Raw genomic sequence first — 220,238 nt, 5'->3', positions numbered from 1 at the left:
TAATTTTTATATTTTACGTTGCCATTTTATTGCTTTAAATCTTCCTAGTGCAAAAACGGTAAATTTCACCTTTTGACCTCCAGGGTCACTAAGACTAAAGGTGAATTTAGCAAGTTTACATTTTTATTGAAAGTGTGATTACTTTCGATCATGTTCACCTTCTTTTCATAATACAAGAAATGAAATGAAATGGGGTTTAACGTCCTACTGCATAATACAAGAATGACTGCGCATTCACTTTCAGTGCAATTGAACTCATTTGACCTTTGACCCCGAATATCTCGAAAACGCCCCAACGGCGGACTGATTACCACTCGGCATCGTATTCTACGCAAAATTTTACTCTAGAAAAGTTTGGTCTGGTTTTGTGCCCATTTGATGGACACCCCCCTGCGCTGAGCCTCCAGTCTAATTCCGGTGTTTTGCGGTTTAACCGGTAATTAATTCCACCTGTTTTGAGGTGTATTCAGAAATTTTCTATGGTGCCACAGAAATGGGGGATAAAGATTGTTTCATTTCATTGTGTGTCTTCAATGGTATAAATAGTAGTGCGGGCATTTGTTATTCATTCCGTACGCTCACTTACGGCTAAATATTATGTTTTGTTAATGGCAGGTTTCGACGATGAGGTTCAAGGTCATAAAACGTCCGCTCAGCGTAACGTCCGCTGACTTCAGCCCAACGAAAATGGCTGAAAGGTCGGTAAAATGAGATGTTATTGATCGATTCGGCTGAAATTTGGCGCAAGGTCATGGCTAGCCCCCCTTAACACCCCCCCCCCCCCCCCGAACATTTTAAGTCTCTACCACCACGGCCCGTAGAGGTTCGAAAGTGCAATAGCGCCCTCCAGAGTTACCTTGTTGTGACGTTACGTTGTCTAGGCAAAAAGCGCAGTGTGTCGGAATCCGTCTTAGTGTCTTGACTCTTGTTACGCCGCTTTTACAAGCCAACAAGTTCCTTTCATTAATTTACTCAAAATATAAATATTTATACTGTCACGACAATATAACTTATTCCGGTATATTTGTTGTCGCTTTGCATATTGGCACAAATCCAAAGATAAACCCAAAGTAGCGTATTACTAGTCGCTAGGTAGCGCCACTTAATGACCCTAGATTAAGGTGAACATAGTCTCGGTCACCCAAAACCTCCTAGTCTTCAACATACGGAATATTTTTCTGGATGATAGAGACTAAGGGGAACACTCTTTCGTAGACACGACAGAGTGACACGGATCATACGCACCATAGCAGAATGATTGACAGCTGTCAGCCTTCAACTTGGAAATAACAATGGAAATAATTTGAACAACTGGTCGAGGCAAGACTACATTGTCTACTACATAAATGTTAAAACTGTTTACCTGCTATTCCAGGCCATGGTTTTAAAGTAGAACAATAAACTAAATAGCCTTATTTATATCGCTAACTTTGACAATCTTTTTTTCACCCATATAACGCCATTAATTCCCCCCCCCCCCACATACACAAAAAGTGACGAAAGAAAGAAATAAACATTCAACATTTTAATTTTTCTATATACCGTACCCCCCCCCCCCCCCGCCACACACACGCACCATATTTATATCGTAGATTGGCTCTCACAGCAGGATTTTTTTTTTATTTAGATTGGCCCCAAGATATGGGGCGCCGTTTGTAAAATAATTATTTAATTTTTTTTATAGCAAAAAACATTAGATTTAACTCCGAATATATATATTTAGATAAATATTAGAACAAAATGGCATATATGTAAATATCAAAAAATATTGTAGCTAAAAGTCGAGTTTTTAGTCTATGAAAAACTTTAAATGTTATATCTTGATTTCACATCGCTTAGTTAAATATATAGCTAAATGTGCTGTTTTTCGTAGGTATAAATGCTAAATACTAATAGCCCGTTCAGACGCTTATTTTTAAACCAGTTCATAATCGCTGGGGTTTTTAAGACAGCATCGTGTTGCGTTCACACGTACTATAAGCCAAACCAGTTTAACTATTCTGACCTCTTCAGTCGGAGGTTAGAGTTAATTGCGCATGGGTAGCTTCATTTTCTTTATTCGGTTCTCGCACGCTTTAGATAACATTGGCACAGTCTGACCCCGATATTTTCACAGGAATGTAACTTACTGCGTACTGCGCATGCTCAAAGCAAGCTGGAGCTGGGGTTTTTAAGCCAACCCGTTCAGACGGCTAAGATGAACCAGTTTAAAATAAAAAGCCTTCTCGAAGACAGGTCGCGAGCTGGGGTTTTTAAACTGGTTTATATGCCCCACATGTGCGTTCAGACGCTTAAATTAAACTGGTTTAACGATCCCCGGGTTTTTTTAACCAGTTCAACTTAAGCATCTGAACGGGCTATAAATCACTGAAAAATCTAAAGTTAAATATTTAGCTAAATATATAAACATTTAGCTAAGTATATAAACATTTAGCTAAATATATATATTTAGTTAAATATATATATTTAGTTAAATATATATATTTAGTTAAATATATATATTTAGTTAAACAGGAGTTTTCTTTAGATTATCCATCACATCGGGCCCCGAGTTCACAAAGCATTCTCAGACTTAAGAATTTACACACCTTACAATTACTGTTTATAAGAAATTCTTTGATCCAGAAACACAAAACTTTGCACAGTTTCTTATTCATGTATTTGATACATTAAAACAGCAATAAGGTGTTATAAAGGGCTATATTTTAGTTAAAATAAGGCGAACAATTTGGAGTAAATTCTTAACTTAAGTCTGAGAATGCTTTTTTTCAGTTTGGCTTTCACAGCAAGATCTTTCTTAAGATTGGTGCCCACACCAAAATTCTCTATATAGATTGCCCTCACCCCACCCCTCAATGCAGGACTGATTTATATTGGTTCAGATTGGCCCTCACAGCAGGATGTTCAATAGATAATCTCTTAGATTGGTCCCAACAGTAAGATTTTCTATATAGATTACTATTACAGCATATTTATTACCATTACAGCATATATTATTGCAGCATATTTGTAGTCAGAGGCGGATCCAAGGGGGGGGGGGGCTGCCCTTTTTTACTGCTGAAAGTGCCTTTTCTCAGACCCAAATATGTCCGTTAAGTCTGGAGGCTCGGCGCGGGGGGGGGGGGTCCATCAAATGGGCACAAAACCAGACCCAACTTTTCTAGAGTAAAATTTTGCGTAGAATACGATGCCGAGTGGTAATCAGTCCGCCGTTGGCGCGTTTTCGAGATATTCGGGGTCAAAGGTCAAATGGGTTCATTTGCACTGAAAGTGAATGCGCGGTCATTCTTGTATCATGAAAATAAGCTGAAAATGATCGAAAGTAATCACACTTTCAATAAAAATGTAAACTTGCTAAATTCACCTTTGTTCTTTGTGACCCCAGAGGTCAAAAGGTCACATTTTATTTTTTAGCACTAGGAAGATTTAAAGTAATAAATGTTGGCGTAAAATATACAAACTAATTAATAATAGGAACATTTAAAATTTATCTTTAGGTGGTCTTAGCACCAAACTTTTACTTTGGAACGTCGAAAATGATCTTGCATAACAGAACCAAAACACTTCGGAGCCTGTTTCAAAAATACGTAAAAACTGTTAAATCAAAATCTCTCCGAATTAGTTTTACAATTAATGCTATACATAATGATACTAATTGTCTGAAAAAAACAATTAAATAGTTCCATGGCAGGAGTCCAGCCTGCAGGCCGCGTCACAAAGCCTGCCAAAATTTCCCCCGCTAACATTTACCAATACGACATATATATCCTGTGAACTACTATGTACAATGCATTCGTCGGTTTTATCTGCGTCCATGTTCCGGCGAAATTCATAAAAACACATAAAACGTTTGCAAACTTTTAATCTCGTCGCCAGATACGTGTTTTCCCGTCACAGATTAACGTAGGTTTTCCTATACTGGGATTCTCGGAAATCCACGCGGCCTGCAGGCTGGAGTCCAACCCTGAAACTATTCAATTGTTTTTCAGATAACTAGTATCATTATGTATAACAATCGTTGTGAAAATAAATCGGAGAGATTTCGATTTGACAGTTTTTACGTATTTTTGAAACAGGTTTCAAAGTGTGTTGGTTCTGTTATGCAAGATCATTTTCGACGTTCCAAAGTAAAAGTTCGGTGCTAAGACCCCCTAAAGATGAATTTGAAATGTTCCTATTATTAATTAGAACAGGTTTCGCTTTAATTTTTATATTTTACGTTGACATTTTATTGCTTTAAATCTTCCTAGTGCAAAAACGGTAAATTTCACCTTTTGACCTCCAGGGTCACTAAGACTAAAGGTGAATTTAGCAAGTTTACATTTTTATTGAAAGTGTGATTACTTTCGATCATTTTCAGCTTATTTTCATGATACAAGTTTACATTTTTATTGAAAGTTTAATTACTTTCGATCATTTTCAGCTTCTTTTCCTAATACAAGAATGACTGCGCGTTCACTTTCAGTGCAAATGAACTCATTTGACCTTTGACCCGGAATATCTCGCAAACGCCCCAGCGGCGGACTGATTACCACTCGGCATCGTATTCTACGCAAAATTTTACTCTAGAAAAGTTGGGTCTGGTTTTGTGCCCATTTGATGGACACCCCCCCCCCCCCCCGCGCTGAGCCTCCGGTCTAGTTTCCAACCCGTTGCAGGGATCCCAAATGACCCTTACCATCGACACAAACACACCAGTCTGGTCTAATTAATACTTCCACTTTCAAACGAATTCTTGTTGTTTAGCTGACGGTGCCCTAATCCTATAGAGTGACTATAGACAGACATCAATGATAGCATCTTGTGGAATCGGCGGGCGTAAACACTCGTGCCCATGACCGACGTGCATGAGTGCAACTTGGTGTAGCATTGTTTCATGTGTGGACAGTACACAGTTTCAAGTTACAAGGCTTAAATAGTGAAGTGGCTAGGGAATAGATTCGTCTTTTTCCCTTCATAATGCCTCGCTCGCCTTGACAATTTTCGAGTCGCATGTTCAACTGGCTTTTTTGCTCGATTTTAAGGCTCTTTTTCAACGATTTCCGAACGTTTACTTAGATGAAAATATCAGCCAAATAGCTCTTGGAATGGCTACAGATGCAAGGAAATGGCGGATAATTTTCTTGCCCCCCCCCCCCCAAAAAAACCCCCTCTCAGCGGCGTGCCCCGTCTCCGCGGTCAGTGCCCTCATTTTGCGCCCCCCCCCCCTTTCAAAATTCCTAGATCCGCCCCTGATAGTGCACCCTTTCATATACCGTGTTCAGGGGCACTTTACAAAGTGACAATGTAACCATATTAAAAAAAAAACAAAAAAATAAACAAAAAAAAAAACAACCAGCAAAATTATGGACATATTATCAGTGTGTATACTGTGTCAGTTAAAGCCTGTTTAAACATACCTTATGCAAGAGTTAAATCTGATTATTGCAAGTCTTTATTTAGGCTTCAGATGTCATAGAAATTATAAATTAGATCTTTATTTACACAACAAGCACAAAATCAACTCTGTAGACCCACGGATGGCTTGGGTTCAGCTTGGATTTAAACGGAATTTCGTTGACTGATTTAATTTTAAATGGCGCCGTGGGCGGAGATTAACCGTTACGTTGACGTCATACTCCCGGGTCGAGGCTAAATGAGTGTACGAAGCGAGGCCGCTGTTGAGCGATGCCTTAACAAATGACATCTAAACTATTTCAAGTGCAATAAACTAAACACAGATAATAACAAATTATACAATTCCTGGAGACCGTGTGATGACTAATACAGACGGACAGGTATTCTGTCTTAATAATATCAATAAAAATATTTTTATTTCCCCAATAGATTTATCATAATTGTATTATAATATTATGTCCTATATTCAATGGATTTAATGCATGCCCAAAATACAAGGAAGAATCAAAATTTACCCTCTCACTCATTTTGTCCAATTGTTATAAAAATCCAAAAAGGTAAAACACAAATTCCGATATGATGACAGCAGACAAAAACAGCAGAGATTATGTAGGTGGAGTTAACGCCTGTCAATCAAACGATCGGCCTTACTAAGAAACGATGAAGATGGAATTCAATCCCATTTCTAGTCAAAAATTACACTGGTGATAACTATGTTCAGAATAAAGTAATTTGATTGAAATTTTCAATATATTCTTCTTTCATCATCTATTTTTGAACTGTTATAGCAAGAATGGCTAATTCCTTATAAAAAATCTCCCCTTTTGTATCTTTAAATAAACGTGTTAAGTTGTTTATTAAAAGAATATAGAGATGTACACGATCTTATACTAAATGGAAGATTATTCCATAAAACAGGCAGTTGAAAACTAAAAGAGCCCCAACCATAAGCATAGAACTAGAATACTAACGTTAGTATTCTAGTTCTATGCCATAAGAGACAAATTAAACAGGTTTGGCCCTTAAAAGTAGTTTATCTTATGTAGTCTATGAGTGTTCGGCGCATCAGAATTTGTCGTCAGAATAGCCATCACAGCAGAATTTGTCGTCAGAATAGCCATCACAGCAGAATTTGTTTTCAGATTGGTTCCCACAACATTATTTTCTATTGGTTCCCACAACATTATTTTCTATAGGTTTGTCCCAAAACCAGGTTTTTCTTTAGAATATCAACCATATCAGGAGTTCCGTTAGATTATCCACCACAGTAAAATATTTCGTCAGAATAGCCATCACAGCAGAATTTTTCTTCAGAATATATATTACAGCAGAATTTGTTTTCAGCTTGGTCCTCACAATAGGACTGTGCCATCTATGGTCCTCACAGTAGAATTTTCTATTCAGCAGAGCAGGAAATTTCTGTAGATTATCCATCACAGCAGAATATTTTCATCACAATAGCCATCATAGCAGGATTTTTCGCCACAATAGCCAGGACAGCAGAATTTGTTTTCAGCTTGGTTCTAAGGGCAGGATTTTCTATAGATTGGTTTAAACAGCGGGATTTTTGTTTAGAATATCCATTATATCAGGAATTTCGTTAGATTATCCATCACAGCAGAATTATTCGACAGAATAACCACCACAGTAGAATTTTTCGTCAGAATAGCTATCACAGCAGAATTTTCTATAGATTGGTCGCAAAAGCAGGAATTGTGGTTTGATTATTCAGCAGAGCAGGAATTGTCGTTAGATTATCCACCACAGCAGAATAATTTCATCACAATAGCCATCATAGCAGAATTTTCGCCACAATAGCCATGACAGCAGAATTTGTTTTCAGCTTCGTTCTCACAGCAGGATTTTCTATAGATTGGTTTAAACAGCGGGATTTTTCTTAAGAATATCCATTATATCAGGAATTTCGTTAGAGTATCTATCACAGCAGAATTATTCGGCTGAATATCCACCACAGCAGAATTTTTCGTCAGAATAGCTATCACAGCAGAATTTTCTAAAGATTGGTCGCAAAAGCAGGAATTGTGGTTAGATTATTCAGCAGAGTAGGAATTGTCGTTAGATTATCCACCACAGCAGAATAATTTCATCACAATAGCCATGACAGCAGAATTTTCGCCACAATAGCCATGACAGCAGAATTTGTTTTCAGCTTCGTTCTCACAGCAGGATTTTCTATAGATTGCTTTAAACAGCAGGATTTTTCTTTAGATTATCCATCATGTCAGGAATTGTTGTTAGAGTATTCATCAGAGCAGGATTTTTGCTAGATTATCCATTACAGCAGAATATTTCGTCTAAATAGCCAAAACAGCAGAATTTGTTTTCAGATTGGTTCTCACGGCAGGATTTTCTTTAGAGTGGTCAAAACAGCAGGGTTTTTTTTCTTTAGATTATACACCACAGCCGGATTTTTCATTAGATTATATACCACAGTCAGTGGCGGCGCCAGGGGCGCCCCCCCCCCCCTAAATCTGGTCTGCCCCCAATAATTTTAGAAAATGAAAAAAAGTATTTGTGGTACGTTTCGTTAATCAATACCTTCTACGGTGAATAAATCCCACATCCCTACTCAGTCGTAGAATTGCATGTTGTAGAGCATTTCCTACGGTGAATTTTTCAAAATTTTATTGGGGAGGTGCCCTATACCCCCCACAAGGACTCGCTACTTTGGCGCTCATAAGGGAATTTCGTTGAGGTTCGCAAGTCCGTTCGTTTGACATTTTATTCTCTGGTCGGATAAACTAGTGACCAGGCGACGGACGGTATCTGGTCAGATCTATTTATCTCGACGACCGGTGCCTGACTAAATACTGTCAGACAACATTTCCGGCAGTCTATTTTTCAATATTTTCTGGGGGAGGTCCCCCATACCCTCCGTAAGGACTCCATACTTTGACGCTCGTGAGTAGGCTTCGTCGAGGTTCGCAAGTCCGTTCGTTTGACACTTTAACTCAACGATCAGTGCCTTAAATGCTGCCAGACTGCATTTCCGGCATCCTGTTTTTCAAAATTTTCTAGGGGAGCCCCCCCCCCCCACACACACCCCAAGTTGAAGCTCGTGCCTTTGCCCCCTTAACCTTGGACTTTGCCCCAGGTTTGCTCCTCCAACCACCGACGACTGGCGCCGCCACTGACCACAGCAGGATTTTTCTTTAGATTATTCATCCAAGAAGGAATTTTCGATTGGTCCCAACAGCACGAAATGTCGTTAGATTATTCATCTGAGCAGGAATTTTAGATAGCTTATCCATCACAGCAGAATTTTTCTCGTCAGAATAGCCACCACAGCAGAATTTATTTTCAGATTGGTTCTCATAGCAGGACTTTCTTAGGTTATGTTAGATTATCCACCACAGCTGTATTTTTCGTCAGAATAGCTATCATAGCAGAATTTATTTTCAGATTGGCTCTCACAACAGGATTTTCTATTGATTGGCGGAACAGGACACTTGGACTTTAAACTCCATTAATTCATATCCAGGTCGAACCTGATCGGTTGGTGTTACAGAAAAAATTCGCCTACACATTAAATGTTTCCTTCAGAGGAGCCACGGTGGCTCAATGTTCAACCCAGTGTTGACTGACGAAGATTATCATGATAATTATGATTTTCCGGTGTTCCCCTTGTGAATAGTTTAGGAGGGGGGGGGGGGCATGTACACGTGGGAATTTGAAATAAGAGTATTCCGCAGAGCTCCTGTTTGGTCAAAATTTCAAGCCCGGTTAGTACAAAAAAAAACTAGAACGTTAATCCCCATTTCATTTCTTTTCATCAGATTGGCCCCAAATGTGCAGCACTTCCCCATATTGCAGAAAACGTAGCCTTAATTTGTAAAAGAAAAGAGGCATTATAAAAAAAAAAGGTGATTGAAACATGTATAACTTTATTTTTTCTATTTGATCAACATACAATTTGCCTCTTGACAGCCAATATTTATTTTGTTCACCACAACAAATACTGAGGATTCTTTCAACAAAATGTTGCACATAAATTGTCGAGATTACAAATACAAAGTTGCAATTCTGGAGATATGGTAAATGTAACACTTCCTCTGGTATTTCAAATACAGAGATTTTCTTGAATCTTATCGTTAATAATTTTGTACAAAGAAATTCAACTAATTGGAATCCTAGGGCCTGAAAGAATAATGGTAAATATTCGTCTTTAATAAATGAATTTAGTCATAGTGTATGGAGCGGAATTTCCCCCATAATCTAACTCCTAACCTAGTTATGCGTATGCTAATATGCTTACTTCTATGCATATAACTTCTTACCAACACATGTTAGATTGGCTATTTACACATGTAAAAATGCTAATTTATATAACTTATTTTTTAATTATTGCAGTTAGAATTTGTATTTTGTTCTATTTCCATTATTACATTTAATTTATTGTAGTCTGTATAGTTTCGTTAACATTTTGACATTTCACAAATGTTTCGCGGTAAAGCCGTCATAATTCTAAGCTCATTATGGTAACAGATGGCGCTGTTTATTGTATGGAGGCTGATTAGGGACATGTAAAATCTCGCCCTTTTCATAACCCGGCAGATAAAAATCATAAAATATGTTATGTACAAAAGCAAACTGTTGTAGATATTTTTAAAATATATAAATAGGCTTCCCTGTCGTGCATTTTCCAATATACTGATACTGCTATATCGATTGATTTGGCATATTTTGTTTCTAAAAGAACCATAAAATATATAGAAAGAACTCATTACGTCATGCAGTGAATAAATAAATATATAGGTAATGATAAGTTTAGTGTATCTTTTCCCCGCAAATTTATGAAATATTTTTCGCACACAAGTAAAGCATTTTTGATATTTTTTAGCATTCTGTCGGATCAAGCCTCCAAATCATCGTGAGCCGCGGTGGCTCGGTTAGTATGTCCCTGACTCAGTCTCGGGTTTGCTCCCGGTGTTGGAAGAGAAATTCCTTCGGGTTTTTCGGCGTGATTTCCCCTTTTCAGTGGTGCAAGACGGGGTTCCTGGACGTTGGGATTTGAAATAAGAGTAGGCCGTAGCGCGGCTGTCCGTGCAAAATCACCTCACACTGCACACTTTATGGTGTATTCCCGTCTTGATTAGCACAGTTGATGCTGAACGACGGGACGTTAAACTCGATTTCATTTAATTTTCATTTAATTTAAAGATAAATTATGGGAGAATATATAAGCCCAAAGAGCTGACTAATGTAAAGAGAATTTGCTGAAAATTTCAGTTCCCCTCTGAACCGAGAATTTAGCAATTGAATTTGGGCCTAGCTTCAATCATCATTACTAAAGTCGGTACGAAAAAAAAACCATAATCTCGATTATCCATTTTTTGATTTAATCATGAATGGGCGTTAAGCAGCAGATCAGATCCTAATCCAGTAAACATCGCAGGCTAGCATTGACATCGACAGTTGATTATGATCTGGATAAGTTAATTAATGTCTAATTAATAATTTAGATAACATTTCAGACCTAAAGAAAGACGTGCAATAGGCAGATTCAGCTCTTGCATAATGTATGTTAAATTTCCAAATCGTCGGATTAGCCGCTTGAATTGATCTTATTAATCTCATTCCAAAGTTTGGTGTCATAACTAATTGGATAAAGGCCAAACGAATTTGGGTTGGTGTGTGTGTGGGGGGGGGGGGGCGCTTTGCTTTAATTTTATATCTGAATTATCATTTCCTGTTTCTCAATTCAATCTAAAATAAAACAAGATATTGTTTATAAACCAAAACAAACACACAAAATAACTTTGTTTTACTGGTGTATTTCTATATTACTTAAATATTATCAGAATAATTTACTTTTGTACGTAATATATTCTGTTTATCTTTAGAGAAAAAAATAGCCTATTACTTCTCTCAAAAATATCAAGAACGAATATTGCAAAAAAAAGAAGCTAAACAATCGATAAGGCCGTATTAGGGCAAATGCACGAAAAAGTAGCCTATTTATTCATCTGAAAAATATCTAGAGTAATTTGCTTTTGTACGTAAAATATTTTAGTAGTTTTGACAGAAAAATGTCGTCATGTCTGACGGGTAATGAAAAGGGCGAGATTTTACATGTCCCCAATGAGCCACCTTATAATAAACAGCGCCATCTGTTAGCATAATGTGCGTTAAAATTATGACTCCATTTTAACCCGTTATGATAAGTCATAATTCTAACTCTCATTATGGTAACAGGTGCCTTTTTATATAACCCAAAATCACGACAGAAAATTGTGCTATTTTTTTCTCTAAAAGAAAAAATAAAGTATTTTACGTGCAAAAGTAAATTATTCTAAGTTTTTAGAATGGGGTCAATAAGGGCGGTGAATCGTTCGCCCAATCCCTACATACTAACACAAAACCGGTGATTTGGAAATGAAATAAAGTTTAACGTCCTGCTGTTACGCACCTGCGACTGTGCTAATGAAGACGGGCATACGTCATGCAGTGTGCAAATTCTGGGGATTTTGTACGGACAGGGGCGCGATGGTCATCGCGTTCTCGTCCCATTAAGACAGTGTTTCTTGTCAGGCACTGACAGGTGGAAAGCACGCCGGAAAAAATGGGGAACTTTCTCTTCCAACTCCGGGAGCGAACCCGGGACCTTCTGTTAACCGAGCCAGTGACTTACTCACCGAGACACCGCGGCTCCCGATGATTTGGAAGCCTGGCCCGATATAGATTACTTCAATGATATCATACTTTATTTGTGTGCGTAAAGTATTTCATAATTTTGAGGGGAAGAGATAGGCTAAACTAAGCATGACCGATTTATATTGATTAATTCAATTTCATGCATGACGTTTATATTATTCTTTTAGAAAACAAATAGGCCAAAACAATCGACATTTAATTGTTTGTGAAAATGCACGATAAAATAGCCTATTTATTTATCGAAAATAGTTTGGAATAGTTTTTTTTTTGTACGTAAAATATTTGTATTATCTTTGACAAAAAATGTCGTCATGTCTGTCGGGTCAATTGTTCATGTTCCCAATGAGCCACTATACAATTGTAAACAGCGCCGTCTGTTACCAAAATGAGCTTAGAATTATGGCGCCTTTACGGCTTTACCGCTAAACATTTGTAAAATGTCAAAATGTTAACGAAGCTAAACTGCCAACAATAAATTAAAAGTATTCATGGAAATAGAGCAAAATACAAATTCTAACTGCAATATTTAAAAAAATAAGTCATATAAATTAGCATTTTTACATGTGTCAATTTAACAAGTTAGTAAGAAGTTACATGCATAGAAGTAAGCATATTAGCATACGCATAACTAGGTTAGGAGTTAGAATTATGGGGGAAATTCCGCTCCATAATAGTGGACATAAATTAACTAAAATTACAAATTACCACCACTACCACTACAAACTGAAGGCAGTTCTAGATGCAAGTTTTCAACACAATGTCATGAAGTTTCATAATTAATACACCTCCACTGGACACAAACAAGAAATTACCTTATTGTTGACAATGTTAAATCCGAAGCCTCTTTTCTGCTTTTCTTTTCTCAGGACTGCACGTCTAAAATGTTAACAATTGTTATTGTCGATATTATATACATGAAATAAACTTAAATAGGTTTTAATTTCCAATTGAGCTAATAAAAACAGGCAAACGCCATGCAATGAGCTACGAGGGAAATTTTGTCTCGACAGAGGTGCAATGGCCTACTCTTACAGTCAAGCGTTTTTAAATGTGCATACCAATGTGTACAAGGACCTGTTTTTTTTCTGCTATCCGAACGATGTCTATACTACCATGAACTTTCTCAGCCAATGCAGGAATCAAACACAGGATGTCCATGTCAGCGAACCAACACTAATTTACTCACTGAGACTTTGGGGCTCCCAATATTATAGAAATGAAAAGAGGTATAACGTTCTACTGTACTGCTCTGACTCAATCTGATTAAAATACAGATCTATATTTCGTTTCGTTTTTTAAACTTTCGATGGCCTACATGAAGCAATCTGTTTCACAGAGAATTACGAGTCTCGTATAATATCTCTGTCATAGATGACTGCCTTAACACGTGCTGTCACAGCACGCGGTGTGAATCATTGGCTGAATGGCGCGTGCATTGTTTACATAAGACATAACTGCTTCGGAGAGAATGCTGCATTTTAGTCATTTTAATACCCATTTACACTAAATCGGAAATAATTTTTAACTACAAATACGTCAAACGCCTTTATTTATTTTTCCAATATATACAAAAAATGTTTTAGAATTTAATTTGTCGCAGGAAAAAAGTTAATATTTCTAGTTCATTAAGCCGCATCAATGTCATCCTTATCAGTGATTGTCGCGGCCAAGCAAATATTCACTGCGGATCAGTGTGTACATGAAGATCTGATAGGTTATAGCGATAGGTCACGTCAGGGGTCAAAAGACCGACTTATGACCTTATGATGTCAGACATTTGATTAACCAATCAGCATTGATGTTACTAGTGGATTACCCACAGTTCCATGCAAAACACGCCTAAAGCTCGCCGTAACAGACCGTTTCGTTGGCTTATCTCTGACACCATTCAGAACACGAGTTAAATAACAACTCTTCCAGATCCAAGTGTGGTAAAGACCACTGATCTATATAATAACTAGATAACTCATTGGCTGAGATGTGTGAAGTCACCGGAAGTACCAATTCCGCCGCCATGTTACCACTCTCAAAACAGCACAAAACATTGGTTTCTACCGTTGACGTAGTTGTATTTACCTCAAGGTAAACTTCGATAATTAATACCGTTAGTTGTTCTTAAAATAATCATAAATTTTCAAAATTAATTACAAGTTATTCTGAATGAAATGTGCGATAGTTTATGAAAATAAAATAAACAAAAACGTGAAAATCACCGTTTACGTAGGCATGCCTTGGTCTTTCTTTTCATTCATAATCATAATCATAAATATGATCGCATGGATGGTAAATAGACGTAAATCAGTCCTATTATTTTAATGAAACTTTTCAAAACATAGAGGAAGGAAGGAGAAATGAATTCACGGGTGAAAAGAAATTCAAATATAAACAGATCGACTTTATACATTAAGCATTAAGGCCAAACATGCAGCTATTTATAGGCCTACCATAAGGCTATAACTACAGCAGTCATATTTATGTATTTTAAAATATAGTTCTTCAAGTTTTCTTTTCTTTTCCTTTTTTTATATATATATTTCTTCTTTTATATTTATTTATTTGCTATTGACCTTGATTTAAAGAAAAAAGAAATTGGACACGTATTTAGGCCTATAATAGCCTTTTTAAAAAAAATAATCACTACATCCTGGGCTTTTTTCCTCTAGAATTAACTATAAAATTACAGAATAGTAAAGAAGACAATGAGTTAAGGCTTAGCCTATAATAATATAATCCTATATGTATTTTTAAAGAATAAATTTGGACAGTGAATAAACAGTAAAGTATGAGAGGAAAATGGGATATAAGCAGGACTATGCAATGAGTAAGGGTCTTTTAAGAAGAAAATAGGATATAGGCCTAAGCTATGGAAGGTTGTTTTTTTTATCATACAATTACCTAAAGTATCTTTAAACTTTTCAAAAAACAAAATAGCAGCAGCAAAAAAAAAAAAAAAATAAAAAAATAAAAATAAAAAATTCTTGTTACATGCATGTACATGTTGATTATATTTCGTTAATTTTTATTTATTTCCCTTTTGTTTGTTTAAACATCAGTGAAAAAGAAGTAATAAAAGAAGCTAGACACATATCATATACACATAGTCTATAATTCTTTTATTATGTGAATAGCCTATATTTTTTTTATTCTGTCCAACATACCAAAGAAATGACTAACTGGACATCAAATCTTAGTATTTCCCCCTCTAAAATTGACTGTGAAATTACAGAAAAGTAAAGACGAAAATGGTATATAATGTAGGCCTATATATTTGTGAAAAAATAAATTTTGACTATTTTTTATGGGATATAGGCCCATAAAATATAGTTATATAATGTAATCGTATATTTTATTACAAATCAATTTGTGCTTTTATTCTCTCTGAAATTACCATTAAAAAACAGCATTGTAAATAGTAAAGAAGAAAATGTGATATAGGCCTATAATATAAGTAGTTATTTGTTTTAAAAAATAGGATATAGGCCAATACTATAAGTATTTTTAAAAAAAAAAAAATATGATATGGGCCTATAATATAAGTATTCTTTTTAAAAGAAAAATGGATATAGGCCTATGCAATGACAGATGTTTATTAATATAAAGACCCCACAATAAAAATAACTTATATATAGGCCTAAATATCTTTGAACTTTTCTAAAATTACTAGAAATCGGACGCAAATATAGGTCTATATGTGAATAGCCTTTTTTTTAAAATAAAAAAAAGTAAAAACTCAAAAATTACAGATTATACTGACCACAAGACGAAAGAAAAAAAATAACTGGACAATACATCATGGGGTTTTTTTCCTCTAAAATTAACTGTGAAAGTAAAACAAAAGTAAAAGAAGAAAATGGTGTAAGCCCTATATATTCCTAAAGGAAAAATTTGGACTGTTTTGTATTTAATTAACATTGAAATACAGAATTTTAAATAGTAAAGAATAATATGGGATACAGGCTTGTAAAATATAGTTATGTATATTTTTTTAAAAAAAACATGAATTTGTGCTATTTTCTTTGAAATTAACACTGAAAACACAGAATTGTCAATTGTAAAGGAGATAATGGGATACAGGCCTATAATGTAAGTAGTGTTTTTAAAGAATATGATATAGGGCTATAACATTAGTCGGGTTTTTTTTTAAAGAGGAAAATATGATATAGGCCCATGCAGTGAAATGTTTTTATTAAACAATATACAAATTTCCATAATTACAGTAGACTATGAAGAAAATATACGATCCCCCTGAAAAAATTAACTTCTATATCTTTAAACTTTTCTAAAAACGTGATTTTTCGTACAATCAGGGGCCATAATCCATGAAGTTACAGTCCGATACATGCCAATATCGAAAGGAACAAAGATCTTAGGGTGATAAACCTATATTTCAAGTTTCATTGAAATCGGATAAAAATTGTGACCTGTAGACTGTTCACAAATAATTGTGGACGGACGTCCAGACGGACGGACGGACGGACAGGGGCGACGACAATATACGTCTACATGAAAATGTGGGCGTATAAAAAACATGGGGTGGCATCTTGCAGTTACATTTTCGTCAGATGATTTTATATTTTCCAAACAATGACTGATTTAGTATGTATTATTAATAGTAATGGTAATGGTACAAAAGCCCATGCCTTACTCTATAATTTAGTATTTTCAATTGTATATAGAAATTGATAAATTCAGCGTTATAATCTGATTTACGGCAAACTGTATGGTTCGCCTCAAAACGTTTTATGGCCTTCAGCCGATATATTATAATGAGAATGTGCACTTTTAACTATTTTAAGAATACAATCAATGTTGTACCCTTGTGAATTTATTTTATATAAAAACGCCAACAATGTTTTAGACACAATATAACGTTCTGTTGTTAATGTTTTCGTCGAATTTGCTTGTAAACAAAGCGCACACTGATAGTGCAAATAAGAGACTATAAGCACAGAGTATTTTTAGTCTGTGCTATAAGTGCTTCTGGGTGTAGCAAGGCCAAGATGGCGCCCGGACGGTGGCTTCAAGCTACGTCATTGTTGATTGCGTCATGAGCTATTTAGTCATTAGATCAAGGAGTATTAATACTACTAGGTATAGATCATAGAAATATTTCTATAGTATAGATCAGTGAGTAAAGACAAGTAAACGAAATTTTGAACTATAAAAACGAAACGAAATAGGATCTGTGTTTTAACCAGAATGGCTCTGACTGGGCTAATGAAATTTTGCCCAGACAACGGCGCTAAGGTCTACTCTTATATCCAATTCCAACTGGCAAGGGAACTTTTACGTGCACGTCAATGTGTACACGAGACCTCGGTTATTCTTTCTATCCCAACGACTAGGCAGCTGTCCTTGCCAGGCCATATGTTCTGCACCACTCACTGACAAGGGGAAACCACGCCGGAAAATCAAGATGAATTTTCTTGGTCAACACCGGGAACAAACAACGGGCACTAAAATTTATTATTTTTAGTATGTAAGCTGAATTGTTGTCAAAGGTTAAAACCATTTAATTACGTACCAATTTCTACTTTGGCATTAGACTTTTCAATAGACTATCAGAGCATCATCCTGAAGAAAAAATCAAAATAGAACAAAATTAAAATGTAAATAAATGAAGCCTTATTTATAAAGATGCATTATGTTACTTAGACTAAAGCTAATTTTGCTTAATGCAGATCGTTACGTAGTAGTTATTAGCACACTTTCCGAGGTGTATCGGTGAATATCAGGACAGTTTTGGTCGAGGGGCTCAGCCGAGGCGGCTCCCGACCAAAACTGTCCCGATACACCGAGGAAAGGTGCTAATAAGTTACTTACATCACATTTCTATCGAGTATTGTGAAGCAAAATGTGAAAAATAGTATTTATTATCGAGTCGTTTCAACCGAAAAGTGACAAATACTTTCTGTTCTTTCATTATTTATCCCTTTCTGAGCCTCACGTTACCTTTCATGGTAGAATGATTTCGCAGTGGAGAGACGACCTGAGTAGTATTTACACCTGCGTCTCGCTATGATACTCTGAGCGTAAAACAATCACGTGTTTGTTTAGACCACATCGTCAAAACAATGTCTATGGCGTAGAGGACTGTGGTATTATTAAATGTAGTGTAAAGGAAATGCGAAACGTGGTCATTCCTGGTGAAAGTATGCATCGGCGGATGGTTCTTCCGTTGAAATTTATTTGTAATAAAGTTTATGACTTTCTAGGCGTTTTTTTTTCATCCTGCTTATTTTCAATGCCTGTGAAGTGTCCAGCAAGAGAACTGCGCCTTCTATCATCACAATTAATTAAAATAATTATTCAATATTCTAATTTATATATTTTGCATATTAATATAAATCAAACCAAATTATGAAATAGATGCCAATTGGTATGTATAATAATTGATTTTTGTAATATGTTGTTATGTTAATGTCATTGTATATGTTTTTGAACTGCCATGTAGTTCCCCCCCCCCCCCATTTTGTTTTGTTACTATGATTTTGACTAGTTGTTTCATGTAAATTGGTTAGAGCCTCGTTATCAATTGCGATCTGGGTCGGACTAAACGTCCGCTACATATTGCTTGATAGATATCTAAAACGGTATAAAAGTATCCGTGTATCAGAAATGATCAGTACTCTTTCTGTACATTTCTGATACACGGATACTTTTAAGCATGTATTGCAATTAAACAGGACAGTTTTATCAAAGGTTGCAAGTGGCAACGAGTAGAAGTGGGATGTAAATTTATTCATTTGCCAAGCCCATGGCATTAGCCTATCAAGTCCCTAGTCCCATCAGCCATGACCCCTGTCGATGATAATACAGTGCCAAATCACATTTGATATCTTGATAACATTACAAATTAGTTGAAAATAAAAATAAGTTGGGCTTTTAACTTTAACGCCTTATGGCCACCCTTCAAGTATCGGCATACCATACCATGGCATATTACTTATGAAGACCTACTCAGAAAAAAAATGTCAACATTTGTTACCAGGCCTAGATTTCGAAACCTCCAAAATAAAGTTTCTTCCATGATTTCTGCCCGAAAAGCCGACAGATTTACAATACGGACTGGACTACAAGTTTGGTAGTTGCAACTAAATGGAAATCACATTTTGACAAATGAAAAATGTAATTTAATTAGCAAAATGAAATGAAATGGGGTTTAACGTCCTACTGTTCTTCTCAGACTGGGATAATGAAGATGGGCATCCTACAGTGTGCAATGAGGGAAATTTTGCCCGAGCAGCGGCACTATGGCCTATATATATACTCTTAGGCTATTATATCGAATTCCGACTGCCAAGGGATCCTTTACGTGCACGCCAATGTATAGACGGGACCTAGGATTTTCGTCCTTTCCGGAAGACTAGACAGTTGTCCTTGTCAGGCCCTCCGTCCACCACCACTGACAAAGGGAAACCACGTCGGAAAATCACGATGAACTTTCTCGTCCAATGACCAATCATGCGTAATTTGGCAAAACATAAATAATAGGCCTACTTATCGATGCATTGAAATTCCTGATCTTTCGTGATATATTATTTGTGTCGTCGCGTATACTTCTGTCGCTTTAATATATTTCTCGGCTTCCTGATCGAATTAAACATCTTGTCCGACTTGTCTTTTGGCAAGTGCTATCGGATCGCCATTTCGCTATTTGATTGTCATGTGTAGAAAGCGACCTTCACCGATCATGTCAAGGCGTGGTTATGCTTTTTAATTCCCGCCTACAAATACGTTAGAATTTCTGCTCAACTAGCTATTGGTAGCTCCTCCCCTTTTTGGTATTTCGCCAGATACGATATAGCATCAACCCAAGATTGAGTTCACTGTGCCAGACCATAGCCAGACGAACGAGTCATTGAAGACTATAGTGCAGTTCACGTTATGTAGCCTACTGTTTAGTTATATTATTACCAAACAAATTCTGCATTACTTTTGACAGGTGAATATGTTACTTATTATTTTAAATATCTCTTACAGTAAAATGTTGGGTTATCTTCCGCCAAAAGAATTGAAATGAATTCGCCACGTGATCCGGCGAGGTGTGAAAAAACAAGACTGGAGGCTGAAAAAAAATTAATGTACGCGCACGCAGTAGATTTTTCAGACTGATCATACTGATGTCAGTGATTTGATAAGACATTATTGGTATTTAATATTAATACGCATTTTATGTTTTGAACAAACAAAAGTTTGATTTGTTTAGGACAAAACTATCGTAACATCTAAGATAGATTAAGAAAAGTAAGATGGAATGTTGTATAACACGACGTGGTTGTTGAGCACGAGGACGTGCGGTGTTGCCTGTTGGTTTGATTAGTGTTGCACGTGCAGGATTTATTGACAGTGTAACAGCAGTAACGGTAGACTAGAATATATCACTCTGTTCTCTAAAAGTTATCAATGGGGAAATTGTACCATTTATTTACTTTTCACTGTACTTATTTAGACTTCTAAATGTATTACTATTCGGGCTACGAATGCAAAATTCATTTATTTATAAATAAGCCTATATTATTTGATAAAGCTACATTTAAATAGCATAAAACTGTTTTCAGATTGAAGATATCTTAATTAGAAGCCAAGATATGAACATTTATGTTCGGTACATCGGGGTACTTTTTTGTCTAAAATTTTATATAGAGAAAATTAAAATACACTGAAAGGTCACAGGGGTCAATGACACAAAATTCCGGAATTAACAAACTATTTTATCGCAAACCAAAAAAACCTAAAAACTGAACAAATGTCATCATTCAACATATCAAACTGAAGCAAATCTAAACAGCAATTCAAAAATAACACTTTTGCACTTCTAAAACCATTACAGTAATAACAGACCAGACAAATATAACTTAGGATTAAAAACAAATTCAAAAAGTATCATGTTTAAAGGAGCTAAATCGCTAACATTTGGGACCTAGAAATTCACAAAAGTGGGTCGCAACGCATATAATACTGTAATATGAATGTATATAAACTGAATTACATTCAATGGTTTCCGTTTTTACTCCAATGTCAAATCAGTTATGTTCGGCGAAATAAGTCAGCAGTCTCAAGCGAGTGCAAATTTCTAGCGTCTAGTTATTCTAGTCTACATAACTCCATTTGATTTGGTGCAATGTGTCTAGCCTCGTCCCTCGAGTCTCTCAATACAACTGGGGCTGAAGCGCATTATGGTACACAATTCGTGTACCAATGTTAAAAAAATTATTTTATCTTAAATATCGGATATCAGAAGCTCATCTTTTCCCGGTAAGTTTACATCATCAATGTTGATTTAAATTGACCAATAATTCGTGTTTTCGATGTCGAAGATTTTGGATGATTTTGAGTTACGGACTTAGGTCCTTTAAAAGTATATTCTGTGATAGAAAGGTCATGCAATGTTCCATTAGCAATTTAGCAAAGGGAGGTAATCGTACAGAGTTCACTCCACTTAGAGTTTAGACCACAAAAGATCATCAGAAAGCTGAATATTTCTGAAAAATAACAAAAGACTTGAAACAATCATACAAAAGATGGAATTATATGTGTTAGCAATATGTAAACGGTATACATTTGCTGGACATGACAACTTTGCTTCGTGTTATTGCCAATGCTCTTGCCAAACACAGGTTTTGAGAGAAAAAACATACAAATTGCTCCTTTTATCGAAAGCTTGTAAACAGTCTTAAGACAAGAATGGGCCTAATTATGCATGAGGTTCGTCAAGTCCTGCATGTAGTCATGTACCTTAGATCAGCTTTTCACCTACATGTACTTTCAGTACATTGTAGTATTCTACCTTACGAAAGTTCATCATTGACATGCTGAATCGTTGTAGAATAATTATTGGAAGATTGCCAAGCTGGTATTACCATTTGATTTCCTGGTATTATATTGTACTTGTCTGCAAGAAAATTTGGCAGTGAGACATTTTGAATAGGAATTAGATTAGGTAATTAGATTTACCATTTGTCTTTAATAGTTTAAATAAGAATAAAAAATATTATAATCTGATCAACTTATATTACCTTAGAATAAATACAGTATCAATGAAATAAGGACGCTTAAAATAGGGTTCACGTAATGATTTTACTTGCTTCTATTGAGTAGTTTGAGAGACTCTAAATCACGCAGATGTAGAGAGGAAAAACACACAAATTTTGAATGTCTGCGTAGTTTTACGCAACTCGAAATTGATCCACTGTTGAGTTCGAATTTGTAAAGAATTGGACCAAAACTGTCCCTCGTACGCAAATGGTTTATCAAGGTTGTGAACCCTCTAGCGGTCACAATTTTGATCCGATTTTGATGAATTTTGAAATACATGTTTATAACACAAAATCTTGGTTCCTTTCGATATTCGTGCATATCGGATTTAAAAAAAACAACCTTTCAAATATATCTCTATTACACCGTAATGTCGGTTTAGCTCGTATGGCATGAAAATCGGCCCAAAACTGTCGGACAAAATGGCCTCCCCTCAGACGCAAATAGTGTAAATATGTGGTATATCAAGGTTGTGGTCCCTCTAGAGGCCACAATTTTGATCCGATTTTGATGAAACTTGAAATATATGTTTATAACCCAAAGATCTTGGTTCCTTTCCATATGGTTCCTGAATTATGGCCCTTGATTGTACGAAAAATCTCATTTTTAGCTTGTGTTCCCTGTGAAAATCGGACCAAAATGGTTGCCCCTCGTACACAAATAGTGTAAATATATGGTATGTCAGTTACCGCACTAGACATTCGTCAATTTGCCAAATATCAATAATTCTTTTTTGAATGAATTTTAGAAGGTATTTTCGAAAAACTTATAATTTTAATCTTAAAATTGTCTAGTTCAACACTTCTTTCGATTGACTCAATGTAGTGTCTATTTTTAGTACATTAATTGACTCTAGTCTCAATCTTGCAAGTGGCAAATTAGTCAATGGTTATGCATTTTTACTACCGTCATCCGCAAAGCACATTATTAACGAAACGGCAGATACAACTTCTACTTCTTCTAGAATATTACTGACGGCGACAATGTGAATCTGTTTGATGTGATGAGGAGTGTACGAGTGACACTTGTGTGACAGAATCTCATTTTTGGTTGCCTGCATCCTCGCAAATGTGAACTTTCGGAGAGTTTAAGGAATGAAATAAAACTCTTGTGCATTGAATAAATGCATATTCAATATTTATTTTTCATTAACAAACACATGAATAGAAATATAATATTTGGCTTCAAATTTCTGAATTAGCTAATAAAATTTTGATATTGCTAAAGGTTTTAAGAGTCTAGGGCGGTTACTGGTATATCAACAATCTAATAAGAATACAGATCTATATTTCGTTTCTTTTTATACTTTCGATGGTCTACACTACACGAAGCGGTCATAATTTTAAAAAACGTTTGAATATATCACTGTTACACCCTAAGGATGGTTGAGTTCAAATTTCGTAAAAATAGGACCAAAACTGACAGCCAAAATGGCCGCTCCTCGTACTCAAATAGTGTAAAAATATGGTATGTGAATGTTGTGGATCCTCTAGAGGTCACAATTTTCTTCTAATTTTGATGAAACTTGAAATGCATGTTTATAAACCCACAGATCTTGGTTTCTTTCGATATTTGCGCTTATCAGATCGTATCTTCCTGAATTATGGCCCTTGACTGTACAAAATTAGAGGTCACAGTTTTTATCCGTTACACACTAAGATCTTGGTTCCTTTTGATTATCGCGCATATCCGAACGTAACTTCCTGGATTATGACCCCTGATTGTTCGAAAAATCACATTTTTAGCTTGCAGATTATATAGAGGTCACAATTTCTTTTAGGATTTTAAAAACCGTTAAAATATCACCTTTCCACCATAATGATCGCATCTTCCTGAATTATGGCCCTTGACTGTACAAACTTAGAGGTCACAGTTTTTATCCGTTACACACTAAGGTCTTAGTTCCTGTTGATTATCGCGCATATCCGAACGTAACTTCCTGGATTATGACCCCTGATTGTTCGAAAAATCACATTTTTAGCTTGCAGATTCTCTAGAGGTCACAATTTTTTTTCGGATTTTAAAAACCGTTTAAATATCACCTTTCCACCATAATGAAGGTTGAATTCGAAATTCGGGAAAATTGAAATGGAACTGCCCAACAAAATGGCCGCTCTTTGTACGTAAATTGTGTAAAAGTATTTAATACAAAGGTTGTGACCCCTCTAAGAGGTCACAATTTTTATCCGATTTTGATGAAACTTGAAATGTATGTTCATAACCCGAAGATCTTGGTTCCTTTCAATATTCGCGCCTAACAGACCATATCTTCCTGGATTATGGCCCCTGATTGTACAAAAAAATCAATTTTTTTTAGCTCATTCTCTGTCCATCTCTTGCAAAATGTGGGTATATCTTGCATGGCAACCACTTGTTTCTATGTGTCTATGTGTGTTGCCTACAGGCCAAGAATTTAATGGGTCGTCTTTGAACTTGGAATATATATTCCTTATAGCCTAAGGATGACAACTGCATTTCCCACCCCCCAGGGGTAGAGCCACGCCCAATTTTTGTATTTATCGTCTATAACTTATAAGCTGCAATTCTGAATGGATCATCTTGGAACTTTGCATATCTATTCCTTACCGTAAAGACAGCAACTATTTACTATGGTGCATGCCCCAACCCTCTGGGGCAGTGTCACGCCCACTTTTTTGTTAATATTTTGTCTGTAAATTTGGCAAAACAAACCCAACGCTTAGCCTTCTTTGCCTCTTGTCATATTACAGTCATTTCATATTTCATTCTCTTCATTTTAAAAAGTACCATATCAATCAAAGTAGGAATGTGGACGTATATTGCAGTGTTAGCGATGCTCTTGTACTTTTTTTTTTTTTTTTAGCTTGTTCTCTATCCATCTCTTGCAAAAAGTGGGCGTATCAGGCCTGGCAACCGCTGGTCTTATTTACATTCTTTAATAATTACATTACTCTGGATTGGGTCATGTGGTTTTAATAATTTGAATGTTAATGCCTGTTTTCTGATGTAAGAAACAGGAGAATATAATACATGATATACTTATTTGTCAAACATAGTATTTAGTGAAATCTTCAATAAAAGAAATATTAGGGAAGACATGATAATCAATTCCGCTAATTTTAAGGTAGCAGGAAATGTTACGTAATCAATTTAACTAATAATGTTATCTAAATTATCAATTAGACATTAATTAACTTATCCAGGCCATAATAAACTCTCGATGTCAAGGCTAGCCTTCGATGTTGGCTGGATTAGATTCCTATATGCCGCTAACGGCAAATGTTAATTAAATCAAAAAAAGTGGATAATCAAGACTATGCTGTTTATATTAATGATTTTAGTAATGATGACCGAGACTATGCAAAAACTTACCCGCTTCTTTCTCGGCTTATAGTGGATCAATTTGACTGAAATTTTCAGCAAATTACCTTTACACTATCTAGTTTTTAACTATTATAGCGAGAACTGCCATCTCTTTATCTTATCTCCCATAATGTATCTTTAAATATTGGATGTCAGAAGCCCATCTTTTCCCGGTAAGACTTGGCTACTTTAAATTCAAACTAAGAGTCTAGGCAATATCGTCACTGTTTGGGCAAAAATTTATATCATGGGTCACTGCATGGTGTACATGTATGCCCCACCTCGTTAGCCCAGTTGGAGCAGAAAAGTAGGTCATTAAAACTTCTATTTCATTTTTAAGATTATGGTGGAATTGTACAGTGTATGATGTACATGTAGAACTTCTTTATAATGAAGTCGCTCACAATATACATGTACTGTTTATTACTGGTACGCAAAATAGTTTATAAAACTTGTATAGTACAATGTATAAGAGTTGATCTATTCAATTCCTACATGTATATAATTCATACGTCAGTTTCTCAGTGAACCATATCATGTTGAATTAAACTTTAGTCTACTGGTATATATTTTTGATTTATTAACCTAAAACTGATCAGGTTGATTGATTTCCTTCAATGTACTTTGTGCTTTATATTTTTACAGTTGGTCCCACTGTCCCATAAGATCTAACAGGAATACATTAACCAATATCTACACATTTTTTTTTGTCCCCCGCCTTTCGAAGAAAGCAGGGGACTATTAAAATGGGTTCGTCCGTCTGTCTGTCTGTCTGTCCGTCTGTCTGTCCGTCACACTTTTTGGGACACAATAACTCTCTTCCTAATTGAGCTAGAATGTTCAAACTTGGTGTATGTGTTTATTAGGTCAATGCCTTGATGGAGTTCGAAGATGAGCATTTTCCGCTTAGGGTAAGCAGAGATAAGCAATTTGATTGGTTGATACTTTGGGGCACGATAACTCTCTGCCTAATTGAGCTAGAATGTTCAAACTTGGTGTATGTGTTGATTAGGTCAATGCCTTGATGGAGTTCGAAGATGAGCATTTTCCGCTTAGGGTAAGCAGAGATAAGCAATTTGATTGGTTGATGCTTTCGGACACGATAACTTTAGTTCTAATTAAGTGAGATTGATGAAACTTGGTGTATAGTTTCATTACATCAATACCTTGACTAAGTTCAATCATGAGCATTTTCTACTCAGGCTAAGCAGAGCGATAAGCAATTTGATTGGTCGAGACATTGGAACACAATAATTCACATTCTAATTGATGTAGAATGTTCAAACTTGGTGTAGGCTTTCATTAGGTGAATGCCTTGATGGAGTTCAATGATGAACATTGTATGCTTACGGTAAGCAGAGATAAGCAATCTGATTGGTTGATGCTTTGGGGCATGATAACTTTGAGAGAGATGAAACTCCGAATATAGATTCATTATATCATTACCTTGACTAAGTTCAATGGTGAAAATTTTCTGCTAAGGCTAAGGAGCAATAAGCAATTTAATTGATTGGTCAAGACTTTGGAACATAATAACTCTGCTTTTAATTGAGGTAGAATGTTTAAACTTGATGTAGATGTTCATTAGGTGAATGTCTTGACTAAGTTCAATGATTAACATTTCGAGCTGAAGCCAAGCAGAGCTTATCAGTTTCATAATCTTGATTCTATTTGATAGACAGTGATGAAACTTAGTCTATAGTTTAACTGTTCGATACTTTTGAAAAAAATAAATGTTCTATTAATTAATACGTGTCATCTAATTATTTTGCTATTTCGGCGGGGGACATCAGCCTCACTGTTGGCTTGTTCACAAGGTTTCAGCGTCAGGTCACATGAAAAATTAATTAGGTTAGTGTTATGACTGTTAAGCTGACAAAAACTACCCCATGTGCACAGAGTAGGTATTAAATTGTTTATCAGGATTACCCTTTAAGTAGCTGTTGATTAAAAATCAATTTATACATATGTATTTTGTAAGCTTTTATTAAATCCATGTGACAGTATCAATTATTCATGTAGATATATTGTGAATTAAATTAGATTAAGCTTCCATTTACTGCAATGAAATTTGTAACACACCTTCTGATTAACAAGTTACTTGAAATACAGAAATTAGATTAATTAAGATTTTTATAAGCCCACATTTTCATGTGGACGTATATTGTCGTTGCCCCTGTCCGTCCACAATTGTTTTTGGACACTCTACAGGTCACAATTCTTATCCGATTTCAATGAAACTTGAAATATAGGTTTATCTCCCTAAGATCTTTGGTTCCTTTCGATATTGGCATGTATCGGACTGTAACTTCATGGATTATGGCCCCTGATTGTAGCTTGTGGACCCTATAGAGGTCACAATTTTTATCCGATTTTGTTGAAACTTGAAATATAGGTTTATAACCCAATGATCTCAATTCCTTTCAATATTCGTGCATATCAGACCGTAACCTCCTGAATTATGATTGTACAAAAAATCACGTTTTTAGCTTGAGGTGCCTCTAGAGGTCACAATTATTATCCAATTTAAAAAAAAAAAAACTTTGAATATATCACCGTTCCACCGTAATTTTTGGCTGAGTTCGTATTTCGTGAAAATCGGACTAAAACTGCTGGACAAAATGTCCGCCCCTCGTACGCAAGTAGTGTAATAACATCTGTGGACCCTCTAGAGGTCACAATTTTGATCTGATTTTGATGAAACTTGAAATTCATGTTTATAACCCAAAGATATTGGTTCCTTTCGATGTTAGCGTGTATCGGATCATAAGTTTCTGAACTATGGCCCCAGATTGTACGAAAAATCGTGTTTTTAGCTTGTGGACCCTATAGCGGTCATAATTTTTATCCGATTTAAAAAAACGTTTGAATATATCACCGTTACACCGTAATTTAGTTCGGATTTTAAAAACCATTTAAATATATCACCATTTCACCATGTCCGCTCTTTGTACGCAAATTGTGTAAAAGTATGCAATACGAAGGTTGTGGACCCTCTAGAGTCACAATTTTTTTCCGATTTCGATGAAATTTAAACACATCTTTATATCCCAAATATCTCAGTCCCTTTTGATATTTGTGAATTTCAGACCATAACTTTCTGGATTATTGCCCCTGTTTGTATCCCGTTTGTTTTTAGCTTTTTCTCTATCCATCTCTTGCAAAATATGGGTGTATCCTGCCCGGCAGCCGCTGGTTAATATACAATCGGAGATAAGACATACAGGTGTTTACTGCTGTGCTATATCTTTGTTCAGAATTTCTGTTTTTGATACATTTTTATACGCCCACATTGAAATGTGTTCGTAGATTGTTGTCGCCCCTGTCGACCGTAATTGTGGATGCTCTAGGGACTAAAGTTAATATCCGATTGACTTTAAATTTATACACAGTGTTAAGGTCATGAGACGAAGAAGCCTATTGATTTTCAGCGATTTCAGATAATTACTGCCAGAGTTATGGCCCTTGATCACTTTGAAAAATCTTGTGGACGCTATAGGGGCTAAAGTTAATATCCGATTGATTTTAAATTTATACAGTATTTACGGTCATGAGACGAAGAAGTCTATTCATTTTCATTGATTTTCGATAATTACTGCCAGAGTTATAGCCCTTGATCACTTCAAAAAATCTTGTGGATGCTCTAGAGGCCAAAGTTAATATTCAATTGACTTTAAATTTATACACAGTGTTTAAGGTCATGAGACAAAGAAGTCTATTCATTTTCGATAATTACTGCCAGAGTTATGCCCTTGATCACTTGTGGCTGCTTTAGAGACCATACAGAGTTTAAGGTCTTGAGACGAACAAGTATTTTGATTTTTTTTTCAATGATATTTGGTAACTTGAACAGCTAAATCCATGGTATTAAATGTTTTGTATACTAAACGTTAGCATGGGCCAAACAAATTCTAATGATTTTCTGATAATTACTGAGTTGTTACTCTTAATCAGATTTTAGTGTATTATAAATGTTTTATTGCCGACAAAAAAATATGCGACAACTCATGTTGACTGCCTGGACGATTTAGCTGCTGTGGACGTATATTTCGTTGCCTGGCAACCTATCTTTTTGTGACATACGAACAACTAGGTCATTTAAATTTATACACAGAGTTTAAGATCTTGAGACGAACAAGTACCGGTATATTGATTTTCAATGAATTTTTATGACTTGAACAGCTAAATCCATGATATTAAAAGTTTTGTATACGTTAGCATGGGGCAGAACTTTATAAAAACCAAACAAATTCTAATGGTTTTCTGATAATTACTTCATAAGTTGTTACTCTTAATCAGATTTTAGTGTATTATAAATGTTTCATTACCGATAAAAGTAAAAATATGTGACAACACTTGTTGACTGCCTGGACGATTTAGCTGCTGTTGGCGTATGTTTCGTTGCCTTGCAACCTATCTTTTTCTCAATTGGAGCTTGTTTACAGACTTTTCATTTAATCACTGAGACAAACTTGTGCAGGTTTCGCTCACATACCCGCTTCCATTAAATTGTTTTAGTTTCATTTGTATAAGGTTGCGTATAATAATCTACTCTGTGTATACACTGTGGCCTATCTATGTACCTATTTAATTGTGAGCTATGTTCTTGTATGATTTGTTCGGTGTGTATCTTGTTGCCAATATTGTATGTTTGTATGTCACTTGTAAGGCATGTACCTGGTACATGTAATAACCCTTTTATACTTGGGAACCAGTAAAAATAAGAGATATATTTCGAGGACCTGTATGGCAGAAATGAAAAACATGTGTACATGTACGGTACAACAGGTATATAATATAGTATTTTGTGAACTGTATAGTTTTGAAATGTAATACTTTGAATTGAAAATTCTGTAACTAATAATAAGAAACACTCTCATGGTGTCAGTGATCAATGGCTCATTCATAGATATTGGTTTTCCTGCTTTAACAATCCCATCTCGTACAGATGATATTTGAAATCTTGGTTATTATCAAGCCATTATCGACCCTATGTTAAAGATTATATTCTGTAATAGTTCTATATAGGGATGTCTATTTTCCTACAGAAAATCAATACTAGCTCCATTCACTTTAGTTATAATGAATCACTCTAGCTTTTTCTCTATCTAACATTTGGTTTGGAAATTACATTTTGTTGTCACGACATTTCTGTCCTACAACAAGTCCATTAAGTGTGATGTGGTGATTTACATTCTCCTAAAAATCTTTATAAGGTTTGATACCAGTAATGAGCTTCCATTACTCAAGGAAAAGGAAACTTAATTATTTTCGCCAGCAGCTCTTTGTGCGACACTTAAAGTTTGGTGTTATATACATAATGCATACGTACATACTATACCTACATGTAGAGTGTTAAATTGTATCGCACTACAACAGGTACTGTATAATTAAAAGATAATCGCTATATTATTTAAAGTTGTATTCCTTTAATAGGTTTGGCTTGTAATTAATTTATATTGTGATACATTTGGGGAATTACAAAGAAAATAATCTTTAGTGACTGTCATTAATACCTTGGCTTATTAATCAATGATGGTGATTAAATTATAAGAATAAATAAGATTGTTTCAAAATGTTTGTTTTCCTGTACCTGAAGACCTTTATTTTTCATTTCTAGAAGTTTAACACTCAGAAAAATTGAATTGGGGAGGGGGTGAATGATGTGAAAAGCTGAAAAAGACCCAGGTAGATGTTATTTCAGACAGGATACTGAATATTTAGCTTGAAACAGTATTGACATCAATGTATACAGTTTTCATGTATATGTGTAGATTTGTATATTGTTCACATAAACGAGGTTGTAATCATTTCAATTATTTAAATTGGACAGTGATTATATTTACTAGTCTTATTAGAGACTGTTAAACTTGAAACTGCATTAACATCAAACTATAGATGTTTGTGTTTTTATATTTCAGATTAAAGAAGGGAAGTACCGATTAAGGATTTATCTCTCATCATTGAGGGACTAGAAGAAGAATCCTTTCAACAACATTCCTCTAAAACCAATACAATGGGTCCTAATGATTGGAGACCCTTTGTATATGGTGGTCTGGCTTCAATGACAGCAGAATGTGGTAAGTGCAGAGTTTCTCCCTACTGCCCATTTGTTCGCTATCTGTAAAGTTTAGTTTACAAAGTTATTTCACTTGAAATATTGAAAGAGAGAGATATATATCATTACGATGGTCATCAGTTCTGGCATCATTAATAAAAAGAACTCTTTATTTCTAGCAGATAGTAAATTATTTACACCACTCTCTGTTGGGAATTGATAACCCTGTGTTCTGCGATCAAAAATGGCAAAGAATTATTGAACACTAACTTGTGATCAACATGTAGATAAAAATAATTGAATTGTTCAGGCCTTTACTTATTAGAACGAAGGTTGTGAGGATTATAGCTTTTCAAATGTGCAGTGGTAAATCTATACGAAACTTGTCTCGATTTTCAGTCAGTTAGCAATCTCGCGTCAACAGTATGGCAGTTCTTAATAATCGTTCTGTACAGTATATCCGCCTATTCCGATCGGTAAATGCAAATTCAAAGAACGATGACATTTATATTCATTTATAGCAACAAATAATATAGGCATTTTCACAAATCCGGTAGGCTTCGAGTATTCTGAACGGTCGCTCGTTGAACAAAAAAGTTTTTTTATTTCTCTTGACACTAAAAAAAATTTAAGGGTCGGCAGGTTTTGTAATGGGTCAGTGGGGTTGCCTGAAACAGAACATTTCTTTTTTGTCCTCAATGAATTGTGAAGAGTTTTTGGAATATTCACTTTGGAACGATATCTGCAAAGTAAAATAAATGGAACCCCTAACATCTCTAATAATCAACAATTGATAATCAAAAGATTTTGAACGATAATGAGATGTAGTAACATTAAGAGGACTCGCCACAGTCGATCAAGAATTTGTGATGGTGACCATATAACTGTTGAAATGCAGAATAGTCATTGATCAGAAAATGGTGTAGTGGTCATATGAGTACCATAATTATCTAGTGTTTGTAACAGAAATTGTATGTTTTTTTGTTTTTTTTGTTATTTAAGGCACATTTCCAATTGATACCACCAAAACACGTCTTCAAATACAAGGACAAAGAATAGATGTAAAATTAACAGAATTAAAATATAGAGGCATGTCCCATGCATTAATTAGGATATTTAAAGATGAAGGTTTCTATGCTCTATACTCTGGGTAAGTACAAGTCCTATGTAGGACTCTTGTCTTGTATATAAAACAAATTGCTTTCCCCAGCTGACAATGGAATTGAGTTACTGGTCTGTTAATCAAGCTTTTAGCTTGAAAATATGGTAAACAAGGTTGTATTCGAAGACATACCTTGCATGTCTACCGATTTGACAGCTAAGATTTTGTCTAATGGGTTTTCTCTGGGTCCTCTGGTTTCCTCCTACTGCTAAAGACCCCTACACGCAAGCGAATTATTGAAATGAAATTGAACCATATGTTAGTCCCAAAGTGACCTAGTTTGTGTCGAGTGGACGTTAAACCCCATTTCTCTCTCTTTAAACAAATTGCCTTTTGAGTATGCCCCAATTTTATTATGATAGTTTGTCAAATCTGTTAGACATGAAAAATATGAGAAATTTTTAAAGAATGTAAAAGCCTTTTAACAGCTAGGTTTACCTCTTTTTGTGTGACAGGGTAAAAAAATATTTTGACACCTCATCCTTTGCGATGACCTGGGGCTATCTTTTATAAAAAGTCTCAAGTGTTATAAAGAAGTGATATGTAATGCTATGTTCTCATTCCCAAGTTATATAAATGAACAAATTCATGTAAATTCTAAAAAGTGCTCCTCATTGATGTACGTCCTTGTACATGTAAGACACAGAAAATAAAGACTTTTCTGCTTAGCACTCTTATCTACTTACATGTAAGTAGCGGCTAAGCAAGTATCACTTGTACAAAATACTTGATAGTTGATATTTAAAATCAACAAAATGATGTCTTCCGATGTAAATAAAATTTGTGAACTAGTTTTCACACACTTATAGATATAGGTTAATCCTTTAGTCACGCATAGTGTATATGGGTCTCCTTGAATATTAATGAATAGCAAAAATATAAAACGGGCCAATCCAAATTATCCATTGGTTATTATGCACACACTTTCAAAGTAACTGCATTTTTCATATATCAAATTTCTCACGACTTGATCCACATTAAGGGTGGGTGGATGGCCGAATGGTTAGCACTGCGTGCTGTATCATAAGGCCTGTCATTTAGTCAACTGGCGTGGTTTCGAATCCCAGTTGTATGTGACAAGGAGTAGGGTCGCCTGTCCAACCTCGTGGGGTTTTTTCCAGGTCCTCCGGTTTCCTCCCACTGCTGAAGACCCCTACGCGCAAGCGAATTATTGAAATAAAATTAAACCATATGTTAGTCCCGAAATGACCTAGTTTGTGTCAGTGGACCTTAAACCCCATTTCTCTCTCTCTCTCTCTGTCTCTCTCTCTCTCTCTCTCTCTGATCCACATTAAGATGTTCTGAGTTTGATTATTTAACATTTCATTAACAAATCAAAATATCAATGCTAGATAATCTTGCAGCTTGGATTTCATCGTATAAACAGACCCAACAGTTAGATTTTGCAAAATAGAAGGGAACAACATGGATTGATGGAATTTCAGTCTATCATATCTTTGTGAATAATGAACAAAACTTAATTGTGATTTGGAAGGGATTCCTATATCGCTCAAATCAGGACTCGGCTGCTGCTCAGTATAATGAGTGTATAACAAGCCCATATTATTTTTATCTAGACTTTGTATTAAATGATAATATATTTTATGATTTTTTTATTTGATATTTTAGTATAGCCCCAGCATTATTACGACAAGCCACATATGGAACAATAAAAATAGGAGCTTACCATTCCTTAAAGAGATTATTTGTAGCTGATCCAAAAAGTAGGCCATTCTTATATATAATTGTTAATAGGTCGTCTTTGATATTATGCTGGAAATTAGTGTCAATAAATTATTGATTCAAGGAGGGTGGGGGTAGGCACTACCTATTAATGTAGTATTTCATATGACACATTCTTTTAGTATTATTTCAGATGAAACATTAGCTATTAAATTAATGTTTTATTCATTATTTCAGATGAAATATTAGCAATGAATGTGTTATTGTATTATTTCAGATGAAACACTAGCTATTAATGTATTATGTGGAGTAGTGGCAGGAGTATTATCAAGTACAATAGCCAATCCTACAGATGTATTAAAGGTATCTAATTTCATCTTAAGATAGAACTAGTTTTAGAAAATTTCACATTAATGGAAGCAAGCTGGGATTGATCGTGTTCTGTAAATGATATAGAATTATATCGTAATCACTGTTTTTAGCATTATACCTATATAATATCTCTTTACAATTGAATTGAAGTAGACAGTTCTTATTACTGTACTTAGTTGTTGAAATAATGAGATCTGAACAAACTTGTTTTGTTAGGTGAACGGGAATTGATTTATTAGATAAATTGTTTACACTTAACCTGTTTATCTCCATTATAACATAATTTAAGTTATTCTGTATTTGTTTTAAAGGTGCGGATGCAAGCACGTGGTCATACTGCTGCTACTGATTCTATGTTATGTTCTTTTATAAAAATATATCAATCTGAAGGTCTTGCAGGATTATGGAGGGTAGGTCTACTATCATAATATAGGAATGTTAATAAATAAAGGAACTAAAAGTTCTGTGGTCAAGCTGCACAATTTAAGAATATTTTGCGTTACTGAAACAACATTCACCTATTTTTCTGGATCATTATTTAGTCAGACTTTGTATGGTAATATTATTCATTGTTCATAAAGAGAAAAAACAATATAATTTTTAGTTTTAGTATTATATCCATTTACAATATACTACAGTGGACTCTGTCACTTCCGACATCTGAATACTACAGCATTCTGTGAAATCTATCATTTTCATGTCCCGATTTATTTCCTTATTACTTCAACGAAAAACAAAAAAAAAGTTTTGAGTAATCCGGATTCTGAATATTCCGAATTACGACATGAATCGGCAGTTCTGACACACGATTTGCGTACAATTAACATTGGATAATCCGTCCTTCAATCTTGGGTGTTAACCGACAAGCAATCACTAATTATCTGTGAGCATAAAACATGTGTTGGTCTTTGATTACCTTGATAATTTTATTATCTGTTGGTATATAAATTAATTGCCGAGTTGAAGAATCACTATCATCATAATTATAATGTGTTCATAATATGTAATCATCCTGCAAAGCGTGCCCATACAGATTTGACATTGTATGTCAAGCAGCAAATTATAGAAAATTTTGAGAAAGTTTCATGACGTACACAGAAGGAATTAGCCGTTAAGTATTCAATTGGCCGTACAACAGTATCCAACATTTTAAAGCAAAAAGAAAATTCAGAGTGGTTTAAGTGCATGGACAAACACAACCTGTCAGTCAATTGGTCAGCCAATCGCAAGGCTTGGATGACAAGTGGTATTTAGTCAACTTTAGATGATTATATATATTCAAAGTAAATTGTTATGTTATTGTGTCTTGTTATGCAATTGTTTGATATAAGGTAATAAAATTTTGAATGTACAGAAAGCGTTACCATATTTTAGGTTCTGTGTATTTGAGGGTGCATTATAATAAAACTTCAGTTATTCAAAGGTACAATTTATAATACTTCCTGTATAATTGAGGCAATTGAGTATTTCGACATGCTGTCTAATCCGGCATATTGTATCAATCCTGTACAATGTTGGAATTGCAAGAGTCCACTGTATTTTCATCAGTTTAATGTTTGTTTGTAAAACCCTTTAATCATTTGAATTAATTTTTAGGGAGTTGGACCAACAGCTCAGCGTGCAGCAGTAGTAGCAGGTGTAGAATTACCAGCATATGATATGTGTAAAAAACATATTATTAAATCAGGTTATCTAGGGGATACCAAAGAAACACATTTCTTGTAAGTCGTCATGTTGTATATTTATATGTGCTATGAACTGTAAATCATTTAAATATGCCCTGATCATTATTATTGTTAGAAATTTTATAAAATGTCTGATCAAAGTTATATTGTCACCGTAAAATCCTACGGCTTTTGAAATTGTAGGATTACATTTACATTTGTGATATAAATGTTTGAAAAGAAAATGGTTGACTTCAAGCTGGGATTAAATGAATTATGTTTTTTTATTTTAGAGCAAGTTTTTTTGCTGGATTTGTAGGAGCTGTAGCATCAAATCCTATAGATGTTGTTAAGGTAAATATGTGGTCTATCTTAATACATGCCTTTATCCCTGCAGGACATAAATCATCAAAAGAAATATTATCACAAGATGGAGTTGGATCTTAAATTACCTTTTGATGTTCTCTGTTCTGTAAAATTTATGTTTATTAGATGTATACTTCTTTGTTATTTTAGACGGAAATGTTAAATCAGTTGACAAGACGTACTTTCTAATAAAAATCTTTTGAAGGTTTTGAAAGGTCTCTTAATGAAATTCTTGCATGGCTTATTGTATTTCGTGAATTGGTAGTTGAATACAGTGAATTAAAGCGTAGAAATTCCAACGCATTTTAGAAAATATTTTTGGAATAGATGTCATTGTGGTTATGAAGAAAAGTCGTTGATATATAAATATAAGGTATTCAAATATGTGGGCTGACTGTACTTTTTCTTTAAAAGTTAATAAAAATCCAATTCATCTTGTGATATAAATATCATCTATAACATCGCTGTGTGCCATATATTGTTTTTAAGGAGACCCAATTTCATTTGTCCTCCACCTTTCAAAGAAAGGAGGGGACTATTAAAATGAGTTTGTCTGTCCGTCAATCTTTATAGAGCACAATAACCAGTGACCGCCCTAGACATCCGCCAATTCGCCAATGGCGACAATTATTTTTATTGGCGAATAAAGTGATGATACTGGCGAAAAATTTGGCGAATGAATTTTAGAGAGTGTTATTTCGTAAATCTGCTAATATTAAACTTGAAATCGTCTCGTTAAACGCTTCTTTCGATCGACTCGATGGAGTGTCTATTTTTAGTACATTAATTACTCTAGTCTCAATCTTACAAGTCGCAAATCAGTCAATGTTACAATATTACGCATTAAAACGACCGAAAGATCGAGTCTGGAGACTATAAAACACAGTTACGCCCCTTTTGTGTGGCACTGCGTTGTTTACATTCGCTTCACTACAAGTTTTCTTTACTTACGCAGCAAATAAATAAAACGCACATTAATGACAACTAATACTAGTAAACCCAAAATAAGGATAGATTCCTTTTTCCTTCCTACGACTACTGTTAGTCCAGAATCTACTTCCGTGAGTGAGCGTGTCATCTCGGACGCAAGTCCTTCGTTGGCTTCATCAACATGTGGACAAAAATTAGACCTTTAACCGAGACCGTCGAGCTAACCCTCAATGACCTCATGCTTATAAAAATGGATGGACCGGACATAAATTTCAAATCAGCGGTGTCTTAAAAAGAATCGTCGTGTCTTTTCTGTTATGACGATGAAGTAAATTAAATCATTTGACTGTGAAGTACGTCCTATAAACATTTTTTTGTTATCTGCATTCATTCTCTCAATAATGTGAACTTTTGCATGAACAAGGAGATAAAATAATATTCTTGTGTACTATATATAGAGGATATTTGTCGTTTTAGAGTGAATAACATATTTTATTTCATCGAGAAGCAAGAAAACTTATATTTTCACGAATGCGTAGCATGAGTGAAAACATAAACGTTTTCTTGCTTAGAGATGAAATAAAATATGTTATTCACGACAAAACGACAAATGTTCTATTTATTTTATGATTTTACAATCATTTTAGGTAAAAACAACTAGCCAGTGGAATAACACTTTTATTTCACTGATAAAACGCGATATTCCACTACTGATCATAAAATAAAAGTACATATTAAACATTTATTTTGTCCGCGATATCACCTCGGTGGAAGCGGACGTAAAATACAACAAACACACACACACATTTATTTTCATTTTTAATTAACAAACATATGAATAAAAATGATATAAAATATTTGGCTAAAACTTTCTGAATTGGCTAATAAAATTTTGAATTGGCTAAAAATTTGGCTAACGGTTTTAAGAGTCTAGGGCGGTCACTGAATAACCCTGAGGTAGAATGTTCAGCGGCACTATGGCCTACTCTTATATCGAATTCCAACTGCCAAGGGATCTTTTAAGGGCATGCCAATGTATACACAGGACCTTGAGTTTTTTATCCCATCCGAACGACTAGACAGCTGTCTTTGCCAGGCCCTCCATCCTGCACCACTGACATAGGTAAACCATGGAAGATCCCGATCAACTTTCTCAGATCAAACATGTGACCTCCAGACTACCAATCTAGCATCTTGCCCACTTAGCCACTTTGACTCCCCAGACTTTGTGTAGATCTTCCGTATGCATAGGCGTACAGGCTCTATGAATGTTAGGGGGGGGGCAGAGTCTGAAATGCCCGTGAACATGTTTTCGTGCTATTCCAGCCCATGAATACAGCAACTTCAAAGTGGTCCAGTATAGCCTACCTTAATGACTTACCAGAATCCTAAACAAGCAATCAATCGTCGCAGGGTATTTCTGCTATTTTAATCCGTGTATTAAGCAACTTCAAAGTTTCCAATCGGTTTGCAACCGAAATCCCACTCTATGCCAATTTGAATTACAACTATCAAATCAGACTGTTCCGGCTGCATTCACAAATAATAATCGATGCCCGAAAAATGTTGCTCAAAGTAGAGTGGCTCCAGACAAAATGTTTCAATCCATTAACAATTCAGTACAGATTCATGGTATTCAATTAAAAGAAAAGTAAAATTAGTGTTTTATTAGATTTCAGGCACTTTATTTTGCTAACTAGATGAAATTATAATTTTTGTTTTCACTTTACATGTCTGCCCGAAGAGTCAGATTGCCCCCCCTGGCTCGACACCTATGTCAGTATGTGAATGCATTGACTTAGTTCGATGATCAGCATTTTACTCTTAGGCGAAGCAGCGACAAGCAATTTGATTTGTTGATCCTTTGAACATGGTAACTGTTGATTCTAATGTGTATAGTCCTTACATCAGTACTCTGACTAAGTTGAAGAATTAATATATTCAGCTCAGGTTAGTGAGTGATAGGTAGGTTGACTGTGCCATACTTTCCACAAAGATAAATGAGTAATTTAATGAATGTCATCTGCTTATTTTGGGATGGAGGTGAGGTACATCAGCCGCACTGTTAGCTTGTTTAATACACTTTTGGAATGCTGCCAATTATTTGCCCGACCTGAAGAATGATAATTTTTCTATCCATGATGATGATTAAAATGGAATGTTATTTTCCCAAGGGATCATTCATAAATTCATTGCATTTGGATACAGATCATCAATTATATCAGGCAGATTCAAGTATTTATACTTTTGTTACAAAGACTTTGTAACATTGAAGTAAAAAATAACAAGTACCTGTTGAAATTTAAAATTTCCTCGAAATACAGTAAATTATATTTTGTGTCATTAAAAACAATTATGGCATACCTTGATCTTTAGAAATATATATGTATTGAATAATGTATGAATTATAGAAAACTATTTTTGAGGTCTATTATTTTGATTTTAAGCATGGTTATACTTACATGTAAATCTCAAATTTTGGTTAAAAACTTTTTGTTTTCTTTTGTGGAAGGGTAAAGGGAAGTGTTTCTCATTTAGAAAAGTTTTTTTTTCTCTGCAATTTATTAGGATTGTATCCTATTTCAATCATTAACAACCTGTGTAAGACTCATATTAAACAAAAAGAACCTAATTTCTTCATTGTAAAAATAGTTTGTTTATTATCGCATGCATGTTCAGTAACATCATTTTCTTCTTTATTTGAATTTATTAAAAGGCATTTTCCTTCGAGATTTATTCCTCCATCCAAACTTGAAATCAGGAAAAATAAATTACAACTCATAAAATATATTGGTTTGGGCAAAGCTTTAGTTTTCTCAGTAGTTTGGAAGTAATATTATTAGTCTTTTATCAATGGTTGTAATTAAAACTTCATATATCAAGGAACATATCTATAACCCACAAAATAAATAGTAGCAAGCAAAATGGATTTAACCATTGCTATGCACTTTAGGCAACATATGGATAATAAAAATGAATTAGACGGTAGTCGTGCTCTATATGATAATTACCAATATAATTAAAAGTTTTATTAAACCTTTTCTAAATGGATAATTACAAGGATTCTGAATGAGAACACATTTCCCTTACGATTCATATTGGATACATTTTATGAAATTTAATTTACTCATAAAATCACAAATTAATTATATTATATTATTTATTACAAACAAATTAAAATTTAAATTTAAATTATGAATGATTAAAGTGGTCTTTGACCACTATTTTTTACTTTGATTGGTTGATTGATTTTTAAGGTTTAGCTTATGTCTGACATCTGAGAAGAAACGGAGAAAGCCGACACGAACGAAGCCCACAAAAACAGGGATGGCAGTAGGCACGAGGAGACTTTTTGTGCCCGCACCCTCTTTAGTGGGTGTAGTTAAGTTGTCTCCCCTCTTATTAAGTCGCAAGCTGATAAATCTATCAAGTGTTAGTTTTCCTATCAAAGTGACAATCTCTAGTGTTTTTTGAAACTACCATTTCTGCTGAACTCTGCATAAAATTTCACTTGGTTCAATAAATGGTTAAAAGAATTGTCATTTCTAATGAATTCTTTAATTTAAAATACATTCCCTCATCATCTGACCAGAACTCCTTGTCCTATATGAAGATAAAATAAGTCTATATTTGTGACTAAATAACGCTATATCTCTTTAAACTTTTTAATCTTATTACACATGTATTTTCACACTGAAATTAATTTAACATGTTATGACTTCGTTTTATGACAAAAATTCAACCTGCTGTCACAGAAATCATGTTATATTGTTAATCAAATAATGAATAAATTGCTATTTAAGATACCGGTAACAAATGAGTGAAATGGTAGTTTCAAACTTTAGTGTACAATTGTATAAACTTTCAGTTGTCATTTATGGAATTCACAATATTCTGCACTCATCATCATCATCATTATACTATTTGGCACTATAAAAGACTCAAGACCAAGTAAATTATTTTGGCATTAAAACTAGTTAATCTCAGTCCAAAAAGATTTAGGCTCAAGACATTTTTTTTATATGGCCAATGAAAATTATTTTGGCACTAGAAACAGCTCCATCCACATGAATTTTTTTGGCAAAAGAAATAACACTGATTGAGGCTCTTAAAAGACCTGGTACCCTAGCAAATTATTTTGGCTATATTATTTCACCATAGAATATTTGTCTTTATCATACAAAATTTATTAAGAGATCTATGAAATAAAAGTATAATTAACAAAATTTATAACACATCTTTTCAAAATGTTCACATATTTGACATAATGCATTTATCAGTGAGATGGTAATGTTTGGTCAAAATGTCCAGTCATCTCTTGCTTACTTCATACAAGTATGATGGGTGATGATTTTTCATAAAATAAAAACATGAGAAACATCGTAATGACATCTAGAAATTGAGAGCTGGTCTTCATACAAAATATTTGAGGATATTTTCAGTTAAAATTTGAATTAAACATACATTATGCAAGAGCTAAATCTGTCTATTGCAGGTCTCTCTTTAGGCGTAAAATGTTATCTAAATTATGAATTAGACATTACACTATACGACTGGTACTGTGGAATCTCGGGTAAATAGCGTTATTATCTAATCTATGTAGAATTATTCATAAATATCTTTGAATTTGGCCTAATAGCATTCAATTTGTCCTTGTATACAACTTAAATCTCAACGTGCAATTTTGATTACCAAGCGTTAATTAACTAGTGCTTAGTTTGTTGACACGTGTGTAATTATAAGCGTCCCGCTTAATTTTCACGACTGTTCAATAATTAGTTGGACCGTTCAATTTCCCGATTTGTGATTAAAATTAGTCAAGGTGTCCAATTACGCCAGGTATTCAATTCTGTTGCCGAACATCCAATTTCACATGCACGAAATGTTTATATTGAAGGAGTTGTAATATAGTAATGCTGCCGTGAAAACGTGTACATGTATAATGTACAGGCCGGTTTGAATAACAACAAAATGAGTTCGGTAATCTCAGGAAAACATTTACCGGCATTCTGTATCGGTTAGGATTTTTTTCTAACGCACTTTACATGCATATAACGTCGGCCAAAATGTATGCAACAATGAACAACTTACAATTTTTTTACAACGTATCATTACATCTTCGTCTATAACTTAGATGTAATCCATCAATTATTGGCTGCTATAAAATCCAAACTTTAAATTATATACGTCATACGATGAGCTTGCAGCTTCAGTTAATCTAAATGAATCATTCATAGAGCACTCGATCCACTCCAAGGGGCGCTTAACGGTAAGTCACATGGTCAGAAACGCGCCATTTTTGGGACTATATTCTTAGTCTGTCTGTGTTAATCGGCGACAAATCTCCGCTGTGACAATATACATCTACTTTAAATGTCGCCCAATTCATGTGAAATTGGATGTTCGGCAACGGAATTGAATACCTGGCGTAATTGGACACCTTGACTAATTTTAATCACAACTCGGGAAAATGAACGTTCCAACTAATTATTGAACAGTCGTGAAAATTAAGCGGGATGCTTATAATTACACACGTGTCGACAAACTAAACACTAGTTAATTAACGCTTGGTAATCAAAATTGCACGTTGAGATTTAAGTTGTATACAAGGACAAATTGAATGCTATTAGGCCAAATTCAATGATATTTATGAATAATTCTACATAGATTAGATAATAACGCTATTTACCCGAGATTCCACGGTTCCAGTCGTATAGTGTTAATTAACCTATCCAGACCATAATCAACTCTAGATGGCATCGGTAGCCTGCGATCTTTAGTGGATTGTGAGCCGATTTACTGCATAACTTTCCTTCACGATTTAACGATTAAATGGAGAATCGAGACTATGGTGGTTATCGTACTGACTTTAGTAATGATGATCAAGGCTAGGCGGAAATTCAGTTGCTTTCTCAGTTCATGGAGGATCAATTTGACTGAAATTTTCAGCAAATTGCCTTTACATTATCTAGTTTTTAACTATTATAGTGAGAACTGCCAACTCGTTATCGAATCTCCCATAATGTATCTTTAATATATGACATATGATATAACTCTACAGACTGATACATTTGATCACAAACATGAAGTAAATTTATGTCCAAAAAATTTTTTGTACTTTTCTAAAATGGAGAATCATCATCCCTATTACATGTGTGATGTAAATAGACCAACCCCACCCATACAAATTGCTTTTAAACATGACATTTACCCTTTGAATTAAAGAAAAGTGTTATCCAGACTATTTCTTGTCCATGTGCAATGAAAACCTAGTATCGACTGATAATCTCAAATCATGTTGAATACTTTTCGCTCTGCCAGTATAATTACCCTCATTTTTACCCACTAAATTTTAAAATTGGTTTTCCTTTGATTTACTGGCTGTGAATTTATTACCTTCTCACAAAAATACAAATTACACAACAACCCATGATATCATCAATTACCATAATATTTTTGTCTGTTAATAAATATACATACATATACCTCCTACCCTCTCTGAGATCGGTCTATAAGTATTCTATTTTTGTTTCCTTACAGACTCGTATGATGAATCAAGAGAAGTTAAAACCTACTAGTGTAGGAAGTGGTGTTGTACCAGTTATATACTCTTCATCATTTGAATGTTTGGTACAGGTAAGAATAGTTCACATTTTATGCCAGGGTTGTCGTTACAGTCTTTTTTGTTTAGTCTTGACTGACTTGCAGTGAAATTGAATAGCTGTAGAATTTAGAATTAAATCTTAATACACAATAAATACACTTAAACATTATAGTTTTAATTTGTAAAAACACTTAGAAATATGTTTAAAAATTGAATAATGGTAAGAATTATATTCTTGGAAAATGTCTTGTTAATCCAAAGTAAACCAAATATGTCAAAAATTGACAGCTGACAAAATGTTTCAGTGAAATCCCTGTTTTATGCCATAGTAGTTGACAATAGAATTGATAATGTTTCTAATCAGAGAAAATATAAATACATACTAGTCAAACAGTCAAGGTTAGCTAATCACAGCAATCACAGCTTTTATAGTTTGATCAAATAAATTCTATTTCAGACTGTTAAAACAGAAGGTCCCATGGCTTTATATAAAGGTTTTATACCAACTTGGTTCAGACTTGGTCCTTGGAATATAATTGTATCCTTTAAAACAAATGGCTAACCCTATATATCCACTTGCAGGTGTGAAGACTTTACAAAAACATTGAATTTTTATACACCCACATTTTCATGTGGACGTATAATGTCGTCGCCCCTGTCCGTCCACAATTATTTGTGAACAGTCTACAGGTCACAATTTTTATCCGATTTCAAAGAAACATGAAATATAGGTTTATCTCCCTAAGATCTCTGTTCCTTTCGATATTGGCATGTATCGGACCGTAGCTTCATGGATTATGGTCCCTGATTGTACGTAAAATCACGATATTTAGCTTGTGGACCCTACGGAGGTCACAATTTTATTGCGATTTAAAAAAAAGTTTGAATATATCACCATTACACCTTAATGATGGTTAAGTTAGAATTTCATGAAAATTAGAAACTGCCGGACAAAATGGCCACCCCTCGAACACAAACAGTGTTAAAATATGGTATATCAAGGTTGGACCCTACGGAGGTCACAATTTTATTGCGATTTAAAAAAAAGTTTGAATATATCACCATTACACCTTAATGATTGTTAAGTTAGAATTTCATGAAAATCAGAAACTGCCGGACAAAATGGCCACCCCTCGAACACAAACAGTGTAAAAAATATGGTATATCAAGGTTGTGGACCCTCTAGAGCTCACAATTTTGATCCGATTTTGATGAAACTTGAAATACATGTTTATAACCCAAAGATCTTGGTTCCTTTCGATATTTGCGCATATCGGATTGTAACTTCCTGAATTATAGCCCTTGATCGTATGAAAAATTGCGTTTGAAGCTTGTGGCCCCTCTAGAGGTAACAAATTTTATCCAATTTAAAAAAAAAACGTTTGAATATATCACCGTTACACTCTAATGATGGTTGAGTTAGAATTTCGTGAAAATCGAACCAAAACTGCCGGACAAAATGGCCGCCCCTCGTTCGCTAATAGTGTAAAAATATGGTATTTCAAGGTTGTGGACTCTCAAAGGTCACAATTTTCACCCGATTTTGATGAAACTTAAAATGCATGTTTATAACTCAAAGATCTTGGTTCCTTTCGATATTCCCACATAGCGGATGGTAACTTACTGAATTATGGGCCTAGATTATATGAAAAATCACGTTGTTACCTTGTGGTCCCTCAAGAGGTCACAATTTTTATCTTGATTTAAAAAAAATGTTCGAATATGTCACCAATACACCGTATTGTTGGTTGAGTTAGTATTTCATGAAAATCAGACCAAAACTGCCAGACAAATGGCCGCCCGTCTACGCAAATAGTGTAAACAATTGATAGATCAAGGTTGTGGACCCTTTAGAGCTCACAATTTTGATCTGATTTTGATGAAACTTCAAATGCATGTTTATAACCCAAAGATCTTGGTAGCTGTCAATATTTGCGCATATCGGATAGTAACTTCTTGAATTGTGTGGCTCCTGATTGTCCGAAAAATCGCGTTTTTAGCTTGTGGTCCCTCTAGAGATAACAATTATTATCCGATTTAAAACAACATTCAAGTATATCACCGTTACACGGTAATTAAGGTTGATTTCGAATTTCATGAAAATCAAACCAAAACTGTCGGATAAAATGGCCGCTCTTCGTATGCAAATTGTGTACAATTATGTAATACAAAGGTTGTGGACCCTATAGAGGTCACAATATTTGTCTGATTTTGATAAAACTTTATATCCTGAAGATCTCAGTCCCTTTCTATATTCGTGCATTTCAGGCCATAACTTCTTGGATTATGGCCCCTGTTTGTATGAAAAATCGTGTTTTTTGTTTTTTTGGCTTGTTCTCTATCCATCTCTTGCAAAATGTGGGCGTATCTTGCCTAGCAGCCGCTGGTTATGAAAGATGGTGTGATTATACAGGGAATAACTGGTCATTTAAAATTGTTCATATTCCTTAATTATTGTGCAGTTCTTTATGACGTATGAACAGTTGAAGAAATCCTATTGAATTCCACACAAAAAAAAGAGAGACAAGTGTGATAGGAGTTCATTTCAGGATTTTTTTTACCGGTGAAATTGTTGAGAGCGAGAAATCGGGAACCTCTATTTCAACAAATGTATTACATGTAACCTATAGAAGTATTATGGTTTAATATAAAAGGGGTAATACGACTGTGATACAGAGAGAAGTTAGATCAACATGTACTCATATTAATCTATAATCATCTATAAATTTATAGTGCTAAATTTACATTACATGTGTTTCGCAGATCTTGCGATAAGACAATATGACAAGAAGAAGAGCTTATGCAGTTCATCGACCTGTAACATGTCTTGAGTTAAGTGCAAGGTTGCTCTCCAATTTGTCATTCAGATGCGTTTAGGTGTGGTCAGATTATTACGGCAAGGTCTGTTCATGTATTTCTATATGTTCAATTGGTTTTGTAAGATTTTGATCTTTATCTATCTGCAGTCTTCATGGATTAAGGAGCTTAAATATTATGAAATTTTACAACTCTAGAAACACTAATTAATTATAAGCAGAGACTATTGTATAATGATAATAATCTTCCAGACCCCAAAATATGGATACCAAGCTACATTTCAAAGTCTAGCCCTAACAGAAAATTAAGTGGTGTGATTATAAGCACTGTTGCTATATTGAAACTTTTTAATTAAAAAAATGTTTCATGCGGATATGCATAAAATTGTATTTGATATTGACACAAATTACTCAGTGCTCTCTGATTATATTAGATTCTACATGTACTTGTTTTACAGTTTTGAAATGTACATTTTATCATCCTGAGAATGTTCTATTAATCGGATCGTGTTCAAAAAATAGAAATCAACAATTTAATCAAAAATAAATTGTGCCATAACTCTTTTATATATGTGTAAATTCCAATAGCTTGTTAATTTGTTTATTAATTGGACGGTTACTGTATATTGTGCAATATGGAGATAATATTAAATCGTGGTACAATGTACTGCTGTGGTATAAATTCTAAATAGTTGATTGTCAACTGTTTAAAATGCAAATGGTAGATACAGCAGTTGATGTCTTTTGATACCTTGCTGTTTATAATATTAATATTTAGGATCTAGTGATTGTTACTATAACACGACCTAATTATTGTTATATGTAAGCATGAGCATGTTTCACATGGTAATAACATTAAGAAGCCATAAAAAAGCAGTAACTTCTAAGTTGACACAGTCTCCAACTGAAAGTATTGGACTCAAAACATACTGCAGTATGATGAAGTTATAAAAACAAACTTAAACATACATTATGCAAGAGCTAAATCTGCCTATTGCAAGTCTTTAACAGACTTCAGATGTTATAGAAATTATTAACTAGACATTTATTTACATGATAAGCTCAAAATCGACTCTAGACCCTCGAATGGCTTGAATACAGCCTTGATTTAAACAATCGTCCATTTAAAATTAAATCAAGAAATGGCTTACCAAGCGAGAACCATAGCCATTGAGAGAATGTTACTTGATAATCGAGAACATGTGGGTGGAGTTATCGTCTGTCAATCAAATGATCGGCAATTCTGGTAGACGGTGCGGACACAGTTGATGCCTGTTTCTAGTCTAAACTTCCATCAGTGACAACTCCGTTCAGAATAAAGTAATTTGACTGAAATTTTCAATATTTTCTTTTTTTTTTATCATCTATTTTTGAATTATTCTAGCAAGAATGGCCAACTCTTTATTAAACTCTAAACTAATGTATCTTTAATAGTCTCTCAATGGATAGAATTCAATTTGTATAGTCACTATTCTCAAACCTGAGAAGATTGCAAATGACTTTTGTATTATACTTTAGGTCATTAAAGATTATTTTACTATTTAGCTGAAATTATTAGGAAAATTAGCTATTCATGTGTATGATTTAGTTATATATTTATTAGAAATTGTACGTTCAGGATCACATTTATCAAATTAGACATACAATATGGCTGCATTCCTCATTTTCTGCAGTACCTGAACTAGAGTATCTCGAAATTTGAAAGAATTAAGGTGCAAAATCAGTGGCATATAATGACAGGATTGTTGGGATTATTAATAACAATGACTAACAGTTGTACAACCATAGTAAATTAGGCTGATGTGGGCTTTATTTGTAATTTTCAAGAATGACATTCAAGACTACAAAGATTTTTTATATACATGGATTCGATCCTCTGCGTGTGATCAAAAGATGATCTGTTGTGGATTGTGCACAGAACTTTGAGTGTGTAGAATGTTGCAGTACTGTATACAGTGTAAACTTGTGTATTCTGTTTCTTGTTGGACGTTTAGCCATTGTAAGGGCAATTTTTTCTCTTAGAGGATGAATCATGCCCATGATAGATTTGAAAGCCTATGTCCAACCAGCAATTAGGCCTTAGATTCTTTTTAGCCTCAGCTTACACTTTGGGAATGTAGCTCTTAATGCCTAGATTAGTCAACCAAGAATTCAGTTTAAAGTCATCAGATTAGATAATTCTTGTGTTTCTCATCAATGTGCCAGCCGCCATCTTCTTGCCTGTAATTCAAAAGGTTGTTGGCTAAAGATTTAATTGACTTAGAATGTTGCTCAATGTAACAGATACCCAGTGAAATAAACAAACAAATATTTTTGATAATATTAACTTGTAAACATGTAGACTTGAAGCATGAAATGTTTAATCGACTATAGTATCTAAATAACATGATGAATGGTAGAAATTGAAAGATCACCCCAAGATGATTAAAAGAAATTAGAGCTTCTAAATGTTTTATTTATGCTTTGTTGATAAATTTTATTTTTCAGATTATGTTTACTTCTTTCACTAGACCAAATCAGTTTTGGCATACCAATCATCCGAATTATTCCTTTCGATTTCTAGGGGGTGGTTAGACTACTGTTTGACTTTGTGTCATATGTCTGTCACCAATTTGGTTATAGGTTTTGACGATACAGATTAGAACGTGTCTGTTTGGTGGGATTTTGTCTTGGTTCTTTTCTTCCTATTGCCAAAGATTATGGAATTAAATACCATGTTTTAGTTCTTTCTGCCATCCTTTTTCGATCTTTCAACTAATTCGGATTTAATACTGGTAATAATGATCACTTGATTTAAGAATATTTTGAAGAGATTGCAGTGTTTTTATGAATTAATGCTTCCACACGTTTGTATTAAGTATTGGTTGGTATGATCGAGTAATTTACGTATTAGGACTACATATATAATTATAATGTATGTATCAGTGAATTGCCCCAATGAAAGAATCTCATCAGATTTGTTTCTAATATCTTTGCATGTTATATTGTATAAATTTTTTTAAAATACCATTTGTATGAAAACAATTTTGGAAATAACTAAACTAGCACAGAATTAACCTCACTTGTACTCTTGTAGTACCATTTGTATATATAAAAAAAATTGTGAAAAATTTAGGCACTACTAATAACAACACTAGCACAGAATAACATTATTGAGAATTATTGTTAAGTTTTCATCTGATTTTTTTATCCCCCCGCCTTTCGAAGAAAGCAGGGGACTATTAAAATGGGTTCATCCGTTCGTCCGTCTGTCTATCTGTCTGTCATACTTTTTGGGACAAAATAACTCTTTCTAATTGAGCTAGAATGTTCAAACTTGGTGTAGGTGTTTATTAGGTCAATACCTTGATGGAGTTCGAAGATGAGCATTTTCTGCGTAGGGTAAGCAGAGAGAAGCAATTTGATTGGTTGATGCTTTGGGACACGATAACTTTAGTTCTAATTAAGTGAGAGTGATGAAACTTAGTGTATAGTTTCATTACATCAATACCTTGACTAAGTTCGATAATGAGAATGTTCTGCTCATGGTAAGCAGAGCGATAAGCAATTTGATTGGTCAAGGCTTTGGAACACACTAACTCTCCTTCTAATTGAGACAGAATGTTCAAACTTGGTGTAGGCGTTCATTATTTGAATGCCTGGATGGAGTTCGATGATGAACATTGTCTGCTGATGGTAAGCAGAGATAAGCAAGTTCGAAGGTGCGAATTTTCTGCTTAGGCTAAGGAGCGATAAGCGATTTGATTAGTCAAGACTTTGGAACATAACAACTCTGCTTTTAATGGAGGTAGAATGTTTAAACTTGATGTAGATGTTCATTAGGTGAATGTCTTGACTGAGTTCAATGATTAACATTTCGAGCTAAAGCTAAGCAGAGCTAATCAATTTCATTGGTGGATGCTTTGGGACAAGATAATCTTGATTCTATCTGATAGAGAGTGATGAAACTTAGTGTATAGTTTGATTGCTCGATACTTTTGAAAAAAATAAATGTGCAATTAATTATTATGTGTCTTCTAGTTATTTTGGGATTTCGGCGGGGGACATCAGCCTCACTGTTGGCTTGTTTTTTGGGGGGGGTTTCCAGAGATTTTTATTAAGAAATCGTTAAAATGAATATTTGACTCATTTTTGTTAGGTATATATTGAATTTGAATACTAGACTTATGTAAAGTTTATTAACTGCAAGGAAAGCAGGCACATCCATCCAATTGCTTAGATAACTCTCTAATGCAGGTCAAATTTTGTTCAGAACATTGGATAACTTATACTTATACATTTTGTTCAGAACATTGGATAACTTATACATATAGAGAGTTATCTAAGCAATTGGTCAATTTTAAAATCTTGATTTACTGACAAAAACTGGACAGTGTAGATCCAACATTATGAGTCGAGTTGACAATAATTATCACAATATTGTTACTTACCGTTAGTGTTTTATAGAAATGCCATTATCTGTTGATATTCTTTGTGTATATGTGGTGTTAAAAGATTTAGAATACTCTTAGTATGTCTTTGTTGTATATATATATAGGCTTGTACATTTACAAGAATAATGCTATATTTAAATTCTTGAACAATAATTGTTGTGGATCTTTTGTCAGTGAATGAGAAAATAAAGATTCAAAATATCTGCAATTTGTTCATTTTCAATCAAGGACCTGTTTGATGTTTATCTAAATTTAGATTCTTTCCAACTTTAGAATCCATTCTGTTTCTTTCACAAGTCAATAACAGTGTTTGTCAGTCTTCAATTAAATCAAATTCCAAGGCTTATGTGAATCTTAGATTTAGATTCTTGGGTCATATAATGGAATATGTGCTACGGTACTTGCTTACAGAAGGAGCAAATTTTCCCAAAGTAACTGAAATGACTCTCTGAATATAAATGTTCATCCACACCTTTTTATTGTCCCACTTTCAGCTCCTAATTTTCGGAGAAAACTGGACTATTAAAATGGGTTCAACTGATTATCACACCATTTGGAAAACAATAACCAAATCTGCTTCTATTAAATTGAGGTGAATGTTCAAATTTTGTGTACAGATGTTTTGATTAAGTTTGCTGATGAGCGTTTGCTGCTTAGGCTAAGCAGAAATTAACAATTTGATTTATCAATGCTTTGGAACATGATTACTCTGATTCTAATTGTATGAGAGTGATGAACATTGGTTATAGTTTCAATCATTACATAAATACCTCAACTAAGTTCTGTGATAAGCATTTCTATACACCCACATTTTCATGTGGACGTATCTTGTCGTCGTCGCCGCTGTCCGTCCACAATTTGATTGTGGACACTCCACAGGTCACAATTTTTATCCAATTTTGACGAAACTTGATAACGATACCTGTATGTGTATTGAAATGTAAAATTCAGAAGTAGTATATCCATTACTAGCAGGATACCCGGCTTCGCTCGGGGGTCATAACTCCGAAACCGGAAGTGGTAGACTAACGCCACCTGGCCTATGTTACTCCCCGGTCCGAGCTACCCCTATACCCCACTCAGCAAACCTCGGCAGATTCCGGTATCCTACATCTAGCCTCGGCTGTGTGACAGTAAGTGATATGTACCTACGCCTATACATTTGCGATGCGGCACCAGTTTACTTATAAGGGAAACTTGCCCGCGTTTAGAAAGAAGTTCTCAAAATTGCGTCGTTCGAAGAATTTTCAGTGCAAATTTGTCCTTGTCTAAAGAAAATCGGATAAACTTGAAAGACAAAGCCATTGTAATCCGGGAACTTGAAAGTAGTTCTAATGGCGGACTTTGTTATACAGCCGAGATTAGATGTAGGGTACTGGAATCTGTTGAGGTTTGCCGAGTGCCCTATACCCCAAATTTCAGACTCGGGGCAGACCTAGTGTAGCCGCCAACCCCGAACAGACAAACGACAGTCACAAATATATATATAGATACCTCAACTAAGTTCTGTGATAAGCATTTCTATACACCCACATTTTCATGTGGACGCATTATGCCGTCGCCCCTGTCCGTCCACAATTTGTTTGTGGACACTCTACAGGTCACAATTCTTTTCCGATTTTAACGAAACTTGAAATATAGGTGTATCTCCAAAAGATCTCGGCTGCTTTCGATATTGGCATGTATCGGATCGAAACTTCATGAATTATGACCCCTGTTTGTACGAAAAATCACGTTTTTGGCTTGTGGAACCTATAGAGGTCACAATTTTTATCCGATTTAAAAAAACGTATTATTATATCACCGTTACACCATAAGGATGACTGAGTTCGATTTTCGTGAAAATTGGCCTAAAATTGACAGACAAAATGGCAGCGGTTCGTTCTCAAATAGCGTAAAAATATGGTATATCAAGGTTGTGGACCCTATAGAGGTCACAATTTTTATCCGATTTTGTTGAATCTTGAAATGTAAGTTTATAACCCAAAGATCTCGGTTCCTTTCGATAATCGCGCATATCGGACCGTAACTTCCTGAATTATGGCCCCTGATTGTACGAAAAATCGCGTTTTTAGCTTGTGGACCCTATAGAGGTCATAATTTTTATCCGATTTAAAAAAACGTATTATTATATCACCGTTACACCATAAGGACGACTGAGTTCGAATTTCGTGAAAATTGGCCTAAAATTGACAGACAAAATGGCTGCGTTTCGTTCTCAAATAGCGTAAAAATATGGTATATCAAGGTTGTGGACCCTATAGAGGTCACAATTTTTATCCGATTTTGTTGAAACTTGAAATGTAAGCTTATAACCCAAAGATCTCGGTTCATTTCGATATTCGCGCATATCGGACCGTAACTTCCTGAATTATGGCCCCTGATTGTACAAATTGGCATTTTTAGCTTGTGGACCCTATAGAGGTCAAAATTTTTATCCGATTTAAAAAAACGTATTATTAGATCACCGTTACACCATAAGGACGACTGAGTTCAAATTTCGTGAAAATCGGCCCAAAATTGACAGACAAAATGGCCGCCGTTCGTTCTCAAATAGCATAAAAATATGGTATATCAAGGTTGTGGACCCTATAGAGGTCACAATTTTGATCCGATTTTGTTGAAACTTGAAATGTAAGTTTATAACCCAAAGATCTCGGTTCTTTTCGATATTTGCGCATATCGGACCGTAACTTCCTGAATTATGGCCCCTGATTGTACGAAAAATCGTGTTTTTAGCTTGTGGACCCTATAGAGGTCATAATTTTTATCCGATTTAAAAAAACATATCACCGTTACACCCTAAGGACGGCTAAGTTTGAATTTCGTGAAAATCGGCCCAAAACTGACAGACAAAATGGCCGCCCCTCGTTCTCAAATAGCTTAAAAATATGGTATATCAAGGTTGTGGACCCTAGAGGTCACAATTTTTATCCGATTTTGTTGAAACTTGAAATGTAAGTTTATAACCCAAAGATTTTGGTTCCTTTCGATATTTGCACATATCGAATTGTAATTTCCTGAATTATGGCCCTTGATTGTAGGAAAAATCACTTTCTTTTTAGCTTTATGTAAGTTTATAACAAAGATCTCAGTTCCTTTTGATATTCGCGTATATTGAATTGTAATTTCCTGAATTATGGCCCTTGATAGTAGGAAAAATCACTTTCTTGTTAGCTTGTTCTCTATCCATCTCTAGAAAATGTGGGCGTATCCTGCCTGGCAGCCGCTGGTTTTTAGATTTTGATGATACTTATTAAAACATATCTTTATATTTCAGACCATAACTTTCTGGATTATGGCACCTGATTGTACAAATAATCGTTTTTGTTTTTAGCTTGTTCTTTATGGATCTCTTGCAAAATGTGGGCGTATCCTGCCTGGCAACCGCTGGTTTTAAATGTTCTATACTTAATAAAAAGTTCGGCGTGGATCTCCCTTGTTAGTGATGCAGGACGGAGGGCCTGACAAGGACAGCTGTCTAGTCGTTCGGATGGGACGAAAAACAGGTGGAATTCGATAGAAGAGTAGGTTGTAGTGCCGCTGTCTGTGCAAAATTTGTCTCATAGCACATTGTATGGCATATGCCCATCTTTATTAGCCCAGTTCGGAGTAGGGCGTTAAACACCATTTCATTTATAAAGATAGGTTGCCAGGCAACGAAACATAGGCCCACAGCAGGTAATTTGTCCGAGCAGTCAACAAGAGTTGTCGCATATTTTTTCTATTGTCAGTAATGAAACATTTATAATACACTAAAATCTGATTAAAAGTAACAACTCATTAAGTAATTAGCCGAAAATCTTCAGTGAATCTGATATTAAACTTTAGCCTCTAGAGCGTCCACAAGATACTTCAAAGTGATCAATGACCATAACTCTGGCAGTAATTATCGGATATCATTTAAAATCAATAGGCTTCTTATCTCCTGACCATAAACACTGTGTATAAATTTAAAGTCAATCGGATATTAACTTTATCGGAAATCACTGAAAATCAATAGGCGTCTTCGTCTCATGACCTTAAACAATGTGTATAAAAGTCAGTCGGATAATCACTTTAGCCTCTAGACCGTCGGACGTCATCCCTTGACGATTGGCGTACTGTTATTTCAAATAATGGGAAACGTGTAATCGTACATTATTTATACTCAATGAAATATTGAACTTGTGAGGCGATTTCATTAGGATAGTGTCTATATTAATGTTGTGCTCTCGAACACACATAAAAGTGCTAGTAATTAATGAGTGCCATCTATTAATATTGGAATTGAGGTAGTTGACATCAGTCCCAAAGCTGGTTTATATTGATATTGTGGTCACTCAAAGCCATCATGATCGGGTTTGGGTAGTAGTCCCCAAGTAAAGTTGAAGGATAAAAAAAGAACAAAGGAAGCATGCCTTCCAGAGATTGTAAAGATTGGCAATTGTACATGTGGAACTTCACAAGTACTGGTATGTATTCTGTTTACCATGTTAATCATGTGTTTTGACTGATTGACAAATAAAGCAAAATTTAACAACCTATTTTTCTGCCCCATCAGAGCTAATGAAGTCGGGATATGCCATACAGTGTTCTATGAGGGAAATTTGACATTGGCACTACAGCCTATTGTTTTAAGCTAACGTGTACACTTGACATCGTTTTTATACTCCCACACTGAAATGTGGTTGTAAAATCAGTTGTATATTGTCATCACCCCCGTCCTTGTGGACGCTCTAGAGGCTCAAGTTAAGGTCATCAGACGAAGAAACCTATTTAGAGACCATATATATATATATTTATTTGTTTCGATTGATACAGAGTTTAAGGTCTTGAGACGAACAAGTATAATGATTTTTTTTTCAATGATATTTGGTAACTTGGGCCAAACAAATTCTAATGATTTTCTGATAATTACCGAGTTGTTACTCTTAATCAGATTTTAGTGTATTATAAATGTTTCATTACCGACAAATAAAATATGCGATTTAGCTGCTGTGGGTGTATGTTTCGTTGCCTAGCAACCTACCTTTTTGTAACATACGAACAACTAGATCATTTAAATAAAAGGTACAAGATAACAGAAACAAATTCTTCACTTGATAATTTTATTTTTAAATGACAATAAATTGACACTTTCTATAAATATTTTTACTAAATTTACAATTATATATTTTAGATAAAAATTCCTTCAATGAACATGATGTCTCATAGACAACTATTGTAAGCAATCGTTCTGAGCCATAGGTTTAAAAATGTATTGTTTTTGATAAACCTGTACATATTAAATATCTAAAGAGACACATACACATGGTTATTCAAATAAAACATGTGGCATAAAGTGTTATTTGATATCATTTACAATTCACACTCAAAATATTGTTCATATACATGTTCACATTCAAATACCCATTTTCAAATCCATTCAATCACCCCCACAGAAAACTAGATCATAACAACATTTTATTTGTCAATGGACATACATGTATTATAACTTTGTAGATCTAACTTTACTATACAAAAAACATATATCAAGGTAATAATAAATGACAGATTAGCCACCACTTGCATATATTATACTCTGAATTATTTATAAAAATACTCCGGCAAGTGTAAAGAAGGAATTCTTTTTCTATAAATTTCATGTTCTCTAATCCATGAGAGAGACATACCTAAGTTTAAGAGGAGAGGAAAAAAGGCTTTAGTGGCCCTTTGGAATGGAATTAATATACATGTAGTTATATATATATATATATATACACCATGCTTATGACAAAAATAAAATTTCACCATTTCCCTAATGATTTATTTGAAAAAATGAGTCATTTTGATGTTTAAAATAACTGCCCACAAAATGTAAACATAATATACATTCTTCAGGTTTTACAGATTTCAATTATTAGTAAGCAAAATTAAATGTATGAGCTGATGGTTATTCTCATTAGAAGATATTGTCTTGCAATTGTACAAACTAATAGATTTCAGGCCGCACTCAAATTTTGTGGTAATGCTCGACTTGATTCACTCTACAGGTTCCATCAACCTCAACACAAAAGAATCTGCTTATTTCCAGAGTTTTCTTTCACTTGTATAAATATTGAAAAGTTTGATTGCACACAACACTTTCACTCCAGTTCAACTCGTTCTCTGTCTCCATATAGAGCTTTACCTCGATGATGGAAGGTATAAAATGACTGGCGATTACTGAGCATTTCCCAGGTTCTGAAAAGTAAACAAATACTGACATGGCACAGGTGGTTATGAAGGGGTTAATTATCAAGAGATAAACAGTCTAACAAGTTAACTCTCAAATGACACACAGGTTTGACATCTTAAGAATGCATTTGCGAGAGAACCATGCAGGGACCGGCACATGGTGGGTGACCGATTTTCACCATTTTTTTTATGTATGATGGGTAACCCCTCCAAACCCCACTGCCACAATTTTAGATCAATCTAACTAACTAAACTACGGCGAGTAGATTAATGAAACTTAATAGCGTAGCAGATATGGTTAGGGAATATACATTCTGAAAGTTTGATAGACTTTCATTGAGGGGTTTGTGGTATAGGGACTTCGTGATGCAAGGTACCAAAATAGCTCAATTTAGGTATGTCATTTTATTCTATCTATATCTCACCCACTGCGGGTTTAAGTATTTTTTTGGAAAGCTGACTGAAAAGACAATGATCTATAGTATTAAGATCAAGAAAAAAATTGAGTGGCACTCGACCCATTTAGTAGTAAATAATTTCCATTTTTGTATAAAAATAACGATTTTTAACAAAAATGACGAAAAATAAACCGCTTTATTTACACAGTCAAAAGTGTAACATGGCACTTGAAACCAAATTAACTTGGTTTCCAGTTCCGTTAAGAGCAAGCCATAATAAAAATAGAAATAAACAAATAAATATAAACGCAGATTATATAATTTCATCAAAAAATTCAAGTTTAAAAAATGTTCCATTCAAAACTACAAATGTTAATACTTATTACTATCTATATGTTAATACTTATTACTATCTATATGTTAATACTTATTACTATCTATATGTTAATACTTATTACTATCTATCAATCTATCTATCTAGCGTTATCTATCTATTTATCTATCTATCCAATAAGTATCTAATCACGAAAATGGAGCTCACAATTTGAAAAGCTTAATTTACTGTAAATGCCAAAAGAGCTGTTCTTGGTAAATACAATTAATCTCTCTAGACTATTTGTCAACATTTTATTAATTCGGCAATATAACCTCATGATCTAGTAGAAGGATTATGAATTTTTGAACAGCAAATCGTAAAAACTAAATAGTGTAGTAGTCACATATATATCTGTCTATACTTGACAAACGAATCAAGCGATATTTCAAAAAGACAAAAAACAAATTGTATATGACCGTAAGGTCACTATTTTAGCATACTCCCCGCAGTGTTTCGTTTGATTAGACCTAATCCCACTCAACACTGCCGTAATGAAAGCAAATTTCTGTTCCAAATTATGATTGGTCAATAGTCCTATTAACAACCAATACCTAACTGTGTAACAATATAATTCTGGTTTAAACAGAGTTTCAATTATGTTAACATAACATTACGTCATGATTCACGAAATTTATTACGCCCAATTAACCAGTGCATAGCAGAATATTGCAGAAAAACTAATTGCGTGACAAACGAGGCTATCCACATGGCTACAATGTAAACAATACTATTTGGAGACGAACAATACTTTCACCGTTTTTAATACCTTAAATCACTGTCCAAAGTTTTAGGGAAGACCCCAGATTAAACGAAAGTGCAAATCTAACTTCGGCCTGACGAATAATAATAATATTATTAATATGTACATTTATATAGCGCACGTACTCCATGTACAGAAGAATGTCCACTGCGCATACGATTAAATTAATTTAATTAATCTTGATAAGTCTTGATGTAAAACAAGAAAGGGTTTGAGATGATTTAATGATCTCTGGAAGATTTTTACGCAGTTTAGGCGCACTCACTCAGTCACTGAGCACGATCCGTATCCAAATGATATTAATTTCCACCTGATGAATGTGATAAATGTGTATTCGGCCGGAGGTTACTCGAGGGAATTTGTATGTACATAAAGTTAGATAAGTATATTTGAGCTAAGCCATTCACACACTGATACGTCAAAGACAGACTTTTGAAGATGATTGGCAGCCAATAGATTGATTTCAGAACAGGAGTAATATAAGAGTGTTTTGGTGATCTGGTAAGAATTCGAGCTGCAGTATTTTCTACAAGTTGATGTTTTTTAATATTGGCACGAGAGGTTCCTACTAACAAGCTGTTACAGTAGTCAATCCTTGAGAATACCAAAGAACATATAAGTTTAGCCGCTGCTTCCTGGCTAATAAAGTGTTTATATGGCCAATTTTCACTAATGTAACTGTCCATGCTCAAATTGGACCCCAAGAGGACACCTAACCTCTTCACAGTGTCTCATGGTACAAATATTACATCTTGTACAACCACATCATTTGAACTTGTATTTTTCAGATGTGTATTTTGACCACATAAAATACATTCTGATTTACTTAATTCAATTAAATTTAATTTCAACATATTTCTTGTCATTCTATCTTTAATGTCATGTGTACACAATTTGATGTCAGAATAATTAGGAAATGAAACAATTTTTGAATGGGAATAACTTGTGATCAGCTGTGTATCATCTGCATAAGATTGTCGTCCTAGAAACCATGCTTATCGATTAGTTGTCCCAATTTCTTAGTATACATTACATAAAGGACAGGCCAAAGGACTGATCCTTGTGGAACTCCCGAATCATCTGTACCGGCCTTACACAGGGTTGCTGGTAGGCGGTTGCATGGAGCATTATCAGGCCTAATAATCCAGGCAATGGATGATTTTATTGGAAAATTGATGTCAAAGATAGGTTGCCAGGCAACGAAACATACGCCCACAGCAGCTAAATCGTCCGGGCAGTCAACAAGAATTGTCGCATATTTTTACTTTTTTCGGTAATGAAACATTTATAATACACTAAAATCTGATTAAGAGCAACAACTCAGAAAACCATTAGAATTTGTTTGGTTTTTATAAAGTTCTGCCCCATGCTAACGTTTTGTATACAAAACTTTTAATACTGTATCATGGATTTAGCTGTTCCATACATAAAAATTCATTGAAAATCAATATACTTGTTCGTCTCAAGATCTTAAACTCTGTGTATCAATCTGAAGTCAATCGGATATTAACTTTGGCCTCTAGAGCGTCCACAAGATTTTTCAAAGTGATCAAGGGCCATAACTCTGGCAGTAACTTTGGCCTCTAGAGCATCCACAAGCAATTGTGGACGCTGGACGGACGGGGGCGACGACAATATACGACCACATTTCAATGTGGGCGTATAAAAAGCATATTTTTTCCGAATTTTCTGTCAAATATAACAAGAGCCTTAACTCTGGCAGTAATTATCAGAAATCGCTGAAAATCAATAGGCTTCTTCGTCTCATGACCTTAAACACTGTGTATAAATTTAACGTCAATCTGATATTAACTTTGGCCTCTAGAGCGTCCACAAGATTTTTTGAAGTGATCAAGGGCCATAACTCTGGCAGTAATTATCGGAAATCACCGAAAATCAATAGGCTTCTTCGTCTCATGACCTTAAACACTGTGTATAAATTTAAAGTCAATCGGATATTAACTTTGGCCTCAAGGGCCAAAACTCTGACAGTAATTATCCGAAATAGCTGAAAATCAATAGGCTTCTTCGCCTCATGACCTTAAAAACACTGTGTATAAATTTCAATTTAAAGTGAATCAGATATTAACTTTGGCCTCTAGAGCGTCCACAAGATTTTTTTTATTTAAAGTGATCAAGGGCCATAACTCTGGCAGTAACTTTGGCCTCTAGAGCATCCACAAGCAATTGTGGACGCTGGACGGACGGGGGCGACGACAATATACGACCACATTTCAATGTGGGCGTATAAAAAGCATATTTTTTCCGAATTTTCAGTCAAATATAACAGAAAAACAACACCCCCATACCATGTAATGATCTTATTCACAATAAAAATAAGTTATTTGACAAAAAATACATATTTCCTCGGATAAAGGACACAACAAAAGAAACTCAAAAAACATAATCTTAAAATTGATTTTTTTTTTTTACATTTTTTAATCATTTTGAGTCGTGCGTCCCCATAAATTTGTGAGGCAGTAGGCTCAATTTCTCGTTTTATAGTATAGTATAAAACTATTATAAAGACGTTTGGAGAAACTTACTTTGTTTCCATTTCAGCACTAGCTTTAATACTTTTAAACTGGCCAGCTATATTTATTATACCATAATATGTTATTGAAAGCCCAAACAGACATTGTAAAATAATCTGGAAAAAAGACAATAAAAGTTCATAACATGTTTCAGACAAACACTGCAGTAATCAGCTCCATCCATCATTTAATGCAATAAAGAATGTGCTGTTCAGTGGAACTGTTACATTTTGTTTAAGTATATCAATAAGGAACACACATTATTATACCTCAAGAGCTATTCATGGTACATGTACAGTGTACATTGTACGTACATATATCTGTATATAATATAAATAAATATATTAACAAAAGTGTAATCACTTATACTTACATCTAATGGTAGCCATGCAAATTCTTGTTCAGTAAGACGCAGGTAAGCATGATCTGAAGAAAAAAAGATGAACTGAAGAAAAAAAGTGTGAATTCATACCTGGGCCCTTATTAACGAAAACTTAAACTAAGATACAATCGAAATTTTAAGAAATACTGCAATTCGATTGGCTGACCAATATGCAAATTGGATATATGCAAATTGATTTTACTGGTCAGCCAATCGAATTGCAGTATTTCTTAAAATTTCGATTGTATCTTAGTTTAAGTTTTCGTGAATAAGGGCCCTGTAATTTGAAATGTGTTTTATTATATGGATTAAATTGGACAAAATGTAACTAGAAGAGTAGCTGCAATACATGTATTTGTAGCCGTGATAATTCTTATTTACGGCTACAATTGATACACTCTTCGAGGCTTTGAGCAAGTAAAATTAAGTTCAATTGCAACATTTTCAACAGATATCATCACATTCACAGTTTGTATGGAAGTAAGTAATTATGTTACAATTTCTGTATTTTCGAGTGAAATGAAATCACATGATTCTGGTTCAGCGGCCATTTTAAAATGAACAGAAATTCCGCATAGCAGTTGGGTTTAATCAAATCATATAATTATGCGGTAAGGTTTCACCTTTATTTCAATGGGAATTGGTTTATTATATGTTAAGCTACATGTATGTACAGTACAGTTTAAGGGTCAGGTCAGTGTAATTGGAAATTAAGGGAGTTATAGACTATGCATAAAGCGAAATTTTCGTAATAGTAGTTCATCAGTCGATCGAAATTAGGATTTTTTTATCAGAAAAAGCTGTTGCCAAAATAAGCTGATACATTTGACACAAATTTTTGTTTTTGTCTATCACGTAACTTGCAAAGTTTTTATTCATCGCTTGGTTTATTGACCTAATTCCAACTGATGCATGTATCATCCGGGGTTTAGGGGACCTGCTTATGGTCCAACCTGCGACGATGGGTTGTATGTTCAATCTAGTTGGGGGTGTACGATTGAACATACAATAATTCAATAACTCACTTCTCTTAGTATAATCTTATATTTTGTAACAATATTTAACAATGATAATATATATACATAATACTGACCCACATGCTAAGTAACTTAATAAGGAACAGTATCTAAGAAATAACTTATCAGAGACCTGCCCTTCAGTATGTCCCTTGCCTGCCTGTGTGGTTCTACCTATGATCTACAATCTTTCCTCTAATATACTAGAGGTTACTTGGTAACAATAAACAATACATAGTAATTATATATATTTAAACTTAATAATATTTTATAGTTGTTAATGGGTAGTATTTAAGTGACATCCATTCATTCATTTACTAAGTTGCCTAATGTTTATAGATGGATTATCTCATTACTACTATTGTCTCTAATCTCTATCATAGCTGACCATTGATAACTTACTATAGATAATCCATCTTGGGAGCCAAGTTGTGGTGTAAGTCTAGCCCTGTATTGGGTGAATGGCTGTATTAAATACTACTTGGTCATACATGTCACGTGTCATAGGGATTCGGCATTGGAGATTCTGTTGGAAAAAAATATTATTTCTCTGTGTATTCGGTGTTCTATTAGTGGATTATATTCAATGGACATTTAAATTTAACTAACAACTGGGTCAGTGAAACCGAAACCGATTAAATGCATGATCCAATTATTATTTTAATATCTACCTGGAATTCGTACAGATCAAGCGTTGAACACGGCGCAAATCCCAAGATTCACAATGCCGAGAACGTCTTCATTAGCCACGTGGCTTATTAGCTCAAAAGGCAACTTACTGGATCATTTATGAAAAATCGGAATGATTGTTTGGGTTATTTTTACCATATTATCAAATTACCGTTAAATGTGCTAATTACTCAGATTATGAACCACATGGTATGACTGTTATTGTAGTCGATAAGTATGTTGATTGACTTCTTATTCTTAAAGGCTCAATACCACTCTTGTTGTAACTGAATAATATGTCCCAATCTTTATTCTGGTCAACAAATTGTACTATTTTACAGTATTCCAATTAATTGATGATACAAATTTCATCTTAACACACCTTATTTAAAAAATTTGAAAACTCCAACATAATGGTTTGAAACGTCTAACGTAAACATTTTCAAATGAAACTTCGATTTAAAAATATTTTCGAACCCTCTGGACAAGTAAAATAGGATGTAATGGTTAATTTACACAACAGGTAGGACACTTAAACATCTAGTACTTAGATAGAGATATTATTTATTTTCTGGAGCTTTCAAGCCAGCAAGAGTGTTATTGTCCCTTTAATCAACAAGTAATTAATGCGCTGTAATTTAATAAAAAAATATATTGATTTGTAAAAACGTATAAATATTGACCAAAAAGGCAACAAGTTTGGTACGGTAACAACTATCCTTTGAACGATGTGCGCGAGCGACTATCTACTCGCGGAAAAACAAGTCTGCGGGCAAATGATGGTTCGCATCTTTGTGGCAAGTCTTGCATTACGTGTTTATTTAACAATAAATAAGTGTTTAACAGTTTATTTAACAATAAGGCCGCAGTTAATTAATTGTTGGTTTCTCATGACCTGTGTTTGTCAAATATACATGCTACATGAGGTAATTATTAATTAATGCGATGGAATTTAAAATTTTTGAGTTTATTGCTGTGTCTATTTCAGCAATAACTAATGTTAGTTACTTGGTCATTGAAACCCCAACGGTAACCGGCGTTCACAATTTATTTACATTTTTATAGATTAAAATATCTGGTACTAGTGGTACACAATAGCCGGGCATCGGAAACTTGATCATAATGATAGGTCTAAATTATTAGTGGTATGCTTCTAAGTTAACCGTTCGTTAATTCATTCATTCTTGGCATTTCATTTCTTCATGATCTTTCCGTACTTTGACAGGTTTACAAAATGACCTGTTCCAATCAGGTTGATGGTTTGTTCTGACAAATATTTAAAAGCATACCTTTGGATTTTTGATACAACAGAAGTTAGATTATCAACGTCTCAGTCCAAAGAATTTATTACATATGTGTGTTAATTGTCTTCAATTTTGACCCCATCGGCACATGGCATTGTGATAATATAAATACTTTTATAATTTTGTCTATCACATTTATTAGTACCTTTGTGTCCTTTTGAGACTGTGTCTATAGAGTGTTATGGTTAATAAAATACTCTAAAGTACATGTAGTGTCAATCAGCCGGTACCTCATGTTCGAAGCTATCTCATGGCGGAGGTTTGGAACCAAACATTTGTCACAGAGTGCTAGTCATGTAAATAAAATATTTTAGCAGGTATTTAAAGACATTTATATCTTTCCATGAATTTAATTACATATGACAAGTGCCTTATGAAGTATGTATGTCATCTTTGGTGAAAGAAAATGCTGCAGCAACCATTCCTTGGTTATAATGACAGATATGATACAGCTTTTTAAACTTCCTGTTTCACGTACATTACATTACATATTTTTTTTCCACATTCTAGCATACTTTACTTATCACCTAGTGTCATTTTTATCGATAAACAGTCGATTTTAATGCGTGAATTCATTGTTCATATTTAAAGGCAAACAAATATAGTCTTACAGGACGAATTTGTGACCTTGCTAAATTTGACCAAATAATTATGGAAGTGCGTAATTATTACGGATGAAAAAAGACATGCAGGCGGGTCATGAGAAACAAACAATTAATTAACCGCGGCCTAAGTACAACTCATTTAACTGTTAATTAACTGCTGTTCTAATCACAAGGGGGATGAAACAGCCTGAAAAAAAAAAATAGGTTGGGTTGAAACAGCCCAAGGTGAAACGGTCGTGGGATGAACTGACCCGCACCTAGCTACGAGAACGTAGCTAAAAACGTTGAGATATACATCTGATGTGCTTGATTTTAGCTACAATTGGGTGCCTTTAGTGGCAAACTTAATTTCTTTGTTAATGTATATGTAACATCTTAAAAATAAGTTAATTTCATACTATTAGAACTTATTACACATACACAGCCCAGTCTACTGAAACAACTTTCATTTATCAGCAAATATTGACAATAAAGTAAATCAAGCATTGTTTTTATTAAAATTAATACGAGCAATCATAACTACGATGTATTACGGTACCCCTGCGCAACTCAGATCAGGTTAGTACTTTGATTGGCTACTGTACACAAGGCCCCGCCTTTATGTGTTAAAGACGTAACTTTAAAATGTCGGAGAAAGCAATCTATTGTACCCTTGTCAGGTAGGATTTTCTGCTTAATTGTAGTTGGATGTGTCAGAAATGTTATTAGCAATGTAAAAGTTCGCTAGATGCGCCACTGATACTATTTTTATCAATGTCAAAAAAACTGACCGTAAAATGTGTCATTTTTGTTCCGCGACTTCGGGAAGTTGTATGAACACCAACATCGACGACTTTGTGCGTTTCGTATTAAGATGAAAACAGAGTTTGTGTCAAGCGTGGTTTAGACATTCAGAAACGTATTTACGACTTATTTCTTATATTTTGAAAAAATAAATTATCAGGAAAAGGCAAAAACGACGCTCGTCACTGAAAGTAAACGTATTTTCTCATAGAAAGACTCCTATATCGAAGGAAATAAATTATATAGCCCAAAATTAAAAATTTCAATAAATAGTTAATGCTTGGATGGATGTTTCCTGAAAATTTGATGCCTATATGTTTAATGGTTGCTGAGAAACTGTCTTTGGTCACTTTTTTTGCAAATTTAAAAAAAAAGTGTATACTGAAATCGATCAATTTTGGGTCATAAAAGTGCAAGAACATTCTTATTTCTTAATCGATTTTGAAATTGTTTTGGGTTTCTTAAATGGGGGAGGGGTTAGAAAACAAGTATATTCAATTTTAGTCAGACTCAAAAATTTAAAAAAGCTTTTGCATTGCTAATGTTATAAATAACAATAATCAATCGTTGTTCTCTTGTTGTGAAGAAAAAATTGTCAATTTTGCTTATTTGAATCTTGATGTGATTAGCGTTGGGGGTTTGCCACTTGAAACTCTATAGCACCATCTCTTATCTCGAAACACACAGGGTTGAGAGATGAGATTTCTTATCTAACCCGCACCCCAAGGTATAGTTCAGCTCTGAACGTAGGTCTCATAACACTCGCCCTAAACATTCAGGAACCGTCATATTGAATCCTTGGCGAAACTGAAATCTCTTCCCAGTCAATTTTACTGGGTAACTTTTTACTGCTAAACGGTGGGGTGTCAATCCGTGTGAAAGCCTGTACAATGTAAAGAACATCTCAGTGAGAAAATAAGACCTTGCTTAGCTCGCTAGAGTCAGTATGAGCGACACAATATGCTGTTAAAAAATATGTCTCCATCTTCTAACCGACTTCATTGAAATCTACATTTAGGGTAACACACAAATTTACGAACTCGGCCATATATTATAAGATAGACGAGATTTAGGTAAGCAAGGTCTTATTTTCTCACTGAGATGTTAATTTACATTGTAAGGCGTTCACACGGATTGACACTCATCGTTTAGCAGTAAAATTGACTGGGAAGCGATTTCAGTTTCGCCAAGGATTCAATAGGACTGTTCCTGAATGTACAGGGTGAGTATAATGAGACCTACGTTCAGAGCTGAACTACCCTACGTAGTATGGTACGTAACTATCACTGACAAAGTGACAACAGAGTAGCCAGGGTACGAAATAACACGAGAACGGTCGTTCAGGTTACGCATCGGTTACCATGACCCGGAAACACGCGAACAGATTTCCGTCCTCGACCACCGAGCTATAATTTATAAACTAAAGGTTTCAGTTAAAATATTCCCTCCACTCCTACATTAAAACATATTACAATTATAAATAAATACCTGAAAGATCCTTAAGTTCGCACCTGTCATTTGGTAGTAGCAAATCAACTCGCGGACCCATCATACATGGCAATGTCATTAGCCTATTTAGCGAACGAAAGCGCCAGATCAATCAACTGATTTCTATTGTTTTTATTTCTTAAATTAATGGTGATTGAGTAATAAAAATAAAACACCCAATGAAAAGGAATGTTATATTCGCAAATTATCAAATAAAAAACCTACTTTTCAACAAAGGATCTTCCGGTATTTACGTAATAGGTCATAGGTAAAAATTCACACCGTGTCAATGACTTTGGCATTATTCCAATATTTTCACGTTGCCACTTACGGCTTATAATTTTATGACATGGAAAGTGAAATGGAATCAGATTTTTTATGATTTACTGCCAGGCATATCGTAGAACATGATAATGTCGAAGAAATCAGCTATTTATATTTTTGGGGGATGTTATGATGCGAAGCAGTCGAGATCAAGCTTGTCGGCCGCCATATCTTGGATACGTTTCCCGACAGACGATACCACAAAACTTACGGATAATAATTCTAGAGTTTGGAAAGCTAAATTGAATCAAAACTTTTAGGATTTAATATAAGCTACATAGAGGAATATTACATTGTCGAAGATTTCAACTAGGCCCTATATATTTTTATTTTCGATGCAATGAAGAAAGGCAGAAATGTCAAATGCCGATAGCGATGAAGTGACGGTCATTTGGGGCGATATTTCTTTTTAAAAGTTATATTTATATTTACTTTGAACACTGTTCTTTTTTTAAAAAAAAAAAATCTTAGGAGATACATGTTCACGTTTATTATGACAGAGAAAAGTCATAATTTTAGTGGAACTGACCTTTCAATATTATTTATAGTAATATAATTGTTACTTTGTCAATTGAATTTTATATCATTGGAAAGAACACGACAATCTGTACATTTTTGTATAAAAAATTTTTTTTTTTAGTTATTTGCAATTTTGTAGAGAGTAGGCCCTATATTAGTAGGGGTTTCAGGTCACGTGACTTTAGCGTGAAATCGGACAGCCAGCGACTGAAATATAGCCCACTTCAATCTACGATTCTGAATTACTTTTTTATGTAAATGCATTACTAGCAATTGTATTGGAATAGTTTAATATCAATCTCAATATCTGCAAAGATTCAGGCTAAAAAATTATCGAAATGTAAGCGAAATTACCGTTTGTTTACATGAGACGCTCGCGGGAAAATACCGCTCTGACGTCATACGGCCTGAGATTTTCCATTGCTACGACTCACTTCATTGGTGAATCCGCAGCTTAGTTACCGGGGGATTTTGATATAGAACCAATCAAACGATAGATAACAGTTTTGTGGTTATTATGGTTGTTGATACCACGTGATCGGACAAGTAGACCCGTAGAAAATGGGATTTATCTGTTTTGATGACTGAAAATTGCCAAATTTCGACTAACTATAAAAAAACTTTCTTGAGGTATCATCCAGATTATAAATATTTGACATATTATCATTCAAATTATTACGATTTTAATAAATTTTAGCTGACAATAACGTGCGGATTTCAGTTTTAAAATTGGTACTAGCGATTCTGAAGGGAAAATACCGCTTATGACGTCACTCAAATATGACTGAAAAGCACTTATTTTGGTGCCATGCCACGCATTGACTGGTATAGAGCATTTTGATTACATTATTGACGTCGATCTCGGATTTTAAAATTCCATAACTTTGGATCTAATTAGAATATTTTGATGAAATAAAAAAATTTGGGTAGCATTTTATGTATATTTTCACAAAATATTTTTAATAAAATTTTTTCTGTCATTTGAAACTTTGACCTGAAACCCCTAATATTAGGATTAACAATAATCCACTAAATTGGCTTAGGGATATGGGCCCTGCTGATTTAATAAACTTAGGGGTAGCTGGCTAATCTTTTAATTGGCCCCAAATCCCCCTAGGCTAATTCGAGGGTCGGCTCTAAACAAATATGGCAGCAAATTGATGCATTGTAACCTATAGGTTACCATTTCAAATTTGGTGCAGATTAGCGTAACCTATTTTGAGGTTACCATAACTAAGAGACTTATTTCATACCCTGGTAGCATCATATTACTAATTTTAGTAAACTGTAATTAGGCCTATAAATATATCTGAATAAGTGTCTTACGCTGTGTTGCTGAATAGGCTGCGTGTGCAAGAGCAATAAGGCCAACACTAACACATAGTTTATGAATAAATGCCATTTCTTGAGTCATTTCTTAAAATTTCCGACCATGTGTGAATGAAATGGGTCGTATAGTATTTACGACAACCGGACAGGTTTGAAATATATCATTTCCTTTTTAAAAGGGATTAAAGTTGATTTGTTGAGTTTATTGTCATCTACCGGTTGATTATTGTGAAACTACATGTCTCCTTATCTATTTAAATTTACTCATTATGATTTGATATTTACGACATCACCATATTAAAATAAAGGGAAAGGCCATCATCGGAGAATTTCGGCTTCACGTATACAGCACTCGGAGGCAAAGATCCTTTCGACGTCCCCACAGGTAGTGATAATTTCGGCCTATTTTACAATATGTGCTAACCATATGTATATGTAAAATCCAAAAAAGAAATGAAATATATTTAATAACTGGACTGAATAAATTTTATAACAGGCATTGTTCTAATAATGTTGTCACTTAAATTTGAGTAGGAATAAAATCTGAAAAAAAGGCATGATTATTAATTAACAGCTGCCATAGGCTAGAACCTTCACCTAGACCCTGGTACGCCACTGCCTAAATCTACCAAATATTTCTACTCCTATGATTAACTTTCTGTACTCAGATTGTCACCCGAGGTCACGACTATTTTTATGGGTAAGTAATGATATAAATAACAAATCTAGGCTACAAACTTTTCACTTTTTGGAAGTAGACTTTTTTTTATATATATTTTGCTTTGGGGAGACAAGCGTAAAGCAATATATCCACGCTAAAAACAAAACGGCAATGCTAATTTGGATTAGGAGTTGGCAAATCCGTGTGAATTCCTTCCAATTGCTCTATATTAATTCAAATAATACAATACATTAGGCCTACATAAAATCACAGAAAAAATTGCAATGGAGATATCACAATGGCATGATATTGAAAGACAATTAAACAAAGGAAATTCAGAAGATACAAAAATTAAGGTACGTGTATTAGTATATTTTAACGTAACACTGTAATAGAATCTTGAAATCGATAGAAGACATTTACGTTAATACCGCTATCAGTATTCTTTGTGGCTGCTTGTCATCGAACATATGTTTTTAGAGGCATTGAGTTTTGGGGTCTTCATGATTTAAGTAAAATTTATCGTCGGGATATACTCCTTAGAACTCCCAGTTAAGGAGTCTTAAAAATTTGTTAGTTATTTTAAAAGGAAACTACCCTATTCTACAGGTAAGTGCATTTAATTCTTTGGTGCGGGTGGTTCTCTGGTGTTATTTTATTATTTATTTTTTTTCTTTTTTTTCTTTTTGTTTTTTTTTTAATAACTTCTTAACAACTTTTATAAGCGAAATAAAAAGTTGAATGCTATTTCCCCTGTTTAAATTATTTCAGAAACAAGAAAAGCTAACGGAAGTTAAGTCTGCTCATAAGAAAGTGATTTTTAAAAAATCTTCAAACCTAGGAGAACAGACATTTTATGTGGCATCTTCATCATCAACACTGACCCCTACTCGAGTTGCCTCTAACCCCAGAAATCCATGCCTAGTAACATTAATACTTGTTACTGCTGTGACTGTATTTATTGGGTTAACAATATATATTATCAATATATACAGCACGGGTTAGTATATTCTTTTTAAAAATAAAACGACCTGTTGCAATGCAAGACACGCTTACATTTTGCAAGAGGTGGATAGAGAACAAACTAAAATAAACGAGATTTTTCGTAAAATCAGGGGCCATAATCCATGAAGTTATGGTCTGAAAGGAAAAGAGATCTTTGGGATATAAACATATAATATTTTAAGTTTCATCAAAATCAGACAAAATTGTGACCTCTAGGGTCCACAACCTTCGTATTACATACTTTTACACTAAATTTGCGTACAAGGCGCGGCCATTTCGTCGAGCGGTTTCGTTTCGATTTTCCCGAAATTCGAACTCAAACTTCATTATGGTGTAACGGTGATATATTTAAACGGTTTTTAAAATCGGATAACAATATTGACCACTAGAGTGCCCACAAGCTAAAAACGTGATTTTTTGTACAATCAGGGACCATAATCCATGAAGTTACGGTCCGATACATGCACCCCTGAGAACACTTCTAGTCCCCCCCCCCCCTGTTGCTCTGAGCTAGTTACGACCCTAATGCTGATTATTATGGTTGCTTTATAACAATATAGTGTCGTTTAGAATAGAACGAAAGGACGTTATAGGGACACAGTGTTTTATATAATAAATGCACTTAAGTTTTACTCGATTTGAGTGGAATGCAGTGAGTTTAAATAGTACTTTACATTATATTGTGGATTAAAGGTGGCATTATGGAAGATTATATAAAGAGCTGACAACCCTCACTATAATAGTTAAAAACTAGATAATGTAAAAAAGGATATGCTGAAAATTTAAGTCAAATTGTTCCACTCTGAACCGAGATATTAGCGATTGAATTTTAGGTTTAGCCTCGATCATCATTACTAAAGTCAATGAGCGTTGAGCAACAGATCGGATTAAAATCCAGTGAAAATCGAACACATATAAGGTCTTTTCATGTTAATAAATGTCTAATTAATAGTTTATATAACATTTCAGGCCTAAAGAAAGACCTGCAATAGGCAGATTTAGATAACAATCCCGTGTGAAACGATCATTTGAAGTCAGGAAACAGTATTTTAGCGAGGGCTTGTCTATTATAATGGGAATTTCTAAATATTTTGAAGAATTTTCGTAAAACTACCAGAAATAATTTTTTTATAACTTTGTAAGTTGATGATGACTGAGAAAATACTTGGATTTATAACCCATGAGAATAAGTTGATAATTTAATTATTTATTCTGTTTATGTACGAGTTTAATGTTTTTATTTTCAGATAAATCACCTGAATCTGTCAATCAAATAAAAATACGTGAGTAGAATCGTATCAGAGTTAGCCGAGTTACGGATAGATAATAATATATAGTTATATTTTAACTCCTTACAAAGTCTCATAAACCATTTTTTTACGCCCACATTTTCATGTGGACGTAATTGTCGTCGCCCCGGTTCGTCCACAATTTGTTTGTGGACACTCTACTGATCACAATTTTTATCCGATTTTGACGAAACTTGAAATATAGGTTTATATCCCAAAGATCTCGACTCCTTTCGACATTGGCATGCATCGGACCCTAGCTTTAAGGAATATGGCCTCTGATTGTACGAAAAATTGCCCTTTTTTTTAGCTCGTTCTCTTTCCATCTCTGGCAAAGTGTGGACGTATCTTGCAACACAACCACTTTGGGTTTTTTTAACCAACGGTTGCCAGGAAAACTACGTCCACATTTTGCAAGAGATGGATAAAGCACGAGTTTTTATACGCCCACATTTTCATGTGGACGTATTGTCGTCGCCCCTGTCCGTCCGGACGTCCGTCCGTCCACAATTTGTTTGTGGACACTCTACAGGTCACAATTCTTATCCGATTTTGACGAAACTTGAAATATAGGTTTATCTCCAAAAGATCTCTGTTGCTGTCGATATTGGCATGTATCGGGTCGAAACTTCATGGATTATGGCCCCTGTTTGTACGAAAGATCACGTTTTTAGCTTGTGGACACTATAGAGGTCACAATTTTTATCCGATTTGGTTGAAACTTGGAATGTAAGTTTATAACCCAAAGATATCGATTCATTTCGATATTCGCGCATATCGGACCGTAACTTCCTGAATTATGGCCCCTGATTGTACGAAAAATCGCGCTTTTAGCTTATCCGATTTAAAAAAAAACCGTATTATTATATCACAGTTACACCCTAGGGACGGCTGAGTTCTAATTTCGTGAAAATCGGCCCAAAACTGACAGACAAAGTTTATAACCAAAAGATCTCGGTCCCTTTCGATATTACTTTGCTCATATCGAATTGTAATTTCCTGAATTATGGCCCTTGATTGTAGGAAAATCACTTTCTTTTTAGCTTGTTCTCTATCCATCTCTCGAAAATGTGGGGGTATCCTGCCTAGCAGCCGCTGCTTTAAAAAAAACGATTTTTCGTACAATCAGGGGCCATAATCAAGGAAGTTATGGTCTGAAATGCGCGAATATCGAAAGGGGATGAGATATTTGGGATATGAAGATGTATTTTAAGTTTCATCAAAATCGAATAAAAATTGTGACTTCTAGAGGTCCACGACCTTATTACATACTTTTACACTATTTGTGTGCAAGGAGCGGCCATTTTGTCAGGCAATGTCCGTTCGATTTTCACGAAATTCAAACTCAGCCGTTAGCGGGGTGTAACGGTGATACATTTAAACGGTTTTTAAAATCGGATAAAAATTGTCGTGACCTCTAGAGGGTCCACAAACTAAAAACATGGTTTTTCGTACAATCAGGGGTCATAATCCAGAAAGTTACGGTCCGATATGCGCAAATATCGAAAAGAACCAAGATCCCTGGATTATAATCATGCATTTCGAGTTTTATCAAAATCAGACAAAAATTGCGACTTCTAGAGTGTCCACAACCGTGGTATTACATAAGAACCGAGATCTTTGGGTAATAAACATACATTTTAAGTTTTATCAAAATCGGATCAAAATTGTGACCTCTATCTAGACTTTTCTTACAATCGGGGGCCATAATCCATAATATCGAAAGGGACCGATATCTTTGGGATATAAACCTATATTTCGGACGGACAGGGGCGACGACAATATACGTCCACATGAACATGTGGGCGTATAAAAAAGAACTGCTCAGGAATAATACTATACACGGGATTGATTCTAATCCGCTCACCTAGTTCTAGATCTATACATAAGAATGGAATTCTAGTCATACAGCAGAGGTGCCGTTTAATTCTTTTTGAGGCACAATAGGTTTTACTCTTATCTGCTTTTAACTGAATTGTGGCTGTTGGACATGTTAGTATGGAGGCATGACAGGTAAAAAATTCCGTGGGCCATGCATTTTTACACTGAGAAATTACCGACCATAACCCAGTAATTACTTCCACAAACGCTTTTGTCATAAGACGACAGTGTATGCACCCACAGCCAGCTTTTAAATTGCCTCCTTGATAATCTAATCTGCATAAAATGAAACAGTATTCATTTAATTTCAGCCGTTTTAAGAGCATTAGTTTTTATGAAATTTACCAATAAAGAATTCCACCTTGAAAAGTCTGTAGATAATCCCGAGAGATTTATAAATGTTTCTTATACCTTAAACCATGTGGTGAGTTTAAACATGAACTTGGTAATCAGGGGCGTGGTGATCCTTGATTTTGCATATTATATTATGTGTGTGTGTGTGTGTGTGCCGGGGGGGGGGGGGTATTGGGCTGTGTGGTAGCATATCTGACCCACGGTGTATGTTTGAAAATTTGACAATGATTATGATTATAATGTTGAAAACCACATTGAAACCGCGTGATTCTTTGTCATTTGCGAGGGAACACAAAAACTCAAGGGGCGCAAAAACTCAAAACCATGACCCAAAGCTCGTCATTGCGTCCCTCTTACTTAGCTCCTGTTGATAATTAATATTGATGACAGAGAATATCGCATGTTTTTCAAATGTACTAGCACTGATTAAAATTTTAAAATGAAGTCACGTGTTGTGTCTTCGTATTTAATAATTTTCGAATTTAACAATCATTTTGAGATTGTTAAAAAAATGGTGGCCAAAATAAAGTCAGAGCTCGAGTATTAATTGTGATTATTTCAGCTTAATGAAATTTTTCTTCGAAGTTCATTGTCCAAAAGTTTTTACGGTGCCAAGCTTTTAACTTTCAGGTAAGAAACAATTTACGAGAGAGAGAGAGGGGGAGAGAGAGAGAGGGGGAGAGGGGGGGGAGAGAGATGGGGGGGGGGGGGTAACGTCTACTCGACACATACTCTCTGGACTAACATATTATGGTTAAGAAACTCAGGACGTTGGACAGGCGAACACACTCCTTGTCAGGTACAAACTTGGGTTCAAAACCACGCCGCTTGACATAGGGACAGATCTTACGATCTAAAGCGCACGCAATAGAACATTCGATTACCTGCAGTTACGCATAATATCAAGAAATGGCCCCAACCCTGTCATTTATGTTTACTTTGTCCATATTTCTGTTTATTATTTCGTAAAATATTTTTTTGGTTAGCCCAACCAGTCTTAAAGCCAAGACAGAACTATTGTTTATGGATACGGGTTTAATACAAGAATCAAAGACAATTATTCAAGTCATAGAAAATGGTGGGGATCTTTTACCGGGAGCGGAAGAACTTGTTTTGCAGTTGGCAGATTTAATTCTTTGCTTGCCATGCATGTATGTCAGACTTGTTTTCACCCAAACATTTCAACTACCACAAAAGCCAAAATTGCAAAGTAGGTATCCAAATTATACTTATTCGTCCTTTAACCCCACCCTCCTCACCAAAGCCACTCTTTGTTTCAAGAAGCAAATTACACTCCACCCCACTCCAAAACACATTTGGGAACTAATGATATTGATGCACTTTTTAAAAATATCAACGGAAACGAGAGTGATCGAACATTGGCGTCAACCCTGTCTGTCTCCCGGCCGTTCGTTCGTTGGTTGGCGTGTGGTTAACAAGTCATTAAATTCATCTTCAAGTCAAATTTATATTCACTGTTGGTTATGATGCATATTCTTTAGGAGTTATTGCAATTGGTTTACTTTGGACTTATACAAATCTGTAGACGTTCTTATAGAGTGTATAACCTGATTTACCTGAAATTTATATAGTGTTTATATGCACAACCTTGCTCAAAACAGCCCAGTCGGAGTGTAGCATCATCTCATGATATTAATTTTCAGACGAAGTTCCGTTGATGATTCCAGGAATTAAAACTTTTAAACCGGTGACACACCCCGGCATTGGCCGAGGTACTGGTCGACCAAGTGGCGAAGCAGTTGAAGATATGAAACCAGAACAGCCAGGTAAACCGGCTACAATTAATACACTATTCGAGGCTTTGCGCAAGTAAAATTAGGTTCATTTGCAGAATTTTCAACACATAACATCACAGTTTGCATGGAAAAAGGTAATTATGTTACAAATAGTGAAGAGTGGAACACTGAAATCTTAATCTTATCTTACCGAACAGTTTTTCTGCATTTTCGAGTGACATGAAATCACGTGATTCTGGTTCGGTGGCCATTTTAAATTAACAGAAATTTCGCATAGCAGTTGGGTTTAATCAAATCATATAATTATGCGGTAAGGTTTCACCTTTATTTCAATGGGAATTGGTTTACTATGTGAAGCTATGTACAGTACAGTTTGGGGCCAGTGTCATTGGAAATTAAGGGAGTTATAGGCCAGTAACTTTTATGTAGTCAAATGACTACACAACTTGCTCAAAGGAAGGCCTTAGGACGGTCCACTACTGTGACTGGAGCAAGACTGAAGACATCAGTAGTGGAACCATTTCTACAACTCGACAAATAACTTGTGTGTCTATCGCCGTCAACTATAGTTTAAGACACCCCGCTGTCTATTTGAATTATCCACGTTTTCAAGTTTTATATATAAATATCCATTCACAATCCATGGATATGAACTCAACAGACTTTATGCACAATACTTATACTCAGATTAATGTTATTTTTGAATATGTTTTCCACGTTACGAGCACCTGTGAAAATTTCAGCTTCAAGTTTTATTTTTCAGTTGTAATCGTATCAAATGAAGTTGCTTTCTTTCTTGAAAAATCCGTCAGGATGTCTTGTAAATTTTTTAATGTTGCGAATTGGTCAATGATCACAGTTACTCACCAATCAAACACTATTGTAAACATCAAATCGACGAAACAAATACAAGAAATAAACAATCAGGATGCCCATTTGATTATTATACCCACTCTGACGTCAACAAGTGGCAGTGTAGTATTAAATATAATACAAGTTAGATGTAGCGATAGCGGGAAATATGAATGTACCGTATTCACCAAAGATGGCGTTTCAGCTTCTTCAAGTGGATTTTTGCATGTCAAAGGTAAAGTCTGTTATTGCATTATTTTATTATTATATTAAACATGCCATAGCAGTTACACAAAAATTGTTTGTTGGGTCTCTTGTAGGTAAACCTATAGCAATAAACCAACAACCAAATAAACAGTGTGCTATGAAGGAAATTTTGTCCGGACAGCGGCGCAACGGCCTACTCTTATATCGAATTTCACCTGCCAAGGGATCTTTTACGTGCACGCCAATGTGTACACGGGACCTAGGTTTTCCGTGCATTCCAAACGACTAGACAGCTCTCCATGTCAGGCCCTCCGCCCTGTACCACTGACAAGGGGAAACCACACTATGGAAAATCTCGATGAACTGTCTCGGCCAACACCGGGAGCGAACCCGCGACCTCCAGGCTAGCGAGCTAACGTCTTACTCACTTAGCCACCGAGGCTCCCTGTATTGTACAAATTATCTTGGATAGTTTGGTATAAAAGACAAAAAGTGCAGGAGAAATGTTAGCTATGTGAACTTACAGAATAAGTGGAGTGGAATCGGATGTTTTGTAATTAGTAAACATACACTACCTCCTTCACTACACCCGTGAGCTGCATATCGTGTTATGCAATAGCCAAAATAAATACAGCACACATTTTTAGCCAAACAAAAGAGAAGTACTCCAGAAAGAACATGTACATCCTGCCTCGTGCACTGATTGGGTCGATCGTAATTGACGTACTTATATTTTATTATAGTGTTACCAAAGAAGCCAGTCTTGACATTACCTGATCAGATCATCGCAAACCAGCCAATAAAATCACCAATCATATGCCAAGCAATCGTTGGGTTTCCTGTGGGAACGATGACTTTGAAGATCAAGACACCGCATAGTTCTACCTTTATCCAAGTTCCTGTACAAACCCATTATACTGTTAACGAATGTCTGGTTAATGGATTTGTTCTAATCTCGGCGTACACGCCCATTTTAGAGGCTAATGGTACAAAAGTTCTTTGTGAAGTTGATAATACTCAGTTCGATATACCAAATTATAATACGACTAAAGAAATAACAGTTCTTGGGGGTAAGTGTATGTAACGGAAAATCGTCCAAAGTATTAGAGTAAGCACTCAGTAACGGGATCGACAATGGGTCTACTGGGAAACGGCTCCCACGGCAACCCACAACAAATGTCAGTCTGAGCCCACATCACTTTTCCCCCTTGTATCGGCTATGGGGCTGGCGGGAGGGTCCATCCCAGGCCGAGTCGTAGCACGGCACCCGGGAAAATCTACTATTTCCGACGCCACTGTATAAGTCCTTAAAAACAAAAAGGTGAGATGACCTAGCACAGTACCACCCGCCATTCATCAGTAATGCAATGAACGGACTGCATCCGTAAATCTGGAGTTAGATGGGCCTCAACAGGTCCGAGGCCCCAGGGTCCCCACCAGGTTAATCCTACACTTCCCAAATGGAGGCTACTGACAGTGTAAAGCGATGAAAGGAATAAAAGTTCTTTTGGGCGTTAAGTATATCGGAATTTGCAAATATGAAAGTTTCGATTTTATTCTGATCAATAACTTATTATCATAACAGTTTATGCTCAATTATTTAGCAAGCTGCAATCTGCGCCAACCTGGACTCTCTGCCACAAGAATGGCCAACAATAGCCATACAATTATATCATTACTTTTGTCACTCAAATCTAAGATTAGTGCATCTTCAAATTGTACAATGAGGGGTTACACTTGATTCTCATTTGTAAAATATATTTAAAAAAGAACACTCTATATTCCAGTAACAAAGTATACATGATTTTAAATATTGTTATTTCATTCCTGCATAGGGTGATGACTGTACACTGCACGCTTATTTTATATACCGGTGGAAAATCAGAACGATAAGACGACCCCCTTTTTCTCAGTCAGACCCCCATTATAAGTTACCTTCTCAGATATGTAGGCTATCAGATTTTGTTTGTTGGACGTTATATAATTCCAAAAATATAATCATCTATAGAAGTGTGGTATCTCCATTGTTTTGTGCACAACTATTGGTAAATAAGGAGTAGAACGGTCGGAGATGCATCTTTGAAAAGGTAAATGATTTAGCTCTCGAACAGCATTTCTCAAAAACCCTTGAAGCTTCAGAGACAAAAAACATGAGCTGTTTTTCTAACACTCTTCTGGTCGTAAACCCTCACAGCATCCACCACAAAAGGCTATGGAAAAACTCAAAAACATAGTGGATTAAGAAGTATACTATTTTGTAGATCAAATATGCAGGAAAGTTGGTAACGGCATGGTGTTACGACATCCGTACTTCTGTAATAAACATATTACATGTTATCATGGGCTTCCTACTGTAATCAACTGTCCACAGGATTTCTGTTTCAATCCCGTAAATGGCAAATGTGGTGAAACTGGTAGGTTAAACATATTAAAACCAAGGTAACCAATAGATTTATCTTTTAAAAAGAAATAATAATCTGCATCTAGATTATGATAAGCCGGAATTTAAAATGGGGTTTTCTGGTATCAAAACATTAAAGGACAGTAAATAGGCCTAAGTTGCACTTTATTAAATATTTAAAATTTCCGTAACAGACAGCAGCCATTTTCAGCCTCAATATGGCAGTTTAGTTCAATGTTGCATTGCATCCATGCTTCCTCTCTTTTAAACAAGGATACATACACTTGTAGACTTTCTCAATAAAACCGGATGCCGCTTTTAAAGATTGTCCTCTGTCTTAAAATTATAAAAAGTTCAAACTGTTAGCAAAAATAAAATCCCATAGACAATATGGATAAAGCCGAGCTTAAAGATGCGTTCCCAGAAAAGTATTTATCGGGTGGTTATTTCCAATAAAAGTATGGTAATTTTGGTATATATGGAAAGTAGAGATATCCAATCTTACTAGAAAAATACTGGATTCCCCGAAAAACACTCATGGAGCGTCTACAGGACAAAAATGTAAGGGTTCCCCTAATCAACAGCTCGACGATTAGGAATTTCTGCACGCGTGATATCAAAGGTCACACGCGAACATTATGTACAAGTTGATAAACTTTATGAAAAGTTAGACGTACCACACTTTCTGAGATAAAAATGACGGAAAAAGACGCGTGTAGTGGATAATCCGAGAATTTAATTAGGATTCGATATTTGTAATAAATAGTAAGCGATTAAAGACAACATCGTCTTATGTATGCCATGAATTCTCCTCAGACTTCCAAGAGAGGTAAGTCACGTGACGTAAACATGACCTGGTTTGATCGAATTTTTATAGCAGGACATTCCTTCGCAATTACAATGTTTGAGAAGGATTTGAAGCAAAGTTATGACCATTAAATCACCCAGTTTGTACGCGGGAACCCATCTTTAAGTGGAGTTTACAAATGGAGTTAACAAATCCCATTTGAAAGTGACTCTTCGTTTGTTTTCTTCCCGCAGCCATGGATATTGAAACTTCTGTCGAGTCTACTGGTAAAGGAGCGGCGTCCATATCATGCCGATTGATCAATTTCGAAGAATGGCAGACGATATTTTTAATGAAACGAGATAATCAAATTGATATTCATCAGATCCTACTAACCTTTGACAGACAACGGAAAGTCATTTGGTTTAATAAACATCTGGAATCAAGATCACTAACTAAAGTTAAAATATCCAGATACGATGTAACCTTCCAACTGTGGATTTACGGTCTGCAATGTTCAGATAAAGGACTTTTTGCTTGTCGCGCATCCAGTGGTTCTAGGAATTTAGAAGCCGAAAGATTTTTAGAGGTGTCAGGTAAGCAAAGCGGGGTGTAGTTTGTAATTCGTAAGAAAGTCGTATTGCAAATTGAGAAGATAAGATAGGCTGTCAGTCATGATTTTGGCTGAAGAGGTTCATACAGTATCCTAACCAGAGGCCTTAGAATCATCTTAGGTACTACATGTAAACAGGAAGTTATTTACCACCATAAACTACAGAACCTTTTCCTAGCAAAACATATTCCTGGGGTCAATCTAAAACAGCTATATATTTCATTTCGGGGCGTGGGTTACATATCGGAGAGAGAGAGAGAGAATTCGCTTATTCTTAGGGGTCTTTTGCAGTGGGAGAAAACTTGGTGACCCGGAGAAAATCCTCGAAATAGCAATGTAATAATTGTACCCTGACACGGGAGTTCAGGGTATAGTTGTTTTATAAAAGAAGTTAAAATCTTCTGTTTCAGCAAAACCAGAACCTCCAGAAATGCTTCTTCCACTAACTCTTGTTAATGGCAGTTCTAAACGAAACAACATAACATGTTCAGCAGACGTTGGTTTTCCGCCAGGTAATCTGATTCTAAGCAAAAGACTTCCATATGAATCTCTATTCCATGATATTGTGTTTGACCATTTGACCAAAGTTACAGAGAAAGATCAATGTACCACCACAGTTAAGGGGGAATATTTTGTATCCGGAGAGGATAGTCTAAATGGAACGTTGATAAAATGTGAAGTCCGCAATGCAAGTGGTATACCCTCAGTCAGTGTTAATGATACCCTTTATGTTCTGAAAAGTAAGTCTGTATCTTTTCTGATAAAACTGACTGGATGAGTGAACATTCTGAGAGAGAGAGAGGGAAAAATGGGGTTTAACATCCACTTGACCCAAACCTGGTCATATTGCGACTAACATGGTTCAATTTTATTTCAATAATCCTCTTGTGCATGAGTTTTTGGCAGTGGGAGGAAACTGGAGGACCCACAAGGTTGGACAGGTGACCCCACTCCTTGTCATGCACAAGCGGGGAATCGAAACTACGCCACTTGACTAAATGACTTGTGTTAACAATTCGCCCCCCCCCCCCTTTGATAAGCAGTCTAATCATCTAATTAAATATAACTTGATAGAAATATCTTTGTAGAAATTGGCACATAACTGTCCGGAGGTAATTGGTATGGCAATGGTGGTACCAAATGCCCCTCTCTTGTCACAAATAAAAGTACTAATATCTTGATTAAAGGTGAGATAAACATAGACATGAACATAGAATTTCATCAGATACATAAGTCTATCGTTCATAAGTTCACTGTGGCTGTTGTTATTCTGTATGGGTTTTTATCTTCAGAAAGTGAATGTAAAGAAAGAAAAGGTGGTTATATACCTCATCCTAATGATTGTAGATATTTTATACAATGTGCTATATCAGATATCTATATCAGTAGATGTAGTCGGGGTTTGTGTTTTAATCCAAGTACAGAGAAATGTGATCTGCTGGAACCAAAGACCACACATTCAGGTAAACTGATTACTGTAAATAAAGGTGATGTATGTAGATTCAAATGTATTGAAATGGTAACGATTACATATATGTTCTACTAATGTGGTAATGTAGACATGCAGGTGGCAATGCTTACTGCTGTATATGTGGTAATTATTATGTATATGGTAATAACTACATATGAGTAATGGCGACTTAGGTGCAGTGATTACATGTGATATAATGTTATGGGAACATTAGGTGATATGGATTACAGTATTACACATAGATAATATATGGATGATATTGATTACATTGATTACTTAGATCTGTGTGGACTGATGTAGATAGACTTTACATGGCAATTATTGTGTAGATTGGTAATGATGATAGACGAAAATTATAAATATTACAATGCTTAAAGTTGCATATTTTTTTAGACTATTTTCAAATTTCAAATAAATTAAATTCAGATTTATTTTTCAGCTGAATCAATTCATCCCTGTAGATCTAATCGCCATGGTGACTATTTCCCTCACCCTGTATTGTGTAATAAATATTTTTGGTGTGTCCAAGGAAAGGAAGTGATACAACATTGTCGTCTTGGCACCCTTTACCACCGCAATGGACAGTGTACATTTAATATAGCAGAATCATTCTGTTACAATAAAACACAAACAGAATGATGAAATTCCTGCAAGTAGAAGGTGTGAAATATATGAACTTACATTATATGAATCTTAGTTTGTATCTAGTCTACCTATTTATAATTACCAAAGAATAAATATTTCTTAGAAACGAATGTTAAAATCATTAAGACATTATTATATGAAGGTGCTGATTCATAAGTAACTATGATTGAGAGTATTATTTTGTGTCCTCATGTCCTTCCAGATATAATAAAAACCTACTTTTCTGCCCCAATGAGATTAATGAAGACACTGGTTCCTTATTCATGTAAAGTAAATGTTAAATATGTTTAAGAATAGGCATTTTCTTTGTCTGTGAGCTACAATTCAACAACATGTGTTAGCTCTCTGCCACAATATATGACCTACCCTTCAAATAAGTAAGTATATACTGAAATTCATAGTCATTTCAGAACAACTAAAGAAACAAATTTTTTACGACATACACGTACATTTTTATTAAGATCCAAGCCACCACAGTCCTAAACTATAATCAACACTATCTGTTGTCTGTGTAAAATCTTCAGTATCAGAATCATCACTATCTCCTAATGCAGGATAATGTCTTTGACCAGATGAGGTTGCTAATAATGGTAAACTGGGATGTAAACTGAAATAAAATGATTCAGAATTTAAACACAAAAACCTTTATACTTCACAGGGAGAGGGAGATCACTAAAAAAAAAAAAACCAACAATTTTTACAATAATATAATATGTGAACATTTAATTTTCATGTTTTATAGTATTTATAGTTGCAGTCTTTATGTAGAGTGCAAACAATAATCTGCAACAAAGCATCAAAGTGATCATCCAAAAATTGCTAAAAGTGTCCTTTCAATTAACCAGAGTTAATATGTGATTTTTAATTGTGGTATGAATTCTTCTGCTTAAATAACGATAACAGTTATGTCCCTTTATTTTCATTAAAATGTCCGACAAAATTTTTTTTGAAATCCCATCACTGAACCAGACTATACATCACTGAAAACCTTTGCACTCCTTCCTTGAATAAGTTAGGGGGGTTGGAGGGCCGCATGGTTAGCACGTACGCGCGCTGTATCACACGGTCTGTCATTGAGTCAACTGGCGGGGTTTCGATTCCCAGGTTGTACGAGACAAGGAGTAGGGTCACCTGTCCAACCTCGTGGGATTTCTCCAGGTAATCCGGTTTCCTCCCACTGCTAAAGACCCCTACGCGCAAGCGAATTGTTTAAATAAAAAAAATTGAACCATGTGTTAGTCCCAAAATGACCTAGTTTGTGTCGAGTGGACGTTAAACCCGATTTCTCTCTCTCTCTCCCTTGAATAAGTTAACTACCCATAGATATACTAATTTCAAAAATAGTGAATGTGGTCGTTTGGCTACTAACAAGAAGTGTGAATTACAGTATGGCAGAAAACAACTGGACAGTACTTGACCAAAAAATATTGATGAGCATTCAATTTTCTACAGTTATTTGGAGAATTAAAAAAAAGTTGGTAATATAACTATATTTATAAGTAAAATTATATTTTGTTACCTGACACCATTAACTGTATCATGATGAGCTTGATAAGTTAGAATAGGTTGCGGTGTAGTATCAGTACCTAATACATCCCATATATTTATACTACCATTATGATTACCAGATATCATATACCTTCCACTACTATAAAACAAATACAGGCACAGCTGTTAGTTACATGAACATAATATAAATGACTGAGAAATAGTCTGGTCTTTTAGAAGACTAAGCATTTGTACATTATGTACTTGCTTAAAAACATTTTGTGAAATCTTGTTGAAACGTTACATTACAATAAACCAAGTGATTGTATCCATACTAAGTGTCCTAGTATTATAATTATATCATAAATCACTTGCTAATTGACTCTCAAGGATTAAAGCATACACCTCTTAGAATCAATTGTCATCACCATCTAGAAATAGACCCCAACTAAGAGGATAACTTTCTGGAAATTCAAATTTGGTGTGAACTTTAATATCTCAATGACCATATATTTTTATGAATTTTCGTCTTCCCTTCCAGTTTTGTGACTTCTTTCCTAGTCTGAACCAGCGGCTGCCAGGCAAGATACGCCCACATTTCCAAGAGATGGATAGAGAACAAGCTAAAAACAAAAGCAATTTTTTGTACAATCAGGGGCAATAATCCAGAAAGTTATAGTCTGAAATGCCAAATATCAAAAGGGACTGAGATCCTTGGGATATAAAGTTATGTTTTTTATAAGTTTCATCAAAATCGGATAAAAATTGTGAGGATCTACAACCTTCGTATTACATACTTTTACACACAAAGAGCGTCCATTTTGTCAGGCAGTTTCATTTCGATTTTCCCGAAGTTCGAATTCAACCTTCATTCAACAATCAGGGGCCATAATCCAGGAAGTTACGTTCAGATATGGGCAATTACAAAAGGGAACCAAAATCTTAGCGTGTAACGGTGATATATTCACACATTTTTTTTTAAATTGGATAAAAATTGTGACCTCTACAGGGACCACAAGCTAAAAACGCGATTTTTCGTATAATCAAGGGCCATAACTCAGGAAGTTACGATCTGATATGCACGAATATCGAGAGGAACCAAGATCTTCGGATTATAAACGTGTATTTCAAGTTTTGTCAAAATCAGATTAAAATTGTGACCTCTAGAGGGTCCACAACCTTGATATACCCGATGTTTACACTATTTGCATACGAGGGGCGGCCATTTTGTCTGGCAGTTTTGGTCCGATTTTCACGAAATTCGAACTCGACTAACATTATGGTGTAACAGTGATATATTCGAACGTTTTTATAAATCAGATAATATACTATTCAAAAAAAGTAGGGGATATTTGATTTTTAAGTGTTATTAAAGTCACCTAATGAAACTGACGAAGAAACAAATGACAAAATGAAATGAAGTTCACATTCATCGATTTATTCCAAATGATCGTTAGACTAAGTAAGGCACAGACTGACCATTATAAGGGTAAAATGATACCCGGGGTCAAACAGCAAAGTTACCACAGTATCACAACCAAGTCAGTAACGGGTAAATCCTCCTCTGTTTGCCAAACAAGCATTGATCCGACGTGGCATACTCCTAATGAGACGTCTAAGGTCATTTTGGTCCAGATTGTCCCATTCCTGTTGCAACACAGCAGCAAGTTCTTGAACATTGGCAGGACGTTGTTGACGTTGACGTAACCTCTGTCCAAGCATGTCCCAGACATGCTCGATGGGGGAGACTCAGTGCTGGCCAAGGTAATGTGGTGATGTTCTGTTGTTGGAGGTAACCTGTAACGATCCTGGCCCTGTGACATCTTGCGTTGTCATCCTGGAAGATGAAACGGCGGCCATGACGTCGTGCGAACGGCACAACATGGACTGCCAAGATGTTGTCCCGGTAGTACTGGCCTGTAACAAGCCCTGCAACAACATGTAAAGCCGTTCTTCCAGCAACAGTGATGCCTCCCCACACCATAACAGAACCACCCCCAAATCGATCATGTCTGATGACGTTAACGTCTTGGAAGCGCTCGTTTCGACGACGCCACACCCTCCTACGTCTGTCCAAAAAATCAACAGTGAACCTTGACTCATCTGAAAACATCACATTGCTCCAGCGTCGATTATCCCAGTGTTGACGATCCCTACACCAACGACGTCTTGCCTGAATGTGATGATCTCTCAAACAAGGGATCACGCGAGGACGTCGGGCGCGAAAGTGACCCCTATGCAGTCGATTCCGAATCGTCTGGCCACTCACTCTCACACCAGTGTCTGTTTGAAGACGAGCGCTGATCTGATTTGCTGTGATGACATGATTTCTCAAGGCCAAGGTACGGATAAATCGATCCTGGGCTTGAGTTGTCGCCCTTGGTCGACCTGAGCGTGGTCTGTCCTGTACAGATTGTGTATCACGGTATCTGGACCATAGCCTGCTTATGACAGACTGAGAAACATTCATCGTCCGCGCCACAACCGCCTGTGTTGTGCCGATCTGTAGCATGCCAAGGGCACGTAACCTTTCATTTTGGGTAAGCCGACGCATATCAAAATTTGTTTTCTGGTCACTAAAACAATTAAACTGATGTTTCCACCCTGGAATTCAATGCCACAATGACTGTAACATTCAAAGTCAGAGTCGTGCAAATCTTGGGTTGGACCCCCATGATGATCCCAAGCATCACCTGCATTCCATGCGGTAGCTATTGGTGCGTTTGGGCGTCACATGTAACTGGAAATGTTTCTTCTGTTAGGTTCTATAGTGACTTTTTTCGTAGTCATTTGCATATTTTAGTATTATGCCCCCAAAATCAAATATCCCCTACTTTTTTTGAATAGTATAATTGTGACCTCTAGAGGGACCACAAGCTAAAAACACGATTTTTCGTACAATCAGGGGCCATAATTCAGGGAGTTATGATCCGATATGCGCCAATATCAAAAGGAACCAAGATCTTTGGGATATTAACATGCATTTCAAGTTTCATCAAAATTGGGTAAAAAATGTAACCTCTGGAGTGTCCACAAGCTAAAAACGTGATTGTTCGTACAAGCAGGGGCCATAATCCATGAAGTTATGGTCCGATATATGCCACTATAGAGACGAACCGAGATCTTTAGGAGATAGACCTATATTTCAAGTTTCGTCAAAATCGGATACAAATTGTGACCTGTAGAGTGTCCACAAACAAATTGTAGAGGACAGGGGCGACGGCATAATACGTCCACATGAAAATGTGGGCGTATAAAAAACCTCCTTACTTGGCATATAAAATACTTTGGTAAAACATTTGTTCAATATGTAGTTACTAATATACAAACCTGTCTAAATCAAAATAAATTCTCTGATTCGTCTCCACTTCTCGTTTCATTGTCAGCAATATTTTACTTGGATTCCTCAAATCCCAACACAATATTTCTGGATCCTATGTTGGAAAAAAGTTTATAATAATTAAACAAACTATAATTTTGGAACCCTAAAGACATTAGTCATCTTTGAAAGTCATTCTGTGACTTGTATTTCCATTCCCCAAAGTTGGCTGAAATACAAGGAATAGAGTACTTTCTAGCCCACCTGCCTTTTCATACAATGCCTAGAAATCAGCGAAGGTAAGGACCACTTTTTAACCCATATTTCAAGGAATTGACAATCGAGACCCATCCTAAAAGGTTCTTCTTTTTCGTCCTTTCATTTATTGCATGTGAGATGTAAACAAAACATATTCACTACTTGAGATAAATTCATGTATATATGAACATATTAAATACCTTTCTTCCTCCACTGTATAGCTTTGTGCCATCTGGAGAAAACTTGATGTGAGTTACTCCCCCTTGTTGACCTTTAAAACAGCATGCTAATTCCCCTTTTGGTTCATAATATAATGCAACTGTAAACATATAGATAAATTAAACAAATTCGGTAAATTTAGACATTAATATGTTTTCACATTATTGAGAAATGAATTTAAATGAAATGGGGTTTAACGTCCAACTGTTCTGCTCCAAACTGGGCTAATGAAAACGGACATACACCATACAGTGTGCTATGAGGGAAATTTTGCCCGGACAGCAGCACTACTACGGCCTACTCTTATATCGAATTCCAACTGTCATGGGATCTTTTACGTCATGCCAATGTGTACACAGGACCTCAGTTTTTTGTCCCATCCCAACGACTAGACAGCTGTTCTTGCCAGACCCTCTGTCCTGCATCACTGACAAGGGAGAACCACACCGGAAAATCTGGATGAACTTCCTCAGTCAATGCAGGGATCGAACACCTGACCTCCAGGCTAGTGAGCCAGAGTCTTACCCACTTAGCCACCGTGATCCCCCACATTATTGAGTCATATGATTAGGAATTCATAGGGATCATTGTAATGGTAGACACAGAAGTATCGCTAGAACAGCTATGCAGTTTGGAAGTCCTACAGTGATAGCAGAATGCATGTTGTTTTGTGTAAGACAGACCTTGCCATAAAAAAATACGAGGAGTTTAAAGAATCATTCTCCCAAGCTTTTACTTGAAATCGAGTAGGCAAGCATCACCTACAATACACATACAGTTTATATGCATGACTATAGGGGTTATGCTTCAAATTAAAAATAAACATAGTTTCTACTATTAAATAATATTATATACAGATAATAATATATGAATAAGTCAACTTACTGGTTCTAGAGTATGATCCAGCAGCATATAAACTATAATCTACAGGACTGTGTTCTATACATGATATAATACCAGGCTGACCAATACTCTTTGCTATAATATAACATAATACATGTAATAGTACCTTCACTAATGCTATAAAATCTAAAGCAAACTTGAAGAACAGGAAAAATGACGCAATATGATATATTATCAAAAAGCTTAAAGTTACAAACCATGGTGGGGCATTTTTTGGATAAAATCTACTTTCCAGGGCTTAACTCAAGCTAGAATTCAAATTCAAATTGATCTTTTTTATAGACCTTTACCACATTAAATATAGGTGGCATTAGCTTGTTTATACTATTGATGATTGGAGTAGGCAGAAATGCTGCTATCTAGCAAGAGTCTCATTCCTAGCATACTGCACACTAACTGACCATAGAATAAAATGACCAAAGTATTGCATTGATGATTAGTTAAAACTCTATTCCATTCACTTAAAACATATCGCACCATAAAATTATACATTTATCTACATTTGTCAAAATGAACCGAGTACCCATTTTGCATACCACATGAGCATTGAACAGTCTCAAATATTAGGGAAATTCTCATTCAACAGAGTTAAGCAGTATAACAGGGGCACTTACATTTTAGATATTTTCATTTGAGTCAAGATTCTGTGTGTAACAGGAAGAGTGTCAGTAACATTCGGTTGAATTTGTTTAAGTTGTGATTTTTTAATGAAAGCATATAATTATTTTACCCATAAGGATTATTAATGATTCATTTTAATATTAATACTTGTTAATACCTTATCCAAGGGAGATAACTATTATTTTATATACAGTACTCTCTAGAATTATGGCAGAATAAAGTTCTGGTTGAGTGTATTCTGTGTCAGCTTGAGTGTTAGGTAGCTTTAACAAATAGTAACAGATTGTGGTTTATTTTTAAGAGTAAGAGAAGAACTTTGTGTAGTCTGTAGACAATCTATATTAGTGAGAATATTGCAATCCGAAATTTAGACTAAAATATCCACCAAAATAAACCCACCTTCCTTGAAGTCTAAACCATATGAACATTACAAACAAGAATTGTTTGCCTGGAGAAAGGTCACAGATTTGGAGAAAATAAAGCAGAGTGTAATAATAGCACTGAGTCTGCCAGAAGATGATATCAGAATACCAGGGAGAAAGTTTTTGATCAGCTGAAATTGGAAGGCCTGAAGAAAGATAATGGATTGGAACTATTGATAAAGTGCCCCGTGCAGCGAAAATTTTCTCTACTGGAAGTTGAACTCGACATGGAGAATGTGCTCGCTTCAGTGGCTTGTCTCGAAAGTGATTTCTGGCTAGTCCCGCGACACGATAACACTCTATAAATAGCCATCGCACATGAAATTCTCTACACATCTATCAACTATTACAGCCATAAAAAAACCTATTATTGACGTTTCTGAATAGCAGTAATATTTAACTTTTTGGTTATTACCACAGCTTTAGAAATTACATTCATTTTATCTTTTAAATTGCTTTATCATTAACTATACCATTAGGAGCGGCATATTTTGGTTTAGTACAAATAATATCTCTGAAACACTCGGGTTAGGCAAGAACATGAAACTAGCAGTAGTTTACAAGGTTCTTAAAACAGTTGTTGAGTTGCCTAACGTGCGTGTTTCTAAATTCAATTTCTTGTTCCAGCTTTCTGTTATGTTTCGTAAAAGAGTAGTCTTGAAATCCCAGCCTGTCAATCAGATGGAGAATGGTCGGTAGACTGGTTAAGCAAGACTAATTTCAAAACAATTCAAAAGTGCCCGGATATTATGGCTGACACTTGTAACCATTTTTCAGTCTATTATTTATTGATGGTTAAATGGTCATAGCTTATTAAGTACAACATGATCGTTCATTTAATGACTATAAATGTGCGAAACTGATTTAAGGCTTGGTATATATATAAATATTGTGGTGTAATTGTCAAGATATTTGGAGATATTTATTTATGGTGGGGCACCCTACTATTAACAGACAGTTTAGAGAAATTTGAGGTATTTGAAAATTTTAAGAGAGAAGTGGATCAGACTATTTCAGAATATATATATCAATTTTTGATGCTATTTATACGAAAATAGAGAAGAAAAATATGAAGTTATACCAACTAAAAAATTAAACCCAACTGGTTGTGATGGTCGAACACTTACATGTAGAACATGTGGTTCATTTAGACATTTAGTTTCTGTGTGCCCAGATAATTGGGAGAATATGGCAAAAGTAAATATTGCGGAGCAAGAAGAGGAGGTAATTCTATTCACAGGAAGTAAGAAAGATAATGTTAAAGAGTTAGCTGTTGATGCCACAAATTGTGCTGTATTAGATAGTGCATGCAGCAGTACAGTTTGTGGAAGAAATTGGATTGACAGGTATATTGCTTCATTAAACAGTGATGAAAAACAAAAGATTCAAGAAAATAATGGAGTGAAGATGTTTAAATTTGGATTTGGAAAGGAAGAGTTAATTAAAACAGATGTTGTATCTTCAGATATACCTTTGCTATTATCAAGAAGTTCCATGAAATCTGCTGGAGTGAAATTGGACTTAGTGAATGACACTGCTAATATATTTGGTAAAGATATTTTATTAAATCTGACAGCTTCTGGACACTATTATGTACCAATGGACAGAACAGTGACAATATCACCCACCAATGAAAAGATTAATCCTACTGTTAAAGGATGCCGGAATTTGGAGAGATGAGTATACCGATATACATGTATTACAAGATATGCATTTCAACTGACAGCTGTGTAAATTTTATTCAACCACACCACCCCGTCCATCAGTGGGAATTCCAATGGCCAAAGAATTCAATGAAAAAGTTGTGATGGATCTCAAACAATGGAAAGGCCAATGAATTCTACATATGATAGATATGTGGTCAAGGTATACCATCTCCGTTATTATCGAGAGAAAGCGACCATCTGATGTAATAGAAGCTATGATGAAACATTGGGTGGGTGTATATGGAGTTATGGGAGGAATTATGACTTACAATGGTGGAGAATTTAGTTCTGATGAATTAAGAGAGGTAGTATCAATACTTAACATCTGAGTCAACACTACTGCAAGAGAAAGCCCATTTCAAAATGTATTATGTGAGCGAGTCCATGCTATCACAGATACAATGTTGACTAGATTAGCATCTGAACATGAAGATATAGAGAATCAAACATTGCTTAGCTGGGCAAACATGGCATGAAACTCCTTTCAGATGAAAAATGGATATAGCAGCCATCAGCTAATGTTTGGACAAAACCCTAAAGTACCAGCATTGCATGGGACCACAAGTACCGAAACATTTACAAAGCATTTAAATGCTTTACATGCGTCAAGACAAGCCTATATAGAATCTGAGTCAAGCGAACGAATTTGGAGAGAACTAAGAACAAAAATCAGAGCATCGGAACAATTATTCCAACCAGGTGAAATAGAGTATATTATAAGAGAGAAAGAAGAGAAAGATGGCTTGGACCAAGAAAAGTAATATTCCAGGATGGGAAAGTGATATTTGCTAGGCATGGTGGAGTATTTGTTGAGTATTGCCAAACAGACTACTAAAAGCTGAAGACATTACCTGTACAGACATTCAGGAAGAACAGAAGGATGATCAGTCTAGAGTCACAGAAACATCAAAAGAATTCAAACCAATAACAGAAAATTTGCCTTCTATCGACATAGACACTTTTCATGATTTACCTCCAGTCACAGATAAACATGTTGATCAAACAGCTAGGGTTAATGACAAAATACAGTATAAAGATGGTAATCAGTGAATTAAAGTTAAAGTTCTGGGGCGTGCTGGCAAAGCAATAGGAAAGTACAGCACCTGGTATAATATTGAACATGAATCAAGGCCTGACATGGCATTTGAGAAGATAACCATGAGCACAAAACTACAACGTGCAACCATTGAGAACCTTACCAGAGCAATCAAGCAGATAAATAGACTTAAAGACATTAACTCTATAATCAGATTTCCACAACTCACATTCAACAAATCTGAATTAAAATTAATCTTATATACGGACGCATATCTGAGAAATATAAACAATAGTACAGGAAGCATACGTGCACATATTCTGTGCTTAGTGGACTGTGACAAAACCTGCTGTCCAATATTGTGGCATGCTGGAAAAATAAAATGCGTTGTGCAATCTACTATTGCAGATGATATGCTTAGCCTCCAAGGAGGACTTGAATCCTGTTTTTACTATAGAAAAATTATAACAGACTTGCTAGGATTTCAAGAATGTGATATTATTATTAGGGCTTATGTTGATAATAAGAGTGTCATTGAGGCAATTTTCTCTACAAAACAAGTTGATAATAAACGCTTAAGAATCGATGTTGCTGCGATAAGCAAATCGTTTGAAAATCACAATGTTAAGAACATTCTGTGGTGCAAAGGTAAACAGCAACTGACGAACAGTATGACAAAACAAGAAGCATCAAGATACAGTCTTCTCAGTGTATTACACTATGGACAAATGTGAAATTAATTGACAACCTAATTGAAGACATTATTATTACAAGATGTTATTAAAAAGAAACAAAACAAAATACAGCAAAAAGAATAAAAGAAAATAAAATTAATGTTAATGATTTATTTTAATACTAATAGGCAACTATTATTTTATAAACTCTCTAGAATTGAGATTAGTTATGGCAGAATAAAGTTATGGTTGAATGTATTCTGTGCCAGCTTGAGTGTTAGGCAGCTTTAACAAGGATATCCACTGAAATCCATGGGCTACAATTAATTGTGAAATGATATCAATGACTATTCTTTTTATTTCTACTTCTACCACATTATTTTTACCAAATGTTTGTCTTCTTTGGAAATCTCTGCCAGGTCTTGATACATCAAATACTCGGATAGTTTTATTAAAACCACAGTAAATTTTACTGCCATCAGGATTAAAAGATACACTGTGAGCTGCTACTAATTCATCCTATAAAATAACAATATAAATCACTGATGGTATAATCTCAAATAAACTTTAAATCTATCATTTTGAAGGTAAAAAAACCCCAACTATTTTTGGCCAAGGAACTTGTTGTTCTTGGGGGAGAAGATCTTCTTCACAAAAAGTCTATGGCTACTACGCCAATTAATGTATGATCGAAATGAAACTTGGCACGCTTGTTCCTTGGCCAAATGCGCATAGATTGACAGACTTCCATTTCTGATGACATCACAATTCCAAGATGGCTGTGATGATGTCATACTCAGTTCCTGGTATGGTGGTCAACAGCAGACATAAATTTGGCATCTTAGTATGAAACAAGGGTTTTCTAAATAACATGTCAACAATTCTTGGATTTATTTATTTACAAAACAAGAATGCATAATATGTAGACCTGTGTGATATTATTCTACACCAAGAAACCAAAACGATAAAGAGGAATGTAGAAAAACCTATATGAAATGAAGTAAGTTCTAATTGAGGGAATGAGGTTCTTTGACCATGTGAAATAACTATAGTTGAACACAAGAACAGTGGCTTGGTACAACAGTGTGAAGTGAGATAAGGTCACAGAAATAATACAAGGGGTAAACGTTATACAATGTATAGAAATAAATAAGAAATGCAAAAAACTTGACCAAAAATTGGTCAGTGTAGGTTTCAGTAACAAACATGATAAGAATAAATTGAGATGTGTGTAACATACTTACAGCTTGATCATATGATTTATAACTACATAGTAATTCTCCGGTAAATGCATCCCACATGTGAACAGGCATACATCTACCTGTACTGATCAGACTGAAAAATACAAGTTTATATGAATATTTAGTAAACCTTTTTGGAAATTGTTTTGGAGTGATTAGTCAGTTTGGGTTAGGTCAAAACCAAGAACTGAATTTATCTGATGTGTTTCAATACATGATGGGACAAGCTCTATACTTTTAAATTTTCAATTCAAAAGAATAAGTGAAGGTGGCGGGTTTACAAATTTTAGTTTCATCTTTCGTCTTTGGTTTAAAAGATGTAAATCTTTGATTTAGGTCAAATTAAATGATTGAATTGGGTCAATCTCATGTGTTATTTCAATTAGTGATAGGATAATATATACAATTAATTTTGGTTTCATAAGATTAAGCAGAAGTTGACTTGTTTACCAATTGTAGTTTCATATATCTAGAGACATACAATTTTTTAAAACAATTACATACTGTCACAAAACAAATCAAATCAACATTTAAATGAAGCAACAATCATATTTTTGACCCATGCAAATCAGACAAATCAGTAAATCATAATTGTTGGTTCTATATCTGCAGATCTAAAAAGTTTAAAAATAGACGGGTACCCAGTTCTCAAACAAATCAAATATAATTATATCAACACTTTTATTTCTAATCCTTAAAAGTTCTAGTGGGTGCTGACTAGTCTGTCTAGATTGAAAAGTCATCCATTTACAACACAGTAACTTACCAACACGTTGCAGGATCAGAAGAATTCATCAATGGATACCAACAGTAATCATAGATGGTCTCCCCTCCTTTCATTTTCAATATACTTGTCTGATTTAATTTAAATAAAAAAAACATTCAGTACAACACATCGAACATTACATCAAGGCATATACAGTAATTTAAATCTTAACCCAGTCAGTCCAAGTTAGCATAGCAAGTAGTGTATTATTAAAAGGAGGGTACCAAATTTGGTGACTTTGAGATATTTCACAACTGTACAATGAAAATATTGATACTATGTATATCTCCTTACTGTAAAATGGTATTAAAATACTACCTCTTCTAATAATCAGAAAATATATCACAATATATTGTTTAGGCGAATGATATTGATGTATATTAATACCCAGTATACTGATATATTGTTACAGGCCTAACAAACAATCCAGTGATCAGAAGGCTTGAAATCTGGCTAACAGCTGAATTCACTTTAAAATTTTGATGATAGTGTTGAAACACTGTGCATTCTTTTGATTAATATCCTACACTTATTGTCCGTTCGACTGCATTATCAAATAACTCACCATTTGTGGAACATTTTCCATGTTACCATAATATACCTCTGGTGGTGTGTTAAATAATCTGAGGTAATTATCATCACTATTAGTTAATATACAACTACCATCAGGTGACCTATAATAGATAATTATCATCACTATTAGTTAATATACAACATATTATCAGGTGACCTGTAATAGATAATTATCATCACTATTATTAATTAATACCTGGTGACCTGTAATAAATAATTATCATCACTAGAAAAAAGCCCAGAAAATTAAGATAATCTGTGAACAAGTAAATAACTCACCATTTACAGCCTTTTAAGAAGTTCTGTTCTTTATGTTCAAACTCGGTCCATGCTCCAGTTATCTGACCAGGGTTTTTGCTAAAATCATATTGTATCTCATAACTGAAAGTGTAAAAGTAAAAGAAACTAGAACTCCAACGGAGTACTGAAGGCTTTACCCACACTGAAAACGTCACGGTGAGCCCAAGATAGCATTCTCGACGACATTTTGAAATCTTGGTTAAGCTCGCAACCAAAGACACAATTAGAGTCGACGCCAAAAATCTAAAGTCGCAGTCGAAACCGGAATTGAAACGTATATCACTTTAATGATAAAAATTGGAAACCTTATTGTGCGTAATGTGAATTTACATCGAAATCGAAGTAGTTACCTCAAGGACGTAATTAGAGTTGATATTAGAAATCGATGTCGTAATCAAGACACACCGAAGTTATGGTCAAAACTGGAATCTTATTAGATATTAAGTCAAAATTGTAGTTCTTATAAGAGTTTAGGTTGAAACTCATAGTGTAATTAGAAATGAAATGAAATGGGTTTTAACGTCTAACTCATAACTGTTGACAACTTTCATGAGGAAAAATCTATCGCTTCTTACACGCATAATGGCAAAAGAAAAGAAAAAATAGTTTTGCAATAGGGTCGAAAAAGCAGTATTAATTTTCCATTGTCTTTAGCACTCAACATCAATTTTTCTTTTCTATGTATTTTGTTTATAAATAGCTGCAGTGGAGCGCATTTTATTCATTGGGTTAAAGTGATGACGTCATGTAGAGAAAAATCCTGGGACATTACTTACTAAAATGACATATTTTCACTCTAGAATCACTGACCCCATATTTTGGTTAACAGTAAAACACTCTTAGTTCAACAATTGTCACCTTGAAAAAAAAAAGCTCTCTATATAAGTATGATTTATCACACTCTTACCGAACGTTTCACTTAACAAACAAATACACAGTTTTCTATTCTCGGTCCCCTTTTCTCCTACACATAAACAAGAATACTGATTAAAGACTCTACAGACTTCTTACAGTTTCTGAGTTCTACGCGAAATGGAAAAAGAACAGTTTCATGAATTGGCCGAAAAGCAATGTCGTGGTCCACACTGAAGTTATGGTAAAAACTGGAATCGCAATAGATGTTATCAAAGTAAAAATTGTAGTTGTAATATAGAGTTTAGGTTGAAACTCAAGGTGTAATTAGAAACAAAATGAAATGGGGTTTAACGTCTAACTGTTCTGCTCGGAGTGGGCCAGGAGGAAAGTTTTGCCCGTACAGCGGTGCTAGTCTACTCTTATATAGAATTCCAACTGCCAAGGGATCTTTTACGGTCATACCAATGTGTACACGGGACTTCGGAATCGCGTTCATGTCAGCTACTCAAAGTCAAATATGTAACTGGTTCAAAAATTGATTGAATATTGAATGAATATGCGCCAATTTTCTGGTTTCGTGCATGTGAAAGGTTTGACGTCACTAACATGTAAAAACTTAATAATTACACATAAAGTCCATGCTTAAACATCATCCAGTTTTCAGTCACAAGTACAATATTCCCTATTACTGCAAATTGGACTTGCTTATAAACAGCGTCAGCCGTCGATTCAGTCTAGATGATTACGGCTATGAGATAATTTTGACAAAGAAGCAACCATATTAATTTAAAGGCTAAATATTACACAAAGAAATCAACTATTTCTGTTATAGGGTCAATATACTCATAGTTGCAATAATTTTAGTTCAAATATTGTCAATGTGAAAGAAAAGACACTCTTGAATATGCTCTATATACGTTGACAAAACGTACAGATTGTATCCACCCTTACTGCATGTTTCGCTTAACAATGAAAGGTGCCGTTTTCAATTTTCGATCCCTTTGTTCTCGTACTCCTGATATTTGGGACTGTTGTACAATGATTTTATACATAAGACTACCGATAAGACTCTCTGTAGAAGAAGTTTCCAAAAAATATTATGTTGACTTTTCTAGAAAAAGACCTCTAAAAATGTTCTAAATCGTAAAAATATGAAGTTTTCGATTTTCGATTTCTTTTTTCTGCTACATCTGACATTTCAAAAGATAGGCTGCCAGGCAACAAAACATACAACCACAGCAGCTAAATCGTCCGGGCAGTCAACAAGAGTTATCACATATTTTTACTTTTTTCGGTAATAAAACATTTATAATACACTAAAATCTGATTAAGAATAACAACTCATTTTAAAAGTAATTATCAGAAAATCATTAGAATTTGTCTGCTTTTTATAAAGTTCTGTCCCATGCTAACGTTTAGTATACGAAACATTTAATATCATGGATTTAGCTGTTCAAGTAATCAAAATTCATTGAAAATCATTATACTTGTTCATCTCAAGACCTTAGACTCTGTGTATCAATCTGAAGTCAATCGGATGATAACTTTAGCCTATAGAGCGTCACAAGATTTTTCAAAGTGATCAAGGGTCATAACTTTGGCAGTAATTATCGGAAATCTTTAGGATTCTTCGTCTCAAGACCTCAAACACTGTGTATAAATTTAAAGTCAATCGGATATTAACTTTAGCCTCTAGAGCATCCACAAGAGTTTTTGAAGTGATCAAGGGTCATAACTTTGGCAGTAATTATCGGAAATCTTTAGGATTCTTCGTCTCAAGACCTCAAACACTGTGTATAAATTTAAAGTCAATCAAAATCAAATCAGATTTTCACAACAAAACTTATATCGTTGGAATCCAAAAATGTAATCAGAATTGAAAAATTCCTAGAAATAAACAATTTAGAAAATTGTAAATATGAGAAAAATTGGTTGGGAATTAGCAGAATTATGGCCGATTTTCAATTTGCGTGCACGTTAAAGATCTGCTATGCGCACAAATTTCATTTTACATTTAAACACTAGCCACACCCATTTTCCCAAGAGAAAACCAAACTGCAGACCTCTATCTCTTTATAGTTGCTGAGAAATAAGATCCCTCCCAAAAAAATAAATAATAATAATAATATTAATCTTAGTAATAACAATAGTCTTTCACCGAAGGTGAAAGCCTAATAAGTTGGCCCACCTTTGGTGAGATTCATCTGCTTCAGTGCTCTCTTCATTTGCTGGTATACTTTCTTCATTTACTGGTATATTTTCATCTGCCATAGCTGTCTCTAACTCTTCACATCTATTTAAAGCCTCCAGTTTCTGATTTTCTAACAATCTTTCACTTTCTAACTGCTCGCCTGTTTCTATTCTCTGCCTTTTACAAGAATGAACACCCTCTTCGTCTTCAGCAACCTTATGTTTGGTTTTCGGTAGAAATTTATTTTCACTTAATTCAGTTGTTTCTTCACTTAAATTGGTGTTTGTATTATCAGTAATATTTTGATGTACATTTTCACTAATTACAGTTGCTGGAATCACAGGTTCAACAATTGATTCAGAAAGTTCACTTTTATTTTCACTATTAGAACTGAATAATTCCTTGGATTTTTTAAAAGATTTGTCACTGATAGTCAAATCAACATGAGCAGAACTACATGATGTCTTTTCAGCATTTTGTTCCTGATTGTCAGTTTCACTTTTATTTGAATGTATTGTGGTAATGTCCTGGGATGCCTTTCTGGAATCTTTCTGTTTTAAACTTTGTTCATTTTCACAGCTTATCAAATGTGTCTGGCTGTTTTCGGGTTGCATATTGTCTAAACAATCGTCAATATTTCTAAAGAGGTGCTGAGTGTTTATGTAAGATATATCTTGATTGGTCTGATGACCATCCCCATCTATCTCTTTATTAGATTCCATGTTTTCTTGAGTATCCATATTGGATGATCACCTAAAGAACAAAATAAAGGTTTTTTCTTCAATTTCTCTTGCTTTTATTGTATAAAATAGCTCCATGACCAGTGAAAGAATTTAATGCCCAACTTATGACCCAAATCCATCCCAATTCCCATTGGTTATGCTGAACTAATTATAAGTCTATCGCATTTGTTTCATTAAAGTAACAAAAGTCGTTAATTGTAATACTTTGTCAGAAGTCTTAAACATTTTCTTAACAATCAAAATATGTCATGGCAAATAATGTCAAAAGAATACATTTGTTCATTATTATTTCACTGCAATTGATCAATAACATGGACCTTGCCAATCAGTCCATTACCATAAATAATAGCTGGTGGTACAGGCATTCGTGGAATTATCCGAAAGCTTTTAAAAAATCCTCCAATAAAAGTTATTAAAAAATTTAAAATTTTTGACTTTTCTGTGCAGATCTATTATTGGTACCTACATGTAGTGCTCTCCTATTTTAATTACTTTATTTAAAAGATTTCAACTTCTGAACTTCATGTGACAAGGGTCAAGGAGGCAATGCGCATATTCTTATCCGCCAATTATCCCGTCATTAAATGTTTCATCTGTTCTGTACATATAATTAAATATTTCACTAATCCATTCAAATTTTCGCTAATACATGATCATCTTGGAAATATTTTATTGTGTATGTATATACTATATAACATGTAATTGTCTGCGATATCACTTAGGTTGAAACGGACATTAAATAAAACTATTTCACACACTGATAATCCGCCTAATCCTACGTGGTATTTACCATGGATCACTGCGTTAGTTTTATTCGTTTAATGAATTTTGTGACCGTCAGTTTCCTGGTATAAGTACGAACAAGGTTATGCGAAAAGAAAAGTATGATTGCATATAGTTGATTACCTTAAAGGAAGAAGATTCTATTTTTTTATTGCAAGCATGCCACTGCCCGAAACAACCATAATTAATATGGGTATTATATTTATGTGAAGTTGCAAACAAAAGTATATTTTAGTGGGAACTGACCAATTTTTGGTTGCATCACAGCCCGGCAGCTCTTTGAAAAAATTGGGCCCACAGTTTACTGGAACAAGTACGAGCAAGGCGATACTGAAAGAAAAACCGACCAATTTTTTGTTGCGTCACAGCCCGACAGCTCTTTGAAAACATTGGGCCCACAGTTTACTTGTACAAGAACGAGCAAGGCGATACCGGAAAGAAAAGCATGATCACACTGCTGATTACCTTTAAGGACTTAAGCAGTAACGAGAATCCAGAGAGAGGGTGAGAAATGGGGTTTAACTCGACGCCGATTAGGTCATTTCATACTAACATATGGTTTAATTTTATTTCAATAATTCGCTAGTGCGTAGGGGTCTTTCTTTTACTTTAGCAGTGGGAGGAAACCGGAGAAAACCCACAAGGTTGGACAGGCAACCCTACTCCTTGTCACATACAACCGAGGATTCGAAACCACGCCAGTTGACTCAATGTCAGGCCTTGTGATACAGCGCGCACTTGCTAACCATTCGGCCATCAAACCCCCCTGCGAGAATTCAGAAACACGTACATAATACATTGCACTTTGTAAAATATTTAAAAATCTATCAACTGTTTGTCGTAAATGTATTTATCACAACTATACAAAAATAACACTGAAGTTTACGGTGATTACAGGAAATATTTTTAGAACATTCAGTCACGTGATCAGTTGACGTATTGCGAAGATTATCTTATTCTTAAGTCGTTTTTGTGAACCGATTAGATTAGACCGATTAGCTATTATACGCATTTGTGAACCAAGTTGATTATGCTAATCGTTACATTTGTGAGACGATTTAACTCAACTGATTAGGCAAATCGACCTAATCCTCCCAGGAGGTGTTTAGGCGATTAGATTTGATGTTTTTAAAATGGCGGAATGTTCGATGTCGTAAGTAATTTTTAATGCTTATTGTTGTTTTTCTCCATAAAAAATGTTTTTTTAAAACGCATTTGTCATGTTTAATGTTAACTTTATAATCCACAAGAATGTTAGATCACCTCTAAGCAATTTTAGGTCCTCTGGGTGGCCTAATTTTAGTAAAATGTTAAGTCACTCCCGTTAGGCCTAACAGTAACACTGCCAGCAGTGTTACTGTAGGTAGTCTACTGCCTAGTCGTTAACTTGGACTACACTTGAAACACACGCCCCCCTCGTCATGTTTTGACATATCGATCAATATCTGTAACCAGTCGCTCTCTCTGAGTAAGTGTTATCACGTGGTTGTCACTGTTGCGTAAGGTCTAGCCTATCTGTCCTTCTGTTCTGTGATACTCACATTGAGTGATAGAAAAAAAAACATGTATGTACTGATAGATCCTAGGTTTTCTCAGGACACTTTTTACATGTTTTGTCACTTCAGTTTTCAAAAAAATACTTGAACTTGTTGGACATAGATTATTTCTAACGGCAACCATTTTTACTTTTTTGCGTAGATAACCTTCATGTCTTTAACAAGTCATCAATAATAAGCAGAGACAATTTTTTTTTCTGATCGGTGTCCGTGATGGCAGCCATCTTACCAAATCGTAATTATCAAATTTCACATTTGTGGACCATAGCTAATCAAATCGAAATCATACCAAATCGTACTAGCAAATCAAAACCTAATCTAATCGACTCACAAAAACGCCATTAGTTTAGCGTACACGCTAATTTACTTATATTATGCAGTCCTTGAAAATTATTTGAAAAATCATTACAGCGATAGAGGACAGATCCTACATGCCATGGGGGCGTCAACATCCTACTTTGAACCTTAAAAACATTCAGGAGTAATCAGCTTTTGCAAATCAACAACGTCATTGGAAATAATTCAAAATATTACACACAAATTTGAAAAAATATAAACTTGTTTACAAAAATAAAGTCTTCACTCCAGAATGACTTCCCCTTATGGGTAAATGCCATATTCTGACTTACAGATATATTTTCCGAAATACAATTGAATTGGTTTGAAATATTTTCTAATTGTTATTGAGTTAAAATTTAATCATTATTTAATAGAATTTTAAATTTTCTTAAGATATTCAAAGACTTTCATTAGAAAATATGTTGGGAATATAACATTTTATTTCGTATGGCGTATTGTTTAGGTTTTCAATTTTATAATTAAAATGGCAGCCTCCAGTGAGAACGTGCTCTCAGCACTATTACCGTTATATTTTGGAGATGACAGCTCATTATCTCACGTTCCCCATGTTATATCCAACGTGGATGATCATCAGCTGTTTGCGATTCCGGTATTTCAAAAGTTACACCGAAATGTTCGGTTTTTATATTGTATTTGCAAAGCTATGTTTCACATTTAAAGTAGCTAAGTCTCTAACCACAATATCATCCAAAATCTTCAACATTGAAAATACGATTTATTTGTCAAATTAAATCAACATTCATGTTGTGATCTTACCGGAAAAAAGATGGGCTTTTGATATCCAATATTTAAGACAAAATAAACATTTTAGCATTGGTACACGAATCGTGTACCATAATGCGCTTCAGCCCCAGTTGTAATATGTAACAGGCATTGCCTGAGTAGAGCGAAGCTGATTCACTCCGTGGCTGATTATTGTCAAATATAAAACCTTCATAATTAATTTTCTCAAGTGATACAAAAAAATGTTAAATAATTTAGTTTTTCAAAATTGATTTTTATTTAGATCTAAATTTTATACATTAATTTTATTTTTAAAAAAAGAAAAACAAAAAAGTGTGAGAATTATTTTCATTGACGTAAAAAATATGTGACGTCATTGATTAGACGCGTCATAGAAATAGTTCTATGAGGCGCGTAATCTCGCTTGGACGAGATTTGGAGGGTAGAATTATTTTTGTTAGTTACGTGAGGTAAGCGTTTTTTTCCATCCACTGGAGCCAGGTGTTATGACGTCATATGTGGGCCATTCCTAACCTTTATCCTAACCCATAATCCACATATGACGTCATAACACCTGGCTCCAGTGGATGGAAAAAAACGCTTACCGTTACGTGATCTCGCTTGGGCGAGATTTGATAAGTTGACATGCGCATTGCCTGTTTTGCCCAGTGTATCCGGTTCCGGTCTGAATTTTTTTTTAATCAACAGTCTGTGGGTGACATTTTCAATTACGCTCCTGTGTTACCGGAAAAGAGCTTTGCTTCGCTCTATATCAAGAGACTCGAGGAACGAGGCTAGACACATTGCACCAAATCAAACAACGTATGTAGACTCGAATAACCAGACGCTAGAAATTTGCACTCGCTTGAGACTGCTGGCTTATTTCGCCGAACATAACTGTTTTGAAATTGGAGTAAAAACGGAAACCATTGAATGTAAATTAGTTTATATACATTCATATTACAGTATTATATGTGTTGCAACCCACTTTTGTCAATTTCTAGGTCCCAACCGTTAGCGATTTAGCTCCTTTAAAACCATCTTCTTGTTTCACTCTTTAGGCCTTTACAGGTACACCATGCCCATGGCATAAAAAGAATATCTCGAAATATATGGATTGTTATGTATTCAGGGCTGCCGACAACCAGTATCGCAGCGCAATTTGCGATACATATTTTGTCCGTTGCTAACCAAAAATTAAAATCTAACGTTTTTGATTCGCAGTTACTGCGAATCATTAATATGCCAGTCATTTTGGATATTGACTCAAGAATAATCCACATTTTGAAGACTAGAAGGCTTACTCAACACTTTCAACGTGTATAAAATGTTGAATAAAATTTTATAAACAAAACTGAATTCTCCGCGTGACATTTTCTTCTCGAACTACCCAGACACAATACTATATAACACATGGACATAACTCTATGAATAGGGACTATTTAACCGGAAATAGGGAAGCAAGTAGTACCACTCACATTGCGAGACATCAAGTAATTATATCATATTCATTTTGAAAGAAATAAATCCAGTGTATCCCCCACGCATTGTAAATAAAATATAAAAAAATAAATACATGTTAACGTATTGTAAAATGATAAATCAAAGTAAAAATTCCCGTAAAATATTATTGTTTATATCGCGTGGGTCTATATCGAGGTGCGCCCGATTGAACAAAAATAGTAATACTACTAATACACGATAAAAAGCAGACAAATTGTTTTCTAACGAAGATTTCTAACGTGACAAAAAATAACAATAAAAATGAGTGGGGCTTCGGAAGTCACTGTCAAGTGCTAAAAAATCTAAGAATTTAAAGAATAGTCAGAATGGAATCTAGTCATATTTGTTATGAATTAAAGTAATATCTTGTTATTTAGGTGTTTTACGTTGAAACTGAAAAACTGCTAATCAATTTATAAATTTGCTAATCAAATTTGGCAAAATTGGACTTTTTGATTAGCAGTGCTGCTAATCAACTGTGAAAAATTACCGACAGCCCTGTATGTATTACAATATATATATATATATGTGACAAGTCTAACCATAGGTTTCTCTGTTTATCATCACTAGACAAACGACAATGTTGTATTTACAACCATACCATTACCATATGATTTACAAAATTGGGCGCTCATGCACTTTCGTACACCTAGTATTTGCCGTGTACCCAGAGACTTCAAATTTGCTGAAGGTGTTCCAGGTTGTTAACTATGATCTCACACCAAATTTCAGACCAATCCGTCAAAAACTATTGATTTTACACAACTTTTACTTATCCATTATTCAGCCGACATAGCTAAACTGGCACTATTGCACTTTCGCACCTCTACCAGTTCCTGTGGTTGTAGAGACTTGAAATTTTTTAGGGAATGTTAAGGGGGACTAGCAATGACCCCACACCAAATTTCAGCAGAATTGATCGAATAACAAGACACTAAGGCGGATTCCGACACACTGCTCTTCCTTCCTAATGCTAAAGTTCATAATAATAATAATAATTTTCGCATATTTTAATTTTTGCACCAAAGCACCAGTTTCTATAAACAACTATTTGGCGTTGGCTAGTTGGATTGGCCTCTAAGTGTGAATATCGCTGACCCTGACATCAAATTTTACATCGATCTGGGTGGCCTTTGCATTTATGCTTGCCATGGCCCTATATCTTGCTGTATTATCAAGGTCAATGTTCAAGGTGAAAGCAGAGACGACGCCCTTCAGAAAAGATTGCTGGGTCAAAGTCGTGGGCCAAGGTCAGGTTACAGAAAACTGAACTCAAACTTTTTAAAGTCAGTTTTGGGAAATTTGACCTTGACTTACGACCTCCACCCCTTAACCATTTTAAAAGGCCATCATCTTGGCTTGGACCATTGACATTTACCTTGGTCCTGTCACACACTGCTTGGTCAGAAAACGGAAGTTTATGGGCGTGGTCAATATGAAAGGTTGTGGTGACCTCCAGTAATCAACGCTAACCAACCGTGACCTCAACTTTGACCTTGACTCCAAACTTCCAGAACCCCATTTCATTTCATTTCATTTCCTATCAATCTTGGGGCCTTTGCATTTATGCTTGCCATGGTCCTATATCTTGCTGTATTATGAAGGTCGGTGTTCGAGGTGAAGGCAGAGACGACGCCCTTCAGAAAAGATAACTGGGTCAAAGTCGTGGGCCATGGTCATGTTACAGAAAACTGAACTCAAACTTTTTAAAGTCAGTTTTGGGACATTTAATCTTGACTTGCGGGGAATTGTGACTATTTTGAGTCGGAGGAAAAGCGGTTATAACTTATTAAATGCAACATGAACATAGGCCTATATTTAATAATTATAAATGTGGCATAATTATCAATGTATTTGGAGATATTTTTTTAGGTAGGCCTGGAGGCATCCTGTAGTACATTGCTTTTTTCTTGTATAAATTAAATTTATATTTGACTTATTTTTCAGAAAACAAATTCTTTGCATCCTGTGATCAGCCACATTCATACGTGCCTGAACTCATCTAATAAAAGGTAACCCTACTATTTATTGACTTATTTGTGCATTTAAAGGGGCATTAGGTGAGATTAGATAACGAGCTGACAGTTCTCGCTATAATAGTTAAGAAATATATAATGAAAACAAAATATGCTGAAAATTTCAGTCAAATTGCTTCACTCTGAACCGAGATATTAGCCAATGAATTTTAGGCTAGTCTTGGTTGTCATTACTCACGTTGGTATGATAACAAATATGCATTATTTAAATTAGTGAAATATGAAGCCTATCGAATCTCAGCAATTTCCATTCATTTACAATAATTACTTCTCGGGTTATGGCCCTTGTTTCACTTTGTTCAACCTTGTTAATGCTTGATTGATGAAAGTTATCATCAGATATGTATGAAATTTATATGCATCATTTAAATTTGTGAAACGGAGGTCGATTGAATTTCAGCAATTTCCGTCAATTATTTCTAGAGTTATGGCCCTTGTTTTACTTTGTGAACCTTGTGAATGTTTGAATGACAAAGTTATCAACCAATTTGTATGAAATTTTCTGTAAATTACTTCCGGAGTTAAGTCCCTTGTTTCAGGGTGTAGAACCTAATGAACCCTCAAACGACAAAAATTATATTCTGATCTATATGAAATTTTATTGTAAATGCCCCCAATTACCTACAAAAGAATAAATATGCAACAATCCTTGTCGACCGCACGGATGATTTAGCTGCTGTGGGCGTATGTTTCGTTGCCTGGCAACCTATCTTTTTGTTATTTCTTGGATTATATTTGAGTTATTTGCTTTATTTTAGATTAGAAGGGTTATTATTACTAGAGAAACTGGTTGTACAATCTTCAACTTTAATATTTACTGATTATGTTAATACATGGATTAAACTTTTGTTACAAATTTTAAAGGTAAGTTGAAAGATATGTCAATAAACATTGTAGTCTTGATTGCTCCAGCCCAAATTTTCTCCACGTCGACAGTCAGAACAAAATAGCACTTAATACAAGGTCATATGGAGATTCTTTTATGTCTTAGGATCTTCAGTGCACGAACTGTATCTGTATACAGCCAGACATCCATTAATTTTAAGGCTGGACAATTAAGGCTATGGCTATGATCCTTGACCATTTTTCGAATGATGTATAATTTTAATTTACGTGGTTCGGTTCCTAGTGTGGCAGGGTAGAGTGGCGTAGCATAAAAATGAGATCAGAAAAATTCTTTATACACCTTGTTTTACTGATACAGCTTCTTCTCCTGAATTAATTAATACGTCTCCCCCATTAACAGGCATTGTCTTTAAGCAGAATATCTGTTTAGTCACAGGTTTGAATAGATGAATACGGGGTAATGACAGTGCCCAGGCAGTGACAGCCATAACTAAGAATCCCAGGACTAGAAAAGGAGAAGTGTAATCTTTTGGGTCTGTCTGTCTGATTTTGTGGTAACATAAATCACTGACACTCATTAAATATCAATATAGTTATTGCAGTTTAAAGTACCTACTAGTGTGTTTTATATTTTAGGGTCCAGGGGAGACAGTGTTTCACCAACAGTCATGTAAAATTATTTCTCTCATATTGAAAATATCTACAGATTTCAGTGAAATATCTCGAGATGTGGCTACAAATATCATACCCCAACTTTTACCAGTTTTACTCAATGCCCAAGATTTTGTAAGTTGATTTATTGTAATTCTATATCTGGACCCATTCAGGATTTTGATTTAGATACACAGGGTCCCTACTATACATGTAGCATGTTTTTCTGAAGGCAGGTTTCACTAAAATGTCCCAATAACCAAATTGCAAAGTTGCTGTGTAGATTGTCTAAGGATCCTGCTTTAACAAAATGCGCATGGTAGACTGCAACATCAGTGTTGTAATGAAGACCACAAAGTACAGTAGAATCTGTATTAAGCAGCCACGCACGGAAATTTTCATGACTGACAGTAGAATCTGTATAAAGCAACCACTCACAGAAATTTTCATGACTGACCACTTAATGCATTTTGAGCAAACATCAATACTTGCATGGGCAAATTTGGCCGTCACTGAAACTTGCTTTGAACGAAAATTCTTTGATGCAAATCTCTGATATAAACGTGTCATTTTGTACCATCGTTGATACTACTGTCTACCATCATGATGTATTCTATAATATTTATCCATTTTTGTAAAGAAAATCCTTGAATATCAAAAAAGCACATATCCCCAAAAAAAACCATCGCTAAAGTTTTCACCGTTATTCAGGGGGGGTAACTCTGAATGTAATATAGGAGGCACTAAAACTTCTGTTAAGCAACAAAGTGGCAATGGAAAATAGATACTAGATGATCGTGACAAAACTTGGTTTTGTCGGTACTTGTAGTTTATTCAAGCAGTATCAAATAATGTTTCTCGTTACATGTGAAAACAATGATCAGCAGTTCAGGGTTTGTCTTTAATAAAACAAAAGATTAATTAACCGATTACCCCAGGTTTATTGTTATTTTCACAGTTCTTTTTACCTGAACGGTAGGAGCCAGATAATTAACTATTAATCACAGGATTCCCGGAGGTGCTACGAAGTACGACAAGATGGTATCATTCAACAATGCCCATTGAATGGGCGATGTTTTGTTAAATTTATAACTAAAACAGCGACCACTGACCTCGTTAGAGGAGTGACCGTTGATTAAAGAGATGAAACAATAGAATTTCTATGGGGGGAATTTATTGTGCCGCTTACGAGGTCATGTCGCTGAATAGGAGTGGCTGCTCTTACAGATTCTACTGTATATTATATTATAATAAATGAATTGTGGTGTGCTATATAGCCTACATTAGACTGTATTGTGATCTGACATGGATCACTGTTCATGATTTTTACCTTCACTATACAAGTGATCATGATTGGGTAAATTTATTGCAAATAAAATAAGAAAAAACAAAAAAGTGTTGTCAAATATTTAAAGGATGAACAAACCAAATCATTCACATTATATCTCAAAAGTCAACACGCGTACAATTTGAATGCAAGGACTGTTCTTATTTTGTAATTAAACACATCAAAGTATAAAAAAAATCTCAATACATTATTTATCTAAGGCACGTAAAGATGGCAGTCTGAAATCAGTTAAAAGTAATGTAAACTTTAAGTGGTCATGGATTGATGGATTTGAATAATTTTTGGAGCACCATTCAAAAAAAGAAATATCGTCTTAATCTCAAATTTCTATATTTAATCAATATTCTGTGACTTAGAGGTTGTCGATATTTCATTGGTGTAGTAAATCAACCTTACTATAAGCATTATTGTCATTGTGTACTTCTCTAACACATACTTAATTTGTATTTCAAACACATATTTGTATCTTCTTTTACTTTGCTACAGTAATATTTGATTGATAACAAACAAAACAACAATATTTTTTATTATATTAGTATAAAGATGAAGCTATTCACTGTATTAAAGTTTGCTGTGAAACTTTTCCAGGACCAACAGGTAGTTTCAGGGTAAGTTTTACATTTATTATTTCACATAAATGAATTACAATATCATTGAAACAAACTACCTTTGTATTAAATTTTGGCTTGTAATTACCAGTTTAAAATCATTTGTGACCAGAACTAAAACATTTCTAAGTGCAACAGGAACCATTATATCTAATTTAAATTTATACTTAGGGCTGTATGGTCATTCATAGTTTAAAATCCCTTCTTTGTATTTATATCCGTCTTCATTAGCTCAGTTCGGAGCAGAACAGTAGGATGTTAAACCCCATTTTATTTCATATGTATTTATATTTCAGAATAAAATAGAGAAATTACTACTGGCTGATCTTCAGTGTCACATACCTAAATCCGACTCGGCTCATTGTTTAGCTTTATTAGGAGGATGTGGTCCAGGTGGCAAGAATCGAGTTAAACATTCACTAGGCTGGAGAATACAATTTGATAAAATATACAATACACTTAAACATACATTATCACAATTATATGATATGGTAGAAACAGGTACGTTTACACACATTGGAAATTGGCATATCAAATACCAACTGTCAAAGGATCTTTTACATACACTACATGTATCACTCAGTTCTTGAATTTGAATGACTAGCCACATTTTTCTCATGATAAAATGTGAGATCAAGACCTGAAAAATCCTGACAGTTTTCCTCATATATGCCAATGTCCAAGCCAAATTTCTCCCCTCCCATAGAAATAAAACTTAAACTTAAGTGACCAAAGTATTGTGTTGGCAACTCGTTAAATGCTGCCTGTCCAATTCTTTTTCTCTTCTTGTGACTATTATTAATTTGTGGACAAATATTTTGCTCCCTGGCTGGAGAGAATGTGATATATTCAACCTGTCACCATCTAGTTTTCATCAATGTTTAAATTTAAATAAGCAGTTTACATTAGAATTTCTATTTAAAATTTAGAAACCAGATAGTGTGATATTTATATGATTAAGCTGATTTGTAATTGTGACCTAAATCTGACATAGTTTAATACTATAATCAATTTATCAATATTATGATCATAATCGTCAAATTGTTGGTATAAGATCTGTAGAATAAAGGATCACAGAACTAAAGTATACAATGTAGTTATTTTCGTATCAACATTGTGATTGCTATATTTTTATTTGGTTTGTTATTTTTTTTTTTTTTTTTTTTTTTATTAACTTCAGTAGCAGGCTTACAGCCCATATTACATGTGACATAAATATATAAATAACAAATAAGTTTAAATAAAATAAAATAAATATGTATTGGAGAAAAAAAAAAAAGAGGAAATGGATATAAAATGTTAACACATTATTCAAATTTTTCACCTAAATAGTCATCTCTTATTTCCATAGCTCTATATATATACCTTGCTAAGCCGTCATTTGTCATAAGTTTTATATAGTAATCTATAGAACTAATTCTAAGGTTATCCTTACCAAGAAGTTTATCTCTTACTGTTTTATATAATAATAATAATAGTGTGTATTTATAATGCGCACATTTATAATGGACATTCTAGTAGAAAATGAATTTCATCCTCAACGATTATAATTTGATTAATATTGAAACAATATTCACACCTTCTCTCATCTCTAACTTTGTTATTTATTTATTACAGACGAATCATCAAGTAGTAATGATATTAATGGAGAAATGTTTCAACTGAATATAATACCTGATAATACAATAGATAGACGTGATGTATTAATACATAGATTTACTGTCTTTAGTCAGGTTTTATCTTCATTATTTACGTAAGTTTAAAGGTTCATGCTAACAAATAAATATGCTGGTGAACTGAGTATGCCAGAGCATACTGCAGGAATTAGAATATCGGAGCAAGCTGGGAAACTTAGTTTCGGGTTCATAATATCTTTAAATGTGATATAAGAATTTTTTGCCCCCCCGCCCTTCTTCCCGGTCACATTTATTAGAACACAATAACTCTGCTTTTAATCTGTTTTCAATGGTGATTTTGATTTATATTTCATGAAATGTGTTATCTATTATAGGGAGAGTTTTACAGCTGTAGCTGAAATTCCAGTAGAGAATATTCTTAGACTAGTTTGTGATTGTTTAGCTGTTAACGGAAAAATGTTGGTAAGTAAATAAAACAACTAGGAAGAAAGTTTCAGGAAAGGATATATCAACAAGTCTTAAATAAATAAAACATAGCTTAAAGTTTAAAAATAATCAAACATTTTTGATTTATAAGTTAATGTGACGAATTACATGTACATAATCTGGGTTTCGGTACTGAAAAGTCTTAAAATTAGCATATACAATATGTGATAGTAGAAGTATCTAGGAAGAATTTGAAGGAAAAAAATGTAGAAAATTTCTATCAAAATATACACATCTGATTATTACAGGAGAAAATTGAACATGCTTATAAATACTTGTATGATTATTCCAGGAAGCTCGTCCATCTACTGATCATCTGTTATTATTAGCTTTACTACCTACAGTACATAAAACGGCTTTATCTATTTTAAATAGTTTAATCTTAATGTAAGTTTTTATATCTTTTATCATTTACCATTTTATATTACACCAAATATTACATACATGGCTGGACATTTGGTGCCTTTATCGCACTGGTTAGCAGGTTTACTTATATTTCAATTCTTAGTGAAAATGTTTTTTTTTATATTAATTTATATTTTTGTAGAAATTATTGTAAAATTTATGGGGTCACATACAGTGGCTAAGTGGGTAAGATGCTGGCTCGCTAGCCTACATTGGCCGAGAAAGTTCATTCAGATTTTCAGGCGTGGTTCCCCCTTGTCAGTGATGCAGGACGGAGGACCTGAGAAAGACAGCTGTTTAGTCGTTCGCATGGGACAAAAAACGAGACCCCGTGTACACATTGGCATGCACGTAAAAAGTCTGAGCAAAATTTCCCTCATAGCACACTGTATGGTGTATGCCATCTTCATTAGCCCAGTTCGGAGCAGAACAGTAGGACGTTAAACCCCATTTCATTTGTAAAATTTATATTAATTATGTTATATATGTGAAATTTATATTATGTTAAATATTGTAAAATTTATATTAATTATTGTGAAGTTGTGGTTTGATTTATGTAATATATATATTTTTTAGGTGTAGACAAGTTCTAATTCCTTTTACATCGACTATTAATAAACTGTTTATACAGAGTTTGGTGTGGACAAGAGTAAATACTAAATATGGTCAACAAAAACAATATTGGTAAGGTATATAGGATGTTTCAGGACCTCTCTGAATTTATTGTGTCATGTTCTTATTTGTGGAACGTAAACAGTTACTAAAAATTTAGCTCTTCCAATCACGCCAAGATATTGTCCGCTGAACTATTAATAAATTCACTGGTGCATAGTACTGAATATATGGTAGATCTTTAGAAAATCAAAACCATGAAGATGAAACAAAGATATCAGTTTAATTTGATTGAGTTCAGTTGCTTTACTAAAAAAAATTAAACATATATATATATATATATTTTTCAAAAAAAGAAACGCATAGTGACATTTTGTCGTCAGTATTTCCTCGCCTCGTCGCCATCGCTGAACCAAACTGTTCTCCAGCCTTGAACCAACTGAAATTGACCAGTACATATATATATATATATAGCCATTAGGCAGACATGTACATATATATAGCCATTAGGCAGACAAGTACATATATAGCCATTAAGCAGACAAGTACATATATATAGTCATTAGGCAGACAGGATAGGCACTGGACAGGCTAGTATTTATACTTAAAGCACAGGTGTGACTTCACATAAATTACGAGCAACTTGGCAATCGTACATTATTTATACTAGATGCAATATTAGACGCACGGGAGGTATTTCATTGAAAGGCACATGCAAGATAAGGCCACACAAAATAAATGTCTTGTTTCTCGGGCAACTGACAGCTGAAACTGTAGGGAGGGAGGGCGGTTTCTTTTTTTTTTTTACTCATTGATGGTGCAAAATAAAATTTGGCTATTGCTGAAAATTGTTGGGGCGGGAGGGCGGTCTTTCTTTATTTTTTTTTTTTTAATGAGAAAGTCATTACTTGTTTACGTTTTTGCTTTCCGTTATATTCAACTTTATTGTACATACTTAAAACATAAACCCAAAATCAAGTCTACTAAAACACTGAGACTGAACACTGACTGAAAGGAAAATAATTTTCCATATTTAATTCACATAATTGAAATTGGTTTAAAATAAAATTCCATACGACTATGTAATAGCCCTCCATAAAGACAACAATATTTTTAAAAACTAAGCCTCTTTCACCAGGTGTATCAAAAATAATAATCATGGTAAACAGTATTTAAAACTAAATCTAGTATCGCCGGTTTATTTATAATTATTTACCGAATTCCAACCAATGCACGTCACACCGTGTCATCGGTATTGGAGATTGCCGGAAATACTGTTTCTTGGGATATTCGGTGTGTTTCTCAGGATATTCGGTGTTCTATCCGGTGTTTATATTGAATGACTATTTAAATCTAACTAACAACTGGTCAGTAAAACCATCAAATCGGTAATCCAATTATTATTTTCCGGATTATCGAAACTACCGTAAATGTGCTAATAATGACCCAGATTCTAAGGTATGCATTAATATGACGACTATCGTCATCGTATTGTATTCTTAGCTATAATTAATTAACCTGTTCTACGGTTCATTATTTTATCAATAGGATTTTCCAAACAAGGACCGACTGAAGCCGGCAATAATGAGCCGATTACGATCGAATGATTGAAATATTGTCGCCAATGACTTTTAACACGAATCAAATTCTAGTTTATCAGGGGAGGTAATTAATATCACGTGATACAAAATGGAGGTTCTTTCGATATCAATAAAAAAGGCAAATCTGCCAAACTTCGCCATTGTTCGGATAAAAAAGACAGCATGTTCATCTGAATCAGTTTTAATACATTTGAATAGATATACATGTATGGCGGATGTAGGTACATGCGGGATATTTTTTTTACGACTTGCTTGTCGATGTGCGGGCGGGCGTTACATATTTATTTTTTTTCATCAAGACTAATAAATAGACTGCACGCGCAACCAATTGTGCGTGCGGGCGGTGCCCGAGAAACAAGTTATTTAATTTGTGTTGCCTAATGTCTGTATTTTAAATTGTTTAATCGTCTCAAGCTAAAACATTGAGTAATATATATAGCCGTTATTTATACCGGTGTCGATAACATGATTAGGGAGCAATTATATGGTATGTTGGTAAGGGTCTAATTGGTGGGAGCACTATTGGGTCAAGCGAGGCACACATATGGGAATGGAAGGTGTGGTACAAGAACAGTGAAGGATGTAGGGTCAAACCGAGGGGTGCTGTGAAGGAGGGCAGTGATGAATTTTGGGTAGTGTCATCATCCAGGTATTTGCTAGCGTCAGGACATAATGATTTGGGGGACATGTGTAATGAACAAAGAAAACTTACCCCAGAAGACAATTGTACGGAAGTATTTAAAAAGGGCTGATTCCCAAACAACAAACTACCATAATTATAATAAAATCGTGTAGAATGGACTCACGTATTTACCAAACATAACTGATTGAAAATTATAATAAAATTTCAAACATTGAATAGAATTCACTTTATATACAGTAAAATGTGCTTTTAGACACACTTTGTCTATGCTAAAGTTCCCAAGAATAGAGCTATATGCCCTTAAATCTAATATCATTTTCAAGTTGGTAGAGGTGGTAGAAACAAGCCAAGAGTGAGCTTGGTGTTCCACCGACACATATTAGTCCAGGCAAAATAGCAAAAGTGCGGGCAGTTGCTGCAATAGAAATGCCGATCACGGTTTATGGTTGGTTTAGACGTATATTATGATCAAAAAAAAGTCCCAGTCCGAAATCCCTGCCCAAATGGGTCAAATTGGCCAAAATCCCAAATGGCCACCGCTTTTGGCTTGTAAATTCCAATTTCCACCCAATTATCACAATATGATCGAGTTTGGTATCAAAATATACGTTTTCAGGGTAACTGAATCCATTTCCATACATATTTTTGTGATAAGTGTTACCACTGAGTCAATATTAGGGGTTATTCAAGATGGTGGTCAGTTTTGGCGGGAAAATTCAAATTTTACATAAAGATCAAGTTTGGTGTTAAAATATATGTTTTTGAGGTAGCTGAATCTATTTTTGTACATATTTTAGTGATTAAGTGATTCCCTGTGTCAATATAGGAGAAATTCCAATTTGGGATTTAGTTTTTCGATTAGGGATTAGAGATTAATGATATTCCTACCTTAGACCTATTACAATGACTTTCATCCCGAATCAACTAAATTTCATTTGGAGTGTCTCCCAGTTCACTGCGGTAGCGGCATAGGGGTATGTCGACTGGGGCCACTCTCGGGTCACTGCGGAAGCTGGTCGTGCTTTTTGAAGCACATGGCACAAAATGATTCAGTCAACCATTTAATAATGAACAACCCATAGTTATTGGTCAATGTTTTAAGGTTAATGAAGTGGAGGAGTCTCTATCAAGGTCTAGAGGGTCCGCGGTGCCAAAATTCATTTTTGCGGACCGTTGTCTTTTACATGGTCTGTAGGAAAGACTAGCAGACGGTCCATTACAACATATATAATCGGTGACCGCTGTTACAACAGTAAACAGTAGAATTCGCAATGCCTATTTTTTGGACAAGCCAAGACAGTTCAAATGACGACTTGACATTAATCTAGTTGTATTTAATAAATCAGCATTGAGGCTGGTGTCCTTAAATAGATGACACTTATTAATTACTTGCACATCTAACTTATTTATAAAACATCTAGTACAGGCTATTTTTTATTTTCTGGAGCTATCAAGCCAGCAAGAGTGTTATTGTTCCTTTAACCAAGTGTCAATGTATGGTATGTCATGGCATATACGTCAAATCGCTTCTATCATGTGCCACAGAACTCAAATTTTCCCCGATCCTACCCCCCCCCCTCCTAAATTGCCCTAACTTTGGTCTGCCTAGATTCGGAGGCCCTAGCACGCCCTTGGCTTATTGTTGAACTTAGTCATGACTTTACACCAAGTTTTATTCTGTCCTAAATTCTCTGCCATTGAAATTGGTATCTCCGCTCATTTTTGAGCGTAAGCCAAGAATCTTAATCGGCTCATTATTGTCGGCTTCCAATACCCGTTATCTTTCCGTCATTTTGGGAATGACGATGGGTAGTTCACTGCATATCTGACAAACAGGCGATATTGTATCCATCTGTGTCTCAACATTTGAATCATTTTCTGAAATACATTTGCCACGTGTTGGCTATCTTGGCTCAATTTTCGAGGTTGGTGATCGAAATCGGACACGCCCACGACACTGCGTCCACAGTGGGCTGAGAGTGACCCGTTTCGTCATGCCTGCTACGTTGCTTCCGTAGTGAGCAGTGGTCGACCAGAGCGTCTACATGAAATTTAGTTGATGTTTGATGAATGCCATCGTATTAGATCTGAAGCGGACTCGACCACTCGTAATCCCCAAATCTCCAATGGGATTTCCCATTATTTTGACCAAGGGGAACCAGTTAATTACCAGGATGGAACAAATGTGTCGAAAATGAGATCAGCTGCCTCCAAAACATATATTTTGGCACCAAATTTGATAATTTTGTAAAATTCGAATTTTCCCGCCAAAACTGACCGCCATCTGGAATTATTTCCCAATATTGACTCCGCGGTATAACTAATCACCAAAATGTATATGGGAATGGATCCAGCTACCTCGAAAGGATATATTTTGATACCAGACTCAATCATATTATGGTAAGTGGATAAAAACTGGCATTTTCCAGTCAAAACCGGTGGCCATTTTGGATTTTTGCCAATTTGACCCATTTGGGCACGGATTTCGGACTGGGACTTTTTTTTGGTGATAATATACGTCTAGACCGACCATAAAACGTGGTCGGCATTTCTATTGCAGCAACTGCCCGAAATGGTGCGAAATTGAGTTAAAATGCCTGGACTACAAGTTTCACCAATCTGGCTCAATTAGAATTGATTTTATTGTGTACCAAATCATCATTCAATAAAATTGTTTATCTATGCTTAGCCTTATAGCCTCAAGGTATTCGACTGAGAAACACCTACAGCAGTTTTAAACATTATAGTCCAATTTAAAACATTGTGTCTCACATAAAAGCACATACATGGCCAATTCGTTAGCCTGTGCATGCTGTATCATAAGTTCTGTCATTGAGTCACCTGGCGTGGTTGGGTCCTCCTGTTTCCTCCCACTGCTAAAGAGCCCTAGGCACAACTTAGTCCCGAAATGACCTAGTTTGTGTCAAGTTGATTTAAACCCAATCTCTCTCTTTCTCTCTCTCTTTGATGTTAGATTTATCAAAAGTGCCAAAAGTAAACTCGACTTTGTAGCCTAGATCGAACACATAAACAATGAACAGTGAGGGGTTTAACACCCAACCCTGCGTGATGACCATATCTGAACTTGAATGAAAAGGCCATTATTGGTTTTAACTAGACGTATGAAGTTATGGTGGCCCAAAAAGTGAACAGTACCGGTAGACTACTTTAGGCCTACTCAAGATACTTGGCCTGTAGATAAATTCCATCTTTGAAGTTTTATCTAGGCTAAGTGAGCCCCATTAGGCCTACCATTCTGGCAAAAATAAATCGCACATAATCCATACTCAATTATAAACATTTGATTTAGTTTATTTACTTAAAATTCTTTTGGTATTCGAAATAATAGTAATTTTACTTACCATCCGTTTTCCATACGGTAGATATGCTGCCTTTTTCCACAACCAAAAATGCAAACCAAAAGTCCCGAAAGTTCCCGGGTAGACAGAAGGTTGACATTTGCCGTTTACGTCATATACTTGAGAATGTTTCAATTAATGATCTCTCACGTCGAAACGAGAATTTTGACAGTAACAAAACGACAAAATATTATTTTCGAAATGAATTAAAACCACGAAAAAAATTTGTTGTCAAAATTAAAAGTAAGGTTTCCTGGATGAAAAAAAAATATAGACATTCATATGTTTTTAGGTTCAAAGCCTGTCTGCCTAATGCCCATAATAATAGATAAAGAAATATACTTGGGTCAAAACTTAAGAGTAAAAAATAAATTTTATTGATTTTTTTTTAAGATCCAAATACCCAAAATTACTGTGAGAGGCAACTAAAATCTATTCCAACTATAGAAATGTGATGATTTTTCACTTTTTAACTTGTAAAATCATCAGTTTAAATATTCGGCAGACCAGTTTTTGTCTGCTTAATCAAACGGTCTGCCTATAATGGCTATATATATATGTTTATGGTCTGCCTAATGCCCCCGTTATATATACACTTTGATGTTTCAGTACATTAAGAGAGTGTGTATATAAAACTATGACGACGTGGTTACAACTTCTTGGTTCCTCCAGTAATCTTGTTGCCGAGGAAACAGACCTAATTAAAGAAATAATCAGTGATGTCACACCACAGGTTGATGTAATAAAGGTAACAAAATCATATAACAGGTATTTCCTATTAATTGTGAAAATAAATCAAAAGCAGTTTTTTGAGACAAATTTTGCATAAATTTTAAAGGCAAGATAGAGCACATTTTTAGTTAAAATCACTGAAATTCAAATGAAAAGAAAAGGGGGTTTAACATCCTACTTTTCTGCAACAAGTGGGCTAAAAAAAAACACTCTGATGTAACATGCCATATTTGTTACATTGTACAATGCAAAAATTCAACAGGGTATGTTTATGTCTGCCATTTAAGTGACATTAATATTGATAATTATACTGTTATTTTAAGCTTTCAACAACTGGTATGAATACTGGTTTAGAACCTCCAAAGAAAAAGAAGAAGAAAAATGCAGGATATCAAGAAATAACACAGGGAATGAGTTCTTATAGAAAAACTAATATATTAGCTAATTCTACTCTTACTAGTAACTGTCTAAAGGGTTAGTATTAAATACAATAATATGTGGTATATTATGTGTTTTAGGAAGAGGAAATATACCCTCTCTTGTACACGACTACTGGTAAATGAAACAATAGATCACAATTTACAATTTTAATTTGGATGGAAAATGAGTTTCATCATTTTAATTCGGGTGGAATTTGAGGGGGGAGGGGAGAGAGAGATTAACACACTTTTTCGGCATATTAGAGTTACTGATACACTTTCTGTAAAGAGGTGTGAAATTACAGAAATCATATGTTTTCTGTTTTGTTTAGTATTTCAGTTGTTTGTATCAAGTTTTGGTTCTAGTCTTCAAACAAAGTCATACAAGGTAATAATTACTATACATGTACATGTATATTAAAACAGTATGGTTTTACATTATTTATATTTATACAATGTGTATATATCTTCAGTATTATTTTGTAATACAGAAAGACAATCAATGTACAAAAATGTAAATTCTGATTATTGTGATCCAAAGATTATATTGACCATTGTAGAAGCTTTATGGGTAATGATAAATTACATTGATAAAATTCTGAGAAAGTAACTGTAATGATTACATTTAAACCAGCTGCTGCCAGGCAGGATACGCCCACATTTTGCAAGAGATGGATAGAGAACAAGCTAAAAAAAAAAAGCGATTTTTCGAACAATCAAGGGCCATAATTCAGTAAGTTACGATCCGATATGCGCGAATATGGACAGGAACCAAGATCTTTGGGTTATAAAGATATATTTCAAGTTCAAAATCGGATCAAAATTGTGACTTCTAGAGGGTCCACAACCTTGATATACCATATATTTATACTATTTGCGTACAAGGGGTGGCCATTTTGTCCAGTAGTTTTGGTCCGATATACTAAAACGTTTTTTTAAATCAGATAAAAATTGTGACCTCTAGAGGGACCACAAGCTAAAAACGTTATGATCCGATATGCGCAAATATCGAAAGCAACCAAGATCTTTGGGTTATAAAGATGCATTTCAAGTTTCATCAAGATCAGATCAAAATTGTGACCTCTAGAGTGTCTACAACCTTGATATACCAGATGTTTACACTATTTGCGTAGGGGGGCGGCCATTTTGTCTGGCAGTTTTCATCTGATTTTCACAAAATTTGAACTCGACCAACACTACGGTGTAACGGTGATATAATCGAACAGTTTTTTAAATCAGATAATAATTGTGACCTCTAGAGGGACCACAAGCTTAAAACGAGATTTTGAGTACAATCAGGGGACATACCTCAGAAAGTTATGATCCGATATGCGCGAATATTGAAAGCAACCAAGATCTTTGCGTTATAGACATGCATTTCTAGTCTCATCAAAATCGGGTCCACAACCTTGATATACCATACTTTTACACTGTGCACATACAAGCGGCGGCCATTTTGTAATGATTACATTTAAAGGTTAATGGTAATGGTATTTTAATTAATTACATTTGCAATGTAATAGTCCCAGCCCTGGTTTGTATAGTATTTGATGTATAATAGGATATACAAGAAGTAATATTATCTATATTATAAGATGTATCCCATCATGTTTATATTTATAGGATATACAAGAGGTAATAGTGTCTAAGTTACCAGATATACAATGTTTATATTTATAGGATATATCAAGAAGTAAAGGTGTCTATGCTATCAGATATACAATGTTTTTATTTATAGGCTATACAAGAAGTAATAGTGTCTATGTTATCAGATATACAATGTTTATATTTATAGGATATACAAGAAGTAATAGTGTCTATATTATTAGATGTACAATGTAATAGAGAAGTACCACCAGTACCATATAGTGATGATAAGTCTCGTAAAAGATTATATGCTGTATTAAAAGCTTGCGTCATATCACAACATTCTAAACTACCTTCATTATTACAATGTGCTGTTAGATTTTTTACAATTGGACAAAACGACCCCAGTGTAATGGTAAGACCGAATGGCATTTCTTTATTTTATTTTTTTATACATATGCATAATGCTGTTTGTTGCACAATCAGTATTAGGGTTTCTATGCTGATCATTTTAAGTGGTTACTACAGAATATAGGTCTCATTACACTTATTGATTTACACTAATCGACATAAACAAAATCCAAGTTTTTAGATAGCTGGAGACTTAGTAAAATTCGTGGTTAATCTCTGAAGCTTCGATTTGCAAGTATATTACATACATTATATTACATACATTACATACATATATAAGTTTTCAAAATTTGGCCAAAAAGTGGGTCTTTCTTTGATGTTTGTTTTTTTATTACTTAAACCTTAAGGTCTGCTTCCACCTTGGGTGATTTGTAGACAAATTTCTTTGATGAAAATATGATATATACTCTTCAAAAAAAGTAGGGGATATTCAGAAACCATACAAAACTGCGGAAATGCACTGCTGTTTTTATTAGAGGTAACCAGTGTATGTTAATAACAGGCCAATTGCCTACTCAAAACAGTTCATATGGGCGGCTTATCTGACGACCCCATTTCACTCGCAAAGAGATACACTGTCAAAAGTGAAAATGGACGTTTTTGATTTTTGTCTTAATAATGAGTAATTGCTCCACTAATCCTCAGACATTCAGCAATTCATCGTGGCATGCTCCTAATCAACCGTCCAATCACGATTTGGGGCAATCTGACCCACTCCTATTGCAGTGCCACGGACAATTCTTGCAGTGTTGTCGGTTGACGTCCCAATCAAATTAAAACGTAACACACTAAAGCAAAGATACGCTAAACAGTAAATCTTATGAAGAACCGATAGGAAAGCAAACATGGAAAGATAAACCAGCACGCGGCAGTTTTCATCAACTCTTCCTTGAAGTGTCAAATTTGACAACGAACCCCTCCCCCACGTGTATGGCGCTATTGCGTGTTGCATGTGCAGCTCAGTGGTTCTGTTGGGGCGATAAGTTCTTCATCTGTGAACATACTCTCAAAGCATGTCAAGTGTCCATGACTATTTATCATATCACAACCTGCATATATATGTATTTGCATTTCAATATCCCCTACTTTTTTGAAAAGTATATTATATACCCACTTTCTATTGCTGTTGAATGCCCTTAGATCATGGCATAGTAATTATTATTTACTGTGTTAATTATAAATTAACTGTGGCTTATGTCATGCTATGCATGTACATTATTTTTCCAGGTTTCATCTTTCTGTAGAGAAGCACTATCCATAAGTGAGTGTTTATTTCATCCTCGGGCTCCTTGCCTTCGTGGGCCAAATTTTGAAGTTTCTACAATACATTCAGATAAATCTATTCAAAAAGAGACACTGGTAAACCATTCATCTATTCAAAACACACCCAATAAGCCATTAGTGCCTTCTAAAACATTGACTCTCTCACGCTCAAAAGTAGAAAAGACTTCTGTCAAGCCAACTCTTAATCAGCCTCAGCAAACATTTATCCAGGATTCAAACATAGAAGCAGACTCCGATTCTGACTTAGATGAAGAACCTGAAGATAATGCATCATCGAAGCCCAAGAAACTATCCTTTGAAGATATGCAAACATTGGAGGATGTAGCAGATGGTCATATGCCGTCAGTTGAAGAATCTGAAATGCGTACAAGTCAGGAGAAGATTTCACAAGTTGAAGATGTTCATGGTTCTGTTGTGTCAGAAGATATGCCAGAAGAGAAACCAGATTCGATGTCTCTTGATGTTCAGGTATGCTAAATCAAATGTAATATTACTTACATGTATCTAATGGCTGCCAAATTTAGCTTTAAATTTATCATTCATGACTCACTGTTGTAAACTTTTAATAGGCAATAGATGAATTGCTAAATATAGACTGTTGATCGTTGCATTAATTTCAGTGGCGTTCTGAGAGAGGGCCAGAGGGAAGGATGACCCCATTTCAAGGGGGGCATCCAATCAAAGAGTGAAATTAAAATTAAGTTTTTTTAAATTATCCCTTTTAACTTTGGTGTTGAAGCTGCCCTACTTAATTTGAATTAAAAAATTTTGCATATTTAAAATATCTTCTTACTTTTCTGAATACTAGGCCCTGGGTATCACCTAATGTCTGTATGAAAATTCTCAAATACTATCTTACAAAATACATACATAGCTGTATCACAGTTTTATTTGGTTATTTTCACTTGCGATTGAATTAGTTATATTGGAGGCTCTGAATATAGATATACATGTTCATTATTTTAGAATATCTCTGATTTGTTACAATAATTGTAAGGCAATAATTGTAGACTAAGAAGTCAAGAAACGAATTGCTTAAAGGGCAGCATGAATTTAAAGTTGAAATCATTTAAATACCTATTCTCGGTCACCCAGAACCTCCTAGTCTTCAACATATGGAGGGTCTGGAAAGGTTGTCAATATTTGACGTAAAGTCCATTGCCCATGCGTAACCGGGAGTTTGGTTTTTAATGTGGTTGATTATCCAGTCTCTTTAGCCAAGTCAAGTAAGAGTTGCGCCCCGTCCCACAATAAATCCCATAATTCTTGCATTAATATAAACAAACATGAATCGTGACGACGAATTGGGATTAATTTTAAAAGCATAGATATGGCCCATGAAGAGAGAAATTTTACAATAAAAAATTAAGAGTGTTAGATATTGAACTCGCATGCAATCAAATGGATTTTTTGAAATGACATTCTTAAATTAATTTCATGGGCTTAAACATCTTGTTTTAAGAGGAGTTACCTCCCTTAGACATTGTTTATGATAATGTGAAAGACCCGATTATCTAGCCAATTTTTCTCAAATGTTGACAACCTGTCCAAACTAGGACTAATTAATTGTATTGTAATGTTTTATTTACAGACACAGAATAAAGCTGTGGAATCAATGGCAATGAGTTTCATCGATGCTGGACCAGATTCGGATTGAAAATAAATATAACTGAAAACATATTTTGTTGTTTGCCATTCAATTCTTTAAGATAACAAGCCAACAGAACAGTGAGGCTGATGTCCCCCGCCGAATTCCCAAAATAAATAGATGACACATATTAATTAATCGCACATTTATTATCAACTATTCACTAAGTTTCATCACTCTCTATCAGATAGAATCAAATTTATCTTGTCCCAAAGCATCGACCAATGAAATTTCTCAGCTCTGCTTATGTAGCTCGAAATGTTAATCATTGAACTCAGTCAAGACATTCACCTCATGAACATCTACATCAAGTTTAAACATTCTACCTTAATTAAAAGCAGAGTTGTTATGTTCCAAAGTCTTGACCAATCAAATTGCTTATTGCTCCTTAGCCTAAGCAGAAAATTCTCATCATCGAACTTAGTCAAGGTAATGATATAATGAATATATACTCAGAGTTTCATTACTCTCACTTAATTAAAACCAAAGTTATTGTGCCCCAAAGCATCAACTAATCAGATTGCTTATCTCTGCTTACTGTAAGCATACAATGTTTATCATCAAATTCCATCAAGGCATTCACCTAATGAACGCCTACACCAAGTTTGAACATTCTACCTCAATTAGGAGAGTTATTGTGTTCCAAAGTATCGACCGATCAAATTGCTTATCGCTCTGCTAACCCTGAGCAGAAAATGCTCACTATTGAACTTAGTCAAGGTATCGATGTGATAAAACTATACAACAAGTGTCATCTCTCTCACTTAATTAGAACTAATGTTATCGTGTTCCAAAGCATCAACCAATCAAATTGCTTATCTCTGCTTACCCTAAGCAGAAAATTCTCATCTTCAAACTCCATCAAGGCATTCACCTAATAAACACCTACGCCAAGTGTGAACATTCTAGCTTAATTAGAATGAGAGTTATTATGTTCCAAAGGCTCGACCAATCAAACTGCTTTTCGCTCTGCTTACCCTGAGCAGAAAATGCTCATTATCGAACTTAGTCAAGGCTAAATTAGAACTTAATTAGAACTAAAGTTATCGTGTCCCAAAGCATCAACCAATCAAATTGCTTATCTCTGCTTACTCTAAGCAGAAAATGCTCATCTTCGAATTCCATCAAGGCATTGACCTAATAAACACCTATGCCAAGTGTGAACATTCTAGCTAAATTAGAATGAGAGTTATTATGTTCGAAAGTCTCAACCAATCAAGTTGCTTATCGCTCCGCTTACCCTGAGCAGAAAATGCTTATTATCGAACTTAGTCAAGGTATTGATGTGATAAAACTATACAAAAAGTGTCCTCTCTCTCACTTAATTAGAACTAATGTTATCATGTCCAAAAGCATCAACTAATCAAATTGCTTATCTCTGCTTACCCTAAGCAATCCATCAAGGCATTGATCATGACCTAATAAACATCTAAACCAAGTTTGAACATTCTAGCTCAATTAGAAAGAGAGTTATTGTGTCCCAAAACGTGAGATGGACGGACAAACCCATTTTAATAGTCCTCTGCTTTCTTCGAAAGACGGGGGACAATAAAAGTTTACCCTGGTGTGGGCATATGCATGGTGCAAGGGTAGCTCTTATTTGTATTTGTATCCAGATTAAATGAACTCTACCAACATTGCTGTCCAATTAGCAAATTGTTTGATTTCTCCACAAGCCATGATTAAAAAAAGGGTTGGTGTTTAATGGTACGGCTTTGACTCAATTAAGGGAAGATCTATAGACTGGGACAATTAGTGGTTCATTTTATCATTTTATTCCTTGTCGAACAAACTAATATCCCAATAACCCATTTGCTCACATTAAGTGTTCATCTAATCAGATTTCCTTTTATGAAAATAAGAGAACACTACCAGGGGTTATTTACACCAGCCTTGTTATGGCTATTAAAGCAAGGATGTTTTGCTGTGCCGGGGATCTGAGGTAGAAACTATTTTTTGACAATCCGGGGAGTTGGATGGCCGAATGGTTAGCATGTGCGCGCTGTATCATAACAACTGTCATTGAGTCAACGAGCATGGTTTCGAATCCCCAGTTGTACGTGGTAATTAGTAGGGTCGCCTGTCCAACCTCATGTTTTTTTTCTGGGTCCTCCGGTTGCCTCCCACTGCTAAAGACCCCTACCCACAAGCGAATTATTGAAATAAAATTGAACCATGTGTTAGTCTCAAAATGACCTAGTTTGTGTCAAGTGGAGTTAAACCTCATTTCTCTCAATCTCTCTCTTGACAATCCATATGAACTTCAGAATTGTTAGGGAAACGATATGAATTGATTCACAAAGAAAGCTCAATAAACCCTTATTCTGGAATATTGCCCCTACCCCCAATACTGTAATTTGGGCTCATATTTACAATGTCAATATAGATCCAGAATAACCCCCGACATGAATGTAGTATAATATAAAAATAAAACATAATATCTACTGAGAACATTTATGATTTCTTTAACTATTACACAATACATAAAATAATATGTTGTTTATCATATCAAAATTGTTGTCCCAGAAATTTAAATCCACAAGATTCTCTACCAAAATTTCTTACTGAAAGTATTAAAGATACATTAGTTAAGAGTTTTATAGAATTGGCCATTCTTGCTATAATAATTCAAAAATAGATGATAAAAAAAGATAATGTTGAAAATTTCAGTCAAATTACTTTGTTATGAACGGAATTGTCACTGTTAGAAGTTTGGACTAGAAATTGATCAATTGTGTCTTCACCGTCTATGAGAATTGGCGATCGTTTGATTGACAAACGATAACTCCATCCACATATTTTTAATTATCAATTAACATGCTCAATGGCTATGGTAGCCTATCTTGGCAGGCTTTTCATCACCAGTTTCTGGTTGTGACATCAGCGAGTAACGATAAACGTTAGCTTGGTCCGCCATTTATTGATTTAATTTTAAATGGACGAGGCTGTTTAAATCCAAACTGTATCCAAGCCATCCGTGTGTCTACAGAGTTGATTTTAAGCTTGTCGTGTAAATAGAGGTCTAATTAATAACTTCTGTAACATCTGAAGCCTAAATAAAGACTTGCAATAGGCATATTTAAGGGTTGCATAATGTATGTTTAAGTTAGTTGCTATGAATATTCAACACTGTCATTAATACTTCACAAAAGTACCATTTATCTAATTCAAATTTTTTATTCTAGCCCCTGTATTATTTTAATCTTTAACAAAAACATAAATATAATTTGTCTAGTGTATCTTGAAATAATTTCACTTTCACAGCACACAATATCCCAATTAGAGAAATCCTGGTTTACTAGGGAAGTCGAAAATTATGATATAAAATGTGTTCAAAACAATTACAGTTACGACAAAGTTTGCTGGTTGCATTAACTGTTGGTAAAGCCCTCACTTTCAAAATCTTGCCGATCGGTTAACATAGTCTTATTTAATGCTGATATTTGCTGTCCACAGACAAACATTCCTGCACCAAAGTTTGCCATGGCAATGACCAAAAAAGAAGATTTGGGTGAAATTTTGCGTAATAAGGAATTAAAGTCTTTTTTCTGTGCTAATGAAGGAACCGTAAATATTTTAAGTGATCGAGCAACAATTATTGTACTGAATGTCCCCAACACTAAAGGATAAACAGTTCCAACAAAAGCCTGTATAACACCTGATTTAATTTCTTCACAAACAGGGCAGCTGAAGTCTGCAGCTAAAATTTTGTTTTTCACAAACATTTCATGAGCCACCATCATGGTGCACGTAGGAATTATCACAGTGGGTGCAAATGTATTGAATCTGCCCATGTTGCCCAAATAGAACTTCTTTCTGTAGTGAGAATTGATAGATAAGCAACCTAGAACTGCTATTCCTCCCAGAATTCCCTGACCAATTCCAAACGGCCACCTGTATAAAACAAGCATAAATAAAAAAAAAAAACATTTATAAATATTTGAAGAATAAGTCATCAAAATCCAAAATTAACGGTATTGCTTTCATATATTAAAAGATAATCCAGTAAATATAAAGTCAAATTGAATGTAATTCAAACATGTACTACCCCACAATGCACAACATGTACCGTACATACCAAGTTTTGGTCAAATCACTGCAAGAAAATCAGAAAAAAATAAACTGACAAGGGGTACATACCAAGTTTCAGTCAAATTAATATATGGAAAACTGAACTGACAATGGGTAAATTTCAAGGCCTTGACTGCACAATTAATGCTTGTCATTACTGCTAATTTGTGTTTTAATTTGTAATTTTATACTGTATAAAAGAACCCTTTTGGGTTAAAACATACAAATCTTAATCAGCTGCTTTGCAATCTGAACTTTCCAACAAATGAGAGTAAGCACACCCCCTACTCCATGCATGAAATTTGACACCAATAATTACCATATGCATCAATGTATCTAAGTCATTTGGAATGGAGCAATAGATTGGGCATAAATTCCTCAAAACAATTCACCATACCAAATTTTTATTTCAGGAAATTGCAATTCTATGCTTATTTCTTTTTGATCATTATAACAAGGCCCCTTTTTTTCACAGAATTAAAATAGACATAGCTTACATTTCATAGTGAGGAGACCAATTTGATACTCTGTCCTTGTTGTATTCTAGAATTTCATCCCGGGTCATGCGAATAGCACCTTCAGGAATAGCACTGCTCGTAGACTGGTAGGCCTTTTGTTGTATAGCCTGAGAAAAGTTGGTCATCTTGACTGTATAGCTCCTTCAAAATTGATGCTAAATTCTGAAAGTTGATATAAGATGTGTGAAAAATATAATCTAATGCTAAACAGAGAGAGAGAGAGAAATGGGGTTTAACGTCCACTCGACACAAACTATGTCATTTCGGGACTAACATATGGTTTAATTTTATTTACATAATTCGCTTGCGCGTAGGGGTCTTTAGCAGTGGGAGGAAACCGGAGGACCCGGAGAAAATCCACGAGGTTGGACAGGCGACCCTACTCCTTGCCACGTACAACCGGGGATTCGAAACCACGCCAGTCGACTCAATGACAGACTTTATGATACCGCGCGCGCACGCTAACAATTCAGCCATCCAACCCCCCAATGCTAAACAGAGTTTAAAGTCTGTGAATATCACTTGAGGGATTGCGGACAACTACTGTCAATGTTGAATCTCTACAAACAAGGTGGTGGAGTAAATTTCATGTTGAATAAAGGTCAATATCTTTTGCTTACATAACTTGTAGGCCTACTGCTGCTATTTAATATAGTGTTACCACAATATTATTTATCTTGTAAATTATCACTAAATTGACTATGAGTAACTTTAGAAATTACAACGGAAATTATATTACACCAACCGATACAAAGGAGTCAGCCTTTACGTGTCCCTTTAATTTAATGTGTGTGCGGCATTTTCTTTACTTCACCATCGGGAATAAACGAAAAGTTTACAGTTTCCAACGGGTAAACAAATCGTTAGAATCATAATTTTCAATTAGAATAAGTGCTAGAAGAGTGGAAGGGGGGGGGGGTTGTACTTTACTCGTCGCTGAATATGATGAATAAAAAAAGAATAGGCTACATCATAGAACTGTGCTAGAATATACGATCTATCTATGGCTACACATAGACAATGCTACGCAAGACTGAAGTTGATGAAGACTGACACGTTTTCTCTTTACGTTTCATCTCTTTACTTGACCACCTTTGTAAAATTGCAATGACATTTTATTTTCCTGATCAACAGCTTATCTATATAGATTAAATACGTATTAAGAACTTGACTTGATCAATTCTTTGGCAGTTAAAGTCTCAAAATCAGGGATTTTAACCTTGAACTGGGCGCTGCCATGATGGGTTAATCTAAATTTAAGAATGTGTATTCTCACGAATAGAACGAAACGAACGCTGGAAACATTGTCCTTAAAGCAGGTCTAGCTTTAGCTACAATTAAATTATTATTATTATTATTGTTCGATTTATAGCGCTTCATTACACATGAGTGTTTCTAAGCGCATTCACAACAAAAGAGTTCAAAAACATTGAAATAAGTATGTCTTTAAGTTAGTCTTAAAGCTCTGGGTGAAAGAGGACTCTCGAAGAGTTTTTGGAAGATCATTCCACATTTTAGCTGCTTTGACGGAGAAAGCATATTCACCAGAGCGCTTATTATATTTGGGGATCCTCAATATGCTACGATCACTTGAAGAACGAAGGTTGGATCGCCGGGGTGTATAGAAATCAAAGAGTTCTTTTAAATAACTGGGTGCGGTGTCAGAATAAATTGATTTAAACACATTCACAAGAGCTTTAAATTGAACCCTCGCTCGAACTGGAAGCCAATGGTGTTTCTGTAACTTAGCTGATATATGATCAAATTTTCGTGTTTTAGTTATGGGACGTGCAGCATTGTTTTGCGCTATTTGTAGCCTGTTTAAAGCTGTTTCTGGTGCTCCTAATAGAAGAGAATTTGCATAGTCCATGTGCGATGTTACTAATGCTCGAACAACACTCTGGCAAGCACCAGTATTAAGATTAGAGCGTATTCTCGAAATAGCTCTCATTTGATGATTCATTTTTCGTATGTTACTATTGATTTGGGGAACTGGGGACATAAATTAATCGGTAACATAGCCCAGATTTTTAGCCTGCTTCTTGGGAGATATAGAGCAATCACCGATCTGAATGGAACCCACTTTAATCAATTTACTGGATTGTGATTTTGATAATATGACAACAAATTCGGATTTGTCATCGTTAAGTTTTAGCCTATATCTGGTCATCGATGTATCGTTGGACTGTGTAAGGCGGGAGACATCAGTAGTGGAACCATTTCTAGTCTACTTTTAGTGACTGAACATATATATTATTTACACAAGGTATAACATGTTGAAAGTAGGCCTACACGCATTTGTCCAAACTCAAACTGTCCAATACAGATTACATGACCTCGATCTCGCGTCTAGATTTTGATTAAAATTGTTTAAATGAACATTTACGATATCACTAGGCCTACTTTTATCAGTTATAATTACCACTGACAAAATCGTAAAATTCAATTACAACTGCAAATATCCAGGTTGATCTCGGCCTCGTTTCCGTATATGTTAAGGCACGTGATATCCTACATTTGCATATCAAACTTGGTGCTCTGCGTAAGATGTTATGTAGAAAGCGTAAAGGAAAAATGAGATACGACAGAACGCTAATGTAAAATGTGATGATTGAAATGTCAAAAGTAGACACGTCAAAACAGCATTTACCAATAACACATTTGCAAGGGCGTGGATTTGTCATAACTTTTGGGGGTGACGGATGAACCCTGGAACCTACGAACAGTTTACTGTACCAGTGTTATTTCGATGAAGGCTGCAACTAGGGGTAATATGATGACAATATGGAAAAATTGACTACCTACATCAAAGCTGCATAAAAATATTAATTGTTCATGAAGTTAAGTGAATCGTCCAAAGACGTTCGTTCTACGATCAGGACTGTTCTCTTGGCGACATGCACCGCACACGCCATCAAGTGGTTCAGTCGGTTTTGCGTCATGGAGTTGCGTAGCCAAGTTTTGATATGGAGCAGAGTGCTGAAGGATCGCTCGGCTGAGCAGAAACTAGCAGGGTTCAACAGTGTGGGATGAGAAGAGCTTCGACAGAAGGGAGCATCTGCCTCACTTCAGGTGACATAATGAGGAACGCTTCGTACACAAGTGAAATAGATTTGGCCGAAAACTGGCGCTTGAAGAATGGCAATTCTTGTTCCAGTCCCGATTCGGTTCCAGATACGTAGAAACAATCTCACCATCATGTGGATATAAACCTGAAAATCTGTCCTGGCGATCAAAATCATGGTGGGGGGGGGGGGACAGAGACCTATTCGCCCCCCCCCCCCCCCAAATCCACGCCCATGCACATTTGACACTTAAAGATACATTATGATAGATTTTAAGGGAGAGTTGGCCATTCTTGCTATAACAGTTCAAAAATAGATGATGAAAGAAGAATATATTGAAAATTTCAGTCAAATTACTTTATTCTGAACAAAGTTATCACTATTGTAATTTTTGACTAGAAATGGGAGTCAATTCTCTCTTCACCGTCTCCGAGAATAGACGATCGTTTGATTGACGGGGTTAACTCCACCTACATAATCTCGATTATCAAGTAACGTTTTCAATGGCTGTGGTTTGATACGGGGTTGCAATTCAATTCGTATCACATTTATTTTTACTACAAATTAAAAATAAGACTTTTAATATATAGATAAGAATGGACCAAATCAATGAGGCATAATTATAGCCGACTTCTTGTTAGCTTGCGTGTACTCTTGTACTGTAACTGGTAGGCCTGCGTAACTCCCGAACAGTGTTCCAATGGAGCTGCAATTCAACTGGGGTAATGTTAGCTACGATGTTTATCAATTTCTATAATTTTTCTGTAAACGCAAGTGACAAAAGAGCGTAGCCTGTAATACCGACATCCAATCTCTCATTTTAACAACAACTAAACATAATATCAATGCCGTATACATGTATATCGAACTTTCAATCAAATTGACTGACACGCGGCCTCGCTCAACAGCGGTCTCGCTTCGTACAATCTATCATTTAGCCTCGATCTAAAATTATTTCCGGGAGTATGACGTCAACGTAACGGTTTATCTCCGCTTACGACGCCATTTAAAAATTTAATCAATCAACGAAGTCCTGTTTAAATCCAAGCCGAATCCAAGCCATCTGTGGGTCTACAGAGTTGATTTTGTGCTTGTTGTGTAAATAAAGATCTAATTTATAATTTCTATGACATCTGAAGCCTAAATAAAGACTTGTAATAATCAGATTTAGCTCTTGCATAATGTATGTTTAACATTTGACGTTTTACTTGTGCATTTAACTTTGGTCTTAGAGGTAATTTGATTTTATCATTACAGGTATTAACACTTTGTACATTGTACTTTTTACACGTAATCAATAGAAAAGACATTTTAGCAGAGCATTTAATATTGGCAGCGATACTCTTCCATATAACAGAGCATAATGCCTGAGGTGCAGCATGTTGTGATTGCGTATATGCTTCCTCATTTCAAACACTTATATTACTGGATCGATGATAAACAGAATTGCCATAGCTTCATTCTGTTTTTTTATAGCTCAAACACAGACGTCGTATATGAATATTCGACAAACTGTCCAGGGCAGTATATTTATTTCCACAAAAATGGCTTTACTGCGGAAGACCATTTGGGCCAACCATAACTACGAGATAATCAATTTTTTTTTCATTTGATCGACCCTAATGTTTCTATGAAACATTGATCTAAAATGGAACACTCAACATTTATTTCCCGAATAAATTATTGAAGATAGCAATTATCTTTATATTAAATTAATCACTATAATTATCAACATGGCTCCTTAAACCAAATAGGGGGGGGGGGCGAATGGTTAGGACGCGCGCGCTGTATCATACGGTCTGTCATTGAGTCAACTGGCGGGGTTTCGATTCCCCGGTTGTACGTGACAAGGAGTAGGGTTGAACCTCGTGGTTTTTCTCCGGGTCCCCCGGTTTCCTCCCACAGCTAAAGACTCCTACGCGCAAGCGAATTATGGAAATAAAATTGAATCATATGTTAGTCCCGAAATGACCTAGTTTGTGTCGAGTGGACGTTAAATCCAATTTCTCTCTCTCCTTAAATACCTTCACAGAACTACATATCTATAAACTCAACACTGAACTGTTATCCGATTCAAAGTGTAATACTCTAGCAAAAAAAAACCGGTGAAAATTGTTGAGATGCTTTCAAATTACGTGCTTTTATTTTTCAATTACTGGAGGTTTGGTCAAATTCTGAAGTTTGACCTTTCAAAGTGAGTCCTAATTTCAGCGGTATATGAATCAAAGTTAAAGGCTATATGTCACAGTGGCTCTCCACACTCTCTACTGGGGTGTTAGGAGAGTAGTGTTACCGATTCACTTTTTAAATAACTTTCAGTGTAAATTAGAAGATGGCTTTTACAAACGATTAATAACCATCCAGTCTGTCTTCACGTTTTACTTTTAATCGCCGTGCAAATATTTGGTCGTGAGACTACAATTCACGTGCCTTGCGCGAGCTGGTATATATCTGTGGTATATAAAAGGTAAAGTTAAATATTGTCTTTATATTTACCAGGAGATCATACGAACAGTCTAAAGAGCAGGTAGGTCTAACCACCATTTTGTTTACTTATCCAGGTTTTAGACTATTCCTGCAACTTCAAAGATACAATATTATATTCGGTACTTCGCTGTATGTCCCGTTTTATTTTTTTAGATTCTTCTAACGATTCGGAAAGATTTTCACGGAAGATTAAACCATAGGAAAAGCTCGGATACATATGATTCAGTGCTATGCAGATTAATTTTTGTTTTGCGTTATAAATTTTCGAAATAATAATAGGAAAAGCTCGGACACATATGATTCAATACGTTGCAGAGTAATTTTTGTTTTGCGTTATAAATTTTCGAAATAATGTTTAATTGTGTTAATGTATAAATTTGGGATTTGGCGGGATATCAGGTTTACATGCTGAGGAAATCTACACGTGAAATGTTTAGAACTGCTTTTTTTTATTAAGCATTTAAAGGGCGGTTTTGTAACAAAAGTCATGCTCAAAATTGGACGTTAGGCCCGTCGACATCCTCTACTGCATGTGTTGTAATGACGCCGAATTCCATGTAGCAGACATTGCTAGAATTAAAATAGTGACAAATGGTATTTTAATAACAACTTAAACTCTTAAACTATATGTATAATATCAGGTGTATAAAGACAAAGGTTAAAAAAAAACTTTGCATTAATTAACTGTCTGTGATTAATGGCAAAAAGGTTTTTTCAATAAGCAAAACTTAGTTTCTGAAAATAGAAAATCATGTTTTGTTTTCTTTTTGAAAAGTCGATGATTGATGGGCACATTATTATCCAACAAATAGACCATATTTGTTTTACATTGGCCAGTAAAACGTCGGTTCTTTGTCATTCGTGTGTGATATGGTCTAACTTGCCCTAAACTTAGAACAAATAGCCACTCAGGAGTTCAGTTTGGACTAGTAGCAGCTTACAAGGTGAATTTCGGAACAATCTATCCTTCTATTTCCTTTTTGAATATTCTTCTAACATTTATTTTCAAACCCTACGTTTTGGCGGACCGCAGGTAGGGTGTTTGGGGGTATAATGGCACCGGCATTATAAACTGATAATGGATAATTTTTTCAATGAATTGTGGTGGACACTTGAGTTAGTATTTCTGGAACTTTTCAGCCACACGATACATCAATAATTACAAGTTATTACGTAATCAGTCGTATGTAAATTATACTGTAGCTTTGTTTTGTTTCAGATTTTAACAATGGCATTATTTTGGGCCATTTCTATTGGATTATGGATAGCGGTTTTAACTGCCCCAAGCCCTTTCATGAGAAATAAACGACAAGGTAAGTTACATTATTATCAATGAATCCAGGGTAACATGCGAGTATAATTTTCTATCAAGTTCGAACAACTAACGTAGTATTTTGAAACAGTTGAAAGTCCGGCTGACCATGACTAGCTCCGGCTTCTAACTTCTGGTCCAAAATATAGCACTATCTGGGCTGTAGACGGTGACTGGTTTCGGGGAATGCTTTTTTTTTTGATAGAAAATCCTATGTCATTATCCATAAAGCCGTTATGTAATTGCCCTCAAATCACCCTACACCAAGCAGGTTCAGCTTGAAATCCAGGTTCATTTGGTTTATGTGAAGAAATTGCGAGGCGTGGTACAGTGCTTATGTTTTCTTTGGACTGACAATTAATATTTTTGTGACGATAGTAGCGGGAGCAGCAGTAGCACTGTGAGTAAGGCGTTGGCTCACGAGCCAGGAGCCTGTTTCACAAAATTTTAACTAAAATCAAAGTTTTAGTAATTGGATTGGATAATATTAGAATGATTTTAGTGCTTATAGCCAATCAAAATTGAAGTATCTACTAAAATTTGGATTTTACCTTTAGTTAAGATTTCGAGAAACAGGCCCCAGGAGGTCCGGAATTAGCTTTCGGTGTTGACCGTTAAAGTTCATCGCGATATTCCGTTGTGATTTTTCCGTGTCAGCGATGCACGACAAAGCGTGTGGCACGGTACATCGTCTAATCGTTCGGGTGGGATAAACACGCGAGGTCCCGTATACACGTTGGAATGCATGCAAAAGCCCACTTGACAGTTGGAGTTTAAAATATGAGTAGGTCGGAGCACCACTGCCCGGGTAGAATTCCTTGATAACTCAAGAGATCGTGCAGACAAGCAGACAAGCGGTGCGCGGAGACGATCTTTGCGATAAGTAGTATGAGTAAAATAAATCATCAAGCATCACATTCCGTTCTTTTGCTAACAATGGTTCATACCAATCGAGTTTCGTATTCGGAATACCCGCACGCCCCTAGATCTGGACCTGACCAGGTTATATCTTTAAGGATGTTAAGGTTAGAACGTCGGGGTATTTAGTCTTTAAATTCTGTCATTATATTGGTTTCATTATTAGCCGAATTGTGCCGAATTTGTCCACTGGACATTTGTCTTTGACCACATGTTAGGACCAATCCTTGATTTGTATTATTCCCGTGATCCATGTACCATACAGCATACAATGTAGAAACCACAACAGTCTTGCTGTCACTGGTAAATGCTATGGATTTATTTTAGGACATACTGATGGAATGATTTCGTGAGACTCTTTTGTTAAGTTGTATTGTGTTAATTTTTCTTCCATCTACTTGAAATTACTTTTGTCATGTGTGGCAGCAACTTCACCAACTCAACGCATTATCATACGTTTGAGTTGTCGATCGCTCCAGTATAATTTGAACTAACTGGCCGAAATAACTATATCAGTAATTCCATTGTACATAATAGGCGGGCACTAGCCAGAACAACAAATTGACACAGTTCCACCTCGTCTCAGGAAACACACATTCAACGACCTTCTGTTACATCTGCCCGGTCTCTAGGAACTGGGATTCTGGTACTAAGATGAAGGTTTGTAGAACCTAATGTATCGTATCTATCTGGAGTAGCAGGAATCTCACCAACACACCATTTAGTTGTCACGGGTCATGTTAGCTTCTGTAGTCGATCACTCCCGTCTAAAATATACGATGGCATTAACAACAAAACAATTTTACATTGTGTTATTTCTGCTTCAGGCAATAGGGGCTGGAATACTGGTAGAACGTTCCAAGGAGGTTTGTAGAACCTAATGTATCTAGAAGTGGCATGTTGGGATTCGTTTTTGTTTTGTAGGCGACTATGGTAAAACACGTGTAGAAACAAATAAAATGTCATTTAACCCTAATTAAGTTTACTATTGGAAATTTTGATCGATCCTTCTACGAGGAACATGGGATAATATTACGCATAACAAATTTTATACAGATCTGTGTAAACCGGGCCACGAAATTAGACAGAAATCTTAGAAATCTGTAATTTCCTTCATTATGATAACCCACAATTATATACTAAATATTGTATTTGTTTCAGTAAACCTTACCATGTAGATGTTGCAAGCATGCTTTTTATGTTGTACGGCACCTGATACCATTTTACATTTAAACTTTCAGAATGTCTTTTATAAAAACTGAGATATTGGTAATCTTTCATTTTCTTCACAATAGTTACCAACGATTAATTGCAAAATATTTTATGTTTCAGCCACTTGGAATTCGGGTCCAAGTCAAGGCCAAGGTTTGTAAACCCCACTGTACATAGATGTGCCAAGCATGTTTTTTTTTCATTTTTATTTTAAGGTACCTGACATATTGTAGCTAATGCCGCCAGGAAGCTTTGTACTTTGGTATATTTATTATTAGTCATTCAGGAAAATGGAATACAGGAATTTCCGCAAATTATTTTCTTGGATTTGTAAATTTTCTACGGGGTGTGCCGGTGGTCAAAATTTCTAGTTCTGATATCAAAAAGGCAGTCTTTATAGTAATCCAATAATCATAACGCTTGTGTACTTGTATGTGAGGGGGGGGGGAATTATGGAACCCTAAATATGATTATTGTTATTTCGATAATACACTGTCTTGTGGGTAGGAGTGTTCAGAAGTTGGAGGAAGCAAGATCACCTTGCCTTTTACATCCCATCACCTAAACATTACATTATTACATCTCAGATTACTTCCTGATTTTCCTGGAAATAAGCACTATAACACAAGGATTACATGGTCGAAATAGTTAATCTTGTAATTTATCCATTTCAGATTACCCGGCTTATTCGGAACTAGACCAGCAAGGTTTGTTCAAATCCCATACATGTAGATGTGTAAAGCTGTAGATGTACCATGCATGTGTTTCGTTTATGAAACTCTATTTTCAAAAATAATCTTAACATGTTAAACTATGTGTCGTATTTATATTAATTTGGAAATAATTAATCTGATCCCACAATATTTTTACAGGTTGGAATCAGCAACAAAGTCAGGGTCAGGGTCAAGGTTTGTAAAACCTAAAGTATCTAGAAGTGGCATGTTTTGTTTTGTTTTCTAGAAAGTGTATTTTAGATGTTCGTGGACAGTATGTCAGTTACTCGGCCGGCACAGTCTCATAAGAGTCCGAAGAATCCATAAGAAGTCGAGAAGAACCTACAATTTATACCAGTTTTTAAACTTCAGTAGACTTTCAGTATAACGGTTGATTAATCTTCACTCTTTCTAACAGTCAAAACCGTTACTGGTGTACTTACGTTTGAGATAGCTGGAACAGTTAACAATTTTTATCCGATTTTGATGTAACTTGATATATAGGTTTATATCCCAAAGATCTCGGTTCCTCTCGATATTGGTATGTATCGGACCGTAACTTCACGGATTATGGCCCATGATTGTAAGAACAAAAAAACAAGTTTTTAGCTTGTGGACATTCCAAAGGTTACCATTTTTATACGCCCACATATTCAAGTGGACGTATATTGTCGTCGCCTCCGGACGTCCACAATTTGTTTGTGGACACTATACAGGTCACAATTCTTATCCGATTTTGACGAAACTTGAAATATAGGTTTATCTCCAAAAGATTTCGGTAGCTTTCGATATTGGCATGTATCGGATCGAAACTTCATGAATTATGGCCCCTGTTTGTACGAAAATCATGTTTTTAGCTTGTGGACCCAATAGAGGTCACAATTTTTATCCGATTTTGTTGAAACTTGAATTGTGAGTTTATAAAACAAAGATCTCGGTTCCTTTCGATATTCGCGCATATCGGACCGTAATTTCCTGAATTATGACCCCTGATTGTACGAAAAATCGCGTTTTTAGCTTGTGGATCCTATAGAGGTCATAATTTTTTATCCGATTTAAAAAACCGTATTATTATATCACCGTTACACCCTAAGGGCGGCTGAGTTCGAATTTCGTGAAAATCGGCCCAACATTGACAGACAAAATGGCCTCCCTTCGTTTTCAAAGAGCGTAAAAAATATGGTATATCAAGGTAGTGGACCCTATAGAGGTCACAATTTTTATCCGATTTTGTTGAAACTTGAAATGTAAGTTTATAACCCAAAGATCTCGATTCTTTCCGATATTCACGCATAACTTCCTGAATTATGGCCCCTGATTGTACGAAAAATCGCGTTTTTAGCTTGTTGACCCTATAGAGGTCATAATTTTTATCCGATTAAAAAAAACCCGTATTATTTTATCACCGTTACACCCTAAGGACGGCTGAGTTCGAATTTCGTGAAAATCGGCCCAAAACTGACAGACAAAATAGCGTAAAAATATGGTATATCAAGCTTGTGGACACTATTGAGAACACAATTTTTATCCGATTTTTTTGAAACATGAAATGTAAGTTTATAACCCAAAGATCTCGGTTCCTGAATTATGGCCCTTGATTGTAGGAAAAATCACTTTCTTTTTAGCTTGTTCTCTATCCATCTCTCGAAAATGTGGGCGTATCCTGCCTGACAGCCGCTGGTTATCCAATTTTGATGAAACTTAAAATGTATGTTTATAAACCACAGATCTCGGTTTCTTTCGATATTTGCGCACATCGGAACTTAACTCTGTGGATTATAGTAATTTTATCTAATCTATCACCGTTACACGGTTGAAGTTGAATTTTTTGAAAATCGGACCGAAACTGTCCATCAAAGTACATGTAACTGCTGCCATTAAGGCAAATTAATTCAAAGCACGTAATACCAAGGTTGTACGAAAAATCACGTTTTTCAGGGGGGGATCTAGGAATTTTGAATGGGGGGGGGGGGCGCCGCAAAATGAGGGCACTGACCGCGGAGACGGGGCACGCCGCTGAGGGGGGGGGGGGGGCAGGCCAAGAAAATTATCCGTCATTTCCTTGCATCTGTAGCCATTCCAAGAGCGATTTGGCGGATATTTTTGTCTAAGTAAACGGTCTAATGTACTGTCCACACGTCGGGGATGGGCATGAGTGTATACGCCGCCGATTCCACAAGATAAGATGCTATCACTGATGTCTTTCTATAGTCACTTTAGGGCACCGTCAGCTAAACAACAAGAATTCGTTTGAAAGTGGAAGGATTAATTAGACCAGACTAATTGTGTGTTTGAGTCGATGGTTTGAGTCATTTGCGATCCCTGCAACGGGTTGGAAACGGACATATTTGGGTCTGAGAAAAGGCACTTTCAGCAGTAAAAAAGGGCACTGTCGGAAATGGGGCGCCCCCCCCCCCCCTGGATCCGCCTCTGTTTTTAGCTTGTGAACCGTCTACAGTTCACATTTTTTTTATCCGATTTTGATGTAACTTAATATATAGGTTTATATCCCAATTATCTCGGCTCCTTTCGATATTGGCATGCATCTTGTGGTCACAATTTTTATTTCATGTTATCTAATCTATCACCGTTACACGTTTGAGGTTGAATTTCTTGAAAATCGGACCGAAACTGTCAATCAAAGTAACCGCTACATTTAGGGAAATTAATTAAAAGCACGTCATACCAAGGTTGTACGAAAAATCACGGTTTTAGCTTGTGGACGCTCTAGAGGTCACAATTTTTATCTGATTTTAAAAACCGTTCAACTATGTCACCGTTACACCATAAACACGGTTGGGGTTGAATTTCTTGAAAATCGTACCGAAACTGTCCATCAAAATGGCCGCTCACTTTTAGGCAAAATTTTTATTCGATTTTGGTGAAACCTAAGATATATGTTTATATCGCACGTTAAATTTCAGTATTATGGCCCATGATTGTACAAAAAAACAACACATTTTTAACTTGTGGAGCATCTAGAGGTCACAATTTTTATCCCATTTTGATGAAACTTAAATCATACGCTTATATCCCAAAGATCTCGACTCCTTTTGATATTGACGCATGTCGGACCGTAACATCCTGGATTATGGCCCCTGATTGTATACAAAATCTTTTTTGTTTAGTTTGTTCTTTGTCCACCTCTTGCAAAATATGGGCGCATCTTGCATGGCAATCGCGTATTAATTTGAAGTTTATCACAGTCACTTTATATATCGAGTTTTCTTCAAGTAGCATATTTCAACTTTATTATCTACGTTGCAGGTAACTGGAATCAGGGTCAAGGTAAAGGTCATTTGTTTTTTTCAGTGAAAGATGTATTTTTCATGGTTCAAAGAAATTTAAACTTTTATTTAGAATATGTGAAATGATGCGAAAAAATCTCCTCATCAATCAAGTAATGTGTGGGGTTTTTTTTAAGCCGTGAACAATAGTACACTTGAACAGGATAGAATTGTATTATTTCTGTTTTAGATTCCTGGGGCAGACAACAAGGAGGCCAGGGAGGCCAAGGGGGCCAGGGAGGTCGTGCAGGCCAGGGAGGTCAGGGTCAAGGTTTGTCAAACCTAAAGTATCTAGATGTGGCATGTTTTCTTTTCCAGTTCATATTTTCGATCTGTGACCGTGTTAAAGTATTGTTTTTTTTAAATGATATCTTGTGGTGATTTTGTAAAGTAGTAATATATTTATGCCAGCCAGAAAAATCTGTCGTTATTAATAAACCACTAATCAATCTATTTATTAAATATATATTAATTTAGAAATTCTAATAGTTTAAAGTACCTCGATTTCTTTGATCCTGGTGAAAAATAAAATTGTCGATTTCATTAGATAATTTGTGTCGATTTGTTTTGACGGATGACAATGTTGATATAATCGATTGTTCCTGGGTAGGCACAGTAAGCCAAAAATGAAACAAAATTAGTATAACCGAATTCCGCTTAAACAGACATTATGCAAGAGCTAAATCCGTCTATTGCAGATCTTTCTTTAGGCCTGAAATGTTATCTAAATTATTATCCAGACCATAATCAACTCTAAATGTCATCGCTAGCCTGCGATCTTTAGTGGATCGTGAGCTGATTTACTGCACAACTTTCCTTCACGATTTAACGATTAAATGGATACTCGAGACTATGCTGTTTATCGTTCTGACTTTAGTAATGATGATCAAGGCTTGGCGGAAATTCAATCGCTTTGTTCTCGGTTCATAGTCGATCAATTTGAATGAAATTTTCAGCAAATTGTCTTTACATTATCTAGTTTTTAACTATTATAGTGGGAACTGCCAACTCGTTATCGAATCTCCCATAATGTATCTTTAATCTTCGGAAGTAAATATTTAAGCGTTTGCCATCGAAACGAAATAACATACTCGTATAATAACAAAAGTAACAATGGGTTTATTTCATTTAAGCCCCATTATATGCATAGCTACTCTCGAGTGATATTCCTTGTTTATCTAACAGACAGTAGGACGTTAAACCCCATTTCATTTCATTTTCCTTTTTTATCTCCCGTTAACTTCGCTTACAATAAACAAACCGCCTCAACTTATTACGTTTTTCTAACAATGTGAAAGTTTGAAGGATACAAGAATCTGTAAATAGATGCAATTGTAGCAGTATTTTACCCTATGGCAAAATTGGACATACTTTATTTTGTGAATTAATATTGCTACAGCTAGTTTGTTGTGGTGGTTTGGAACAAACGTTATTCTGAATTGTAACGTTGATGGGGTTAGCAGTTGGCATGATAATAAATCTAGTCCGTTCAATTTGCAATATGGTGTCCCATAAGGACCCATCTTGGGACCTCTGTTATTACTACCTCCAAGAAGAAAACTCTAAACTACCACTTTCATGCTGGAGACTCGCAATTTGTACATTGCTAACACAATAAATTAGGCGGGATGTATTCGTTCAGGTAAGTATATTGACTGATGGCAAGACTGGAGTGTCCTATAGCATTTGGAAATTTACATTCATTAAAAATTACAAAATAGACGACACGTCAGTATCGGGTATGCAAGATTCTTCCGTTGTATTGTGTTGCTCATTATACAATCAATATATATCCGTGTTAATCGCAAACTGTTTTATCATATTAAGTACTTTTCATCAGTCAGAATCAGTTGTTTCCATGGCTATGTTCCATTGTAGAATGTCGTTATTCAGAAATTACTTGACATCCTTCTTGTTCTTTTCGATATTTTGTCAACTGGGAAATTCTTCAAGCGAAACCAATGTGCTATGGTCTTAAATAAGCAGTAGGTGATATTTGTTCCATACGGCTTTTATACCTTCAGCACAGTATCTTCTGTATTCATGATACAATTCAAAATGTATTTCCGAATTTTAGTGTGTAGACTGCACTATTTGTTGATATACTACAAGTTTGTACCATGATCTCTATGGCTTTTACACCTTTCATCATATAAGAATTATGTTTCCTTTAAACATCAATTCCCTTTTCTGTTTCTTTTTTTCTTTTTTTTTTGAAAAAAAGAACAGGCGGATTTTTTTTCAAATTATACGTTTTTCAAAATAAGATCAATGTGACGTTTTGATTCAATTGAAGGCCGGGAATAATATAGGATTTGCATTTAAAGTTGTACTCATCCGAAGTTTCATGAATATATGTACACATATGCCCAAGGTCACATATTGTTTCATGTCAATCTGAGAGCAATAACGTTGTGAATAATTCACATATTGCGTTAAAAATTTGAAATCATCTGAGATTTCTGGATATAAAGCAACATACCAAGTTGCACCTGTGGACAGGGAAACTTTATAACAAATCTCATTAAAATCTGATAGAAATCCACACACCAAGCTGCATTACAACGGATGAAAATGTACTTTGCCGACATTTGCAATACTTTATGACCCATCTTCGAATTCGACTGTATCTATGATGTAAAGTTTTATTTTATTAAACTTGGATGGAAAGTGACTTCACTTTAAAAAGAGCCATCTTACTGTGTTGTAAGTAAGTGATTTATTCGAGATCACAAAAGGATAAATTAGTACTGTGCCATGGTATAATTTGTATTTCCATAGACAGGAGACCTGTTTAGTTAAATGCAAGCATGTAGACGCCGTCATCATGGCAACTGAATGATAGGACTTGCAGCCATATACTCATAAATGCATAATTATTTATATCGATATTTCAGCTGACCCGATGTGTAGCAATCCTACCGGGACTAATGGTATCAACTGTACAAGTTTTGCTCTTTGTCAAGATGGCGTTGTAATGGGAATACAGACGTGTGGTAGTGAACGAGGTCAGATGAAATTCAACCCTGATACAGGAGAATGTGATTGGGCTGCAAATGTTGCCTGTGACGCTCCACGTATGTGTATATCTTTTTAATTTCCAATTTTGATATAGATTTTTAATTATCCAATACTTTCTGTACCTGATATCTAAATTAACTTTTCGTGGGAAATACATCCACGACCCAATCAATTACATTTCATATTTTTTCTTTACTCACATTTTGGTTGCTATGGTTGCTTTCAGTTTCTATACTATTATCGCATTTCATTAATTTTTTTTTTCAGAGCTACACGGAGACGAAAGATGTTCAAATATTCCTCCAGGATTCGAACAATTATCTTATTTCGTTCCGGATCCAACTTATTGTAATATGTTTTTTGTTTGCGCACATGGTAATTATGTAGGCACTAGAAATTGTGCATGGGGAGAAATATTTGATGAATTCGCCTTAAACTGCACTAGAGGTGGAGCTGAGAGTTGCACTAAAGAGATACTTCCTTTTGAAAACTTACATTAAATCAACATAATTCGTCATCATGTTCCGTAAATATCATTTTAAATTTTTAAAACATAACAGAACCAGCCAGGATGTACGAAAATGGGTTCTCGATTGGTTTAACTGACAACAAAAGATTTTCCTAAAATCATATGGCATTTTTGGACTAGAGTCTTTATTGATCTCTTTTCTTGTTATTACATAGAGTAGTCGCCCTTTTAATTTTGATTTTATAGTTTATATACACACTACTCGAATAAGAAATACATTCATTAAAGTGCTATTTTGAATCTTGTGCACCGCAAATGTTAATGTATACGAAACTGTGCGAAGTAAAATAAAAATAAAAATCACGATAAGTGAGTTACCTCCCCTTGATCGCCAGGAACACAAAGACCCACTCTTGGAATCAAGGGTTCTTTTCTAATTTAAATATTTACTTTTGATTTGAAAAGATAATTCAGATCACGCCCCACCTCATCATTTGTATATATGTATGCAATGTCAGTTGTATTTATTGTGCATCTATTTATATTTCTCTTCTATGTATGGTGATATCGCTTGTATTATATTTGTATATTCATAGCTTTTAGAATAAAGATATCATTGAATAAATTACCGTTGTTTTTCTCAAGAGCTTGTTTTGGTTTATAAGGCTGGTAAGGGGGGTGTTTATTTTTCAAATTAGATTTTCAGGCAGAAAACGAAAACATTTTTTGCCTGTATTAATACAGAAACCAAACACAATCGATACACATTTTGAAATAATATTATATTTTCGGTTTTCTTATTATTTGGTACCTTTAGTTCTCTTTTCCTGCCCATTGAGTTTCACACTAAAAATGCATGGTTATAAAATGGAATTAACTTAAATCTCCGGAACACATTAATACAGACCTATAGTTTTCTTTTTAACGCAATGCTATTTTATGTTTTCACTTTTCGGGGGTGGCGCCAGCAGAACTGATAAGGAAAGTATCTCTACGATGGGATGGGATGCGTGCATATAAAAGAACCCTTGACCGTTGGAAATGAAATGAAACTGAGTTTAACGTCCTATTTTTCTGCACTGACTGGACAGACGAAGACGGACAAACGTCATACGCAAATTCGTGAAGCGTTCCATGTTTTTTAATTTGTATGCTTGATAACGACAGTGAAATCTCCATTAAACTCCATTCGTACTCTTCTGAAAAGGGGACTAGTGCACACGACACAGAATAAATTCCTAAATCTGTAACCCCTATATATCAAACAGGTATTATGCAAGAGCTAAATCTGCCTATTGCAGGTCTTCCTGTAGGTCTTAAAATGTTATATAAACTATTAATTAGACATTAATTTATTAACATGACAAGACCATAATCAACTCTTGATGCCATCTGATGGGTCCGATTTTCAACAGATTTAAATCCGATCTGCGGTTCAACGGCGGTTGATGATTACCCATAAAAATGGATAATCGAGTCTCTGTTTATTGAAATGAGGATTCCTTGGCTCAGAGTGAAGTAATTTGACTGAAATTTTCAACATATTCCCTTTACATTTTTTTACACCATTATAGCACAGGCCCTTGAAGGGATTAAAATAAAACTTCTTACTACTCTTTGACTATATATTACAGTAATAAAAAGGTGTATCAGCTGACATTTTGTTTTGACTTGTTGACGACATTTCGTCTGCTATCATCTCACAATACTCACTAGTTCTAACACTTCCCATCGTTTTTATTGCAAACGAAACTTTATTTGATCATTATACACCTTCCAATGTAATTAAATTGGTCATTTTACAGCGTTATTAACTACAAATCAAACTTGAAGCGTGATCACTTGGCTATTCGTATCTTAGACGGACCGGAAGTAAGACGAAATGAGGTCAATGACGTCATGTTGGGGAAGCCCTGATTTTTGATTGGTCGAGGCGTGTTACCAAAACTAAAATTGACCTTCATATATATATAGCTGATCGCGAATTAAGAATCTCAGAATGACAGCTGAATATTCTCATTGGAAGGTAACATACTTAGGAAAATACATACCTTGGAAAATTTAATGGATCAAAAGTAAAATGACTTTATAAGGGTGATATAATTGAACAATTTTATTTCTGCAACCTGCGTAAACGTAAAACTGTGTCGTGGGGGGGGGGGGCACATAGCACTCGGGTAGACAGGTAAAGTGATAAAAAATTAATATATTTTGGGGGGAAAAATATTTTGCCTTTAAGTCGGCGCAAAAATGAAGTGCCCGTACTGAAGAAATAAACATGTTTCGGCCGATATCTGCTATAATAGATTTTTAAAGCATCGATCATTATAAAAAATTATTTGTTTCATCAATTTTTCAGAAACAGTTATTTTTTTAAATTGTCTAATAAATTTAAAATATCTAAAATCAGTGTAAAAAAACCCGGCGTCTACTGCGATTCTATAACTTCAAAAGCCTGAATTTTTCACCCGACAAAGACGGTAAATGATAGAGCCTACAAAGCGAGGTCGCTGTTGAGCGAGACCGCAGGCCGCGTGTTTGTATTTTGGTGCAGCCTGGATCACCCAGTTCCTAGGCAAATTTTGACTAACGGATAGGTTTCTAAAGGAACTGGGTGATACAGACTGCTACAAACAAAAGCAATAGGGAATTCCTTTGACCGCATTTCGTCGTACTTCCGGTCCGTCTAAGATACGGACACAGATCACTAAAGAATCCCCATTGACTCCAATGTTAATTCTCGTATAATAGACCGGCTCTAACTTTTTCCCAAATTTTCGTTGGGTAGAACGCTTTCTACCACAGATGGAGCCACATGTGGCAACCACTTGCCCAAAAGCACGTATGAGGTTCTTCATGAAAAACTTGAGATACACAAGCTGGAAGTAGAGACAAGTAAACATGCAATTTCAGGCCCTACATTTCAACGTAACCAACCTCTCAACTCTTGTATCTTTCCGCATCAAAATTATGAATATTCACCAAAACCTGGCAGAAAATGTATTTTCAAACCCTTTTCCTCAATTCTACACCAAAAAGTCAACAAAAATCGCCATGCAAAAGGGGGAAAAAGGAAAAGGGAGAGGAAGACTAAAAATAGCGTAGGAATATTTGGTGATCTGTGTCCATACGAATAGCCAAGTGATCACGCTTCAAGTTTGATTTGTAATTAATAACGCTGTAAAATGACCAATTTAATTACATTGGAAGGTGTATAATGATCAAATAAAGTTTCGTTGGCAATAAAAACGACGGAAAGTGTTAGAACTAGTGAGTATTGTGAGATGATAGCAGACGAAATGTCGTCAACAAGTCAAAACAAAATGTCAGCTGATACACCTTCTTATTACTGTAATATATAGTCAAAGAGTAGTAAGAAGTTTTATTTTAATCCCTTCAAGTGCCTGTGCATTATAGCGAGAAATATCAGCTCTAATCTTACCTAATGCCGATTTAAGTATTTCTCTCCCTTTTCACAGTATCCCCCTTTCGCCGGGTAATTTTCTTTTTGCAGACTCTGCCTGATATGTGTGTGTCTAAAGATTTTCATGGTGAACCGAATACATGTTTTTGAGCAAATGATGCCACATGTTGCTCCAACTATGGTAGAAAGTGTTCAACCCAGAAATGGGGTTTAACGTCATTTCAGGACCAACATATGGTTCAACTTTATTTCAATAATTCGCTTCCGCGTAAGGGTCTTTAGCAGTGGGGGGAAACCGGAGGACCCGGAGAAAAGCCACGAGGTTGGACAGGCGACCCTACTCCTTGCCACGTACAACTGGAGAATCGAAACCAAGCAAGTTGACCATTCGGCCATCCACCCCGTCTGCCTCATGGGAATAAAAAAAAGAAACAAACACGTCTAGTTACCAATGTTTATTATAATTATTACATTATTTTACATGATAAATCTTTAAACATGATTTACATTTGATACACGTTGGGGAGGACGGAAACCTATTTGTTTGGGGCTTGTGAATAAAATAACAAATCTCTAATGGAACAAGAACTCATGGTTTTGGATTTTTAAAAATCCAGTGTTGAATTGAGATGATCTGATGTGCTATGACAAATAATCATTAGAAAATTTATTTTCCGTTCCAACATATCGGGCCCGAGACTAATTATGGTTCTCTTTTCGGTTTCAACTGTCGTTTGTTGAACAAATAATCAGTTATGGGCATACTTCATTGCAACTAGATGCTTATTTTATGCTTCACGCAAATGTCATTTCAGTTCTTTGCTACAATGGTAACATAGAAAGAAAGATAGGTTGCCAAGCAACGAAACATACGCCCACAACAGCTAAATCGTCCGGGCAGTCAACAAGAGTTGTTGCATATCAGAAAACCATTAGAATTTGTTTGTTTTTATAATGTTCTGCCCCATGCTAACGTTTTGTATACAAAACTTTTAATATCATGGATTTAGCTGTTCAAGCCATAAAAATTCATTGAAAATCAATATACTTGTTCGTCTCAAGATCTTAAACTCTGTGTATCAATCTGAAGTCAATCGGATGATAACTTTAGCCTTTAGAGCGTCACAAAGTGATCAAGGGCCATAACTTTGGCAGTAATCATCGGAAATCGTTGAAAATCTATAAGATTCTTCGTCTCATGACCTTAAACACTGTGTATAAATTTAAAGTCAATCGGATATTAACTTTGGCCTATGGAGCGTCCACAAGATTTTTTTTAAGTGATCAAGGCCCATAACTCTGGCAGTAATTATCGGAAATCGTTGAAAATCAATAGGATTTTTCGTCTCATGACCTTAAACACTGTGTATAAATTTGAAGTCAATCAGATATTAACTTTGGCCTATGGAGCGTCCACAAGATTTTTTAAAGTGATCAAGGCCCATAACTCTGGCAATAATTATCGGAAATCGCTGAAAATCAATAGGCTTCTTCGTCTCAAGACCTTAAACACTGTGTATAAATTTAAAGTCAATCAGATATTAACTTTGACCTCTAGAGCGTCCACAAGCAATTGTGGACGCCGGACCGACGGACGTACCGACGGACGGACGGGGGCGACGACAATATACGACCATATTTCAATGTGGGCGTATAAAAATAATAGTTTAGGATGAACATCTAGGTTGGCCTGACAAACCAGTATCTTCTTCCCCAAGAGCATTGCATAAATTTTAGCTATAACACAAAACGTTTCAGCAACACACCCCTATTTCAAGCATATTCGTCGTCCAAATTCTACCCCAATGTCCTTGACAAATATGTCAGAAATAAAATTTACTAGAATCTTGATCATCTTCTAGACTTCGAAAAATTCATTCCCATTGTTATTGTCTGGCAGTAGTTTAATAATGCCAGTCTACCAATTGTGATTCCAAACAGGTTTTAAATTAAACATGGACAAGTACGAGTAGGAAGTCATGGCTTAGTTTTATTCACGACATCTTTTACTGCGCGTTTTAAAATTCGAATTATTTTCTATCCAGTACGGCCTAAAATAAGATTATCAAATTTACGCATGTGCCCTAAGATAGGTTGTCAGGCAACAAAACATACGCCCACAGCAGATAAGTCGTCCGTACAGTTTACGGGAGTTGTGGCATATTTTTTCTTTTGTTGGTAACGAAAGAATTTACCAGACACTATAAACTGATTAAGAGTAATAACCCATCAAGTAACCATCAGAAATCATTGTTTTGACTGGCTTGTTGTTGTTCTTCCCCATGACTTTTTGATATGGTGAATTTGGTTGAAATCGTTGAAAATCAATAGGCTTCCTAATCACAAAGACCTTAAACACTGTGCATAAGTTTAAAGTCAATCGGTAGATAACTATGGTTTCTAGAGCGCTCTCAAGACTTTTCAAATTGATCAAGGGCCATAACTCTAGCAGTAACTATCGGAAATCTGTGAAAGCCAATGGACTTCTTCGTCTGGTGACCTTAACACTGTTTATAAATTTAATCTCCAATCGGGAATTAACTTTAGCCACTAGAACCGACTAACTAACAGATGTATCGACAATATACGACCACATTTCCATGTGGACGTATAAAAAACAATGGACAATGGAAATTTGTCAGTCTCCATTAAATGTTTTTGTAAATGTCGATCACCATACATATTCTATCCTTTGAACCGCAGACAAAAACAAAGCAAGGCGGTTCTACTGGTATTCTCTGTTTAAAAAAAATACATGCACAATTTATAGACTATGAAAGAAATCCGACTATTCAGCTGCATAACATGCAGTTTATAATTTATATTTAAAACAGAACATAATCTACAACATTAGCACCATTTATGTTCCGACAAAATACAAAATTTGAGCTTTTGCGAAAAATATTTGCATATATCTATCAAAAAATAAATAAAACGTATACTTGAGCATATTATTATAATTAAAGGCACTTAATAAAACATTACGCCCATAACATTATGACTCTCTTTTACTTCAGGGAAGACTTGCGTGGTTTATAGTCTATTCGCAGCATAAAGTAAATTCCCCCAAGTAGAGTGAATCAACGCATTAACGGAGTTGTTCCGAATGGAAACAAAACATGTCTATTTACACATATTATACACCATATATAACATTATATTTTACTATATCAACTAAATAAGGCACTATCTTCTTCATTGTCACTGGGGGATTTGCGGTGGTGCATACGGGTGGTGCATCACAGAGTTGTACTCGTGTGCCTTTAAACGCAAACAGGCGATACTGGAGCCTACATTAGGCGGAGGGGTATACGAGTGATTAACCAGAGAGCAGCTCGATGGGGTGGCGGAAGGATTATAAGCTGGAGGAGAAGACCACGCGAGATAATCTGAATTCATTGGTGTGTGACGTGGCGTGATAGGTTGTTCGATGGGTGTTGCTTCCGGACTTCGTCCATAAACGTTTTGACGTTGTGCCATCATATTCCTCTCATTACGTCGAAACTTAGCTCTTCTGTTCTGAAACCAAACCTGTTCAAAATAAAAATAAAAATATTGTTTTATTAGTGATATACTAATTTCAAGAAACCACAACGATAAAACTGACTAAAAATAACATAAGCCCATGCCATGAATGTATCCAGCAGCATCGAATGTCGCTCTTATCCATAAGGATATCACCATCTTATCAGTGAAAATTATTAATTCGCAAGGAATTTAACTCTAGCCCAATGAAAACGCAATATGCTAAAAACCTTTAACTTCGGATACTAATATAATTAGTTCGACAAACAGCAAGATTTATGATCCACTGATTCAATACAAACCCATTTCCCAAATCCTAGAGGGGTTTGCTCCTCTAAATTTTGATCCACCGACTCAATAGTAACTCATTTCCAAAATCCTAGAGGGGTTTGTTTCTCTAAATGATGTTAGTGCAGAATCACGCATGGACTGATCCATGCTGGGTTCTCTTCTCACCTGAACTCTAGCTTCACTGAGGTTAACACGTCTTGCTAACTCCTCTCTGACAAATGCGTCTGGATAATGGGTTCTTTCAAATACTCGTTCTAATGCAGCAAGTTGTGTACTGTTAAACGTTGTTCTGTTACGTCTTTGTTTTCTACGTCTTTTACCATCAGGGTCGTCTTTTCTATCTTCGTCATCAGCTGAAATTACAAAAGCGGATCATTTAGGTAAATTCGTTTATTTAAACACTGCATTGTCAAATCTCCAACTCCACCCCACCCAACACCCTCCTTGGGAGGATGGAAGGCCAAATGGTTAACACATGCCCGCTGTATCATAAGGTCTGTCATTGAGTCAATTGGCGTGGTTTCGATTCCCCGGTTGTACGTGACAAGGAGCAGGGTCGTCTGTCCAACCTCATGGGTATTCTTTGGGTCCTCCAGTTCCTCCCACTGCTAAAGACCCCTACGTGCAAGCGAATTATTGAAATAAAATTGAACCATGTGTTAATCCCGAAATGACCTAGTTTGTGTCGAGTGGACGTTAAACCCCCATTTCTCTCCCCCCCCCCCCCTCCCGTCTCAAAGTATTCAAATTTATATATATTTCATCCATTCTTGTAACAAATGAATTCAAAGAACCTAAACTTCTTTGATTTGGGTCCAATTAAAGTAATGAAATGGGTTTATTTGATTTGAGTTGATGGGTGTTATTTCCATTAGTGATTGTACAAGCTTTATACAACTACATTTATTTTTTCAAAAAAAGAATCGGAAGTTAGGGTGTTCATGTTCAACAGATATTCAGTTATATCTCATCATTTCAAATAAATAATAAAATTTACAGATCCGTTTCCGATTTATTTATTTCATCATATAAAATTCATTTGGTCGAAAGGAACATCCTTTGGCTAGAAAGTATGTAATGCAACGCACGGGTGTGGATATAAAACCAACATGCAATACAAGTATTTCAATCTTCTAAATAAAGGAATGGGAGTCAACGTACACGGCATTTTATTTTTCTAAAACGAAAACTCGTTAGTTTTATCTGACGATCTTGCGGAAACCACCTTCAGAAATATTTAAGGGGTGGTCATGTGACCCGTCAAACCGCCTCTAAAAAGAATCGGCGGCAGAATGTCGAGACAGCCGAAACGTAGCGGAAAGAAATATAGCGTCTCAAATGATGTTGTTGAAATGTTGTCTTAAAGAAGACAATAAATGGCTGGAAGTATTTCTGCTTTAAAGAATCAGTTTGACATCTTGTGAATATAATTAGCCGTGATTTATGTTAAGAGATGGTCTTCACGAAGATAGATGGGCGCTTTCAGCAATAGCTTTCCGTCAAATTTGGGAATCTGTTAGGTGAAACGAAAGACTATTAGTATTTCAGCACCATGGCTGGATGTACATTATCTGTTTAATGTAGGTCCTCTAATTATAAGATTTCTTTCTGCGCGTTAAGAGCGAGATGTAATAGATATCCAAAGAAATATTTTCTATAACATGCTGTTCTTTGTTACACGTTATATTTCTTCTAGACAGATTTGTAAAATAGAAGATACGACTACTATATGGAAATCTATCAAGACAAACGCTCGGTCCGCCAATTATAAATGATACTATAAACCTTCAATCATCGAGATTTAAGTAGGGTTACAACCACAGAAGTAAAGAGATTGTGCGGTTTATTTATACTCTAACTCCTGACTCTAACCATGTTCAAATTCTCGTATCCCAGCTTTAAAGGGGGTTCAGAAGTGGTATAAATGTGATTAAAATCAAAGTTGCCTTCAAATCGTTTTTTTTTTTTCATTTTGTATACTATATGTTTTACCGCCGTGATCGTTCTTGTGTGTGTTATCTAAGGGTGTTTATATCCCCAAACTGATTATTTTTCCAACTTAGTTGGTATTCTAGTCCTATGGTCAATTGTAAGTAAAACTAGATACCAAACTTAGAAATCTACCACTGTCCGACTAAGGGATAACATAAACCTTTCATTGTTTTAAACCAATGTGGTATATACTTTTTCAATTTCTTACGTCATTTTGAATTGTTATCTTGAATAATGTCCCATTTTTCACTTCTGTTTTTAATAACGTATCATATCTTGGTCAGAGGAGTTAAGATAGGCTTACTGTGTGGTATCAGATTTGTCGGTGTGTTTACATATTTACCGGTATTAAAGAATAGAAGAAATATTCGAAATGTGTCGAAGTTTTCTCTAAAACACTCCAAAATACAGCACTATTCTCTCCAACTATACACAGCAGTCGGTTGAAATGATTTATGTAGTAAAGGGGTTGAAGGCTATGTTCAACTGTTTATAAAAATAACACACTGATACGATCTATTGCAAAACAAATAAACATCTTTCTTCTGCCTTCTTCTGTCGTATTTAAAATAAATGGTGCTAATCTTTTTATGCTATCATAAAACTATAATTTTGACTTTTATTACGGCTATAGCACCAGAATAATCTAGAGAGTTTAATGGTAGAACAATCTGTATGACTCGATTAAACTGACTATGAAATGAGTAAACGTTACAGTTTTGATTGACTGCACTAACAACATGTGATCTCTTTCACATTACTTGGCAACAGTTGTGAGTCCAATTTAATATCACAGCTTTCTTATTATTAAAAAAAAACTTATACAATTTCATTTAGTTCATAAACTTTGGAAGCTTATTCTCTTTAGTCCTTGCCTTTATCTGTATTTATCGAAGTGTAATTAGTAAGTTTTTGCAAATGAGATATTTTATTATATTAGCCTATGGCAGTGGGACGCAGCGGCCCGGGAGTACCGAGGGAGAGTAGGTTTATACCCGACATATACAACACCATTTCACCCTTAAATTTAATGGGCTCTTCTATTAAAAGGCAAAATGATTGGATAATTGCTTGATAATTTCCGCCAAGTTGCGAAAAATACCGAGGTAATGTACGTGCATGGTTTTGTGTGTACGTCGCCATTTTGGAGTAATTGAATTGAAAGCAAAAACAAAATGGATAGTAATACGAAATCAGACGAATAATCAATCCTTTTTAGCCAACATATTGACGATGGAATAGATGTGAATGCAAATATCGATGAAGAAAATTTGGATCAAAAGGCAATCTTTTCCGATAATTCTGACAGTGAACCGTGATTGACGGTTTTCGGTATATTCAGAGAAGTTCTGAAAGAGATCTTAGACATGGAGTATCGATATGGATAACCGATTTAAATATGCCGATAAGTACGCCGTCTATTTCGGCCCTGAATGCTACAAACTGTACCATAACAATTTTTAATTGTCAAAAGAATACAAATTTATTTCTGTGTTAATTGTATTATTTCGATCATCTACGTCATCAACGATTGATATGAGCCGAATATATCGACCTGAGATGACGTCATTAGCGGTTGATATGAAATATCACCCTGTCATGACGTCATCAGCGGTTGATATGAACCGAATTTATCAACTTATGATGACGTTATGACAGGTTGTTTTGAGATAGAACTGCTATGGACACCAAAGAAAAAAATACCGCCAGTTGTATATTTAATAATAACGGGTGTTGTGGTTGGGCTAAAGCATGATTACCCTTTCTATAAAACCTCATATGACCTGGAATTTGTCTTAGGAAGTTTACTAAAAGCTTTATCAGATATACTAAATTTATTCTGTGTGCTGCGCATACAGCCTTTGTACATTAAATCATATCTATATACTCTACTACAGTGTGTAGTTATAGAAATAACTATTCTGTAATAAACCACATAAAAATTTTGTTCATTAATGAAACATCTACTGTGAAACAAAAACATTGAAATTCATGTGTAGTTTTCTTCTTATATACGTGATTTATAGTTGGTACATAGCCCATAAAACACAAGAAGAAAATGGGATGAATTTTTAAACGATGGGCTATACCTAGCAGCTGTAGATTTGTACATACGTATAATAGTCTATGTTAAAGGTGTTCTACCATCATAATCAAAGTTACCATATTGGCGGAGAGAAATGGAGTTAACGTCCACTCGACAAACATATGGTTCAATTTTATTTCAGTAATTTATTTGCCCGCAGGGGTCTTTAGCAGTGGGAGGAAACCGGAGGACACGGAGAAAACCCACGAGGTTGGACAGGCGACCCTATACCCCTTGTCAAGTACAGGCGGGGAATCGAAAGCACGCCACTTGACTGAATGACAGTCTTCCTGATACAACGCGCACGCGTTAACCCTTCGGCTACAGGCCCCTCCCCCATATTGACGGAGTAACTATTAAAATTTTGTGATTGTTTAATACGAAACAAAATGTGAATCCCATATAATGCCCCTTTCTCCATGGGCGAAATAATAATAAAGCGTTCAAACATGTTCTCCGAACAAATTAACAGGATAATTTTAGTATAATAAGGTGCCACGACCAAACAAAGTGAACTTTATAACTAGCGCCAAATTTTAGAAAAATTACGTAGTTGAATATGACAAATTGCGACATTCAATAGTTTCACCCAATAGTAAGTATCTGAACATGGCTCAGACCGACGCTATTCCATCAATTATGGCTGTTTTCAACATAACGTATTGAAATAGGTTGATCTGGTGTGTTATTTCTCTTATTATAGGATTACATTCTTGTTTCGAAAGATGAAGGCGAAGTCGGTTTGTTTCGAAGTTTTAGTTTCGTAGTCTGAATACACAGTTATTGGCTCTGTCTGCCGACCTAAACATTTTAATGACAGAATAAAATAAATCAAAACATTCAACTTAATTAAATCGGATTTAATTAGGTCGTATCGTTTTAATATTTCATTCTATTGTTTTATATATAACTATTTGATTTAATTTAACAGATGCTAAAAATAAATCTTAGATATATAAACTTTACTTTTCAATATAAACTGGAGAATCGGAATTGCTGTTGCTGTTATTATGGTTGAGCCGCTTTAACAATTATGTTGGTAAATGTCTACACGCTGTAGGAATCTGGTTTTAAATGAACATATGTTCAGGACGATCCCCTCCCCATAGAGAACTTAATTAACTGAAGCTACTACTAATATTCACTTACAGCTTACACGTACACGTTTAATGTCTCGGCAAGCAAAAGGACTTCAAGCATAAGTTTGCCAGAGGCGCCAAATTGTCGAGATATTGTCTTGAGAACTATCCTAGATGTTGGTTGATGTTGCCAGAAATTCAGCCAGTTTTTTGTTATATTTTCTATAATACGTTTCTCTCCTTGTGTGTTTTTTAAGTTCAGTCCACTTGATGTTAATTTGTGTGTAAATACTAGTATTATGGGGTAGACACAAGTTGTGTTGTGTTGTTTACAGTTTTGATAAAGAGAAACAGTTGGCAACATCCGTCATTTTTGTTCTTTCAAGTTGAACACTCATCTACAAAGGGGAAAATAAGAGTGGGCTCATTCCGACTACTGGGAAGCTTGTACCGGGTGACTGTCGTGCTCTTCTGTTGGTCCGACTACTCTTGGTCCGAGACTCCGAGTGGTCTTTGGTCCGAGTTATCTGGTTATCATTTCAACGTCACTGGTTACGAAGCGTCTATGATTTTTGCCTGGTGCTAGAAACTAAACAGATTTAAAACGGACTCCGTAGAAATTAGGAAAAAGGGGGACAATGTGATATACTGTCATGATCAGATTCTATTTCATGCTGTTTTGCACGTATTCCTTAAGGTCGATTTGGTTTATTATGGGTCTTGTCGATTTTAATCAACCGTCCAAAGTAAAATAATAATTCATAATTCATTGTGTAGAACTCTGTTGTTTCTTTATAAGTAAAGCAACACTTATCTAAAATAAATGTTTACATTTGAGAGAAGGACCCCTGTGATTAATACGTCAAACGTTACAACGATTGATTGCACATTGACGGCATATAATGATGACGTTGATGATATGTTGATGGTATATTCGGGTGTTTAACTATATCGTCAGAATAAATGACATTAAACAGTTCGTCTTATCTTTCTACTACAACACACATTTCATTCAAATTGTCTACAATCTGTCAATCTTATTGAATGAGCCACTTTTAATTGCCGTACCTGTGCAACATCAACCACAATCAGCGACCTTACTTTCTCTACTTAGTTTTTCCCTGTCAACATTATTTTGGGGGTTTATTCTACTGAAGTGCAAAACATGCAACTAGAGAAATAAGTATGAATATGAGGGGCATCAAGTCCCATTTTGATGAACATGTTCATTTGAAATATTGCATGCATCGGCAAATGTGATGAAATTATAACAGTCATAATTGGCGGGCCGAGCATTTGTCTCGATGTATTTCCATGTAGTAGTGTTAACTTCGGTTTCTAGGCTTAATTTGGTGGGGTGGGCGGTCGAGCAGAAGGGCACTACTGGCCTCTTAAATAGAATGTTCTGGTTTTGGATCTCGGCTTTGCACTAACACTCCCGGTTTCATGGCTATAGTACTTCCGGTTCAAGGCCCTGCCAGTGAAACGGTTGTAGGCATATATAATTCCTGCAAATATATCACCACGAATCCTGAAATTTCGTGAAATCGTTTTCTTTTCTTCTCATTTCATATGGGGATTCGAATCCGGTGGATTTGAGATATCAATTCCTGCAAATATATCACCACGAATCCTGAAATTTCGTGAAATCGTTTTCTTTTCTTCTCATTTCAGATGGGGATTCGAATCCGGTGGATTTGAGATATCAATCAGAGCGAGGCTATCAATTCCATCTATCTATCTGTAATATATATTTATATTCTTGACGTTTTGATGGACATTCAATCTTCACTGGTGTATATATCATGGCGTATATTTCACTACTTTATTAAAGCACTTTATCCTAAAGTTTGGTATTGTTTATATTTTGTAAGTGATAAATGCTTAACGAGTCTTTGAAGTCTATCAGTGGTTCCATAAACGACGCATTATGATATAATCTTTATTTAATGGCTTTTCAGTCGGTGTTTATAATCAAGATATGAGCCCCGTGATATTTCCGCTATAAGACATGTATAATATATAAGAAAAAGTCCAATTTAATGTTATTTAGAGTAGACTTTTCTGTTATTCTTGACTTTCAAAAAGGTTTTTAAGAAGGAAATAATGCATCACATAGCTAAACATATGTCCCAATTTTAATTAAAATTATATCTTTATTCCCTTTCGTCTTTATGGTTATGATTTTACACAATGCCATTAGATCTAACATTCGGTGTCCGGTAAATATAAAATACGAAACATAAAACGATAGAAAACGAAAAACATATAATTTTATAAAAACGGGTTTTAAAAAGGATGTAACCTGGATATGAGAATTCTGTTTCGTCTCCTGTATCGCTCTCTTTTTGTGAAAAAATGTTAATTGTACAAATTGGCGGTGCCTTTGACTGTTTGAAGAAGAGTAAGCTGGGAACGGCCTTGCCCGGGTAGCCCCCCCCCCCCCGCAATGTGCATCTAACCTTAGAATATATTAGTCTCAAAATGACCAAACTATTGTGATAAATCTTAAGACTGAAGATTGTCGTCGACAACCCGATCTCTCTTCTGTGACAATATGTACGCCAAAAACACGCAACGCACACCTCGTCAATTTTCTGAGACATTTCGTCGGCGAGATCTCTATTGCAATCATGGTTATGACGATGTATATCTATGTGTTCACTCAAACAATAAGATGTTTATAAAGAGGTAAATATAGTTGCATCCATCAACAGCTTAAACAAACCATCTCCTCTATCAAAGAGTGCATTTCGAAATATATTTAGCAGCCCAAAAGGTTAGTCGATAGTAGCATACATATGATACATACAGACGAAACGTCAGGTACAATATGTTGGGGGGAGGGGGGACAAAGGGTTAGCACGTGCGCGATGTATCATAAGGTCTGGCATGATTTCTTTCGATTCCCCGGTTGTACGTGACAAGGAGTATGGTCGCCTGTCTAACCTCGTGGGTTTTCGCCGGTTTCCTCCCACTGCTAAAGACCCCTACGTGCAAGCGAATTATTAAAATACAATTAAACCATGTGTTAGTCCCGAAATGACCTATAGTTTGTGTCGAGTGGACGTTAACCTTTCTCTCTCTCTCTCTCTAAAACACACACACACACACAATCTGTTGGGCTGTATAATTTACCGCACACCAATGATTATTCTATCAGCGATAGAAAATCGCTAACAAATAACCCTTGGTGGGCACAGGGTATAAAATGGCGTTAAACCCATTCCTTTCTCTTTTGGGGCCCATTATACTACTCCATTAATCCATTTATTTATATACATCAGTTAAATGAGTACGTGAATACGCCATTCTTCCTCGTCCTTATCTTCATATGGACAATTTATCAAAATGGCGATATGGTGAAACCTAACTACTATAATTTGTCGCGTCTTATCGGCCAAATTCCCTGGTCCACACACCACTGACTCCAATACATCTTGGGTAATATGGGGCTTCTTATCAGTAGAAGACATAAAACATTAAATTTTTACAACTTATTGAAACAAGATATGTATCAGTCATTTTTTTATGGAAAACTTTTACATTATAATGTGTTATGTATTTCGATGGCGTCCACAAACATGGGTAGCCCAAAGAAATAGAGGTACATATTCAGAGCTTTTCATGCAGTGAAACAACTATGCATTTCTACAAACTTCAGTGCCGTCAGTATCAGAGTTCTCATCTCTAATATGAGAAGTTTATAGAGTTAACATGTTTCTAAATAAAATTGTAGCTTTTTTTCGTTTCGGTTTTGTAAGGATCTGATTTTCTACAATTCTCAACACGGAACATAAAACGAAACAGAGCAAAAAATGAATATAATAACATCTGATCTTAATCACATGGTTCTCATCTCTAATATGAGGAGTTTATAGAGTTAACATGTTTCTAAATAAAATTGTGTCTTTTTTTTCGTTTCGGTTTTATAAGGATCTGATTTTCTACAATTCTCAACACGGAACATAAAAGGAAACAAATGAAAAGGAAAAATGAATATAATAATATCTGATCTTAATCACATGGTTGTATTGTAATACGTTTTTGCAATAAAAAATAAAGAATTCTTTCAACGATTTGTTAAACTTTGTTCTAAATTGCATAGTCTGTATAAACAGGGATTAGACGAGCTGGAAACACAGAAGAGAGGAGTCCACCTGCCTAATCTTCTTAAAATGATAAGTTCTTTACTATTTTACACATTTCTGTTCAAATTGATGACTTTTCTACGATGTCCATCAGCGGTCACTGCTCGTGCCAATCTGTAACCTTCCTAATTAGGGGTCAGTGTTTGTCATGTGTTGAAATTTTGACAGACGATTAGCGGAGATTATGGGTCATGATGAAGTAGATTTAAACCAGTGCTAAGAAATGGTGTCATTTATTTTAAACGTCATTATAAACATATTAGTCCAAGGAAAACAAATCTCACATCTACACTATTGTTGTTTTCAAACACAGGACAAAGTTAATAGTTTAAATTGGAGATTAAATTACATAACCCTAGATTAATTTCAGTTTGATTTCTATGTCTTATTTTTTTCGGATTCAGTCGTTTGTGTAAAAATGGGAAATTTTACGTCAACATTTACATGCAATCACAGGAAACTGTAGTGTAAACAATAGTTAATCTAGGAAATAAATAAGTTATTTATACCAAAATTGATTTGTTCATATATTTTGATTTAAGAAATATTTTAATTTAATATAAATATAGCCTATATTTTAATTTTACTTAAATTTAAAATCATCTGATTTGCGACAGTTGTGGTAAAATATAAAATAAGGAAATGACAAACATATAATTTTAATACTGATTAAATATTTTGATGGCATCACTAATTAAATTTCATTTCTTTTGCACCCATTTAGTTAGGGACAGGCTGTGCACTTGTTTAAATTTGTTTAAAACAAGGGTGTAAATCATGCCTCAAGTAGACTTTATCTCAACCTCTCTCAAGGAGGCAACAATAACCGATAAAACGCCAGTGATACAACTAATAATTTACGACCATTGATAAGAACGAGCAAACGAAGGAGTGAGGGGAAAAGGCACTGAAAACCTTTCTACACATTTTCAAAATGATGAATAAACATGACAGCGTCTTCACCTGGTCAAATCCGCCATTATTTCAGTAATTACTGATATATCTCCGATAGAGGGCGCTTATCACAATTTCATCTTTTCATCGCCTGGCCCAAAATGGTAGACGTACGTTTCCGGCGAAGTACCAAGATGGTCGAAAAATACTTCCAGAAAGAGGCGAACGAGTACAGACGTTTATGACATGTAGATAAAGTTTTTTTCAGAGATAAAAAATAAAAACAAAAGCTTTAAAGAGCCAAGAACCGTTTCACTGAAATATTGGAATAAACTTTTATGACATTGTTACGTGCGAGAGAAATTAAAAGCAGAAGGCCCTTTGTCAAAAACCGTCAATCTACATTAGAATTTATAATACCTCTTGGGAATATCTGAGAGTTTATCTCATAGATTATTTTAAAGGAATTCCAAATCAGATTTAGAATTAATTCGGAATAAATTCCACCAGGAATCATGTGCCGTGAATGAAGCCATTTCTGATTCGCATGATACTTAATAATATTGATTTTATTGTGTGTTAGCTTGATTTTTGTTTCTACAACATTGATAAATTATTACTTTCGGTCTTATGTATTTCTTTTTACTATTCAAAATTAAGTATGAACTTATTGTTACGCCTATAATAATCATTTTAGTATTTAACAACATTTTGCCTCCCTGTTACAAATCGAATTATCACTTGATTGCACGTAAAGGGGCTAAATCTATTTTATTTACATCAAAATAAATTGGATTGATCTTTTGGGTTATTTCAATAAGTGATTGGGCAAGTTTCATGTAATTAAAGTTTTGTTTTGAAAGATTAAAGGGGCACTATGGAAGATTAGATAAAAGAGCTGGCAGCTCTCAGTATAATAGTTAAAAGCTAGATAATGTAACCGAGATATTAGTATTTGAATTTTAGGCCAGGCATCGATCATCATTACTAAAGTCGGTACGATAAAATAAAATAGTCTCGGTTATCCATTTTGGGATTAAATCATCAATTGGATTAAAAACTAGTGAAAATCCGATACATAAGATGACATCGAGAGTTGATTAAGGTTTTGTCATGTTAATAAAATCTCTAATTGATAGTTTATATAACATTTCAGGCCCAAAGAAAGACCAGCAATAGGCAAATATAATTCTTGAATAATGTATGTTTAAGTGGGATTCGGCTTGCTTACTAATTTTAGTTTCATTATTGGCTTACTGTGTCGACAGTGGGACATAACAATCGATTATATCTTAACACTCGCTTTATCTAAAAGATGAATTCTGAAAACAAATCAACATTGTCCCACTTTTGCTATAAGAACTGCATTTTGCATGCTTATAAAACCAAAACTTATTTCATTCCACACCGAATTATAATCTTACTAAACCATTCACCATTTTAATCAGTATTTACATCTTCTATAAGTTATTTTTGCAGTAAATATATTTGATATTGCATTATTTACATTTTAAATGAATATAGCTAAGCATCTTTAAAGGTTATCTCAGTTCTCTAATGTCGGATCATTTATAATACGATTATATCAGTTTGACCCCAGCTAAAAACAATCCTTAGTCAAAATAGAGACAAGATAATCGAGTTTAGATGTTACACCAGCCTTTATTTATGATATTACTCTGTGAGATGCTTGATAAATACACTGGATAGACGAGAGTATGACGACAATAAAGATAAGAACATAGACTTGTAAATATATTTGCTTATTTTTTCAAATTAAGTAAAATGTTTTGGGATTGTTTTCGTGGCGAGAATTCCATAACATTTTATTAAATATATTTATTTTAAAGAGTTGCATTTTCTTTTTAAACATATTTTTGAAAAGGTGTTTTTTTTTATCTTCCCAAATTGTAAGTAGTTTGGGGTTATTACTTTCCCCTTTATTCAAAATTTTAAAAATAAAGTTACTTATTGACAAATGGCTATGGTTATTAAGCAAGGATCACTTGCCTAGCCAATGTTTTTTTGTTTTATGTGGCAACAAAACAGAAATCGCCGCTTACTAAATCAAAACTATAAAAGCTCATCACAGAATATATCCACTGGTAGGACTGATTTACAATTAGTTACGTCTAGTGAGCATTAAATTGCCAGATACAATTTTAATTTTTGTTCCAAGCAGAAACAGATTAAAGCACTTTGTTTGTCCAGGAAGAGATATTCCGTGAAAAGAAAGTAATTATAAACCAAATATTTAAGTGCTTATAAAGGGTAGAATAGTTTTGGTTACAGTGCTGTTGAAACTCAAGTTTATTTTGTAACGCATCACTTGTGAATGTAACCTGTGGGTTGGAGAGAGAATGACTGGAATTTCTCTGCGTTTGACAGAAAGTTGCGCTTCTGTTGCATTTTGACAAGATAAGACGTGAAACGGTCTGACAGGGAGGCGAAATACAAAACAGGAATGAAGAAAGGAACGTGCAAGCAAGCATCAGAAAAGCCTCGTCATGGTTTCAGCAAACCATCTACTCTACATCACGCGTTGATATACAGGAAGAGGCACGCACGAGACAACCAGGCGTCGACATGACAGGAAGACATCTTTAAACGATGACCTTTCACCTGTGAGTGTGATACGGGAGGAAAATAATGAGTTTGCGTAATCGTCATTTTTAACATTGCCACTAATAAGTTGTATTAACGTATGATGGGGCCCGTGGCTTTACTGTTATTAAAATAAACCATTTTACTACGATTTATATCAACTTATTTTGTTAAATTGCCCAAGGGCGTTCAATATATATATATATGTAATGCATATTTCGCAAACTAAGGATTATATGAATGTAGACAACCTCAAACTCTTCCTTTAGCATTTCAGTTTCCTTGAACAAATGGATAATGAATAAATTCCATGTTATTACTTAACCAGCTACTATGAAATTTAATGATCAGAATGAAAACAAAATCTCAGACGGTGGAGCAAGGCCGGGTGGAGAAACATTTCTAAGTCGATTGATCGAGATACTTTGGGGACAATAAAATCGTTGTAAAATATTCTGTAAACATTGGGAATGATATCTTGAATAATTATTTCGATATAAAAGAGTTTTATAGTGTCATGTGTTGTATTCTTTATAAGAATAAAAGAACCTTATTGCGGTTTTTTGTTGTTGGTTGTTTATCGTGTTGTTCTGCTTTGAGGGGGATCACGATGGCTAAGTGGGTAAGACGCTGGCTCGCTAGCCTGGCGGTCGGGTGTTCGATCTCTGCATTGGCCTAGAAAGTTCATCCAGATTTTCCGGCGTGGTTCCCCCTTGTCAGTGATGCAGGACGGAGGGCCTGACAAGGAAAGCTGTCTATTCGTTCGGATGGGACGAAAAACTGAGGTCCCGTGTATACATTGGAATGCACGTAAAAGATCCCTTGACAGTTGGAATTCGATATAAGAGTAGGCTGTAGTGCCGCTGTCCGGGCAAAATTTCCATCATAGCACACTGTATGGCGTATGCCCGTCTTCATTAGCCCAGTTCGGAGCAGAATAGTAGGACGTTAAACCCCATTTCATTTCATTTCATTTGTTCTGCTTCGACTGGGCTAATGAAGACGGTTTTTCACACGGTTATGTACACACATGAATAATAAATTGTACATGATTCAAACCAACGACATATTTATAGAGCTACACAAAGATACACGGTCATTTAAACATGGAACTAGAATATCTCGAATTGGAATTCCAGTATGTGACGAGAAGAACCCTCGGCAACTTTTAAACCCTCGCTTCGCACAAAGAACTATAAAATAAAGATTACGTTAGTCATAAAATATTGCGTTGTTGAGATATAAATCCCCGTTCAATTATCTCAGATTAGCTTCTATGCATTCATTCTGTACAACTTAATAAGAACAAAAACAGGCCAAACCATTAAATAGAAAAATTCCGCACGTGATTAAAATGGTAGAAGTGAGGATATTTCTATCTCTTAATGTAAATGTTATTGAGACTGTAATGTAGAACGAATGTTAACCATGTTGTAAGGGGGATGTGGCAGGTCTATGACAAAGTAGCCCGTCAACAAAACTTTCGATATATGCCGTGAAAACAAGACTTAAAGATGAATGCGATGATAATGTCGCTCAACGGAGGTCTCGTAATGCTAAATACTGAATAGTGAACTGAGTAAACGTTGATATTGAGTATTTTGGGTTTTCTCGGATACTTTCTGTTCAGTTAGTTTTCCTACAATGCGCAAGTTCAACTGACTTATAGGTTAATTAAAGGGTTCTGAAACTGGTCGGAAATAAAAGAATGAACGCATTACAATCCGGTTTTCGGGCATTAGATAGCCCTCTGTTCTGATATTCAACAGAATGTATTAATATAATTATCCCAGTTGTTTTACAAAAAAGGCCAGTAAGATTCGGGCAAAAAATAGCCATGTTTAGTTGTTAAATCTATGATCTCCTTTAAATGCTATTTAGCATCATGTAGCAATTCCTTGAATTACAAGTTTACATATGCTAATCCTTACCCAACACAACAGTACGTTGGAAATAGAACTTGTGTCATAGGGGATTCTTTTTTTTCGGAAATAGTTTGCATTCATGGTGCGACATGTACATGTAGAACATTAACGCTGTGATGATCGGAACAACAACTCTCCGGAAATTTAAGATAGGGTTCCAGACCACCAATATATCTCGGTTGATTACGAATGTTCTTTCGTCTATTTATAGTGTGTTTCTCACTTTGCCCCTTTGACCAGTTTGCATGTTAATTTTCGTTGACTTTTTGATGGCGTTTCGAAGAAAGAGATTGAAATTACATTATTTCCCAGGTTTTGGTGACTATTCATGATTTGGAGACAGGGGGATTAAAGAATTACGGAGTTGGTTTCCTTGCAATGTAAAACGTTGTCACATACTGCTCCAACTATAATCGAATTCTCTTTTATTTTTTTTGTCCTTTTTTGGAAGGGGGTGGGGGATAGATCAGGTGAAAGAGACTAGAATTAGTATTAAAGCAAATGGGTAAAACAATTACAGGGTTACGGAATAATCCGAGTAAAATTTTGTTAGCGCGAAGAACCGGTGGACGTGGGCGGCATATAATGTATTGCATTAATTAAATACCATTCTATTTCGTAGACCAAGTGCGGAATATCTGTTATTGCGCTAGCGTTGAACTCAGATTCTTTTTTATCATTTCGGAAATGTTTCAGAATAAATTGTACTTGATTCAACTATAAAGTATTATTTACATTACAGTATATATACATGTATAATGTAATTGACAGTTATATAATTAGTGTAGTTGGTTTATCAGACTAATAGTACATATCAATTAATATACTTATAGTGCTGCATACTATTTCTATGAATGAATGTCTCTTAGTCAATGAATTAATCTAATTAATGGTTTGAGAATTAATCAGTAAATAATGACTGATATCAATGTCCTCTTAGTCAATAAATAAATTAAATGGATTGTTAATGAACAAATAAAGACAATACTAATGAGTGTTGTCTCTTAAATAATGAATAAATTTGTGGTTTGTCAGTGAATGTCATCATAAATATTGTGTTGTAGATTAAATATCAGTTCTATATACAACCATTATACAGCGAATGACAACTGGTTGCCCCAAGAAGTTATAATTTATTGGACAATTTAATGCTATATAGATGTTTCTGGTTGGCACAAGATCTCTCCCTAACCCCCGTGGGATAAAACAATATGCACTTGGATTTTAAACGCTGTCATTGAATGATCCGAAGCAGAATCATCTGCCAAGTTGTTAAACCAAATATGCAATAAATGGGTTCACTATTATTTTGAACCTCTCATATAAATGAAAAGGGGTATCATGTGTTCCAGAAATTGTAAGCATTAACTGGATCTTGGACTATGCATGGTACAATGTAAATTAATATCTACGTTCCATGAGTATCTGAGTACATTTGTAAATACCCAGAGATCCATATTCTCTTCTTAATAGCCTAATTTACTTGATATCCAATACATTACTACATAAACAAGATTAACATCATGGGTAAAATCATATACCACGTGATACGTTGTTATGGAAATCAGACATTTTTGCCTGTATGTTATGAAATATGTCGCCTAGTTACGGAACACACTGTGTACTTGATAATCAAGTATCCTATTTCCAAACCTAAAAGATTTTGACCAACATGATGTTATGAATATCCTAATATGACAATGTAGTTTAAGGATTATCTTGAGTTCCGGGAATACCCAGATTCCCATACGGAAACATGGGATCTGAATTTAGAACTATAGTGTAATGATATCATACAAGGGCGTGGATTTTTCATAACTTTTGGGGGGACGGATGAACCCTGGAACCTGGAACATTTCATTACCAAACGAAATAAATAATTACAAACAGTTTACTGTACCAGTGTTATTTCGATGAAGGCTGCAACTAGGGGTAATATGATGACAATATGGAAAAATTGACTACCTACATCAAAGCTGAATACATATTAATTGTTCATGATGTTAAGTGAATCGTCCAAAGACGTTCGTTCTACGATCAGAACCGTTCTCTTGGCGACATGCACCGCACACGCCATCAAGTGGTTCAGTCGGTTTTGCGTCATGGAGTTGCACAGCCAAGTTTTGATACGGCGCAGAGTGCTGAAGGATCTAGCAGGGTTCAGCAGTGTGAGATGAGAAGAGCTTCGACAGAAGGGAACATCTGCCTCACTTCAGGTGACATAATCAAGAACGCTTCGTGCACAAGTGAAATAGATTTGGCCGAAAACTGGCGCTTGAAGAATGGCAATTCTTGTTCCAAGTCCGGATTCAGTTCCAGATACGTAGAAACAAGCTCACCATCATGTGGATATATATAAACCTGAAAATCTGTCCTGGCGATCAAAATCATGGGGGAGGGGGACCTATTCGTCCCCCCCCCCTTCCGATTCGCCCCCCCCCCCCCTACATCCGCGTCATATCATATCATATTAATGTTCTACTATTTTCTGATATACCCCACTTATAGTAGAGCTAATACCCTCCTTCCCTAACTAATTTATAATAAAAAATTATTTTTTATATGTAGGCATATAATAATATATGCATTCAGTTATGTGTTCTCAAACATATATTTATTTTGCTATGCACTATGTGCACCGATTTTTAAGAAAATATTTTGAAATATTCTTATAACACCCTGACGCCCAGACATTTTCTCGGGGTAAACCAATTAATTCGGTTTCTGAAATTCGAGCTAATACTATCGCTCCATATATGGTAGTTATTCGCGATCGGCAGAATCATAAAACAGAAAGCAAACTAACAAATAACAAACAGGTGCAATAATTTGCACAAACAGGAAACTTCGAAAATACGGCTATTTGAACGTTAACAAGTCATTATTGTATAATAAAACGTCGCTTTTTACCTAAGCTCTTTACAAGTAATTTTACCAGATATTATCAGGGTTAGTTTCGTATAAAAGTTAGATCTATGTTCTATAATGTTGGCTGAGTAACCGCCCCTATCGTGTTAGCTATAAAAGTTTTAAATATGTTGTGTCACACTTAAAACTGCAATAAATTTACAGACAAACTTCCTGCTATTCGCTTTTTTCGTGTGGTTATCTTTATTTCCGGCACATTAATAGGACCAAAAAATTGAATAATCACATCTTTCTTAACTCTTTTTTACGTCAATTTTGTCGCTGAAACCAACATCTGGTAATAAATCACCAGGTTTTGTTAAAAATAACCAAATAAACAGAACCTAAAGATTTGAATACAAAATAAATGACATCATCCATATAGATATCGGATAAAAAGTGGAAACATTGCATTTTAAAGCGTCTCTCACACTCCTGGCGGTATTGGTATTGTTATACTCCAATACCGGGGTGGGGGTCGTTTTTGGGTCAGTTTGTTCGTAAATTAAGAATCGGAACAGAAAGATATGTTATCGTTTGCGCATAGAGCCAAAATTAAATCGTGAAAATGGTAAACCTGTGTGCAACAAATATAGGAAGGTGATGAAACGCCATAGGACCGACCCCCCCCCCCCCACCACACACACACACCGCGGTTCCAACGGCTATGCTCAAGGAGTGTGGATACTTACTATGTACTTCTACGAATAATACGAAGAATATTTGTAAGTTGTTTTATGCAATTGAATTTCTTTTGCTTCTAGTACTAGTAGAACTCTGTGGGTACATCTTAAAATCAAAAGATGGGTTGCCAGGCAACAAAACATACGCCCACAGCAGCTAAATCATCCGAACGGTTGACAGGGGTTGTCACATTAGGGGCATTTAATAGACAATTTCATACAGATGACATTATAATTTTCGTCGTTTGAGTGTTCACAAGGTTCTAAAAACTAAAATAAGGGATATAACACTGGAAGTAATCTACAGAAACTGTTGAAATTTGACAGGCTTTTTCTTTAACTAATTCAAATAATGCATATAAATTCCATACAGATCGTATGATAAATTTTGTTGTTCGAACGTTCACAAGGTTCAACAAAGTAAAACAAGGGCCATAACTCTAGAAGTAATTGACGGAAATTGCTTAGATGCAAAGGCTTCTTCATTTCATTAATTTAAATGATGCATATGATTCCATGTGGGTGTATAAAGCGTTCGAAAGGTGCAACAAAGTGAAACAAGGGCCATAACTCTAGATGTAATTAACGAAAATTTGCTGAAACTCAATAGGCTTGTTCGTTTTACTAATTTAAACCATACATATAAATTTCATACAGATCGGATAATAACTTTTGTCGTAAGACATTCATAAGGTACAACAAAGTGAAACAGGGGCCATAACTCACGGCGTAATTAACGGAAATTGTTGAAATTCATTAGGCTTCTTCGTTTCACTAATTTAAATGGTGCATATAAATTTCATACAGATCGGTTGATAACTTTTGTCGTTAGAGCGTTCAAAATGTGCAACGAAGTAAAACAAGGGCCATAACTCAAGATGTAATTAACGGAAATTGCTGAAATTCAACAGGATTCTTTGTTTTACTAATTTAAATGATGCATATAAATTTCATACAGATCGGTTGATAACTTTTGTCGTTAGAGCTTTCAAAAGGTGCACACAAAGTGAAACAAGGGCCATAATTCCAGAAGTAATTAACGGAAGGTATTGAAATTAAATAGGCTTCTTCATCGCACTGGTGCAAACAACATATATCAATTTCAAAACAATCAGATGATAAATATAGTCTGTAGAGTGTTCACAAGAAATTGTGGACGATGGAAGGACCGACGGAGGGACGGACAGACGGACGGACCTACGGACCGACCGAAGGACAGACCGACAGACGAACGGACGGGGCCGACGGCAATATACGACCACATTTCCATGTAGGCGTATAAAAACATAATTTGATCCTGGAAAAAAGACTCGAGGTAAGGCAGAATTATGTTAGTTACATTCAGTACAACCCGAACCTTACCAAAGTATCGGCAATCCCAGCACATAACTTCTCAGAGCAAAAAGATTTGCAGGGACGACCGCTGAAAACCACGATTCATAATGAATCTTAAACCGTCCATCTAGGTGGCCCATGTATCTATATTCTCAAATCAAGAATAGAAACTGCTAAATTATTCTTTACTGACCGCTAATGCACCCTTAGTTTAAATTTAGATCACTTTGCCTTTCAATGTTATATAGCTGTTTACCATATGTGTAATTCTTTAAATGTGGAAATTACATGTCTGATAAAAGATATATTTAATAATTTATATATTTGAAATAAATGGAATGGGAGTAGGGGGAGGTCTAACTCAGTTGGTCGTCGACGACCGACCAGATCGTGACTATTATTACCGTGTGTTATCCAATCACGACTGTGCAAGGTCATGAATAACTGAACTCATGTCTAATAAATAACCACCGGCAGTTGGTAAAAATTTTTAACCGGATAAAATCCAGATTCATGCATTGCATGCTGCACAATTTCAGCGCGGATCGATTTTAGTGTCTATTTTCTTGACGTTTAGAAACAGGTTTCTTCACAGAATTTAAATCAGAGCCCCCCCCCCCCCAACACACACACACATACCACCCCCACCACCACCAAAAAAACCCAAAACAAGTAGTGTTTTCAATTTTTGTCAATTTGTTGAATTTTCAACCTTCGTTAAAGCAGTTTTGAATTTTTGTCAGTTGGTCTATACTAGAATATGATTTCAAAACATACAGGAATAATGATAAAAGTTATCTAGGTATCTATAAAAAAAATGTAAACACATTTACTTGTAGACGAAGCCAAGTACCGAAATAGTGGATATTATAGTATACTAGTTTCACATTACCAATAGTGAAATGTACACCATGAGTTCTAATCGTTATATGATTGAATCAACATGTTTGTCTGTCGCTAATTCTTACTGACTTACTTCATTTATCTAATATCATTGAATTAACACATTTTTATACACACATGTCTTCATTATAGTTTAATACTTGAATTCCCGTCAATAATATAATGGTATATCTTTGTGTTCGCTATTTTGCATCTGGGGGTTGTTTTAGATATACTTCACTCAAAGAAAACCAGTATAATTCGAAAAATATAACTGGCGTGTTCAATATATATTTACAACATATAACAGATCTTGCATCTATTTTAATGTAAAGACTAAATACATAATAACAACAGTCTTTGCACTTTGCACAACGACGCATTATTAAAAAGACAGCAGAATAATTATTACTTTATTAACAAGAGGTAACGCTGGCGAAGATTACGGTATTAATTCAATAGAAAATCAATGTATAAATCTCTAATATTTCCATGGAATCTAGAAATTGACATAAATGAGTCGCAACGCATAGGCCTATAATAATGTAATTTGAATGTATATAAACTGATTTACATTCAATCGTTTCTGTTTTACTGTACTTTCTAATCAGTTATGTTTGACGAAATACGCCAGAAGTCTCAATCGAATGGCGGTCTCTAGCGTCTGGTTATTCCAGTCTACACCGATAGTATTTATTGCACATGCTCTCCAGATAAGAATATGGCGTCACAGTTTGACATGACGTGCGGAATATGTCTAGCCCCGTTCTTCGAGTCCCTTGTTACAAATGGCGCTGAAAAACATTATGGAACACGATCGTGTACCAGTGGTAAAATGTTTATTTTGTTTTAAATATTGGATATCAGAAGCCCATCTTTTTCCGGTAAGATCACAACATCAGTGTTGATTTAAATTGACAAATGATTAGTGTTTTTAATGTCGAAAAGTTTGGATGATACTGAGTTAAGGACTTAGATACTTTAAATGGCCGTAAGTTAAAGGCACGATATTCCAGAATATATAAGGCAAATATAAACATTAAAATCATACATAAATACAAGAAAGCAGTCTTATTAAAAAGCACATCGGTTGTAAAGACAGAAGAATAATCGTTAGTATTATATCTGCCTAATAAAGATCAAAAGAAACAAATATGTAGATCTATTGTTTGTGTATCCGAACTAATTGTTTCTGTGTATTGTCTTAAACTCTACATTTCACACTTATTGTGGTATGAATGGGGCTTTAACAGTCTCTTTCGCGCTCAATATTTATAAAGACATAATATGCGCTAAATGTCAGATGCGAATTTTCAAATTATGAGATTTAATATTTGATATTTCAAGAATTCAGCCGACCAATGAGGCGTGATATTTTTTTGTTTATATAAGTTTACGGAAGTATAGGATTTGTATTTTATCCTCAATGGATCACCATAATCCACTTACACTAATGTTATGAAATAAATTTCCGGAAAATGGCTTTAAAAACACTTAATTTGAAACATATTTAACAGGATGAAATACAAGTTTTGGTCATTACTAAATTGTTCAGAGCAAAGAAATTTAATAAATGTTTTAAGAAGATTTACTATCTTACTTTAAGAGCATTTTTTCATTAACTCTCTTACTTTAAGAGCAATTTTTCATTAACTCTCTTATTTTTAGAGTATTTTATTCAATAATTATACTTTTATATCCACTTTATGCTTTTTGTACTTTAAAAAAGATACGTAAATGCTTTTAAAGGGTAATCATAATCCATTTTTTTATATAGAAAACATGCTTTTGAAATATTAACTACATGTAATTAAAATATGGCCGAAAATTGTAAAATTGAAAGACTGTGCCTATTCTATGTATATTTACCATTTGAAACATCGTGTTCGAAATGCTGGAGTCGCCTGTCCAACCTTGTAGGGTTTCCCCGGCTCCTCCAGTTTCCTCCCACTGCTAAAGACCCCTACGCGCAAGCGAATTATTAAAATAAAATTGAAAGATGTGTTAGTCCCGAAATTTGTGTCGAGTGGAAGTTTTACCTATTTTTAAATTTGTATCAAGCCAGTTAAAATTGGCTTTACATGGATTATTCGTGAGAAAATTTTACATTAAAGGACGGCGGTTTATTAAATTCGCTCGCAGTATGTAGTCCTTGACAACCAGTAGGTTACTAATGAGCGATTAAGCAGAGTTTAGATAACGAACTTAACTCCCTTGAGACCCATCAATAGAGTTTATAAGCCATTTACATTTTTGATCCCGTATCCCTTAAATGAAACGAAACAAAATTTATCTGAGAATAAGCTTTCTCGTTTTACCTCCCGGCGTGGAAACGAAAAACTGTAAAGTTTATCGTGGTTGTTTTACGCGTTTAAGAAACGATAGCGGAGCGGTTTATTGCTGATATTGATAAGAACAGCAATTAAATACAGGCTATAAATTCTATATAATTATAAAATGCTTCAAATCTAAAAATATGATCAAATACCTCTTTTTTTTTTAATCGTAGAAATTTCTAATAGAAATATTCAATGTTTGTAATTCTCTAGTTTTGGATCTATAAAATATGCAGGTTTCACATGTTCTAAATTCTGAGAATACAAATTCTGGTATTTGAAGAGGACGAGAATGGCGTCAGGGGTACCAACATGCACTATTTCATCAGTTTAAGAAGTAAAGAAATAAATAATTCAGCTACAGTTCAAACTCATATCTAATTACATATGAGTTATCTAAATAGTTGGAGATTACATTAATGTATTACATGAATAATAAAGTAAATAAGAGGAAAGGGTGGCGTTGAATATTTTCTAAGTTAACATAAAAGAATATTAAATCAAACCATAAATATTATAAATTTTTCCTAATAGTATTTTTCATTTATCTACATTAAAATTTCAATATTTTAATAGGTTTCGGGTGGTACATTGCGGTTTATATATGAAATAACGGCTGATATGAAATATAATATCTTAGTTTTTCATAAGTATTTTAAAATAAGCTATCAAACAAAATAAAATAGAAAAAATATGCTTGATAAATTGTTCAAAATTTTTTATAGATAAGATTTCTTTTAAAAGCAAACATTTTCATGTCAAAGAAATGTAGCGTTTTATCCGAGGAATCTTGTCGTGAAATGAAAACTGTCGCGCCAAAGTTAGGGCCTGCAGTTTTCAAAGAGGTCGAAAATGTCTTTGATAAGAGAGAATGTATAACGATAATAGTCGACTGATTGTAGTTTTAATTAAAGTTTACTTTTAGCAAGGCTATCATATTACCATCTAAAATCTTATCATTATTTCCCTACAGAGATATACAAACATAAACGACCAGGAGCAAAAAGTTCGTTAAGTTTTGTTTGGCTATAATCCGTTGTAAAGTCGTATTCCAGCCCTGAAATAACTAACTGTGCGAATTTTAAAATTATTTAGTTATCGAGATATCATTGTCGGTATAAAAAAAAATGCAAATCATCCTTATTTCTTTTAAAAAAAGTTTTGTTTGGCTATAATCCGTTGTAAAGTCGTATTCCAGCCCTGAAATAACTAACTGTGCGAATTTTAAAATTATTTAGTTATCGAGATATCATTGTCGGTATAAAAAAAAATGCAAATCATCCTTATTTCTTTTAAAAAAAAGGGACTCAAAATTGAAAATACAACCAGAAAGTTCGTTGCCCATTAATACAATTTCAGCACAAAGTAGAGTAATAAACTCGTTAATGAAGTAAATAAGTCGTGCATTTCATGAGAAAATAAGAATATTATGATATAATATTTATTTTTAAAGATGTCATAAAAAAGCATTTCATGAGAAAATAAGAATATTATGATATAATATTTATTTTTAAAGATGTCATAAAACAGTGCTTTATACAGTAATATTACATTTTTAGAAAAGGTTTTTTCCAATTTTTACAAATTTAATAAAAGGTTTGAATCATAGAGTGCACATTTTCAATCTATATATGTCCGTGGATTGAATGAAATAATGTTTTGATTTATACATATTATTATTAAATTTATGTTATTAGTACTTATCAAGTACTTATAAATTTGATGTACGAGCTCTACGTCCAATGTTTTATATGAAGAAGCGATGTTTTGTACGTTAAAAAGTATCAAAATTAGTCATTAATGTTAGCTTTTATACAGACCTACAAACCACACTTATAATGAGTTCTTTAATATGGAGCACGTGTTTACCATTGAATTTAAACTGTGTTTACTTGATTCACATGTTTAAATAAATACATAGACACGTGTTGAACACTATTTACTTACATCTTCATCAAAAACACAGTGTTACAACTATGTCTCGTAATTACTTTATAATAATGTACAAAAAACAAGGCGAAATAACGGCACTCTGACGTAGACCTTCACCAAAATGTCAATTTATACAAAATGGTAACTATAGGGAGATTTAAGGGTACCATGGCGTACCCTCAAAATGATAATCCATAGAAATTATTAATGAAAGAGAAATGAAAGACGAATGAAACAAAATGAAATGGTGTTTAACGTCCTACTGTTCTGCTCCGACTGGAAGACTAATGAACTAATTAAATGGTGTACAAGAAATATGTTTAATATAAATTTTCATTATACTATTAAACACAAATAGGAAAACACACTTAGGTTGTACTAAATAACTAATAATATACCTAAGGAATGAAAAAATGAAGGTAATCTAGTGTACAATTAAAAACGCTAGAAGGCAGGTGTGTTATGATAAATATTTTCCGATCATTCCATTGCAATTTTCTTTTTATGTGTGATAAGTATTCAATAAAAACTGAGTTGCGTGATGAGATGGAATAGCTGGGGGCATCGTGCTGTGATAGTAAATGGTATAACGTACCGGGTTGTGTTATTCTGTTTGTGGGTATAAGAAAATAAAAGTATGTAGATCTACATTTTCTGTCAATTATCGATAAACAAGGTCTCCCAATCCAAAAAATTGAGAAAAAAATCACAAATCGATCAATTAATCGCAATAGGTCTACTTTGTACATCAGAAGTCACTTTGAGAAACTTCAATATGATTTATCGCTTCGAAATATTTAATTGAAAAAATATACTGTAAACAACTACAAACTTTGAAAGTTTATTCCGTCTGTAGTTTCTTTCATATAGTCTTATCTTGATCATTATCAGTATTTTTATACCTAACTCTAACCTAAACCTAATTAAATATTGAATAACGCCCACATTTGATGACAGAACCGTAATAGTGCATTTATCCGACAACATCTTGAATTGTGCCTTCAATCCGGCATAGTTCAATTTCATTTCCGAGGCATCATTTCTCTGGAAATTTTGGATAAAATAAAAACACGTGGAGAAACTTACTGTTATTAGAGTTGTGTCTGTCACCATGGAGATCATCACTGGAACCAGTACCACCATTTGGAGAATATTTATCAACATGGAGGGGTGGGGAGCACGTGGGAGAGTGTTCTAGGGCGTGTCTAGGGTCTGTATTAGCAAACATTGCACAATTCTCATTAGGAATTTCTTCCAAGTCCAATATATGATTCACCGAAAAGTTGGCTTTGTTATGTTGTAAAGCTGCATGATAAGCATGCACTTTTTCATAATTACTTGCAAATTGATGCTCAGCGGCGATTGCATAGCTACTCATCATGGCAGAGTTTTAGAATTATAGCAAAGTATTTTATATATATAAAGTTGTTTCTTCTTTTAAAACCACGACATACGTTTATTAAATGTAAACAAACTAGTTCTTCATTAAGACTCGTAAGTAGCTCCAAAAGTAATTGAAGACGGTGATAACGTTTCCTTAAATAATTAGATTTGACACGGATTCATTCAAGTTAAAATGGTTCTCAGATTAGTGACACTTTCTTAACCAGTTTGTAATCAAAGTATTAATTACGTTGTTGATAATTCAATTGTCTCTTTCACTTCTTGTATTTAATTATAACAATTATAGCTGACCCACTCGTTCACGATAGCTTCATCTTTTTACATCCAATATCAGAGCCAATTATCCTAATGTATGTTGCTGGGATTTCTGATCAACTTGGAATCTTGAGTTACTGACTGTGTAGGCAGAGACCTTGGTATACTAGATATGCGATATATAATGATAAACAAAACAATATGGTCTGAACGTGATGTTCGGCGACTAAGACTTCTCTTCAGTACCAACTCGCAAACAAGACGGGTACAATACTCTACGTCCAGACGAATTGCCAAGTTAATGGAGTATTTTGCTTAACAGTTCCGATAAAACACACAATCCAGTCCAGAATTCATTATAATAAACTCGAAACCAACATACACTGTATTAGACGGGAATCCGATACTAGAACTTACCCGCTTTTTTACCATGTGATGCCAAATTCCATGAGTGACAGGCGCCAAACTGGAACCAGCCAATAAGAATCGAGAAGACGGTAGACTTGACCAATAGAATGAGCCGAAGGGTGGAGATAAATGCCAAGAGAGTTTTGTAATGGGATTTAGGGATTTCTAGTGTACTCAGCTAACACTATCTGGTGCCAAACGGGGGATTAAAAGAATTCTGGTTCGAATGTATATCAATTTCATGATAAAGAACAAAAATATAAGAGGAATATTATGTGAGAAAAATTTCATGGAATCTTTTCACGCACCATCTTGAAAAATAATAATGTCAAAGAAAATGGTGTTTGATAAAGATAAGAATGGTATAAATACTCAAATTTTCAGAGATATATTCGCTTTGGAGTAATATTAATATTGCTTTTTTTCTTTTTTCATTAGCAAACATTACGAAATGTAGGCCTGTCCAAGTCTTTAATACATATAATCATATTCTATATCGCCAGCAGCATAAATGTTCTTCCCTGGCTTTTTTGAAGGAAGATTCCTGTAGCCTATTTCATTCATAAGTAAAGTGAGTTATGCAGACTACAGAAACTGAAAAATCATCTTGACCTTCCCCAAGAACACGTCGAGCGAAGCAAAATATATTATTGGCAAATGAAAAATAAATTCTATGGTAAATTCTACATTTACAAGGAAGCAAAGAAAGCTTCAAAAAATTTCTGGAACCGAGTAAATATGTATAAGACCCGTTTGAATAATTACAAAATTATTCCGGACAACCATTCGACCATCACCACAACGGCAGTTTTGAAGATAGCAATTACTGGAAAGAGAAGAATTTATTTTGATATTATTTTTTTTTTCATACGGCATATGGAAAGTTTCATGTCACTAATAAATTATTCTTCCTGGTTATAATTCGGTTATTAATTTAAGGAGTTTACATCTGATTGTTATTCAGGGTCTGTCACACTCGTGCCACGTGCTGGTAACTTTTCTTAATGGGATGGGACTATTTACATAATTGGTTATTTTATCAACTTGGAAAATCTTTAGCATTCTTTTAAGCAATGATCCGCAGCATATACCATCAAATTTGTCAAAGTTTTTTTTTAAAATAAGGCGATCTGAAGACCATATATTTTGTTTGGTCGTATTTTAAAATGGACTGAAATAGAATCATGAATTTAAACATGTTACAATAAGTAACAATTAAAATCAATGCTACATATAAGCGTGTCAGTGATAATCCATACCGGACCACAGCTGGTGTCATTAAACATTTGTGTAATTTCTATCTATACATTTAGGTTACCAATATCTTCCCTTCTCGAATTGGATTGTGTGGAGGCAGACTATCTCGGTACCCACAAATTGTAGTTCGTCTATTTATAACAATTCTGTCTCTGTCTTTTTTCCCCCCTTTTGCATGCCCATTTTTGTTGATTTTTTGGTCTAGAATGGACGAAGGGGGTTTGAATTAACATTTTCTGCCCTGTTCCGGTAAATATTTATGATTTTGAGGCGGAAGAACAACAGAGTTATCAGGTTGGTTACGGTGGTATATAAGGCAACTAGTTACATGTTTTAGTATGCTTCTTCAAGTTTGTGTATCTCAAAATTTTGGTAGTCAGCCACATACAAATTTTAGTACAAAGATATGACCATTTGTTCCTCTGTCTGTAGTGAAAAGGATTCAGCCCAACGAAAATTTGTGGAAAAGTTGGAGGTGGGCAAAGAGGCCAGAATTAACATAGAAGTCAGTGGGGAAATTAATTTCATACTGTAGACATCTAGACCTACCTTACATAAGGTAAAATAATTTGTATTTTGTTCGTATTGTTATTAACCTGTGCAGGAGTCGGTTGATCTTGCGCCGAAGATTGTCTATTTGAAATGAAAATAACAGCGAAGACATGGCATGTGTAGATAATGGGCAATTACAGCGGACACATAACTTTACATGAGTTATGATCAACGTCCAAAAACTGGTGATAACAAGTGGCGCATTCTGCCAGAGAGTTAATTAGCGAGGAAGCGAATTTTGACAGACTTCTGCTTTACATGTGTGTTTGGCTCCAGTTTGACTACCAGGCCCACGAGAGGCTTTGTACAGACGCTCATTGCCATCAAATGAGAAAAGCTAACGAAATAGAAGAGCGAACTTTTTTCCAGACTACATAGATTAAATATTTAAACCAGTTGTTGTAAGATTTCATCAACAAATAACGACATGTTGGTCCTCCCTGTCGCGACAACCGTAACTTCCGGTCATGCAGGTTGGTAACGTGACGATAAAAAGAAACAATTTCTGCGGATAAGATAAATTGAGTTACGGGGAAGCGCATGGTTACATAATCATGCTCAATATTTGGGTTATAAATAACGAAAAGGGGTCGCGAAAATAATGATCGAGTCACCTCGACTATTAGACAAATATAAACATGATATTCGGAAGTAAAGCCCACGTCTGCAAGAACTTGTAAACGAGGCTCATTAATCTAGACTCCCCTCTTCTGTCGACAAGGCAATCAGTGTTCTTCGGTTAATTACAGAGTCGTTTTACACATTTCCACTTGGATGGGCATCATTATATAAACATTTATAATATTTTGACTAACAACATTGCTAAACGTTACGAAAATACAGCAATTACCTTTGTGGAAAAACTGTAGGAGATTTGGCTCATGAACAAGGTTTTACAAAGCTTTACAGACCCATGGAGTAATTAATGGTTTAAATATTAACAGAATGCTATGTTGATGATGAAGAAAAACAATAAGCGAATGTGACCAAAAATAATAATGCAAGCAATTGAAATGCATACAATGTTAAATATGGATAGAGAAAAGTTTAAGTCTCAAACTCTGTATTTAACTAAAATGACCAGACTAAAAATAATTTTCAAAATGCAGTGCAGCAAAACAAAATAATAAGCTCAAGAGAGTGGTATCGAGTGTTCTGAAAGGTAATCATATATTCTAACTCAGAAATAATGGGGCTGTAAGTTTGGACGTGGCTTATAGAAGCCAAACCTAACAAGGAGAGGGTAAATTCGCAGGAATGGTTACCCGTGGACGTGGAATCAAATGGTTTAATGTAAACAGAACAGAACATTTATAAGTCTTTTAACAATCGGTTGCCACATAAGTGCAAAAATACAGTACTAGATGCATATCTGCCTATCTAAAAATACATTTTAATGTTAGGGCAATGTTAAAAATAGACAATTATTTGCCATTAGGGGGTCACGGTGGCTAAGTGGGTAAGACGCTGGCTCGCTAGCCTGGAGGTCGGGTGTTCAATCCCTGCATTGGCGAGAAAGTTCATCCAGATTCGGATGGGACGAAAAAACGAGGTCACGGGTACATATTGGCGTGCACGTAAAAGATCCCTTGACAGTTGTAATTCGGTATAAGAGTAGGCCGTAGTGCCGCAGTCCGGGCAAAATTTCTCTCATAGCACACTGTATGGCTTATGCCCGTCTTCATTAGCCCAGTTCGGAGCAGAACATTAGGACGTTAAACCCCATTTCATTTCATTTAATTTGCCATTAGGTGGGAATAATAATGGTTTTCAGGATTAAGATATAGTGAACATATAACTGATTAACAGAAATTATACAATGATGAAATCAACACTCGCTGTCTATAATGATTAGCGTCGCTTAACCTCTAATCTGATCTAAGAGGGTTAACCTGCTAATCTGCTGCATCCTCACAGTCCTGGCACTGTGGGAATCATCTTGAGAAACCTATGAGATTAAAATGAAAGTGTAATTTTACTACTTCATATCCCAACCAAAACACACATTACAACCTGTTTAGAACTGGTAAAAGAAAAGTGTAATTATGGACAAGTTTGCTTTCAGAAGTGTTTCGTTGTACCGTAGATTCATGTTTGAAGCCCTCGTGGCTTCTCCTTCAAAACTTCACGGGGACATGAGATGGGTGCCTATAAATGTTCGCCAATTTGTTTGTGATGTTTGTGATGTTTTCGAAAGAAACTCTTATGTGTCTTTAGAAAAATGGTTCAATGATGTAACCCATGTTAGCGCTAAAGTCGGCCAAGAACACAATAAGCTCCGGTCATATCGTTTGTTCAAGTCTGCGTATGGACCCGAGAAATATGTAATGGACAATATTATTCCCCTCCCATCGCAGTGCTCTGTTGAAATTTAGATGCGGAGTAACTCCGCTCCGTCTAAAAACAGGGCGGTGTGAAGGAATCCCCATTGAGAACCGTCTTTGTTTTTATTGTACCCGTTAAAGTCGAAAATGAAGAAAATTGTCTTTTAGAATGCGAACTATATAAAAATGTTTTATTCATGCACCTTTCTACAAGTTGTGTGTCCAAACTTTTCGTCTTTTAGTAATTCTGATAAAGTGTCTTTTATATCCATGTTCGTGAATGGGTTCTTATTTTTAGCCTAGTATAGATTTTATTTTTAGAATTTCTGGGGGGTGGGGGGGGGGGGATTTGTATTTTACTTAGCTTATTTATTTGTTTCTATATAATATACATATCGTCTCTCATAATTCTTAATGAAAGCTCGAGTGGGATCCTGGCATATCACGAGACAAAATGACATATTAATTACATAATGCCAACGGACAAAATGACAACGTAAAATAATGTCACAAAATATCCCAATACTGATTATGGACATACTGTCACAGTGAGATAGTGTCACACAATATTGATTATGGACATAATGTCACAGTGATTTCTTTTCCTTTTTTTTCACTTTAATATACTAATGACTAACCCTATCTCGCTGATAATTAAAGAGCACATTAACGTGGATTAAGCCGTGGATTATTGTGTGAAAAAAGCAAAAGAGGATCACCAGCTATAAAGTGAAAAATAAAATTAAAATGTCCAATATTAAACATACATTATGCAAGAGCTAAATCTGCCTATTTCAGGTCTTTCTTTGGGCCTTAAATGTTATCAAAATTATTAATTAGACATTAATTAAGCTATCCAGGCCATAATCAACTCTAGATGGCAGCGCTAGCCTGCGATCTTTAGTGGATTGTAAGTCGATTTACTGCATAACTTTCCTTCTCGATTAAACGATTAAATGGATAATCGAGACTATGCTTTTTATCGTACTGACTTTAGTAATGATGACCGAGGCTTATGGGAATTTCAGTCGCTTAGTTCTCGGTTCATAGTGGATCAATTTGAATGAAATTTTCACCAAATTGCCTTTACATTATCTAGTTTTTAACTATTATAGCGAGAACTGCCAACTCGTTACCGAATCTCCCATAATGTATCTTTAATATTGTGATATTTCGTCCGGTGACTTTATTTCCCTGTGTTACTTTGTCCGTTGACATTATATTCTTTGGTATATTCAAATGTTTCTATGACATTTAATAATTGAAATACATATATACCAATTTCGGGGTTTATTTCGTTTCGGTAGCTCTAAACGCAAAATAAAACGGACCGAAACATTGGTATAATTTTAATTAAACTGAATATTGATAGGTTCCTATTTCATGTAATACAATTACTGTTTATTACTAAGCAACAGTTCGACCAGGATCATCTAATCTTTATCCAGAATATACAATTTAAAAAAGGGGATGGGGCATACATTTAAAGCGGAAGATTAGATAAAGAGCTGACAGTTCTCACTATAATAGTTAAAAATAGATAATGTAAAGGGGATATGCTGAAAATTTCAAAAAAATCCTCATTTTAATAAAACTGTAGCCTCGATTGTCAGTTTTACCGTTGTTTCGATAATAAACAACGCATCGATTATCCAATTTTACGGTCAATCACCAACGGCTGTTGAACCGCAGATCGGATTCAAATCTGTTGAAAATCGGACACATCAGATGTCATCGAGAGTTGATTATGGTCTTGTCATGTTAATAAATGTCTAATTAATAGTTTATATAACATTTAAGACCCAAAGAAAGACCCGCAATAGGCAGATTTAGCCCTTGCATAATGTATGTTTAAGTAAACACCAAAGAACAATTATTAGTTTATTAACAGTAAATTTATTCCATAGAATTGTGTCCCGTTTCTGGTACATTTATATATTTTGCCCAGAATTTACGACGTTTCGAAGTACACGTACATGTTTCTATTTTTTAAAGCTAGAAAATAAACATAGGTAAAAGCCGGCAAGTTTTTATTGACAGTTTAATCTGTTTCGTGCAATGATTATTTCCGTTTTATCTCTCCTTACATTGATTATATAAACTGATGTGGTTTATCAACTAAGGTTTTTATATATACGGGAATTCGAAATTCGAGAAAAAGAGCTATATTGACGAGAGGTTTCAAGCTTTAAATACTAATATAAACTGAATGTTATTTAATTGTAAAACTTAAAAAAAGGTTGAAATAGTGTTCATATAGATTGAATATTAGTTAATTATGAAAGTGGACTATCTGAAGGATAAATATACTGCGAACACAATATAATTTTGTTAAGTTGTTAACTTTATATATTTATATTCATTTTACAACGACATTAAATTAATAAATGTCGACCAGACTGATTCAAATTCAACTGCTAGCCTGGAGGTCGAGAATGATAATCCAGATTTTTCCGGCATGGTTACCCCTTGTCATTGATGCAGGACGGAGGGCCTGACAAGGACAGCTGTCTATTCGTTCGGATGGGACGAAAAACCGAGGTCCCGTGTACACATTGGCGTGCACGTAAAAGATCCCTTGACAGTTGGAATTCGATATAAGAGTAAGCCGTAGTGCCGCTGTCCGGACAAAATGTCCTTCATATAGCACACTGTATCGCGTAGGCCCGTCTTCATTAGCCCAATTCGGAGCAGGATAGTAGGATTAAACCCCATTTCATTTCATTTCATAATTCGTATATATACATACTGTATATACTGTTTATACAAATATATCATTAAAACAAAATTGTTAGTTTTAATTAGCTTTTGATTTAAGGCAACGGCGGTTTTTTGATCCCCACCTTTGATCATTACAGTATAAGATAATTTGTATTGTTATTATATATGTTATAGTAGTTCAAATTAAATTAGAAATCGTTCAATAATCATTACAATCATATTTATATATTTTTTTGTACCTTGTCATTTATTAATAAGATATATTAATAAATGGCGATTTTCAATTCATCCACTGTGTTGTTGTATTATGCGTGCTTTGATCAAACTGAGCAAGATACTGTGTTAGCATAAATTATATCGAAATATACCGAAGTATTATAGATTTTAAAAAATAGTAGAATTTTCACCGCGAATTTTAGAACGAGTTTATCAACGAATCTAGAGTGACAAGGAACCGCGCTCAGATTGGTCAGTAGCACACAACCTCTTCATACATCTTTATCTACCGTAACAAGATGCCGTAATCTTCAAATGACTGCCCACAGAGGGCCCCAATAGTCTTTAATTGGAACTGATAGCTCTTTGAGTAGGGCTATGGTCATTAGAAACATCATTTCATCGCGGCGGGGTTCTACTGGGGCGATTCTTATCTCTAAAATGGCTTTGGAAGAGTTACATCAAATGGTTGTGTGAGGATACCATGTGGGAAAGTTAAGGTATTACGACGAGTTCCCTCTATCTTTATTTTTATTACTTTTCATTATTGTTGATGCTAGCTGTTTGCTCAACTTGACTGTTGTGATAAGCTGGGCAGTGGGCACGTTATAAGAGACCTAATGTACTATTTTACTGAAGAATGCTTTAGGTACATGTATATTATCAAACTGTTATTGTATCGTGAATTTGTTAGTATATTATCTTCTCTCTAGTTCAGTAGGAGGGGGGTAAGTGAGATTAATTGAAGGATAACGTTTCTGGGGATTACTGAAATACTATACCCAATAAGTTATTGCATAATATCGTATAGCTAGCGTTGGGGGGGGGGGGGGGCATTTCCAAATAATGATTTATCGTATTTTTAAAAAAATGATCTGATCTTAAATTTATATTTTTGCTTTTTGTTTGTTATTTAGTTTTCTATTTTTGTTTTAAAATAATAACCATCGATGAATTTGATAAATAATATGTACAGTTAAAAGATTTATTAAATTTAGGCTAAAAGCGGAACTATCACCCCCGATTAAGAAAAAAAAAAATAAATAATTATGATAATTAACACAACACAGTTTATATGGAAATACGATCACTGGTTTTCATCTTCAACAACCTAACTTTTCCCATGCGATGTAGGGACAGTGACATTGTGCCCAGTGGATTTCATCTTAAATTAAACCAGTGATTGTATTTCCATATAAACTGTGTTGTGTTTTTTAATGTGTTCAATCGCTAAATGCCACTCAAGGATTAAATTATGATAATAACGATTATAGATCCACCCAAAGATTGAGATATTTTTTCACGGGCGTTCGTTAAAGCGTTGAAAGACTACTTACAAATCTGTACGACACGTAAATTGAAGATTAAAACATGTTTATCCTGGCGATGGCTTCACAAGTATGAAGTTAAAACACGTCAGATCGGGTTTTTTTAACAACTATCGAAGACCCACCAAAATGCTAGTGTCTTTTTATTTTGCGGTAAAAGATTACTGAATATAGTTACAGTACATAATACATTCTTATCAGTAATTATCGGAATATGTATCGAAATTTTAATTGTAAAATTATTTAGATTAATGAAATATAGCTACCCCCCGCCACCCCCCCCCCCCCTTGCATACACCAGAACAGGTGTATGAAGATATCTTTTTTAAAAAGATTTGGAGTGGAAATTTACTAAGAAGTAACTTCGTAAAATATTTTTTAGGGCTTTTTAAAAGGACATTTCTCATTTTTGATCATCAATTGAAACGTGGAATAAAAGACAGTTACTCTTGGGGGGAAATGGCGCCCCTTTCAACGTACAATTTGGTTACATACAAAATTCTATTTCTTACAACATTATGTACACACGATTGTGTTTTTCCTGTGTAACAATTTATGATCTACTCAACACACATGTTGATGACGTACCCCACAAGTATCACTCAACAGAATATGATGTAATATGAAGACCTCACCACGTGCGGTCTATGTTGGCAATCCAGAAAGCTAATGGCTTTCTCTGCATGATAAATTAGGGAAAATATATTCAAATGTTGGACTACTGTTGTAGTATGAAATAAATAATAAATCTACCACAAAACGACGCTTAAAGGCCCAATATCTTTCGTTTCTGGTATTTAACGTACGCTTCCACCTAAGATGATGTCACACATAAGACCCAATAGGCCAGATTGTTTATATATATATATATATATATATATATATATATATATATCAAAAGTAAAAATATGTACTATTTTAATGTTAAGAAGGTTGTTATTATGTAATAGAACTATCGAGTATTAAAAAGAGACTTCGTGAACAATGGACTCGCTTGTACGAAAAAGAGAACAGAATTGTTATTACATAAAATAAACAAATTTTACCAATTTTCGAACAATATTGCAATATTGTTCCTTAGTGTTAACCAATGTGTCTGTCGTCGCTATCTCAGATTCTCAGTGCTTGCATTACATGCAGGCGTACATCATCTTGTAGGTGGACTATATTATAGTGGCGGTTTAATATGTTAAAATTAGTAGATTATATACCGAGCCTCCCTTGTAGTATTCTGTATATGGGAAATCCATTCTTGTGGTTAGAATATACATTCCGACCAAGGATTGTGCTGTTAGAGGAAATACATCTTTTAAAAAATTATAGTGACTAATATGTATGCAGGAGTGGGACATACAGTTCATCTATTGTTTTTAGTTTTAGTTGTCATGGGAATTTACATTATTCGCCAAATCCTGCTTCACCTTTTAATTATTTGAAACGAATAAAACATTAATGTTTGTCTCTATTTGTTATGTCTTCATTAAAAAAATAAACCAGATAAATTTTATTTTCACCCTCTTATTTACCGTTTCGTTATTCCAATATCTATCCATTAGTTACTGAAATGTGGCATAAATTGATAGTGGAATCTTTGAGGTTCAGGAATGAATTTCATCAGATCTTTGTTTTGTCTACTGCTTGCCGCTCAATTAATTTCTACAAATTCTGGTCGAGTTAAAAACGACACTAAAACTCTTTTGTTTTAGATAGTGAGTGTCTAATCTCGAGGCAGTTAAAACAGAATTGATATTGATAGCAAGCTGATTGGTTGACTTTAAGAATTGCTGTAAAACTTTTGGCGGCATGAATTGCATGTGTATGGCAGGGGAGAATGACGAATGAAGGACTATAATGCCCAGCCACCATAACGGTAGTAAATATTTGGCAATACTAACGCAGACTGACGAATATTAACACTAATGGTTAACGACGTTGATTCATCGTCATCACTACACAAAACCGACAGTTTATTTGTCATTTTCGCCTTACGGTCAGAATTCCAGGTCGATTTTTTCATATAACCCTCTAGGGGAATTCCCCTACCCTCATCAGGAACGCAGCAGGAATTCGATAATTTTCAGAAACATCAAAAAATGTTTTTGTCTGGGAAAGTAATGTGGCACCGCCCCCTATGATTACAGTATAAGATCATGCAGTTTATCCTCTGCTTGCAGGCTAAAAATAAAGTTAAATTATGATAATAAAAATATATATGTTCAGTAAGAAATAATAAACAAAGATAAAAAAAAAACACAAAGAGAACACCGTTTGATTCTTTTCCCATTAGTTTTTTCTTTCTTTTTGAATTTAATTTCAACAACACTATGTTTGAAGTCAAAATTGTTTGTTTACACGTTGGCGGGCACGTAAAAGAATCCTTGACAGTTGGTATATTCCACCCGATCCGCCTATTATTAGCCTGCTAATAGTAGAAAGTTGTTAGTCATTTTTAGATGCTCGTAGCAGCGCTAAGGGTGCCTCTGCGCCTCTGGGGGTAAATTGTTAGCCGCTACAGTAACAACTAACAAGGGCAGCCTTTGTTATCTACTATTAGCAACCAACAAAGGCTGTAATAGTTAGTAGACCTATCCGCTATTAGCTTATTTATAAATCATTATTTTCTCGATCTCCGATAAATGGGAATAAAAGATAGAATTTGTATAGACTGCCTTCTTATGACGACCCGAACAATCTTCCAAGTTAGAACAAATCTTTCAAAAAACTTTGGCCTAAAATATATAGCCTACCGCCCGTCGATCCTCGCCACTGTATGTTACCGGGGGATCGAACCCGTAGCGTTGAACCTGGGTGTAGATTAGTCTATAGCGTAAAAGACTATGGAGTGCAGTAATTAATAAATTGTTTTAATAGCATTCGGTAATTGAACTGGAATATACAGGTCACACTAAAAGATTATATGCAACACAAATACCGTACTGCTTATTATTAGGCTGGAGGGGGGTCTGGAGTTTGCTCCCGGTGTGAATCCGTCGTGATTTTTAGGCAAAGTTTACCCTTGTCAGTAGGACAGGGCGGAGTGCCTCAAGGAAAAGCTATATAGTCGTCCAGATGGGACAGAAAGGAGGTCCCGCGTACACGTAGAGGAATCCTTCAGTTTTGAATCGAAATAAGAGTACGCCGTACCCAGTACCGCCGAAAACCGCCCCCCCCCCTCACCCCAATAGCATACTGCATGCTGCATTGGGTCTATATGATGTTATTGTTAAATCCCATTTCATTTCTCCATGAACGGGAATCTTCGTTCCCTGCATTGGCCAAGAATTTCATCGGGTTTATTCGACATGGTTTCCCCTTAATTGTCAGTGGTGCAAGACGGAAGGCCTGACAAGAACAGAACTTGTCTAGTCGTTCGTGTATACATTGGCATGCACGTTAAAGATCCCTTGGCAGTTGGAATTCGATATAAGAGTAGGCCTAGGCCATATTTCCACTGCCCGGGCAATATTTTCCTTCATAGCACACTGTATGGCGTATGCCCGTCTTCATTAGCCCAGTCGGGGCCGAACAGTAGGACATTAAACCCCAATCATTTCATTTCATGAACGGAAATCGTCTTCAAGAATCGCATTGTGAGTTACTAGGGTTACGCTGTCTCTCGAACTACTTTCCTGCGCTCTTTTGGACAAGGTCAACAAGGCGGGAAAGAGCGCCATATTAATACTTAAAACTTAGAAAATCCAAAATACGAGGTACCGGTATCTTACTTTATTTTATAAAAGATCAGACTTAAACAGGGGATAAAACCCATCCAAAGACTGGGCTTTAATAGTTAGAGAGACAGAGAGAGACTCGGACTCGGGACAGAGAGATGCCAGATGGCAGATGGGGATTAAGTCTAACTAAGATTAGCTAAACTAACTTAGTCTCTAAGTCTAATTCAATATCATCCACCAAAGTCTTACTCGTTGAAAACACGAATTATTTGTCAATTCAAATCAACATTGATGTTGTGATCTTACCGGGAAAAGGTAAGCTTCTGATAACCAATATTTAAAATAAAATAAATATTTTACCATTGCATTGGTACACGAATCGTGTACGGTGCCATAGTACGTTTGATTGTCATTTGTAACAAAGGACCGAGGCTAGACATATTCCACAACTGAATACTCATATCAAACGGTGACGCCATGAGAGCATGCGCAATAGACTGAAATAACCAGATACTAGAAATAGCGATTCGGTTGAGACTCATGCCATATTTCGCTGGAGATAACTGATTTGAAATTAGAGTCAAAACGGAAACAATTGAATGTAAATCAGTTTATTTATATACAATCAGATTACATTATTATTTGTTGCGACCCATTTGGGTCAATTTCTAGGTCCCAAACATTAGCGATTTACTTGATTTAGCTCCTTTAAAGTCCACTCGTCTCGACCACTTGACACAAACCATTAAACTAGGCCTAAATCATTTTGGGACTAATAGGCCTATTGTTAAATTCACTTGACAGTCGACCCATGCACGCCGTGTTAGGCTCAAATGACAGATTTTGTGAGATAGTGCTAAACAATATTCCTACTGCCATCAAGATCAAGCACTATTAGTATTTGGCCGTACTAGGTTTGAAGCCTACTTGTACTTGTAGCCTAAACTACTAAACTAGGCCTATGTTAACTATGTAGACCTACTGGTACTAATGCCATTTCTGATGATATGGATTTTGATGATATGAATTTTGATGATATGAATTTTGAAGATATTAATATGATGATGAAACAAAATGAAATGAAATGCTGAAATGGGGTTTAACATCCTACTTTTCTGCTCTTTCTGGGCTAATGAAGAAGGCATACACTATCGTCTATCAATATGTTATGATGAGGCAAATTTTGGACAGAGTGACACTAATGTAGCCTACGTAAGCTTACTCTTTTTTGGAATTCTGTCTGTAGGGTTCTTTTAGTTCTATGTGCAGGACGCATTTTTCTTTCCATCCAAGCAACTAGGCACTGTTCCATGCAAAATTCAACCAGAAACATTATAGCCTGTTTTTGTGGTTTAACAAATTCCAATGGCAAAGCATATACTGATCTATAAAAGCATTTATAATGCGACTCTAGGCTGGGCCTTTCTATTCATGCTAATTAGCGAACTGAACAGCAAGTCATATGTATGTGTGCAGCATATGCAGGGGGGGGCGTACTTATTCTTTTTAGAACACCTGATAGCACTTTTTGTTCACATTACCTGGTACCGTACGGTAATATATAATTAATGTTTTTCTTTCGTATTGTCAAAGAATAATCTGAATCGACCTATAGAATTAAAAGTGTACTCATAATAAAGTTTCAGTCGATAACTAAACAGTCCTTTGCTTGCTTCGGGTGTTAAGAAACATTATTAAAATTTCATTTCATTTTACAGAGGATGTAGGCCTAGCTCAGAGTTCAGAATAGATCACACTTCCTCTCAACAATAACTGATAAATGAGTATATCAATCCAAATGGTTATGCCTATTGTAGCTATTGAACATTGTACTGTATCCCTGACCTCCCCTGCAAGCGCTGTATCATAAAGTCTGTCATTGAGTCGAGTCAGTCGACAGGCGTGGTTTCGAATCCCCGGTTGTACGTGACAAGGAGTAGGGTTGCCTGTCCAACCTCGTGGGTTTTCTCCGGGTCCTCCGTTTTCCTCCCACTGCTAAAGACCCCTAAGCGCATGCGAATTATTGAAATAAAATTAAACCATTTGTTAGTAACGAAATGACCTAGTTTGTGTCGAGTGGACGTTAAACCCCATTTCTCTCTCCCCTGACCTCCCGAATATGATGTAAATAAACCAATGCCAGTGGATGGTGTATCAGAATTCATGAATGGACAGATAGACTACTTTTTTTTATACGCCAAAACTGAAATGTGGGCATATTATTGTCTGGCCGTCTGTACATCCACAAGTCTATTAAAGTTAATATCCGATTGATAAACAGTTTTTAAGGTCATGAGACAAAGAAGCCTATAAATTTTCAGTGAAAGTTATGGTCCTTATTATCGTATTGACATTGAATTTATAGTGTTTAAGGTCATGATACATGATATAGGACTTTAAACCCCATTTCATTTCATTGCAGGTCATGAGACGAAGAAGTCTTAATTTTCAACGATTTCTGATAATTACTGCCAGAGTTACGGTCCTTGATCACATAATCAAAAATGAAATGAATTGGGGTTTAACGTTCTATTGTTTTTCTCCTATACTGGGCTAATGTACAAGGGCATAGGCCATACAGTGTGCTTTGAGGGAAATTTTGCCCGGGCAGCGGCACTATGGCCTACTCTTATATCGAATTCCAACTGCCAAGGAATCTTTTACGTGCAAGCCAATGTATAAACAGGACCTCGGTTTTTCATCTCATCTGAATGACTAGACAGTTGTCCTTGTCAGGCCTCCCCCTTCGTCCTGCACCACTGACAAGATGAAACCACGTCAGAATAAAGCCCATAATCAACCTTGTGATTATGAACAGATTGAAACGGAATTGCCATTTAATAATCTAATTTAAAAATGGATGTACAAGACTTTGTGTATATCGTAACAAACAGTAGCAATGAAAATAGAGACTACACTGAATGCAGTAATTTTACTGAAATTTTCAAATTATTCCTTGTTCAAAATCTTTAATTGTTTTTTTTCTTCAATATGCTTACGGATTACAGTTTTTTTTGTGTTTACAACATTACTATAATCCTTTCATCCTACATCAGGACTACAGATATTTCTTGTGTTTTTTAAAATCGTGTAGTTCTTTACTAATAGTACATGTTTAATGTATGCTTGACAGGTCAGATTTTATTTGTTCCCATCTGCTGTAAGATGGCACCAGTAATGGTTACTCCACCCAAAATTTAGTTACATGTCTGTTTTGTCTGGTCCATAACACTATCATTGGGCATGATGGATTCTTCATATCGTAATACTCCTGTAATGTATTTATTTTAGATTTGTCAAAAGATGAGGTAAAAAAATTATCAATGGAGGAAAGCAATGCTTCAGGTTCGCACCTTCATCAGTCTCAATATTGAAAATTCTGTATGTTGCAAAGAATTAATCACTTAAACATACGTTATTCAAGAGCTCAATCTGCCTATTGCAGGTTTTTCTTTAGACCTGAAATGTTATATTATATAAACTATTAATTAGACATTTATTTACATGACAAGCATAAAATCAACTCTTGATACCATCGGATATCTCTGATATTAACTAGATTAGAACGGTTCAGCCATATTTTGATTTAATTTAGAAATGAAGGAGCGAGACTTAGCTTCGAACAACCAGTACGGTACGGTGGTTGCAATTATTGTACATGTCTTGTCAAACCTTCAAAGGCTAATATCTTTGCTTGCAATAGAGTAATTTGAACGAAATTTTCAATATATTCATTTTGCATTATCTATTTTCAAACTATTATAATAAGAACGGCCTGCTCTTTATCTATATCTTGCATAATGACAATAATGTATCTTTAATCTTTTTAATACACGTGGCCCCAGTAATTGGGTCATCACACAGGTCACAGCCTAGGTAACAATTTTCTGTGGGATCCAGTAACTGGGCCTATTCCAAGCCATGAATTAACTAGAATGCTTACAACCACATTCAATTAAACAAAGTAGGACCAAAAGTGAATAGGCCTAGCTGTAGTAGAATGACGATCACAAAGCTAGTCACCACAGTGACCAGTAAGGAATAGATTAAATGGGTATCAGTATCGCTGAGCAATTCACTGAGCAAAATAATACTTTTAAAATTATGTGTCTTAAAGATACATTATGGGAGATTTTAATAGAGAGTTGGCCATTCTTGCTGTAAAAGTCCAAAAATAGATGATGAAAGAGGACTATATTGAAAATTTCAGTCAAATTACTTTATTCTGAACAAAGTTATCACCATTGTAATTTTTGACTAGAAATAGGCGTCAACTCTTTCTTCGCCGTCTCCGAGAATGGCCGATCGTTTGATTGACAGGCGTTAACTCCACCTACATAATCTTGATTATCAAGTAACATTTTCAATGACTGTGGTACCGTTAGCCTATTCGGTTTGAGATGGGGTTGCACAATTCAATTCATATCACATTTATTTTTACTACAAATTAAAAATAAGACTTTTAATATATATATAAGAAGCGAAAGTTTGAAAAGAATGGACCAAAAAATGAGGATAATTATAGCTGTATATATCGAACTTTCAATCACATTGACTGACATGCGGCATCGCTCAACAGCGGCCTAGCTTCGTACACTCTATCATTTAGCCTCGATCTTAAATTTCCGGGAGTATGACGTCAACTTAACGGTTAATCTCCGCTTACGACGCCATTTAAAAATTTAATCTCCGCTTACGACGCCATTTAAAAATTTAATCAATCAATGAAATCCTGTTTAAATCCAAGCCATCCGTGGGTCTACAGAGTTGATTTTGTGCTTGTTGTATAAATAAAGATCTAATTTATAATTTCTATGACATCTGAAGTCTAAATAAAGACTTGTAATAATCAGATTTAGCTCGTGCATAATGTATGTTAAAATATTTTTTAAGTTCTTTGAAATCCTATCGTCCTGTTTAGTTGAAATCCTGTCGTCCTGCTTTGAAATGCTAAATGATCACTTAATACCCTCAGTTCTCATATATTTGGTACCTTATCTTTTATCTTAATACACACCTTGGTTATTATTATCTTATTTACTTTTTCTTCAAAAATACTATTTGTTTTTTACAGGAGTCAAGGCTGGAAGGCAACTGAAGAAAATCAGTATTAACTAAAGATCACTAAACTTACCTAACAACACAACAAATACCATAAGGGAAATCTTCAGCAAAAAACAGATACATTTGAATATAGTGTAACATCTAATTCTCTACACCCGTTAATAAATTATTACTATGATACACTCCGAGAAGAAGAGCTACTTCAACTGGACAAATTAACTGATTACTAGAAATCTGAAGGAGCTGCTAATGCCTCAACATTGTCTCACAGTTTACAAACAGAACAGGTTTGTTTAATGCCTAAAGTGATAATATGCAAAAATATAAAACATGTTCGGAAAATTGTTCTTGCGGATGATTTCACAGAAAGCACTTTGTTTGACTATTATGAAGATGATGATGACGGAGATAATGATAAAGATATAGAATGTGTACATGTGTTGACTAATAGTTCATTTACCGAGTGTATTGATAAATAGTCTGTTTATCAACATATTGAGTGTACTGTTTATCAACATATTGAGTGTAGGCTATTGATAAAGAATTGGGTGAAAAAACATATTTAGTGTACTGAAAAATAATTTTTTATCAACTTATCGATTGTATTGATAACTTTTGTTGATCACCATATTGACTGCATTAGATAAAGTGTTATAAACTTGTTGAGTGCATTGATACATATAGAGAATCTCTTATCAGTCTTTTTTAATATCAAAAAATATCAACACAAGTTGATAAAGTAACAAAAAACAAGGCTCTGCCGAGTTTTTTTTTACTTTATCAACGAGTGTTGATATTTTTTGATATAAAAAAAGACGAGTAGGTGATTTTATTTAATTTATCACCCAATCCCTTCTTTTAAAATTATGTGTCTTAAAGATACATTATGGGAGATTTTAATAGAGAGTTGGCCATTCTTGCAGTAAAAGTCCAAAAATAGATGATGAAAGAGGACTATATTGAAAATTTCAGTCAAATTACTTTATTCTGAACAAAGTTATCACCATTGTAATTTTTGACTAGAAATAGGCGTCAACTCTCTCTTCGCCATCTCAGAGAATGGCCGATCGTTTGATTGACAGGCGTTAACTCCACCGACACAAGTTAATAAGGTAACAAAAAACAAGGCTCTGCCGAGTTTTTTTTACTTTATCAACGAGTGTTGATATTTTTTGATATAAAAAAAGACGAGTAGATGATTTAATGTATCACCCAATCCCTTCTTACATCCACAAATAGATAAATATAATTCTTTGCTGTAGATTTCACTTTTACTGAACATTACGGCGTAGTGATACATCATTTTTGACAGCAATTCAACCATTGCAAAGTCTTTTATATTGACCCAGTGTTTCCATCAAGGTCTTTTGAATAACAATAGTTCATTTTTAATAAAAAAAAAAGTTACGTTTAATAAGAAATGAACTGTTCTTTGAAAATAAAAAAAGTAGTTCCTTTTCAACTGACCAATCAAATTCATGCAGTAGATTATGAAATATATCACACAAGCGATATCTACTGTAGAATGTATTTGGATGATAAAATTTATTAAGTGTTAAGAAATGTTTGTTTATCAGCTTATTACAAACTTTTATCAATATTACTGTAAATAATTTTATGTTTATTTTCTTAACTATAGTGTGAATAATATGTTCATTTTATCAACTATAGTGTATCAAGTGTATTGTTAAATTTTGTTGATCACAATATTGACTGTATTGATAAAGGGTTATAAACATATTGAGTGCATTGATACATAGTTTATTCAGTGTTATGAAGTGTTTATCAGCTTATTGACTGTATGTATAATTTTTTCATTTAATCAACTATAGTGTACATGGCGTATTGCTCATTAGTTAAAATAACTTATTGTTCATATGAACTATAGTGTGAATAATTTATTTCTCATTTTATTGATTATACTGTGAATAATGATTTGCTCATTTTATCAACTAAAGTGAAAATAATTTATTTTGCTCATTTTAACAACTGTAGTGAAATTAATATATTGTTTATTTTATCAACTATAGTGTGATTGATTTATTGGCGATTTTATTTTGTTAACTATATTGTAGATAGTTTATTGTCATTTTATCAATTATGGTGTGAATAATTTGTTCATTTTATCAGCTATAATTTATTGATTGATTAATAAAAGGATGTCGATATTATATTTCTTGTTGTAATTCTTCATAAATTGAGAAAACTTGCTATTTTGAAGGAAAATAGATATGAAAAATTCACATAAATTAAAATAATTGTAGCAGACAATTAATATTCAATGGCAATTTGATAAATGTCGGCACGATTTCAAAATCAGAGAGGCACTTTAATTAAATCATTCTAGAAAACGACTTACTAAATGGATCAAAGCATGACACATGACACATTGGTCAGAATAACACTGGCCACCTCAACGGCGTATTCTTGTCCTGCCATCCGCAGTTGATAGCAATACCTACTCTTATCTGTTAAAAAAAATCGTTCTCCACTGTCTGTCTCACCAGTTCTGGTGTTGTTGGGTAAACTGTAGACGTTCACGTCGATGGCGTTGGATGGGGATCGGTCCACGGTAAGGTCTACGGCAATGGATGTTCTCTCTGTTAAGACGTCGGCGCACTGTATCGGTACTAATGGGTCTTCCGTGTGTTCCCACTGTCTGACGTGCTGTCTCAGATGCCTGTGTGAAGGGATTCTACAATTGCTGTCGCAGAACATGGCAGTCTTTAGGCCTTGTAACCCGTGGTCTACCAGTTCGGAGGGCGATCATCCGTGGTGTTGGTGACTCGAAAGCGTTGCTGAAGCCTGTAGATGGTCCGAACATTGACCTGTAAGTGATTGGCAACGGCTTGGGCAGTGTGGCGAGCGTCGAGTCTTCCAAGCGCCTGGTCCCTCTGAGCTGTCGTGAGTCGTGGCATGCTGCTGACGTTGTAGTGTGAATGATTCAACCAGGTATGGGGTGCATTTTATAGGACTGGTCCCGGTGAACAGCACGTGCAGCATGAGTTACTTGAAAATCATGGACAACACATTACCATCTCAGAAGTCAGGTTGCGTTTTTGAGAATATTTCCTGGGTTCAATTCCGTGTTTGAGAAGGAGCCTTATTGCTCAGGTAAGGTTGGAGATGTGGTCACAAATAATAAAAACATTTGACATATTTTATGCAATGCGTCTATTCAGATTAACATACCAACCCGACGTTTCGTTTGCTGCTTAGTATATGTCATGTACAGATTGATCGATATGGAAAATTTACACAAATTAAAATAATTGTAACAGACATTAATATTTAATGGAAAAGCCATTGTTAAACCATTATTAAAGAAATCCAACAGGATTCTATAACTCTCGAAATATTGGTGCTGTATTAGACTCGAACCAATCGTTGAACGATCACATACAAAGTATTTGCTCCACCACCTTCTATCATATACATCGAATTTGAAAGATCCAACGCTATCCCATTTATGAAAATAAAGGAGAACTCATTCACGCATACATCTCAACTAAACTAGGTTACCAAAATGGTTTACTATACGGCTTACCAGACTATCAGATTAACAAACTACGTCATGTTCAAAATTCAGCAGCTCGGTGCCTCACTAAAACTAGAAATAGCAACACATCTCCACGGTATTGCAATCTCTATATTGGTTCCCAATTCAGCAAAGAATTAAGTTCAATTTACTCCTCTTTATCTGCAAAGCGTTAAACGGCCAAGCTCCATCTCATATAAAAAGTCTTGTAGAACCCTATACCACCAGCAGAAATCTTCGTTCTCAGAAAAAACATATTCTAAAATCTCCAGCTATTAACTTACAACTTGGAAAACGTACCCTTTCTTATACTAGCCCTTTTCTTTGGAATGACTACCACAGTCAATGAAACAATTACCCTCTGTGGGCCATTTTAAATCTCAACTCAAAACATTCTTGTTTCAAAACCCTGATCTGTAAATAATCAGTGAATATAACCAACAGCGCCTTAGAAACTGTTTTTGTTCTGTATTAACGCGCTTTACAAATAAACGATATCATTATTATTATTATCAGGATTACTATGGCCGACATTAATATAGTAATATGTCAAGTACAGATGGATCGGTATGGAAAATTCACACAAATTAAAGTAATTGTGGCAGGCAAGTAATATTCAATCGCCACACGTCCTATGTGTAGTACATATATTTGCGCCCATGATTTGGGTTTTTTGGGGAATAACAGATCGATCGGTATGGAAAACTTACACCAAACAAGATAACTGTAGCAGCCAGTTAATATATTATGGCAATTATATTATCCCCACACACCTTACGCGTTTAACATGGCAATTTTGTAATCGGCACACACCCTAAATGCGTATTACATGCATTTGTGCACGGTATTTTAGGGTTACGACGGCCGACTCTCGAATTGTGTAAGTATAGATATACCATTTTGTGAAATTCACACACATTCACGCCAAAGAACATGATAAATCCGTCATATAATTATGCATTTATACGTTTGTGGGTGAGGAGACGTAATCCTCCCAACGAGCCACGGTGTAAGACGCTGGTTCATTAATCAGGGTATCCGATCTAGGTGCTGGCCGAGGAAGTTTCTTGGGATTTCCAATCGCGGTTTCCACTTGTCAGTGATGCAGACAGTGTCTAGCCTTACACGTTGGTAATCAAGTAAAAGAACCCTTGATTGACAGTTGAGTAGTTGAAAAAGAGTAGGCCGTGTGATTTGATATCCGGATAAAATTTCCCACATAGCACAATGCATGTCGTATGCTCGTCTTCAGTATCACCTGCAGTTGGTGCAGAAAAGTAGGACGTAAAACCGCATTTCATTTTGTAATCCTCCCAACGCATATTCCGTAACCTTTTTGTGCGATCGATGTTACCGGTAGTTATGTGTATCTCAGTCAGTCAATATGGAGAACCCGACGAAAACCCACTAGGCTACTGGTTGGGTAGAGATGGTTCCACTACTGATGTCTTCCGCCTTACTCCAGCCACAGTAGTAGCTCGTCCTGCGGAGTTCCTTTGCGTAAGTTTTTTAGTCAAATGACTACAAAAAGGTTACTGACCTACAGCTCCCTTAATTTATACATAAACTGGCCCAAAACTGTACTGTACATAGCTTAACATATAATAAACCAATTCCCATTGAAATAAAGGTGAAGCCTTACCGCATAATTATATGATATGAAACCAAACTGCTACGAGTAATTTTTCGCCTACCGAACTTATTTCATCTGGCCGGTGTCATGGCGGCTTTCGAATTATAAGAAACACCGCTTTGAAAATGTAGATCGCATTACCACAAAGTAACTACTTTAGTGGTCCAGTCTTCACTATTGTGATAGAATTACTATATCAATTGTAGCGTTAAACTGTGTGTTTAACTATACATTTAATTGTAGCTAATTGCCTCATGCTGATTGCAAACTTGTCTCAAGTTTATCAAAAGATAGGTTGACTGGCAACTAAACATGCGCCCACAGCACCTTTGTCTTCGGAGAAGTCCGTATGGGTCATATTTGTTGTTTTGCAGGTGGAAACATCAAAATGACACAAAAGCTGATCAAAAGAAACAACCTATTAATAAGTAATAAAGTAATTAGCCTGTAGAGAGTCCACAATATGTTTCAATGTCAGTGAGGGCTATAACTCTGCCAGTAATTATTGGTAGTCACTGAAAATCAATGGGTTTTTTTCGTCTGATGGCCATAACACTTACATCTTGTATAAGAGAGAGAGAGAGAGAAATGGGGTTAAACGTCCACTCGACACAAACTAGGTCATTTCGGGACTAACATGGTTTAATTTTATTTCAATAATTCACTTGCGCATAGGGGTCATTAGCAGTGGGGGGAAATCGGAGGACCCGAAGAAAACCAACAAGGTTGGACAGGCGACTCTACTCCTTGTCACGTACGACCGGGGATTCGAAACCACCCCAGTTGACTCAATGACAGGCTTTCTGATACAGCGGGCACATGCTAACCATTCGGCCATCCAACCCCCCTCTTGTATAAGTCAATTGGATTATAACTTTAGCCTTTAGAGCGTCTTTATGACCTAAAGAGGGTCCACAAGCTAAAAACGTGTTTTTTGTACAATCAGGGGACATAATTCAGGAAGCTATGGTTCGATATATGTGAATATCTACTGGAACAGAGATCCTTTGGATATAAACATATTATTTAAGTTTCATCAATATCGGATAAAAACTGTGACCTCTTTAAAACATTACATACTTTTCCACTATTATCTCACAAGGAGCGTCCATTTTCACGAAATTCGAATTCAACCATCATTAGGGTGTAACCATGATATATTTGAATAGTTTCGAAAGAAACCGAGATGTTTGGGTTGTAAACATACGTTTTAAGTTTCATCAAAATCGGATAAGACTTGTGACCTCTGGAGTGTCCACAAGCTAAAAACGTGATTTTTTGTACAATCAGGGGCCATAATCCATAAAGTTACAGTCCGATACATGTCAATATCGAAAGAAACAGACATCTTTGGACAATAAACCTATATTAAAATTGTGACCTGTAGCGTGTCCACCCAAAAACAAATAGTGGACGGACAGACAGACAGGGACGACAACAATATACGTCCACATCAAAATGTGGGCGTAAAAAACTGATCTAATTATTTCACAAAGTTTAATCAATAATGATTACGTTACATATGCATGAATTAAAACCAAATCACAGTCTAGATATTTCAAAATTAATAAACAATTATCACAATTTTCCATAATATATACAATATTTCAAAATATAAAACAAAATGTTACATGTATTTACATTCAAAATTTGTAATGAAATAATAAGATCCAATGAAAAAAGTTCTTTATTGTTACATTATCATCAACTCAACTGTCTGTGAAGAAACGATGTAATAACATAACATAACATAACATATTACATTTGATATAGTGCACATTACTGCCATGCATTCAATGGCGCTTCACAAAGTCTTACACAAACGTTAAAGAAATGCTTTACGAAAAAAATATGTTTTGAGTTTCTTTTTAAAATCCGTTACAGTTTGACATTGTTTCACACTTTCTGGAAATGTATTCCAGAGCTGCGGTCCTAGCACACTGAACGATCTGTCTGCAAATGTTTTACTTTTTGTCTTGGGTATAAATGTTTTTTGATGACGATCTCATATTGCATGATGAAGTTTGGGACTGCAATAATTCAGAAAGGTAGACAGGGGCAAGGTTGTGGAGACACTTATACACCAGTACCAGTAGCTTGAATTGGCATCGGACTTCAACTGGCAATATATGAAGTTCTTTCAGAGCACCAGTCGAGCTATGGCCGTAATTAACACCAAGAATTAGCTTTGCAGTAAAATTTTGAATTCGTTGGAGAGGTTGAAGAGTAGTTGCTGGCAAACCACAGAGCAGACTATTTCTGTAATCCATATGGGAGAAAACTAAAGAACTGGCAATTTGAAGAGATGATTCTCGCGAAAGAAACGGACTCAATTTCCGCAAGTTGAACATTGCCGAAGCAGCACAACAAGTCTTCTGGGCAAAATGACTCTTTAAGTTTAAGTTTTCGTCCAAATGCATCCCCAGGAATTTAACACGGGATGAAGACCCAACTACAGAATCCCCAACTCTTAATTCGTGGATGGTAGACTTGTGGAGCTAACGGCTACCACCGAAGATAATAACCTCAGTTTTTTCGTCGTTCATCTTTAGTCGATTATGCAGCATCCAGATTTTAACATCGTCTAAGGACTCTGATACGCGGGAAGCAATATGAGATTCTGCATCAAGATCTCCGGCTTTAAAACTGTCATACAAGCTGTGGTCATCGGCGTAGCCAACTAATGTTTGATTGTGTCTGATGCAGGATGCTAGTGTACTGGTATAGCAAATAAAGTAGATCGGACCATTGATGCTACCTTGTGGAACTGAAAAATTTACATGTTTTACATCGGAGAAATCATTCTTAACTTTTACACGAAAACTCCTGTTTTGTAGATATGACGCCATCCACTCTTTTGCAATTTCTGCAACACCAAAATGATTCGACATTATCGTAAGCAAAAGCTTGTGGTGCACGGTAATCAAAGGTTTCTATTTCTAGAATTCAATTTTTAATAAGCTCAATCTTGAAATGCATTTACTAAGCTCCATCTAGAAAGCATTTTACCAATCTAGATCTTGAAATTTCTCCTGTACCATTTTTCTTCTGGTATTCTTCTCTAGATTTCATTATTCCCTACAATGATATATTTGATCAGATAATTTATGTTACATACAGTACACAACCCATCACATTATATGATCACATGAATTATAATACCAATATAGATCACCTGAAAATCAACCAGGATGGTCTTCTCCAGGGCTCCAATATTAATATAAATGCCATTAAATCTAAAAATGACAACACAGGTGAAGTGAATACAGAGGACATGACCGTTCATGCAGCCGGAAATACTCCTGTAACAAGGTACTGCTTAAACTTTGCAGTACTTATCCATTTTTACAATCTAGTAATACATTTCAGGCCTTGATTTCAGTTTATTGGATTAATATATTAGGAGTTTCATCGCTCTCACATAATTAGAACTAAAGTTATCGTGTCCCAAAGCATCAACCAATCAAATTGCTTATCTCTGCTTACCCTAAGTAGAAGATTCTCATCTTCTAAACACCTACGGCAAGTGTGAACATTCTAACTCAATTAAAATGATAGGTATTGTGTTCCAAAGTCTCGACCAATCAAATTGCTTATCGCTCTGCTTACCCCGAACATGCTCATTATCGAACTTAGTCAAGGTATTGATGTAATGAAACTATACACCAAGTTTCATCACTCTCACTTAATTAGAACTAAAGTTATCGTGTCCCAAAGCATCAACCAATCAAATTGCTTATCTCTGCTTACCCTAGGCAGAAAGTGCTCATCTTCGAACTCCATCAAGGCATTGACCTAATAAACATCTACAAGAAGTTTGAACATTATAGCTCAATTAGAAGGAGAGTTATTGTGTTCTAAAATCTCTGCCAATCAAATAGCTTATCGCTCTGCTTACCCTGAGCAGAAAATGCTCATTATCGAACATAGTCAAGGTATTGATGTAATGAAATTATACATCAAGCTTCATCACTCAATCAATTTGCTTATCTCTACTTAACCTAAGCAGAAAATGCTCATCTTTGCACTCATCTTTATTAGGTATTGACCTAATAAACACCTACACTGTCACCAAGTTTGAATATTCTACCTCAATTAGAAAGAGAGTTATTGTGTCCCAAAAAGTGTGACGGACAGACAAACTGACGGACAGACAGACAGACAAACGAACCCATTTTAATAGTTCCCTGCTTTCTTCGAAAGGCGGGGGACAATAATTTTTTTTAGAGAGTTCACAATACAAGATTCACAAAATAATACACAGTGAACGTTAACAAAGTGATGGTTGGGTGACTCTTCGAACTAGCCAAACCCTTACAGAAATTCTGACCTGTAGGGTGTTTATGAAGTATATTGTACAGTAACAACCATTAAACATACATTATGCATGAGCTAAATCTGCCTATTGCAAGTCTTTCTTTAGGCCTGAAATGTTTTCTAAATTATTAATTAGACATTAATTAAAAATACATTATGTAAGATTTAGATAAAGAGCTAGCCATTATTGCTATAACAGTTTGAAAATAGATGATGTAAAATGAATAAATTGAAATTTCCTGTAAATTACTCTATTGCGAATGAAGATATGATCCTTTGAAGTTTGACAAGATGTGTGCATTAATTGCAACCACTTTACTTAAGCTAAGCCTTGATACTCCAATTCTAAATTAAATCGAAATACGGCTGAACCGTTCTAATCTATTTAATATCGGAGACATCCCATGGCATCAAGAGTTGATTATGGTCTGGATCAGTTTATTAATATCTTATTAATAATTTAGATAACTTTTCAGGCTAAAGAAAGACCTGCAATAGGCAGATTTAGCTCTTGCATAATGTAAGTTTAACTAATCATCTCTTGATGTCATCTGATTTCTCTGATATTAGCTAGATTAGAACAGTTCAGCCATATTTTGATTTAATCTTAAAAAGGAGGAGCGAGACTTAGCTTTGAACAACCAGTACGGTCGATGCAATTATTGCACACGTCTTTTCAAAACTTCAAATTCTAATATCTTCGCTGGCAATAAAGCAATTTGAATGAAATTTTCAATATTATTCATTTTACATTATCTATTTTCGAACTATTATAGCAAGAATGGCTAGCTCTCTATCTAAATCTTACATAATGTATATGTAAGTTGAAATGAAGGCACATAATTAGAAAGTATAAAGAAATTACTTGAAACATATTCCCCCCTTAAGTTCTTTTTGGGATCATTTCACTTCTGCTGAAGTCTTTAGTTTGATTTTTTCAACTTAAACATCCAACATCAATACATTCTTGTGTCTTTTCTCTGCTTAAGGAGCTTTATTTTTCTCCAAATCAACTTCTAAAAAATATAAATAAAACATAATGTGAAAAATTATTTAGCTACTGCCATGTACATGTACACTAACATAGTTAAAAATACCGCATTGGTTAACCTTCACTTCACTACACAAAAGGCCAATTCAGAATTAGATTGGAGGCCTTGTGCATGTTTAGGCCTATAGTTTACAGAAACTATTCTGAGATGCATCAATGTCCTTGTACGTTGTAAATCGCCACAAACTGGATCTGTCTGTTCTATTTCTGGTCAGTTTAACCCCCCAATTTATTTTTAGCTTGAGAAAATTGTAAAGTAAGTGGGTTTAAAATGTTTATTTCCTTCTGGTAGCCTATTCAGAAGCTTATATTCAAACTAGTTCAAAATTGCAGGGTATTTAAGACCGAATGCTGTTGCACATGTCGTCATTTTGCCAGGAACAGGCTATAGTTTACGGTACTGTGCATGCCCAAAGCAAGCTGGAGCCAGAGATTTTAAGACGGCTACAGGTGGGGTTGTTAAACTGGTTTATTTGGTCCCACCTTTGTGTTCAGACGATATTCAATCCAGTTCAATGTCAACGTCTGAACGCACTATAATATAAAAGGAGAGTCTTTGTGTGCTGGTAAATTTGTACAGATAATCTAACCTTTACTAATAACTTGGTGCAGTAATAATAAGCTTAGCTTTTTCTATGGAAAGAATCTGGGTGGCGATTAATTTGTTTACAAATTAAATTTCCAAAATTAACATAATATTTAACATTACCTCACTTTCCCTTACTAATGACATACACATGTGCTTAGGAATAGTTATTAGGTCCATGGACTGTTTTTCTTTTTTATATGTAAGGTAAACTTATGTACCAGCCACCCTCCTCCCTTCGTTCACTCATTGTTACCAGTCCATGTTTCCCCTTGTCAGTGAAGCAGGATGGAGGGCCTGACAAGGACAGCTGTCTAGTCGTTCGGATGGTACAAAAACCTGAGGTCCCATGTACACATTGACGTGCACGTTAAAGATCACTTGACAGTTGGAATTCAATATAAGAGTAGGCCGTAGCGCCACTGTCCAGGCAAAATCTCCCCTCATAGCACACTGTATGGCATATGCCTGTCTTCATTAGCCCAGTTTGGAGTAGAACAGTAGGACGTTAAACTCCATTTCATTTCATTTCATTTCATTTCTAAAAAGGCACAAACGTAAACTATATGAAATGGATAGATAGACTGATAGCATGGACAAAATTACATGACAATTTATACTAAAGAAATGAAATGGGGTGTTTATTGTCATACTTTCTGCAACTAATCCCACTAGTGTAGAATGTAGAAAACAACAATTGAAGGTTGTTTGGGGAATTAAATTCCAAATGGGATTATTCGAGCTATGGAAGACGGAGATGAAATGAAATTGGGTTTAATGTCCTACTGTTCTTTTCCGCCTGGGTTAATGAAGATGAGCACATGATATGAGTGAAATTTTGCCCGGACAGCTGCACTACGACCTACTCTTACAAGTTATATATCCAATTCCAACTGCCACGGCATCTTTTACGTGCACGCCAATGTGAACATGTGACCTTGTTTTTTGTCCCATCCAAATGACTAGACAGCTGTCCTGGTCAGGCCCCTGTCCTGCACCACTGACATGGGGTAACCACACCAGAGAATAATGAAACCGATATCTGACATGCAGTGTACTAGTACATGTATAAAGAAATTTTGGTTTGCCCGCCTACTCTTATTTCAATTTCAAACTGTAAAAGGTTCTTTTAGTTACCGGTATGTGCATGCCGTGTACAGGGGAACTTGTTTATCGTACCATCTGAATGACTAATTCCTGTCAGAACTGTATCTCGCAGACAAAATTCTTTGACCATTCCTGTCAGTCCAAATGGAAAGCTTCAATAAGAAAATACTGAATTGTTTCAATCGCATTTAGTAATTGAACTGGAATATACAGGTCACAATTCTCTGGAATACAATTACTGCTTATTACTGAGCGATGTTTCGACTGGGCTTCCCTACTCGAAACATCGCTCAGTAATAAGCAGCACTGGTAATTGCAATCCATAGAACTGTACATAAATAATAATAATCAAATTTTTTGCTTTTTTTAAATAGAATTTTGTGATTCAAAACACTTGAAAATGGTGATAGATTATTATCAATATATAGCCTATTATCAAATGTTGTGGAAAATGATTCCTTTTGGCAAACAAAGAAATACAGTGAAAATAGAAGGAAAAGACTCCAAAATAGCCTTAGACAGAGACTGTGGTAATGGCTAAAAGAGTTGTATTTTCATATTGTGGCTTAATAATAATAAGGACGGACAGGAATTGACAGAAGACTTTGTCCGTGAGTGACCGTTACGAAACAAAACAACTGATTGACTACTAGAGCAGGTCACACTGTTAATTCCTTCCAGCTCAGTAAGACTAAAGTGTCTAAAAGTAGACTAAAACTAAAGCCGCAATAATTTAATATGTCATACGTTGCCTATCTTTTTGCTTTCGTCCTGTTTTCACATTCAATCTATTTTGTAAAAATCGAAAAATGATATCTAATTTTGCATCATTGTCTTCTTTTTCAGTAAGGGAATTTCTTCAACACAGGCCCTTATAATAAGAAATAACTAATATAATAGGCCCTAATAACAGTAACAATAAATAACAACGCATTGTTACATGAAATCAGAAAATTTGCCTGGCCTTTTAAGTTCAAAGTTTTGGTTCTATACACATTTGGCTGTGAGAGGAAGTAGATCTAGTAGGCTATGTATAGAAAAATTTAATTATTAATAAACTATATGAAATACTTACCGTTTGGGTCTTTAAACAAATACTGTAGGCCTATGTATAGGTCGCGAAACAAATCAACGTGTTCTTTGACTTCATAAAAGCATAAAAGGTTAGATATAATGATGCCATGGCCGTGGCGACATGCTTCGGGTTTTTTTTTTGTTTTTTTTTTTCAGTCAACCCGATTGATTCAGTTTCAAAACTTTCGGCCTCATTCCTTGAGACGATAAATTTATCTAACGATAAAAACAAATTAATCTCAGAATGTCTGATATTGTATTGACGAGACATTCGACCCATTACACGTTCTCTTCCGTAAATAAGATAATCCTAAACAGTTTTGTTTTTTTTAAATTATATTATTAAATTGGTAACAGAATAATCAGATTCTGAAAGCGAATTATTCGGGTAAACGCGTCGCATAACCAGATCACCGCTCGAAATGGAACCATATCGCAAAATAGTTCCAGTTTTTGACTGGATTAAAGATAATAATTAATTGTGTGACATAATAAATTGACTTAGCTGCATTCGATATAAAATTTTGACAAGAAGAAAGTCCCTGTTACAGCCACGGTTATACCTCCATTAAAAGTCAAATCGGAATCTAGGCCACGACGAATCCCTAGTAACTCACTATTTTCAAAAATGACCGAAATATAAATTTACATTTGTTACAGAATCAGAATATTCCAAATCTTTCTAGAACTTTTGATTTGATGAATTTACATAGCTAACAAATGTTTTCATACTTTAGCATTGAAAAGAGATATTACGAATAACAATTTAACGTTCGATACATTTAAAACGAAAGGACAAATTACGTGGGTTTTTTTTATTTTTATTAAATTAGTAGGCCTACAAATCGTTACTGCTATAGTCAGAAATACGATTGGAATAGATAATAGATAAGATCAGATTTTAATGTACCAAAACATCCATTAAGACGGGAAGAATACTCCTATAGTAAAGGGAGCAAATTATAAAATGGTGGATCAAAAAGCGACTCAGAACTGTTCGAGAGAAGTTTATGCAATGTACAGTGTATATGTTATAATTGTCGAAATTAGAATATAGGGACCTCTGAAAAGAAAGTTCATTAAATAATAATATATATGCATACAGCGCACAGTTTCCTCCTATAAATAGGATAGGGCCTTGATTATCTACACAAAATCTCATCTTTAATCCCTATTTTAGTATTATTCATAAATATTTTGGCCGCAGTAAAATATGAGTAATTTAGTTGTTTATTAAATAAGTCCACATTTCGTCAATAACCAGAAAATGGGAATAAAGTTAGTTTTCCAAGTCTCGATTTATTTATTAGGAAAATAAAAACTATACGGCCCTTGTTAGTTGCTACTATAGTAGATAACAAAGGCTGCCCTTGTTAGTTGTCACTGTAGCGGCTAACAATTTACCCCCAGAGGCGCAGAGGCACCCTTAGCGCTGCTACGAGCATCTAAAAATGACTAACAACTCTCTACTACTAGCAGGCTAATAATAGGCGGATCGGGTGCATATTCGATGAAGAGTGATCGGAAATGCCGGTTTAGAGGAAAAATTCCCTAAGTACACTGTATGACGTATTCCCATCCGGTCGGTGCAGAAAAGTAGGACGTTAAACCCCATTTCATTTCATTCCACTGAAGGAAATCGTAAAAAAATTGGATGGAAATTTTAAAGATTTTTTTTATCTTATAAGAGTGTTGAAATGTGCATGAGAAAACTTGCGCTATCACGACCCAACGAAGATTTATTACGTTTATCCTACATTTATTACGTTTATCAATTAGAACAAGGTTCAATGTTTAATTGTCCTGTCCGCCTGAGATTGAGTTTTCGGTATATTTCATTTTAGTGAAAAGTTTTGGAAATTATTATAAATTTGTTCGATTGTTGAAATCATTGTTTTTAATTTGAAATTCATGACACTGTAATTCTTCAATTTTTTAAAATAGCTTTAGTTTCGTGGTTGTTAAAGGGATAAATTTCCAGAATAAAATTCGAATAAATAATACATAGAACGCACAAACAATAATCTTCACATAACGCATATTGGTCCAAAAATGATTAAAATCGACCAATTCTAACACAATAATTTCTTTTGATTTTAACGCCACCATCTTTGTTTCTTAGTAATATTCTATCGACACCTGAACGATAACTTATTGATTTAGTGTTCCACTAGTGACGGTTTAAGTCAAAAAGAAACTAAAATTAGTAAATAAACAGGCCTCCACTAAATACGTTAAAATATACTGACTACAAACGTTTTCTTACTTCTCAATGAATTAATAAATTTGCTACCACCCTAATAAATAATATATAATTATATGGTTAGGGTTAGATTTAGATTAGGGTTAGGGTTAATCGTTTGAAAGATTTAGAATAGACTACCAAGGTTTTCTTACTTCTTGATGAATTAGTAAATTTGCTACCATCCTAATAAATAATATATAATAATTTGGCTTTATAGGAATAGGGTTAGGGTTAGTTTCAGATTAGGGATAGGGTTAGGGTTAATCGTTTGAAAGATTTAGAATATACATTCTAGGGTTAGGGCATGATTCTGGCTGATCGTGAAAACAATGTCTATATATGATTGGTTTTATTATATATTTGTTGAGTGTGTAAAATTAAACTAGAACCAGATCTCCGTTTTTAAATACCGTTCTTGGTTATCTTAAAACTTCAAGTCTCTTTTTTAAATCGAATTTTTAAAAGAAATATATCATAAAAACATTACAGACTAACGATGACAATTATTTTCGTACATTGGTATGATGCAGTACACAAATTAAGTATACATCCAGTAAAGTACTGTACTGGCACATACCCTTACTTCAACCTGGTACCACTTAAAATCGCACCTGTAGCACGCGTCTACCGAATTAACTCAAATAAAATTGACACAATATTATCCAGTTTGGCCAACTTTAACCAATTAAAGGATTAAAGTATTATGGACCCCGAATGACCTAAGCGCCCGTTTCCTTTGCGCAAGAATTCTAAACACTTTTAATATTTACAAATGTCAAAATATGTATTTTCGCTTTCCGTTTCATTTGATTAATTTGGAACCCGGGTATGTTTTGTAAGAACCCGTTGATCTCATGTAAAGCGCTAACTAAATGAATAACATATACATAGAAAATGTCTATAACATGTGATTCCATTTAAACCATTTTCTTAAGTAATTGTGACGTTTGTTAAGGAGAAAGTAAATATTCATCTGATATTAATGAAATCTAAATAAAACGATTCGCGTGTAGTGTTATATTTGTTTAGTAACCATAGGCTAACACCCTAAAAGAAGATTTTTGTTTTAAACGACCAGAAACGGAAATAATTTTCGGCGGATTCAGATAGTGTATAGCAGAAATTCTAGTCCATAATGTATTAAACGAAAGGGGTAATTTCCCTGATTATTTCGTTTTATAAAGAATTTATAAAGACAATTCCGCCATCATATTGAAATTTAATAATTAAAATATAAGCAGGAAATGACGTTGGCAGATTATTTCGACATTGGTTATAATTATCATACCATGTTTCTATTGTCTAGCTTATCTGTACATGTCACATCTTGCTATATTAAATTATACCAACTTTACGAGTAATTCATTCCCGAACGTTGTCCAGTAGTATGTTTCTGTATTTATTTCTTCAGATTTAGTAATAGTTATCCCAAATATTACAACAGGTATTTAATACCAGTTATCTAAAAACACTAGAGCACACATTTAATACTATTATACCAAACACTAGAACAAACATTTATTACTAAATTATCTCAAAATACTAGAACACGCATTTAATACTAATTATCTCAATATACTAGAACAAACATTTAATATTAATTATCTCAAAATACTAGAACACGCATTTAATACTAATTATCTCAAAATACTAGAACAATTATTTAATATTAATTATCACAAACTACTAGAACACGTATTTAATACTAGTTATCTAAAATCACTAGCACACACATTTAATACTAATTATCTCAAATACTAGACACGCATTTAATACTTATTATTTCAAAATACTAGCACATGCATTTCATACTAATTATTTCAAATACTAGCCACACATATAATACTTATTATCTCAAAATACTAGAACAAACATTTAATATATTATTGTCACAAAATACTAGAGCACGCATTTATTTCTATTTATCTCAAAATACTCGAACAGCGAACACGCATGTTTATGCAAACGAATGACTCTTTTGGCATATATCGTTATAGATATATTTGAATAGGCATATATCTGTATAAATTTAACGGTTCCAGAAGTCAAAGTCATGATCAGCACTCTAATACGACAGAAATTTATGCCACCCCTTGAACTTTCCTAACCTGGACTCTGAAGGGATCGTTAATGTGAAAGAAAAAAACATTTTTCGTCGCCGGATGGTTAAGAGGCCAATAACCCACAACAAAACATCAATCTTCATTTCAGTTAAAAATCTGGAAGCATAAAAAAATATTTAATGGTAGCGTGTAATATGTTATGGCCTATCTTTAATTTTTTCTTACAAACAATTCATGCTTATCATTTTGTTGATAAGTAACCTGATAACAATCACAACACAAACAGACTGTCTCGTGTAATCTGTTTCGTTTTATACAAATCTTAAAGATAAACAAAACCGGATGTGAGCACCACTTTTCGTCGAGCAGTGAATCTTGGGCCATCAATCAAAACGGCCAGAAATATGAAGTCGTGTTTAATACGCAGAGGCTAGAATCAGGAATGCTTTTATATTAAAAACTTTTTTGTAGATGATAAAAAAGAGTTGATTTTATCGTTGATTTGAACAAGTATGTCGTACCTTATCTAGTTCCGGTCCATTAAGAGTGTAAAAAAGTCTCTGAAGGGTAACCAGACGCTTATCATCACGTGAATTTCTGTATCACAGTTTGATTTTATTACTGTAGCGTGCCCGTTTTCCGTTTTGGCTTCCATGTTTACGACCTGTTCTCGTTCATGATCCATGACAGACAGCGTTCAACCTTACCCAACATGCAACTAACTTCCTTTGGTGGTTTATCAATAGAATATTTGTCGTAATGGTTAACAATCTTAACCTTTGATAACTAACAATCTACAGAGTCTAAGTACGTCAATCCTCTCTTTTATTTTCACTGAAGACAAGTAAAATGAATTCCTAAGAAGCATATTGAAAATTAGGAATTTCGTTTTCTACGCCTTTATCTCGTCTTCTTTTTTCCTATTACCCGGTACTATCAAATTTGTCAGTTTTGTAAACTTTTTGTAATTTCAGATTTAAAGAAGAAACACTTGAATGTACACAATTAGTTATGATTCTTTATGTTTTGACTTTGCTTGAGTTCTTATTCTCGTTGGGATTCTTTTTTTTTGTCTTTTGTGGTTACACAGAAGAGTGGTTAGTGAGGTTTCCTTGAAATCTGACTACTGCGAATCTGCTGGAATTCTTGCTTTTTCACCCAACAAAAGCAAGATCGTGCGCGCGGCATACTAACTTAAAGAAATAATTTTAATTTCCAAGTTTTACAGGATTTTAAAAATAAAACTTCATTTCATTCTGCAAATCAAAGGCAAAACTGTAAAGAAAAGATAGCTTGCCAGGCAACGAAACATACGCCCACAGCAGCCCAATCGCCCTGGCAGTCAACAAGAGTTGTCGCATATTTTTACTTTTTTCAGTAATAAAACATTTATAATACACTAAAATCTGATTAAGAATAACAACTCATGAAGTAATTATCAGAAAACCATTACAATTTGTTTGGCCCATGCTAACGTTTAGTATACGAAACTTTTAATATCATGGATTTAGCTGTTCAAGTCATAAAAATTCATTGTAAATCAATATACTTGTTCGTCTCAAAATCTTAAACTCTTTGTATCAATCTGAAGTCAATCGGATGATAACTTTAGCCTCTAGAGCGCCACAAGATTTTTCAAAGTGATCAAGGGCCATGGCTTTGGCAGTAATTATCGAAAATCGTTGAAAATCAAAAGGATTCTTCGTCTCATGACCTCAAACACTGTGTATAATTATCGAAAATCGCTGAAAATTAATAGACTTCTTGGTCTCATGACCTTAAACACTGTGTATGAATTTAAAGTCAATCGGATATTAACCTTAGCCTCAAAATGATCAGGGGCCATAACTCTAGCAATAATTATCGGAAATCGTTGAAAATCAATAGGATTCCTCGTCTCATGACCTCAAACACTGTGTGTGATTATCGAAAATCGCTGAAAATTAATAGACTTCTTCGTCTCATGACCTTAAACACTGTGTATAAATTTAAAGTCAATCGGATATTAACTTTAGCCTCTAGAGCAACCACAAGATTTTTTGAAGTGATCAAGGGCCATAACTCTGGCAGTAAATATCGAAAATCGCTAAAAGTCAATAGGATTTTTCGTCTCATGACCTTAAACACTGTAAACATTGCATCCAAGGGCAAAATGAAGACGGGCATATGCCACGCAGCTCATTCTATAACATCATGGGGGAAATTGTGTCCGGTCAATGTAAAGAAGTAGACCATTTAACCTGTTTTAGCTAGGAAATGGTCACAAAATAGTTCGATATGTCTAGTTTTAGTGCCTAGAGCATAAATAGGTGTGGGTGGGCTAAAATGTTAATAGATGTAGAGACCCAACTGTGGGTGTGGGTGGGCTAAAATGTTAATAGATGTAGAGACCCAACTGGACAATGACAAAGGGCAGCATGCTTTTTTTGCAAATTCCATTGGGAATTTTTTCATGTATGACAATTCAGGGCTTTAAAAATCAAAATATAAATTGGCAAATTGGCAAGTGTCGCGAGAAGATGTTAAAATAAAAATCATGATTGATATCTTGAAAATGATAATGAACTATAGAAAGTCGACCTACTCTTTGTCATCATTCGAAAGAAATCCATATAAAAATGAGAAAGAACAATTTTGATTGGACAAAATAAAACTCTTCATTATGTGGTATGAATAATACAACATGTAACATAATGATAAAGCATTATCATGAATTGGGCTGAGATCATTATAACTTTCTTGTGCCATTTTCTTTCTTTGACTTATTATCTGCATCGCCATCGGCATCAACGACAATTTGTTTATCATTATGCTCAATTTCAGTGACTCGTCATACTGATCTATAGAGGGGGGTTGGATGGCTGAATGGTTAGCGTGCGCGCGCTGTATCATAAAGTCTGTCATTGAGTCGACTGGTGTGGTTTCGAATCCGTGGCAAGGAGTAGGGTCGCCTGTCCAACCTCGTGGGTTTTCTCCGGGACCTCCGGTTTCCTCCCACTGCTAAGCGAATTATGTAAATAAAATTAAACCATATGTTAGTCCCGAAATGACCTAGTTTGTGTCGAGTGGACGTTAAACCCCATTTCTCTCTCTCTGCTCTATAGAAGAGTATAGAAGGGTAATAACTTTCTGGAAGAACCTTGCACTCTATATTGAAGACGAAGAAGTAGAGGGGAGACAACTACACCATACCATTAACCGAACATTCCCAGTCGCTTTAAACTGAGGACTAGCGAGTTTGGCGCGAATAACGAACACAATTTGGCAACCTATTCGCCTAGTTGCAGATTCGACCGATCAAGCTGGCATCCATTTCGTTGGTAACCTATTCAGAATAAAGACCAGAATCGCCCAAACTCATCTAGATTTATCAACCAATACAATCCAACGTTGCATTGTATAAAATGAAAGTAGAATATATACTCTTAAAAAAAGTAGGGGATATTCAGAAACAATACAAAACTGCGGTAATGCACTGCTGTTTTTATTAGAGGTAACCAGTGTATGTTAATAACAGGCCAATTGCCTACACATGCACATAAACATAAACTGTCAAAAGTGAAGATGGACGTTTTTGATTTTCGTCTTAATAATGAGTAAT

General features: G+C 35.0%; 6 protein-coding genes and 4 long non-coding RNA genes across 28 annotated transcripts; 4 read left to right on the top strand and 6 right to left on the bottom strand.

Moving 5' to 3' along the window:
• Window positions 1-9,374: 9,374 nt before the first annotated feature.
• LOC126818609 (uncharacterized) lies at window positions 9,375-17,644 on the bottom strand. The gene is made up of 3 exons (XR_007679295.2): window positions 17,597-17,644; window positions 12,885-12,948; window positions 9,375-9,555 (listed from the first exon to the last, which is right to left on the bottom strand). It is a non-coding gene; the product is annotated as an uncharacterized LOC126818609 (long non-coding RNA).
• A 2,233-nt stretch (window positions 17,645-19,877) lies between these two features.
• Window positions 19,878-51,743, top strand: LOC126818482 (brain mitochondrial carrier protein 1). Of its 2 annotated transcripts, none has more exons than XM_050545968.2 (11): window positions 19,878-20,017; window positions 31,374-31,532; window positions 32,513-32,660; window positions 34,302-34,396; window positions 34,633-34,718; window positions 35,039-35,137; window positions 36,324-36,448; window positions 36,685-36,745; window positions 44,228-44,323; window positions 44,749-44,829; window positions 46,754-51,743. In XM_050545968.2, exons 2-11 carry the CDS (start codon window positions 31,469-31,471, stop codon window positions 46,790-46,792), a joined length of 894 nt encoding a protein of 297 aa, XP_050401925.1. In that variant the 5' UTR covers window positions 19,878-20,017; window positions 31,374-31,468; the 3' UTR covers window positions 46,793-51,743. The 2 variants fall into 2 exon arrangements, with proteins under 2 accessions (XP_050401925.1, XP_050401990.1); XM_050546033.2 differs by lacking the exon at window positions 46,754-51,743 and adding an exon at window positions 40,945-41,119 and having other exon boundaries at window positions 44,749-44,782.
• Window positions 51,744-56,613: 4,870 nt separating this feature from the next.
• LOC126821288 (ER membrane protein complex subunit 5) lies at window positions 56,614-70,346 on the bottom strand. The gene is made up of 4 exons (XM_050549693.2): window positions 70,223-70,346; window positions 62,180-62,232; window positions 61,819-61,922; window positions 56,614-57,744 (listed from the first exon to the last, which is right to left on the bottom strand). Exons 1-4 carry the CDS (start codon window positions 70,308-70,310, stop codon window positions 57,648-57,650), a joined length of 342 nt encoding a protein of 113 aa, XP_050405650.1. The 5' UTR covers window positions 70,311-70,346; the 3' UTR covers window positions 56,614-57,647.
• An 11,202-nt stretch (window positions 70,347-81,548) lies between these two features.
• LOC126820322 (uncharacterized) lies at window positions 81,549-84,226 on the top strand. Its single transcript, XM_050548192.2, has 4 exons — window positions 81,549-82,015; window positions 82,443-82,772; window positions 83,325-83,495; window positions 83,943-84,226. Exons 1-4 carry the CDS (start codon window positions 81,676-81,678, stop codon window positions 84,140-84,142), a joined length of 1,041 nt encoding a protein of 346 aa, XP_050404149.1. The 5' UTR covers window positions 81,549-81,675; the 3' UTR covers window positions 84,143-84,226.
• Window positions 84,227-84,576: 350 nt separating this feature from the next.
• On the bottom strand, window positions 84,577-104,418 carry LOC126820333 (telomerase Cajal body protein 1). Of its 4 annotated transcripts, XM_050548212.2 has the most exons (13): window positions 104,212-104,354; window positions 102,493-102,576; window positions 100,718-101,473; window positions 97,654-97,755; window positions 97,367-97,475; window positions 96,802-96,890; window positions 96,039-96,129; window positions 95,181-95,313; window positions 90,318-90,410; window positions 89,414-89,532; window positions 88,967-89,070; window positions 85,668-85,796; window positions 84,577-84,755 (listed from the first exon to the last, which is right to left on the bottom strand). In XM_050548212.2, the coding sequence occupies exons 3-13, from the start codon at window positions 101,458-101,460 to the stop codon at window positions 84,605-84,607; spliced, it is 1,863 nt and encodes a 620-aa protein (XP_050404169.1). In that variant the 5' UTR covers window positions 101,461-101,473; window positions 102,493-102,576; window positions 104,212-104,354; the 3' UTR covers window positions 84,577-84,604. The 4 variants fall into 4 exon arrangements, with proteins under 4 accessions (XP_050404169.1, XP_050404178.1, XP_050404189.1 ...); XM_050548221.1 differs by lacking the exons at window positions 102,493-102,576; window positions 104,212-104,354 and adding an exon at window positions 104,369-104,418; XM_050548232.2 differs by lacking the exon at window positions 102,493-102,576 and having other exon boundaries at window positions 104,212-104,351.
• Window positions 104,419-104,626: 208 nt separating this feature from the next.
• On the top strand, window positions 104,627-126,733 carry LOC126822785 (proline-, glutamic acid- and leucine-rich protein 1). Its single transcript, XM_050551829.1, has 16 exons — window positions 104,627-104,751; window positions 108,336-108,400; window positions 109,183-109,288; window positions 109,907-110,056; window positions 111,806-111,877; window positions 112,174-112,378; window positions 113,495-113,630; window positions 113,889-113,976; window positions 114,293-114,387; window positions 114,982-115,089; window positions 121,230-121,368; window positions 121,676-121,826; window positions 122,104-122,159; window positions 123,567-123,773; window positions 124,997-125,521; window positions 126,645-126,733. Exons 6-16 carry the CDS (start codon window positions 112,366-112,368, stop codon window positions 126,708-126,710), a joined length of 1,584 nt encoding a protein of 527 aa, XP_050407786.1. The 5' UTR covers window positions 104,627-104,751; window positions 108,336-108,400; window positions 109,183-109,288; window positions 109,907-110,056; window positions 111,806-111,877; window positions 112,174-112,365; the 3' UTR covers window positions 126,711-126,733.
• A 3,551-nt stretch (window positions 126,734-130,284) lies between these two features.
• On the bottom strand, window positions 130,285-132,565 carry LOC126823118 (uncharacterized). Of its 8 annotated transcripts, none has more exons than XR_007681078.2 (3): window positions 132,510-132,565; window positions 131,270-131,452; window positions 130,285-130,595 (listed from the first exon to the last, which is right to left on the bottom strand). It is a non-coding gene; the product is annotated as an uncharacterized LOC126823118 (long non-coding RNA). The 8 variants fall into 8 exon arrangements; XR_007681079.2 differs by having other exon boundaries at window positions 132,463-132,539; XR_007681080.2 differs by lacking the exon at window positions 132,510-132,565 and adding an exon at window positions 132,345-132,474.
• A 4,163-nt stretch (window positions 132,566-136,728) lies between these two features.
• On the top strand, window positions 136,729-148,399 carry LOC126829353 (uncharacterized). Of its 6 annotated transcripts, XR_007683385.1 has the most exons (10): window positions 136,729-136,882; window positions 138,062-138,155; window positions 139,900-139,938; window positions 140,405-140,437; window positions 140,959-140,991; window positions 141,157-141,192; window positions 144,265-144,285; window positions 144,475-144,555; window positions 147,182-147,361; window positions 147,573-148,399. It is a non-coding gene; the product is annotated as an uncharacterized LOC126829353 (long non-coding RNA). The 6 variants fall into 6 exon arrangements; XR_007683368.1 differs by lacking the exon at window positions 144,265-144,285; XR_007683422.2 differs by lacking the exons at window positions 136,729-136,882; window positions 144,265-144,285 and adding an exon at window positions 136,947-136,971.
• A 3,323-nt stretch (window positions 148,400-151,722) lies between these two features.
• On the bottom strand, window positions 151,723-181,855 carry LOC126820615 (paired mesoderm homeobox protein 2). The gene is made up of 3 exons (XM_050548698.2): window positions 180,907-181,855; window positions 155,180-155,367; window positions 151,723-154,729 (listed from the first exon to the last, which is right to left on the bottom strand). The coding sequence occupies exons 1-3, from the start codon at window positions 181,199-181,201 to the stop codon at window positions 154,400-154,402; spliced, it is 813 nt and encodes a 270-aa protein (XP_050404655.1). The 5' UTR covers window positions 181,202-181,855; the 3' UTR covers window positions 151,723-154,399.
• A 23,837-nt stretch (window positions 181,856-205,692) lies between these two features.
• Window positions 205,693-213,110, bottom strand: LOC126820624 (uncharacterized). Of its 3 annotated transcripts, none has more exons than XR_007681861.2 (4): window positions 212,331-213,110; window positions 211,286-211,407; window positions 209,377-209,527; window positions 205,693-207,272 (listed from the first exon to the last, which is right to left on the bottom strand). It is a non-coding gene; the product is annotated as an uncharacterized LOC126820624 (long non-coding RNA). The 3 variants fall into 3 exon arrangements; XR_007680026.2 differs by lacking the exon at window positions 211,286-211,407 and having other exon boundaries at window positions 205,694-207,272; window positions 212,331-212,399; window positions 212,893-213,097; XR_007680025.2 differs by lacking the exon at window positions 211,286-211,407 and having other exon boundaries at window positions 205,694-207,272; window positions 212,331-212,478.
• Window positions 213,111-220,238: the final 7,128 nt, after the last annotated feature.

The sequence above is a fragment of the Patella vulgata genome, chromosome 1 (genome assembly GCF_932274485.2).
Source record: "Patella vulgata chromosome 1, xgPatVulg1.2, whole genome shotgun sequence".
Taxonomy (NCBI): domain Eukaryota; kingdom Metazoa; phylum Mollusca; class Gastropoda; family Patellidae; genus Patella; species Patella vulgata.
This window is presented reverse-complemented; position numbering and strand designations above follow the sequence as displayed.

Coding starts and splice junctions, on each gene's coding strand:
- LOC126818482 (XM_050545968.2), top strand. CDS start 31,469: ATGGGTCCTAATGATTGGAGACCCTTTGTATATGGTGGTCTGGCTTCA. Junction 36,449..36,684: donor ACCAAAGAAACACATTTCTT/GTAAGTCGTCAT, acceptor TTTTTATTTTAG/AGCAAGTTTTTTTGCTGGAT. Junction 44,324..44,748: donor CATTTGAATGTTTGGTACAG/GTAAGAATAGTT, acceptor ATTCTATTTCAG/ACTGTTAAAACAGAAGGTCC.
- LOC126821288 (XM_050549693.2), bottom strand. CDS start 70,310: ATGACTCAAGAAATGGCATTTATTCATAAACTATGTGTTAGTGTTGGC. Junction 62,233..70,222: donor AGCCTATTCAGCAACACAGC/GTAAGACACTTA, acceptor TTTTTTCTTCAG/ATCATGCTTACCTGCGTCTT. Junction 57,745..61,818: donor AGTGCTGAAATGGAAACAAA/GTAAGTTTCTCC, acceptor TTTACTTTTCAG/AACCTGGGAAATGCTCAGTA.
- LOC126820322 (XM_050548192.2), top strand. CDS start 81,676: ATGGATATTGAAACTTCTGTCGAGTCTACTGGTAAAGGAGCGGCGTCC. Junction 82,016..82,442: donor AAGATTTTTAGAGGTGTCAG/GTAAGCAAAGCG, acceptor CTTCTGTTTCAG/CAAAACCAGAACCTCCAGAA. Junction 82,773..83,324: donor TACCCTTTATGTTCTGAAAA/GTAAGTCTGTAT, acceptor TTTTATCTTCAG/AAAGTGAATGTAAAGAAAGA.
- LOC126820333 (XM_050548221.1), bottom strand. CDS start 101,460: ATGGATACTCAAGAAAACATGGAATCTAATAAAGAGATAGATGGGGAT. Junction 97,476..97,653: donor TTCTTAAAAGGCTGTAAATG/GTGAGTTATTTA, acceptor TATCTATTATAG/GTCACCTGATGGTAGTTGTA. Junction 89,533..90,317: donor TGGATCATACTCTAGAACCA/GTAAGTTGACTT, acceptor ATATGTTTACAG/TTGCATTATATTATGAACCA.
- LOC126822785 (XM_050551829.1), top strand. Junction 114,388..114,981: donor TTAAATAGTTTAATCTTAAT/GTAAGTTTTTAT, acceptor TATATTTTTTAG/GTGTAGACAAGTTCTAATTC. Junction 125,522..126,644: donor CGATGTCTCTTGATGTTCAG/GTATGCTAAATC, acceptor TTTTATTTACAG/ACACAGAATAAAGCTGTGGA.
- LOC126820615 (XM_050548698.2), bottom strand. CDS start 181,201: ATGATGAGTAGCTATGCAATCGCCGCTGAGCATCAATTTGCAAGTAAT. Junction 155,368..180,906: donor CAGACACAACTCTAATAACA/GTAAGTTTCTCC, acceptor TTGTAATTTCAG/CTGATGACGAAGATAGAAAA. Junction 154,730..155,179: donor TCAGTGAAGCTAGAGTTCAG/GTGAGAAGAGAA, acceptor TATTTTGAACAG/GTTTGGTTTCAGAACAGAAG.